This window comes from Lates calcarifer, linkage group LG17 (genome assembly GCF_001640805.2).
Source record: "Lates calcarifer isolate ASB-BC8 linkage group LG17, TLL_Latcal_v3, whole genome shotgun sequence".
NCBI classification, from domain to species: Eukaryota; Metazoa; Chordata; class Actinopteri; family Centropomidae; genus Lates; species Lates calcarifer.
The window spans coordinates 25379592-25667949 of NC_066849.1; the positions used below are offsets into that span (position 1 = coordinate 25379592).

At 41.5% G+C, this 288358-nt stretch overlaps 11 protein-coding genes and 5 long non-coding RNA genes across 22 annotated transcripts; 5 read left to right on the forward strand and 11 right to left on the reverse strand.

The window, feature by feature from the left end:
• Positions 1 to 270: 270 nt before the first annotated feature.
• Positions 271 to 50705, reverse strand: LOC108879606 (adenylate cyclase type 1). The gene is made up of 20 exons (XM_018670937.2): positions 49801 to 50705; positions 41646 to 41795; positions 37274 to 37392; positions 34157 to 34268; positions 28179 to 28306; positions 25817 to 25975; positions 23961 to 24102; positions 22808 to 22963; positions 17938 to 18132; positions 15862 to 15959; positions 15602 to 15686; positions 14147 to 14236; positions 12579 to 12853; positions 12260 to 12386; positions 10376 to 10492; positions 6274 to 6420; positions 5794 to 5892; positions 5204 to 5318; positions 3336 to 3460; positions 271 to 2980 (listed from the first exon to the last, which is right to left on the reverse strand). The coding sequence occupies exons 1-20, from the start codon at positions 50413 to 50415 to the stop codon at positions 2636 to 2638; spliced, it is 3399 nt and encodes a 1132-aa protein (XP_018526453.1). The 5' UTR covers positions 50416 to 50705; the 3' UTR covers positions 271 to 2635.
• LOC108879607 (uncharacterized) lies at positions 19677 to 56342 on the forward strand. The gene is made up of 5 exons (XR_001960371.2): positions 19677 to 19891; positions 22827 to 23029; positions 26956 to 27158; positions 54400 to 54555; positions 56255 to 56342. It is a non-coding gene; the product is annotated as an uncharacterized LOC108879607 (long non-coding RNA).
• Positions 56343 to 68414: 12072 nt separating this feature from the next.
• sirt5 (sirtuin 5) lies at positions 68415 to 74681 on the reverse strand. Its single transcript, XM_018670901.2, has 9 exons — positions 74566 to 74681; positions 73486 to 73601; positions 73257 to 73390; positions 72477 to 72702; positions 71799 to 71886; positions 70683 to 70736; positions 70459 to 70582; positions 69503 to 69618; positions 68415 to 69411 (listed from the first exon to the last, which is right to left on the reverse strand). Exons 2-9 carry the CDS (start codon positions 73586 to 73588, stop codon positions 69339 to 69341), a joined length of 918 nt encoding a protein of 305 aa, XP_018526417.1. The 5' UTR covers positions 73589 to 73601; positions 74566 to 74681; the 3' UTR covers positions 68415 to 69338.
• On the forward strand, positions 74625 to 108256 carry phactr1 (phosphatase and actin regulator 1). Of its 4 annotated transcripts, XM_018670899.1 has the most exons (14): positions 74625 to 74693; positions 76802 to 77028; positions 97136 to 97300; positions 99754 to 99834; positions 100669 to 100791; positions 100877 to 101080; positions 101160 to 101421; positions 102507 to 102706; positions 103092 to 103248; positions 104019 to 104074; positions 104174 to 104235; positions 105367 to 105507; positions 105603 to 105679; positions 105885 to 108256. In XM_018670899.1, the coding sequence occupies exons 2-14, from the start codon at positions 76917 to 76919 to the stop codon at positions 105898 to 105900; spliced, it is 1656 nt and encodes a 551-aa protein (XP_018526415.1). In that variant the 5' UTR covers positions 74625 to 74693; positions 76802 to 76916; the 3' UTR covers positions 105901 to 108256. The 4 variants fall into 4 exon arrangements, with proteins under 4 accessions (XP_018526415.1, XP_018526416.1, XP_050933035.1 ...); XM_018670900.2 differs by lacking the exon at positions 74625 to 74693 and having other exon boundaries at positions 76643 to 77028; XM_051077078.1 differs by lacking the exons at positions 74625 to 74693; positions 76802 to 77028 and adding an exon at positions 91717 to 92364 and having other exon boundaries at positions 100669 to 100755.
• On the reverse strand, positions 108248 to 113322 carry tbc1d7 (TBC1 domain family, member 7). Of its 3 annotated transcripts, none has more exons than XM_018670904.2 (8): positions 113020 to 113322; positions 112668 to 112787; positions 112372 to 112452; positions 111949 to 112139; positions 110850 to 110987; positions 109664 to 109809; positions 108843 to 108972; positions 108248 to 108725 (listed from the first exon to the last, which is right to left on the reverse strand). In XM_018670904.2, the coding sequence occupies exons 2-8, from the start codon at positions 112777 to 112779 to the stop codon at positions 108639 to 108641; spliced, it is 885 nt and encodes a 294-aa protein (XP_018526420.1). In that variant the 5' UTR covers positions 112780 to 112787; positions 113020 to 113322; the 3' UTR covers positions 108248 to 108638. The 3 variants fall into 3 exon arrangements, with proteins under 3 accessions (XP_018526420.1, XP_018526418.1, XP_018526419.1); XM_018670902.2 differs by having other exon boundaries at positions 112668 to 112801; positions 113020 to 113321; XM_018670903.2 differs by having other exon boundaries at positions 112668 to 112804; positions 113020 to 113321.
• A 4917-nt stretch (positions 113323 to 118239) lies between these two features.
• On the reverse strand, positions 118240 to 122901 carry LOC108879563 (uncharacterized). Of its 2 annotated transcripts, none has more exons than XR_007814876.1 (6): positions 122550 to 122901; positions 121250 to 121313; positions 119928 to 119991; positions 119228 to 119290; positions 119034 to 119072; positions 118240 to 118616 (listed from the first exon to the last, which is right to left on the reverse strand). It is a non-coding gene; the product is annotated as an uncharacterized LOC108879563 (long non-coding RNA). The 2 variants fall into 2 exon arrangements; XR_007814875.1 differs by lacking the exon at positions 122550 to 122901 and adding an exon at positions 122234 to 122500.
• A 2063-nt stretch (positions 122902 to 124964) lies between these two features.
• Positions 124965 to 147665, reverse strand: LOC108879560 (desmoplakin-like). The gene is given in 26 exon segments (XM_018670860.2): positions 124965 to 131434; positions 131436 to 131894; positions 132967 to 134793; positions 135229 to 135327; positions 135487 to 135594; positions 135681 to 135764; positions 135873 to 136035; positions 136682 to 136875; positions 137236 to 137374; positions 138048 to 138226; positions 138353 to 138780; positions 139141 to 139327; positions 139556 to 139612; positions 139614 to 139683; positions 139770 to 139924; positions 140037 to 140189; positions 140503 to 140628; positions 141211 to 141306; positions 141445 to 141549; positions 141866 to 142033; positions 142121 to 142180; positions 142459 to 142584; positions 144419 to 144569; positions 144660 to 144781; positions 145600 to 145693; positions 147168 to 147665. Coding segments are annotated over 26 exon segments (11520 nt in total). The 5' UTR covers positions 147512 to 147665; the 3' UTR covers positions 124965 to 125608.
• A 9876-nt stretch (positions 147666 to 157541) lies between these two features.
• LOC108879561 (solute carrier family 22 member 23) lies at positions 157542 to 178635 on the forward strand. Its single transcript, XM_018670861.2, has 10 exons — positions 157542 to 158965; positions 160600 to 160703; positions 161713 to 161867; positions 171204 to 171390; positions 171656 to 171783; positions 172924 to 173026; positions 173245 to 173471; positions 175142 to 175174; positions 175376 to 175499; positions 176574 to 178635. The coding sequence occupies exons 1-10, from the start codon at positions 158537 to 158539 to the stop codon at positions 176992 to 176994; spliced, it is 1911 nt and encodes a 636-aa protein (XP_018526377.1). The 5' UTR covers positions 157542 to 158536; the 3' UTR covers positions 176995 to 178635.
• Positions 160699 to 166286, reverse strand: LOC127143500 (uncharacterized). Its single transcript, XR_007814973.1, has 4 exons — positions 165251 to 166286; positions 165057 to 165127; positions 164865 to 164920; positions 160699 to 160887 (listed from the first exon to the last, which is right to left on the reverse strand). It is a non-coding gene; the product is annotated as an uncharacterized LOC127143500 (long non-coding RNA).
• LOC108879564 (uncharacterized) lies at positions 166528 to 175135 on the reverse strand. The gene is made up of 5 exons (XR_001960365.2): positions 174651 to 175135; positions 169847 to 169929; positions 169623 to 169679; positions 168024 to 168091; positions 166528 to 166854 (listed from the first exon to the last, which is right to left on the reverse strand). It is a non-coding gene; the product is annotated as an uncharacterized LOC108879564 (long non-coding RNA).
• psmg4 (proteasome (prosome, macropain) assembly chaperone 4) lies at positions 178517 to 180620 on the reverse strand. Its single transcript, XM_018670862.2, has 3 exons — positions 180343 to 180620; positions 179482 to 179557; positions 178517 to 178884 (listed from the first exon to the last, which is right to left on the reverse strand). Exons 1-3 carry the CDS (start codon positions 180517 to 180519, stop codon positions 178763 to 178765), a joined length of 375 nt encoding a protein of 124 aa, XP_018526378.1. The 5' UTR covers positions 180520 to 180620; the 3' UTR covers positions 178517 to 178762.
• A 1056-nt stretch (positions 180621 to 181676) lies between these two features.
• Positions 181677 to 185035, reverse strand: bphl (biphenyl hydrolase like). The gene is made up of 7 exons (XM_018670867.2): positions 184707 to 185035; positions 183844 to 183947; positions 183575 to 183741; positions 182682 to 182835; positions 182436 to 182567; positions 182021 to 182144; positions 181677 to 181931 (listed from the first exon to the last, which is right to left on the reverse strand). Exons 1-7 carry the CDS (start codon positions 184787 to 184789, stop codon positions 181841 to 181843), a joined length of 855 nt encoding a protein of 284 aa, XP_018526383.1. The 5' UTR covers positions 184790 to 185035; the 3' UTR covers positions 181677 to 181840.
• A 1698-nt stretch (positions 185036 to 186733) lies between these two features.
• Positions 186734 to 196362, forward strand: LOC108879569 (dual specificity protein phosphatase 22-B). The gene is given in 8 exon segments (XM_018670868.2): positions 186734 to 188078; positions 188194 to 188227; positions 190213 to 190295; positions 192892 to 192941; positions 193411 to 193485; positions 194111 to 194216; positions 194218 to 194283; positions 195704 to 196362. Coding segments are annotated over 8 exon segments (582 nt in total). The 5' UTR covers positions 186734 to 188057; the 3' UTR covers positions 195851 to 196362.
• LOC108879570 (uncharacterized) lies at positions 194294 to 200623 on the reverse strand. The gene is made up of 3 exons (XR_007814974.1): positions 200542 to 200623; positions 195296 to 195384; positions 194294 to 194467 (listed from the first exon to the last, which is right to left on the reverse strand). It is a non-coding gene; the product is annotated as an uncharacterized LOC108879570 (long non-coding RNA).
• On the forward strand, positions 198018 to 206500 carry irf4l (interferon regulatory factor 4 like). Its single transcript, XM_018670865.2, has 9 exons — positions 198018 to 198160; positions 198379 to 198578; positions 199163 to 199349; positions 199684 to 199757; positions 200333 to 200471; positions 200566 to 200667; positions 202363 to 202731; positions 204213 to 204325; positions 205269 to 206500. Exons 2-9 carry the CDS (start codon positions 198381 to 198383, stop codon positions 205428 to 205430), a joined length of 1344 nt encoding a protein of 447 aa, XP_018526381.1. The 5' UTR covers positions 198018 to 198160; positions 198379 to 198380; the 3' UTR covers positions 205431 to 206500.
• A 4436-nt stretch (positions 206501 to 210936) lies between these two features.
• Positions 210937 to 254039, reverse strand: exoc2 (exocyst complex component 2). Its single transcript, XM_018670864.2, has 28 exons — positions 253962 to 254039; positions 244475 to 244632; positions 242292 to 242468; positions 240880 to 241006; positions 238533 to 238646; positions 237212 to 237336; positions 231977 to 232057; positions 230752 to 230897; positions 229550 to 229631; positions 229332 to 229434; positions 227370 to 227488; positions 222610 to 222723; positions 222090 to 222214; positions 221211 to 221279; positions 220931 to 221088; positions 220681 to 220802; positions 219359 to 219420; positions 218957 to 219037; positions 218253 to 218312; positions 217517 to 217578; positions 217346 to 217415; positions 216137 to 216253; positions 214162 to 214303; positions 212580 to 212635; positions 212352 to 212474; positions 212046 to 212107; positions 211641 to 211700; positions 210937 to 211524 (listed from the first exon to the last, which is right to left on the reverse strand). Exons 2-28 carry the CDS (start codon positions 244590 to 244592, stop codon positions 211431 to 211433), a joined length of 2769 nt encoding a protein of 922 aa, XP_018526380.1. The 5' UTR covers positions 244593 to 244632; positions 253962 to 254039; the 3' UTR covers positions 210937 to 211430.
• Between the last annotated feature and the right edge of the window lie 34319 nt (positions 254040 to 288358).

The window sequence follows — 288358 nt, forward strand, 5'->3', positions numbered from 1 at the left end:
TACTCTCCACCACGTACAGAAACTCTGCCATCATGTTTTTCTGGTGGCAGACGTGTTCGTAACATCAGCATGAGGCTCCCTCTAAACAACACCGCTGGACTCCGGCTGACATTGACCCCGATGTTGCTTCAAACTTCTTACATCAGCTACTCTGTTTTTCTACTGTTACGTAACTTAATAGCAGAGTTTGATGGCCTCTCCATATGCACTGTGTGTGTGTGTGTGTGTGTGTGTGTGTGTGTTGAGAATGAGCACAGGAAGGGTTGTGCTTAACTCCAGGAGACACGTCCCCACTGGCTTTATTTTTATAATACGTCAATATCATCGCAGTGCAAACACTTAGTATAAAATATCATCTTTAACAAAATTTACATTCACATAAAACATCTCAATAAATACATCTTCAACAAAAAACTTGACAAATATCTGATCATTCATAATATATCTCTGAAAAAGACTCTACAATGTACAATAATAGCTAGTAATACCTACATATAACAATTGAAACCCGTATCATACAGTATGAAAATATCCAATTTACAGGAAAAATATCGTACATAACTCCGTTCCATCAACTTTCCATCAACTGTTTAAAGCAAGTGTATAAAAATCCTCATTTTGAACCTTTTAGAAACTCAAAGTAAGCATCCAAGCTACTATATAGACTTTAAATCTATTTGAAATATGATAAGAAGTACAACAACATCATTTCAGTCAGGTTATGGTGTCCAAATAAATCTCTCCCAAAAATCAACACTTGCCGTCGTTTTGAGTTTACAAAACTGTTAAGGAACAGTAAAAATACAGGCATTCAACAGAAGGAAATCCACAACCACTGTAGCCACACATTCAGTTGTGCTACAGCTCAACACGAAAAAAGTTTCTGATATGTTTATGAAAATAGGTTGGCACATTTGATAAACCAGCTACCTGTTGACTACAGCAGGAGCGGGGAGGAGGAAGGAACCCCCGGCCTGATGTCAAACTATCCTGAAAATATGTCCTCGAAAAAGGTTTCGCACACCGAGCTCATGAAGAAGAAGAAGAAGAAGAAGACACGGGTCAAGAAAGCACCTTACATTCAAGAGGACCGCTACCTTTTAGCGCATGCATGAGGACTACATTAAACCAGAGTCACTGCGTGTCCGCTGCTCGGGCCTGTATTAATGTTTCATCAAAGCATGCATGTTAAGAGCCACGGGCTTTGCAGGCAGGCAGTGCATGCTAGAACAGATTAGAGGAGAGTTAATGGCTGTGGTAAGCCGTACTGTGAGTAGCATGCTATACCATAAAATAAATCATCTGGATTTTGTGTGAGGAAGCCAGACACGGAGGTTTGGGTGTCTCCTCGTAAAGACAGAGATTTCTTTTCTCTAGCAAAGCAGCTTTTAGTTCATAAAAATAGTAGAACAGAATATCTCAACGATAGAAAAGATTTCTTAATAAACAAGCACGCAGAAAAAAGTTTTCTTTTTTAAATATAACTCCATGAGGAAGGAATCACACTCACACAATACTGAAAATAAGATTTCTATAAGTCATGCTTCAACTCCACAGAGATACAGACTGGTGTGGCTAGCTATGCACACTCTATTGGCTACATACACTATCAGGTCAAAATAGGATCCAGCTGGCTACAGCATGCAAGGGAGGGGTGGGGGTGGGGGGGTGAGGAGGCTGAGAGAGGAGACAAACTGCTTTATTGCTACACTTTGACGAGGAAGAATCTGGAAGTCAAGCATCACAGGGAAACAGACAGCAAACATGACTGAAATGCAGCAGTGGCGTCGTGCACTTAAAGACGCTGAGCGGCTCGGCTCAGGGAATCATGTGCCATTGGAGGGTTTCAGTGAAAAAGGGGTGGGGGGGCAGAAACGTACTGTATCGCCGACCTGGTACATGATGAATCGAAGGCAATGCTCTGTCATATTTTGGCACGTTTGTACCATTAACTGATGTTTACAATTCTACATTTGGCTTCATCCACTTTAAAAACATAATCTGATGGACAGCGATGCCCCTGGAGTTAACTCATCTCAACTGGTGTCCAATAAATCAATAAAGGATCTAAAAGGCAACAAAAAAAAAAAAAAAAAATGGCAAGAAACTCATTGTGAGGAGTGGTCGCTAAGGCAACAGCACTGATTTGGTTTTACACTGAGAGAAAAGGGCTAAAGTAAGAAGTTAGAGGAATTTCCGGATGTGTTTGAGGCTTGCGTGCTACACTATCAATTGTGCATTGCGATGTGTTTTTTTATTTTGATGATGATTTTTTTTCCTGGAGACATCCTTGGCCTTTGATTGATTACAGAGCAACGTGGCTGAAGCGTCCTGTGTCCTGTTCACGACAGCCCGCGGTGTGAAACAAACAAACAGGGTTCGGGTGTGGAGGGAGAGTCCGATCGAGGCCGCCGCGCTCGGTCCCTAAACGGCAGTCCGGGCCCGAGCTCAGGCCTCCTCCCGTTGGACGATCGGTGTCTCTGCCTCTCCGCGTTGCACAGACAGTAGAAGAAGAGCGGGGAACAACTTTTCCTCTTTAAAAATGAGCTTTCTCTCTGCTGCTGTCTCGGTGCCATTTCCCCACCTCCACTGTCATTCGTCTTGTTTTCCACGGTCGCCACGGAGACAGCATCCGTCACACCATTGCCGTGGGGACAGAGGGCAGGTACCTGGTGGTGCTGGTGGAGGCGGTCGGTTTGGCCACGCTCGGGCTCGGGGTCCTGATGGTGGCGTAGGTGGTGACGGTCGGGGCAGGGCTCAGCCTGGTGCACACGCTGCCGTGGGCGAACGCGCTCGACCGGCGCTCGGCGTTTCCGGGCTGCTGCTGCTGCTGCTGCTGCTGGGTTTGAGACAGCCTGCTGCCCTGCCTGCGCCCCTCCAGGAAGTACGTGAGCATCTGACCTTTGCCCTTGACGCTGACCTGGCCGCGGCAAACAAAGTCGTAGTAGTCTGTGATGAGACGATAGACGTCCTCTGTCACCTGGACAGGAAACACAGAGGTACGATGTTAGTCATCACGTGTCAGAGTTAAGCTAAAGTTTAAGACAAAGGAAAGAATCTTGTTCCTCATTCACACCTGGCTGCAGCCAAAGTTCAATGTTTGCTTCATCACTTTAAGTTTGTCAATCTTATATCTGTGCATTAAACAACTTATCTGGCTCTGAGGAGTCATGTGACCACAGTTCATCTGTCTGCATCTCCTCCCTATAGTTCCTAGACAGTTTCAGCTGAACGCTCCCTGAAGTCGGATTTCCAACTCGGAACTCTTTCCTTGGCCTGACTGTTTTGTAGTTAAATAAAAAGAAGAAAGGAAAAGAGTGACTGCAGTACTGTACCTGTATCTTTCCCTGTACTCCGGTACTGTCCATCCTGCTGGCTACGTTCACTGTGTTTCCCCAGATGTCATACTGAGGCCTTCTGGCTCCAATCACTCCTGCAACCACTGGGCCGACATTGATTCCTGGAATGAGGACAAGCAGAGAGTCCACAATATCTGGGTTAGTCAAGGTTTTTTTAATGATCATGTTGGCTCCAGTTCCATTTCCACATGGAGACTAAATCCTGACGCATCGAAAAATGTTTATATTTCCTGCTGCAAGACGTCACTGATCACCACCAGAGCTGAGACCTCCAGGCCGAGTATTTAAACAAGTCAAAACTTGACACTTGAACATTTTTTGCTCTCCAGTCTTTTGTCAGTTCAGGCCTTTAGGCAGTCGTCCTACGTCAAAGTCTCAAGTGCTCTCAGTCAGATCACAATAAACTGAGGTCCCAGTGTGACGAGGCCGGCTCAGAGTATGTTTCCAGTAACAGAAAGTCCCGAATGGAAACGGAGAGGATGTGAAAAATGTTGAGCAAACGTAAATTAACTGCTGATCACACTGTGCCTGTGAGTACAGAATGAAATAAAGACAATAAGTGGTTGTACAACAACGTGTTTCTGCTACAAACTGGAGTTTTAAATCCAGTTTTCCCCTGTTTTTTAATCATGAAAAATAATGTGATATTTACAGATTCTTCTGTGATGAAAGAGCTCCATGGGAAGTTTATTCCAGACTGCAGACCTGGACATTAGGTTCATGCTCAGTTCTTCTTTTCGGGCGGATGATACTTCAGATTTTGTTTCAGAGCTGATACTGACTCATTAATAATGTATCTATTCCTAATTTAGTTTATTAATGAATCACAGGCATGTTTAAATACTGGACTGTTTTTTTAATGATAACTGAAAAAGTGATAAAAAGTGTGTGTGACAAGGTGATCGCTGCACAACCAGACCGTGATCTACTCTGAGACTGATCTGTTTTTTTCTTTTTTGATCATATTGATGCTAATGCCAACACTTTAAACTTAGGGTCTCTGTTTTAACAGTCTAAACATAAAACGGGTTTTACCTCTTTTAATTCATTATGAGTGTGTTTTAACTGGTGCTCATGTTTCTATCCTGATCATGCGCACCGTAAATTAACTTCAGAGCAGGGTTTTTTTGTTGCACAATCACTTTGCGCTGCCTCAAGACAGCAATACACCAACAAGTGCATCTTTTATTTAAATAATGTGGACGCTGGACGGGACAGTGATGAAACTGAAAGACTGTAGGTATTGATCCACCAGCTCCTACCTCAGTGGCTGTTCCTGGGTTGCAGAAGAAGTTGTTTCTAATTACACCACTTTGATTGTGTGTCACTGCAAATCAAAGGTATTGCTTCCTCTTCTTCATCTTTTGCAGCCACAGTTTTGGAGGTTCAGTTCACTGTGAGCTGCAGGATGACATATGTAGGCCAAACTTTGACCACGGTTTGCTTTTTCTGCTCTTTCTGCAAATGTAGTCTTACGCAAATTACCAAAAGTTGCGTTTCCGCAAAGTGGGTTCAGCACACAAACATATGCAGTTTTTACACATGGAGCCCCACAGTCTGCAGACAGGATGGCACTGTGTACACCAGGCTATGCAGGGATTAAACAAGGGCTCCTGTCGCAGGCTCCCCACAGGATACCCAACACAATGGAACCCAGAACTTCAGGTCTCGCTGTGACGAGCTTCCTGGAGGGGAACGCTCTTTTCTGTGATGCATTTCCTACCAAACTTACCGGCACCGAGCGTCGGCAGCGTCCAGTGCAATAGGTCAGGACAGAGGCTCTGACACCAGTGTTTATATAGATCAGTGTATGTGTGTTTGCATGTGTGTGTCTTGTCACTCACCTACTCTCAGGACAAAGTCGTTGTAGGACTGGTAGTTGATGGCGTCCAGGACGTCGAACATCTCGATGGCAAAGTCTGACACTGTGCATAAATGTGAGGTGATGGACTTCTTCGCCTGAGAGTCGGAACAACGCACACATATCAAGAACACAATGCAGAAACAAGTGTGCTTATTTCTGAGGCAGGGAGTGATATCAGCCTCCGTTTCTCTCTGACATTAATTATTCCCATTATTATCTACAACCGCCACAAAAGCCACGCACCTGGGCTTTCCCCCCCAAAGGCAAAACCACCGCTGACTCACTGTTAAGTTTGCACAGAAGTTGCAGAAAGGGCCCTTTTGTTTGTCAGCTTTGCAGGATTTAAAGAAATTTTACGAATGCAGAATATGCTGACGCCACAGGGGGCCGCTAATCCCTCACGGAGGATTTGCGGAGAGAAAACGTGACGAGTGTTCTGAATATCAACATCCCTTACCTGGAAACACCGGGCCTCTCAAAAATGCAGCGTGCATTCAGAAACAGTTTCGAAACGTGCTGCAAACACATAAAAACTCATAAAGGGTCTAAATATAGCTTCTGCATGCGTACCTTGGAGGCCGTCGTAGGAACCAGCCCTACTGCAGCCATGTATGTACTGCCAATGGTCTTGATCTTCTCGATATCCCTGTAGCACTCTTTATCCATCAGCTGCAGGGGGAGAAGAGAGGAGAAAACAGGAGGAAAACATTACTACTATTACAAATTCCAGTAAGTTCATATATATTATTATAGGTTGTGTTGGCAAACAAATCCAAATGCAATTTAAAACAGACTATTTTAGCGCATTGGAGTAAATTAATGCTTTTTGTTGCTGATTATAGATCCATGCAGGCCAGAAGCCATCTGTAAGTTATTCCTTATTTTGGAGGACTTTCCCAGCCGCGACCATTGCTTATTACACTGCATCAATAAACACAGTATTTTCTAAACCCTCAGTCACCAGGGCTTCTCTCCAGGCTGAGCACAGAGAAGAGACATGAAACCTGCTGGAAAAACAACTCCGGCAGATTTATGAAGTATTTTACTCGCCTCATCAAAGTCAGCGATGATCTCATTGAGCAGCCTCAGACACTCCACTCCCATGTTGTTCCCGTCCAGCTCGATGTAGAAGTCGTTGAAGTTGGCGATGGAGGCGAACAGGACTCCGACCTGAGCGTAGGACTGGTAGTACAGGTCCTGGAGGTTTGTGAAGGACAAAACACAGGTCATTAAAGGGTCAGTTCACACAAACTGCTCGTAGAGATTTGAGAGTTGTTCATGTTTGCAAGCAGCTACTGATGATACTCCTGCCAGTAAGTCAGTAATCAGCTGAGTAATATTAATCTTATTGTGTTCACAAGTCACTCATCTCATTCCCTCAACTTATTAAAGCTCAACCACGACTTCATGATCTCGTTCCAGCGCAGCAAGAGAGTCCGATTTTTCTTCCTTCAAATGTCACCAGCATGTCACCAGTTGTCTCCTTATTGCACACAGTTAACTTCTGGTTACCTTCCACATTTTTGCATTGCCTTTGGAAGCAGCTGTTATCTCTCTTTAGGTCAATTAACGATGTTTGTTTAAACCTACCAGGGAGGCACCCACGTCCAAACTGTGATTAGAAATTCACTATATTTCATTTCAACTAATTTTTTAAATCATAAAATGTAATTTCCTCTGCAGCCGTGTCACCAATCAGGTACTAAGCCATTCAGAAATCTAAAAATGTGGATATAATAGGACTAATTAAAACACAAACTATGGCATGGCTGTAAGTTGGAGAACAAAATGGCTGAACTTCTGTTTTAAATCATGTTTATGGAAAGATGCTGGGCGACCAGGGAGGACATTTTCAAAAGAAAACACAATAAAAACAAGAAACGGAGCGAGCAGTAAGAAATCTCTGTTGTGGTGAAATAATGGAGTCAGATTATATTAAGGACCAGAGCAGCGTGCTTCCAGGTAAACACTGTACCTGCAGATGAAATGCGAGCGAGTTTTCAATCGTTATGTTGCAGCAGTGAAACCTTGAATTCCAGGAGTCCCACTGCGTTGTGTTATGAATACAGTGTATGGGTGAACTTTAGCCCAGAGGAAAGAGAGGAAGCCTTTCTATACACTGTAGCTCCGTGGGGTCACCAATGTGCCGGAAACACACTTCCTGTCCCCAGCGTTTACTAGTCTGAGCCTCGGATGATCCCTGCGTCGACTGATGCACAGCCCACTGATTGTTGGGGGATAGGAACAGCTTTATCTTTTTATTGTTGTTGAGAAAAACCCATGAAAAGAACAAAACCAACAATGAATTTAACCTAGTAACCGGCCGAGGCCTATGGCTACATACAGTATGTGGTTATTTGTCCATAGAACAACGATGTACTGCTGCATCTGGGTGAGATATCTCTTCATAAAAACACTGTAAACACTGATACCATGACCCTGAGCGTGCTCAGTAACGTCTGACCGCTGCGTCTTTATTAGTTTTTGAATAATAATGGACTTCTGTGACACAGAGGGACGAGGTAAATGTGGTTACACTGGAAGCACTTGTTGGTTTTTGATCTCTTCGGGGGATTTGTTTATAATAATGACAGCAAAAAACAATGCTGTTATTATGTTTGAAGCAGTTATTCATCTCAAACATCTGAAGGCTTCACTCACTTAAAGAGACACTCCACCAATTTTAATGATGGTGAAGATGAGCTTACTCGTCAGGGGGAGAGCTACAATACGCACTGTACAATAAAAAGAGGCTCTGTGTTACAAACTGGTTTGAAAGATGTGGGCATTCACCTGACCTGACCCGCGCTGCATTATGGGAAATGTAGGAACCTGCATTTACATGTATCATGGATCTTGGATGTCTGGATATTTCAGCCTCTACTGCTTTAACTTTGACCATTTCTCTTTTAATCTTTTTTTTTTTTTTTTGCTTCCAACTCAACTAAAAGTGCGTAGTAATTCCTAAATGTTCCTTTCATCTGCTCTGGGGTCATTTTGCATATTAGTCTGGTCAAGGTTCTGGCAGTTCTGGAGCTCATTATGCTACAATTTAGCCCAGATTTTATGCTAATGTGCTAAATAGGCTCAATTCTGGCTCGCAACATCAAAGCTGTGTCCTAATGATGCTGTAGTTCTGTTGTATTTACCCACACAATCACCATCCAAATGAATGTCACTCTGCTTTGCAGTGATAATAACAGACTTCAGCATATATATATATATGTAACAAGACATGAAAAGAAAGAAGAAAACTAAGGGGAAAGTTAAATGTTTTCTTGCTTATATGCTGATTAATGAAAACATTTGCAATTAAAACGACTCCTCTGCAAATTTAATGTATATTTTATTCACAAAACCTCTAAATATGAACATCAGGATGTGAATTTGCTTCTAATTTTTTTGGTTCAAAATGTCTCCCGACTGCAATTATGGAACATTTTCTGTTTCTGTCCATATAGAAATAAACATATATCGTTTTTGTGGCTTAGATTAGATTAAATTCAGTTATTAACTTTGCACTCAGTAAAGTTTCCAGACTTTTAGTTTGCAGCATAAAGAATCTGGACTCAGCTTTACTGTTTACAAACCCAGCTTGTCCTCATGAGGGTCTGTGCATTTCCTGATTCACAGGCCAAAGGATGTATGTTTTCATCACTTCCTGAGGAGGGGGGGACCCAAGGAAGGAACAGAGATCAGTGGAGGGGATGTTCATCAATCAGTGGACACAGACAGCTCACACGTCCATTTTAACACCACAACACATGGTCAGGGAAGCTGTGCCATTGTCCTGCACAGATGGGACATTTTCCCACATTGAGATTGAGACAGTGCCAGGACACAGAGGATTTCTTTACAATAAAGGAGCCTGTAACCTTCTCTACTTTTAATCAGCATCACCAAAATACCTGATTACCAGCTTGAAGTGGAGTTCCTGAGATGATAAGATTAGATTTCACAGCAGCTAATAAGCACTGAGTTGGTGATTTATGGGTCAGGAGACGCATCCAAGTCACAGTGAGACACATTTTTAGACGTATAGACCTCAGGTTTCACAGCAACATGGGTCGCTGAAAAGGTGTAACTAATTACAAATAATAATCTGTCCAATTAACAGCAAATCTCAGCTACTTTTGAACAAAACTTTATCATCTCATAATATCCAGACAAACAAAGGTTTACGTCCTGTTAATGATCATCTCCTCGGTTATCTTAATATCTCATTTAGTAAAGGGAGTTATTTAACCAAATGCATCTCTGTTTGCATAAAATTAATAAATCTCAATGGGATATTTGTTACTGATTATGAGAAATATATTTTATGACAGCAGCAGGAAATACAGATATTAAAAATAAAAGCAGTATAGAGCTGATAAACTAAAATTTACTTTAGTTTCAGTTATTAACATACATTATGTTTTACCGCTATAACTGTCTGGTTTATTAGATTATTCTCTTATATCAGTGTGTGTCAATCCAAATGCAAAAACACACACCATCACCGGTTTAACACTGTGAGAGGAGAAGCCATAGAGTAACTGTTTAAAGAATGTAAGTACTCTAGATGTTTCAGCATGCAGTGAACAGGAGTCAGGAGATGATAAATATTTTTTCAGCTCCTGTCATCATCTTATACCCATGAGGCAGCAAGAGGGTCTGGAATTAATGTTCTCAAAGATTGAGATTACATTAGCAGTATATTAAAACATGAAATAATAATGTACTGAATGTACTCAACTAGTAAAAAAGAAATTTTTCTGTTCTGTTTTTACACTTTTCTCCATTTTTTTGTCTTTACAATACTGTAAAGTTGAACCTCTGCAGGCCTTTAAATTATGCAAAATAAACAATGTGGAAAGGAAAAATCTCTCTTTGATAGAACTGAATTGACATGCAGCCTGGACAAGTAAACATATATTTGCATTAAGAAGTCACAAATAAAAAAAGAGTGAAGATCACTGACCTAAATATCTACAAACAGCCCAGTTTTAAGTTCAAAGTCTGGACATCTTTTGACCTATAAAATCACCAGACCAGCACCTGCTGGGTGTTTCAGGAAGCTCTTTGCGGCTCTGTTAGTTTCAGAGACATTAACTCCTTCAGACTGAAGATTCCCTGTTGGACGAGCCTGGACATGACTGTGGATTCTCACCATGTTCCTGGGGTTCGACATGAGGAAGTGCTGAGCCACATGAGCCGGCAGCAGGTTGAACAGGATCCTCTTGTTGTCCAGCTTCACCTTCTCCATGTCGTCTCTCTCCTCCTCCGCCTGGACGGGACACACACAGGTGGAGAGGGAGGAGGTGAGTATGTAGATCCAAAGTGAAACTGATGCTCTGTTGTTTAAACACAGTAAACCTTCATTGTAGCTCAGAGCTCAAAGGGAGATGTAATTGCTTGTCCTTATCACTAGAGGGAGATAATGATTTGCAAACAAGACAAAACGTTCAACTGTCATTCCTAAAATAGAAACACGCTCTCATGATCCACTGAGACTGTACAAGACTGTGCATGTAAACACACAACTACACAACTCAAACACACAGGAAAAATGCATCATATCGAACCATTTACGCCTAAAACCAAAGCCTCTTTTAAAAATACAATAATATATCAATCTGCTCCTCTGTTTGAGGATTTTAAAAAAGAAATTACAGTCTATCTTTTTTAAAATATACAAATAGATATTGAAAATAAATAAATATACACATTAAAAGAGAGGAAGAAACTGACATTATAATTCCTAACTGAAGAGCATTTGTATCCACAAAGGACTAACAGGGAAATGAATGCTGAACTGTCAATAACGTGATGTTTAAGAGCTAAATCTAAAAAGTCACATAACAATATATCTGCATTTTTTGGTCTGTATCTTGAAACAGAAAGAAATGAAACTTGACTTTAGAATATTTGTAAAACAGGCTGAAATATTCCAATTGCACTGGCACAAAATTGCATTCACGTACGTGCAGACCACATCTATACCTCGCTCAAGGACGATTCAACACATAGACAGGAGGAGTTTGGGGATTGAACCACTATTCCTGCAATTCATGGCCAACCTGCCTGGTCATCTATGTTATAGCAGACAAAGCAATTTCCAGTTTTTCCTTCAGACATCAGCGTCATGCTCAAGGACACTTTACATGTAAACATCAGGAGAGGGGGATCAAATAAGGGCCGAGGTGCTGCCACCTCCTTGACAAACGACCCAATTACAGCCAAACACGGTTATTTCTCCATAAAAAATTCATTAGATCCTGACATAACTTTTAACTTCTGCAGACAGTTGTCTGCCAAGGACACAAACATGTGGGGAATCAAACCACCATCCCTACAAAAGCAAAACTTCCGATACAAAACAGCAGCAGTTTGTGGTTTAGTGTAGGTATGAGGCACCCAAACTGCTCCACCACCTGAGCTACTGCTGCTCCTTATGTAACTCTCTAGGACTCAAATAGAGACAAAAATAACTCCATAAGAAGTTTTTTTCACAGCACAAGAGCTCTCTGGATGTAGAAGTGCCTATGACATTTATTATCCGCTGGAGCTCAACCAATATGGGATTCAAAGACAACATTTCTGTGGCTGCATCTGGAAATAAGACAGAGTACGGCTGGTTTAACCCCTGTGACAAAAACTTGGCACCCGTTGACCTCCACTATATTATTATTTCCCCAGATACCCAGAAACCATCTGGGACTCTGGGGCTTGAAATGATTAGTTTATCAATAAATGGCTGCCAGAAAATCAATTGGCTACAATTTTGGTGATTGACTAATCATTTAAGTCATATTCTAAGCAAAAAAACAAAAAATTCACAGGTACCATCTTCTCAAATGTGAGTATTTGGTGGTTTGAACCAGCATTCCTGCAATCAATGGCCAAACTGTCCCTCCAACCAAGCTGCTGCCACCTTAAAAGACATCACAATACCTTCATTTAGTCCAGCTTTTCTTTCCAGAGTGACTTCCTAACACATCAGGAGCTATCTGGGGTTTAGTTTCTTGCTTAAGAGCCACGTACGCACACATACCTGAGTAGCCCAGAGATAGTCGAGCCGCAGCTTCAGGTCCAGTTGTCTTGAATGAAGAGCCAGAGCTCCAGAAAACAGCAAGACTGCCAACACAGGGTCATAACCTCGCGTGTGGAGAAAACCGCCGCTGAAAAACACACACACAGAAACTAAATGGAGGATTTCTTTTAATAGTTTAATATAATTTCATATGATTTAAAAAAAATCATGATGAAAATAATTGTTAGTTGCAGCCGTACCACACACAGATAAGCAAACTTGACTACACACACATATCTTTTGCATATTAAACATCGCATCACATGCGGCTCAGCCTCACCCCACAGCTTGGCGATAGCCGCTGGTCTCCATGACGACGGTGTAGGTGACAGAGAGGAGGAGGAGCAGGAGGATCTTGGGGAGAGAGGACACTCGGAGATAAGGGACGACAGTGAGGGTGCCGGCCACGCAGGACAGCAGGGCGTACGCCATGTTGGGACAGGCCCTGTCAGGCGCCGTGCTGTTGGAGGGTCCGACGCCGAGCACGTCTGCAGGGACGTCCTCCACCAAGCGGCTGGAGTTGGTGCTGACCTTCCCCCAAGGAACACATCCCACCTGGAGAAAGGGGTTAAATTGATAAAATAATAATGAAATAAACAACTGTATATCCTGTTGGAAAGGTGGATTTAATCTATTTCACAAGGGTTTAGCGCTGAAACTAGTTAGATAATCAATTAATTGATCAACAAAATGAGCCAGGAGCAGGTGGTGGTGATGGTCACTTGCCAAAAGCTTCAGCCAGAAGTTAATACGTATGGATGCTACAGTGGGTCACTATCGGAAAGTGATGAGACAGGCCAGCGCTAGCTGGTTAGCATGCTAACATCAGCAGAAGAAGTGATAAAGCTAGAAACAAACGGTCACTGGAGACGGCGAATGAAGTTTGATGTTTAACTCACAGCATTTCTTCTAGACTAGTAAGTAAATGGCTGTTGTTGATGCTAATGCTAGCTATGTAGCAGTAGCAAAACTTACAAATAGCTCCTTTAATCAAGTAACAAGACAAAGACAATTACATAGACAGAACCAGACAGCTGTTTCCCCCGTTTCCAGTCTTTATGCTAAGCTAAGCTAAGCTAATCGCATCCTGCCATTAGTTGGCAGGTCATTGTCACAGGTCATGCGATTAGTTTTGCAGGTATTTAGCCAAATAATCTTGTGACCTGATAATAGCGCTGGAGGTTTTTTGTTTAGATGATTACATTTTATCCAGAGTGAATGTTTGTACAATCAATATTAGTGGGTTAAAGAGCTAAACTAAGATGATGAACAGTGTAACCTGCTAAACATCACGTTGTTGTGAGTGTGTTAGCATGCTACCGTTTGCATTTAGCTCATAGCACCGCTATGAGTACAGTAGGCTACACACATTAGATCCTGGACTGAGTTCTGGGAGCCGACGCTGACACCAACCAATTTGGCGTTTAAAATATTTTAATGGGTATTTTACACTCGAACAATAAATGCTGTATTCTTCTGAGACTCTGCAGCACCATCTGCTCGGCTGTGATGTGTTACTCTGCCAACTCGATGCACTGCAGAGACTTGTAAACACTGTAGTCTGCTGGATGAACAAAGAAATAATGACACTGTTTCTGACTCAAGTGCTTTTTTGCACTCTATTATTCTATTATCATTCTATTTATACAGGCTTTTAAGCTCTTATATGATACCTAGACCCCTTTAATTAGTAAATTAAGGCAATTAATAAATTATTTCTAACACACATTACTTTACTACTCTTTAAAGCACTTTGACTGGGTGTCAAATGATATCAGTTTCAGCTTAAATAGTTATTAGATATTTTTTAAAAACTACTGGTTGGGATCAACACACACACAGACTTACCACGCAGGCCTGGGTAACAGAGTAGGTGAGCAGAACGAGGAACACACACAGCACTGTTCGGATCTGGATGGTGAGGCAGCCTGGTTGGCACTAAAAACCAGAGGAAAGAGACGGGGAGAGGGGTGAGGAGGATTGGTGAACAGATACGAGCCGGTAAATGAAGCACCTGTTTATCTACCTCAATAGCATTTTGGACACATCATTAGCCAGGAGTGGAAATGAAATGAGTGCATTTTGTGCGGTGTGGTTCATTATGCGCAGGGCCTATTAGAGGGGACGCTGAAAGGATATGATGACAGTTCAATGTAGCGTGACGCCACAGTGTCATACAGAGGGTACGGACCTGGTGTCATCACGGTTGCTCCCGCCTGAATATCTGTGGTTGTGCATTTACAGAGAACAAATTACTTTAAAAACTCTTAATCCTGCATGCTGTCTATCACTTTTTTCATCAGATAAAATTACGCTGGTACATTATACTGTACATTTTATCAGCCCCCTGAGTTTATGGGGCTGTGGCCTGGAAACTTTGTAGTGATGGTTATGTAAAACTGTGCTCAAACAGTATATTGCTGTTGCTCAGTGTACTGGGTATAAAGGTTCAGAAAGATACACCATCGGGTAAACATTTTTCACAGTCCACTGAAGACTGTTACCTAAACAAGCACATAGTTTTCTGAATGAAACTCAGGATTTTCAAGCTGAAAATTCCAATAATTAATATCACTAGCTTAGCTTAGCATAAAGAATGGAAGCTGGAAATAACATGTAACGTGTTAATTATTGAGCTTTAGAGGTGGTGGCAGGTGGATTTTATTAGCTGACACGCTGTCTTTATGCTAAGCTAACTTCCTGCTGCCAATCTTCTCATCTAACTCTCAACAAGAAACGCATAGATATTTCACAAAATGTCAAAATATTCCTTAAAATACTGCCAGACAATGTTAAATGTAACATAGAGCCAAGAACATTAGTCAATTAATGCATCAGCCACAATTTGAGAATCATTTAAGTCATTTATCTTCAGTAGTTCTACCCCTTCCAAATACGAGGTTTGGCTGCTTTTTTCTGTTTTATCTCATAGTAAACTGAATGTGTTTGAGTTTTGGACTGATGGTCAAACAAAACGAGATCTTTGGATGTCATCTTTGGCTCTGAGATAATATTAGGGGCTGGTTTTCACCGGATTCTGTTTTATTTTACAGACTATAAAAATCAGGAAACCCAATTATGAGTCACATTCAATGTCTACAGACCACTCACAGTCCAGTAAATTGTACAAATCTTTACTTCTTATTATCGTCTTTGGTTTTTCCAGCAATACCTGTTTATAGCAGGCAGGTGTTAGCTTGTTTTGCCACTCAGCTGTATCGAAGAGGGCGATAACAATGCTAAAAAGTCATAATCAGTGTAGGCCCTGTTGACAGAGGACACACAGAGGTGTGGGAGTCCTACCTGAACACTGGTGAGATGCAGGTACATGACACAAGCCACGTGGAAACACACACACAGCACCAGCAGCAGCAGCACCAGCATCCCCCTGGGAGATGAGAGTAGAGACCAGAGTGAGAGGGGCTTTCCCACTTTTCCACTGACTGCAGTGAAAACACCTTCCCGTCTAATTGTGTCACTACAACCCTGGCAAGATCGATCCAATTATGCTACACGAATGGACAAACTGCAAATGTGGAAGAGGTGTATGTGTGTGTACTTACTGTGGGATCATTAGCAGATAGATAAGGCCAAACAGGGCAGCGAGGATCAGAGAGAGGACCACTGCACTGATGAAATGGTCGTCATACACCTGGTGATACTAAGAAAGGACAAAGAGGAGAGAAAATGTCATGAGAAGTGTTCATCTATCCAGGCCATTATTTCAGAGGAGAGTGTGTTCTGTGTTAAGGCTGGAACATGCTTCTCAAGGCCGCAGTAAATACACAGGTAGGTCTGTGGGAGACGGTTGCATGGTTGAAATATGACATTTCCATGTGTTTTCTTTTTCGTTAGCAGCAGAAGTTGGATCAAACTATCAGCTTTCCTAACGCTCAGGCCAGTATGATGTGCTTGTTAACTCTGCTGCAAAAGAGCGACCTATGGTTACCCATTCCACCCTGCTCTTTGTAGACCTGCAGAGACATGAAACTTTAGCCTAATTTAGCGCCATGGTTTATAGCCACAGTCAAACTAAATTAAACTTTGATCGCAAGTACACTGCCTTTTTGATGCACCCTTCAGTGGCATTTCAGCATGTGATATCTGGAGTGTAGATGGAGCTTCACCTCTAGACTCAACCTCAAGCATAGTCCACCTGCTGTTAACTCATTCACTGTATGAGAAGCAGCAAACGAAAAGGACAGAGGGATGGGAACTCTGTAAATACCAAGCACCTTAAATCAACTGTCATCGTCCCAGATTAAGGTCATAAGGTTGGAAGTTTAGAGGAGCTGTTTTGCAAAGAGTAACCCCTGATAATGTTGTTTTTTACTGACCTCTAGTGGTTGCTGTGTTGTACAGTTATTGAGCAAACACTAATTTAACATGTAACATGTTTTATTACTTTTAATCGCAATCTGCAGCTGAATCTCATATGAATTTCCTTAGGGATCTTGTTATGAACTCAAGCGCTGGGCAAGTTGAAATGTTGGCTCTGTAGATAAAACTGAAAATTAAAAAGTTCACATCAACTCTGAATGTTTGTATTACATTTCATTGTGATTAATTCAAACATTAATTGTCACCATATTTCACCACCAGAGAGTTGATGAACCAAGGAACCGAAACAGCTGACACCCCCGGAGCCATTCGCAGGGAAAATGAGCAACACTGCTCTGCAGTCGATTTTACATGACATTAAGTTTCTGTCTTTCTGTTGTTTAAGACGAGAACTCACAAAGTACAGTGCACACAGCTCACTATAGATGGCAGCTTGCACAGAGATCCAGAATCAAACCAGATCTCCTGCACTGGAATATTAACTTACGTAATTTATTTCTGTATGAGATAAGAGAGTTTTGCATCTAGATTTTTCAGGTTTGCTCATCCTTAAGAAGCTGGATATACTGTAAACGCTTTAACACATGCTCCAGAAAAATATCATTTTTCTCACGCTTGAATAAAGAATAACTTCTAAAGATCTGGTGCACAGTTAGATCTGAATTTGTGTCCTGAACTCTTCCAGCTCCCAATGAAAGAAATCTTTTTACTGTGTGGGAGTAAATAAACTCTTTATACTAATTTGCCTTTATTTCTTTTTCTGCTGATGGCATATTGAACAGTCAGACATAAAGTATGTTTAAAAAATTAGACACAATTAACTAGTTTTTACTTTGTATTGGGTTTTAATTCTTCTGCTATCAGTTTGAATGTCTAGATTGCACACAGACACAGATACTGACACACACAGACACACACAAACCCGTCCCTGTTCTGCGTCTCCTTTATGGCTCTACCCACGCACACATAGGAGAAAGATATCACGTGTGCCGCTCAGACGTTCCCAAATCATTATCTGCACCCCCTCCTGAGAGGGTGGGTGGATTCCTCACACACACACACAGACATCATAGACAACAGGCGTGGGAGAGAGGGAGAAAGGGGAGAAGGAGAATTAGACACTGTGTAGGGTGTGTATGTGAGAGAATAAGAGGGGGGAGATGCAGTCACGAAGCATGTTACCTTATGTGTAATGAGGAAAGTATATACTTTATCCCTTTGTAAATAGAAATCCAAGTTGCTGGCCTCTCTGCAGATGTGTGCATGTGTGTGTGTTATGTGTGTGTGTGTGTCCTCACCCTGCGCTCCCTGTCTCTGCTCCTGTAGAACAGGGTGATGTAGTTGAGGTCTGATGTCTCTGACTCGGTCTGCCGCGCTTCAATGAGCCGCCCGATGTACCGGTTCACCCGCGTTCCTGGTGAGTGCTGCACAGCTGTGGCCGAGAAGGACGTCCGATTCCTCAGCTTCTCTGACGCAGTCCGCAGGGCCCGCCGCTGACAAGACACCAGAGAGGCAACACAATCAGTCTCTGCAGAGGCCCCCCGGCCTTGTCTGATGTCTGAATGTGTAGAGTTTTGTTAACTGAACAAGATGAAAAGTCTACTACCACCCTGGCCTGGCCCAGGGAGGCTGTAACACTCATCACATACCAGAAAACTATTCTTAAGATTCTTAGGTCTTTAGCTCTAAGTATGTTTATGTAACACTTGAACTGTTCACTGTACTTTACACAAGAAGAGCAAGAATACACACAGTTTTCCACGTCCACTAAAGTGCTTGTTTTTGTTATTATTATAAGTGTCAACATTATGGATAGGATTCCTACAGAGAAAGACCTTTTTATTAAAGAGTAAGATCCTTTTTGTTTAATCAGAAACTGCTGTTTTATCATTTTACAGCTACCTCGATTGCTTAGTTTGTTTGTGCTGTTATGTGCATAATTAAAAAGAAAAAATGAACAACCACAATTGTAAGCAAGGGACTAGAAATATGTTTTAAATGACTCTGGAAAATGGAAACAGATTCAGCCAATCTGATGCTTTTAGGGCCAACTGCTGCACAGTCTGGGTGCTGCAACCAAAAAGGCACTTCAGACAAAACCCTGGGATGGTTAATAGTCTTTGGTTGAAGGCGTTAATGAGCCATAACAAATAATATGATTCAGGGAGCACGGAGGTGAGAGTATGGATGCCTTTTTTTAATGGCTGGACACCTGTAAAGCAGCAGCATTCAGCAGAAACTGTAGATGGGAAATGCAAGTCTGGGAGATTTCACTTTCTTGGATATTGGTGAAAAAGCACCTTTCTCTGACAGAGATAAGAAGTGGCTAAATTTAGAATATATTCTGCCCATCTCAGACTCAGCTCTTGACTCAGCTTTATTTACCTACGTATAGACATTTCTTGGCTCACATTTGAGACTTGTGTTAGCTAAAGCACCAGTGTAATAATGAATAACCTTAATGATGCTTCTGTTCGCAGTAAGCCAGTGAGCAACTATTGCCCCGAGACTGGTAAACTTAAATGTAATGCAGCCTTGATTAATGTTAGTAATTACACCAGTGCTTTCCGTGCTTAACTTTGCTGCCAAAATATCTGCTGCACTAAAACCAATGTGACTACAGGCGCTGCAAGTTCACTTTAGATCAGCAAAGTTGTTTGTATCTATGTGCTGAAAGCAGAGAGAGTGATTGTTAGCTGGCTAGTTCCAGCAACTGCCTCCAAACCTGCTCATACTTCTTCCAGTCCTGCTAACTTTTTCACAACAGCATGTGAGTAGCATTTATTTTACCTACCTTATTCTAACCATGTTGATTAAGCTTGGTTAATTAAGCTAGGTATTGTGTCAGCCTCAGGTGTACTGTTGGCAACCGTTAGCATGCTAATGAAAATCACTTCCGCATGTTAGCATGTCGAAATGCCGATGTTACCACGTAAAAGAAACTTAAATAATAAGTTTCATTCAGAAACTTCATTCAGAGACTTATTATTTCATTCAGAAACGTATTAATTCTCACTTTATTGTAAACTCTGTTGACAGCTTTCGATCTGATCCTCTGAAGTTAACCTGCTCCGGAGCAGGTTAGCCGTTCAGCATAAGTTACCATGGTGATTTACCACGACAGGAAGTGAACCACCGTCGTTAGACTGAAAACCGAGAGTTAAACTTGAAGTTACCTCGCTAACCGCAAATCCTGCTTCGTAGTACAGGCCTCTGGACAACGACATGGGAGTCTCGGCATATCTTTGCAAGGTAAGCTCTGTTTGTTCGACACAGACGCCCGAGGCGGTGTTAATGCTAGCATGTAAACATTGTCTTAGTTGACAAGTTAGTTGCAGGTTGTAATAGCGAGTGTTACCGTGCTAAGTTGTTAACATTAGCATACTTAGTTAGCAATGTGAATGGTAACAACAGGTAGATGCAACTACCCGTGGTAAATATTATCATAGTTAGCAAGGTAGTTGTATGTTATACTAGCTAATGTGAATGGGAAGAATCGGAAAACACACTTTATTACAACTTGGGGATGTTCACACATTATTCCAAGGAGGTTAGCTCTCTTGGTTTGGATGTAACTGCCCGTGGTGGTGCTAATGCTAGCTTGCAAACATTAGCAAGTTGGTAGTAAGTTATAGCAGCTAATGTTACCATGCTAAATTGGTAACATTGGCGTGCTAAATTAGAAATGTGAACGGGAAGAATTGGACAACACCCCTTATTCCAACGTGGGAGACGCGTTAGTACTACCAGTGCTAATGTTACATTCTTGTATTTTCTGACATTTTGTAGCCTAAACGATTAAACAGTTGATTGAAAAAACAACAGCATAATCGATAATACAAATAATCATTACTTGCAGGTCCACTTAGCATTGTGATATGCTGTATAATATTAGCATTAATCTAAAATAACAGCTGAAATTCACAAAAATGAGTTAGTAATTTTAGAGCAAACTTGTCAAACTCTTCCACAGTGAAGTGAAACACTGTCTTGGTTAGAAAAAATTAATTTAACACTAATGCCACAACATACTGAAGCTTCAGGCAATAGTTGTAGAGATGTAAGCAGATTCCAGTGTGGTGTGAATGTTACTGTGTGTTTTAATTGTGTTTTGGGTTTGATGGAGTTTGCATAGGTCCCCCGGGTGCATCCTGTGGAGATGCTTTTCATGAAGCTTGGTTGTCATGATGCCATGAACAACTTAAGTGAGGCCCAAGCTGAAAATATCCAGAATTATCTATGCAACAGACTGCACAAAGCCATATATTTACAGCACTGATATGAGGTCCATCCAAAAACCAAATAAGTTATTCTTACACATTACACAGTTTGCTATACAGCAGTGATATTGTATACTGTAATCCATGTAATTCATTGTGCTTTAACTGGCTTAGAGCTAGTATATACAGTACTGTATTTATTTATAGTCTCACTTAGGTATTATTAGAAGCCCTTAGTGTGAGTTTTCCATTTTTAAGTATTGTACAACTTCTGTGCTAAAAATACAATGTGAAGTAGTCTTCAAATTTACACCTGCTTCTACAAAAGTAAATTAAAAACAGAGTGTTTCTCTCACTCAATCATTCAGTCTCACTGGAGGTGATACAGAGATCATAATATAATTCTGCTCCTACGCTGTTGTGTTCCTACAGATTCGACATCCATCTTAACAAGTAATTGACTCTTATTTTCATCCATCAAGTCTTAAGGTGTTTATCATAAAAATGCAAATGGGGTTCACTCCTGATGCGGTTTCCCTTGTTTCAGGAAAATTGTAAAATATAGAGTGTCCTGTATTGTGGAATAAAACAGAATATTAGTACATTGCTGTCATGTCTGGGTGTGTACTAGTGACAGAAAATAGTACATAATGGCACTTTATTGGTTGTTTTTTGGCTTAATTGACAAAAATTAAAGCTTAAAGGAGCATTAAAAAAGATAAACATAAATTTAGTTTTTCATTTATGTATTTTTATCTGCTGTCCTACACTGCTAATTGCCTTGTGGCACCTTAGGAAGTTTCTTTACCCCCAGGTTGGGAGTCACTGCTCTGTTATCAAGAATTATACATTTGTTGGGCAGGAATTAAGAACTTGTAATACCTCTACTGATCATTTATGGGTTTTGGAGACACTAGCGCTTATTCAGCAGTTTTCTGACTGGACTAGGTTTTACCTCACACAGCTGTACCTTCTTACCTTCAACGAAAACAGGCTTGTTTTGCTTGAAACCAACAGCAACTGCCTGCACTCATTAGAAAGTGGTGGTACTAAGCAACAAGTAAAGCTCTTCTACGTCATCAAAAATCTGAAGATTCAATATTCGCTGGCCCAAACATTTTGCAGCGTCATAATTCTATTATAAAATTCCTCTGTGTTATAATACTAGGATTTTGGCTACTTGGATAATCATGTAACAATGTGGCTAATGCTATTAGAGGAGATGATACCAGGCTGTGGGTGATTACCAGCAGTCATAATGCAACCTCGTCAGAATCATGAAGTACTAATGCCTGGCCAAGCTCACACAGTTTGGGCGGATTACAGCTAGTAGGCTATTTCTGACAGCTCGACCCTGCGACGCCACGACACCAATCTCCAAACCAGCGGCACTGTGACGGACTCACTGCTGCGTCACAGTGGTTTAAGAGTAAATATGCTCACAAAAACAGTGAGAAACACATGAAATCAAAGCTCACGTTCACATTGAAACATCAGCTGGGGCATACATACGCACAAAAGTACACATATACACAAAGAAACACACACTGTGAGAGCTTAAGAGAAGTGAGTTTACATTAAAAATTGATCATAATATCTATTCCACTGGCTTACTTTTCTACAAGTAGTTATAATGCAGGCATGCTGTAGTGCTTATGATGCTGCGAAATCTAGAAATCCAGATTACTGTTTGTGTGTGTCCCTGTGACAGTGTATATGTGTGTGTGTGTAGCAGATTAGGAATCCAAGCAGGATTTCACTCCATCACAAATGGACATACAAACCCATTAAAATGATTTTTTTTCCTACTATGTAACCCAGAAATAATCATATCTACTATGTACAGTTGTTGTGCACACATGCATGCAAGCATATAAAACCTGACCTATTTCTATATTCATACAATATAGATATAGATATATATATGTAACACACAAATGTCACACACCTTGTCGTCATCCTCACAGGTCATGACGTTGGAGAAGGGGATCTCAGCCTTGAACATCTTCCTACAGTGCATGAGCTGCACCAGCAGGTAGCACACCGTCTTAAACTTCATCCTCTTGGCTGGTTTGATGTCCGACAGAATCAGACCTGGAAAGATCTGGAAAAGACGACAAAGATGATGAGATGAACAGGAAAGAGAGGGAGAGCTAGTGGCTACTGAGAGGTACAGAAAACATGTTAACGTTCTCCTCCAGACACGTTTTAAAGTAGTGTTTGATATGGTTTTCCCACATAAAAAGTTAAACAAAAACTCTGCTTTAGCCTCAGTCAGACCCATGTTTATTTTGCTCATGATATAATATGAAAAACACCATGTTAACATGGTTAGAAACTTGATTTTAAAGCTTGATTTTGCACCTGATAACATATATTATCTACCTACATACAGTAAATGTGATAAGTGGTCTGATTCATACAACCTGGCTGTGTTTTGTGCTCATTTCCAATCTCTGAAACAGTCTCCCACACAATTATGTATGTGCACTTCCTTCAAAAATAAAACTTAACATTAAACTTTCTAAAATTAAACTTCAAAAATCAGAATTTCTGACCTCTTTTTACCTTCAATCCTCCAGTTTATTTACCTCCAGAGGAGAAGTAAAATTAATTAGGAAAAAAGCGTGACAGGAGAGGTGACGTGACATTCCTTAAAACATGAGAGCATGAATTTTAATATGCTTTTGAGAATCATCTCATTCATGGAAATAAAGTAGGCTTGAGTGGGATTTTTACAGTAAACTGTGAGTGTGTGATGTTAGAAAACCTGGATGTATCAAGTGTTTGTATGTGTGTGTGTGTGTGTGTGTGTGTGTGTGTGTGTGTGTTTGTGTGAGTGCATTTATCTGTGGATTTAAAACGCTGTGAGTAGACACACACACACACACACACTCAGCTTTGGTGCACATGTACAGTTGGTGTGAGATAGTGATACTAGCCATGTGTATGCCAGCTTAACACATGGCCTACCTCCCTCTCTGCATCAGAGGATTAACTATTACAACACTGACAGATGTGTCGCCTCTCGAATCGTACGCTGGCGAGAGAAAGAGAGAGAAAATGTGAAAAAGAAGAAGAAAGAAACCGTCCTGACGTACTTTGCGTCTGTGTGATGGCACGATGAAAAAAGTCTCTATGTGATGTTTCTGAAGGAAGGCATGTCTCTCGTGTCCGAAGCCCGGCTCCACCTCGTAGTCTCCATTCAAACACTCCAGGGTGGTCCTAGTGATGTGCACCTTGCTGAGAGCACAAGCACAGCAGAGGACGAAAAGCAGTTAGCGATAAAAGTCAGGCACTAAGGTCTCAAATCATTATCCCCCTCATTATTTTTATCGGCCTAATAGCCCTTCAGCTTGCTCAAAATTCTTCACAGCGAAGAAATTTTCATCCGAACGACTCATTTAATCTGGTAACGAGTCCTAAAATCTTATTACTTCACTTGAAACAAGACCAAATTGAGCCAATGAGGTGACCTCATTTCACTGCTTTTTAAATGCAAATCAGCTTGTTACTGTAAATGAGTTTTCTTGAATGAAGTGGCATTAATTTAATATTAGCGGCCTGCTGTTACTGTCCTTAGTGCATCAACGTGAAATCATTTCATCTGCATTTGGGTGAAAAGCATGGGAAAGTCAGAGCAACCCCACCAACCCCTGGGATAAGAATTCAAGATGGCTGCTATAGACCATGACTGCTCCATAAGCTTAACTGCACGTTAATTATTGTAACCATGATGATGCAGGTCCTGTATGTTGAGGGATGCTATTATTTAGATATTTTTTTCTTGGTTTATTAGAAATTTTGGGTTAGAGCAGTTTGACAAGTTTGTGCCACTACAGCTGGATCAATATATCGGCTGATATGAGCTTGTTGGCAGACGTTTTCTGATTCATAACAAGAAATTTCAATACAGAAAGGATAAAAATATGTTCAAAATAACCTTCAAACAGTGTTGCACCGACCATTAATTTATTTTTCTGTACTTGTAAAATGTCCTTCTTGGCACACAGTGTATCCTGGTCATAAGCATTGGTTCACATTTTTCAAGTCTGTCTTCAAACAATATTTAGGTCCCCATATGAATACTGGAACAGTTATTGCTTGCTTTAATCATTCCTCCTGGTCACAGTGGCCATTAAGAGATCCCTTCCTAATAAGCTTCCAGTGTAAGAGATGAGGAACAAAATTCACAGTTCTGTGCAAAAGTACATTATAAGAAATCAGCCACAGGTGATATGGGGTTTTAGTCAAATCAAGATGGTCTCTAATGTCTCTAAATTTTTATTGGATTAAAAAAATGCAGCTCTGTAAACTACAGCTGCCATGTTTATCACATTTGTGATTTTTGACTGTCTAAATAAAACTGACTTGACAAGATGTGTACTTCATGATAACAAAAGCATTCATGAATACAACGCTTTTACGTCATTTTTGATAATCACGTTTAATTCTTCTCATTCTAATTACAAGATCTGTATCTAACATATACAAAGACAAGCTAATAATTAAGAGAACTACTTTGTAATTATGAGATACAGATCGAGGAAAAGATATCATAATTGCAAGATCTGTGTCTAATAATTATGAGACTCAGATCTAGATTGAGATGCTAGGTCATAATTATCAATGTAGTGTGCCTGTAGGTTTTGAAGAATATGTATGTGGCTAATGAGACCATAAATAGTGTCAGTCAGCTAAATTCAATAAATTTGTTTTGTATGTTTGTCCTGAATGCTGGACATTTAGCAATCCATAAAAATACTAGTAGTGTAGCTGCTGTACATAAGCAGAAATAGTGCATTTCTCCATCTGTTAATGCTGTTATTTGATGCATACAATAAAGCCTTATTCTCTCTTTGTTGCTGGGATACTGTGTGTGTGAGTGTGTGCGTGTTGTGTTTGTACTGCGGCCGCTCAGAGTCCAGTTTCAGTGTGTGTAACAGTCAGTACTGACCCAGGCAGCCCTCCGGCCTCCATCACATTTGCCAGTGTGACATCGTTTGACCAGACGTCATACTGCCATTTCCTGAGGCCCAGCACGCCACACAGCACCCGTCCTGTGTGCAGACCGACACGCATGTTCAGATCCACCTCTGTCGCCTCCACCACCGACCTGCAGGGGGGAGAAAGGCGTACAAGATTAATCTCTTTAACTGCTGAAACAAAACCAAGAACATTTAACGTCCATCAAAGAGGACATGATTACATCTGTTTGGTAGCATATAGATCAAAAACGTGTTGACAGATTTAAATGAAATTTGGTGAAGATGTAGATCAAGGAAAACGTGATTCGTTTTAGGGTGCAGATCTGGATCTAGGTGTACATCAAAGTATTTGTTAAAGGACTCCTTACCACTGTGAGATTGCAGTGTGTCAGCAAAGCAACACTGGGATGAATTGCCGTGAAATTTGGTTCCAACATTCTCGATCACCAGAGGATGAATCCTAATGGCTAAACCTTAACGCTTGTACAGCCATGATGCTAGAAGTTGTTCAATGAAATGTCTTGGCAGCACTTGGATGGATTGTGATGAAATTTGGTACAGACATTCATGTCCCTATAGTAAGCATTGTTGCAGTTAGCTTGTTAGCATGCCGATTTTAGCCTTTAGCTTAAAGCACAGCTGTATCCAATTGCACCCTTTCAGGGGTTGCTAGCAGGGCTGTAAAATCTTAGTATTGTTATTGTTTTCTTAAGAACTACTTGACAAATTTCCAAATAATTTTTTGCGACACCCCCAAACAAATACAATTCTTTTTGGCAAGATGGCAAATCTAGGAAGAAACATTGCAAGTTTCCAATCCAGTGTAAACAACAACAATGTAATGCATCCTCAAAATAACAAAACACTCTGGTGCATGTGCATCTACAGGTACAGACCACCTTCACATTGCTGTGTTGTGGTGCACAGGAGATAAAGCGGGACTTTTCCAAAGCCTCTCCTCTCCAGTAAATCACTACACAAAGCTCCTCGTCACCAGCGGGAGGTCAGCCACTTCAGACGACAGACAGTGTCACGGACGGAGCTGAGGAAGGAAATAAAGAGTGGTGGAGGGCTGACAAAGTGTGTGTTTGTGTGTGTGTGTTTACAGGGTGGCGGTAAAGAAAATGTGGCCTGCCTATCAGGCTGAAGGAGGGATGCTGCACAACCACACACACACACACACGTGGAAGGATGAGTGTGTATGGCAGCACCTGTCCTCTGAGATAAAGGACTCCTACAGCGGCATCCATCCAGTCAGACAGAGCAGCAAGGAAAGAACATGACAGACGAGCGCTCACACAAGGAAATGAGGTAAAGGCTCTCTGTGTATGTGTGTGTGTCAACATGCTGGTGGGGGTGAGGGCGCCAGCAAGTGTCTTTTATATTGTAAATATGTCGCTAATTCAATTTGTCTCAGTTTGCAGAATCTATCTGTTTTCAATATTAAGACTCACATGGATACTTCCAACATGACTTTGTTGTGTCTAAACAAAACAAACTCCTCCTACATCATATATCACTATTGTATATGTTTTGCATTAATGATGAATGATGATGTTTCTGTCAAATGACTAATGGATGCTCAGTTTAGTTTAAGCTGATCTGAATCTCCTTAAAGATGAAACACAGTGAAACATATTTGATGTAAAACTAGAAAGTACTCAGAGATTCAGCTTTTATTCAGTGGCAGAGTCTTTATTTCGACTTTGCTATTTCCTGTTTAATGCTTACTTATCTGTTGTCTCTATAATATATACTGTTTTCATTCATTAACTTGCTTCCAATTATACGTTTGCCATTTTCCTGTTATTGGAACACAACTTGTAGGAAAAGTCCTGAAATAGCATACTGCAGAAAAAAATTAAATGCGGAAAAGGGTCTTCTGTACCTCTTGTTCAAAATACTGAGCCATAATTATTAATGAACACACTGTGGTGTTATCAATCACCAAAAATTAATCAGCTTTCCTGTGGCATGTAATCTAACTTTCCACCAAATGTCATTTGAATCTGTTGAGCAGTTGTTGAAATATTCTGCAAATACACAGGTCTGAAAACATAACCTCCTCGTTGGAGCTAATGCTAGCCTTAACAGACCAAAATCCTTTATCCATTATTAATCATTAATAATTTAACTTATCAGGTTGTAATAAACAAAAAATCCCTTCACTTCAGACGAGACTTCAATCCACCACGTTCCTGCAGATACAGTGAAACCTCTTGTTTTGACCTGTACATACTGTGTGGGTGTACAGATGCATGTTAAAGTGAAGATGTAGGTGTTTCGTTGTATTTATATGTGTGTGTGTGTGTGTGTGTGTGTGTGACTCACGCGATCGTGTCAATCATGTCCAGGCCCATCTCCACGCAGCAGTGGGCGTGGTCTGCCTTGGGTTGGGTCAGTCCGGACACGCAGTAGTAACAGTCGCCCAAGATCTTTATTCGCCTGCAGTGATTCTCCTGCAGAAAACACACACACACACACACACACACACACAGACGGACAGATGTCTGATTATATGAACAGATGGTTAAACTTAGACAGACTAGATTAATGTGTTGCCATTGGTTACGGAGACGATGAGTGAGCTCGAGCGACAGCCATTTTGAAATTTCGGTGATGTTTTGGCTCTGGCTCTTTTTTTAATGTTGTAGAGCAAAGGGCTGGTGTTTAGGTTCATATTATGTCACAGGCATATAACCTATAATAGCATGAAAAATACTCCTTTTAGATTATTTCTGATTATAAATTTGAATCAGAAATTTAACTTTTGGTAACTATAGCAACAATACATCTGCTCTTTTTGACTCCTACCTCTGAAACAGACAAAACCATGAGTTAAAAGGTTTTAAACTTCTCTTTTTTTGGCCTTTTGTGATGTGTGGCATATACAGTGTAGGCACAGAAATGCATTCATAGGTGCTGATACAAAATGTAAATCACTCTCAAGCTACGACGAGCAGCCGCGTTAGCTTAGCTTAGCATACAGACTGGAAACAGGAGAAAACAGGTGTTCAAAGGTGACAAAATCCTCCTGTTTGTACCTTTAAACCTCACAAATCAAAACGTTATATCCTGATTGTTCAAAAACTTGTTAAATGGGTTTCTGTGCACAACCTGGCAGGTAGTTTGTTTCTAGCATCTTGGAGAAGTTGCCACAGTTGTTGCTGTGGATTTAGTTTGAACTGTAGTCGTTTAGCATTAGCCTATGTATTAAAAGACATATATTTGATGTGAAAGCTGTGACAGTACATTAGGGCCACTGTTTAAAAATAAAAGCAAATGGAAACTAAGATTACATTCTTCTTTTTCTCAAAATAATTGATTCTCTTATCATTCCTTAATTAACTGGAATTAAGAAAGTGGCATAGATCACACACTGCACCTTTTCAAACTTTAATTCCTCTCATGTTACTAGTTATGAAGCCATCAGTGCTATTTTAAACCTTCTCCTCTGCTGATAAACAGCAAAACTTGACGACAGTAAACAGTTTCTCTTGGGAAAGAAGCAAAAGTTCAGCAGAGTTTCAGTGAAAACACTGTGGGAACTAAACCATGACGTTCATCAGTTAACAGCTGGAAGTTAATCACACTTTACATGAAGGGAGAACGTGCTATAACTCCGGTTACTCGAGATCTGAATGCACCACAAAAACTGCATGGATTCTGCAGCTGCATCTCTGCTCATGTAAATCAGATGTGTGTGCTTGTGCAACCATGTGTGTGTTTGTAGTTGAGGCCAACTCTAATTGCTCCGACATGCTCTTGAAGTAGAATCCCGCCCACACATTCCCAGACAGATCAGCTATTTGTCACAGTGCACATTGTGCACAAACTCAGCAGTGATGACACACACACGTACACAAACACCAATACACACACACACACACACCTTTACAACATGCACACACTCATGTACCTGCAGTAAAAATGCAAACAGCTGCACAGTTACATGCAAACATACTGTACAGGTAGTTCACTGTAGTCGCAAACACACACTCAGGGTTTCCATTTGGCACTGTATCACACACAGTCATCAGAAAATTGTAATGGTAGACCCTACAAAGCTTAGCCTGCAGGCAGCCTCTGAGTGACAAACACACACACACACATGCAGAGGATTCATGACAACTGCAGGGTAAGAGGCGGAGATGAGAAGAGAGGAGACGGGGTGCTCTGGTTTTCTGCTCACGGGAGCAGAAAGATTCTGGCGTGGGAGGATATGAGAATTCAGAACGTGGATGATTATCCCAGCGCTAGGAACAGAAATGGAGAGTGTGTGTATATGTGTGTGTATGTGTGTGTGTGTGAGAACAGAAATGAGAGAGAAATTATCAGCTGACAGCAAGCCATGTCTCAGGAGAAAGGTATCTGTGTTTGCTTTTAGAGACAAAATTGAAGATTTTAAACCAGCTGACTGGGGACACTTTGTCTAATTGGAGGCTAAATCTTCGCCCCCAGTGTGGTTTGATTCATTTCCGTCTCCGTTACAGTTAGGTGAAGGTTAGGGGGTTAACTCAGTGCGTGTGTCTGTTATGGTTAAGTTTAGGTTGAGCCTCTGGGGAATAAATGTGTTGTGTAGCATACAGCAGTCAGACAGGCTCAGCAGCTGCGACAGAGTCGGTTTGAAAGTGAATTTCTCCCTCGCTAACACGACAGGGTATAAATCTCAATTAGGCTGCAGCTGCAGCAACACACACACATGCACACAATATATCCTCATCACAAGATTTCCATATAATGGCGTACTGAGCTCTGGAGCACTGATAGCAAGCCACATATCACCTTGTATCTTGCTCTTTCTCTCCCTGTGTGTCTCTCCCGCACGTTAAGCCATGACTGATTGCTGAGATGCAGAATGAACTCAAGAGGGATAATCCTGCTGATCATGTGACTTCTGTGTGTGTGTGTGTGTGTGTGTGTGTGCACGTGTGTGTTTATGTGTGTGCATGTAGAAAGCAAGAGTAAACTGTCTGAAGAGATCACTTGGCCTGGTGGAAGACGAGGTCAGGCAGGTGGCACAATGAGGGTGGAGTGAGAGTGTGGTGTAACTGACATTTTGGACAAGGCAGAGTTTTATATGTTATAATAGGCTGTTTGTGACCTCTTTTTGATGTTTGCAAAGTACATGTGTAATAATTAAAATCATTAAATAGTGATGAAAGACATGGAGCAACATTAGCGTTCACGTAGAGTCACGTTTGTCTAGTTCTACATGCTGCTCTTTACAGTCGGTCTAAAATTGGTGAGCTAAAAGAAGCTAAAAAGCTAAAATAATTATTTTGATTGGTGACTCAGATTGTTATTACAAGTGTCTGATAACATTGTGGATAGGATTCTTACAGAAATTTAACCAGAAGCATCACTATATATCACAACCAGACTCCATTGACAAAAACCGTGATTTTACTGAGCAGGACACAGGAGCAACCACTGCCTTGATCAGATTGTTTGTTTGTGTTTTTTTTGTGGTACTTGTACTTATATAAAGGGTCTGAATACTTGTTCCATTACTTAAAGTCACACAATAACACAAACTAACTAACAGATCAGGACAGTGGTGTTCCAGCAGCTCCTGTGTCCTGCTCAGTAGAATCACTGTTTTTGTCAATGGAGTCTGGTAGTGATATAAAACAATGTTTCTGGTTCAACAAAAAATGATTTTACTCTTTGGAAACATGGAAAATAAACGTTCAAGGTTCAAGTTATCCTCTAACTCAAGGTCCACTTACTTGTTTTTTTCTGGCATTTTCAGCCACATCTCACAGGTCTTCATCAGTGGATTGGAGGTCATTCTCATCTGAACACATACAGCTGCCTGTTTTCACACTTAACAGTTACTGAGTCAAGTCCATCTGCTACTGAAGAGCATGTGATGTGGTTGAAAGCTCCAGAGCTTGTAATGTAAGTGGACCTTGAGTTAAGATTATATTGTCAATCACTGTTTCTCACAGCTTTTAACTGAGGTAGTGAATCCATCCTCTCTTTGACCTGAGGTTAACAGAGGTACTGTTATGTGTGTGTGTTGATGTGATGTATTACACTGTGCAGCTACTGACAGCTCAGATAAAACTATGGCTTTACGTCGAGTGGATAAAGTGTGTGTGTGTGTGTGTGTGTTGTGTGTGTGTGTGTGTGTGTGTGTGTGTGTGTTGCTCATGCAGTATTTATATGATTACAGTAGTCTGGCGGCAGATAACCTATCACTCACCTAATCTTCTTTCCCAGAGAACAACGCTACACAGGCTTACTGACATACAGTGTATACTACCATACACACACTCTGCCTTTATCAAGTGCAAGAGTCCCAGTGGTGCGCGCACACACACACACACACACACACACACACATACAGCGAAACACTCCACCTCCTCAGCCCTTATCTCCCCTCCATCTAAAAATCGGTTCACTCATCTCACCCTTCCAGTTCCCTCTCCTTCTTGACCTTCATCTCCTCCTCTCCCTCCTCCTCTTCCTCCACATCAGTCAGCCTCTCCAGCTTTACTTTCACTCTCAGATCAATATATGGCTCGGCATAATAAATGAGCTCCAGGACTAAATAATACATTTCGTTTTTTTTTTTTCTTTTCTTGGAGGCATTTTGTGCTGCACAGGAACAACAACACACTGAAACAGGAGCTCACCAACTGTTTAGAGCCACTTGCAGCCAGCCTGCCTCCCTCTCTGTAGGCTGTGATGGCTCAGTGACATTATTTCATAACAGAAGTGATCATTTAAATGAACTTTTTCTCTGTTTGCTGCACCATCTTGTGCAGTTATCTCACTGGAGATAACTAGAGCTCAGTTGACACATCTGCAAGGCCATTTTAGCTTATAACACATCAGTATCAGTGATTATAAGTAACAAGAAATTGCAGTAATTACAAAGATACATTGCATTAACAACAAACAATGATGAAGCCACAGAGAAATATCACCTGACTCTACACTTCCTCTCAGCTCCACTGAGCGTTTTAGCTTCTTTTAGCTAATTGTTTTGGTTTTTTGACCCACAACTTTACTGTTTTTCTTCACTCTGATTGTATTCAACAGTGTAATTTTCAGTGAAAAAGCTTTAAAAACCTCCTGAACACTTCACAGAATGTTTTTTCTGTGCTGTTCAACATATTGCTTTGACTTTGTGGCCTGCAACTTAAGTGTTTTGGGGTCTCATCAGCCACCAGTTCTCACAAGAAATGCTGGAAAACTCACGTCTGCCACCTGCTCAAACATCAGACAGAGGTGAGCGTGGCGGGACAGAAACCTAGTGACAAACAGGCTGCAGTGTCAACGCCTCTGATTCTGTGATGTCTATCTGAAACCACACTCATTACACCGTCTTTGTTTGGTTCAGGTTCAAGAAGCAAAGGCGACGTGGTGAAGTGTCTTCTTCGCAGCAATATGGCGCCATCTCTTTATAATGTATCTAATATAAAAACAATGTGACAGTGTGAAACAGAATTATCACCCAAATCTGCTCCTTCAGCTCTGCAGAGCTTCATAGTGAGTTTCAGCTCATTGTCACTCACAACTTCACTGCTGTTGCTTCACTCTCACCTCTCTCATAGTGTTGCTTTCAGCCGCAGCAGGCAGCTGTTGTCAGAGAAAAAGCTGTAAAAAGTCACTGCAGACTGCCTTGCTCAGCAGCAAACAGCAGACATAGTGGAGCATTTAGCAGCTAAAGAGCCAGAGATTTCCCCTCAGGAGATGGTGGAGACCAAAACAGAGCTAAAACAGAGTGTTATTAACAGAAACATGACTCCAGATGAATGTTAATATCACTCGGGGAAATATGGGTCATTTTCCAAGTAATACATGTTGATATTATCCAGGTGTTAGGAGCATTCTTTGCACTTGCATACAGCACATTTGGAATATGCATCTTAGCTGTGCTAGACAATAGTTTTCTAGGCTGGGATGGAGATGAACACTCAAAAGAAAAGCTCACATTTCTGTCTGGAAGGACAAACAAACCTAATTTAAAACATTATGAAAGACTTGGATATTAATAGGTTTTTAGGGGTGTTTTGCATTAATGCACAGCTTCACATAAACGGGATTATTAGTGGAATATTAATTTCCATTAGCCCAGCTTTTTAGGAATATTGTCTTTTTTGGAATAAAAGAGAATATTTTGTGCATGTAAACGTAGCGATTGTTTGTCTTCTGAATTCACACATTCACCAAGTAAACTTTATAAGGATCTGGAAGATCAATAAAAGCTATTTAAAAGACAAAGATTACTGCATTAAACTTAAGAGTTTGGAATAAAAGTCTTTGAATATCTTTAGTGAAGGTCGAGCACTTACTGTAGCCAGTTCATCAAACTTCCCGAAGAGTTCGTTGAGCAGTTTGACCAGTTCCTGAGCTGTGCACTGAGAGGCCAAGCTGGTGAAACCCACAATGTCTGCAAACAGGATGCTGTCAGGAGAGGAAAAAAAAGAGATTTTAAGATAAACTCATCATGACAGCTGATTTGGTTTCTCCCTGTTCCAATGCGATAAAAAAATAAAACCTACAGAAACAGACGGGGTGTGTTAACTGCACCGAACAGTATTTTTCTCCTCTTTTCTGGCACAAAATACCCACAGGTAAATTGGCTAATGGAGATCAAAAGTGGAGCAAGCAGCAAGTACCATAATCCAATCCCTGATAAGTGAAAGCGTCTTTTAGGCCAACCACTAAATCAGTTATGGAGCTAAATTGCCTGCTGCTGGCTAACTGCTGTAGTGGGGTTGAGGAAGGTGTTGAAAGCTACTTAGCCCCTCGTTCATTTGCTCAGAGGCAGGCCAGATGGCAGCAAAACAAGGTGTTATGGATCTTATTGACTCTCAGTCCAAAAAAAATTACTCTTCCCCCCTGTGGAGTAAAGGCATCTGAATCGGGGTTGTGAGTAGAGCTGATTGATTCTTTGATGCTAGTGCCGATATGATACCTGAGTTTGACTAGTTTTTGAGACCTTACATTTTACTGCTAAATGGCTCAAGAGAAGTCCAAACAAAACTCATTAACCAAAGGCCCACTTACTATCTTTTTCTGACAGTATCATTCACATCTCATCTCAAGATTGAACTTTCATGCTCAGTTCATATGGAAGTTTCGGTCCACTGAAATTTTGCACATTCATGGTCCCCAGATGACCTTTTTTTTCTTTTCGTATCATTTCACACAATGTTTTTTAATAGCTAACCCTAACCCTAACCACAAAGGTGTAAAATGATACTCAAAAAGCTTAAAATGTGAAGAAACTTCCAAATCCTCCTTTATCTTTGCTCCTGACAGACAATGATCATAATTTACATGGGCCACCACTTCATGCAGTATGTTGTTGACTTAAGGTATTTGAACCACAAACAGTGCTCTTGTTTTTATCTGTGAGAACACATTGAATCTAGTCCAGACGTCAGCAGCCGTATGTGAAGTTTGACTCAATAAAACTGGCTAAATTCTGCTTTAAATAGTAAACAAGATGAATCTGACCAGACATTCAACGCCAGCTTTTGGTACTTGACAGTTTTCAACTCTCCAGGCAGGTGCTATAGGGACACATTTTGGTTCCCTAAAAGTGTTTATGTTTCCTTGCTGCATGAAGAGGCCCTTCCTCTGCATCGTGACTGAGTTGCTGTTGCTCTTTTTGGCAGCACAGTATAGTTGCTCAGGAGCCTGATGTATGCAAAGCTGGGATCACGACTGCTGCTCGACAGAAGAGCTCTGTTGTGTGATTTGTCTTTGAATGGCGCTGTGCTGCGGGTCGTGCTGGTGTGCCGTGGGTGAGGAGGAGAAGGCAAGAGGAGGGCAGAGAGGGGAGATAGGAGGCGGGGGAGAGGAGAGCGGTGGCAGAGCTAAATAGGTGTGCGATCAAATGTTCTTGGGGCCACATCAAAGGGGGGCCAGATCAGGGAGATGTCACGCCCCTGCCCTGCTCGGCAACATGAAGCTCGTGTTTTTGTTTTCACCACCATGTGTTTAGGTGTGCATGTGCGCGTCTGTAGCAGCTCCCTGGAGACGAGGAGCGGGAGCTGGGTGCAGCAGCGTGATGCTTGGCCGAGTGCCAGTGCAGCAGCAGCAGCAGCAGCAGAGGCTGGTGAACGGGCGGTGATGTTCCCGAGCTGTGGGTGAGTGTGGGAGCAGACAGACAGACACAGACAGAGGGAGAGAGGAGGAGAAAAAAAGAGACAGACAGAGTGGAGAGGATTGTCTCTTGACAGGAGTGCTGTTGACATGCTACCTAGCCCTCCACTCCCACACTCAGCAGCACTGATACAGCTCTCCGTTTCTCTTTACTGCCTCGTTGGAATGTAATCAGCTCAGAGTCAGGCCAGTTCTCACACTCTCTAATATTTCCTTCATTACAAGTGCAATAGAGGCGGCTGCTGAATAGGCCAGTAGGGCTGAAAAAAGTCCTTGTGTTTGAGGTGCTGGAAATGGGATTAGACCCTGATGAATGACTTAAACCATCAGCTTTCTTTCAAAAAAAAAAAAAGAGATTTATCAGCTAATTGTGGCACCATTTTAGCATTTTATGAACTGCATCACCCTTCACTCTACTGTGTGTTATTAACACTAATTCTAGTCATTAAAGAGGTCAACTTTCAACTAGGACTCACTTTGAGGCCGAAACTCCAAACTCTTATTAACAACATTAACAAATGAGTACTAACTCTTATTTTTGTATCATTAAATCTTTGGTTTCTCCACAGTGTAGTTACTGTTCCCTCCAGTCTGGTGTTAGTATGTAGAGTCTGCAGTCATGATAACAACCTGCAAAAGCTGCAGAAGTCTTTATTTCACTAATTGGAATCCAAGAAAAGGAGACCATGTTGTGATGATGATGTTCCTTAAATGTGTTATTTACAGAGAGTGCTGTTAAACCACAAAGCTGCCGCTCCTCAGTATTTCCTAAAATCTTGGATGTGATGAAATTATGAAGAAAATACGGCGGCTAGAGCCAAGTCATAGTCGTAGTTTTTGGACGAAGCCATAAACATCTGGTAGTTCAATGTGTCTGGTACAGGCCAATTTGTCTCAGAAAAAGAAAACACCTGAGCATTCAAATTCACTCTTAACTGGAGTGGAAAGCTCCAGGAAAAACGCTAAGTAAGGAGACCATGACTTAATATTTTGGCTGCTTTTGTGCTTCTAATAAAACAACATTCTCAGCGGTTTAATATTTGATAATTAAATAATATCACAGTCACTGCAAAAATCCAAAACACCACCGCCACAAACGGCAGAGGAGACGCCCCCCCCCCTTTTCTCTTTCTCTCTAACCTTTACATAGTTTGATTGCATCAGCCTTAATGGCTAATCTTAATTGCTCTCCTTCTATTCTTGACCTTGACGTCACAGCAGGTGACACCTGGATCAAACACTCCAGCCCCCTCCGCACACCTCTGCCGTCCACAGTTGTCATGACACCCCCATACCTGACATTGTCGTGACGTTGGATGTAGATCTTGTGAAAGATCCTCTCAGGCGGCTTCAGGAAGTCCTCCTTCATCTCCATGGCAACATTCCTGGGCAGTAGACTCATTAGCAGACGCTCCTGAGGAGGGAGGGGTTAAAACAGAGGAGGCAGCCGTGTTAGAAGTTTATACTGGGAGGATGTGGATGTACAGTAAATGTGGATACGGTGTGTTTGTACTCGTGCAGGCACAAGCAAACAAATATAAACAAACTGTTCTGTGTGTTCATGTAAACATCCAAACACCAGAGAGTGGAGCAAAGACATAAAAATATCCAACGTTTACTGATTCAAGCCTCAAAAATGTGATTATTTCTCTGTTTTATATCATTTCAAACTAAATTAGCACTGAAACATTTAGTCAGTCAAGCAATGAATCAATCAACAGAACTTTTTTATTGATGATGATGATGATTTATTTTTCAAGCTCGATGCAAAACTAATTGATGATGAATATTTTTTTATATTTTGGACTGTTGGTTGAAGCGGTTTGAGGATGTCACCTTACAGTTTTATTGACCAAACCATAAAGAAAATACTTTAATATTAAGCGATCTGGAAAGTAATGGTTAACTGCAGTTAACTCAGAACAGGTATTGATTATCTGACGTGGCTGATTAATTAAAAAAATAAGTAAAGAATCAATAATGAAAAATCATTATTTGCAGCCCTGTTTTAGCCTGCAAAAACTGAAGGCAGTGGCTTTAGTTACATGTAACTGTATCAGTATGTTTCTATTATTAGACTGATAGTTTAATCTTAAAAATCTAAACATATTTTTAATTGTGAATTTTGAATTTCAAGTTCCCAGAGTCCAGAAAAAGACTTAAATTCTTGTTTTGTCCAAAATCCCAAAGACATTAATCTTATAAAGATAAAAACAGAGAAAAACAACAAATCTTTCAACCTTATCAACACATAAGAACACTGAGTGTGTAACCTAGATAAGGTGTTTCTATGCCACAGTATCCTGGTTTCTATCGAGGTACTCCAGGGAGTATATCCAGGTTTTTACAATCCAGGATAATTTGTTTACATGTGCAAAACATAACCTGGATTCTGCAAAGCCCTGATTACATGTAGTAATATTTTCTTTCCATGTCAGTGCTTTTAAAATTCTCACTTTGTACAATATCTGTGCACAGTGATGAGATATGATTAAGGTTAGGTGAGGATTGTGACTGTGGTCTGTTAAGTGTTGTTATGGTTTGGTAAATTAGGAAACTAAAACACTTAGTGAAGGTTACTTCCTGCATTGGCATTGTTATTTGTGGGGATACTGGGCTTAAAACGAACTTATCAAATTAAAAATAACTCCTCTGCTGTTTCTTTCAGCACGAGCCTAAAGCAGTAACCACTTAGATCAGCATATTTGTTTTTATGGGTATGTGTGTGTGTGTGTGTGTGTGAACAGTCTCAGTTGCAGCAGCATAAAGTACGCTTGAAACTCTAGCAGGATGTCAAATGGTTTGTGAATGCACAATGAATCATCAGGCGGCTCTGCTGAATAGCTGTTGAGAAGCAGGGTTATAAAAGCAGCCGGGCTCTCCTGTGTCTCCCTCCGACACTGTTTCACATTATACATCCATTCACACGTAACTGCTCCTCACCTGCCAATGAAAAGCTAAGCGGCTTTTAGAGACAGCCATCACACTCACATCCTACCGATGGAGGATGTGTGTGTCTGTGTGTGTGTGTGTGTGTCAGGTGTGGAAATCACGATAAGTGAAAGTGTGAAGGTGTGGTCGTTTTTGTGAGATAATTTGTGTATCTGCTTTATTAATCTCTTCCCCGAACATGTTCTAATTGCACATTAATGATTCCCATCTCTCTCATCTGTCCCAGGCTCAATTCACTGTGGCTCCTCTCATGGTGGTTTATTAATGAATCATTTTCTCTCACATTAACACACATCCTGCCGTTTTAACAAGACGGAAAAACTCCCCACAAAAACCTTTGCCGTCTTTGACATGAACAATCTGAAACTGAGGAGGGAGGGGGAGGAGAATGGTTTCTTTTTCTTCAAACTTATTCTTTCTCGTTGAAGACAACAATAACACAGCCAATTTAAGATGTAGCACCTGTTTATGAAATCCAAACCAAAATAGAAAAAGCAAAAAAGAAGCATGAAGAGGGAATGAGAAAACAGGGCGGGGAAAAGAAAAGAACCCTGCATAGTGACATGTAACATAACTCGCTGTTGCTAGGCGTGTGATATACAGATTCAGTTCTTCTCTATATTAAAACAATATTATGTAACTATTCTACCTTAAAACAACAGCTTGCATAGTTCTTGCTCTATGTAACTCTGGTGAACAGGCTCAATCTCCCTCTAAATGAGTGAAAGTCAGCGGCTTAAACTGCTGGAATCAGGCGCAGCAAGTTCAAGAGTAAAGGCCTTTTCACATACAGTGCGACGTGAATATAGAATGTGAAAATGCGAGACACTTGCCCGCGAATATACCAGAATATACAAGCTCCACTGTGGCTGGTTGGGGACATATTTTTCAGGATGTTTGTGGGACAGTTTGAGGTCTTGTTGGGGATGCAGCTGCTGCATTTGAGGACGCACACGACCCACTACAGGGATCCTTCTGCCTTTATTTGCGGTGCGAGAGCTCCAAAACTTCTGTGCGAAAGTAGTCATGACAAAAAAAGCTCCACAAAATGTATAGACTTGTGAATGAATCCATCATCCATCAACACTGAGAAATGGTTTGCTCCAAGCATTTTGTGCTTTAGGTGAACAAACTGATTAATGTATCAGACTCTGACCATGTGGTTTATGATTGTGACTGATTCTAAGGCTTAATGTCATCAGTACAGTCAGATGAACAGATGTTCTCCAGAGGCAACATGGGAGATGATTTCTAGACTGTCCTCAGCAGAAAAATGACGGCAGAGGTTGTTTGTTTGTTTGTTAGCACATAAAATGACCTGTGTAAAATCACACATTTAATACTGTCTTCTCCAAGGCTCTCAACTGCATCTCACAGTCTTCAGTTTGTTCAGTAATCATGGAGATGTGATAACAGTGGGTCGTATATAAGAGCTAATGGACAGAAGATCAGAGCTTTATAACTCACGTTACATGATGAAAACTGAGCACAGTGTGGTTGAAAGCCCTGGAAAAACCTTGAGCTAAGGATCTTTTTGAAAAGTGGATTTTTTGATCATTTGAGAAATGATTGCTCTCCCTCAAAAGTCTTTCTCAGAAGTCTTTCTGTTTGTAATGATGATTTTTGACCCCCCCCCCAAAAAAAACTAGTAAGTGGACTTTGAGTTGGGATTATGTTGTCGCAGTTACATTGTCCCCAGAGTAGCATCACATCTGGAACAAGGGGTCGTGCTGTTGATTAGTGTGTCTGCTTCACGTGACCCGAGAGGAAACTATGCGTCGAACCCCCGGCTCTGAGATTGCTATTGAACCCAGAAGTCAATTTCCCACCCAGACATGCAGCACGTAGCCTACACATGTTCGGGAATCAATACAACCTATGGATCCAGCTCCGAGCAAAAACCAGAGCAAACGCCCGAGTGATAACCGGCGAACCTGCTTGATGGGTGAAATTTAAATCCCAGACTTTTTGTCGTCGGCGGTGGCGGCGGCGGCTGTGGCGCTTGCAGGCTGTTGTGTTGGCCGGCTGGTGATAGATCTGAATCATGGGTCCGTGTATGTGTGTGCGTTTCTCTCACCCAGATAAACTGTGACCTTTACTGGAGTAGGGAGGCCATGAAAGCAATCTGCTTGTGTAATTACCTGTCAGAAGGGAGCCTGTTACTGCTGGGGAAAACACAGCATATCGTCATCTAATCTACAAAGCACAGGTGCTAAGTGTGCGTCTACCAGCGCTGTGTATGTGAAGGCAGCACACGTATAGAGGCGTGTTATATACATGGGGTAATTAATTCTCTATTAAACAACTGGTGTGGGTGGGTTTCTTGCACTTGGTGGGTGAAAGAGGGTGTGGTGCGTAACAAAGTGTTTCTGTGTGTTAAAGTTGCCCGATTGTTCCTTAGTTAAATCGCTTCCATGTAGGTGTGTGCAGAGGGGGTGGAATGTGTGGCGCCGGTGCATGTGCCACAGTAATTGTTCTTTCCTTAAATAGCTGCTGTCATAGTTACTGTGTGCCTGTGGGCAGGTTGTTAGAATACATTGGCACCTGGAACCTTTTTTTAAAAACAAAAAACTTCTCAAGAGGCTGTGAAGATTTCACGAGCGTACGCGGCTCAAGATGCAGGGAAATGTGAGGATGCCATGTCGTCGTCTTGCTGTTTTTACCACCCGTGCGTTTCTTATTGTGTGCGTGTTTGTGTGTGAATTCACGCCTCACCTGTTTCTCATTCTCATCCTCGAGCCTCAGCCTCTCCTCGATGCAGCTGCGGGCCTGCAGGAAGACTTTCCTCTGGGTGCGCTCGGTGAGAATCCGCACAAACACCCCAGACAAGTTGACGCTGGTGAACAGCACCGCGTTGGCCACCAGCTGCACACAAACAAGAACAGACATGCCACAATGGAAGCTGGCAGCGTCTGCGTACTGTATGTGCACGAGAGCCCGAAGGAGCACACGTGTCCATATATGTGTGTGTCTCTGACTGCAATCATACATCCTGCCTAGATTAGACCTCCCAATCCTTGATTAATCCATAGGATGGATTGAATAAACAGACATCAAGGTCAGCGCATGGATTATTACAACAAGAACCATAGGTGTGACTTAAAACAACAAAAGCAGTACAGAGGAATGGCTTGCATCATTGATTAATGATCAGAGACTATTGATCCCTGCCGGACACTTAATTTGGTGGATGAACTCTGTAGCCTGAAAGGTCAGAGGTGAAAGGTCAGAGAAGCATTAATCCAGTGCAGACAGATGGATGATACGTTCTCTGTACTGTGATCAACAAACACCACCTCATGAACAAAAATAGTTGTAATTAGGGCCCGAGCAACGAGTTGCGTGGGCCCAACGGGGCCATGCAACGAGTTGCAAGGACCCTCTTGTTTTCGGTCTGTTTATTATTATTATTATTATTATTATTAGGGCCCGAGCAACGAGTTGCGTGGGCCCAACGGGGCCATGCAACGAGTTGCAAGGACCCTCTTGTTTTCGTTCGGTTTATTATTATTATTATTATTATTATTTTTTTTCTTCTTTTTCCGCCTCTTTGATCGCCTTTTTGAGGGCCTTAAAATGCGTCAAAACTCCTGAAAATTTGCAGACGCGTCAGGCACGGCGAAAAATTTAAGAATTTAGGGGTCTTGAGCATGGGTGTGGCAAAATGGCCTCGGTAGCGCCACCTACATTTTTAACGGAACAGCCCCTCAAGCCCGTTGCGCCTAAAAATCTGAAAATCTGCACACATATGTAACATCCCATGACGCACCAAAAAGTCTCTTGGAGCCATATTCTAAACCCAACAGAAAGTATTTTTATTTTGACCGGAAGGTGAAAAAATTGTGTGTTTTTGGCCATTTCCAGGGGTCGCTTGAACGCGAACTAGTCCTAGACGCATTATCCGATTGACTTCAAAATTTGATAATTTGTTCTTAAGACATAGACGAAGTTAAATTGCAAAAGTTTCGGACTTTTCATTGAAGGGCGTGGAAGTTATGGCCCCTGAAAGTTCGATCACTCGCCACAAAACAGGAAGTTGCTTTAAATTTGCTATATTTCGGCCATACTTTGTCCAAACTGCATCAAACTTTACAGGATTGTTAATGGTACCTATCTGCACACATCCATATGTCAATATTCATACAATTGTTGTAGCACCACCTATTTATAGCAGGAAATGACATATTTTATAGTGTGATGTCCAGTTTCTAGACGGGTGACCAGATTCACTTCAAATGTTGTCAGCCCCTCCTTGAGGAATTTTTTGGAAGACTGGCTCCGAAAATTGTGAGTTTTGGTCGAAGCGTGTGCCGGTTCTGGCCCGTCAAAGTTCAGAAACCCAACTTCCTGTTTGAAACCTCAGATTTTGGGGTAACTTCCTGTTGCGACTCTCTACTTTATCCTATAGATGGAGCCATTGTATTACTCTTTGATGGGTTTTTGGAAGGGGGTCTCTGTGTGTGTGCGTCTGTGTGTGTGTGTGTGTGTGTGTGTGTGTGTGTGTTTGTGTTTGTGTTTGTGTTTGTGTTTGAGGGGGGAGGGGAAGAAGAGTTGATTGAGTCTGTGAGAAGCTGCCACAGAGAGGTTACAGTCAGGAGAGCCAAGAGCTGCTTTACACGCGGTATAAAAACTTCAGTTAAGATTTGAGCTGTCACTTGAGAAAGCATCATGCCAAAAACTAAGGAAATCACTGTAGACTTGAAGAATTGTCGATGCTTAGGAAGCAGGAGAAGGATATACAAAGTTATAACAGCATTTCCAAGCGTCAAGAACTCAAATGAGAAGCGTCACCGAGAAATTCAAGGAGAGCCACACTGTGCAGAACAAGCCTGGCAGAGGTAGGAAGCCAAAGATTTCAATGACCCTGGAAAGAAAACCAGTTAGAGACCTGTCTAAAGAACCCATAAATGCTGCCAAGACACTAGTGAATGACTTAGTTAAGTCTGAAATTGTAGTCTCAAAGAAGATTACATGAATTCATGTAATCTTACCATATGTCTCCCCTTGACCAAAGCTGAGCGTGGATTGATGCTGTCTTTACAGTTTGGTTTTGATCAGTTAGGAAATTTCACACGGGGTCAGCTGATTTTTTCGTCTTACTCAGTGTACGGCGACAGGAAAAGTTCACTAGGTCCTCCAGCGTCGAGGTGAACCAGCTGAATATAAGCCACTCAAGTTGACGACAAGTGCATTGAAAAGTAAAAGCTGCTGGCCTTTACCTTTTCTTTGTCAAAGCGCCTGTTTGGCCAGTAGTTAGTAAAGTAATATTTTCAGCGTTGTCCACAGTCTCATGACATGTTTAACAGGAAGCACAGCACGCTGGTTAAGCTCATGGCAAACTGTTACTAACAGCTAAAATGAAAGCTTGTCTGTATGTAGTCTAACTGGTTAGTTTGTCACTAATCTCCAAATTTTGCAAATTGCTATAAACTTCACTCTCTTAAACCAGTAACAGTCTGAGCTGGACTGATAGGGGTCTGTATGGATAAAGATAAAATCCTAATGATACCCATCCCTACAGCTGGTTAGTGGCTTCGCCCTGACTTTAGGCAGATGAGATATTCACTGTTCAAATAACTTCATTATAAGCCTTGTTTAAGCATAAATGATTTATATATGCACCCAATAACAGAACTTAAAAAAATGCTTTTGCTCAAAGCTCAAAGCTTGTAAACTCAAGTTAAAACTGAGTTTTATCTCCTTTTGGGAGGGGGTATTTCTCTGTGTGTTTGTGTGTGTGTGTGTGGGTGTGTTTGTGTTTGTGTTTGAGGGGGAGGGGAAGAGGAGTTGATTGAGTCTGTGAGAAGCTGCCACAGAGAGGTTACAGTCAAGAGAGCCAAGAGCTGTCACAGATGATGAGCTCTGAAAAATATTATCACAGAAAATAATTAGCGTAAAAGCTTTTATTTAAAATTTTAACATCTGGGAAGTGTGAACTGTTACGCCAGCGTGTGCCCTGCGACCTGCGTTGACCCCGCGGTTGCCGGGGTCCCGCGGTCGCCGCTCCCCGACGGGCGCCGGGTGCGAGGGCCCGTTCAACGCTGCTCGCAGCTTTAATTATTATTATTATTATTTTTTTTCTTCTTTTTCCGCCTCTTAGATCGCCTTTTTGAGGGCCTTAACATGCGTGAAAACTTACCAAAATTTGCAGACGCGTCAGGCACGGCGAAAAATTTAATAATTTAGGGGTCTTGAGCATGGGCGTGGTAAAATGCCCTCGGTAGCGCCACCTACATTTTTAAACGGAACAGCCCCTCAAGCCCGTTGCGCCTAAAAATCTGAAAATCTGCACACATATGTAACATCCCATGACGCACCAAAAAGTCTCTTGGAGCCATATTCTAAACCCAACAGAAAGTATTTTTATTTTGACCGGAAGGTGAAAAAATTGTGTGTTTTTGGCCATTTCCAGGGGTCGCTTGAACGCGAACTAGTCCTAGACGCATTATCCCATTGACTTCAAAACTTAATAGTATGTTCTTAAGACATAGACGATGTTAAATTGCGGCAGATTTTGAGTTTTTGTTGAAGGGCGTGGAAGTTATGGCCCCTCAAAGTTCGATTACTCGCCACGAAACAGGAAGTTGCTTTATTTTTGCTATATTTCGGCCATACTTTGTCCAAACTGCATCAAACTTTACAGGATTGTTAATGGTACCTATCTGCACACATCCATATGTCAATATTCATACAATTGTTGTAGCACCACCTATTTATAGCAGGAAATGACATATTTTATAGTGTGATGTCCAGTTTCTAGACGGGTGACCAGATTCACTTCAAATGTTGTCAGCCCCTCCTTGACAATTTTTGGAAGAAGTCCTCCGAAAATTGTGAGTTTGGGTCGAAGCGTGTGCCGGTTCTGGCCCGTCAAAGTTCGGAAACCCAACTTCCTGTTTGAAACCTCAGATTTTGGGGTAACTTCCTGTTGCGACTCTCTACTTTATCCTACAGATGGAGCCATTGTATTACTCTTTGATGGGTTTTTGGAAGGGGGTCTCTGTGTGTGTGTGTCTGTGTGTGTGTGTTTGAGGGGGGAGGGGAAGAGGAGTTGATTGAGTCTGTGAGAAGCTGCCACAGGGAGGTTACAGTCAGGAGAGCCAAGAGCTGTCACAGATGATGAGCTCTGAAAAATATTATCACAGAAAATAATTAGCATAAAAGCTTTTATTTTAAATTTGTTGCAACAAATTCAGGTTTCTTACAGCATTTTCCTTATTGAAAACTAAATTCTACCTGAAATGTATCAATAAAAATCTTCTTTTGCAGTTAATGTCACCAGTTTATAGTTTAGTTTTAATAGCATTCCCTGTCACTGATGTGCCTTTAATTATCGGTTCTATCAGGGATCATTTATGTGTTTATCTTACGGGGGTGAGCCACCTCACAGGTTGGTTATATTACCTGTTGACCTCAGCTCAGTGAGCTAAGACAATGTTTAATGCAGTGTTTTTTCTGATATGAAAATGGATATTATTCAGCACATCTAACCTCAGCAGGCCCCTCTTCAGAAACTCATATCTGCAGATGTCAAAGCTGGCTCAAACGTTGTCCACAGTCTCATGACATGTTTAACACGAAGCACAGCACGCTGGTCAAGCTCATGGCAAACTGTTACTAACAGCTAAAATGAAAGCTTGTCTGTATGTAGTCTAACTGGTTAGTTTGTCACTAATCTCCAAATTTTGCAAATTGCTATAAACTTCACTCTCTTAAACCAGTAACAGTCTGAGCTGGACTGATAGGGGTCTGTATGGATAAAGATAAAATCCTAATGATACCCATCCCTACAGCTGGTTAGTGGCTTCGCCCTGACTTTAGGCAGATGAGATATTCACTGTTCAAATAACTTCATTATAACCCTTGTTTAAGCATAAATGATTTATATATGCACCCAATAACAGAACTTGCAAAAAAATGCTTTTGCTCAAAGCTCAAAGCTTGTAAACTCAAGTTAAAACTGAGTTTTATCTCCTTTTGGGAGGGGGTATCTGTGTGTGTGTGTGTGTTTGTGTTTGTGTTTGTGTTTGAGGGGGGAGGGGAAGAGGAGTTGATTGAGTCTGTGAGAAGCTGCCACAGAGAGGTTACAGTCAGGAGAGCCAAGAGCTGTCACAGATGATGAGCTCTGAAAAATATTATCACAGAAAATAATTAGCATAAAAGCTTTTATTTAAAATTTTTACATCTCGGAAGTGTGAACTGTTACGCCAGCGTGTGCCCTGCGACCTGCGTTGACCCCGCGGTTGCCGGGGTCCCGCGGTCGCCACTCCCCCGACGGGCGCCGGGTGCGAGGGCCCGTTCAACGCTGCTCGCAGCTTTAATTAGGGCCCGAGCAACGAGTTGCGTGGGCCCAACGGGGCCATGCAACGAGTTGCAAGGACCCTCTTGTTTTCGGTCTGTTTATTATTATTATTATTATTATTATTAGGGCCCGAGCAACGAGTTGCGTGGGCCCAACGGGGCCATGCAACGAGTTGCAAGGACCCTCTTGTTTTCGTTCGGTTTATTATTATTATTATTATTATTATTTTTTTTCTTCTTTTTCCGCCTCTTTGATCGCCTTTTTGAGGGCCTTAACATGCGTCAAAACTCCTGAAAATTTGCAGACGCGTCAGGCACGGCGAAAAATTTAATAATTTAGGGGTCTTGAGCATGGGTGTGGCAAAATGGCCTCGGTAGCGCCACCTACATTTTTAAACGGAACAGCCCCTCAAGCCCGTTGCGCCTAAAAATCTGAAAATCTGCACACATATGTAACATCCCATGACGCACCAAAAAGTCTCTTGGAGCCATATTCTAAACCCAACAGAAAGTATTTTTATTTTGACCGGAAGGTGAAAAAATTGTGTGTTTTTGGCCATTTCCAGGGGTCGCTTGAACGCGAACTAGTCCTAGACGCATTATCCGATTGACTTCAAAATTTGATAATTTGTTCTTAAGACATAGACGAAGTTAAATTGCAAAAGTTTCGGACTTTTCATTGAAGGGCGTGGAAGTTATGGCCCCTGAAAGTTCGATCACTCGCCACAAAACAGGAAGTTGCTTTAAATTTGCTATATTTCGGCCATACTTTGTCCAAACTGCATCAAACTTTACAGGATTGTTAATGGTACCTATCTGCACACATCCATATGTCAATATTCATACAATTGTTGTAGCACCACCTATTTATAGCAGGAAATGACATATTTTATGGTGTGATGTCCAGTTTCTAGACGGGTGACCAGATTCACTTCAAATGTTGTCAGGACAGACTTAAGGATTTTTGGAAGACTGGCTCCGAAAATTGTGAGTTTTGGTCGAAGCGTGTGCCTGTTCTGGCCCGTCAAAGTTCGGAAACCCAACTTCCTGTTTGAAACCTCAGATTTTGGGGTAACTTCCTGTTGCGACTCTCTACTTTATCCTACAGATGGAGCCATTGTATTACTCTTTGATGGGTTTTTGGAAGGGGGTCTCTGTGTGTGTGTGTGTCTGTGTGTGTCTGAGGGGGGAGGGGAAGAGGAGTTGATTGTGTCTGTGAGAAGCTGCCACAGAGAGGTTACAGTCAGGAGAGCCAAGAGCTGTCACAGATGATGAGCTCTGAAAAATATTATCACAGAAAATAATTAGCATAAAAGCTTTTATTTTAAATTTTTACATCTGGGAAGTGTGAACTGTTACGCCAGCGTGTGCCCTGCGACCTACGTTGACCCCGCGGTTGCCGGGGTCCCGTGGTCGCCACTCCCCCGACGGGCGCCGGGTGCGAGGGCCCGTTCAACGCTGCTCGCAGCTTTAATTCATATTGTAACTAATGAGCAAAACACGTCTAGGTTCAGTTCGTATCTAGAGGTTATGACCCTGACGAGAGATTGAACATACTTCTTCAAAGTTAGATTTATTTTTCAGACTTTCCTTTTATCTATACCTATTTTTTTTAGTAAATTACAGGGTGATTTTACCAAAAATAAAATAAAGAAAATGATCATCCTCTGGTCGAACTGGTCATATCTGCAGATGAGAGATCACAAGTAGACATTTCTTTGTTTTAAGGGGTTAAAAACAAACTATTATTAATCTTTCACTATCACAGATGTTATTGTGTCTTAAAGCAGTGCTTCCAAACTTGGCGTCGCGAGAAAATCAGAGCTAAAAAGAAGAATAAAATGTGTTTCTGCTGCACAAAATCCCTTTTTTCTGATGCATACTTTTTGCTTGTGGATAATTTTAGACTCCTCTCAAGGCCCCTAAAAATGTCAAATATAACAACCCAGGAAGTGAAATCTGCAACTTCTCAGGAGGGGTCACAACACAAACCTTCATTTTAAGTCAGAAGTTTAATGAAGATTCAGGTGTTGTAGAAAATATTTGATGGCAAAAATGCATCTTAAAGGCTAAAATCACTGCCTCTACCTGCACTTTGTGATCTCCGCTCTGCAGCTTACTGATTTAAAACACGCTGGATGATCGTGGGTGTTGACCCCCCAGGAAGGACCGGTCCAGGATCAACAGTTTGAGGCTCTGCAGGAATCCTGAGCGCCTGTTTCAGCACCGGCAGCTGGACAGCTCCTCGTCTGCTTCATTACACTGCTGCGCAACAGTGAAACTTTCTGCTCGTTTCCAATTCTACAACTACAGTATCCTGGAGCTAAAATCGATAACGGAGGGTGTTTTAACCTCCTCTTCTCTTGGGAAAGTCGGATGAGTAAGCACGCTGCCTCTCAGCATCGCTTTACATTCATACAGTTACTCCACAGCCCAGCTGGGAGCTCCCCAGTACAACTACACTGGAGAAGTTTCTCGGCGGTACCTGGAGTGACAGGGGCGACTCAGCCCTGCTACCGGTGTGATATGATGGTGGCTCGAGTGACCGGGATGCGGGTGCAGCACTTACCGGTCTCCACAGCTTCTGTTTCCTTCCCGTGAACGACGTCGCTATGACAATGAAGTGGGATGTAGCCAGCATCACCCCGAACAGCACGGCCATCAGCGTCCGCACCGGCAGCAGCACGTAAGCCACGAGGGTGACCAGCATGAGCTGCCACACGCCTTGCTCAGGGGCAGCGGCGCTCACCAGCTCCGACGTGCCGAGCGCCAGCGGGAACGGGCAGCAGAGCAGCGCAAAGGTGAAGCTGAAGAGCAGGGCCAGCTTCGCGATTTGCTGCAGCTGCGTCACCTGCAGGTATTTGACGTTGGTGACGATGAACAGCGACAGAAACACCACGCAGTGCACCGGGTAGGAGCCCTTGGACAAGGTGAGACGCGGGCTGGACAGCAGCTCCACCAGAGACAGCGACGACGCGGCCACGATGAGCACCGCCAGCGCTTTGAGGGTGGCGGTCTGCTCCAGCTTCAGGTTGTAGTTCTGGAAGAGAGCCTCCAGCTCCTGGCTGTTGAACTCGTCCTCGCAGGCGATGGCGCCCAGGGGCGCACCGGCCGGGCAGTGACCCTTCCTCCGCCGGGTCTTGACTCTTTCGAATGGCATCTCCTCCATGTTCCGGCCATTCATGAAGCGGGAATGGCGCACGACGACCCCTCAACTTTTCGGTTCCTCTCCTCCGTGCGGGAATCGAACCGGCACCCTCTCCCAGTAAACATGCGTCCTGGATGTCCGAGGGGGTCGGGCTCGGTGTTAAGCGGCGGGAGAGGGTGGCAGTGGAGGAGACAACAGAGCACCGCACGCGCTCTCTATCCACAGGTTGACGATTGTTGGTGTGTCGTCAGAAAAGTAGCCCGACCAATGTGCAGCACGCCTCTCTCTCTCTCTCTTTCTCTCTCTCTTTCTTTCTCTCTCTCTCTCTCTCTCTCTCTCTCTCGGACCACCTGCGGTGCCTCAGTTACCGGTGATCCTGCGCTCGAGCAGGACTCAGAGGAAGCATCACGCTCACGTTTGTTGATAATCAAAACACCTCACCACGAGGCTCAGCGAACAACAGCCCCTCATCACAAACAATCATTGTATTATCTTCTTCCCTGTTTGGACTTTCTGTCTTGACACACACCTCTCTCTCTCTCTCTCTCTCTCTCTCTCTCTCTCTCTCTCTCTCTCTCTCTCTCTCTCTCTCTCACACACACACACACATAGTGTAAATACGATATTCTACCGCGTGTCCTTCTCCAGCTTTAATTTGCCTCAGTGAAATGTCAGTGGTTGGGTGAAGACAGCAGCAAAACAGCGCTGGTGATTTCCCCTCACAGTGTCTGCAGTCAGAGCTGATGTAGTTCCCAGCTAAAAATAGACCAGCTGCACCGGTGGATGGTCCAATATAGAAACAATTTGGTCTTTCCCGCATCTCTTCCCCTCATATATTTTATTGCAGAATCAAGTGGTTATTTCACACCGAGAATTAAGAGGAGAGAGAGAGAGAGAGGGAGGGAGAGGAGGAGAGGAGTTGGTCCTGCAGGGAGATAAAAATAGCGCTCTCTTCCCGAATTAACAGTGAAAATGTAAGAATGATGACGCGCATCTTAAAATGTGATGCACCATTGTTGTGGTTGAGGGCATGTTGGTTGCATATTTGCATAATTTGTGCATGCATTTGCATTATGCCTTAGGTCATTTAATGTATGTTTAATGGGAGTTTTTATACCTTAAATTGAAACTTAAACACCCACAAGGAGAGAATCATTCTTTGCAGAGCAAATACTGACAGAATAAGGGTTGGTTAGGGGTAAATGTAACTCGACATCACCCGAGAAGGACATATACACATGCAACTGACAGATTTCAGCTAGAATCACTGAGTAGAACTGTGAAATAAGATGCGTGAGAATATGGGAAAGAAGGAAAACGCTGAGCTGTCTGCAAAACAGCTGCAGCAGCAGAACTGCAGTCAACAATAACTGACAGGAAGGAAAAGTTATACAAAAATATTATGAGGCAAGATTACACAAAACGTGCTGCTGTTCAAATTAAAGAGGATATATGTGCAGTATTATTCTTGCATATCAGTGTCATAGGTTATTTAAAGGGAGTTTAATGTGAGTTGTTGTTGCAGAACAAATACTGACACAGAACAGGTCCACAACATAACTGATATTATCATAGAAGGACAATATGGAAAGAGAAACGTCAGCAAAAGTAGAACATGGAGAAAATAGGATAAAAATGTCATATATAAGAAGAGGCTGTTTGAAATTAAAATGTACAGTGACATTTCAGGAGGGGGAAAATGAGATTTTAGTGTAAAAGGTACAGCAGAAGTCTTCAGGATATGGAAGACGTAATGGGAAGTGTTTACATGCATTAAATGATATTTGCATTATGTGTATTCATCTTAATCATAACATCAGATATAAAGGTTTAACATACGTGCAGAAAAGTAACAATGTGGTGCTTTGTTTTAATGTTTTATTCAGACAGTTTTAAAGTGTGGACTCCAGGAAGATTAGCAACAGCTACGTCTGAAGCTAATGGAGCTTCTAGTGAAGTAAACAAACAAGGTCTTCATTACGTCACGAAAACATCAGCAAACAGTTGCTGACTTTGACGAATTCATCACCCAGAAATAGCTCAAACAAAGCGCATATAGATCTGTGGAAAGCACTCCAAGATTGACACGATAATAAAATCCTGCGTCAGTGCCTGTTTTTACAGGAATGTGTGCGTTTATGTGACGCCTCCTTCTCACAGCTTTACATCAGTCTTAATTGTCGGATCCAAAAATAACAGGCTTTTAACATCTAAAATAGCTCCTCTTTAGTGCACGTATGCATCTTCAGAGGACTAAATGCAGGTGTTTTTCTGTCGCTCCAACCAATGACCTTGTGTTTTTTTGTAGCACGTGTGCCTCAGATCGCTAAGATCTGTGCAGAAGTCAATGGACTGGCTCATCAATGAAGAGGTCAATGTGAAGCACTTTGGGCTCTCCCTGACAAAAAGTCTCTACATGTGCACACGCAATTACTATGTGGTCAATACCCACTATCATCCAGTGTGTTTTTAAATCAATACGCTGCAGAGCTGAGATCACAACAGTAAGAAGAAAGACAATCTGACCCCCATCTGAGGGGGGGCGACGACTAATAAGATTTTGTAGAGTGGCCGTGCCAATGGAGTGAAAAGAGCTCACACACTCTCTCGTTGTAAAAGACTCTGCACTGGACTGTGGTTAATATTCTCCATGATAGACTCTCCTCTCTGCTGCTGACGGTACCAAGACGTCAAACTGAGAGAACGGGACGGTCAAAGGTGAAACAACATGTGAGAAAACATTCATTATTATTTGGAAAAAATGCAAAAATGTCACTAAGCATCCAAGAAAAACTGTTACCAATGAGAAACAGACATTAGCTAACGGTAACAGCCAGTATTTTGTATTTACATAGAAGGAATTACACGTTGACTATTAAATTAAAGGTATAGTATATCATTTTTTTTAGCATTAAAATGTCTAAAAACGATTGGAGCTATGTTATTTATTTTGTTGAGTTGTGTACTTATATTATCCAAAAGGTTTCCTGCAATTTTCACACCAAGAGAAATCAAGGTTAGCAGTCTATATCCCTGTTTTTACTGGTTTCAATCACCTGGTCCTGGTGTGTGTGTTCATTTAAAAATATCATGAACTTCAAGAAAAAATACCAATATCTGACTTTAAATGTGCATATTACTCATTTACTCAAGGTCCACTCATTAGCTTTTTCCAGAGCTTTCAACCACATTACATGTGTGTCACTGAATAAAAGCCCTATTTCCAAAGTCGACAGTGGACTTGAATCAGTTATATATGATTATATCCCCACAGTATGATGTGTATGTGTATGTGCTGTATAGTATATTCAGAATATTTTACTTGGTGAATTCTTGGGAGACAAACAAACAGATTCATGGTCTCCCTGTGGATCTGAGGACAGAAACTTCAATAGAAGCTTTTAAGCACCTTTTAAAAACAAACCATTTTCGCCTGGATTTTACCGACTTCATCACTTTAGCAAAAATGTAGATTTAACTCCACTGCTTTCTCCCCCCCTCTTTTTTTTTGACACTGTCATTTCAGTTGTCTGCTTTCTATTTTTCTCCTGATTTGAAACACTCTGAGTGGAAACCTTAGCGTTTAAGTCGCTGTATAAATAAACGAGCAGCACTTAAACTGCTTTCAGCTGTTTTGGGGGGGAAACATAAAACGGCGGCGTTATTTTCCATCTCCACAGAAAAGAAGAAAAAAAAAAACCCCACCAGCTTGTTCCAACGTGTCTCATCTCTCCTTCCATCTTACACATGAAGTGATACAGCATCCGCACTCTCACACTCTCTCTCTCACACACACACACACTGGATCCATTTCTCTCTCCCCTGAAGTAAGTGACAGCTGCAGATTTTTGGACCGTCCCTCCCTCCAGGATGCCTGACAGTCCCTCGTTGCCATGGCAACAGAGGCAGTAAGGCTAGCAGTTGTGACTGATATGCTGCTGAGGTGTTTCCCAATCTGACACCCTGGCTCCCTCTCTCCATCTTTTTGTCTCTCTCTCTCTCTCTCTGACTCTCTTTCAGGTGGTTTGAGATGATGAGTGCAGCTGATGTGTTTGTATCCGTCTGCGCCGCGGTGACACAGCGCCCTGCCCTGCCAGCTCATTGTGCTCACTGACATTTCTCCAAATTGAGGCTCTGACATGAAGGACGGCGGCGGCGCAGATGAAAGCTCCAGAGGTGACCGAACCCCCCACCCCACCCCGCAAACACACACTCCCAAACCCTTCACAGAAACCTTCCTAAACCAAAAGCACTGCAAAAACAAAAAAAACCCACAACACAGGAGGTGGGTGAGTTGAGGGAGGGAGGGAGGCAGGGTGTAGACACATGCAGTAGTGGAAGCTGTGTGTGTGCTACAAGCATGTCTGTGTGTGCACATGTGTATAGCGAGTAAATTCATAAATTTATAATAAACTTTGAAAATGTCAGAGCGAGTCTAGTGCCGCCTCAAACCAGGTGACCCTGAGATTGCAGCTTTGATTTGTTAGGCGCCCTGTTCCCGTAATCACAGCCAGGTGATTTCCTGGTCAGGGACCCGGTGTGTGTGTGTGTGTGTGTGTGTGTGTGTGTGTGATGGGAGCCAGCTGGCAGGGAGACACAGAGACAGATAAATGGGAACTGAGCAGACTGGGCTCTTTTTCATGAATAGGAGCCCTCCACCGGGGCTGAGGAAGCCGCCGCCGCCGCTGCTGCTGCAGTGTTGTTTGCATTCATGAATAAACCTGCTCGCTGCCATTCATACAAACACAATTAGCTCCATGCTTCTCCTGTGGTAGACGCAGAATAGACAAACACAAAAACCAGCTCTCATGAATAAATGCTGATATTTATACAGCCGCTGAAGGACCTCGTGAACCGTGTTGTCCACATAATCACTCTGCAAACGCTAAATGGATACAAGCTCACATCTTTCACATCTTTACACCATGTGCTCTTGCTTAAGTTGTATAAAAATGCTAAAACGTGTGGTTAAAATTCAAGCGGAGCTCTCTGTGACACCTCCATGCTGTTGTTTTAATGTCGCTTTTTAAAGCTCACAACAACCAGCAGATTTTATGTATGCATCCATATGCACAGAGGGGAAACGAAAAAGATGAGAGAGACACAAAAAAAGGGTGTTCAGCAGTAGGCTGTGTGTTAAAGTGTGTGTAAATGTGTGTGTGTGTGTGTGTGTGTGTGTGTGGCCTCTTGGGTTGCAGTGTGTGTGTGGGAGTGTTATTGAGAGATATTTTTAATTCTGTGTGTCAGCTCCTCTCATCTCCCTCAGCAAGAGACATCGGAGGGAAGCTGAAAAACATTTCCAATGCAACTATCATTTAAATACACACACACTCACATATACACACATTACACACACTGTTTGCCTGCATGCACACACACACACACACTCAGCACAACACATACAGTTTCAGAACTCTTTCATATGGCACCAGTTGCGTCTTTGAAAGTTAAAAAAAGCCTACCAGATTGTCTGTGTTTTCTTTTTTTATGACTTTCCCTCAGAGTGCTTGTGAGGGAATTTTACATGAACACGATTAAAATATGAATGCGATTCCTGAACGGATACAATTCCAGATGAAATCTAAATGAATGATAAAATAATAAATAAAAAAATCTGCCTGTCAAGCCACAAAAAAAAAAAAACAGTCTGACACTGAAGGTAATGAAAGATTAAACAGACTAACTGCTCCTCACCACTTGTAAGAAGAATCAACAACTTCTGCTGTTTTAGTTTGAAAGACGTTTAATTCTGCCGACACCTCCGAGCCGCAGCAGCTGAATAATACTTTGCCATACAGCAGATGATGACAATAATAATTCCCAGTGGAGCAGCTGTCGTCGACCTAATGACTTTCTTCCATGCCATTGCTTTTAGGAGGAGCGTGCAAAGTCACTGTGGACTGCAAAGTAGGATTAGGGTCATCCTGGTGGAATACAGCGCGGGATTTCTCTCAAGTGAAAGGTAAATGGATTTTGCTCATACTCCTATTCTCAGTGAAGCTTGTGAAAAAAAAGAAAAAAAAAGGACACAATTGTCTCAATCACACGTGGCACAGCGGGTGTGTACTCGGTTTATGTGGCCTCCCACAGCCTGAGGAGTACAGTGAATTCACTCAGGGTTTGTGATCTCAATATTTCTCATTTCTACTTGACTGTTCGGACACGACGGAGTTGCAGTCTGAACTCTACACTCTTAGACGTATGCATGTAGATTAATATGATGCTCATGATGCTGTTAAACATTTAGGATGTGTCCCAAAGGTGAAAGATGAAAATGGTTCCTTGAGAATTATTTTGATGTCACACTGATTTTTAATAAGGAGAATGGAGCCTCTGTCATTCCCACTCTGCTCCCTGAACACCTGTTGTTGCTCTGTGTAACTTTGGTTTAACAGGTTCGATCTCCCTCTAACTGAGTGACAGTCAGCTGGATAAACTGCTGGAATCAGGCCCAGCAGGTTCCAGAGTAAAGCTGAACTGTAGATCAGTTAAAAAGACTCAGAAGTCATTAAAAACCAGTGTTCATCTCTGATATCCAGGGAAACTGATGGAAATGTCAAGAATTTAAAATGGAGTTTGGTGTGTTTGTTATAGCGACAGCACTTCCTGGTTCCTGAAGTGGGGGATTATGGGTAATATACACCGTTTGGCTGTGTTTTCTGTACATGAAAACCACTTAACCGCTTTGACTCAGAGCCATTTGTTCCATTTGGTTCCTTTAATTGAGGAAAACTTGTCAAAATCTAACAAAACCGGAAGATTAGAAGACGATGGTCATTTTATAAATGTAAACGATGACAAAAGACTTATTTTGTTGTGTCAGTCGGAGGATTGGTCGATCTAAAACGTACAGACAAAGCAAACCAAGACTTGACTGACGGAAAAAAACAAGCAGGATAATGACGCTGGCTGCAGCAGGGGACAGATACTGATGGTCTGTTAATGTCGTCATTAAGCCAAACTTAAAAGCATTATGACTCAGATTATTAAATATTAAATATGATTACTTTATCTAAGTTCATGTTAACTAGTCCAACAACTTTGAGTCGCCTAAAATTGAGGGAGGTAAATATTCTCACTCTGCAACAAATAACAAAACAGCAGCCAGTGATTCAGAGTTGCACAGACTTCCTCTGACCTGGATGACCAAGAGCCTAAAGTACCGTCTGTACCCAGAAAACCAAAAGGAGGCTCAGAGAAATTAATAAAACACAGACGACTGTGATGAAGGTCTCCGCTCTCGCAGCTCCTGCCGTTAACATGAGTTAAAAGTATTTCCTCTTGTACCTCCTGTTCTGCGAGTGCGGTTCAATTGTTTCATTATTTTCAGATGAGGGAGTAGCAGGTGGCCCCGTCTGATCAATGCAGGAGTCGGGCCGAGAGACACAGAGAGAGAGTGAGAGAAAACCCTCGGTGACCGCGGTCCGGGGTCGACTTCACAATCAACCTGACACATCAAATATTCAGCGGCGGCTCGGTGACACTCTGAAACCGCTCGCGCTGGAGACAGAGAGCAGGGGGAGAACCAGGGGACGTAATCACAAATACTCATTATCACCATGGAGCCCTGTGTGTGTGTGTCTGTGTGTGTCTTTCACACTTAACACTGGCACTTATCCCCAACAGATTATAGCTCCACACATCAAATATTAAAGCTGTGGTGTGAATTATTGATCCCAATCAATGTTTGCAGATCAGAGCTCTCAGCTGGCAGAGGAGGAGCTAATGAGCGAGGGCTAAACGGACAGATGAGCAGCACTGCAGAGCCCCAGATACACTGCTGCTGCACAGAGTTACTGAAACACCTAACCTTGACGATTAACCCCGTGGTGATCACAGAGACAGCTCACATTTTAAGAGACGGTGAGCGTCAGATTTACTCAAATTAACCCAAAAAATCAGCCAGTCCTTGCGATAGTTGTAAGAGCTTGCGTTGCAGCTTTAAATGTTCGAACTATAAGATTGTACGGCAGTTTCTCCAGGCACCACACTAAATTATCTGGTTTTATGAGCCAAAATCAAAGACAAATCCTGCATCAATCTTAACAAGCAAACAGCGTTATAACTACACTGAAGAGGACTTTTCCCCAGACGTTTTCCTCTCAGGCGGCGTTTGCACCCAGGCTTGTCTGACTAATCATTTTCCAACTTTCCAAAACTGAACCAAAACACCAAAAAGAAAAACACGTTGTCAACTTCCTGCATTGTTAACTGCACAAAGCTAGCAGCATATTAATCTAGACAAACAACACATCTACCCACTAAAATGAACATGCTTGGTGCTTGGAAACACATCACATTTCTCACTTAGCTGATGCTTTTATCTGAAAACTACTTACATGTGTCGGACAACAGTAAAGCTTCAGTGCAGTATGAGACCTTGAAGTAAGTACCAGTACTAAATCTGTTAAATAATAAAACACGTATCTGTGATAAAATATTCAAACATCAAGGAAAACCCCATGGTTGTTTCCTTAGTTTGCTGGTATAAAAAATACTTTGAACATGATACAGGTCGGTTGTTTCAAGCACAGCTGTAATAGCTGGATGATCTGATCCAATTTGAGTGTGTTTATCTCACTACCTTTCACTACAGTGTGGGGAAAAAAAGATGCTCTATTTTCAGTCGGACTAAACCCAGGTTATTCTTACTGTAGTGGTGTGTGCATCCCACTAAAGGAAGTTGAAGAAGCTCCTGTTAAAGGATTTTTATATGCTGTTGTGATGTTTCAAGCTAAAAATCCTCTAACAGGAGCTGTTTGGCGTACAGATCCATCTATTTACAACTACTCCTTGATGTTTTTGATCCAGCATCCATCTTATGAGATACTTTAACTGTAATCTAACCAAAGGATAAACTTCCTCTAAGATCACTGAACATCGTTTAACACTAAACTTCATGTTTAGCTGTGATGCACAGTATTTATTTGTAGGTTAAAATGTGCAAAATATTTTGTATAGTGCTGTAAGAGTTCGTATCCATACTGACTCTAAATTTTGATAGTGCAGTCAGGTCTCCAGCTCCTACACTGTTTACCCAATCTGAACAAAACACCCTCCAAAAGCCTGAAAGTCAGCAGCTTCACCTCTTAGTCACTGTTTCATTTCAAATCCAATGTGCTGGGAGACAGAGCCAGCACAACAAAAAAATGTGTCACTGTCCAAATACTGCACTGTAGTCCTCACACACACACACAGTGACACACTCACAGGTAGAGCAGCTGTGAGCCCCACATCTGATTACTTTATTGACACTGGGCAGGAAACACAAGTGGAAGCGTGCCTCATCTGAGTGTAAAATACACAGAGGGACGATGCTGCTCCATCACATTAAATGACATAACTAGTTTACATCAACGCTGCTTTACTGCGTGCGGGGAACAAAACTGACAGATTAGCACGGCGGAGCCTCGCGATCCATAAATCGGTTTGTTTATGTGCTAGAATTGTTAATGCAGCATGCTGGTTTGCCAGCCTTAGTTGTGTCTGAGCATCTCTAAAACCCCCAGGGTCTGTGCTACAACCGATGATTAGCATTTACATAATGAGCTAAATGTTAGCTGCTGCCTTAAACTGCTACTTCTCAGCTGTAGGGGGCAAGCTGACCTCCACAGAAACAAACAGGAGGACTCTGGGAAGGGGCTGGGACGAAGAGAGAGACGTGGTAGAACAATGTTGAGGTTCAAAATGGTGGATGTGCTGAAGTAAATTCTATTTTTAGGAAGCCTCATATATTTTCATCTAATCCCATGAAACGATGAATATATTCTATCATCAAGTATTTCTGCATATCCAGAGTTTGATATATCTTATTCCTGTGTCACAGAGCTCCACTGTTGTCCAGAAATGATTAGAAACACATCAGTGTTGCATCAGGTGACGTGCTCCTTTATTGCCATAAGTTTGTGGTTTGCTGTAGTTCCTCCTGTTTGTTAAAAACTAGTGATCAAAATTAGCCTTTTATAAATATGAAACTTTATATTTGTGAGGAGTTTTTAAAGACACACATTGTTGGTTTGGTCTTTTCATGGGATCATTTCAACTTTTGGCCAAGGAAACAGATTAAAATTAGCCTTGTAGGGCTTATGCTTGTTCTAGGATGAGAGTTGTCCCCGTAAAATAAACAAAACAAAACAATCATTACATACAAGCATTCAGGTATTTATTCTATTCAGTGAATCAGGTACGTTTTCTGTTCATTTCATCTCCCCACATAAAGCTCTAAAAGCTTTATCAAAGCCACTGTCACACTGCTAGTAATATAATTCTAGTGGACAAATGCTGAATGAAGTGATTTTACATTTGTTCATTAACTTAAAAGTCAAAGTTAAAAGTTGAAAGTCCAAATGTAGCTGCTCTGTAATTTGTCATTTCCATCTGTTTGTAAACTCGTTAAAGTGCTGGTTCTGGAAAGTTCTGGAAAAGGCTAAAAAATGTACCATGACTTTTTAAAATATATTTTTGGGAAATATGCTTATTCACTTATTTTCTGAGAGTTAGAAGAGTTGATTTATCTCACCCTCATGTCTGTACGGTTAATATGAAGTTGTCAGTTAGCTTAGCTTAGCATAAAGAATAGAAAAGAAGGGGAAGCAGCTAATAAGCACGTTATTTAATATGTACAAAGACATGAAGAGTAGAAATTATACTTTTATGAGAGTTTGTGTTTAGGTTTGTTGGTCCAGGCCAAGAAATAGCCTATAGCTTTAAAATGTTATATTAATGCTTTAGGTTTTGTTCAAATGAAATAAACGAAACATAAGCTAAGCTAACTGGCTGCTGCATCTAACGTCAGCAAGATATTAAGTGTATTTCCCTAAAATGTTCCTCAAAACAAATTCCAAATTCACATCACGTGTCCTCAGAAAAAAACAGCATCATCTCTGTCTCCATTTCTCTGTTCCTCTGAACAAGACACAAATACTCTGACTCTCTCTCCTTTCAAAACACACTGCCTCTTCCTCCTCTTCCTCCTCTCTATCACAATCTGTCTTCTCAAACACAGACAGCTTGCCTGACCGCCTGGAATACACATTCGGATCTGCTTGTCACTTCACATCTCCCTCGCCTTTGTCTTTCCTTCTCTTCTCTCTACCTCTATCTGTCTAGCTCTCTTCCTCATAATCTCTCTATCTGTCCATCTCCCCCCCACCCCTCCTGCTTTGTGTGAGCATGCTAGTCAATAGAGATTTCCTTGCTTTTAACTCTTCTGCTCGGGAACCAAGGGACGACCGGGAGCAAGAGGAGGAGTGGTGGGGCTCTAAATCTAAAGAGTGGGGGCTCTAAATGTAAACAGTGGCACACAGAGCAGCTTAAGAGGGCTATAAATAGAGCGATAGAGCAAGAGAGGGAGCAAGCAAGAGAGAGATAGAGAGAGAAAGCTTTGCTTACGGAATAAAAATTGCTCCCGACAGTCAGGGATTAGTGCTTCCCTGGAGGATTTTCACTCCAAAAGCCCAATCTGGGGCGATTGGGAAGAGCACCAGCCTCAGTCATCTTAATTCAGTTAAACCCTGCCCAACACAGATAGAAAACATAGATGTTCACACGCAAATGCATACACAGAGACAGACAGTGAATATAAACACACACACAGCAGCAGAAGGGGGAAGCAGGAGGTGAGTGCAGACGTGTCAGTTTGTAAAAAAAAAAATCATTTATATGAATAGAAATTTAAAATAAGGGCAGGTAAGTGAGCTAGTACAGATGTAGAGTGTGTGTGACTGTGTGTTTGTAGTTGGTCATAATTGAAAGATACACACTCAAACGCTGCCATGCGTGTCCACACACACTCATACACACACACACACACCACTGTGAGCCTCATTACCAGCAGATTACTCAGCACCTGATCCTGCTAAGCTTGTTAAACAACACTGCTCTGCAGCTCACACACACTCTGACACACACACACACACACACACACTCAGAGTGAGGTGCTATGAATAACTGTTATCATACAAAACAAAACAAAACAACAGAAACACCTTTACTGATAAACAAGCTGCCATTCAGATATTGTAAATTGAAAATGATTAGGTCTAAATTTAGGAACCGTATCAGTAGATTTTCTTTTGGCCACTAGGGGGCAGAAAATCTTCAAAACAAAGTGACAGATACATCACCATGTCTTGGACTTTTAACATACGAACAACAACAATCACAACATCCTGTGTGTCAGAATTTCATTTCCTGCCAATTCCAACTTGGTTTGGTTTGGTTTAATTCTGTCATAAACCAACCAACCGGCCAAACTAACAAACAAACAAACAAAAAGACACAGGTTCAGTTGTAAAACATTTACAAAATGAAACAAACTTTTAAACGGCACGCATAATCAAAGCATGGCACAGCATAAACACACTTAAAATTAAACTAACTGTGTAACGTCCTGTTGATTTTGTTACAGTCTGTTTGGGTCTCCACCAGCGCTTGAGAAAAATCTGTGACTCTTTAGCTGCTAAATGTTTGTTTTCTTCACCAGCTGATGTCTAACTGTGTCTAACAGTTTGAGAACAGCTGCCATAAAGCCAAAACAACGAACTATATGAGGCTAAAAAGCTGCAACATAGAAATTCTCTGTCCTTAAAATTGCAGGAAAACCATTTGAAATCCTCTGGGATTATCTCACAAGTCTTTTTTTTTTCTTAGCAGATGAAAAGTTGACATTTTGGAGATGAATGTCCGTGTACATGAGTGTACGTGCAGAGGCCCATGCAGCCCTTTTATTGCTCAACAGTGTGTGAGAAATGATGTGGGAAGTGTGTATACAGTAGCACTGCTGCAGGCTTACTTCTGCTCAGGCGCTGCACACATCTTAGTTCCCACAGCAACACATTAGCACTCAACTCTTACCATGGTGGAGCCTGTAAACAAAATCTGTATGTGTGTGTGGGTGCTACTGAACTTACATCTCTATGAGGACCAATTTGATTATTAGGGACATTTTTGAAAATCATGTTTGGAAAGTAAAGAGTTTTTGCAAAGAACTGAATGTATATTTTGGAATGTGAAGTTATTTATGGAAAATAAGGACATTTTTTAAAATGGAAATGCATTTTTGGAAAATGAAGACAGTTGTCACAAGCTTGAGGACAAGTAAGGACATTTTTAGAATGTGGGGACATTTTGCAAAGTGAGGACATTTTTGGAAATTGAGAGCAACTGTAGAACTTCAATGACATTTTCAAAAACCAGGATCGGTTCTCAAGCATGAGGATATTTTGGAAAGTTGGGACCTTTTTCATTAGGGGAAAACATTTTGAGGACATTTTTGCAGAGTTTTTGGAAAGTGAAGACATTTTTGAGGACATTTGGAAAGTAAGATTTGTTCGGAAACTGAGGACATTTTTGGAATAGTGAGGATATTTTGAAAAGTGAACATTTATGAGCTCAACTGCTTTAAGTGAATTCATTTTTGTGACCTTAAGACAGTTTTGTAAAGTGATAATATTTTGGGAACTGAGGACTTTTGTGGACATTTGTTGAGTCCTTCAAAGGAATAACATATGAATACCTAGCATACATGCCATAGCCTGTGAATACATGCATGCACACAAATGTGAGAACATGCACTGATCACTTTCCCTGAGCCTAATTCTTACATTAAATTGTTACTCTAAAGTGTTCAAAGTGAGTAATTCCTTCAGTTCTGTTCGCACGGACACATGAGGTCCTCACAAAAAGAGAAATCTAGGAATATGTACAAACACACAGACGCTGTATACAGTATATCCCACACACTCATGCTGCAGATTCTCTGGCTAAAGTTTTTCTTTTTCTCCCCAGGATGAATAAAGTATAAGTTTTCCTGAGTGTGAATTAAAAATCGATAGCTCTGAGAGTTGCAGGTACCGTATGTTGGTGGATGGCCGGGGTGGGTGTCTGTGGAGCCGTGGCTCAAAGTTAATTCACTTTCACAGTTTGCCAAACAAATGAATAAAATATGATGCTCCAGTTTGCAAAGAGAAGAGGGAGGGAGGAGGGTTGGGGTATTCTCTAATTGGAATTTCTGTCGGCTGAACGAGAAGTTGTGGGGAGACAAATAATTCATTCACACACACATACACACACACACACACTTACTGTACATTTAATCAAGTTGGTCCATTAGGTAACCCAAGGTGTTGGCATAAGCTACATCCTTGGGGATGTGGGAATATGAACATCTACTCTGATCAAAATAGGACAAAAATGCTCTGTGCAGTCATTTGCTTTTTAAATATTTCTCTATATATACTGATTTCCACAACTTTATTCATGATCCACTGTTACTTTGCATCTTATTTTCCCTCCCTTTTAACGACCCTAACGGCTACAGAAATACAGAAAGTCAAACATGTGGCCCGAGGTGATAATTCTGAACAAATACTCATGAAATATTTTCAAATGTTTGTACAAAATAAAGCCGACAAACTTCTGGGAAATCAGCTACACTGCTCCCGTCCTCCGAGTCACGCAGACACACAGACAAACACAAGCCCCCGTCCATTAGAGGTCACATGTGGGCGCACAGCTCATAAAAGTGGTGGCGAGAGGGGCTGCAGCGGGGAGGGATATAACCGTACTGACGTGGTTTTCTGGTGACACAGTGACATTGACGGAGATATTTACCGTAACCTCGCGCCGGCCTTGGCTTGAAGAGGAGAGGATGCTGTAATTCAAACACTTGTTCTAGTCTGAGTGACCACCCGCCATCAGTTTTATAAAGGAAGTCACTCTGGTTTCCATCATTGACTGACAGAAGGGGGGAGGATGTATACAGATGCTTTACTTTAAGCCCTTATCTTTAAAATTATTCTATTATCATGCAGGAATGAGTTCTAAAATCTGGAAGTAGGTTAGCATTTTAGCTCTTCCTTCTCTCATGTCCCAAAGTTGATAGTTTTTTAAATGGGTTTTTGGTTTAAAGCCTCGTTATCTATATATATAACTATATCTATCTATCTATACAAAATATTACTAATTTTCTAAGAAGAAAGGCTTTTGTAGAAGAGGTAAGCATGCTCAATCAAATTACAACTTGGAAGCTTTACAGCCTAACATTAGCTTTTTACATAAAAGCGGTGTTCATTTATGAAGCTAATGCATCATACTGCCTTTAAATTAAATAGAATATAATCTGTATTATGAGTTTAAAAGCAGGGTTTATGGAGAACAATAGCTGCCTTTTCTTGAGGTTGATTTTGCAGTTGGAAATGTCATTAAAGTGGTATTGAAGCATAAAGCTGGAAGCTGGTTCTCCTCACTGCCCTGCCAACTTTTTGATGTGATGAAATTATGTATGGTAATTTGAATAAACCAGTCTGAACAGCCCCTCAGTATGATGTCTAACTTGACTAATTCAGGGACTGGATGAGGCCTGTATACAGCTAGATATCAGTCAGTCAGTGGAAGGGAGCGGGAGAGAGACAGATACTTATAAACATGTATATATATATGATGCATTAATGTTTCAGCATGAGTTAAATGTTGTATATATTTACGTCTGATATATGATGAAGTATGAGAGAGCAGAGAGCCCCTGGGCAAAACTTTATTTGGGTAATATCCATCAAGTGAGCTGCACCATGCAATTCCCTAACAAATTTATAATTCATCAAATTAATTAAAGTCAAGTGATTTCCAGTCAATCTGGAGTCCTCGGGGCTCTGGAGCAGTTGGCTCTGGTCGGTAATCTAGCTTAATGGAGCAGAGTATAAATTAGCATTAAAGCTGAAAAAGACACCACTCTTGTTTGAGCAGCTTAGCTTAGCAAAAATACTAAGATATAAAGTATTAACCAGTGAGCTTTTTAGTTGATATTGGGTGGATTTTGTACCTTTGGACAGAGCTAGGCTAGCTGTTTCCCCTCGTTTTCAGTCTTTGTGCTAAGCTAAGCTAACCAGCTAATAGCTGTAGCTTCACTTGAGCTTTGCCAGAAAGCAAATAAACATATTTTACCAAAATGTCTCCCATAATTGCTCAAAGTAGTATTTGTGTACAGCACAGTGTCCAGGAAATACTTAGTTACTGTCTGTATCTGTTGACTGATGAGGGCAGTGTGTCTACCGTGTAAAGAACTTGCATTTTTAGACACATTACACTCTGACCTACATTTTTCCTTTCCTTGCTTTGCTTTTCTTTTCCACCTTATTTCTGTCTCTCCCATACCGTCTCTCGCTCTGACAGGCCTAGCTGGGCAGTACAACTCAGATTGGTGTGAAATCGCCGCCTAACAGGCGGGAAATTGGCTCTGTTATTTTTGGAGCGGAGTCATGGGGGACCGTCGGACCATCATCCTCTCTCTAATGAGCAGGTGATGGAGGCGTAGCCGGGGAGGGAGAGAGGGATGCATGGCGTCTGAAACGCCACACACATGGCAGATGTACAGATGAGAGCTGAGAGCAGAGAGAGAGCGAGAGGGGAGAATAGAGGGAACGAGGCGGTGCAATTTCATGAGGCCAATATGAATATCGCTATCAGATCAGCCAAATATTAATAACCTCTGTTGACATCCTCCAGTCCTGCAAATGAGCGTTAACAGAGCTGGACTTGGCCTGCGCGCAGTGTGTGTTTATGCTGAGATGATGGAAGTCTGGGGTGTTGGAGAGGATGGGGGTTGGTTGTGGCCTGGCAGGGAGGTGTCAGGCACAATCCTGTCTTCAGCCAAAGCAGAACATCGCCTGTAGAGCAGTGATTCCACACCTTTATTGTCCCTCAACCCTTTTATCATACAAGAAATGTTAATGTTAAAGGAAAGGCCCACATTTTGTCCTTTAAAGAGTCGCTAATCATTTGATGAGATCCTTTCCCAACTTGATTCCAGTGTGTGTAAGTGACGGGGGGATAAAATCCATGAATCCACAGCCCTCACTCTGTGTAAAAATGCTTTCTCAGCAGCTCTTCAGTTCAGCTGGGGCTGATTTAGACAGCTGAGTTAGACAAGTCTCATCCAAAGTTATTGTAATTTTATTGCAAAATCCATCTTGCCAAGTTACATGAAGGGATAGCTCCACAGAGAGGAAATACTACACTAATAACTTAGCTTTGAACTTTGACTGTGGACTCTGGAAAGGATCTCTGCACAGCCAGTTATGGATTGGAGAAATGATCACATCGACCAATAATCTTTTTAGTACGTCATATGATTATTGTTCTAAGACACAGTTGGGAAAAAAAGGCCTCTTTGTTTCAGTAGGTTTGTTCAATTTCCCATTAATTCTCCTGTTAGTTAGAGTGGCAGGAACAGACTGTGTGAACCATTTATCAGCACTTTAAGCTCCCAACAGCGTGTGGTGTTCAGGTGTTACAACTGACTCAGGTTATTGGGAGATGTGTCCTGTGCAGTCATCTTATCTCTGCTGGTAGTTTACTGACTATTGTAACAATGAAAATACCTGTTTGTAATCCTATGTGTGTGTGTTTAATTTTCTCCATAATATGCAAATTTGTGGATGTTTTATTAAACAAAATCATAATTTCTATTTTTAAAATTAGCTGAGCCACTCAATAATCTTTCCAGAAATCACTGCCTTAAGTTAGTTATTAGTTTTTAATAATTTAGTTTTTTATCTATGTGACATGCCAAACATTTGGTCAAACATGCATCTTTGCTTTCTTGCTGTAATACATGCAGACTAGACTTACAGTCTTGCTGTTGTATGTGGTCACAATCTCCCCTTCTCTTCCTGAGGTATGGTGTTAAATTACAGCCAGAAAAGTATTTTTTTTTTTTGCAGAATAACACTGACCTTGACCTTTGACCTCTGTGCACCAAATTCTAATCAGTTCATCTGTGAGTCTGAGTGAACGTTTGTGTCTAATTTGAAAACATTCCCTCAACGTGTTAGAGATATCATGCTTCAGAGACTGGGACGGGCAGGACTTAACATGCGTACTCTGTGTTTTTATGCTGTGGTGATGGAAGCGTGGGGCGGGGGAAGTGTCAGACACAATCCTGTCTTCGGCCAAAGCAGAACATCGCCTGTAACAGAGAATCTATACACACTCTACTGTCATCACCACCTTGTACTGCAGTAACACACACACGACCCTTCAGTTTATAAGAGCATTCCTTTATTTTACCAGACGTCATTTCACATCAATAAACTGTTCCAATCACGTCCAAACCTTCACACACATGTAACAAATCCTTCAGAAGGAGACACATAGAAAAACCCTTTCCCTCATGACAGGAGGAGGGGGGTGCACAGTCACTGGTTTCCCTGGTTTAACCGGAGCTGACTCACGGCCTCTGGAAGGCGTCGTCACGGCCCATAAATTCTGACAACACTGAACTGACACAAACACACCACACATCCCAGGCAGAGCCCACAGATCCCTTTGGAAGGATTTTTTTCCCCTTTTCTTCCCTCCAAACTGGAAGGTAGCAGCCTCCACAGCAGCAGCTCAACACTGCCCCCTACTGCCTGACACTCGATATACATATAATGCAGAAGGAGTGATGGGAGTCTGACTGTGGTTGTGGACTGTGGTTTTTAACTGTTTCAACAGCATAGTTAGTCATTTAACAAAGTAAATTTAACAGAAATTCAGTGTTGGCAGTGCAAACTATTAGTGTTATTTGGCATTCTTGCAATATTTAAACAATATTTACTACAATGCTGAATTTTAAAGCAAATTAAAAAATCATCTGACTGCAGTTAAATCATTTTTCTCAACATATCCAAATGAAAAATTATTGAAATCTATAAGCCACACCATCATTCTGAAGCTGTCTAAAATTCTGTTTGTGTAACTGTTTATGATAAAGTCATATATATTCTTGATTGCACATTTTATCTTTGTGACAGCTTGAAAAAAAAGTTTTCCTTTTGTCTTATAATCTGTTGGCCTCTTCTTATTTTTCCTGAACCCTATGTCCCATCTCCACATCACTGATGTTGGGTACTCGTTACATTTAACCCATTATTAATAGTTTTTGTACCAATAAAGTCCTCCACTGTATCGACTCGCACTCAGTCTCGTTCAGTCTGGTGACGTGCCAGTGCCGGGGGTAACGTGGTCCCACAGGGGCCGTGGAAGTGGAACCTAAAGCGTGCAAAAATAAAAAGAAACATAGTCTTATTGCGACATAATTTAATAAAGATTTTACATGTATGTGATAGAAAATGAAACATACTTGAAGCGCATGGTGGCCGGTGTGTCCTCCATGTTGAATTCAGCCACTGGAACACCTCTGGCTGCCACCTGGGGAGCAAACATGGCCGCTGGGTACACGACTGATGAAGTGCCAACCTGCAGAGTGAGAATTTGTAGAATTACTGAATAAAGTTTTATCACTATTAAGAAGTAAGACATTTCTGTATGTTCTTGTAAAAGTTTTGTAAGAGATATGAGAGAAATTTGACTATTGGAAACTACTAAAAGAGTAAGAGCACAGTAATAAAACTGGTCAGTACATTAGTAAATCTGGCTGTGGCCTCTATTTCCTGTTTCACAGATGTGAGGTCTCGCTGATTTCTCTGTTTTATATCATCGTAAACAGACTCTCTTTGGATTTTTGAGCGATATCCAGACAAAATAAGACATTTGAAGACTCTTCTGCATCTACTGTGACCATTCTGTTTCTGATCTTTCTCTTTCAAGTCTACTAACTTTATAGAAGTGCAATACTGTATCACTGGAGAGCTCCTCTAAAGCATCTTTACTGAGCAACAGCGCCCTCTGCAGCCACCAGTGGTAATTACTACTTTTGGGCTCAGAGTCTGAGCAGCTTTTAATGACTTCTGAGTCTTTTTAACTGATCTACAGTCCAGCGTTACTCTTGAACCTGCTGGGCCTGATTCCCACAGTTTAAGCCGCTGACTATCACTCAGTTAGAGGGAGATTGAACCTGTTCCACCAAAGTTACAGAGCAACAACAGGTGTTCAGGGAGCAGAGTGGGAATGACAGAGGCTCCATTCTCCCTGTTCTGAAGCAGGTTAATTCTGCATAATGTTGCTTTAATGAGAGATAATAATCTGCAGATTAAATTGAAAAAGAAAATAATTGTTCTACGTCGTCCTAATTAACACCCTTTATTAATTTTGGGCGTGAATCCTCTTTGTCGTGCACACACACAGACACACACTCACCACGAGGCAGAGGTCACAGCTGTCCAACACTTTCTCTGCACTGGTGAGGACGTCAGAGTCCAGAGTCTCTCCAAACCAAACCACAGCTGGTCTCAGGAGACCGTGACAGCCTGTCTTCTCACACCTGAAACACAGGAAACACACACACAAACACACTTTGTCAAAACAAATAACCTCATTTGAAAAGAGCAGAGCACTAAAAGAGAGCACGGGTGTAATTCTACCTGGGCAGCTGCTGAACAGGAATCTGGGCGTCATGTGTGTTTGGGTCTGGAGCTCTGAGGAAGTGGTTTGAAAGGGAGGTTAGATTTCACACAAAAAAGGCATTTACACCAAATACACACTACATTACCAAACAATGTTAAAAGAAGAAGGAATTCCTTAATCCAAAGCATGTTTCCTACCGATTTATGTGATTTAATACTGATGTTCCTATCTGATATTTATGCTCTACCTACACCAGCTACAAGAATTTGACACAATAATAAATTTAAACAAACTATAAAAATATTGTAGAAAAAACACTACAAACATGTAAATATTGATTAAAAAGATGGAAACTGATCTTGAAAACCAGTTGGTTTTTCCAACAAATCTTCCAACGTTAATAATTATATTATACTGTAGGTCATTTGTCCCCACCTTCAGATACAACCCATAGGAGCACTCAGACCTTCACTGACTTCCTCCTTTGCGTCCATTGTAATTATTATGGCCACTAAAGGTCACCTAACAATAAAATGTAACTATGGGTCACGATTGGTTCACAGACGACCTATGGTCTTGTTTTTTATAAGAGGACAGTCTCACCTTTTCAGTAATTTTATTTATTTATTCGTGTCTGTGCTTATTTTTGATATTTCTCTCGTCTTTTCATTGTATCCTCTAACAGTTATCTGCATGAACTTGCTGTACTTCTTCTAGTGGTTTAATGAAAACAGTGAGTTTACAACACCTACTATATATTCTGATTAAATGATGACGAATCAATCAGAGCTACTGATAGCACAGTCCGTACGCTCCTGACTTCCTTAATTTATTCTGGCAGCCAAGATGGAATTTAATAGCGGTCCATTTGTCAGCTATCAAAAACATCAATTTTAAATGTCAGATAAGTAACAAAGTGGCTTTTAAACTGACATTTCATTTGAGTCACAGTTTTCTCTCACAGTGTCATCAGGTGTTATTTAGCTGCCTGACATCTGACAGACTCAATCAGCCTGTTTTCTCTGGCATTTTGTGCTCAAATGAAAACGATCGATATCTCCTGAAACACATTTTCATATTGTTGAGGAAAAAACGGTGCAATTCACCAAACACAAAACACATGAAGTGCTTACCCTTTACCCTCCAGAGCAGCACAGATGGGACTTTTGTAATTGGCTGCTTCATCGCCACAGCTCATACAGCGAGTTTTAAACAGACTACCTGGTTCAACAAAAACATCATGAGTGAGAAGATTAGTGCTGTTGGAAGACAGAGAATTAATCAACGACTGGATTTGTATCTCTTTACCATTAAAACCATATAATTTATAGTGATTCCTATTTCTAGTTCTTAATTTTATGACATTTAATGGATTAAACTATTGGTCCACAACTGAAAAACTATTAGTGGACCAATCAGAAATGAAAATAATCAGGTATAATCAGGTATAGCCTCAAAAGAGAAACTGAAAAACTCTGACACTGAAAACTGAAACTGAAATTAATGATTGTCTTCATTATGGATGACTTTTAATTCAGAACACATATAAAATTATCAAAACGTAGTGAAAAATGGCCATCCCGATTCCCTTAAGTCCAAAAATATTCAGTTTTCATTCACATAAAACTAAGAAAAGCAGCAAATCCTTAAAGTTCAGAACATGGAACTTGAGAATGTTTGGCAGTAATTTTTATAAATACTCAATTATCAAAATTGTTGAGTCTCAGTAGAGTACAAGACAAGTTCAGAATTAATTACAGCAATTATTTCATCGATGCTGACATTAGGTGTCCTCACTGTTTTCTGTTTACCATGTAATTCCAGGATGTTTTTGGATCCAGCGCGGCGATGGAGCTCGTCGATGTTCTGAGTGATGACGGTAACCTTTCGTCCCTGTTTGGAGAGTCGCTCCTCGCACTCAGCGATGGCCAGGTGAGCAGGGTTGGGATTTTTTGTGAGCATGACCTCACGGCGGTAGTGGTAAAACTCCCAGACACGTGAGGGATTCCTGGCAAAGGCCTCTGGAGTGGCAAGTTCCTTTAACACGAAAGAGCAGAATGGAATGATGAGATGTTTGCGCAATAATTCACAGATTGAAAAGGTAAATTCAGATTATGGTGGTCCACTTCCCAGGACTGAGATGCTTGATAGGTACATGTTCTCATATCAGAGAAGAGCAGAGAGGAGGAGTTGTTAAGATTCCTACAAGCCTTCTCAGCAAAAAGTTTTCCATTCTGAAAGATAATCGCTGTTTTACGACTCTCAGAATTGTAAAATGAAAATTTTAATATGCTTCCTTGCAGGATTTCCTCAGCGGATATGCCGGGGGTTAATCTCATTAAAAACCAGACAGACTAATCTCAATTCTTTAAAATACAGGAGAAAAAAGAATAAAAATACCTCTTGTGGCTGTATGATTAGCTACTTATACACAGTTGAGTAGTTAAAATTGTGATAAAATGAGACCAAAAACATGACTTATGCTTCCATATAAACAGCAACTGACCTTAAAATCACTGAGTGCTACTCTACAATATAGATATGGAGCCAAAAAAAATCACAGCTGGTAAAAAAAACAGGTGGGTGCCTACCTGTGCTTGCCATTTTCTCCAGTAGCCTCCTGCTCCTCTGAAGGTAGGGACTCCACTCTCGGCACTCACTCCTGCTCCGGTGAGGATGGCTATATTATTGGCTTTGGAGAAAATCTCCCTGAATGCTGCCAGGTCTGAAAATAAACAGAAACACAAATACATAACATAAAACATTCATATTCCTTTGACAGAAAGAAGATGTAAATGTGAAGCATAAAAATAAGTCTACCTGAACTGGGTCTGGCCATGCTTTGGCTGCCCCAGGGCTTTCTCAGGTGGGCATACAGGTGCGAGTTTCGTATGGCTCCACAGGTGAGCTGCCGCACAATCATTAGGTTTTTGCAACTGGGGGAAAAAAATATCACACTATTCACAATGGAAACACAACTGACTTCCAACTTCCAACCTCAAATAAATACACAACAAGCAGGGAGGTAGTACTGCGCAAAGCTTAAGGTGCTAAAGTTAAAGTGAGGATGGTTGGTTTTTATCCATTAACTCCACACAAACTGCAATAAACAGAAACATTTTTCAAGGCACTTGGCAGGTAAATGAATTGAGGACAGATGAGATGCTTCCCTCATGGTACAGGAATCTAAACAGCTGAAGAACCCAAAACTTTTGTACAGTGCAACAGGTCAGAAATGTCACTTCCGGCCGCCATGTTTGTTCGTATGAACAAAGAAAGCGGCAACGTCGGAGAAATGGTGGAAAATGTTTTGTTTTGCAGCAGAAGGATGTTTAATGTTTGTTGCAGCCTTAAAGAAAACACCTTCAAAACTTCGATATTTAGTCTTTTACAAAACAGGTGCTTTAAAAGTGTCAAAGATGTGGACGCCAAAGATCAGGTGAGAGGCGGAAATTGGGTTCATGCTGGCAGTGAGGTGAATTTTTATGGCTGTCAGGAAGGTCACTGTGGCTTTACAAAGCTCAGAGGTCATGTCAGTTAGCACAAAGCTAGCCTGCTACATAACTAATCATTACTTATGGTATGAACCAGGGGGGTTCAGTGTGATTCCTTGCGTAAAAGAGTCATGTCACGATAGGTTTTTTCTGCACGCTAACAAGCCATGTATGGACTTTCCTCAGGAGCAGTAAACGCAGCCTGTTGTTAGGTATGCTAGCAGCAAGCTAACAGGCTAACTAGCGCTGATACCGGAGGAAAACAGCCACTGAAGCGGCTTCAGCAGCAGCAACAGCAGCGGCATGTTACGGTGTGAAGACAGCGTGTCCTGCCCGTGGTTGTATATCTCCAGGGAAGAGTTGTGTCCTCTGTTTGTTAGATGTGTGGTTTGTTGACGTTAAGTACCTGTCAGACCGAAGCCAGCAGGACCATCAGCTGCAGGGACCAGGAAACTGAGCGTCAGTCAGCAGCTCAGCAGCTGTGGTGGATTGGTTTGCCTGCGAGGACACGAGCCTATCAACAGGAACAGCGAGGTAAATAACAACCCCCTTCAAAAATATATAAAGACCAGCAGAGGGAGCTTTTACACCACACCAGGCTTTTTGCAGTTGCATGCAAACATTCAGGAAAATTGCATCTTTTTAAAGTGAAAAGAAGTAAATCCAGCCCCTGCTGCAAACCTTTTATTTCATAGACTTAAAAAAGCAGGAAAAAAATTAAACATTAACTGTGATGTGCAAAACAGTGTAGCAGGAAGCATTGCAAAGACAGAGGGAATATTAGAAAATTCAGCAGCCGGTCAAGAAAGTGAAAGCAAAAAGCGTCTGGTTTCTGCAATAAGGACAAAAAAGCAGTCCTCTCATCTGGGCATCACTAAAAATCTGTGGTGCATGGATCTTAAACATGCTGTGTGAGCAGGACAGCCTAAAAATATCTGAGAACTTAAAGTGATCTGCAGGAAGAGCGGCTGAAATTTCATCAATCAAGAACAGACAGGCTCACAGCCGCAACAAAAAGCATTTGCAGGCTCTGATATCTTCCAAAGCACTGACTCTGAAGGGTGTCCAAACTTTTGTACACTAGATTTGTTATCTTGTTGCTGAAATAATCGGGAACCCATTTACACTTATTTTTGAATTGTCTTTCTCCAGCATTAGATTAAATCAACGCACAACCCCAATACAAGAGTATACTGTGGTGTTTTAAGCTAATAATACTGTTTGAACTGATCAAAACACACCAATAGAGATACAGTACTTTATTAATACCAATTACACAGTCGATATTGCAGTGTTATAGTAGCAAAGTCACAGAAATCGTGACTGAAATACGGTACATAAGAAGGCAGAAATAAATATAGGCTGATGAAACCACATTAGCTTGAGAATATTCACCTACAAAAGTTTGCTTTTTTAAAGAAAATCCAAGCAACTGCAGGATGTACCCAGTGGATTTTGATAATAACCATATTCTGTTGTCAAAATGCAGAAGCCTGCCTGATGAAAGACATTTATTTTAAGCCTGTGATGAGAATAGAAAACTTCTGGTGATTGGTTCTGCAGCCCGAGCACAGTCAGTCCTGTCATGTCCAACTGAGTCCTTTGTCCCACCCTGATTGCATTTCTATTGGCCAGTCTGCCAGGTGTTGTCAAACCATAAAGTTATCTTATTGGCTGGTGCTGTCAGGAAACTTATCTCATGGGGCTGTATCAGTGCTTCATGATGGGGAGCTGAGAAACTGGACATTTCTTAAAGTGGTATGGGGCAAAGATGCCTGTGAGATCTGTGATATCATCACGTCTTAAATGTATTTTGTTCTTATCTTAAAAGTGATTTATAGTCCTTGAAATGTAGGCTGGTGAATCTGTAAACTGTAGCAGAAATGATTGATTATTTGCATTATTTAGATGACTCATAAATTAATCATTTGTTCCATAAAACATTTAGAAATGTCCATGACAGTTTGAGATGTCTTGTGTTTCTGGGTTTAACCCAGAGATATAAAGTTAACCCTTATACAAGACATAAAAACACAACAATATGCACATTTCTGAAGCAGGAGCCACTGTTGTAAAATTTGGCTCATTTCATTACCAAACAAGGGTCTGATAACTTTCTGTACAGCGACTCATTGTTGCACTCCTGCCTTATTGTTTCGTGTTTATTATTTTCCAATCAATCAAGTTGTTTAGTTTATAAAATGTCTATTGATCGTCAGACTTACTATCACAGATCCCCCAGTCCTTCTTCAGTTGCTTATTTTGTTTAAGATGTTAAATTTCCAATGATATAAAAAGAGAGAATAACAAGAAATAATATAATTTTAGAGGCTGGAACCAGGAAGTATTTGGCAATTTCTAATTTTAATCAATTTCCCAAATTGTTGTTGATTAATTGATTGTCTAAATAAGTGACTGACTAATCATTTAAGCTGTGGACATGAGCTGCAGAGGAGAGATGAAATTATGTGATTGTGGTTTGTTGCTTTTCATTGGTTGTTGCCTCCTTAACGTAGAGTTGCAACTTGAGCAGGTGGAGCTGACTTACAGGAAAAGAAAGGAACAGTAGCTCATCAAACCTCCCATCTCTCCCCCCTCTCTCTCTCACACTCCCCTCCTACCCTTCATCACCATTACAATAGCCCGCCCCCCTCCGTCCCACACCGTCTGCCCGGGCGGGTGCACGAGTGGCTGCTGCGGCGCCGAATCTCTCGCAGTCCCGCCGGTCGCCAGTGGACGCTGCCCGGCTGGCCGAACATGGCGGCGGCCCCGGAGGAGGAGGTAGACCGCAGACCGATCCGGAGGGTCCGGTCCAAGAGTGACACGCCTTACATCAACGAGGCGAGGATCTCTCTGCACCTGGAGACAGGTAGGGCAGCCGGGCAGGCAGCGACACGGATGCTCTCCATGTCTGGGGTGTATTAGCAGCCTCCGCGGGGGGATAGTGTAGTGAATCGGTTCTCGCTGGGAGAGAAATTGCTTCATCGTTTAGTGACAGTTCCCACGCATCAGCATGACTTTGGGCTTTCATTGTGCAGGTCTGACGGTACCCGTGGTGCTCAGCTGCACCTCGGTGGATGGTAACCACACAGTGACTCATGCACTGGGAAGAATTCCCCACATACAGGCTTCCTTTTATTCCAGCTACCCGTGTGATATGCGGTCCGCGAGGCACGGTTAGGTATGGGAGAAACCTAATTACCCCCATAAGACGATTGATTGCTGTTGCTCCAGCCAGACTCCGCCTTGATTGTCGGCTGCAGTGAAATGTTGTGTGAACTTGGCCGCCGCGGGCCACTCATTTAAAATGCAGTTGTTATTATTGCATTAGGAGAAGGGTGAGGAACGGATGCTCCGGCATGCGAAATCCTCGCCAAATGTTGGCGGGGCTTAACCCCGGTTTGTCAGCCCGGGAGATAAGTTATTGTTTCCTTTGTTGCCATGGACACGACGGTACACCGTCACGAAGCCTGGATCATGAGCATCAGCCAAGATCTGTGCTCATTTTCATCATGTTTTAGGTTTGAATAGGAGCACCTTCCCTCCTGTGAAACCCCCCACCACCACCTCGCATCCATCCCCGGGGGAGGCTGCTTTAATATCACATCAGAGCGGAGCTGTCCACTGCCCCTCGGTGCTGAAAATGCCACCGAGCAGAGTAGGCGAACACCGCCGGGAGGGTTTGCACGGAATCGGCGTTTCTCCACTAATGACCATCCACACAAGAGCTTTATTTATTTATTTAGTTTTTAAATGAGCCACTGCATCCGAGTAGCTTGTGTTCGACCCTCCTACGGAATAGCCCGGTGTGACAAATCCCAGTCACATGGTGTGTGTATAGCCTGGCAGTCTCGGCTAGACTCCAGCCTATATTTTCCATTTCGGACAGATGCCAACTCTAGAAATTTCCCCTGCCTGGTTTTTGTTCTGCTTTGTCTTAATTGTCTCTTTTTTCCCACCACTGCTCTGCTGGACATGTAGCCTTGGTCAGCAATCATTTTAAATCAAGTGTACACAGGAACTGTCAACCAGAATGTGTAGATCTGCCTTTATTGTGAAGCTATCCTTATTCTTTGCCTCAAGCTAAGCTGACAAACGTATGTGAAAAACCAGCCTTATATAAATCTTAATGAGATCAGGAATTACTCACATGCTCGCTCTGGAATATGCCCCCCCCCCTTCTTTTAGCCTGCTTAGACCTTTATGACTCATGGTTTTTGCAGACCCACCTACTCATAATCTCTCTCAGCTGCCCTCTCTCTGGCCCTCAACAATCCTCCTCTCCATTTTGTCTTCCATTAAAACGCAGCATCTCCTCTCAGCCAGATTAGCCGAGCCTCCTCTATATTCTTTCTTGGAGCTTTTGTGGCAGGCTCCCTCTCTCGCCCCTCTCTCTGTCTCCCCTCCATCGGGCATGGCTTGAATCTGAAGGAGGGGTGGGAAGGAGGCTGCTGTGTCTTGCCATAACAGCGCTGCTCCCTGGCTATTAGCTGAAAGCGGAGCAGGGCATGCTGCAGCTGCATGAGGCTGGCGTGGCATCATAGAGAAACACCAGCGGGCACTGCCAGTTATATCAGGAGAGGGATTATTTTCCTTCACACCTTTTCCCCTCGAACCGTGAAGCATTCCTGTTTTCCTTCCTTCCTTTTCTCTCTCCCCTCCCTTCACCCCTAAATTGCTTTGGTATAATCTCATTTTTTCTGTCACCACTGAAGCCATCTGCCCACCCACTCCCTCAATTCCCATTTACTTCATGTTTGTGTGTTTAGCTGCTGTTGTTTTGCATAAATCCAGCCCACTCTTCTCTTTCATATGTGTCACCATTCATATGTGACAAATATCCACAGTGTGCATGTGTGTGTGTGTGTGTTTGTGTTGATACACATGCCTGTCTGGTACATATGTGTGTGGGAGGCTGAGTGTACGTGAGCATTGGGTTTAGTAAACACAAGTTTATCACCAAGGCTTTCGCCAGACGGCTTGGTGTTGCTCTCTGGGGACCCGGCCCTCTCCAGCCATGTTCAGTACTGAATTAGGCTCGGATGATTTCACTACAGTGTTTCATGTTTCTCTACTGGCCACTAATGCTGTTAGAGCACAATCATCACACTGCTGCTGAATGGATTGGAGGCAGTTTAAGTAGAATGATAAGCTGCTAAAAGTTGCATTTATTTATCTCTTGAACCCAAATTTTGTCTTTAATTATCTGAAAGAAAAGGCAAAAAAAAAACCACACACATATCTTTATCTGCTCATTTCAACACTTCGCTGAAGCTATTATTTAAAATATATATATAAATATGTGTCATTAGTGCCAAAAAATGGCAGGAGGTTGGGGTGAAAATATGGGTGAACAAATGGGAAATGACCAGTGGTGTGTCATGTCTGATCAGCAACAGTGATTTCACTGATCACATTAGATGATCATTAGACGTGGATCAACGTTAATTCAACAACCAAAAACCAGGCACATAGGGGAGAGTATACGATATGAGAACAGTGACTGTGAGAAGTATTCGTTTATAATTGCTGCACTCTACGTCTGTTTGAATATGATTGGATGATACTAGTCAGCTGGTGGCCAAGCAGCTGGTTGTGAAGCATGAATAAATCAGCTAATGTCAGTGCTACAGAATTATGGAGGAAAGAAGTCAGAGGTTGACGCTAGGTCATCAGAGAGTTTGACTCAGACGTTGGAGAACATGGTTCATTTCCTTCTTCTTTCAACCATGACTGTGTTTGTTCTCCAACTTTAACCAAGACGTTTTTATGCCCTAAGCCTAACCTCTCCTAACTTTAACCACAGTGTTATATCAGAAGACGTTAGCGTTGATGTGGAAGGCAGTGACAAATGACATACTTCTGTCTGGAAGAGAATTTAGAGCTTTATCAGCCCCTTTGTTTACATTATGTGGCAGATGAACTCCAGAACAATTTAACAGACAAACAGCTCTGATGTATTATGGACTTTGAGCGTTGCAGTGGATAATGAGTTGGCAAACATTTGCCTACTTACACTTGAGAAACCGAGCAACGCAACTGTTGACTGTAAATTTGTGTCCACACGATGAATTTAAATTGCTTTACTTTTGGCTCTGGTGTCTCTGCTGAAAAATATCTTTAGCTCTTTAGCTGCTAACTGTTCCCATTTCTTCCACAGCTAGTAGCTACTGTCTATCTGCTGTTTACTACTTGGCAGGTAGTGCACAGTGGGCTTTTCAGAGCTTGTTTGTGAAGACAGTTGCCTGTTGCTGCTGCTAGAAACAAGGTTGATGAGAAAGGTGAGACTGTACCAAACAGTGAATGTGCTGTAAAACCAAAACAATGAGCAAGAGGAGGCTGAAAATCTCTGATCCTGTCTATCCTTACTGTCACTAAACTGTTAATTAATGTAGCTGTAAGTTAAAGTAGTGTGTGTTGGTAGTTTGTTGCTGCCCAGGCTTTAAATTGTTGTAGTGTGGCTCCGTCTTTTTCTTCATCAGCTAACATGAAGAAAAGCAGCGCCTGTTTTCTCATGAACCACTCTTCCAAAAAACTTCACACTCGACACTGCACTTTCTTGGGCCCTCAGCAAAACACCAGTAAAGTTGAAGTCTGTCAGATGGGCGATTGTCGAGAAAATTGAAAGACAGACAGACAGATTCTTGTTAGATATCTGTGGGTTTGAGCAATGATTGGTCAGAGCAAAATTAGATTTGTACCAGTACCAGTGAGTCTGGTGTGTTTTGGGGAAGTAAAAGAGAATAACCCAAGAACTGCGACAGTAAGTGGGCAATTGTTTTATTGTTTTCTATTTATATGCCCATTTCTTAGACCAGACTCGTTTCAAAGCCTGTCTCTTGGCATTTCTGCTGTGCTTCATCGTCTCGAGTTCCCAGGCAGCACAGCTCTGCTCCAGCGATGTAAATCCAGGTCAGCCTGGTTAGAGCTTAGCCCTTCTCACAAAGACCAATATGCAGGCATTACCACGCTCTCATTCAGACAGAGAGGGCACTAACACAGACCTGAATGAAAGACTGAGACAGAGAGGGCTTAAATGAGAGGAGGTGGAGGAGCAGGAAGAGTTGAAGGAGGTGGAGGAGGACAGGATGGCAGGATGGAGGCTTTTAAATTGTAGCACCGTAACGACTGGCACAGTGAGAAAGAACCAGAGTTGGCTATCGTCCATAGGATATGGTGGGAACGTTGTACACGCAAACTACTTCCCACTATCTGAGTAATACTCCTTAGTCTGCGTCTAAGGCATGTATGTCAACATCACCGTCTGCATACATTAGCCAGGCCTTGAGCAGCCTAGAGTGCCAGATGTACCTGGGCAGAATACAAAAAGCACCGGGGGAGGAAGTGTGAGGGCTTTAAATGCAGAGGAGTTCTTCCACTGCCTCCCCTCCAAACACACAAACACCCCTCACCCTTCATCCGCTGGCACGTGGGTTCGTCTTTTCAGCTCGGACAGGCTAGCTGTTGTGCAAAGAGAGAAAACCTGAGCCAAGGAGGACGTATGACTCAGAGTTAAGTTGACAATGAAGATAGTGGGAAGGTCTCTCAGCTGGTGTGACGTTAGTACAGGAGGATATAGAGGTGTGGAAGGAAAACGCCCTCGGATATTTGTACATTGTCATGAGGGCTGGGTGCTTTATATTTTTGGTTGGGTAAAGACTTCTATACTGAAACGATTGGTTGATAATCCAATTTCCGTCATTTTTGATAATCATTTACATCATCTTTCAAGCTAAAATACCAAACATTCCCTTGTTGCTGCCTCTCAGTCTCCTTGTCTTTGTTTTTAATCACCATGAAGTGTCTTTCCTTCAGTTTCCAAATGTTAATCGAACACAAGAAGTGAACTGGACGTGTCACCAAGGGCTTTAACAGAGAATCCTGGACATTTTTCACGATTTTCTGACAATTAATAGACGTATAGGGAATAATATATTAGTTGCAGCTCTAGACTTGACTTTGTGCTGACTGGTTGGTTGATGTCATGGATTGTAGGCATTCTCAGTTTAATCATATGGTCTTTATTGAAATAAGAGTTGGTAATTAGTGGTTGGTGATAAATTTGGCTTGTAATACTTGGAGTATGTTGAAAAGAAGCTTTGTTATTTGTCCTTTGGCTTTACCCACTTTCCCTCCATCCTATTTGTCTACTCCTGGTTCTCTCCAATTGTCTACAAATCCCATTCTTCATACATTTACTAAGAGCTTTTTCAGTCACAGACACATATGTCAAGAAACTGGCCATTTATATCAAGTTAGATTTGACAGAAAGGACTTTGTTCATTGAGGGAAATCTCAAAGAATCCTCGCAGCAAAGAGGATTTTACTTAGAGAACTAATCTTTCCTAATAAATTTCATATATGATCATTAGTTAATCAACTTAGTTAAATCAACAGTACCAGAGATCCGTAGTACATACGGATGAGTTTTGAGCACCCTGCTGGATGATTGTTGGAGGTGCAGTATTTACAGAGAGTTGATGATGTTAGCTCAGGGTCGATCAGTGTTTTCTGCCATCATCAAGTATAACTGTATTGTAGTTACACTGGAAATTCTGCCACAGAGTCCCATAAGATTTTAAGAGGGTGAATTCGGTGCTTTCCATTATCTTTGTTGGTTTCTTGAAGCAGATGGCAGGAACCACAGCAGAGTGTTTACAGGCTAAAACATCTGTCAAAAAACATGTTGCCAAACATCTTTTCCAGTCACTTCTGTACAGTCTGGCAGGAAATTTATCTCTGGGATGATATTATCATCTGATAGTAGCTTATCAGAGATGCGTCATATCAGCGCGTATGTTGACAGATATGCAGAAAGATATAGCAACACCTAAATGTTTTACAGGCTGTGTTTTTACATGTATTTGAGCCACATATTTCTCTCCAAAACTTACTTTTGTCTTATATTTGCTGTTATTGTGCATCAGTAAACTCTCCTGACTCAGCATATTGTATAAACAGCTTCTGATATTTAAGAATTTGCTGTATTTAAATCATTGTAAAATTAATGCTTGGGGCTTATACACTGCTCGTAAAACCAAACAAGACCAAACCAAACCAAACTATTTTCTGGCACTATTTCTCCGTTTTTTATTATGTAAATATATCAATAACTGTAACAGCTTCATAAAATCCAATTGTTTTTGTCGATCTATTGCTGTGCAGGTGTGTTGTGGGTTTAGTAATGTCATCTCTGGTTGTTAATCCCTCACTGTTGGTTGCCTGCTGTGTCATACAGTCAGTCTGCAAGCGTCTCTTTGATATTTATCGCCCCCTGTGGTTGTTTTAAGTGTGCCCCCTCGCGTTGTTCATCCCTGGGCCCTTCAGCTGAGGGTGGGATGAGGGGGTTTGCTGCCTGAGTTCTCCTCAGGCAAATAAAAAAACACACACAACCAAATCCAAGACACATCACCAGTCACTCCTTTAGTGTTAGTGTGGTGTCTGTGTTGGTGAAGGCCACCTATCAAAACAGATGAGCTGCATACAGGAGACAGAGAGAGGGAGAGGAGAGGGGTGAGTCATATCTCTGTGATATGCCAAGTCTCACATTCACACATTTACAGGGATGCACACACACAACACACACACACACACACTCTCCTACAGGCTCTGCTGTTCTGTCACTTTGTATTAATTCAGCACATAGCGGGTCCAGTCAGAAGTGTGGTGGAGGGGGGGGGGTGTTGTTGAAGCTTTTTGAACAGTGAATGGCAGCGAGAGAGAGAAGAAGGAGGAGATAAAGAAACCGTAGGAAGAGGAGGAAACGTTGAACTCTGTGTTGCCTTTGAACTCGCAGGCTTCCTTTGTCCTTCCTCGTCACGTCGCAACATTATTTACTGTAACGCTATTCCCCAGTGTTTGCTGCCGCGTTGATGCCAACACATTTCTAGACAGGCGAAGAAAGAAAATGAGACCAAAGGAGACAAAACCAGATACAGTGGCTTGTGTTGATGTGAGAAAACCTTGTAACGCCAGTCCTGGGTTAGTTTCAGAGAAGCTAATCAAATCTTTCCACTAATATACCATTCTTTATTCACCAAATGTTTTTAGCTTTTCTGCCTTTATCAGAGTGGAATCTGCAGTTGTTTACAATCTCTAACCGATCTTATAATCCATAAATAAAAAGAGCTGAATCTCTATATTTTAGTACAAAATCACTCGTTCTAGACTCTTCAATCCAAAACATTTTGGATGAGATGCAGGATAGCTGAAAATATCTGGGGAACAGAGTACTGGGATATTGTAAAAGTGTAGTGTGACTTTGTACTGAAGCTCACACTGTGCTATGTCTGTGTGTACAGAATTAGACATTTTAGAAAAACTGGAGACTTTTGGTTAAACTTGTGATAACTATCATCAAAAGAGTTTGAAATTGTAAATGTTTTGAGGGTTTTACCTCAAGAAAAAGAACAGATTCTGCAGTATTTAAAGGATTAAAGATGTTCTATAATAATTATTATCAGAAAATACCCTGAAAAAAAGAAAACTGAATGTGTCCTGATAACAAACCTGATATATATTAAACCTCTGAGCCACAGAGCTCCATCCTCCTGCCTTAAATACTCACCACAGCACCAAATGTGGATTCATCTGCAGCTGAAAATAGTTCCCAACAAATGCACTATTTCCTCGTTTGAGTAATGTTTGTGAAAAACCACACAGTGCAATGTTTAAGGAAGTTACAAAGCCTTTTTTCAAAAATGAAACTTTATATTTGTGAGCAGTTTTTGAAGATTAACATCTTCAGTAGGGCCTGAGAGGCAGGGACGGTACTGAAGAAAAAGACAGTTAACTAATTTTGGTGTTTTAATGAAGAAGAATATAGAGTAACACCAGCCTTTGTGACAGATAAAATCTCACCTGTCATTTATTTAAACACGAAAGCTGTGACCCATGATATCTCAGTTTGACAGTGTTGTCATGAGCACCCAGACAGACAGTACGTCAGTGTGTCCGGATGTCTCTGTAGCCCCAGAGAGCTCATAATTTTGTCGACTTTTGTATGATTAATCCGCTGGATGCCAGAGGAAGTAAACTCTCTGTGCACCACCACCTGACTCCTGAGGAGACGGTGCTGTGAAGCTGAGGAGAGCAGTGAGGTGGGGAGTGCTCCTGCCGACCAGCTAATTATCAACAAATCACTGCATGTTTAGCCTCTTCCTTTGCTAACTTCTATCACCTCAGAGCTTTAGCGAGTGTCTGAGTGTGTGTCCCCCGTCAGACTTGACAAGGTGATTCCTCAGCTGCACTGCAGCTGTCAACATCTTAATCAGAGGTTCAGTGGGTGGACAGATGAACCGGTGGGGGAGTGGAGGTAACAGGAGCAGAGTGATGGGAGATTAAATGGCAGCAGGAGTCTGTGTTAGACTCCAAACAGTAGGTCTTCACCACCTTACTGTCTGCAGCAGCCGAGCGGCACATTCATTTTTACACACTAAATCTCTGTCAGGATCGTAGCCTCAGTTCCTGGGGCCCAAATTAGCAGCGGCACCATCAAAGGCCAGAGGATGATTAATATTTTTTTGCCTGATGGAGACAGAATGCCAGATGGGATATGAAGGTGATGTGCAGGGGTAATGGATAGTCTTCAGAAATAGACAGGAGGGTCAGTGGAGAAGAGGGAAGGTTATTTAGTTTTCTGGAAAGAGATGAATCATGGCTCAATTAAAGGCTCAGTTATAAAGAAACTATTTTTTACAGTGGGGTGCCAGCCACTCACAAACACTTACAGCTGTTTTCATCCTTTGACTTTAGATTTGAGTAAGGAAAAGCTGTGAAAAAAGTAGAATTAAGATTCAATTAAATATTGTTTAATTGTGCAAAAATGATTGAAAATGAAACAAATGTGAGCAGTTTCTGAGAACTTGAGGGCACTGCAGCAAGCTGTAAACACAACTTAATGAACTTCATATGGTGAACGTGTTAGAAAACAGTTGTGTATTTACATATCAAGCAAACACAGAGCAACAAAATCCATTTAAATAAACGATATGTCAAATATTTCTCCGGTTTGGTCTCTACCAACTCCTGAGAGAAATATTGATGTTTCACTTTCTTCACCAGCTTGTTACTAACTTTGTCTGCTGATGTCAGCGCTTTTTCACCGGAGAGATTGGGTTGATGTGAGCGGTGAAAATCCAAAACAGCGAGCTGAAAGACTCAGAGTCTGGCAGTAATCCTCTGCAGGTTTGTGAGCAACATCTGTCAAATCACATGTTTTCAAAGTTTCCTGGCTGTAAATCGGAGATTAACGCTGTTTTTTAATGACTTCTAAGTCTTTTTAACTGATCTACGGGTCAGCTTTACTCTTGAACTTGCTGGGCCTGATTTCAGCACTTAAGCAGCTGGCAATCACTCAGTTAGAGAGCTACATAACAGCTACATAATGTGCTTTAAGCCAATCTACTAGTGTTAAGTGAGAAAATGTGTGTTGTGATACTCTCCCCAAACACTTTCTACACACTTCCTTTAGAAGTGGAGTGACTGTGCAGCTTTATCTGTTAGTTAAAGTCATTTAGCTTAAAGGCATGGTTTAAAAGCAAGTTTGACCTGTTAACAGAGGGGCCACCGTCAGTCAGGGCATCAGCAACAGTGCCGCTATTGATCGTGGCATTTTCATTTGCCAGTTAATGCAGTGCTGTAGAGACCCAGACGCCTGACCTCTGCACCCTGATCGATAACCAGTTTAATTTATTTAGCTGATTTTCACGTTGAAAAAGAAAACAGGCTTTTATGCGGCTTTTCAAACCAGAAATTATGAAGTGGCTTACAGGAAGAAGAAAGGGGGAAAGACCATCTATAAAAACGAGCTGAATTTAGTGAACAGCCCGCATAATAAAAAGTGGAACATTAAGAGGAAAAACTGAGAAAACAAATGGTTTTTTAAGGATGTATTGACTGTGAGATGTGCACAGATTTGGCCTCTTTGTGACTCTGCAGGAGGCTGTTGGAAGTCAACAACAGCAAGAGCACAATCACCTTTAGTTTTCAGCTTAGACATAAAAAACAATGGTAAAATCAATGGTCATCTGCAGAGGCACTAACTGGCAAATCACATACAAAACTACGACCATCCTGAGCTGCAGCAGCAGATACTGTATAACACTGAAGTTCAGCAGCTCTGTGCTTTTTTTCCTCAACGTCTTTCTTATGCTCGAGGAGTTAGTTAACGAGATTCTCCCACTCTGCTCCAAGTTGAAATCTCGTTAGAGTTGTCAGGGAGTCTCTGCGACACGGAGATGTGAATCACAGCTCAGGCAGGTCAAGGTGAGATCGATTTCAGTCGAGGCACGGGTGGATCTCCATCGCAGCACAAAAGCACAGCGATAAGAAACCCTATGGGCTGTAAGCAGGCTCTGCTGATGCAGTCCTGACTGACAGACGTATTGTGGAGTCCTAGCAGTAAGTGAAAAATACATGCTTAGACTGGTGGCGGCGAAAAATAGATGCTGTTAGACAGGACTGTTTATGGTGAGACGGATGTAAAGAGCTCAGTCTCTCACAAATAGAAAATAATCTGACAGCTGTACAGACCACAGGCTGTCTCACAGAGGATTCGCTGGCATCTCTGATGTGACAAGAACACCTGTGGTCTAAGTAGGTGCTGCTGACTCTCATGTATGTATGTGTGTGTTTGTGCATTTCCGTTAGAGAGTGTGGCGCTATGTTTCAGGGCTTGTCGTATATCTGAAAGCCGCTGCCGACTTGTCAGACACATTGAGGCATGAAGTCCATTACTGTCAGCAGCACATTGAGCTGTAACCTGCCAAGCCTTTGTGCCCCACTGAGCCCCTCGTCTGTGCAGGGTAAAAAAAGGGGGGAGGCCCATCTGAAGCCTGAAAAAAAAATCACACCCACCGATGCCTCGTTTTTTGTTCTGTCTCTTCTGATTTTTCAAATCTGAATTCACATAACGAGGTATAGTGCTGTATAAAAACATCTTCATCTAATTAGACTGCACTGCAAGCATTGTTATTTTAAATAAGCTCGCAGCTCGAAATGTTTATTGATTTCGTCAGGTTGCAGGTAAACAAACAAAGTCGGATATTGCCTGGTTGAAGACCGCACTGAGTGCAGCTCCAGCATTTAAATGAATCATATTGTGTGCAGCTTATAAACAAACTCTGAGCCATTAGTAATTCAAACAGACATACAGTACATAACACGTTACTGCTTCGTGGGGGAATTACTCTAGTGTGTGTGTGAGTATGAATGGATGAAGGAGAGGCAAAACCCGTAAAGACCAGGTCCATCATTCCTCCGAACCTTAAGTCTGTGAGAGGCAGGAGCTCAGTGAACAAACTGCTCTCCATCATGGATGATCCATCCCATCCCATCCTCTCTACAACACGCTGCAGAGACAGCAGAGCTCGTTTTTCTAACAGACTCAGTCAGCTCCTCTGTCACAAAGATCTGATTCAGGAAATCATTCCTATCCTTCACCATAACTCTGTACAGCACCTCACCTCTCTGACAGGTGAACACACTGCTGCACTACCATCTGTACAGCCTGCCTGTATCAAACTTTTACTGCATTTATTATACACCGCCATTTTTATTGCCTCCCTATCTATCTATCTATCTATCTATCTATGGATGAAAGTGCCTCAGTAACTAAAGTACTTTGTTTAAAGACTGGACTGAAGTACTACTCATCTACACCACATTTCAGAACATACTGTAGTTGTTTATACACTGTATTTGTACATTTATAGTCTTTAATTACTTTGAATATTAAGGGAAAATGATGATTTTTTTTTACACATAATCTGTTTGCTAGTTTTGAAGAGTTAAACACAGCCTATGAAAACACTTATAAAGATATGTGTAATTGTCTTTTGTGTCTCTGGAGGATCTTTGTCAAGTGTGAGTAAATAAAGCCCTGGTAATATCGTAATTATATCACCGGGGTCATCTCAGTTTGAGCTTGGAGACGACACATTTACAGCAGAAAACCAGTGTTAGAAACAGAGCAGGGTGTGTGGGCGTCTACTCTGGAGACTCAGGAAGTCTCTGAGGAAAAAATGCAAAAAGACGTTGCACTGTAGATGTAGAATCAGCAGTTTCTCAGCTTGAAATAAAAGTATCCACCTTGGACTCTGCTGCTGCTAACATGCTAATGTTTAGCAGGTATGTTTCCTGATGAAAAGTACAACAGGTGCTGAGGGGTATGTCTTTAGTTTTGATAGGATATCGTCAAAAGTCAAAGCACTGGACAAAGTCAAATGTTGACCTGGTGATGGCGCTAGAGGAAAAGTAAGAGGTTCACCAAAGTTATCAGGGTTCGTCCTCAGGGAACCATGAATGGCTGCACCAAATTTCATGCCAATCCATGAAACGGTTGCTGAGATAGAAGCAAAACCAGCGTCTGAATACTCGACCAATCAGAGCTCTACTGTGTCACCTCTGTATGTAAAGTGAATCATACCTGCATCCATCTTGTCTTCCAGTCACATGAGACTTAGCGCAGGTCTTGGCTTGTGTGTGAGAGAGTGATACGAATTGATTTATTGATCAGCCTCACTCTGCCACAGCTTTGATCTCCTCCTCATTAGAGGTAGAAGTCAAACGGCGGTTCAGGTGAGTCATCAGAACATGACCGAACGAAACCCCCACCTCAGTCAGGCGTTGTTGTGAGTTAAACTGTCGTCTTTGCAGAGAAGTTGTGCGACTAAATGAAGCAAATCTCTCAGTTTATGATGATGTGTTTACCCTTAACTGAGAGGAAAAGCTGGAGGCCGGATACTTAATCGAAGGGCGAGGAGAGCTCGTTCCAGACGGGAGGCTTGTTCACTTAACTGTTCCCCTTTGATCTTATGATACACAAGCTTGTACTTTGAATCTGAAAAGCCTCCATGAGTCATCATATGCAGCGAGGAAAAAGCAGCTTTTGATCTTAGTGTTACACAAAATACATGAACACCAACAAACACACTGTGTACAGGAGTGAAATGAGACTGTACACAAGTGTAATCGGTCAAACACTCGTCTAAACCTTTGTCTGCGCTCGGTGTCGTAACACGATGGAGAAAACAGGGAGAGGTGGTTGTGATTACAGACGACTCCTCCTGACCAGTCTGCACCCTGCAGCTCAGAGTCTGTCACTGTTTTCAGAGACATGGATTCATTTCATCCACGTCTCTTGTAAGTGAGCTCCACCTGCTGATGGAGGTCTGTAACTACAGGTTGTGACCTCCACAGAACAGAACCATATGTCTCTGTGCCTTTTCCATCTTCAGAGACTTTCCAAATTTAGCTTGTTTCTGTCTTTTGAATCGTCTTTTCTTGTAGTTTCTATCTCAGCTCAGCTACAGCTTCCTCAGATGATAGTGAGTACAACAACACAGCTGTCAGACATATTACGCCTGTCTTGGCTTGGCTCCACTCACTTCCAGGATTGATGTTAAGATCCTATTGATTATTTTCCAGACTCACTGTGAACTTGCACTATTATTATTATTACTATTATTATGTTATATTACTTAGCTTTACCCTCAGTCAGATCCACAACCAGTGCTAATAGTGAATTAAATGGCATTAAATGTTTTTCTTCTGTTAATTCAACATAGTTCCTTTTAATCTGTCCTGTTTTGAATCTCATTTGTTATTAATTTAATATTATACATTTATGTTACATTATATTTATACAGCACCAATCAGACACAAGCCAATGCAAAGTGCCAATTTTTTAAAAAAAATTGGATTTCTAGATAAGACAATACAAACAGAAATGGTTGAAACAAGCAAATAAATTGTTTAAGATTAAAAAGAGGTTATGTATGTAATTTACTGGTAAACTGCGATAAAGTACTTTCTGTCTTTGTTTTGTTAAATTCTATATAACAAACTGGTTTATAAAATGAATAATGATGGGAACTTAATATTTGCATACACATAAAAAACAGAAACTTAAAAGAATAGCTTGTAATACAATAAAAATGTTCAAATAAAAGCTCTAATTACAGACTCGCTCTCTGGTTTAGTCTAATTATTAGTTTTTAATCTTAAATTGTTTAATCGTTTGTATCCCGGTCATTTAAAATCTCTCAAAGTTCTAAATCTCCCGGTGCTTGAATCTGATTGGCTGCCACCGTGAGTCCAACCCGCAACAGAGAGCCGTGATTGGCTGAATCTGTGGAGGAGTCGAGAAGTGTCGAGTAACCGTCGAAAAAAGATACTTTGGCCGGAAACCAGGATTCTCTTCAAAATAAATTAAAGCAAGCTAACGACACCGTTCAGTTATGTGTAAAATAGTTTTTGGTACATAAGTTTGTGCAAATAAAGTAAAATGGCAGTTATATTATGTTTTTATTTTCAGACCACTTATGAATTGAACTGTAACACGTTTAGAAATTTACGGCAGAGTTTAATTTATATTTCACTTGACTGACTTTTTGAAACAGCAACAGGCTGAATTATGTACATTTTTAGGTTTGGGTTTAATAACTTTAACAAAAAATAACGTGATTATAGTAACTGTTCAGTTTGTTACAGGCAGTGTGGTCTCACTTGTGCAGTTTTATGTGTTTTTATTATGTTTTATATCATGTTTAAATGTGTGTGTTCGTGGTTTCACCTGGCTGGGTGCAGGACAAGTTGCCAGTGAAGACATTTAAGTTAAAGCTGAGGAAAAAGTCAAGCTCTATTCTTTTCTACTCTCTCTATGTCTCTGTTGAAGAGGATACGGTAGCACACGTAAGAACACAGCACATTTCTGCCTAAATAGATGTTATGGCTTGTTTTTTGCAGTTCTTCGAAATATTCACGAGACTTTTATTTTGTAAGTTGTGACCGGAAGTTCGGGGTTTTATTATAGCTGCTTTGTGAGTAGTGGACTGAGCTGCAAACCGTTTGAAACCCCCTCTCCACCGGAGCAGAGGGCGAGAGGGTCTATCCCTGCAGACCAGCTCAAACATGGCGGGCCGTGGAGGCGACGTGATGCGTTCATGGACCGGGTCCGGGTCTGGATCCTTACCGGCCCCGGCACCGTCCGAGGAGCGGAAACCGAGGAAGAGGAGGAGAGCCTTCTGCCTGACCAGGATGAAGTCCCGCAACAGCTCGGGCGAAGCTCAGCAGCAGCAGCCGCCGCCGCAGCAGCATCAGCCCGCCGCAAACAACAACAACATGCCGTTCATGATCCACTGCCAGATCGGCAAGGAGATCAAACACATCTGCAGCAACTGCCGGGGATCAGAGCCGCTGGACGGTGAGAGGAGACGGTTCAGTTCACTACAGGGGCAGGGAGAGAGGAACAGCAGGAGGACGAGGTTTTACTCCTCAGTTTTTAAATGATTATCATCATCTGTTAGTGACCGCTCCCTGCCTGCCGGGGGGGGAATCTTCCTCCCTACAGCAGCTCTCAGATCAGCTCCTTAATGCTTTATAGTATTAACTATATTTACTGTATATTCCTTTGGCTTGGTGTCTGTGTGATTTTAGCTGAGATAAAGCGGAGCTGCATGATTTCACATTCAGTTTTCCGATGGTTTTGTTTAGTTTTGCTTCCCTTTTTGCAGCTTTGGTTCCTCGGTCCACTTCTGAAAAAACACTGTACTATTATCCTCAAACAATCCAGGGGCTTCCCTCGACCAAATGAACCTTATTCAGTGTATTATTAACACTCAGAGCATCTGCGGCAGCTCTGCCCCTGATCAATCACTTGATTTAATTTGAAAATCTCCCTCCAGTTTTCTTATCCAGCCTCAGATCAATACAGTTATGCAGAAGATTATTTATGATCCTTTACAGCTTTGATGTAAATGTCATCTAAGAACTTAACTGGGGTTAAAACTAGTATTTATTTATAGACCTACAGTGATTAGTCATTTAATCAATTAGTAGATTGGCAGAAAATTAATCAGCAACCATTTTTATCTTCTTTTTACGCAAAAATTAAAAATGTTTGATAATTGCAGCCCCTGAAATGTGAGAATATATGATCGTAAATTCAATATTTTTGGGTTTTTAAACTGTTCAAACAAGACATTTGAAGGCATCACCTTGAATTATAATGTTTTTTTCACCATTTTATAGTGATTAATCAACTAATTGAGAAAATAAGTGGCAGATTAATCAATACTAAATATGATTTTAACTTGCAACCCTGGTAATTTTTATCAGAGGGTTTTTTTTCAGTGAGATATTTAGTCTGAAAAATGTGAAAAATGTCAGATGATGTCTTCAGATATCATTCTTTGACCTAAATATTCAGTTTACAGTGACAAAAACAAAACAAAACAAAGCTGATCTCAACATGTGAGAAGCTAGAACCAGAGGAGAGGGAGTTAAACAAATCATTTATCAAAATTATTCCCCATTAATTCCAAAATTGATCGTTTCAGCTCTAACTCCCATTCTGATTCTCTCGGTAATCGATGCTGCTCGTATTGAAAAACAGTTTCCAGTGTTATTACTCCTCCTCCATTTTCAGTATTGATTAGTCAAAGCTTGTTCCCAATAATGAGACCAAAAACAGGACTGGACCCAAGAACCTGGATTAGTCAGATAATAGAGTGAGCGGCTTCGGCTCTGGTAGCATCATCTCCTCTTGTTGTTTGTCTGCTGTGAGTTGTTGTTGTTGTTGTTGTTGTGGAGTGAGTCAGACCCGGGGTCAGACTGAAAGAATGTCGCCCTGCAGTGTGAGTCTGAGCCCTCTGACTCACACAGTCAGTAACATCAGGGACAGGACACCTATATTTTGTTTTTTTACAGGGACACAAAGGAGCCCTCAAAACCAGGATGTAACTAATTAATGGGACAGTTCACCTCAGGAATAAAAGAGTTTCTCTTCACCTTCCTTGTGTTTACAGTCAAAAGCAGAGGTGGAATAAGTGTTTAGATCCTTATCTTGGGTAAAAAGTACTAATACCATGCTGTAAAAATACTCTTACAACTAAAAGCCCTTAATTGGAAGTGTTACTTGAGTAAAAGTATGCAAGTATAGTCAGGAACATGTATTTAAAGTATCAAAAGCAGCAACATTTTACTGCTGTAGTTGGTTAAGGAGCTACAACTAACTATTGTTTAAGATTCTAAAAATGCAGATTACCTGGAGCGTAAAGTGACTCCTTTATTGAACCAACAGTCCAAACCTTAAAATTATTTAAGATAAATTCAAATTATTTCAATGATTGGAAGGAAAAGCAGCTGGAACAGTGAAATTTTGGTTGCAAAACATGATCAAAATAAATGCCAATTAATTGTCAAATGATCGATCTGTTAATGGACTCATTGTTTCAGCTCCACTTGTATGTAGCAACGTATTTTATACATTAATATATATATTTTATATGTAAAAAAAGTAACCTGTAAAGTAGCCAATAACTGAAGCTTTCCAGTATTTGTAGTGGAGTAAAAGTACAACGTCTCCCTGTGGATGGTAGTTGGTGTAGAAGTATAAAGTGGAATGAAAAGAAGAGTCAAGTACTTCATTTTTGTACAGTACTTGTATAAATGTACTACTTTCTACTGCTGTTGAAAAAAGTCATGTTACTGTTGTTGGTGTCGATTTTGCACAGAGAGAAACTTTTCTTCGTGCAGGGAAGTTTTTTTCCGTGAGCTCTTTGACTTTCACACCTGGGTGCTACACTGAACAACCACAGACTCAAAGTGTTGTCCACTGGGGCAGCTGTGGAGGGAGAGGGGGGGTTGTTGCATGTTGTTATTGAAAGGTTTCTTGATGGTGGCTGCTGAGCTGTTACAGATTTAAACTGACAGGGCCACCTCAAGGCTGACATCTCCTCCCATCTGCAGCTGCTTACTGGTTTTCAGTCGTACAGTCTTTGTTTTTTCCACTGACATCCTTTTCAGGTTTTATTTTTGGCTCTGCTCTCTTTCAGCGATTTGTTTGGTTCTGCCGAAATGAAATGGTCTAAAATTGGCAAAATTTTGATGTAAATCTGGAACTGTCTGATCGGAGAATAAAGCAAGCAGTTTCACAAAGCTTTAAATACTTGACAGTTGTCAACACTTGGTGCTACAGGCGCATTTTGGTCCAAAAAAAGGACTGAGGCTCAGTTTGCAGTCGTGTCTTTGTCCCGTTTGTTGGGTTGTTGTCGTCTGTTAATTAGCAAGATGTCTCAAAAACTACAGATTTTACTGACACTTAATGGACGGTTTGGTCACTGGTCGAGGAAGAAGCACAGCCACGTGGCCTTTTACCTGGGAATTCTTTGGTTTAAAGGAGCTATTGTAAGTTTTTGATGTCGCTACATAGCTAACGTTAGCATAACAGCAGTTTACTCACCAGTCTAGAGGAAACATCTCAAGTTCAGCATCAAACTTTATTCCTTTACTCGCCAAGAGCTGCTCCATAAAGTGGAAAGCAAAGACAACATTAACTCTTGTTTTACTTCTAGTCCCATCACTCCTTTTCTCCTGAAATTAGCATGCTAACCAGCTAGCCAGTCTTGTTACTTTCCGATAGCGACCCACTGTAGTGTCCAATCTGCCCTGAAGAAAATTGTAGACATAAAGAAGCTCCTGGTAGGCAAATTTGGGACTTGAAGTATTTGGATAAGACTAAAAACAGCAAATTAAAAAAAAAATGTTTCATACAATTGGCAAAGTTTTGTAGAAATTAAGATCACACTTGAATATATCAACTCTCAGTCATCTTTGTGTATTTGATTGTGTGTTTACTGTCTCTGCAACAGCAAATTTAGATCCTTTTCCAGTATCTGAAATTCTCCTGACGGGGTTAAGTTATTTTCAGAAAATCCAGAATATTGATACAGTTCCCAGCAGTGTTTTCTAGTCATTATCTATCGCTGTGTTTTGTCTTTCAATATGCTACTACGGTATCTGCAGCGACTCTGATCTGTCTGTTTAGAGTTAAGTGTTTCACATGTACATTTTTCTCTCCCTCTGTTTGTAAATGTGTGTCTGCTGGAGCTTGTGTTTGTTTACATCCACTGCTGCCTGGAGAAATGTTGGCTTCCCGCGCCTCATGCCCTCGTTGTGTAGAGTTTGTCTCATGCAGCAGGATGTTGTGCGTAATGGGGAAAAGAGTAATTTCAAATGCACGCCGTATAGAACGGCCTCCAGCGCGATTACTTTCAAACAGCTCCCCGTGGGGGCCGAGGGGAATTACAGCTCAGAGTCAGAGAGTGAATGGAAACAGTGGAGGAGGGAGAGACTCTGCTTGAAACTGCAACACTTCTTATTTACATTCTGTTATATTCAGTTCCTCTCTGTCAGGAGGTTCTTCTTCTTCTTCTTCTTTTTCTTCTTCTCTTGTTGCATGAGGTTTCTGCTGATGGATCCAAATAAGCTTTACCTGACTTGATTATGCACAGACCCCTGGGAGATCTTGTCTCTTGACGTTTGAATCAGACACAAGTGATCATCTGTTTTCCCTAAGTGTGGATTTTTAACTATTGTTGTAAATATGGAGTATGATAATGGAACATTTAAGCTCTACCTGACTTAGAAATTAATGTCCAAAGCAATTAAACATAGCATATTAATAACTAACAAGCCATGTAATTTAGAAAAAAAATTACCTGTAACTGCAGAAAAATGTATAATATATAAAAAAGATTAAGTTAGTTTAAGTTGGAATCGATTCTTCTCATTAAATATGTGATAAGTGAAATTTACAGGTGACATCTAGGGCTGTGCTTCAGCTGGTTATTTTCATTATCGATAAATCTGTAGAATATTTTCTCGATTCATAAATTGGCGAAAAATAGTCCAGCATTTTTCCTCAAAAATATTACGTAAATGATTCATTGGTTATGGAATTAGTTGCTGCTGCTGATTGGTTAATTGCCTAATCAATTAATCAGCTGATTGTTACAGCTCTGTACTCACGTTAGGTGGAAAAAGCTGCAGATAAACATCTAAATATCTGTCCTATTATTGTGCTGCGGATGAAAGAAGAAAAACAGCGTCCTCCAGGTGAAAAACATATTTATCAAAGTCTTGTTTTCCTGCGTTTTATTTAATGACCTTGTTGTTCTCTTTCTGTTTTCCAGCCGAGGAGGTAGAGAGGTTGGCGGCGATGCGCTCTGATTCGCTGGTACCCGGCACTCACACGCCTCCCATCCGCCGGCGGAGCAAATTTGCCACCCTGGGACGCCTGTTTAAACCCTGGAAGTGGAGGAAGAAGAAGAGCGAGAAGTTCAAGCAGACCTCTGCAGGTGGGAACCAAAACACTGTCGACACAACACCTCCATTAGCAACCAGTTCCCCAGCTCCCTCCTCCCTCCTTCCCTGTGGTAACCTGCCTCATCTCTGACAGCAGATAAATGTCTCCCTGTTGCACATAGCAACAGTAGCATTGATGAACAGGGGGCACAGAGGTGCTGTGCTGCAGAGCAGGGGCTGATATAGGCGCTGCAGCACAGATCCATGTATGATTCTGGTTATGTAAGGCTGGAAAAGTGGATTAGATTAGTAGAAGATACAAACCTAATCAAACCTTTATCATTAGACCTAAATTATGAACCATATGTTTGATCTTTTTCTTAAACTGAAGATAACAGTTTGCTTCGTCAGAGGTGCTGTTTGGATGGTTGAAAAGCTTCAGAGACCCTGCTCCTCCACCGTCTCTCTTTATCATCAGGATCGGGAAGTTTGCCTCGGTTAAACTTCTGTAACTTTGAGCTCCCGGTCTTCAGTTGTTTTAGTGGCCAACACGGCTGGCTGTGTGGAGATTGGAAAGAAAACTGTTTCCTTTTTTGATGTGAAACAAACAAGTACAACGCCATGAACGTCAGTGTCAGAACTTCCCTAAGTTGTGAGTTAATCTTGCAATCCTCAACTTTCAAAAGCCTCTGCTATGGTTTGTTTGTCTTCAGGGTTTGATTTTGTGAGAAGCCTTTTAGCTGGATAGAAATCCTTGATCTTGGACATTCCTATTAGCCCCTGAATGCAGCATCACACCTGTGGAAGTGATGCAAAAAGTTTGACAGTTTACTAAAAATAACTTCAAAAAATGAGCAAAGAAAATGAAAAAAAGACAAATAAATGTACAAATATAGGGGACGTATTCACAGAAGATTCAAAAAAAGAAAAGAAAAAGAAGAAAGAATCAAGATCCTGTGTAAAAATACAACTGAAAGGCTAATTTACACAATTTATATTTATTACACTCAGTCGGCTAAAAGCTGTTAATTACAGTGTTCATCAGAGATGCAAACACAACAGCTGCGGAAGAGTCGATAATTAATGTTCACCGCAGCAACAAATTAGCTTTAAATGGTGACTGTCAGCGCACCGCTGTGTTGTCTCTTTAACAGCGAATTAACTCATCCTGCACAGCAACGTCGGCCTCGGTATCTGAGGAAGATGGCGGATGAATCTGTGCATATGTCTGGTTCAGAGCCACAATATGCGCCGAGTAGTAAGCTGTGAAACAGAAGACAGCGCTTGATTTTTGGATGGAGAAGTGAAGGCTGTTGTTGTTGTTGTTGTTGTTTTTGTTTCTTCTCAGCTGGCTGAATCATTCCACATCCTGTTCTCAGTGAGAGACACAAACACAGAGCAGAGGGCTGAGGAGAGGCTTCCCACAGCCAAGCTGCTCTCCCAGCTGTCACACCACTTTGAGTTTTCATTATTTTTTTTTTTCCTGCCTCCTTTCTCTGCATCCAGTTTACATTTTACTGTATATGCACCAGGTACGCTCAGGTTGTCTGCACCATGTGTTATCCCTGGACTCCTGCCATCTCAGGGTGTGTTAAATTTACAGAGACAGTAAAGTAGCTTTTTGAAAAGTAATTTGCTTTTTATTGGGACTGGGTTGTATATATGGATCCTAGCAAGAAAAATAAAAAAAATATATGAGAATAGATGAAACTTATAAACATTTTATTGATCAAAAACAGAAAACATCTCTATTTTCTTTCTGTGCGTTGTGGAAAAAAGAGTAAAAACACCACCTGTAGTATCTGTCTTTGATGACAATCTTTGTTTACTTCTTCTGTTGTAATATATGTCCTACAGGCCACCACTCAAATCTTTCTTATTGGGCCATAAAATGTAAAAACAACTGTCTGGAGCATGCTTCGGTTTTAATAGCACACATTTATGGTTATATATAGGTTGCTGTCTCTGCTCCCAGGCAGAACAGGATCTTACAAAATGTCCTGATGTTGTTTCCTCATGTTGTTCTTCTTATTAACCCTCGGTCTTTGTATAATTGGCTGCATCCAGCTGATTTGACTTTAAAACTACTCCAGCATGAATCTGGAGAGATTAGATTAAACTGTAATGATCCTCATCAGGAAACTGTGTCACAAGAATAAAGTAATTAGCAAAGTAGAAGAATAAAAGCTGGAAAACAGTCTGAATAACAGCAGGTGTAACCGACCTGCGAGGAGCAGAGCGTGTCCTGACTGCAGCCGAACTCTCTGCTCCCTCAGAGAAAACAGCAGCTGGTGGTGAAGTCTGTGCACGGCTCAAAGCCTCAGTCACAAGATTATTACCGGGTAACAACAATGATGGAGGCAGCGAGTCCAAACAAACATCTGCTGCAGCTGACACATTCCTCAACTCTAATAACGCTCTCAGTGTCCAGTACACGAGCAGCCTGACACTTCTCTGCTGCTGCTGCTGTTGTTTACTTGACGTCATGTCTTTTCTGCCCCCTCAGTGTTGGAGAGGAAAATGTCCACTCGCCAGAGCAGAGAGGAGCTCATCAAGAAAGGAGTGCTGAAGGAGGTTTATGAGAAAGGTGAGGCTCCAGGAAACAGGTGATCGATACAATGTGAAATGTTGATGGATGAGGTGACAAATCGGCTCATTGATTAGACAGGAATACATTTTTTGGGAGTGATTGTACAGTATGAATTTGGGGGGTTTTCTTCTGACCTCAATGAATCATATAGTGGATTGACGAATACCAAATGTTTGCTGGTTCCAGAAATGAAATGTGAATATTTAATCCTTTTCTAAATCAAATATCTTTAGGTTTTGGGCTGTGGGTCGAATAAAAGAGAGAAAATAATCAGTAATATCAGTAATAATCAGACAATAATCATTAGTTGTAGCCCTCGTTTCTCAGTCTTGTCTTGTTGGAAGAGCGTGTTGTTCTCAGACTTGGAGTTGTGCATTAAGCAGCTTCTAAAATACATTTGTTTTTGTTTTACTTTTTAAAAATCAAAATCTGTAGAAATTTGGTATCTTGATAAAGTAGCGGTACTTACAGTTAGAGCTGCAAAGGCTGGTTATATTTGCTATGAAATAATCTGTCAATCAGCATTTTGATTAATCGTTTAGTCTCCTTCTTGTGAACGTGATATCTCAGTGACGCCTTGAGGAAATGTCCTCAAATTCGGTGCAAATGTTCATTTGGACTGAAAGATGAACGGAGTAGATTTTGGTGGTCACAGGTCAAAGGTTTAGTTGATTAATTGAGTAACTGGTTTAGCACTACCAGCACCAAACTACAGTGATCTGCTGCCTGATCCAGTTTTATTGTATAACAGGAAACTGCAAAACAAAACTCCTCTGTCTTTTTATTTGCTGTTCTTGATTCTCTCTTCCTCCTCTTCGTCTTCCTCTGCAGAAGGCACGTCCCCAGTCGTACGGGAGGAGGTGAAGATGGAGAACGGACGTTCTCCGGTGCTCGGCTCCAGCCTGTCAGAGTCTGAAGGTACTGAGCTGATGGAAGGAGCAGCTGCAGCTGTAGGTAGGCAGCAGAGCCTCAGCATCACCGTCGTCTCATCTCTCATCTCTCGTTGCGACTGTTTTATCTCATCGCCTTTTCTCCTCAGGTTCACTGGAGTTTCAGATGCCCGGTGACGGTGCGTGTCAACAGGACCACGCCCAGAAATCCAGCCAGGCTCCGCCCCCGAAAAAGTCCACTGTGTATCCAGTTGACGGCGCTGAATCGACACTCTCCAGACCTCCAACGCTACACAAACAACCTCCTGCGCTACCACCCAAACCCTTCACCAGGCTACCGAATCACATTACAGGTGCGTTCGACACCCTGCACGTCCACAGTTGCATTTCTGACTCTCGTCTAATCCCTCGCCGTCCTCCCCCTCGTTGCAGACGGAGCCCCGGTGAAGTTGCCATGTATGTCGGTGAAGCTATCTCCTCCTCTACCTCCAAAGAAGCTCATGATCTCCGTACCTGCAGGGAGCATGGAGCCCTCTTCGCTCGCCTTCCAGAAGTGCCCCGCCCCTCCCAGCCATGCTCCAATGGGCGGGCACTCGCTGCAGTACGGGACACTGCCCGTTCCTCTCCACCCGCCCAGCCGGATCATCGAGGAGCTCAACAAGACCCTGGCCCTCACCATGCAGAGGTTTGAGAGGTGAGAACCAGACCCAAACTACAGATTGGTCACAGAGCATTTCTTATCTACAGGTTTAAATTGTTTATTTCACTCAAGAAAGAAGTTTTACAAAATATAAAGGGAAATCTGATCTTTTAGTTGAGTTTAAAAATGATAAATCTCTGACAAAGCAGGTTGTGAAAGGCTGAGAGTTATAACTGGTCCAAAACATTTTAAAACAGCTGCAGCTAACTGTTGTTTTCTATCTATTAATGAGTTATTTTTGCATTAATCCTTCAATTCAGTGGTTTGAAAGGGGTCACAAGACAAATCTGAGGAGTCACTAACTCATTAGAAACATCTTTGCCTTGTTCTCCTGTAAATTACTCCATAATTCTACCTTTAAAAATCATTAAAACAGGAGTTGAGCTACTACAACTGGAGAAAACAGGCTGCAAGCAGACATGTTGAAAAGGTTGGGAACCACAGATAACCGGTCCAGATATACTGAATAAGGGCAGTCACGAGTTCTCAGAGCTCAAGGTGCTATCTAAGTGTTTTCTCCTCACTCAGAGGTCAGACAGCTCAGTTTCTAATTTTAACTTGATTTTATTCCTCCTGGAGTTGTGCTGTGTCCTCTCCACTGTCCACCTGCCTGTTTGTCCACACTCTGCATGATGGGAAAAAAGAATCAGTGCTTTATTACACACTCAGAGTCCAGATAAAAGACGGAATGAATTACATACAAAAGCACAATAAGAAAATGTGGTGTCATTGACAAAAAGTGTCCTGGTCTGCTAATGAAAGCATATTGGTTGCATCCCCTCTTCTCCACTCGCTCCCACCTCCACATCCATCAATGTGATTGGTTTCCTGTCTGAGGATTCATTTTCCACAGGGCCAGGCTCTGCTCTACGCAGCTGGTGTTAACAGAGAGGCTCCCTGATGTGGTTGTTGGGAAATCTACCTGTTTTATTTCACTTCACAGAGTTTTTATTGTTCTCTTCCTGATGGTTCAGATTGTACGTTCTCCTGTTATTTCACGACTTAAGCCCAGTTCTCGCGACAATGAGCGCACGCCTCTGACCTTTGACCCCCTACTCCCACTGTCCTCACCCCCGCAGCTCCATGATGCACGCGGTTCCCACGGTGATGATCGAGTGCGACGACGACAAGGAGAACCTCCCCAACGAGGCCGACTACGAGGACCTGCCGGGGATGTACAAGGACGAGGACGAGGAGGAGGAGGAGGAGGAGGAGGAAGAAGACGAGGAGGAGGAGGAGGAAGACGAGGAGGAAGATGAGGATGACACACTGTTTACAAGTAGGTGTCTGTTGGGGTTTAAGCGTTTGTGCTCATCGTGTCACCAGAACTGGGTCTCCAGCGTCATCTAACAGTCGCCCTTTGCTGTTAATCGTAATACATATTTATGAAGTGTGTGCAAACGCATAAGTCATTTTTATTATGTGTATGTGTCTCTATATGCACAGTTTGCAATCAGACACGTGAATTATTTATCTCAGAAGCAGCACATATGTATATACTGTGTTTATTTATGTTGCAGGAGCAATGTACACATAATATATAAAAAGAGGAGAGATGAGCATTAAAAACTCAGATGAGGTTATGTTCACATCTTCACAGGAAAAAACAGAACAAGAAGAAATCTGCATAACTAAGATGACACATCCATTTTCCTTCACTGCAGGCACACTGGCCATGAAGGTCTTACGGAAGGACTCTCTGGCCATCAAGCTGAGTAATCGTCCGTCCAAGAGGGAGCTGGAGGAGAAAAACATCCTGCCGCTGCAGTCGGACCAGGAGCGACTCGAGTCCAGACAACAAACAGCCACCAAACTGACCAGGTGAGCTACCGGATTAAAAAAAAAAACAAGCACACATACTGGCTCTGAGTCCTGGTCTCAGGAGAAACCAAGATGGCCACCCACACATATTACTCCACACACAGGATCCAGTCACCTGCGACGGGCTTTGACCCATGTGAGCTGTGATAGATGTGACCTGGCTGCTGACGGGAGCAGATGATGGATGATGAGTCATAACGGAGGGAGGAGGCAGAGCTGAGGGAAGGAGAGAGATTAAAGCTGAAGGAACAGGACGAGTGGAAGGGAGGAACATAGAAACTGGAGTGGAGGGATAGTAAGAATGTGCAGATGCAGAACTGCAGAATGATAAAAGTTTAAACTCCTTAATTATTATTTTGACTTTAAATGTGAAATGAGCAGGTTCAGTTGTCGCCACAGGACTGTGAGTTTTACCTGGAGGAAGTTCAGTTTTAGCCATGCGACAGTCAGACATTTACCCCGAAAATCATGCACTGTGAATTTATATTAGTCATCTCTGAAGACCTCTGTACTCTCTCTGTCCTCATCTTTCTACTCAGCTATTATGAGTCATTTTTCCTCTTCACAGACACTGTAAATTCACAAAATACAACCTCATAAAAAAATGATGTTACATGCACAGTCAGCTTGTCTGCTCAGTCTGTCCACAAGAGTTAAACCTCTGCCTTGCACAGTGAGGATGATCTGAAAACACACACATACACGAAAACGAAACAAACTGATATAAAAATAGGTTTCCTTAAAATAGATGTTTTCCCTTTTTTTCTCAGGCGGTTGAGTCAAAGGCCAACGGCAGAGGAGCTGGAGCAGAGGAACATACTCAAACGTAAGTCACTTTGCATATCATGAGAGGAGGAAAAAAAACATGAATCATCGCTTTGTGTGATCACCGTCCTCCTTTTTCTTTTTCTGTCGTTTCCTAAAGCTCGAAACGATCTGGAGGAGCAGGAGGAGAAGAGGGAGATCAAGAGACATCTGTCCAGAAAGGTAAGACGGAGAAGAGATGGACCGAAGAGTCTTTGATCAGAGGACAGATCGGCGTCGTGTGCACCGCTTGGACGTTCAGTTCGTGACCTCCAGCTGGAAATATGAACGTGGTTGCCGTGGTGACGGAGCTGCCACCCTCCATATTGCAGCTCTTTTGAAAGGATGATCGTATTATCTGTTGCATCATCCTCTTATTCTGTGTGATTTACTACACTCATGGGGCCTGAAAACCTGGAGCTGAGTATATATCATCATCTCCATCTCAGTGACCTCAGGATTGTCTGTTGTCGTTCAGCAAACAGAGCAACCATCACCACCTCTTTATTAATTTATATTTATTTGTACACCTAGTCCTTTAAACATAATTTAAGCATAATCCATTTTAAAATTTAATCACTTTTTCCTCTAGTTTCATGTCTGAGAATATTTTTTAAAACAACTAAAATATGAATAGACTTTGGTGGGAAATGAGGTCATGACCTGAGGAACAAAGTGACTAATTTTTAGGCGTTTAAGGCAATTAAAGACAATCATAACGTACAGGAAATACATGACTTCAATGCAGATCCAAATCCAGAGACAGATTTTGTTACTAGACCCATATTTTTGTGCACAAGCTTGAAAATAATGTACCCAAAATAAAAAGGTTCCAGTTCAACCCTGATGATTACGGTCATAAGTCTGGGCTCTATTCAAAGATAACTAAAGTTTTACAACCAAAGAGTCAGAGTGAGTATAAAGGATTTGCAGAGGCACAAACATGGTAGGAATATACTTTTTGTTGTTTTTCCTTGCCTTTTTTATGGCGTAAGAAAGGCAATATACAGCCTGTAATAAGACCCTTTGAGTGGAAAACACTTAACCACAAATCTGACACTCATAGGGTCGGGATACTTAGAGCTTTCAAACAATATTTAGTTTGTCAGGGTTGTATGAATATTTAGTTCTCCACAGGACAAAACACACGTATGGTAGTGATACCAAGGGCAAAGTGGGACGGTGTATTTTAAAAGGTTTTAAATTTCCAGTCACAAACATGACCCTCTAACACTGGTTGTCTTGTCTCAGCATGCATGGTAGTAATTAGTAACACTTGGATGTCACTCCCTTCCCTTCTTCCACCCCCTGTAGCTCAGCCAGAGGCCGACAGTCGAGGAGCTGAGGGAGGCAAAGATCCTCATCCGCTTCAGTGACTATGTGGAGGTCGCAGAGGCTCAGGACTACGACAGGAGAGCAGACAAGCCATGGACGCGGCTAACAGCTGCTGATAAGGTTAGCTTAAAGCTAAAGACTCGATTCACTCTGGATTCAAGTCGTCTGTATGCACACGCTGTATGTAAATATGTGTTAATTTGTGTGTTGCTCAGGCCGCCATAAGAAAGGAGTTAAACGAGTTCAAAAGCACAGAGATGGAGGTGCATGAGTCGAGCCGTCATCTGACCAGGTAAGACCCTGTGACTGGTGGCAAAATGGCAGCAGAGCCACCAATGAGCTACTACAACTGATTTAATTCAATATAAAGGAGCCGTACACCAACATTTAGCATGTTAGCATAACACCCAAAATACAGCTGAGGTTTTAGTTGAGATATTTCACTTGACATTACCAAACCTAACCTTAAAACATGTTTGTATGTTTTCTCCGTGCAGATTTCATCGGCCGTAGCTTGGCTCAGTCAGACCTCGGCCATGTTTTACTCCCACGGAAGCCTCAAGTGTTCAGACTGCTACCTGCTGCCCTCATAATGCTAACTACTACCCTCGTCGACTTCGTCTGACAGACTGGACTCATGTGAGTTTGAGCCATGACAGGAAATGGGAGCAAAAAAACAAAACAAAACAAAACAAAAAAAAAACACTTTCAGATGGATTAAACTCTTGGCTGGCGTCTCCCCTCAGTGGAGATTTTACAGACTTCTTGATATTCAAAAGCTTTTAATTGTCATTTTTTTATGATAAGGAGGCGGCGACATGTTTACTTTGCAGCACTTTTGTTTCTGAACAAAGCTTCTGGAGGTCAAACAGAATCTGTGCCAATTTCAGAGGATGGGAACCGTAGGAGGTGAAGATGGGACTTTTTGTTTTACACAGGGATTGTTTTCTTGCCTTTTACCATGTTCTCACTCTACTGTCTCAACTGGATTCAATCTTTCCTTGGGGGTGTGATTGTGTTGGCAGAGTTTTACTCCACAGATGACATCTCAATGATCGTTTATCTCATTTAGCCAGAGGAATGAAAATATTTACAACAGTTTATGCTGTTGTAGGCAGCTGAATCTTAAGCCAAAATGTCCTAAAAATCTTAATCAACATCCCAAAACGCTTCTTCAAAGCCAGTGACAGTAAAATTCCGATCTCCTAACACATGAACATCAATCAACTGAGCAATAATTTCAGATTTTCTCCTTATTTGTGCATCTGTTCACGGGCTGCATTCAAGAGATCAAACACTTTTCAGACTTCAAATCCCCAATTTAAACCAAAGCAGCTTGGACTTGCTGTGGAAGTCGTGACCTTGAATGCATCCCAGAGTGACTGCTGTTAAGAGTTCAGTAACTCACTGTGTCACTGTGCCTACAGTGTTGTTTACAGGGATTTAAAAGTTGCCAAATTCACTTGTTTCATTTGATACAGAATATTATCTGTAGACACAGTAAAATGTTGCCGAACTCTCTGCTGAACAACCAGAAAGTCGACTTTTCTTTTTGTATTTCGTTGTGCGGTACAAAATATGGAAGCCCTGCCACCTTACTTTCTGTTTTTTTAAATTGTTCACAATCCATAGTGGGTCCATGAATTGGCAGTTTTGTGTGGGGGTAAAGCAGTGACGTTAACATTTTGACACTGAAAATAAAATTTGGCATTGAAAACAAAACCTGAACTGAAAAAGGAAACATTGGCACGGAAATACTTGTGTTAGAAAAAGTTGTTTTGGCACTAAAACAAGTTTCCACAGTAATATAAAACACAGGCCTCACAAAAATCTTATTCTATTTTTATTGCATTTCAAACTGCTGATTTTTTTCATCATTTGTCATTTTTCAGTTCTGTCTGTATTTTTTTAGTGTCTTTGGTTTTCAGTTTCAACTTTCTCCCACTGTTGTGGCATAAAGGAGCTCGAGGGGAGGGGCAACTTGTCATGCACCAGAAAACTGCTGCCCTTCACCTTCACTGAGCTTGCAGTCTACATATAATCTACATGTAATCTAAATACAGATGCCCCACACACACTGCCTGCACTGCACTGTGGTTGCACAACTTCTTTTCTTTCATTTCGGCACCCATGTCAACAGGTCAGAGTTACAGAGTTGAGTCACAGTCCATGTGAGACCTGACACCTTTCACTATCACTGATGGTGAAGGACAGTGGTTTTCTGGTGTGTTGAGAGCTTCCCCCCCCCTGAAGCTGCTCCCTTTCTACGCCAAAACGGTGACAGAAAGTTTAAACTAAAAACCAGATTACATGGAAAAACTCAATGAGAAAAGACAGACTTGAAAAACATCTGACACTGAATCTGATTGACACTGAAAAACGCAAAAAAAACATCAAAATAATATGAGATTATGAGATTTTAAGTTTTGATGACTGTGTTTATTTTTCAGTGCCAATACAACTTTTTCTAATAGCATTATTTCCTTTTCAGTTCAGTTTTTTGTTTTCAATACAAAATGTTATTTTTTATGTCCAAATTTTAATGTTACTGTTCGCGCCCCATAGTTTTGACCATATTATTGGGAGAACTTGTTGCTCTGTTGTGTGTGTTATGACTGAGTGTGTGTTTGTGTGTATGCCTGTGTATAAGAGTCAGTAATATTACTGTCGCTTGTACATTTAAAATGTTTTGAGAAGAAAATATTCTCAGAATTCTAAGACATGTACAGTAGCAAAGAAAGTAAGCGAGACTTTTCAAATGTTTTTTTGTAAAGCAGACAAACTGCATGTGGGTATTAATTTATTGTGAGTCTTCTATGATGTATGCAGTTTCTTAAAGAAAGAAACTTATTAAAAAATAATAAGTTTATGCTTTATTGTCTTTTTCCAAACAGGTTTTGTGCAGACATTCACACAGCATGCTTCTGTGTTCTCCTTCAACACCCTCTCTGTACCGTAGTCATTTTCAGTGTTGACGTATGCCAGCTCCAACCCTCCCCTGTACAGTCCGTCTTTGGGGGAAAGCTGGAAATTGACTGGTCAATATGGAAAGTGGTTCCCAAGTCCCGCAGCTTATCAACAGCAGCCCATGATGAGTTTTTGGTTCAGTCAGGCGGAGACAAAGCCCCACGGACAGTGAACGCCACAGCCTGTTAGTCTCTCGGCGGAGTTAAGAGCGAGTCCTGGTGGATTCTGGGAAAGCGTCTCAACTCTGGGGTCCAGATTTCGGCAGTGTCTGGGGCTCCATGTGGCTATACAGCGTGCATCGGGGTGCCACAATATTTATGCCACAAGTCGATAGCTTTAGTCACTATAGCGTCTGTGTTTTCCTGCGGTATCTGGAAGGAAAGAGTTGCTGAGAGGTTACACAAAGGCACCTACTATGAGGAGCACAAAAACAATGCATTTCTGTTGTTGGATTAAAACAACAATAGTTGTGCTCTTTTTTTACTCACATTGCACAAGAACTTGACCACGCCTTCAGGACGGTTGATGCCCATCAACATGATCTTGTAGCTCAGCAGAATCTCCAGAGCAACAAACACCAGAATCTTACAGGAGCCGCTGATCACCTTGTCCCAAACCCTAAAAAAAACAACAATAAAACAAAAGATCACAGGGATTGGTTAATATGACTAGTTCAAGGAATTTAAGAACAGGATGGTATAACAAAGTTTTCTTAAGTATAAAACAGGACTCTGATAATTCTGGTATATTTGAACCTGGGCCTTATTTTCCCATGTTTTTGGGTATAAATGACTGATAGGGACAAAAATCGATGTGCCTGCAACCATTAACAGTCTGCAATGTAAACACTGACAGACTCACATTGTTATTAGAAGTGTCTGACAACATTATGGATAAGATTCGTACTGAGATAGAGCTTTTTATTAAAGAGTACGATCCTTTTACTTTAACCAGAAACATCACTACATATCACTACCAGACTCCTAATTTTACTGAGCAGAGCACAGGAGCTGCTGGAATACCACTGCCTCCATCTGTTAGTATGTCAGTCGCCCTTTAAGGTTTGTGGAAGGCACAAAAAAAGCAGAATCCGAATGTGTGAAGAGGAGTTAAAGAAGCCTGACATCCTGCTGTTTGCCAGTAGCACAGATCCTCTGGCTGTAAGAGCTTTCTAAGTAGCCTAAAATAGGAACAATTCTGATTTGCTGCAAAAAAAAAATATTGCATGGATCCTTGTTGTTATGCTGGCTGAGTTAAAATCTGCTACAATGGCTACCAGGTTTTGTTTTCCAGTCAACTGTAAGCTGACCTCTGCAGGCTGGATTCGGGCAGGCAGCCAGCGAAGCAGCGTCTGAACCAGAGGCCGTATGGCAGCTGAGCCAGGGCTCCGGTGTTCTTCAGATGGTTCAGCAGTCGAGGTTCCTCCTGACTCAGATAGTGCTCCAGGCTCTTTGGCTGCACAGACAGAACAGGAGGAAACAACAAAGTCCTAATTCATGGTGACGCACGTTAAAAAATAATGTGATCCAAACTTCTTAGTCATGAGAACTTTGTCACAGCAGTTCTGGCATTTTCTAAACTAAATTTACACCACGATTCCGGTTATGCTTTATATCCTCCTCATCACTGAGACTATGAAGGAAATACTTCTGTGTGAATGAAGAGTAATACAACAACAACAATACAACAACACCACTGTTGTGAATTTTAAAAACCTTGAAAACATCCGGTTTTGTAGCTGTTGCCTTTTTTAAAGTGGCAACAGACAACTTCTTTGTTTTAACTTATCATGAGATAAATGTTGACTGCACAATGTAACGGCTGTAGAATAATCACACCATAAAAGTTTAGATAGGTCCCCTATAAGCCTTGCTTTCACTATGTAATTCTGGTGTGATTTTTTTTGCAGGGAAATGAAGGTTTGATTTATGGCAGAGAAGAGGACAGAGCTTTTGTTTTCCCTGGTAGCTATCGTTAGCTTTCCCCAGGTAGAAATGGCAGTTGGTGGAACAACTGGAGTAACTGTGGAAAATCTACACAGCAACAGAGAAAGGCCCCGTTGTTGGAGGAGGCAAATAAGGTGAAGAGGGAGAGTGATAGAAACTGTAGTCAACAACTCATTCAATGAAGAGAGACATGGTCCGACTAGGACAGAAATTTAGCCCCTGACTCTTCCTCTGAGACCGGACTTTCTTTCTTTCTCTTTAAATGGCCCACCGGGTTTAGTCCTGGTTTTCCCTGGAGCCGGTCCAACTATAGAGAGAGCTCCTGGACTTGAGAGGGTTCAAATCTGACAGTCAGCTGTCATTTCTACCAGTTTAGTCAGTTACAAAACCTGGTGTTTTACTCATATTACATCCACAAGATGGTGCTGAAAGTTAGAAGAAAATTCTAGTAGTTGGACCTTGTGCTAAGAATTCTTTGTCTGCTACTGTCATTTTCAAGTTCAAATTCTTTGAAACTACATTTTTACTGATTATGTCAAATGTACTTACAAGATGTGGCAGCGAGTCTCCGAACTTTGTGTGGAACTGGTTGACAAAACATTTGATCAGCCAGTAGCAGTCGATAGGATCATCTACGATCTCCTCCATGGCTCTGCTGATGGAGAGAAAGTCCTCGTTTTCTTCATCCTGGAGAAAACACAACATCAAAAATCACAGCACCAGAGAATGAAGGAAGCAAAGAGGAGCTCAACCTGTAAAGGACAGAGGCAGGTATCCATCACAATATTAACAAAGCTGAAAAAATCTAAAACATCTAATAGTTATTGAATTGATTTTGAGAATTAATCATATTTGCAAATTAGTGGTACACTGTCACTTTAAGTCACCTCAAAATTCTGGCACTCAGAAGTAAATATAAAGAGGGATATTATTTTTTAAGTATTTATACATGCACAAAAATGAGATAATTGACTCTTCATTGACTAAATTAACTCTAATTAATCAGTAACTGGTGGAAGTGAAAACACAAAGGGTTGTTTTTGTGCTAAACTGATGGTTTAACAGAAATCTTTGCACAGAGGGTTTACAGTATCTTTGTGGTAACCGATCATTTCCCTCTGAGGCTCCGTGAATCTATCATTGAATTCATAATGAGAAGCTCGGAGCTAACCTCAAATATCTGTGGGCTGTTTTAACAGTGAGTCGTCCATTAATTGCTGTAACTTCACAAAAACCACAGTCTAAGAACATTAACTATCATCCATCAGACTGCGGCCGTACTGTTAGCAGCTCTAAATACAAAATACATCTGCACTCAGACTCATACTGCTGTTATGTCGTCTGGATAAAATGCAGCAAAAAGGCGAATAGATGCATTTAAAGAAGTGGAAACTGTGAGGAAATAAAATAGATACTGATTTGAATAAATGCAGCCACATAAACAACCATTGTCACACAGTGTTTATACTCTCTGAAGGTTGATGTATTATGTGTTTAAAATGTTCACATGGGTGTTTTTAGTAGGATATACAACACTAAAACAATAACAGCACTGTCCTAACCCGACCTTGAACTGTCAAGGTCACCATACATCAACTGCTGTTGCTCTGGCTGCTGACAGTATTACTCTGCTTATTCTTCCTCTTACCGGGGCTGTAGTCTCAGAGCACCGTGGGAGCACCTGGCTCTCCAGCTGGAACATGCGCAGGTAGACGTGGGTGGAGGGTGTGGCGGCGTTGATGTATCTCATGACCTCCAGAGCCTCCAGGATGTCCTGGTACTGCTCCTTCCTGTAGCCTCCGACCAGATTGTGCGAGTCGCTGTGGGGCGGCAGGATGCCTGCAGGAAGAGGAGAGTGGGGAATCAGGGAGGGTGGACACCAGCCAAGGAGAGATTTCACTGAATAAGATGAATAAAACTGGCACATTTGACTGTATATGGAGGGGTTTATAGAACCAAAAGGACTCCTAACATTATCAAACAGATCCTTTAGATGCAGTATTGTGGAGTATATAAGACATCAGAAGGCAGCTTTTGTGACTGTGCCTCTGATATTATGTGTGTTTCTTACCCAGCAGGACCTTCCACACATGGATCCTATACATGGAGGGGAGGGGGAACCTCTGACTGAAGGTGCTCAGCTTTTCTAGATCTGTTAGAGTAAAACTCATCTGTTATTTCGTCAAAACTCCACCACAACCTGATGATCAAACTTGCTTTATTTACAATCACAGAAGGCTAAAGGAAACAAGGAAATATTCACATTTAACAGGCTGAAACCAGTGCTTTTTCTTCTTTAACCACCAATTTCAGCATGTGTTTACACGCAGGTTTCATCTGTGTTGGTGGATATGAGCTGTTACCTACCCAGAGGATTGTCCTTTAACAGTATTTCCAGTGATTTCTTCTCCTCCACCCCTCTGAAGCCCACCTTCTCATAATAAGCAGAGCGAAAATTTCTCTGAGGGTCGTCGGCCATGGCCTCAGCTGGGAAGTGACACCTGCTTAATGTTAATGAATGATATTTTATGTCTTTGCACTACAGACTTGTAGCCTGATAAAGAAAAGCATGACTGGAAATAACCTCTTCTGGCTGTGACAAAATCTTAAGGAAAATAGTGTAAAGGCAGGACTGACCGTGCAGACTTTAATGTAAATAAATTATTACACATATATGTTAGCAGAGTGGAGTCACAGATGTTTATTAAATGCCTCCTACCTTGGTGTTTTTCACGTTTCCAGCCTGTAGTCAGCCTGTACCTCCAGCTTCCAGTTAGCTGCTACATAACTCCAGCTAACAAGCTAATGTGCTAGCATTCGTTTGTTTACAGAAAAACAACGATCTCAAACGTCTCTGTGCTGTAACGTTAACCGGAACGACGTGACTACAACATGACAGTCAGCTGGACGCCATTGTGGCGACACCGATGCCGCATTTCCAAAAATAAATAGAAGATTGTGCGCCCTGCTACATGCTAGCTACTGTTGTTGTCATCAGGCACTTCCGGGCAGGACTATCAAAATAAAATCCCCGCAGTAGAGTAAAACTCAGATCATCCGATCAAAACCTTTCAGGCTTTTGACACATTTGAAATTAAATCTGAGTAATGTGTAAAAGTAAAAACATTTAGGGTATGGGGGTTACGAGGAAATAGTTGCCAGAGCAACACTTTCAGACACATCACATTTTAAAAATGTATTTCTGTTTTACTGACAACTGTAAACTTGAGGGAAAAGGGCCACCATAGTAGGCCGTAAAAAAGGAAAACAGTTTTTTACAGATTTCTATCTGGAAATTAAAACAATATTAATATATGCTTAAAAAAACAGCCGAAAGGAGAGATCAAATGAATTACACCAGCTTTGGAAGAAACAGGAGAAAACTGATATTACGTTCTTAGAATAAAAACGTCCTACAATCAGGACGAAGTGCTGTTGTCACACGGGTGGTTCCTAGTCGGTGCCATGATTGTATATAAAATAATGAATGTATTTTTATGTACAGACTAGACTATGGTCGGCGCAGCCGCAGTAGAACTGCAGAAAACCTGAGTGACAATCTCAGCTGATTCGACCAATCAGGAGCGGTTGATAGGCGGAAGAGAATCTGGGGACCAATCAGCGTTTCGTTTGCCGACGTTGGCTGGCGTGTGTCGTCGTTGGTCGTGACGTATGCAGACGTCGACGTGATCTACGCGGTGGTGAGGAGAGCGGAGCGGGGAGAAACGTAGTCGGAAAAACAATGAAAATGCGGAGTAAAACCAACATTTTAGTCGTCGCTTTGTCACCTTGGTGTGTTAGCACTGTGGGAAATTTCTTTACAGAAGACGCCTGGATGATAAAACAAGCTTTGGAGCTGTTTCTGTCGAACATGAGTCGGACTGGACGCCGAGCACACCTGTAGCCGCGGTAAGCTAACGAGCTAACTAATTAGCGGCGAGCCTTAGCCTTAGCACTAGCATTCATATTAGCATCATTGTTCAGCTAGGTAAGAGTGTTTCTGTTGTTAAAGCGTCGCTGACATGAGTTGTGGGCCCCTACCGTTGACAGATAATCACACAATGGGCATCTCTGGTTTGTTTGCAACTCTTTTGCTTGTCTTTGCAAGTTTTTGCCTCATGTTTGTGGCGGTTTAGCATCTCGTAGCGGATGTTTTTGTGTGTCTGTCAGTTTGTATCGTTTTAGGTTTCAGGGTTTTTTCTTTTTGTGGCAGTTGACGTCTTTCTGGTCGTTTTGCACTATTCTGCGTCTCCATCTGGCAGTGCATTTTTATGTTTATGTTAGCTTTTTGTTTCTTTGTGGTCGTGTGTGTGTGTGGTATTGTGTTACTGTGCAGCAGTTTTGTGTCTGTCTGGTCGTTTTGCATCTCCACCTGACTGTTTTACAAATACGAAAGGTCAGATTTTTGTCTTTTTGTGATTGTTTTGCATCGTATTGTCTCTTTGTGTATCCCTGTAGTTTTGTGTCCACTCTTGCTCATTTCAATCCCAGGTTTGATTGTGGCCCTTAATCACCTCTTTGTACTGTTGTGTGTCTCCGTTTTTGTAATTCTTTCCATTACTGATCATCCACGGTAGTGTTGCGTTTCTTTGCGGTCAGTGTGTTGTCAGTTCCCGGGTTATATTGCAGAGGACGACCCTTTAAGTCTGTGCATGGTAATAATTTGTCAATGACCATCTGTTTATCTCCTATTGTGTATGTAATTGACCAGTCGTTTGTTTATGGTGTTTTGATACTTGATTGATTAACAATTATGATTAGTTGTTGATTAGTATTCGCTTGGTTGGACACACTGCCGTCCCGTAACAGTCAGCTAAGCTCTCAGTTTCTCGGTTGTTTATATCATATTTGGATTCTTCCTGATACGAGGTATGGCTAAAACGTGTTTCTTTGAACACAGATTTGATCTCAGGAAAAAGGAAAAAAGTCACACGGTGCTAGATCAGGAGAACAGGGAGGGTGATCAAGCTCTGATTTGTTTTTGAGCCAGAAACTGCTTTTCCTTTTGATCAGGAGTCAGAAGTTTTGGCCCACACTTTTGTCATGTTCAAATTTTCATCCTGTCTCTTTATCAAGACCACTTCTGCTCTCATTCTTATACTGAGTCATCGATCATTTCGAACAATTTGTTCAGTTAGTTGAATGTTTTCAGAGGTTTTGATGTTCATCGTCTTGGACATCCTCTCTGCCTTCACTAAATCTTTTGTGCCATTCAAACACACGTGCACGTGACATGCAGTGTTCCCCATACAATGTACCAAAAGATTCAGCTGCTGTTTTGTTTAGTTTCACCAAAAATTTCAAGTTAATGCGTTGCTCAACTTCTAAGCTAATCATTTTCCGATGCCTTAGCAAAAACACGTGCACTTCAATCAGCGGCGAGCAGTGAACTAAAGACTTACTTATTGGAAACTTACAGCAGCTGTGTGTGAATACCCAACCTTTAATATATAACACTCAGTCTGACTGTGAACCATGTTTTATTATTTAATAGCCATACCTCGTAGTTTTTTGTCGTTCTCTGGTCATTTTGTGTGTCCGTGTGATCAGTTTAGTCTCAGGATGAATTTGTATTTCATACCATGGCCATCTATTGATCCCCTGTTGTGTATAGTAGTGATTAATAATTTGATTGTGGTGTCCTGATACTTGATTGGTCACAGTTTTGTCTTAAACACAGGCATGGAAACTAGATTTCAGCTCCTGGTCCAGTTTGAGCCAAAGCTCTGAAAGTGAAAATTCTAGTTATTTACCTTTTAAAATTGCTTTTTCTGTCAGATGTCAGTATAGTATTATTTTAATAAAATAATTCATAACACAAAGTGTGACTGTCAAGTTTTTGAAGTGCTGTGTTTGTGTTTTCCAGGTCTATGTGTTGAGCTGCTGCAGCCTGCAGAGAAACACCAGCTCTCACCTCACACACCAAACAGGTATGTGATGAGTTGTTAATGTCAGTGATGCTCTCAGTCTTTTGATGCACTTTAATATTAAATCTAATGACATCTGATTTATCATGTGTATAAAATGTCAGAGAACAGTGTCAGTTATAATTTCCTAGAGCTCAAAGTGACTATCATTTGACATTTTTGGTTAATTATCAAAATATTTCTCAATTTTCTGCTTCTGCAGTAATCAGCTGTAGCTCTCACCATAAAATATCAAACACATTTAAACCAGCAAATGCTACATTTCCTGTCTTTGGATTGTTAAAGTTAAAACACTGATTCTTACTGACTAAGAATTTTTGATATAAAAGTTGCTGTTAATATCTTTATAAACTGAATAACATATTTTTTTTATTTGCACAAATAAAGACTCTATCTATAAAGAAATCACACCAAAATCAGATTATCATTATCATCAGCTAAATATTTAATAAAACATATTGTACTCTTTACAAACGCAATGATCTGAGAGTTTCTAAAACTGTTAAAGTTCAGGAGAGTTGTCAGTCAGCTGATCATCAGTTAAATTATTAAACTGTTTGAATATGTGTTAATAAGAGGGAGGTAGCCTTACAGCTCCACACAGGACTGTACTGTGTATGTTTGTATTTATTTTAACAGATCAGGGAACAAAGAGTCCTGAAACTTCATATAAACAAACATCATTTCATTATAATATATTCTAAATATATAAAGACAGTTTAACTACCTCTCAAAATCTAAAGAAAAAACCATATAATAGAAGAACTGTACAAGCACCAGCAAATGTTTATTATTGACAAACAGTCCCACCTAGAGGAAACACAGGAAATATAAATAATACCACAAAAATAAAATAAATAAATGAGTGTATTGATAATATTTCTGTTATTTCCTGCAGGTGTCACCACTTCATCCACAGCTGCTGCAGCCTGGAGGGAAACACCAGCTCTCACCTCACAGAGCACAGAGGTGTGTGTCCTCAACATTTACTCACTCTGAAAACACACTGTTGTCAGCAGCAGTGTTACAGTTTAAATCTGTTAGTAGTTAGATCATTTAATGTTGAATAATACTGATTCATCATATCAGAAAACAGTAGCAGTTCTAGTCTCCCATTTTATTTTATTCTCACATAAATTATACAGATTCAATATTGAGGGAATTTTAACTGTTATATAAACATGATCTTAAAAATATCTTTGCAGTGTAAAATTACTGATGTAAAGAAATGAAATTAAACTGAATCAGTTTTTATTCATTTAAGTGAAACAGCACAAAACTGATGATGTGTGCATTCAAACATTTAATTTATCATCATATAATTGACAGTAATAGACATGATTCTGAGTCAACAGCTAACAGTGTATTGATGATTTTCCTTTGCTCCAGGTGTCACCACTTCATACTGCAGAGTCTCCTCGCACAGTAAAGCCCAGAAGATCCAGACAGGTAATTCAGAACCAGATTCACATGAACTCACATTGAATTATTTAAGTTCAGAGATTGATCTCTAATCTGAGAAGCTTATGATTTGTCAAACACAATAGACTTAACTCAGTTTATTAAGTTTATTTACATAGTTCACACAGAAACATCACATTTCATTTTGATGGTTTAAACTGTTAAGTTTCATATTAATGTTTGTGATTTTTCTCCACAGGATCTCAAACATGAACCAGGAAACACTTCGTCTCGACATGAGGATTTCCAGGTCAGTGTTAGTTGATTCTCCTCAGTCTGTCATTATCTTTGCTGCAGTTTGACTCTTTAAAACATGTTGTCTGGAACAAACATCAACAACTTTTAATTATTATTCATTTGTATTGTTTAGAGTAAAAATAATAGAAATCTGTTTAAATGTAATTGGATTGTTATAGTGATAGTCCTGTGTGGGATTTTAATTTTGCTGTATGGTTAATGCTAACTCTCAAATGCTTCTACTAACGATCATGTAGTCCAGAAACACAGTTGGTAAATTGTAATTAAACAGTTTGTAAATATAGAAACACGACTTCAGAGTTTAGTAAGAAACCTTTATTGAGTTTGTTCCAGACAACATTTAACAAACCACAGTAAAGATAATGACAGACGTTTAATCAGGAGGAGACACAGTGTAGCTCTGAGCTCACAGACCAACACAGTTAACTGTGTATGATAGAGTAATAACTATCATACACAGTTAACTGTGTTTAAAGAGACATGTTGGTCTGTGAGCTCAGAGCTACACTGTGTGTTAATGAGAGAGGAAAACAAAGTGTCTGTGTTTCAGTCTGCAGGGGCTCATTAGTCTTTAATTAATTAATTAACAGCTTCATAACAGTTGTTTTCTCTCTGATCCACCTCAGGTCCAGGTCCAGGTCCAAGTCCAGGTCCAGATCTTCACCTGCTCCTGCGGAGAGACACAACACATTAATTAGTACTCTGTTACTTATTAATTACTATTGCTCCTGCCTAAACACTTAATCACTACTATTAATATTAAATACTATTATGTAATTAATTGCTATTCAATAACTATTATTAATCACTATTACTAATACTACTTAAATACTATTAATTCAGAATCTCATTACTGACAATGACAAAGAATTGAAATAGGAATTAATAGTATTTAAGTAGTATTAGTAATAGTGATTAATAATAGTTATTGAATAGCAATTAATTACATAATAGTATTTAATATTAATAGTAGTGATTAAGTGTTTAGGCAGGAACAATTACTTAATTACTACTAATTACTTTTAATAACTAGGTAATTACTGCTTGTATCTTGTAGTTGTTATAAGAAATAAAAATCTGTTCCTACCTTCATCTTCAGTGGATCCCGTGGTTTCTGTGAGTTCACCTGGAAAACAAAAAACATTTATTTAAAACCAGGATTTTTCCAAATTGAATAAAAATAACTTCGAACACAAAGCAGAGCTGTTACACTTTGGAAACAATAACAGTATTTGTAATAATGTTCCGTGAACTGTTTGTGTCAAATGGTTTCTGAATTACCTGGATGCTGCTCTGTCATGGATCCTGGTCTGGTCTCTGGACTCATGGATGAAGCGATGACACCTGAAGGAAAGAAGAAAATGACAAAGGAAAATCATCAATCAAAGAACCTGTTCATCATTAACAATTTAACTCAAAAACATACACATATTCAACATTATTGCTAAACTGGAACACTTTCTAAAAAATGTATATTTTAATTGTCAATCAGAACAGAAACATAACTTATACAAACATTACAGCAGGTAGAGTTTTAAACTTAATACTGATATTTTGAGTAAAGTGAATTAACAGGCTTTAAGAGCTGTTGTTATTAATATGGTTTATCAACATTAATTAACATTATTAACACATGAATAATAGATGTTGACTGACGACTCCAAAGATTATACAGAGTACTTCACTTTATGGGAATATTTCATCTAATATTAACGAATAATACAAAACTAAAATCAGTTTGATAATTTGTACAGTGTTGTATAGTCTGGTAACTTATTACTATAAATAAAAACTAAACTTTGTCCTCAGTGTCAAATATTTGGGTTTTAAACTGAAGACATCACCTTGACTTAGAGGAAATTATAACTTGTCAGACATTTTATAGACTTGGTTCTTTTAGTATTTGATACTAAATTTAATTTGACTTCACGGTGTATTTTCACACTAACTCTGAATCATAAGAGTAAAAGCAGTTGCTGACCTGTTTGGTGTGTGAGGTGAGAGCTGGTGTTTCCCTCCAGGCTGCAGCAGCTCAACACACAGACCTGGAAAACACAAGGAGGACACTTTAGAAACCAAGAAACAAAGTAAAAAACAGTAAAACAACATTTTCATCAAGCTTAAAAAGAACAGGACACATGCTGCTAAAACCTTGAGAGTAACCTCTGACCTGTGACCCGATCTTCAGGCTCAAACTTGTAGAGGGGCACAGAGTTAAAATCTAGTTTTAAAACCTGGATTTAAGACTAAAATGGCCACAAGGAGACACAAAATGACCAGCAGTGTTTCCCCAGGCTGACTGTTATGGGGTGGTGAGGGTCAGCAGAAATAATGATTGATAATTAACACACATGCAGGACGAGCTTCCCTGCTCATCAGCTGCTGCGCTCCAGAGGTTTGACATCAAACAAGTGAAGGTGAGGTAGGTAATTAATGTAAATAATATATTATCATTCTTTTTCTTTAAGGTCGGGGTGGGGGGGACACTGACCTAAGATCTGCGCCAAGAATAGACAGAAAACTACAAACAACAAAAACGAACAAAGAGCCAATCTTAAAGAGACGTAAAACAACCACAAAGAGATGAGAAACTGAAAAGCAAAATGCTATGAAACAATCGCTGAGGTGCTAAACAACAGTGAAACCACGAGGAAACAACAACAATGTACAATGAAGCAAAAATGACCACAAACACAACACAACTAGATACTAAACCTCCACAACCACAGAACTGCAAAGAGACAGAGACACTACTGAGCCCAGTGTCACATCTGTCCACATCAGGGCCAACACATCTAATCTCAGACACAGAAACACAAACCCGCAGTGTTGTGCAGTCTGGTAACTTTGATACTTTATCAGTAAAATAAAACATTTGCCCTGAATTTCTGATGTTTCAATCAAACTGAAGTGAAAGAGAAAGAAAGAAAAATCACTGATACACTGTCACCTATTCCTCATCAACAGTTTAACCCCAAAACATGTAGAAATATTCAACAGTACAGCTCAACCACAACATTTTCCAAAAACAATAATAAAAACAACAGCAGAATACTGAATAAAATCATTATTGTCTATCAACTAATCACTGAAAGAATTGTGTATATTACTGATAACTGCATAAAAAAATACTTGTACTGTTTTCATACATTTTATAGACATCATTAACCAGCTACAGACTTATTTATTATTATATTAAATAGGGACTGAGACATGGGATGAATAGGACTGTGTATTTCAGCAGGAAGACTAGAAATGTTTGCTGACATTTCTTCAGAGTGAGTAAATGTTAAAGACACATACCTGTTTGGTGTGTGAGGTGAGAGCTGGTGTTTCCCTCCAGGCTGCAGCAGCTCAACACATAGACCTGGAAAACACAAGGAGGACACTTTAGAAACCAATAAACAAACTGAAAATAATAAAACTCAATACAAACATAACATGACACTGAAGACTATACTTAATTCAATTAAAAAAGTAAATATAAATTGAAACCATAATTGTCACTTTCAAAGCTCAGAGTTGTAGAGGAGCATGGGGTTAATATCTAGTTTTCAGGCCTGTGTTTTACACATTATTGTGCTCAGTCACGTTTCAAACAAACACAAACAAATGACCTAACATTCACAACAGTAGCTCAGTGGATGGACATGGACAGATTACTACAAAGCACAGAGATAAGGGGTCATCTTCTGCAATATATCCCAGAAACAGACAAAACACTGACCGCAATGGAAAGAACCACAAAAACTAGCACAAAGAGACAAAAAACTGAGACACAAAACAGGGTTATGGGTTTCATAAAAGACTTGAGACAACACTGGGCTTCACCCAACAGCAGCAGCCTAAAACAATAGTTCATTCTCCCATAAGAGGACCTCACAGTTACACAGGTACGCTACCTCACACCAGTCACTGATGTAAGTGGCCGCACTGACTGACAGGCTTCACAGCCTCTAGGCATGATGACACATTCACTGACCCCTGGAAAACTCCGTAACTGTGTAATAGTCTTTTTTTTTTTTTTTTTTACTTAACTGAACACAACACAGTGACACTTTAACATACCCAAACACGTCAACCAGTCCGTTACAATATTAACGATATCACTATCATAACTATCATTCACCAAGAGAAATACGTAAGGGAGAAGCTAAGGAGGAAGATGCTAACGTAGCTACGGTTAATGTACTGCGCTAGCATAGTTAGCTAGACAGATTCAGTTGGCTAATTTCAGGCACACCGTAGACATATGGCAACGAGTATATTTCGCCAAACTTAGCTCACCTCCAGTGCTGTTAGAGTGATATACACTAGTTAACCAGTTAATATTAACTATGAGTCTTTCACTCGCCAAATGTAACGTAAGGCTCAGAGTCACACAACCGTTGACGTGCACTTCATAACTTCAGGACGAGCTAACGGTAGCTGGCTGGTGCTCACTGTGATTGGCGGTGAGGGAGAGGTCGCGGTTTCTGATTGGTCAAATTTTCTTTCTGTCTTTTTTGATTCAGCGACGGTTGCATTTTGCATTCTCCCAATCCACCGTTAGATTTTCCAAGTTATCAATCCAGATTGTTCATATGAAAATATTCTCACAAACCTATGTAGAAACGTATCCTTGGCCACTTAAAGCAGGTATACGGATATCCGGGAGTTTTTTTTAAAGTGGTTATACAGCGTATACCTGCGTATCACGTAGACAACACTACTACTTTACAGCCACAATGAAACAGAAAATGGCGACTAAACATTAACATGACCTGGAGCGGACAAGTACAACACTCACAAGTACTAAGCGCTTTCCACGGTGACAGAAGTAGTCGCCTTGACTGCATTGTTAAACAACTGTGCAACTACAAAAACACGATTCCTTCAGTGTTCATACTAGAGGTTTTGAACTGTGAGCCGAAATATCCACACTGGTCTCTTCCTCTCGAAAACAATCGAACCAAGTAATAAAAATCAGTAAAAACACCGAATAAAATAGTTTCACAAAGTTTCCCTGATTACTTATGACCCAGACGTCCGACAACGTTAATTCTTCGTCCAGTTTAAGATTATAGATATAACGTGATGAAAAGTGACGATGAATTGACATGAAACAGAGAAAATAGTCGAATGAAAATGTTTATTTCAGTCTATACAGGCTGCACTAACACAAACTAGTAATATAAACTCTCACTACTAAAACAGTGTAGGAGAAAATGACGGTGAGCATTTAATTTTAATTTTAATATAATTTCATGGAGTTAACATCTGGTTTTCAGGCCTGAATTTAACTCAAATATGTGCTCAATCAAGTATCAAGTCACCACAAAACATATGATTACACAACACAATTAATATTTCCCGCAGGAGATAAAGTATTTCTGATTCTGATACACATCAGACTATTACCACAGGTTCAAGGGGTCTTCACCTACAATATCTACAATATATTCCCGAAAAACACAAACCTGACTACAAAGACATACAAAATAACCAGGCAAAAGTGACCTCAAAAAAACACAGCAAGCCACCAAGAGCTGCAAACAAGCTAATAGCGTGTTATCCGTTCACATTAGAGGCCCGCATTTCATGTCACAGTGGATATTCAGTTGAGAAACAGCTGTTTTAGTCACAGAAACACAAACACACTCTTAACCACACGATTAAAGACAAGTGAAAAAACGAATAAGCCCAAAAAGTACAACTAAAAGAAACGGCTAATGCTAACGCTCACCGCTAACGCTTCCCGCACTTGCTAACGCTAATGCACGTTGATAATGCTAACGCTAATGCTAATACTCGACCCTAATCAGTTAGCTCGTTAGCCTTACCTCCGCGACTCAGGTGTGCTCAGCGTCCAGTCAGCCTCGCTTGTTTTAGCGTCCAGACTTCTTCAAAATGAAGTTTCCCACAGTGCTATCAACCCAAAGCAACATAGCGACGACTCAAACATTGAGTTTTACTCCGTATTTTCACTCATTTTAACAACTTCGTTTCTCCGCCGTTCTGCTCTCCTCATGGGCAATGGCGACACACGCTAGCCAACGCCGGAAGTCACACGCTGATTGGTAGACTGATTCTGCCCCGCCTAGCAGCAAGTTTCTGATTGGTGGAAATTACTCCTACCCCGGATGTTGTTAAAAGTTCACTGAACAATTTAAGTTTTAAAGGTAAAGTATCTACAAATACTATTAAAACATATCATTTACACTAGAGTGATGATTAGCTGTTCCCAATCAATTTTCTTCCATTGGACTCTGAATTTGAGTCAGAGGTTTTCAGGTTTTATGAAATGGTTTGCAAAAAGAAAACAAAACAGCTGATATAATCTACTTCATAACAACATAATCTCCATTCATAATCATCAGATGGTTCATTAACAGAACTCAGTCATACAGTGGTTTAACTGCGGTTACAACCCAGGTGAAAACTGATTATGTAATCTCTTACATACAATTTGAGTTTAGGTCAGTGGTAATATTTTCAAACTGGCTCCATAGCTATGAACAGGTGTCTACAGAGTGATGAGTTTCAGTGAGTCATATAATTAAAGTATCCTAATTTAAATGAAGTGCTGAAACAATTTCAAGTGTTTTAGATTTTACAGAAAACCACTGATTTATTATGATCATACACCATAATATAATTATCACTACAATTATTCCTGGTTTGTGCTGTTAAATTGAGCCAATAGGTTCCACTGTAATTACCAAATAACATTTATCTCTGTGGTATTTAGGCCTGCTCTTCCTCACTCACCTTCATCATCTTCTCTCTTTCTTTTTCTCTCGGTCTTCTCATCTCATCCTGTACCTCTTCTCTTACAAAAGCTGAGCTTTGACTGATGCACTCCTTCAGGTTAGTCTCAGTATTATAAGCTAAGGGTTTTATCTTTGATTAGTACCACTTTATAATGTTAAAGACTAAAGGTTCCCTTCAAGTTGTGTGTTGTTACATCAACTACCTAAACTGAGGAACATTATATCTTCTGCATGAAATTGACCATAGATAAGAACAGACATGAATCTATATGAGCAAAAGACTCAAAGGTTAGTTTTTATTGTGAGATACTCAGAAACAGTTACAAAACTGGAAGCACTAAGAAACTAGTGGTTAACAAGTGATTCAGTAAAAAATAGTAGTAAAGCTAATATATGCAACCCAACCATGCATCCCTCCCCACACAAAATAGGCATACAGCGTAATTTTATGTCAGATAAATGTAAAGATACCACCGTTATCTTACCAATGCAAAGCTTGAAAAGAAATTACATTTTATGGAGATTCTGAAAAATATATTTGAAATATGGGTATGCAAGAGTTTGGCCGTCATCTCTAAGCCTATTTAAGGGGCACCGACAATTATATTAATATACACTTCATTTTCAATCCAAATACTTTTAGATGACTTCTGTTAATACTTGAGTCCCTTTTCACAAAAAATATCTTGATAGTGTTCATTCTTATGATCATTTGAACCAGCATTTGTAAAAGCACAGCATCACCAAACCTAAAATCTAAAATTATGCAAAAAATTTAAGAGTTTAAAATGTTAAGCTTGAAATTTTCTCCTCATACACAATGCATACTTTTCTTTCTTCAGCACTGTTCTTTTCCAAACATTAAAAATAGGAAACAGCATGCATATACAGGACCTTTTCCTTTCTTGATTTATTTGGTGGAGGAGAAGGAGGTGAAGCTAGTATGACTGTAGCGAGTAGATAGTGAGGAGGTGGGGGAGCCTAGGTCCACACTGCTCCTGCGGGAGCTCCGTCGTGAGCCACTCCTAGAGCCAGTGGTGGACCCTGGGGCAGACGAGACATTGTATGGGCTGCTGATCCCTCTAGAAGACACTGATGATGCCTGGAGCATCTTCACCCCAGTGCTTTCCTCAACCAGGCAATTATCCAGAGCATCCTTGTAAGAGATCTTAAGTTTACTCTTGGGGCAAGTCAGGGTCTTTTGGTGGTGTCTGACATCTTGGAGCTTCTGGGCTGATCTCCCATCCAGCCATTCCATTTTCAAAGCATCTTCTATGGATCTTCTACAGCCTGCTTCTGGGTCATAAAGCCCCCCTGTTACATACTGGTACTCCATGAACCTCTGTCCTGCCTCATATGGCAGCCACATCTCCTTCATGGCCTCAGCAGCAGACATTTTCCTCCTGGTTTTTACATCCTCAAAGCCAACAAAGGCCTTTTGTGCAGGCTTGAGCAAAGAGATCATGTCATTAGTTACTATGCCCTGGCGGGAGGCCTCTTGAATGCCCAGCCTTTTGCCATTTGTGGGATTGACAATTCCACCAGTGCAGGCTTGGGCCTCCAGCAGTCTCTGGGCAGTGATGGAATCCACCAGACCACGATCTAGAGCCTCGGTGATAGAAATCTTCTCTAGAGTCTCTGTGTCAAAGATGGCACCCACGGGTTCCTGTTCACCAACTGCCTCAGTGGGAGAACTCAGAGTGATAGACACGCTGGATATGTGTTTGAGGGAGTCAGGTGAGTCGCGACCAAAACTGCTGGATGCGGCGCTTCGTTCTGTGACAGTTGTGGTTCTTGTTGTGGTCATCTTGGCAAGAGTAGGTGATAAGGGTCTTGACAAGCCTGATGATGATGATGATGATGATGTTATCTTTGAAGATGTAACTGAGGCTTCTGATGTTCTTAAAGTTGATGATGATGTGACTGAAGATGTAGCTGAAGCTGCTGATGGCCTTGTAGCTGATGATGATGATACTGATGATGATCCATATCTGGTCTTGTTAGTGATGATATCTGCAAATTGAGTGAGGGTGATGGCACGCGAGCGGTACCGATTTAGATCTGACTGAGCAATCACTCCCTGTTCAAGCAGCTCAGTGATGTCATATTGTCTTCCAGTCTTCTTGTCATTGATAACAAACCGTTCTGAACCATCTGGGGCAGTGATAGTGACTTCCTCCCACTCACACTCCTGCTCGGACAGCTCCAGGAAGGTTTCGTAGTCAATATACCCTTTGTCATATGCTTCACGTACTGTCATCTCTTTGTTTGTTTCTGGGTCCACAATTACCACTCTCCTCTTTCTCAGAGTGTTCTTCAGAGTTGCCTCTCTCTTGTCCACGATGGGCAAAAGGATTAGACCACTCTTCTTATCTATGATACACCGTTTCTTAAGCTCCTGATAGGTTAGGTTTTCCTCTGTGTTTGGGTCAAAGAAACCTTTAGTATCAACACCCTGATCAGTCAGGATCTTGTTCATTTTTTCATCAAAGTAACCTCTCTTATAGGCTAGATTCACATCAATACGATGGCTGTGTTCAGGATCGATGATACCACCACTGGCAATCTGCGCCTCTAGCAGACGGATACCATGGCCTCTCTCCACTAGACCTCTTTCTATGGCCTGAAAGAGGGAGATAACCTTGTCTGTACCAGGCAATTTGTAACCAGTAACAGCCCTCTCTGCTGCTAGCAGGTTGTCTTTAAACTCTGGCCCAAACAGTCTTTTATTATAGGCATCACCAACAGTCAAATACTGGTTATTGACGGGATCAACTATAAAACCTGAGGCGGCCTGGGCCTCAAGCAGTTCCAGAGTGGTCCCAGGTCGCAACAGTCCATCTTTCATGGCCTGATATATGGGCATCACCTTTTCACTAGCCTCATCATAAACCCCTGCTATGCAGGTGGAACCTCTCAGGTAGGAGCGCAAGCGGTCTTCAATGTCCTTGCCTGTCAGTCTACCCTTGCTCAGTTGATCCATGTCAGACTGTCCCAGCAGGTTTGCATCCACCAGATCTATAACAGACACTGGGCCTCTGAGCCCCTGGACAGTTACTGCCTTTTTGGGTTCAGGAAGTAACAAAAGACCTGTGCTTAGATCAGCTTTACATTTTTTCTTCAGAGATACATAGGTAGTTGGTTGTTGGGTGTCTGGGTCCAGATAGCACTCAGGACTTTGAATCAAGGCCTGGTATAGACCGTCATCTATGAGATCCCGATCCTTAGCGACGTCTTTGGGTAGGAATACACTGAGGGCAGGGTCCAAAATGCCCCCTACAGCCTCTTGAGCCTGAAGTAAACGTAGAGCTGTTTCCCTGTCAATTAATCCCATCCTCATGGCCTGGCCCGCTGATAGGAGCTTGTTAGTATTTGGGTCTTTGTAGCCAATAGCAGCAGCCTCAGCTGCAAACAACTTTGATTCATCCTCTTTGTCCACCACTCCTCTGGCACACGCTTCTTTTACTGTCAGTTTCTGATTAGTTCTGGGGTCAACGATGTGGCCTGTAGCTGCCTGAGCATCCAGTAGCATGTCTGCACTGTTAGAAGGCATAACTTTCTTTTTCTTTGCCTCTGTAAAGGACATTTTCCTTAAAGGACCAGCTGCAACACCAGCAATTGATCCAGTCCCCTTCAGGAAGATCTTCTTATCAACAGACACGTCTGGGACAGTTTTCTCTCCCTTTACTAGTTGGCTGAATGTTGGTTTGTCCAGGACCCCACATTCAAGCAATTGCTGTGCTGTTACTGTCTTACGGACACCATCAAAGAGTAGTTTGGAGGGATCAAACTTCTCAGAAACTGGCAAAATGTGCAAACCTGTGTGAGTATCTGTATTGCATCGTCCCTTCAAAGCCCCATAGCTGATATCACGCTCATTTTCTGGGTCAAAATAGCAAGCAGGTCTTTGGTTTAGTGTATTACGGAGGTTTTCATCCAATAGGTTGCGCTTGATAGCTGTTTCTTTTGGTAGAAACACACTGAGATTGGGATCTAGAATTCCTCCCACTGACTCCTGGGCCTGCAGGAGGCGAAGTCCAGTCTTCTTGTCAATGAGTCCTTTCTTCATGGCCTCAAACACTGAGAGAGGTTTGGCTGTACTAGGATCCTTGAATCCCACAGCAGCAGCTTCTGCTGCCAATAATTTGTCTCGATCCCCAATGTCCACCACTCCTTTAGCACATGCTTCGTCTACTGTCAGTTTCTGATTAGTTTTAGGGTCAATGATGTGGCCTGTAGCAGCCTGGGCCTCCAGCAGCAAATCTGCGCTAGCATCAGGAAGAAGCTTCTGTTTCTTGGCTTCTGAGAATGACATTTTTCCTTGACGGCCAGCTACCACCCCTGAAATCGGTCCAGTACCTTTTAGGAAGACCATCTTTTCCGCTGACACCGCTGGGACAGATTTCACCCCTTTCACTAGCTGGTCAAATGTTGGCTTGTCAAGGACTCCACATTCAAACAACTGCTGTGCTGAGACGGGCTTGCGGACCCCTTCAAACATCAATTTGGAAGGGTCCTTCCTCTCAGTGATTGGCAGAAGTGTCAGGCCTGTGTGTGACTCTGTTTTGCTTCTTTTCTTTAAAGCCCCATAGCTGACATCACGGTCAGTGTCTGGGTCAAGGTAACATGAAGGACTTTGCTTTAGTGCATAAGAGAGGTCTTCATCCAAAAGGTTGCGCTTCATAGCTGTTTCTTTAGGGAGGAACACACTGAGGTTGGGATCTAGAATACCCCCTGCAGACTCCTGAGCCTGCAGCAGGCGTACACCAGTCTTCCTGTCGATTATTCCCTTCTTCATTGCCTCATACACTGAAAGAGGTTTACCTGTGCTTGGATCCCGGTAGCCCACAGCAGCAGCCTCTGCTGCCAGGAGTCTATCTCGATCCCTAATGTCCACCACTCCTCTGACACATGCTTCCTCTACTGTTAACTTCTGATTGGTGGTGGGGTCAATGATATGGCCTGTGGCAGCCTGAGCATCCAGTAGCAAATCTGCACTATCTGGGGGCATGACCATCTGTTTCTTGGCCTCTGTAAAGGACATTTTCCCTAAAGGTCCAGCTGCTACACCAGCAATTGATCCTGTCCCCTTTAGAGCAACCTTCTTATCCTCAGACACCTCTGGAACAGTTCTCTCCCCTTTCATTAGCTTCTTGAACGTTGGTTTGTCCAGGACTCCACAATCAAGCAACTCCTGTGCTGTTACTGGCTTACGCACTCCATCAAAGACGAGTTTTGAAGGGTCTAGCTTCTCAGTGATTGGCAAAAGTAGTAGACCTGTGTGTGGTTCTGTCTTGCATCTTTTCTTTAATGCCCCATAGCTGACATCCTCCTCAGTTTCTGGGTCAAGGTAAGAAGCAGGATTCTGTTTTAGAGCATTGTGGAGGTTTTCATCTAAAAGGTTGCGCTTGATAGCTGTGTCTTTAGGTAGAAACACACTGAGATTGGGATCTAGAATTCCTCCCACTGACTCCTGGGCCTGCAGGAGGCGAAGTCCAGTCTTCTTGTCAATGAGTCCTTTCTTCATGGCCTCAAACACTGAGAGAGGCTTGGCAGAGCTGGGATCCTTGTATCCCACAGCAGCAGCTTCTGCTGCCAGTAATTTGTCTCGATCTTTAAGGTCCACAACCCCTGTGGCACATGCCTCCTCTACTGTCAGCTTCTTATTGTTTCTGGGGTCAATGATATGACCTGTGGCAGCCTGAGCTTCCAGTAGCAAATCTGCACAATCCTCAGGCAGGAGCATTTGTTTCTTGGCATCTGATAAAGACATTTTGCCTTGATTCCCTGCTATAACCCCAGCAATAGGCCCTGTCCCCTTCAGATTGATGTTTTTGTCTTCAGACACATCTGGAACAGTTTTTTTCCCCTTCTCTAGATCTCTAAATGTTGGCTTGTCCAGTACACCACAATCAAGTAGCTGCTTGGCTGTGACAGGTTTCCGAACACCATCAAAGACAATTTTGGAGGGGTCTGTTTTCTCAGAGACAGGAAGAAGCAGAAGGCCTGTGTGTGGCTCTACCCTACATCTCCTCTTCATTGCCATATATGTTACACCGTCCTCACTCTCTGGGTCCAGGTAGAGCTCAGGCCTCTTACTCAAAGCACGACATATGTCATCATCAATTAGCTTACGCTCAATGGCTGTGTCTTTGGGAAGGAATACACTGAGTATGGGGTCTAGGATGCCCCCCACAGACTCCTGGGCTTGTAGCAGACGCAGTGTTGTGTTCTTGTCAATCATTCCTTTCTTCATGGCTTGAAATACTGAAAGGGGCTTGCCTGTGCCAGGACCACTATATCCTACAGCTGCAGCTTCTGCTGCTAGCAACCTCTCTTTGTCCTCTTCATCAATTACCCCTTGATCACATGCCTCTTCAACTGTCAACTTCTGATTAGTTCTCGGGTCAATGATGTGGCCTGTGGCAGCCTGAGCATCCAATAACAGGTCAACACTATCTGGTGGCAGGAGATTCTCTTTCTTGGCTTCGGTTAGAGTCATTTTGCATAGGGGTCCACCAATGGACCCTGAACCTTTTGGACCTTCAATTACCACCCCTGCAATTGGGCCTGTACCTTTTAGACTGACTTTTTTGTCAACAGACACTTCAGGGACAGTCTTATGCCCCTTGGCAAGCTGATTAAATGTTGGCTTGTCCAGTACACCACAGTCAAGCAACTTGTCTGCTGTGACTGGCTTGCGAACTCCATCAAAAACCACAGAGGAGGCATCCAAAGGTGGGGGGCTCTCTAGCTTTCTTCAGCTCAGTCTCCATGGTTTGTCTGACAATGGTCACCTCTTGCAGTTCTTTCTGAAGGGCCGCTAGCCGATTTTTATATGTCTCCTCAAGCTCCCTGAGTTCCCTCATCAGCCTCTCTATCTCACTTTTCAAAGAGTTCCTTTCCCTCTCCAGACGCTCCTTGTCTGAGTCGCACTGCCTAATCAGGCTATTCTTGCTATCATGTTGTTCCTTCCAGTAACTTAAATCCCTCTTTACCCTCTCATTCTCCTCCTGTAGACGTTGTTTACTGCGCTGCTCAGAATCTAGGGACAGTTTAATGCGACTGAGTTCCTCCTCTAGCATTTGGAGACGATCTCTATCCTTTTCTGACAATTGCAATTTCAGCAACAGAGCATCTCTCTCATTTACAATGTCATTGTACTGGGACTGAAGGGATTGCATCATGGCAGTTGTCTGCAGAAAAACAGAAGGAAAAAAGCAGAGGAAGAGCAGAGACAAAAGGTTAGTCAAGTCAGATATACATTGATAAATAAATTGATAAACTTTTTTTGCATTTTACATCACAACATACAATCATATCATAAAAGACATTGGAGGTGGATCAAGGAAGACAGCACACATATTTATATACTCTACTAATTTTTTTCTAGCAGCACAATACTGAAAGAGTTCTAAGCTTAATTACCAATTCCCTCCAGAAAAAACATGAAAACAGGACAATGTCTTACAAAACTGAGGAGTAAAGGCATTACAATAGTCAATATTTAAAGAAAATTATCCAGTTGAAAAAGAGAATAAAATTTCAAAAATCAATTGATTTTCATTGTGAAAGCAACCTTCGCAATCCTGCAGGCAACTAGCTATATTCACACTAGATTGTTCCTACCAGCTACAACTACAAAATAAGCAGACCAACTACTTATCTATGACTTTGTCTAGGTTGGAATAGTTGCCATCTACATTCTGTAAATTTGCAAAACAGCAACAATAGATAGATGGGTGCCAGTCTTGACTGACTTGATCTCAAACTGCAAGAAGAGATTAAGAAATTGTGGATATTTAAAGTGTACACTAGTGCTGTTTGTACAAATTTGCAAAATGTGTCCATTAAGACCATTCAGATACTACAAAAATACTCAAACTGCATCAGACCAGAGAGCCGGCAGTAGCGATGTCACCAACGATGTTGATCATTCTGAGCAAAGGAAGAGAAGGCAAAAAAGCATGCAGACTGCACGTCTTTGCACAGAGCACAGAGGGACACAGTGGGGTTGGGGAGGTCAGGAGGCGCAGATGATGTTTGCATGCAAGTTGACTGACATGCAAGTTTATTCAAACACATACAGATGTATGTGTTCAAATCAGAGTTACCATGTGGGAGGCATCTACATGGGATCTACAGGTGCTCTAGCATGCAAGCAAAAGTTTGGCTACAGGCAGTGACAGCTACTTGATTGTTCCACAGTAGGACTCTGATTTGGAAAGATGAGAACAGTCCAGGACCAAGTGCCAAACTTCCAAGTACCTCGGTGGCCTGCTTTTGTATTCTCTCAGTCTCCAGCTTGAGTTTCTCCCTCTCAGAGGAGAGCTCTGAGACCAGGTTGTGGTAGTCTACATTGCTGCGCTCACTGGCCTGCAGCTGCCGCTCCAGGGCAGTTATCTGGGAGGAGAGCTCATCTTCCTTTCCCTGGTTGGATCTCAGGAGTTCCTCTTTATCATGTCTTGTTGCCCTTAGCTCCTCCTCCATCCTCAGCCTCTCTTTGGTCTGGGATTCTGTCATCTCCTTCAGCCTTTGAAGCTCAACTGAGTTTGCATTCAGTGCTTTACTCTTTTCCTCTATGGTCCTGTAAAGGCTCTCATTCCTGAGGTTTGCTTCTTTGACTCGGGCCTGCTCCTGGAGTAGTTGCTGCTGCAGAGCCTTCAGCTCGGCGCTCAGGCGTGTTATTTGCTCTGAGGAGGTCTTATTTTGTCTCAAGCTTCTCTCCAGCTCTTCCTGCAACCTAAGACACTCTTCTTCAGCTCTCTTTCCTGATGAGCTGGCTTGCTCTTGGCTCTGGCGTAGTGAAGTGATGGTGCTTGTGTACTCTTTCATGGCCACAGTTGTCTTGTCCAGCTCTGTTTCTACTTGCCTTCTTCTTGCCACTTCCTCTTGGTTCGCCTTCCTCAGATTCTCCACCTGACTCTCCAGTCCATCTCTCACACTCTGAAGGTCCTTGATGCGTCCCTGCAACCTACTCATGTTTTGCTCTACTCTGCTTCGCTCTCTGCTCTCCCTCTCCAGCTCTAAACGTATCTTCTCAAGCTCGTCCTCACACTCCCTTAGCTGAGTTGCAGCCATCGATGAATTAGTTAGCTTAACCTGCAGCTGGGCCACAGACTGTTCAAGCACATCCTGCCCTTCCTCTATGGTTTTTCTCCTGCGGGTCTCCTCTTCTAGACTATGTTTGATGTAGGCTAGCTGCTCAGTCTTCTCCTGCAGGGCATTCATGGCCTCAGCCAGCTCTTCTCTATACTTGCTGCTTTCCTGGTTTCTCTGCCGTATCAGCCCCTCCACTTCACTTTCCAGCTCTCTCCTCCTGCGCCCTTCCTCTGTGATAACAGCACGCTGACTATGAGCTTCCTCCTCTGCCCTCTTTTTTTGTTCTTCAACCTGGCTGAAAGACATCCTGAGCCTCCTGAGGTCCTCCTCCAGATCCCTCCTCTCTGACTCCATTCTGTCATACTGCATCTGGAGCTCAGCTGTATCCTCCTCCCTCTGGGCCGCCAGTCTCTGGATGTCTGTGCGACTGACATGGATCTGGGATTCGTAGCTCAGCTTTAATTTACTGATCTCCTCACTGCAATGGCTCCTTACCTTTGATATCTCCTTCTGTAGCTCCTTAATCCTCGCCGCTTCCTCAGCAAGCTGACGCCGCAGCTGTTCGATCTCGTGATCCTTACTGGCCACGCTCTTCTCCAGCTCCACCTTGGACCAGCTGACTGTTTCCAGCTCCTTCTGCCTCTTCCTCAGCACTGACTCATACTCCTCCTGCTGCTGAGTGTAGCGCTCCTCCGCCAGCCTCCTCTTCCTCTTTTCTTCTTCAAGCAAGTAGTTGAGTCGTGCCACCTGATCGTTGAGGTCTGCCAGCTGGCCCTGAGTGCTATCCAGGCTTTCCCGGGTGGCACTGCACTGCATGGCTGTGTTTCGCTTAACCTCCTCCATCGACAGCAGCTGGTCCTGAGACTGGGACAGCTCCAGCTGGTAGCGGGACACAGCATCCTCCAACGATTTGTTCTTGGCGTTGCGGTCTTGGATATCCTCCTTCAGCTGACGAAGCTCTTCCTCCAACAGGTCGATCCTGGTGTTACGAATCTGGAAGCAAGACAAAGCAAAGATGAACGCAGAGGTGGTTTTGACAAACATTGACACATCACCTTATCAACACCAGATTGTTAAAGATCAATCAGACATGGAGCGATGTTATAATCAGCTGGAGTTAAGTCCAATTCTCAAAAACAATGAGCTGAAAAAGGCTGAAGCGTGCTCTCCAGCTGAGGTAAAACTGCAGCGTCTTGTTTTGTCACTATAAGCAATTAATATATTAATATTGTTCTCCACTGTTATATAATAATAATATAACAGTGGTCATTAGTGCAGCTTTAAAGTAACTAAGAAGGTTCGATTTCAAATATTAGCAGGTGCAACTTAATGTTACCTAAATATATTTCACTTAAAATGTAACTTAATCTAATTAACTTTACCATCACTAAAAATCTGAAGCAGGCACAAATATTCAAAGAGCAGTACCTTCAGCTCCTCCATGTTTTTGAGCAACTCTCCCAGGAATCTGTAGTAGTCATCAGACAGGGTCAACAACTCCATGTAACGGGTCTGTAGTTCTATAGCCTGGAACACAGACTCAAGGATTAATTCATATACCATCTCAGAGTTTCACAGAAACATACAAACTGCATTTACCTCTTCCCCTCAAACCCTTCCTTTAATCCACGAGAAAACATGCCAAAAGTGATTTCCCTGTTTTGGGTTCTGCGGGAGTGCAGTTACCTCCTGGTTAAGATCCATTGATGGGGATTTCAGCATTGTCCTCTTGATGGGGATGTTGAGCAAGGTCTCCAAACCAGATGTGTAAGAGGAAAGGTCTGTTTCATAGTCCTGTAAAGAAACATTTATAGATACGTGGTCATAAAAGCAGGAAAATAAAATAAAATAATAAATGTATTGCATGTAGACGTCCCTACCTTGATAGAGTGCACACAGGCCTCGTTGTCCTTCAGCACACCCTCTATTGTCTCCCTTCTTGCCTTGATTTCTGTGTTCAGTGCCTTGAAAAAGAACAATATAAAGATGTCAGATGACTTAACAGACAAGAATACAGACTCCCAACGCAGTAAGCAAGTTAATTAACATCAATGAAGGGCTGAGCAGAAGACCTTCTGGGCGTTAATGTGGTCTTTTAGTGCTTGGACGCTCTCTATCTTGGTGGCCTGCAGGGCATCCTGCTTTTTCCGCGTGGCTTCAATCCATTCGAGAAGGGAGGTGCTGGTTTGTTTGTAGTGTTGCAGCTGAGGCAGATACAGCTGCAGATCCTGGAGTCTGAGCGAGAGGTAAGAAGGGAAGGTTCAAAAGAGAGCGCCACGTAATTCAACACAGGATGGTGTAAGAGGGTTGTTCGTTGTCTAAGGATGTGATAAATTATCTATTATTTTTTCAAATTAATTAATCAATTAATCGTTGAACCTATAAAAAGAATCTGTGAACACTGTACATCCTAGAGCTGAAGGTGCCGTCTCTATTTATTACAGTGATATACAGAAAAACTGCACAAATGTTTTGCATATTTGCCTGAGAAACTCTTGTTGATTTATTTTCTGATGACAAATTGTTACAGCAATAGCTATGTCCAGCAATCCATAGAGTCAGTTTCACTAATCAAAACAAACTTCATACTTCTGATTCACGCATGAGAATGTAAGAGCCTCGAAAAACTCACAAATGTATCTGAAATTTTTAAGAAACTTTTTTTAATTAAATGTGATTCTGCCTCTATTTGCAATCTGCGTGTAAGTGGTGCTTAAAAACTGCTTTTGTGAAACTGGCTCCAAATCCCGACATCAATATGACACACTGCCCCTGAGCCATACCTGTACCTGTACCTTGAGGTTGGGATTACAGTCAGTTACCAGGACAAAAACGTACTTCAGCTCTTGGTATAAAAAAGGTGTGTGAGAGAGAGACATACCTGGTGTCAATCTGTCCCAGGATCCGTCTCCAGCGGTCCGACAGCAGTCCCACCTGCTCTGTGTATCTTGACAGCATCATGTCACACCTGTGGAAGGGTCCGCCCACCTGGCCGTTCCAGTGGCTCGCCTTGGCCAACTCTGCCTCCATGGAGGCCAGAACATCTTTCTTCTGCTCCAACTCTGCTGTAATATTCTACACAGCAACAACACACAGGAAACAACAGTCAAAAGTGTCCCCGGTGTAATAAGAGTAATCGCCCAATTAGGGGAATTGTTGGACTATACTAAACACAAAAAAGAAAGGAACTCCCCAGCTTTCTCACAACAGCTTTCCCTAATTCAACCTGATGGCTGACCGCTGAGCCATGCACTAATATGCACTGGTATTCTGTCCAAGCTGCAGCTGAGTGGTGAAGCAGAACACAGGAAGTTTTCACAACTGATTCTCTCTCTACAGCTGTAACAGATGTTAACATCGACTAAAACTCCAATATCTTGCTGCAGAGCGATGCCATTTTTGCCTGTGAAAATACAAATGTCTCGTAAAAAATACCTTCAGGATCGACATGTACTCCTCCACTTCGCTGGGTGACAGAGAAGTGGTCTCTTTCTCTGTGAGTCTCGCCTCATGAACTTTCACTATGTCCTCAGCTCGTGCCACACTCTCCAGCATGTCCCTTAGAGCCCGCAGCCTGACAAAGACGGAGAAAGACGAGATACATTTATTTTTTATGATGATGTGGGTGAGCTACATGTAATATATGTATGTCCTGTTAATTTGTGGGTGTCCTATAAGGATCAATACTTGGTGCCCTGCTTTACTTTAGACTAACAAAATACATAAAAATATCTCCTTGCACTTACTGAGCACTGCTGTGTGCATTTCTACGCTGATGATACCATGTTGTACGTCTTTAGCTTTACTGCAAACCAATCTGTTTCCAGGCCTCTTAAAGTAATTTAAGTTTTTCCAAAGTCCAAGTATATATTCTAATATAAATCTTGCTCATAAACTTAACTGAATTCTAATACGAGAATGCTTGTTTATTTATTTATTCTATCTGGATTACTGTGTTAAGTATGCTGCTTCCACATTCTCTAAACCACTGGACATCTTTACTCGAATTAAAAGCTAACTACAACGAAAACAGATTATAACTATGCATTAGACGTTTCTCATAATAACACACTGGGAAAGACAGATTTTTAGTAGTATGCATGTTTCAATTAATAAATATGTACGTGTGTTGATTGTTTTATGCAAAGGATCTTGTTCATGAAGGATGCTGTTTAATCTCAGCACTTTCTTAATGAAAGAGACTTTGATCTCAACACATCTAAGTCTGAGTCTGTTGTGTTCTGTACCTCTGTAGGTAAGCTGAGGAGCTGGTCTCCAGACTGCCCAGTCTTTGGTTGATGATTCCAAGCTCACTGCGGAGGAACTGGGCTTTGTCTGAATCACTCATGCCCTCCAGCTCCTTAAGGATACGCTCCTTCAGACGTAAGTACTCCTCACGCATCGAGTCTATGTCATGTTGCACCGTCTAAAAGCAAACATACACACAAATGCAGTTACTTCAACCAATATGGAGACTAAGTATTTGGTATAAGACAAGTTTTTAATGCTACATGCTTGTCTGTTTTTCTTGTATTTGTGAGTTTGTATCTACCTCTAGCTGAGTGATCCTGAGGCCACAGTCGTGCACTCCATCATCCCCGAGGCAGATATGAATGTGCTGACTCAGCGAGCCCTCTGCGCCCTCCAGCCTCAGTCTGAGCGCGTGCAGCTCTGACAAGATGCGTGAGGATGAGGAGGAGACAGAAGAAGCAGAGGACGCAGAGGCGCCCGACATCACCCTCCTCTTCCCCGACTCCGCCTTGGTCACTTTCACCACCTCCTTCTTGATCACCTGATCTTTATTCACCACCATTTTCTTCTCCGATTGTTTTTTCAGCTCTGCTCTCCTGGCCTCTTCTTCGAGCCTCTTGGCCTCCGCTTCGGCAGCAGCTTGTTGTTGCTGTTGCTGTATTATAATCAGCTGCTGTTGCCGTTGCTGCTCGGCGGCTTGCTGTACTTCTATTTGTTCCTGCTGTGCAACTGAGGGTAGACACAATATGTTTTTAGAATTGGAAGAGAAAAAACACCTAGAGGAACAAACTAGAGTGAAGGCAAAAGTGTTTAAAGCTGATTCAAATGGACACACTCAAAGGGAAGCTGAGAGAAGCAATCAATGGAGAGGGGCTGGATGCAATAATTAAACAACTGCGGATATTGTAGTTTAGGCATTCATGGTTTTGCACTTGTTTGCTCACATGGAAAGTGACACCTTTATGGTTAAAAAGTCTCTGGTCCTACATGTGGATTTCAGTATCTACAGGTTTTAATCCTCAGATTTTCTTTTCCTTTACAAGAGAACATACCGCATGTACTGTTAATACAGTATTTTATAATACTAACTGTAAGTAGGCAGCTGCACCACCAGCTGGTCATAGTGGGCCTGGGCTCCGGTGAACTGGTTCTCGATGCTCCTCTTGTCCTCGTCAGCAAACATCTGGGAGCCGTGGCTGCACAGTTTGAACTCCTCGTAGTGAGTCTCCAGGCTCTTGATAATTTGGCGATACTCTTCAGGACGCATCTTGGCCAACTGAACACACAAACACACACAAATATTATGGTTAAGTCTACGTAACTTAGAAACTAAAGAGACCCTTGTTTCACCAAACAAAAAACCGAAGTAAAACCATTTTGGTCGTGCAATTACACTGTGATATTTGTGGCTTTAGTTTAAGACTGGAGGTTCCCAGAGATAGTCACTGTACTGTTTCTTGGAAGTCAACAGAGACTGATTTCAGAGAGTTTATTCATCACTTACCATGGTGATGGTGAGGGAGTTGATGCGTTTGATGTCCAGGAGACAGTACTGCCAGGCAGATGAGACTCTTAACGTTGATGTAGAGCTGATTCCAGATGGACAGGATGGCCTCGTAGTACTGCTCATTCCTGCAGAAAACACAGAGAGCAAATTTAAGAGTTGCATCAGTTTAATTTGTCCCTCGACACCATGAACGAACAGCCACGTGTCTTACTTGTTGGCCAGGCTGATGCTGAGTGGATTGGGTGGTGGTATGATCAGACACACAGACGGCACCAACATGTCGAGTCCTCCTGGGCCAGTAACATGCCACTTACTGCGCTGACTGTTGTCCTTCAGGATGGCCTCATTGTTCTTAAGGATCACTTTCTGTAAAGCACAATTTAAAAAATGTTGATCTCACAGGTTGAAGTTTGAGGAAGGACAATCATTTCCCTGCAGACTAATCTCTAGTGGCTTCAAACGTGTTTGTGAAACTGACCTGATCTTGTTTGAAGTCACACAGAGCCTTGACGATGATGGGGCTGCTGCTCTTCTCCTCAGGGTTTCTGGGTTTCAGCCTCACGATGCTCTTTGACCTGTTGACCAGATGCTGAACCTGCCTCTTGTTCTCCATGATCTTCTCCTTCTCCCTCTGGAGATACATAAAAAATGTTAGTTTACTAGTTTGCAAATCAATAATAATCACAAACTGCAGCTGTTCTGTGGCACATTAAAACAGAAAAAGGAAGTGATGCAAAGAATAATCCAATAAAAATCAAACAAAATATGAAAGAAAAAGGCTGAACAGAACAGAAAAAAGTCTATAAAACTGGACAAAACAGCCACGACTGAGAGCTCATTCTACATAAAAACACCATGAAAAATAGGCCTGTGTAAGTTATCTGTGCTTCATTTCAGCATTATGTCACTGAAGCCCAGCTGCTCAGTGTCTGAAACTGCTGTACCTCGAGTCCCCTGAGGAGGTCCAGGAGGTTCTCCAGAGAAGTGTTCTTGTCACAGGTGAACTTCTTACGAACGGTCTCGTGTTCCTTCTGCAGGGCGCTGTACGTCTCATTGGCCTCTTTAAAGAACTATTTAAAAAACACACACACAATGTTAGAGAAGATAAATTAGAAGATAAATGAAATATAATAACTTTCAGGGGAAAGAGTAGAGGTGATGTGGAGAGATCACACAGCCTTATTCTTAATGAGTGAGGCTATTGTTTAGACAACCATATGGTAACTTAACTGATGACAAGAGATGAGAGTTGACAGAGATGAGATGTGACAGTGACTGATTAATCACACCACAGGTTCCCTTGGAATCAATTAACACCACTGTGCTGAATTTTAATGTGAGGGTTATGGTTGGATCTGCAGGAGGGAATCAGCACCTATTGCTGTCGGATAAAGTGACTTTTTGATACTTTCATGATCATTTACTTGTTTATTTTTTGCCTTTATTTGATAAATGTGGTAATGTGATATAGTGTGCACAAAGCTGAGCATCAAAGCGTCAAAAAACGACACTGATGAGAGCAGTGAGATATAAAACTAATGAGCTGAGAGTCACTAAAAAGCCTCGTGCAGCTCGGGTGTTTTCATTCCATCCACTGGTAAAATAAAGAGACTGATTAGAGCAGCTTTAAGCTGTGTGTTTTGTCATGTTACCTGGTTGTAAGCCGCATTTTCCTTCAGATGAATGTCGATGCATTTTGTAATCTGAAGCAGCCAACTCCACTGAGTCTGCAGGGTGTCTTTATAAGCCTGGAAAACCCACAAAAAACACAAGGAAGCTGAAATTATATAAAAGAACACGGCTCCTGCTTGCACCCTTATAAATGCATGTTAACACAGGTAATTGTTTTCTCCATGTAAGAACGTGATATTCGGATCGGTTCGCACCTCAATCTTGTCTGAGGCCGGGTGGTTGTTCTGCAGGAGCGAATCCACTTTGCTTTTCAGTTTATTCAGGTCCTTCTCTTTGTCCTCCAGCGCACTCATCAGTTTCTGTTATATAAGAGGAGGTTTCAGCACAGAGAAAAACATGGGGATGCATCTGGAGGAAAAACACTCTGCGGCTTTGCTCTAAGTGGATGACTGACTGCAGCTGCCAAAAATCTAATCTACCACACATGATTGCTCCCTTATGAGATGCAGATTAACTTCACAAAAAGGAATTAGTGTCATTCAGGCTCATGGGATTTCCAGGAATGTTTATCGACTTGAATGCAGCTTTTTAAAAAAACCCTGAAATTAAAACATGGATTTCTGCAGCATCACATTAACTGGATTTCTCCACCAATATCGTGTATGTTGTACTAACGGAGTAGCTCTCCTGCTTCTTGGGGATGTACTGGTCGATGTTCTTGTCTCCCCAGTCGAACACCAGCTCCTCCTCCTCCCTGTCGTTCACCCACATGATCTCTCTGGATATTTCTTGAAGGATCTCCTGAAGTTCTCGCAGCTGCTGGGTCCGACTGAACGACATTTGCTGCAGAGGAAAGCGAGTTTAAATACAAAGCCGACAGTTCACCTGAAAACACAGGACAGGTGGTGATGAGTGTTGAGCTCCACTCACCTGCAGACTGTCCCATTCCTGTTCCAGAGCGTGATGATTCGCCTTGTCTCCTTTCTTAATCTGTGGGAAGAGAATCATATTGATATCATGATATCTTATAAATACAGAAGAATATGAAGCTCTATGAAACAAAAATGTTTGTGTGTCTGGTACTTGCATCCCAACTCTTAAGTTATTTCTAGTTGTCTAATAGAGAACATCTAATTATAACAAATGCAAGCAAAGGAATGATTATGGGGACTTCTTATACCAGCAACACACTTCTCATTTTTCCATCAAACCAGTAATGATAATGTGCATGATAATGTAGCCCACACAGGTGTCTACTTTGAACCCACCAGGTCGTCCCTGGCTCGGTCCACCTCCGGGCTCCTCTGGATGGAGCTATGAAACTTCTGATGGCTGACGAGCTGCTGGTCGATGGCTACAGGGTCGTCTCCCCAGGGAGCAGTTTCAATCAGACGCTGAAACACACACAAAACAACTCACAACCGTCACATTTCAGTCCAGAAGATACGGTAGATTCTTCCAAACATTTGCCTGATATGCTCTGAATAACACCAGCAGGTGATGGCAGAGAAACAAGTTAGATCAGGAATGTTTCTGTGAATTTATGAGCAACATCTCAGCCAAACATCTCAGGAATCTACCAGGAGAAAATTAAACATGAAAAAATAAAGATCTTTTATTTCTTCTCAGCAGTGACGCCTATAAATCTATGAATATGTGTAATCATGTGTCTGTTTTTGTGTCAATTCCTCATAAAGGTATTGTTGTTAATGGCAGGCACTTCAACACAAAGCAGAGAAATGCCTTCATGTCTAAACCCTGTGTAAACTGTGTACACTGTATTCTGGTTTAATGAGATCTGTCAGTCACTTCACTGACATTGACACACCACAGAAAATCTAGCCTCTGGTCATGACTGACCCCTTTTACACTTTGAGAAAAGGCCATAAAAGTAGGTCTGTATTCACACCATTACTCTCTGTATTAGCCACTGTTTATCAGCAGTTTATATTTCAGACTTTTTGATGTGAACAGAAAATGGACTCACCAGGGAAACAGGTGGCAAAGAAACCACAACATTGTTAAGGTGTTTTTGGCTGAACTTAAGACACCAAACACTTTGTTTAAAGGAACAACGTCCGATTGAAAAGTGAACAAAATGGTCGTTCCATCACCAAAAAATCTAAACCGACATCTTTGAATACATGTTTTTGTGTTGTTTGTTTCCATGTAAGGTCCATTTTCAAGATATTTTAAAGCCTTGAATTTAAAATGCATGTTTTCAGACCATGTTTTTACTTGTCTGTCAGGTTTCATTACCAGACAACACCCTCTCCTTCCCTCTCTTCCTTACACTGACAGAATAAAGACTGATGCATTGTTTAGATGAAAGACAGATGGAAAAATACTGAATACATTATATATTCAGCTGTTAATCTTCAAGCTGTAACTGACCCACAGCGTGCACACACAGACACCAGCGCTGCCTGAACCTGCTACAAGAGGGAAGCTCCTGTGAGAGCTCTGCTCATTTGCGTACGTTCCTGTTTGTGCAGATTGTGCCCTTTGTATTTTCAGCATGGTTTTACCTGAGCCTCCTGTCATCCAGTAATGACTGTACGCCTGTCACTACCAGCTCTTTGTTTTGAATACTGCATTGTTAATTGTCTGTAATGTGTATTTCCAATAATGCAGCAGAGGTGGAGGAAGTCCTGCATTCAAATTTGAACTAATTTAAAATATAAAAAATGTACTTAACGTATCAAAAAGTAAAAGTACGTGTTAAGCAGAACGGTCCACGTTAAAATATATATGTATTATAATATAAATGCATTAATGTCTACATTACTTTACCGTTGCAGCTGGTAAATACGGGGCTAGTTTTAATGACTGTATATACTGCTGGTTAGCCTGGACGTTTTCTTGCTGTATGATAAAACATCAGTTTATTTGTTGGTTAAATTTTGTGTTATTAACTTGAATTTAGTAATTTAATTTATCAAATAAATGCAGTGGAGTAAAAAGCCTCTGAAACGTAGTGGAGCAGAAGTATAAACACTTAAGTATAAGTACTGCATAAATACACTTTAAGTACACTGCTTGAGTAAATATGCTTAGTTCATCTATTGTATTTTTAATCCTTTGTTTACCTCCTTTCAGAAAGAATAATATAACCCTCACTCAGCTGTTTGAGGTTAGAATTAAGCTCATGTGGGGCTGAGGGTTAGTTAGAGTTAGGAATGTAGCTGTGTGTGTGTGGGTGTGTTTAAGTGTGTATCCGTTAAACACCTTTTGCTGTGCAATCCAGCCCGTAGCATCATGGAAGCTCCTTCCAGGCTCCTCCCAGCCTCCAGAGCTCCCTCTGGTGCTCCTCCTCCTCTGCATGCTGCCTGTCATGGCCATGTGGACCCCCTTCAGCTGGTCCTTACAGATCTCCAGACTACGGATTCAGAAGAGAGAACGGACATTTCAGTTACAGGTTGGTCACAAAAAAGGGGAAAGAGAGGAGTCAGCGTGAAGTCCTCCCTACGTCCGGACTACGTTGTCGTTCGGTTGTCCCATCTGTCTCAGATCCATCGCACAGCCCTTCAGCTGCTCAATCGTCTCTTTGGCCATCGCCATGTAGCGCTCTGCATCACTGGGGGCGCCACCCTGCGAGACATGAACACACGTGAGGAGCTGCACAGGAGGATCGTGGTAGTATTAACCTGCACTCTGTTTTATGTGTGACTGAGCCTCAACAAAAAGATGGACGATAAAAAGCTGTACATTAATCGCTGCAGAGAGAAAATCAAAGTGTAAATCTGGTTTTCTGAGGGAATATTTCTGTCTATGTTTAAAGGTGCAGAGCTAAGAGTAAGAAACTCCGAGACAGAGAACATGAAGCTGGATAATTTCAGGACTTTGGGATGGATGAAAAATTAAAGTGATGTGCAGTATTTCACACATTTCATTCAACTACAGTCACACAGTTGTGAGGAGGGGTCAAAGCCGCCAACGGTAAATCACACTCCCACATCGTTCGAGAATACAACGATGGGTTTTGCACTTGTGGTGAACTTTGCAGGAAAACAAATCGTTCAAATGAAGTTGCTCAACTTGAAGCTGAGTTGAGCAGTCTGTTTGTTTGCAGAACTCACTCCGACAATGTGAAGCTATCAGCGGATTCATTGACAGCTGAACTTGCACTTGAAGCCAAAAAACAGATCCGACAGAGAGATAAACAAAATACTTTCTCTATCAGCCTGGTTTCTGTTACATGTTCTGACACATTAAAGGCTTACTCATCCAATGCATCGATTTACAACATTTCTGTCGTTCTTTCCGCTGGCACAGGAGAAGCTGCAACATGATCCGAGTCCTCTATCTTTCTCGTGGAGTAAAAAACCTCCTGAATGAGGCAGGCTTTTACTTGTACGACTGGAGGAAGAGAGGCAATAAATGGCGTGACAAAACGTATCATGACTCACAGACTGAAGGGCGTATTCGGCTTTCTTCAGGTACTCCTGGCACTGGCCCTGCAGGATCATGGCCCTCTGGTGGATGGCACTGAGGCTGGAGCCACTGCAGGGGGCAGCAGAGTAAACACAGAAACAGCTGCCATCAGTTTCAACAGAGTGGTTTTCCACTCCTCAGATTGTCTCGTTTGAATATTTCAGAGGAATTAAAAAGTAAACTCTCCATAAAGTCAGAAAAACATAAGAACATTTCCAAGATTTAGATCAGCACGCTCAGGTTAGGAACCACTGTTCTGGACCTTGTCCTGTGAATCAGATGCAGTGGGACACACCCTCTTGGTATCACTGTAGTCACTGGGTCACTTTGTTTACTAACAGTTTCCTAGAAAGAAGTTTATATGTGGTTTCTAAGTTGTAAATAACAGTGTACATTTCCATCAAATAAATATGCAGTTAAGCCCCAGTGACAGAGGAAACTGCCCAACAGATCGAGCATCTCCTAAACTATCAGACCTTTTAACAAAAAGTAATTCAACTAAACATGAGAACAAAGCGTTTCGTTTGTTTTTACTTTGATTTATATCATAGGGTTCACATGCATAGGCTTTATTAGTAAATTAGGGATGATTTTTAGGACAGGAAGGTCCACACACTTATTCCCTCGGCACCAAACTTAGCATCTAAGCTTCTGCTCACAAAGACCTTCCTCAAACCATCAAAACATCAGCTGATGTATCGGCCCACTCTCTTTATCTGTAGTTGTTGGGCTTTTGCTTTGAAAAACTCCCAAACAGCAAGTCTAATTCTTCTCCATTCCCTCCATCCTTATTCTATTTTTACTGGATCTAAAACTTATTTGTTAGACCTCCTCTGTCTTTACTCTCTGCCCAGCATTGTTATGATTCATCTTAAAGGAGCAACAAAGTGCTCTTTAAATACCACAGGGAGATATTTAATCTGTGCCTGATTGTGTGGAAGCTCTCTGAAATAAAGAGTGAGTGTTAAGACTGCAGCAGCAGAGGGAACTTAACAGTTCATCGTGAGCCATAAATCAAAGTGAGTGTCTCTCTCCCGGGGAGGGAAGTTGCTGTGCAGAGAAGAACCTGATTTATGACTTTTTTTGAACTCTGCTAAACACAGTAGATTTAAGTCATCGTTAAGACATTAATTACAGTGCAGCATTGTTTCATTATCACAGTGTATTATCAGTTATGTAATCTAAGGGTATGGTAGCGTGGTAACTCCTTCAACAAACAGCTTTTGACTGCACAGCAACACAACTCTTTGTAAACTCAATCAAAGTGGTTGTTGTGAAATATTTTCCTGTAATGATGTTCGTGCATCTTCTTGGTAAATTGGCTTTGGGACAGTATCTGCTCAGGGTGCTTGAAATGAATACTGGGGTAAAACAGGTTTTCATGATGAATATTTTATATCAACCAGCTGTTTAGACTGACGCGCGTCCTCCCTGCAGAGAGGGCAACGCGGAAAAACGAACGCACCTGGTTCACAGAGACAGAGGCAACAGGTGGCAGCGCGGCAAACACAAACAAAATTAACCAGGAGAAATTCATTCTTACCCCATGCCGCTTCCCACCTGGGTCATCAATCCGCTGTTTGATATCTGGGTTATCATTCCGCCTCCCATGCCGCTCGACATTCCGCTCATCATTCCGCCTCCCATGCCGCCCGACATTCCGCCTCCCATGCCGCCCGACATTCCGCTCATCATTCCGCCTCCCATGCCGCCCGTAGAGGACTTTGAAAAGGTGTAGGTTTTGTATCCGTCCATGTACGGCTCGTATCCATTACCGCCTCCGTGTACGACCTCGCTCCGCGCGTAATGGTACGTCCCCCCGCCGGTCAGGTCGCCTTTGGACCCGATCCTGCGGTTCAGGCCCTGCTGAGACCCGTACAAACTCATTCTGACTACGAAGCGGCAGCCGTGGAAGTTTACCGGAGGAGGGGGGCACCGCAGGCCAGTTGCCTCTCTCTCCCTTTCTCTCTACCTCTCTCTTTCTCCACCTGTCCGCCCCGGTCCCTCGGCCCTTCTCCGGTGCAGACTGCAACAAACCGGCGGGGGAGGATCGTTTTTGGAGGCTGATGACCACACCTCTCCAGACTCTCCTAAACCTGCTGAGCCAAAAAACCACTCCCCTCCAAACTCAGCTGGAGGCACAGAGGGTGTGTTGATGCACTCCTATCTTTGTGGGGACATTTTTTTAAAAGTTAGGATATCTTGGAAAAGTTCACAGAAATATGGAGAGAGTTTGTGAAAGAAGAAAACATTTTGGAAAGAGGGGGATATATTTAAAAAAGAGCATACTGATAAACTGAGGACATTTTACAGAATAAAACTAAATTTGTGGACATTTTAAAAATGTAAATGCAATCTTGGGAAGTGAGGATGTTTTTGAAAGTCAGGACACTTTTAGTAAATTTAGAATAAGAGGACATTTTTTTTAGAGTTAAGACTAGGCTTTACGTTTAAGACTAGAGTTTGGTTTAGGGCTGGGCGTGTAGATGTGATGGTTGAGGTTTGGGTTCAGAGCGGGAATGCATCATGTCACTGAGAGTCTTCACAAGTATGAAGGTGGAAATGTGTGTGTGCGTTAGCATGAACAATTTCTTTATTTGCTTGCATAGCTAAGATATTTATTAAAAATGAATATGCGACACAAAATACATCGTACAACTTTGAAATATGTTTTAAAATGAAATTTGTATGAATTAACACATGTATTGCTATTTGTTTTTCCTCCTGACATCTGCAGCTGTGGAGGAGCTTCAAGGCAAACTGCTGGGAGGACAGGTGATGCATCCACCTGACCAGGTGATGCACGCAGTGGAATTTCAATTAGGAGCAGCCACTGAGGTGCATCTCGCCTGTTTCCTCCTCGGGTCTTTTCAAACATTTGTCCTTTACACACCCTTCTCAACCACTGACTTTTCTGCAGAGTATACTCACACACTCTCACACACACACAGAGTCAGCTTTAACACTCGCCTGCAGCCAATGGGTGGGACTCACAGGAAAAACAAGTTTGACAGCTGTTCTTGAGAGACAGTAACTCTGGCTGAATTTTATGATCCCTCTCTGAGATGAGAGAAATCACACAGGCAGAGGATTCTTCAAACAGGATCAGTGGAAAAAGATAAACTTATGCAAACAAATATTTACGTCAAGTTTACTGTGTGCAACTTCACTTTTTCATACAAATGTTTTCTAACCTTTTACGCACGCATGGCTCTGTGTGTTTCGTTATTTTTCAGGGGTTTAAGTCCATCGTTAAACAGCTGTAGAGTTTGAACAGAGATCACATGCTGACTGACTGAAATCAGCTAGCATGGTGGAAAATGTCAGGAGCACAGAGCTGGGAAATATGTCGAGGTGTCAAATGTAAAACCACCACAGGCTCTGACCGTGAACAAATTCACGAGCTCCCGCTTTAATTATTTCTGCAGCAGATGCAACTTTTTTATTTTTACTGAGAACAACATGCACCGTAGAGGTTTACAGCCACAGCTAACAGAGCACGGCTCTAACAGGATGAATCCTGATGATTTTGCTGATGTTCTATCTTCTCCTCTAGCACCTAGTGGATGGATTGCCATAAAAATGATAGAGACATTCATGTTCCCTTCAGGATGAACGCTAACAGCATTCGTGACTTTTCATCTACTGCCATCATCAGGTTTTACAACTGTAAAACTAATGACATTCCCATGATCTTTAGTGATAATTAGCTAATGTTAGCATGCTAACATGCTACACTACGACTAGGAACAGGGTCAACATTATACCTGCTAACCATTAGCATGTTAGCTTAGCTGCCTTTACCTCAAAGCACCTCTGCTCCTAGGGAGCCTCACAGAGACATCTGCATGTCTGTATTTGATCAGGATGTTGTCATGAGATCAAAAACTCTTTTTGTGGAGAAAAGAGAAGCACAATGAAAAAATCTTCAAAGGAGGAAGAGTAAAGAAAAGGAAGAGAAACAAAACAGCCAGTCAAGACTGATCATGTCTTACACTTCTACAAGCATGGCTCTGCACAGTAGCAGCTCACCTGTTGGCTGCTTTTACCTCCTGACTTTGATCCAACACAGTCCACAATAGGAATAATATTAAAAATAATAACAATATGTTTGCAAGGAGCTTGAGCCTAGATGCTGCAGCTTAAGGACAGTCTCCCTACACCAGCCTGTCACCCACTAAACTCTGCAGCTATTGAGGAATGTAGCATGTGTGTGTTTGTTTGTACGTGTGTGGGATTGTGAGTTATCTGTATGAGCATGCACGAGAGAAACTATGAGACAGAACCGAGAACGAGCTGATTGTGGACTGTTTGTTTGCTGTTTGTGATTTATGGCACAGTTGTTTTTCATTAGCTCAAGTATAATTGCAGACTTGGTGCAGAAGAATTACACCCGCGTCGTATTTTGGGATATGATGATGAATCCAGCAGCTCTGCTCACAGATCCTGCACTTTTATTAGTATCGACTTCGCCTTGTAGCTCATGTGTGATTCACTCAGGTAATAAACTGCCCTAACATTTTCTCAGGGAGGACAAGTCCCACCTTACCATCATGTTATTCCCTGTGGCGAACGACATTCAAGAACACGCCTTTGCCTGTACATATACTCACACAGACATACACCTTCTGCCAAAACAGCATTCCTGTGCTGGTTTTCCCTTTTTTAAAAGCTGCACTTTGTGCTCTAATTTGCTGCTCTGAAAAGCTCTGGTGTCTCTCTCTGTGATGGAGTGTTGAACTTGAGCTCTGAGTCTGCATGAGCATGTTTTAGTGAGTGAGCTTGCTTCAGGCAGAGCCCTAAATTAAGGAAGGAGACAGGGATTTGTCACAGTTAGGTGCATAACCAGCTGCACAAAAGACCTGTAATATGAATCACTGAATTCACCACTTTTACTGTACGTTTGTATGAGTCTTTTTTTTGCACTGGTTGAATGAGTTAAATCATTTTAGGGTGTGTATCCCAGGCGTAGTCCCAGCGTTCCCACCCTCTCCCATCTCCTTTCATTCCTGATTACAAGAGACAGGATAAGGCTTGCACACTTTAATGGGTTTCTAAGGTTGCCTGATATGTGTTGGGGAGGGAGTGTGTCAGCGTGTGTGTGTGGGTGCAGAAACTGTCATATTTGTACGGCTCAGGGACAGGAAATGACAGTACGGTGGGACATTAACATTAAAACTCTTAAAGCAGTAAAATTCAATAAAAAAGTAAATGAGGTTGTTTAAATCTGGATGATTTCCAGGATCAGGCCGAGAAAGTCATTCGTCTGTAATATCTAAACGCATCAGCTGCTTTCTATTGTCTGGCATCAGTCAGGCGCCCTTATCCTGCCCTCAACTGAACGCTGCACTGAGACTAATTCAAAACAGAGAAACCCTGTATTGCATAATCTTGCAACCACATTTCTTTCTCAGTGGCTGCACTAAAAATAAGGAATTCTCCCTCCTTTATATTCAGTCTTTAAAGCACAACTAATCTATACTCATCAACCAATGAAATGGCTGCCTGTGACATGGAGGAAGACAAATCCACAGAGAATCAACCCAAATTCAGCAGCTCCACAGAGTTTTAAGCCTCTTTTAGCTCATGGTTTTTGGTTTTGCTCAGCGACAAACAGCAGACAGACAAAGCTAGAAACTAGCCAATGAAAAAAGTGCAGCATCTATCATCTAAGAGACAGATATTTTTCCTGGGAGTTGGTGGAGATCAAAGACTGAGCTAAAAGGAAAGGGAGAGTGGATTTGCTCTCATCGTGTGGACACAAACACTGCTCCAAATTAATGGTAATGCTGCTGGATGTGTCAGCATGTTAGCCGTATCAACATTACAAGGAAATTCTATGCAAAATATTTGTATTTATGTCTCTGCTCATCACTATTATGTCAAGCTGTGGTACTCACCAAGGGGTCCAAAGATAGAGTGAGGGTTCACTACAGGATGATTAATGTGAGATTAAAGAAAAAACTATCGCTGGTTCACAAATTATTCATTTATTTGATACGTCTTTGCTCCTTTCTTGAGAAATACTGGACACTTTTACCTCTTGGGCGTCTAAAAATCCTTTAAATTAAACAGTAAAGGTGGAAAACCCCTCTCTGACTCTCAAACTATTTCCCCCATAAACAGACATCTCTTCATTTTAAAGGGTCACAAGCCAAAAAGCTCTGGAGGCTCTGGGGTCAGTTAAGGTCAGCCTCAGAGTTTTGTGCATGCCTTAATGCAAAAAAGGTGAAGCACAGTATAAAATGCAGCCCTGTATGCCTCCTCCTTGAGCCGTTATAACAGATTAATATTAATATATGCAACGCCCTTTGATCACCTCCAACTTGGCTTCGTCTCACAGGTGAACAGAGGGAAACTCCTGCGCGAACACAGGGCTCCACGCCCGTGAACACACCCATGACTGGCTGGAATCAAGGGAGGAGTGCTGTATATTAATCCCACTATCCAGTGAAAACCCCCCCTGATCTACACAGACACAGACACAGCTATCTGTTCATCTATCATGTTAGCGGTGCTGGGCTGACTCAGGCGGCCTCGCTGCATGTACAGACAGCTCATCTCCTTTCCACCCTTGTAAGAGGAGGAGCGTTTTTAATTGTTTTGTTTTGTTTTTTCAGTGTCTGACGGGCTGACTCATCTTGTCAGGTACTTGGCCTCTTCAGTCTGCAAGTCCTCAGCAATGCATGTGTATGTGTGTGTGTGTGTGTGTGTGTGTGTGTGTGTGTGTGTGGCGAGGGAAAGTTTTCAGTCATTAAATCAAAGGATTAAGTGCTGATGGATAATGATGATAATTGCGGGTGTTCTGGGTGCGGCTGCTTGTTGGCATTGTCTCAGCTTCAAAGATATTACTGGAAATGAAGAACATGATAAAAACTGTCTTTATGATTAGATTTCATTGTTTGGTTAAGACCTGCTGCCTATTGAAATATGGTCTGTTGTTATATGAAACCTAAACATCTAAAAAACCTTCACTTTTTAGCCAATTTCAGCCAAATTTTAAACTAGAGATTAAACTGATGCTTGGTGCTTTATTCATTAAAATTAGTTTGACTCAGTGGTAGCAGTAAAGAGGACTTGCTGGTTCAGACTGCTGTGGTTCACACGCTGAAACCTAAATAAACGTCAAATATCTGTCAAGCTTATTACTATGGTTTTTGTTGTAACAGGTCACATAAGAACTAAAGCACAGAACAGGTTATGCCCTCATGCGTGGGCGCGGCCCTGAGGTGTCATCTCTGCCTTTAGCCTTCGAGGCTAAAGGCACGCCAAGGTTATAACATCCAGGTCTATACAGCTGCACATGCAGGTGGTGCAGAGAACAGATGAGTAAATACAGATCGTCCATAAATAAGGAACATGAAACAGCTGTGTCCTTCCTGTTTACAAATGTTTACAGCAGTGGGAGAGTCTTTATTGCCGAGATTTAGAGGATTGTTATCACTCTCATGTCTGTTAAATATGAAACAATGCAGCCAAAGCTACAAACAAAAACCTTTTATAACCTTGAGCAGAGCCAAGCTAGCCAACGTTATGCTAATTTAGCCTTAGCAATTGCTGGCTATCAATACTCTTACCTAACTCTTGGCAGCGAGTCATTGTATTGTCAAACAATTTATCTAAAAGGTTTTGGTATTAGTGCAGGTAAATGCTTTTTGCACCTGTCGCTCTCTCAGCTCTCACACCCACGACACACCTGAATAAATTCCTGCTGAGCACAGACACGGCTCTTTGATCTGCAGAAAATGTTCCAAAAAATACAGAGACAATAAGTCAGCCCACTGATTTGAAAGCAAAATCAAATCTGTTTATTGAATCTGAATTCTTTTAAATCTCTTATCAAGTCTATTTTGGTTTAAGCCTCAGCAAATCTAGATGGCAAAGACTGATATTCAAACAACTACGAAATCAGGTTTTGGCTGCTACTATAAATTATATATTATTTTTGTACTCTAAAACTTGTCTTTTCCTAAAGCATTGAAATTGCCTCTCTGTGTGAAATGTGTTGTATAAATAAAGCTGCCTTACCTGCTATAGTTACTATTAGTAATGACTACTTGAATGTTTATACATAAATAAATATAAATATAAATAAATATAATATATAATACGGGTGTTGCTGCAAGGAAGCTACAAATTCTCAAACGTGGAGGCTTCTCACACGTCTCCAACCCAGCAGCACGGAAGATTTATACGATCACCACAGTTTCAAGACGTCCACCCAAGATTAACGTCATCGATTCAGTATCTGACCACATATGAAATGTGGTCACAATCTCTCCTTCTGCTCCTGAGTTGTAGAGTTGAATAATGGCCAGAAAAGTGTTTTTGCAGAATATTATGATGCCACAGCCTCATAGAAACCACTGGGCCATGATTTTATGTCGCACTAATCTGGTTTGTGGCCATTGTTATTATGTCAACCCGCCTCTCTCCCCATGTTTCTCCTCTCTCTAGTTCTGATCACTGAAATAAAGTCAAAGTATGATCCTAAAGAACAGATTTGTTAGACCAAATCCCAAAGAGAAGCTGCTCTCACAGCTGAGAATTACTGACAGAAGTGACTTATGCATCACACTACAGGTAAAAATTCAGTTGTTTTTTTTCATGCACTGGTCAAATTTGAGATTTTGGGCCTCCGTAACATGTTTCCTTCCCAGATTAGTGGAAAGAAAACATCAAAAATACACATGTAGGTGTGTCAAACAAACAATACATATCTTTAAAGGCTTTCTCACACTCCACACACCAGTTTTATTCCTGTCTATATTCTAAAGGTTTTCACAGAGAGGTTTGTTCATGCACCATTCATAGCCTGATTTATGCAACATTATATTTTTAAAAACACAGCAAAAATGCATAATTTATGGCTGTTTTATAAAGTGATAAAAAGAGATATCCAAAATCTGTTAAGTTAATTTTTTCCCTGTTCACCTGTAGAGAACATACAGTATCTTCCACTGGTACAAAATGAGAGAAGCTGCTGAAGGACTCCATCAGCGCCTCCTTTACATGTGACTCATTCATTTATTGAAGAGCATGTGAATGCTGAATTTGCTCTTGTCATTTGGATTTGTTTTGTATACACGGACACTATTTGCACACACTTTAATGTTCAGATACTGCATCTGTGTGAGTTAGGTGGAGCTGGTACCAGCAAACAGAAACCAAAAGATATACTCACATTCTCACACACACACACACACACACACACACACACACAGAGAATCGTATGAAGGGAAGAGTAGGGACTTTTATTCTGGAGGCTCTGTAAATTATTAATAGAGCACACTGAATCAGGGAGTGAGGAGCAACAAAGAAAAGGCTCTTACGCTTGTCATGAATTTGCACCTGTGCAGGTGTGTGTGTGTGTGTGTGTGTGAGAGAGAGAGAGCATGTAAGAGAGGATAAGACAAAGACAAGACTCATTCATCGCCTGAGGGAGTTTTGCATCAAAGGTGAAAGAGATGACTGTGCAGGAAAACGGTGAGAACCGAGAGGCGACGTGTGCTCGGTTTCAACATGGCTGCCTGTGTCTCCTGTGTTTCTGTCCAGGTTTATGTGATATTAGAGATTAAACTACACACAGGCAGTGTATCCAGAGCTAATGGGGCCGTAAAGAATATGAATATTTGTCCTCTGTGCGTCTTCCTGTCTGTTTTATGGCAGTGAAGGACAGGAGAGCAGGCAGTTTGCAGGCTGCTGCAGCTCACTGATCCTGTGACAGTAGTGTACCTGTGCAGCAGGGAGCAGGCTGACATGGATATGCCTCCCGGGGGTTTGGAGACAGAGCCAGGGAGGAGGAGGGGAGGGGGGTGAATGGGAGGGAGGGGCTGTAAGAGAGTTGTCACATTACACCTGAACCAATCTGGGTCAATGGTCTCATGGAGACAAATGGTGCCTCTCCACCTCCTCGTATACAGAGGAATTCTTTCACTACAGGCCCGAGACTGGAGAGAGTCTGTGATGTGATGTAACTTTATTAGAAGGATTTAAAGGACTGTGACGGTGTTTTTGTATGTTTGAGGAATTATCAGAGTGACTTCCAGCTATTTTAAGTTGCCTGCTTATTTATATATCTCCTTAAAATGTAAGATTTGTACTGTTTTTGTATTATCTTGAATTGATAGGGACACTTAAAGACACCTACTGTTGCTTATTCTACATTTGTTAACCCTAAAATTATGAATTCTAAAAATATATTTAAAGGTTTTTTGTGTGTATGGATTTACTGCTGTGCTTTTAATGTAATGTTAATGTGGCATTTATACGGGTATTATGTGACCACTCCCCAAAATTTAATAACAGCGTATATTGTCATCAACAATGACCTGATTTATGGATGATGTGTGTGTCCTCGCAGATTATCTATTGATACAGGTGTTCTCTCTACCTGAGGGCCAACTATTTGTAGTGGAAATGTTGTCAGTTAAACAAAGACTTAGGAGATGAGATAGAGGTGTGCAGCTCTTATTACATGTTCATCAGTATGTTACATGTCAAAGTCAATGTCACAGTTTAGACATAAATACATTTGAAAAATCTAAAACCTTATGGTCTATCTTACTCAGCATTAATGTAAAATGTGTATTTTATCATATAGACTACAAAAGCGTGCACATATACTGACATCCCTCTCATGTCTGTGTGTGAAGTGTGGAGTTGGAGCTGGGAGATGATTAGCCTAGCTTAGCATAAAGACTGGAAGCAGAGGGAAACAGCTAGCCTGGCTTTGACTAAATGAATACAACTACCAACATCTCTAAAGCTCACTGATGAACACGTATCTTATTTGTTTGAAACAACACATGATACAACATTTAAAGGTTTAAAGGTGCTCAAAGTGTTTTTTTTTACATCCCTCCTTCTTCCAGTCTTTATGCAAAGCTAGGCTAACTGCCTCTTAGCTCTCACACAGTAAACTAATACATGAGCTTGATATCCATCTTGTTATCTAACTCTTGGAAAGAGAGCATAAAATGCTGAATGGTTCCTTTAGGACGTCTGTGTGCATTAATTAAACATCAGTAAATCATTACCATGTTAATTTTGATATACTAATTAAATTACCATAAATTAATTTATAGCCTGATCTAATTTTTTTGAATTGGTATGTGGTTGTGGGAGGGGAGGGGAGGGAGGGAGGCGGGGGGGTCACATTCGGGGCCCCAAGAATCTCTGAGCCAGCTCTGGTATGTGCCATAATATGGGTGTGGTTGGCAGACTGTAACAGATGACACACAGCCTCCTCCTCCTCCATCTTAAACCTTAATAAGTCTCCGAGGAGGGGGAGGAGGAGGAGGATGGGGTGAGGAAGGAGGTGAGAGATGAGTGAGAGCTGAGCACAAGTTGCCACCTCGCCGCTACACTGTCAACCGCGCCCTGAATACCAGCTCCATGTCATTCAGAGGCATCGGGCGGTAAGTGTTTGCCACCAGGTGTAATACACACAAGCCCACAGCGCCACTTACACACACACTTAAACACACACACACTTTCTCTCACATTATCTTGGCTGCAGGCTCCTCCAGTGCTGAGGGAAAATCTGTCACTCACTTGAGTCTCAAGGTCACTCTCACACAGTCATATGGGAGCAGCTGCAGCCACATCAACACCCACAACACTTGGATCCGTTTCAGGATATTTAAACCTCACTGTCTTTCCTTTGATGCACCTTTAACAACACAACTACAGTTTATTTTCTATCTTAATTTTATAGCCGAGAGTCAAATTAAAAAGAGATAATCTGCTGCAAGGACGCGTGCTGTGATCGTTTGACGCCCCCTGGTGGCTGAGAGGCAGCACATCATCCAAAACCCCTGACATCCTCCTATTGTCTCCCTACACCAGTAACTAATACAGCCTATTTATATGACGGTTATGAAAAAAAATCATATGACGCAAAACAGCCTCCGTGGGACGTTCAGCGAACGCATGAGCACAAACCACCCACCCAAAAAAGGAGCAATATCTCCACTTGATCTTCAAATCATAAATCATGTGGGAATCGATGGAAAACGTGAATGATTGGTGATTCTAACAAGCTTTATTTTGAGTGGAGAGGGCAGAGGCTGCACAAAGGGGATCATTGTTGCCTGCAGATGCCCGTCAGTGGTGCAGTCGCCCTTTGAAGGTTCTCCAATCGCAGCTCATAGCGCGACCGAAGGAGGGCGGGGTTTGCCCCCCTTCCTTCCCACCACCATCTCCAAGCTCCAAGCCCCGCTTTGGCACCGTGTCCCATTGACTAGACGGCGACGAACCGAGCAGCAGATACCACCGCGTCTCTGAACTCAACAGCCTTGAAGTGGACCGGTGATGAGTGGGAGCGCGGGTACTGTGGTGGACTTGCGGAGCTGAGTGATGCGCACCTCCAGGAGGTCACATTTTGGACAGGTATGAGACCTGTGGCGCTCGTGGATGAAGGACCAGTAGATGCTTAGTGGATCCCAGTCTGGATGTAGCCCCGTATTCCACTTCCATATAACCAGCAGGCCTGGCCCACTTCAGCTCCACATGGATGGATCCCGCTGTAGCAGCTGTACTCATGGAATATGAAGCCCATGCTGCTGAGCATGTCTGCCTGTCCGAGTCCTCTCCTCTCCGGGAGCCTCTCCGCAGCTCTCTCCCCCTGACACTGCCTCTCCACTCGGACATCCCCTGGTCGCTTCGAGCCCCCCTCGCCATGAGGGCGACTGCTCGGTGATTCGGTGCCTCTGCACGCCTCAACCGGACCGGACACCCCCTCTTTTATATTTGGATCGGGCTTTTTTTCTGGCTACACACAGGATTTATCTGCGCTGTGGGCTTCCTTTGTGTCAGAGGGTTTAACGCACAGTGCGCGAACGGCAACAGAGCGGGGGCTTTGCTTCACCCGCTGTTGCGCCCAGCTGCTGTCTTTGTGGCCGGGCCGTGATGGCAGCCGGCCGGCCGGAGGCGCAGGACCACCCGCCTGAGAACGGCTTCACTCCGCTGGAGCACCCGGCGCCCCGGCTGCTACCGCACATCGACGGCTCGGTTCTGCCGTCTCTGGGGGGCTTCGGGAAACACCAGAAGCAGCTCGTGGTCCTGACCTGGATACCGGCATTGTTCATCGGCTTTAGCCAGTTTTCGGATTATTTCCTCCTGGCGCAGCCCATTGGCACGTGCGTGCAACCCCTCACGAACGAGAGTAACTGGACCGTGGCATCCCCGCCGGTCACCGTCACCGGAGGAGCGCCAGCGCTGCAGCTCAAGGGCAACGGCACCGGGGAGGGATACGGCGACGGCAGCGGTTTACTGTGCTCCTGCAAGGAGTGGAGGCTCGAGCTGCAGACGGGACTTAGTCAGAATGTGGTTACCAAGGTAACGAGTGAGCACCAGATAGACCCACAGTGTTATCTCTCTGATAGAAAAAAAAAATCACTCTGTTCACCATCATCACCATCATCATCACCACTGCCAGACAGCCTCAGTTTAAAGCAAGAGACTGATCCAAGTACCAACACAGCTGACTAACAAGTTACCCACTGACCTCAATATGAGAGGAGTGTGTGTGTGTGTGTGTGAAGGCAGCAGCTGATAACCGGAGTTATACAATACTGTGGCATGTACAGTATGTGTGTGTGGGGACTGGTTGATATGCTCCAAGTCGGTACCACACTATTAATAAGACTGTTTTTTGATATTATTATAGACATTCAGGTCATTAAACCGTCCCATAATCAGAAAACCAGGGATGCACTGTCCCCCCACCATCTGAACTCAGTGTGTTCTCCTCTGCTGATTCCCATTACCAATCCTTTTCCAAACTAAATCTGCAACCATTAAACGTGGCCACAGATCAGAGTTATGCTACAATGCTAATTCAGTGGCTGATTCGTTGACTGAAAATCAGAATTTTATGCTGACGTTGATGAAGAAACTGTATGTAATCTGGATTAGTTACATCTGGTCTTTATGCAGTTGGTGCAAACACCAAGCCACCTATTGGATCACTATAGATTTGTGTCCTTTTATGTCTGTAAACTGTCAGTAAACACAGGGGTCCAGCAGCTCATTTTTGCCCCAGTCCTGGCCTAATGGGTTAATACAACAATGCAGCCTTTAGTGTAATCTGCTTGGGATCCAAATTAGACATGATTCGATCATATTATCGTGATACACTCCCACTGAAAGTCAGAAAATGATCACACATGCTGTGTGTGCTGTATCCGTTTTCTCCGATAACACTGCTGCTAATAGCCCATACATAATAAACCCATATTGACTGTGTTCCTTCACCATCACTGACCATTTCACAACTCAAATCATGACCAATAATCACCTCCTTTAGCTCTCGCTCTCTGCTCCTCTGCACAGTCGGAGGCTCAGCGGGAGAGTTCTGTAAATCACTGTTTAACACCGACACTGTTTCCACACACACACACACACACACACACACACACAGATGAATCGGTTCGCTGGGCTGCTGTAGGTACTTTTCAGGGTCATGCACACACAAGTATAGAGTACACATTGTGCTTCCACATGTGCCCTTGGCTGAGTTTCAGATGCTGAGCGCTGCAGCGGTGTGTTTGTGCGCATTGACCCATGTGTTCAGAGGAAAGAGTGGAAAACTATTGATTTCTTTTATTATAGACACGCGTCACACACATGCTGATTTTCATGTCTCTCTCGCTCTCACACACACAAACACATACATGCTTGCGTGTTTTTCCCTGTCTTTTCCTTTGAAGATGAACGTTTGAATCTTTTAAAAGCGTCCGCAGCATTTTTGCACACTCATCAGCCCTCATGAATTATCAAAACAGTGAGTCAGAGAGCAGAAAGAGTTTTGACAGATGTCTGATGAGAGAAGCCCACGTTTCTTTTTGTTTCTGTGCAGCTTTCAGATTTAAACTTCTCAGCTGCTGATGTTTAATTCCCTTTTATCTTGCTGTGGGTGGTTTTCTCTGAAAACTTGGCTAATGTTCCTTTGTGTCTCTTTTCTGTTTCAGTGGAAGCTGGTGTGTGACTCGGCCTGGAAGGTGCACATTGCCAAGTTCTCCTTGCTGGTGGGCTCCATATTTGGCTATCTAGTGATGGGTGTCATGGCTGACTGGTACGCTGCCTCCCTTCATGTCTCTTTTGTGCCTTTTTAGTTCAGCCTCAAAGGTTTATCCAAACTTAGTTTTGTAGTTTTAGCCACTGGTTATGAAAATGTTGTACTCACCAAAATCAATCAGCAGAGGAGAAGTTCAATGTGGGAAGAAACACAAGCAGGAAATCAGACAGGTTGGACACATCTGGAAAACAAAGGCAAACAGTAAAATTATTACCCAAACTATCTGTTGTAAATGTTCACCAGTTGGACCAGTAGGGATTGTTACTGATGTTGTTGCTTTTAAGAATGAATCTTTGAAGCAAATTTCATGGAAATTTACTCAGGCGTGGTCAAGACTTTTCACTCTGCCAAACCATCTAATAGATGTTGAGGTATTTCAGATGTCTCAGCTTCAGCTTCGTCCATTTTCTATTGCCATTTCTATTTCTCGTAGTAAATGAACAACCAATATTCCTGTCACCCCATAACATAATTCACAGACCTCACTGTTATTATTTACGTTAGTTTAGTTAGTCCTTTAGTACGGATTATTTCTTCAGTCTGTGGGTTATCCAAAGTAAGCTGGAGATCATTTTCCAAAAGACATGTGGCCAATAAATTCTTTTGCAAGGCTGAGTGAGAAAATGTCTTTTTGTAATTTGGTGAAATGACCCTTCAAATCTGTCCGCCGTCGTCCGTTGAATTCATTGTGATCCCGTCTGCGGCCCTGTGAACCACCTGAGCTGGCTCGTGGGAAAAAAAGTCCCTGCATTGTGTTTGGGATCAGTAGCCATGGAAACAATGTAAAGAAATGCGCCGGGCCACAAGGCCTCAGCTCTGACCTGACCCACTGGCCTACTGACCCCCCCTTAAACCAGGAAGTCCACAGAGGCTGAGGGAAACAATAGCTGGAATGATCTCTTTCACCCGGCTGCACATCAAAAGCTTCTTCTTCTTCATTTTGTGACAGTTTCTAAACACTTTGCTGCATCTTTCTCTCTCTGTCTTTTCCCCCTCTGTCCTTAAGGTTTGGTCGACACCCAGTGTTGATTCTCTCGGTGCTTTTCATGCTGGTGTTTGGTCTGAGTGTTGCCTTCTCTGTAAACGTCACCATGTTCAGCACCTTGCGCTTCTTTGAGGGTTTCTGCTTGGCGGGCCTCGCTCTCTCCCTCTACGTGCTCAGTAAGTACACGCTTCCACCTCCTCGTGCCTCATGTCAGCTTCTTCTCTTTCTGCTTTTATGCTACCCGTGTTTCCTCATCCTTGCTCTGTCCATTTCTGTTTATTTATTCTGACCATTAATGTGTGGAGCCTTGGAAGGGATGTAGAGGAAAATATCTACTTTTGCATTCTCTTGCAAAACCTTTCAGAAATATTTTTTGGAGCATCTAGGATACCTTTTATCTTCTTCGGCTTCTTAATAAAAAAATTTACTTTGTGTTTTATGATTCAGTTTTCCCGTTTTTTTAGTTATTGATTACCAATATTTGTTTGGTCAGACTGTTGGACTGAAAAACATCAGGGACTCCAGAATAGAAATTAATTTTTAAGATGTATTTGGTGCAATAACTGTATTGTGCATTGCACCTGTTAAACAAACAATGAGAAAAAATGAATAAATCAGGGGGAATGATGGAAATAAGATTGGGGTTTTAGGTTTCTGTCACTTACACAACATTAAAGAGTTGTCAGTACACTTAGACAAACCAAAAATCTATATTGTAATCCATAGAAATGCAGGAAAAAATGCATATATATTGTTAAAAGAAGTTCACTGTTCACTTACTAATTCTAACTCTTGGATGACTGTTAAAATGCTAAAATGACATATTTTGTTTTATTCATTGTTTTTTAAGTAATCCAGACTTGTAGTTCACCCTGTATGTGTGGACAGGGATGGTACATCTTTAATATTGTTGTTTAATATGTCTGTTTTTAGCAGCTTTAGCACCGTTTCCCCAAAGTCGAAGACCTTTGTCGGTTAAATGTCACCGGCTCAGTAAGAGGGGCTGGTTTAGAGTTAGCTGTAACCAAAGCAGGACAGGGAGAGCCAGCGGCACTGACATTTTTTTCAACAGCAAAAATTAAAGTGTGTTAGTAAATATCAGGAGCAGGGAAGAGACCAACAGGTACAACGACATATTAAAAATGCTGCCATGAAGTTGTGCAGAAGACACAGAAGCTAGTGAAACATCAGGGACGATGTTGGATGCAATGTTAGCACTTGAGCTGTTTAGAAATGTTTTCAATTACTGGATATGGTGCTTAAGTAATAAAATTAGTTTTTATTGTTAAGGTTTATGGGGCAAATTGGTGCCAAGACTTTGTAAGTTGTTTGCGAGAGACCACAGAAGTAGGTCAGGCCCTTGCCCCCACTCCCCATCTAAAATATTTCCCCTCATGTCCCTTCAGGGGAGCCGTAGACGAGCAACTGGCCTAGGTGATCAAAATGACACCACCTAGATGACAGTGTTTTCATTTCAAGAATTGGCCCCCCGCCTCCTTTACAGCATTCCCCACTGTCCTCTCTCCCTGCCCCCCACTCCCCCAGCGTAGGCCTCCTCTCTCTTTCAGGCCAGTCACAGATTAGTCATACATTATGTGTGGAGCGAGGGCAGACTTTGAGCTCTGAGCGATGGGGCGGGTTTTGTCCCTCTCGGCAGGGGTTCCAGATAAATCTCCACTGAACTGCTTCTAAAAACAAACAAACAAAACGTACGCCTCCGAGCCGTCTGCCGAGAGTCTCCTGAGAATTGAATTTAATCTGCGATGTATACAAAGGCAAACAACAAACAAATAATCTCGCAGTTTATGGTGCATGCCCTTTACGTCCAAGTCACAGGGAGATGCGAACGCAAAAGTGGAAAAGATGTAGTCTCAAAGTGTGTTGTAAGGTAGATGAAGACAGCACAGAGCAGAGGTGAGAGTTAAGATGAATTTCACTGATTACTACATTGGAGTCAATAGAACTACAATGAAAAAGATGTGCAGTAAATAGTGATAAAGCCAATAGAAAAATGTCCACAGTCATGCTAACATGCTGATGGTTAGCAGGTATAATGTTTACCAAGGTTCATCTTCTGTGGACCATGAATGTCTGAACATTCATGACAATCTACACAAGAGCTGAGATATTTCAGTTTGGATAAAAAGCTTTGATCCAGACAGACAGACTGACACTGCGCTCCCTGAAGCCACAGAGCCAGTACAGCTACAAAATACACATACAAAGTCATTCTACTTCACTAATGAAACACTGTTAACATCTACAAATGACAAGTGCAACTTGAATAATCTTCAGAACAGGGAACTCATGCCTGTTAGCAGTTTTTTTTTTTAAACTCTTTTAAATTGTAGGCTCGTCCTCACGTATTAACCAAGAAAAGTTTGTGATACAAACTTGGTACAAGCTGTGGATGGTGTTTAGAAAGTAACATCAGTGCTATACTTGACATAAATCAATATTAAGTATTAGGTATTAAGTCAGAAACAACAGAAGTTTGATATAAATCAGATTTCCAGTAATTACAGAACTGAATGCATCAGATCTCAGGTCAGGTGACATTAAAACTCTAGTTTGACTGATTTATCTTTTTCTAGTGGGTTTCTTTTTCACTACACACACTTGCTCATTCATGTCACACACACTCACTCACACTATAATCATTTCTCTCCTGATATTACAGCCTGTTTGTCAAATACAACTACCTGTAATGGGAGACAATTTTTCTATATTTCACTCAGCGGTGTGCTCAGCGTTGAGAATGATGGGATAAGTAACTCTGTGTGTGTTTGTGTGAGAGAACAGATTGTATGCAGGCACACAAAAGGGGCGTTTGCATGAGGTGTTTGTTGGTTGTGTGAGGTGTAGATGCAGACAGTAGGAGGAACAGTCGGCTCGCTGCCACAGAATGACTCGCTTTTAAGTGAACTCACACTCTGACAGCAGGTAATAGACACTGCCGTCCCATTAACGGTAAAAACATGTCGAATAACAGCACACGGTGAATCATGAAGACATCTGAAGCTTCCGATAAAGACATCCTCAAAGGGTGAAAACATATTGTACGAGCACACGAGCTGCAAGGTAATGAAATCCAATTTGCAATTTTTCATTGTTTCACTAAAACAAGACAGATGCAGCTTGGACACTGAATATGAAATTTCTCATTACTTTACCTTGTTTCTCCTTTTCTTGTTTGCCAAGCGACGCACAATGGTGTCTCTTTTCCATCCTGTAGGACAGACACAGTGCAGTCGATCAGTTTTTTTGGCAGTGACACATTGTTTTGTTGTGTTGGCTCTGTACTCTGGAACATTGGATTTGAAATGAAAAAAAAAAAACAATGAGTGTAAGTTTGAAGCGCTAACCTTCAGCTTTAATTTGAAGGTGTTCTCATCCAGACTCGGGGGATTTGTAGCCAAAGTTTTCAGCAGTGATCCTGTAAGAATTCAAACAAGACGTTCAAAGTTTTAATGGGCTAAAACATGTCTTTCCGTGGTTTTGGCCTCATTCCTTTCCAATAATAATGTTAATAATAATGAATGAATGAGGCTGTACTCACCAAGCTTACAGCATCATTTCTGACACTGAACAAGATCAGGGTCAGGGTCCTATAAGGTGAGAAACACAAGCAGTCAGCCATTCACACAGGTTGTAAACAGGCCAAAAGTTCGGCTGATCTTATCTGGAAGAAAGCTAACACTGTCTGTTTTAAACGGCCATCACAGACCTCCTGGCTCAACTTTGGCCTAAAGACAGAGTTTTCAGTGAAGGGATCGATCAATGTTTCAGGTGCACTCGCTTTCATTTTTACCTTCAAATAAAGTGGTTAAGGTCATCTGACCAAACCCTTAGGTTGTAGTAATGTTGCTGTGTTTTTGTGAGTTCATTATAATTAACTTAACTGATAGAACCGATGGCTGAGGTTGTTATAAACTGGTGTCAATTCTCTGCGAAGGCTTCGGCTAACAGGCATCAACACACACTTGATTTTATCCCCGGTGTATTCCACCTCTGCTCCTTAATTAGACACACATCCTTTAGTCACGTGACTAACCTAGCAAGTCAGGCATCTTCGTCTGTGGCCATAAAAACAGATTGGCTGCTTTGTCTCTGTTTAGGATCATTATCCTGTGTGTAAAAAGGGGCCAGATGTTTACACCCATTATGGACGTAAACACCCTCAAATTAAAGGTGAAAACCAGCATTTTAACAACAGAGTCACTGCTGCTTCTAAAGCTGCTGGAATACAGAGCCAAAATAACACAAAACATATCACTACCTTACAGCTGTACTGTAATGTAATGTAAAAACACTAGAGTCAGCTGTGTGCTAAAATAGGCTGCACATCAGATAAAGAAACACTGCAATACTCATGTAGCATGCAGATACTGTATTATGGATGATTATACAGTAAGAATGCATGTGTATTTGCTGCGGTTGCACTGTTACATCCGTGTTATCATCTCCATCTCCCCCTGGAAATACTCTCTCTGCCCACTCTCTCCTTTCTCCCTCTGTCACTGTGAACGCAGCGCTGAATTTCTATTTTCTAAATCCAGCAGCATCTCTGGCCCTTTCCATTTTCTCTCCCTGACTCTCCTCTCTCCTGCTCCATTCATCCCATCCTCCTCCTCCTGCTCTCTCCCTCACTACCATTTTATTACTACCAGCAGTTGCACCCTTGCTCAGTTGCTCATTTTCTCGAGGCTCATTTGAAATCTCTCATCGTTCGGTTATCTCCCTGCAACACGCAGCGCATAATAAACTCCACTCAAGCTTTAGTTTGCTCTGCTAATGTAAATGTGTTGATGTGTGTGTCGTGTGCATATTTGGTTGTTGCACCAATTCTGCATTTAGTTTATTAGTTTGTAATTTAGCACCTACCTCTGGGCCATCCTCTGGGAGCTGTTGAGACAGAGCCTCCTCCTGCTCGTGATTTTTCCTTGTGTTGCTTTTCATTTTCAGACCGACTACTGTGTCTAATCCCATCTTGTAACCATGGCTGTCCATTGTCCAAACTCCTGGAAAATATTCTCGTATTTACACCTTTTCTCTACTGAAGAGCTGTCTTTTGAAGAACAGGTACTGACACACTGTAGCTGGAAATGTGGCTTCTTTTCAGACGATGGCAGCTGTTGTCAGCCTGGGTGTACAGCAGTTACACTGTGAGAAAGAAGCAAAATCTCCATAAAACATCAAACTATTCCTCCTCCTTTGACATTGATCTGTAAGCTCATATGTTCCCAACAATCACCCTGCGGGAGATGCAGAGTTATAAGCACTGAAGTCACACTTTAAGGACAATAACCAATATTTCTTCATTATCAATCGATTTGTGAATCACAGTGATGATCCCACAGTGAATTGTTACCGTACTGTGCAGTTCCTCTCAGCTTTACAGAGCATTTTATCTTATTTAAGCTCATTGTTTCTATGTTAAGGTCAGGCAACTATACTGTTTTGGTTAAGTTTCAACACATTTCAGCTAAAACTGGGAGCTATTTTCAGCAAAAAAAAACATCCAAAAAAATATTGGGCAGTGGACAGAGACTAGAGACTAGCTGGTTACTGCAGAGTTGGTAGAGACCAAAAACAGAGCCTAAAGGAGAGTGAATACTGGACTTATATTCATCAGGAGGACACAAACAGAACTCCAAATGAATGCTAATGTGCCTCTGTATGTAATTAGGCAGCTGCTTGCAAACAAATTTGCTAAATCAACATAAAAGTTGATGAAACACGTCCGTGTTTAGAGTTTGTTTTGCTGCCACCAAAATCTGTTTTAGCAGGTTTAAGAATTTTTTCATGAAAATGAAGACATGAGGCGTGATTTTTTTTTAAAGACTTGAACTGAGACCTGATTGCAAAACAAATGTTCAGTCGTCCAGATTTTTACCTGAAAGACTTTGAGAACAGTCTTGGTTTGGAACAAACAATCACAGGGGAATGTGTTGTGCTGCAGAAGTCATTTGAGAAGTTTCTATAGATGTTGACGTATGTTTTTCACTGAAAATTGGGTCAGCATTGGAATCCATTGTACGTGCTGTGAAGCTGAGCTGCTGCAGCAAGCTATGCATATTTTCAGTGCCACTTTTCAACCCTACAGAGTGCGAATGTTTGGTGCAGTTTGTTTGGACCCACAGGAATCAGGCTGCAGTTGCTTCAAGGTTAATATCATTGCCTCTTCCTGTCCCCCCCCAGAGACTTTTAGGTAATGACAGAGGCAGGATACATGTATACTAGTGTTTGTGTGAGTGTGTGTGTGTGTGTGTGTGTGTGTTGTTATGAGCTGGGGGGGGTTGACTCCTGCTGACTCAGCTGGGGAAACTTACTGTCATGTAGTGCCCTTGTCAAGCCTTCTATCTGTTTCCCATCCCTGCCTCTCTATGAAGTCATCCTCCTCCAAATAAAAAGAAAAAGAAAATAAAGATTAGAAGATTAGACAGAAAATAATGAAAAACACTCAGTCTTCAAATTCCTTCTTTTATTTGACCATCAGTCCAAATCTCAAAGGTATTTAACATTGCTAACAAACAGAAAACAACAGAAAATCCTTGTAATTGAAAGGCTGAACCAGGGACTTTGTTCGTTTTTTTTTTTAGCCATGCTAGCGGCAAAGTGCAACAGAGATGATCCACCACTTTGGTCCAGACTGAAATATTTAACTTGATGAATTTCCATAAAACTGTGTAAAAACATCTCTAGTTTCCTGAGCACGAATCCTCCTAACTTTGGCGTCATTGTCGCTAATTACTTTTCTGTGGGTAATTAATTTTTCCACTGGTTTCTCCCTTTCCCCAAATCTACATCTAAAGTGCACATCTCTTCTCATCACCAGCTGCCACCTCCCGATACGTTTTCATCATTTACAAACCACAGACTACGGCTCTCCTTACGAACTCATGCTGTTAGAAAGCCAATTGTCTCTGCACTCTGTTCTCATGCCCCAGGCAAGGTTAGCGAGGGAGCAGCAGACAACAAAAAGTGTGTGTGTGGTGCTGCTGTCAGCCATTTGTCATCAGGGCTTAGTTCGGCCATTAGATCAGCTGCTTTTTGTTGCCTTCTCTTTTGTTTTTACACCCCCTTTCTTCCATTATAGTTTTTTGTTTTGCGAACCCTCTTGCAACTGTTCACTTTCAGATGTAAAGACAGAGGAGAAGCTGCTCGGTGAAAGGAGGAGGAGGGGGTAAGGAGGGTGAGTAGAGGTGGGGGATGGTCGATTTGCAGAGGGGTGAGAGAGCCACTTCAGTCCTGATGAGCAAGAGGGAAGAGTGGGCAGGAGGGGCGGGGGGTGAGGGAGGATCAGCCCACAGGGGGAGCAGTGAGATAATCAGCACAAGGAGAACCATTCTCCACTCAGCTGGAACAAAAGGTCCCTGCCAGTGTGTGTGTGTGAGAGAGAGTGTGTGAGTGTGAGAGAGAGAGAGAGTGTGTGTGTGTGTTGATATCCCAGTAGAGTCAGTGGGATCAGACACCTCCCCAGAGAGTCGGGGAGTGGTTTTTGTTTTGTGAGGTTGGTTTAGGGATGCACTGCCTTTGCCAAAGTACAGTTGATTTCTTTAGTTTGTGTTTGTGTGTGTGTGTGTGTGTGTGTGTGTGTGTGCGGCTCTGTCTGATCCATTCATATTGACTGCTGTGGACAGAAGTACCACAGAGACACGGCGCTGTGTTGTTTGTCCGAGCAGACAGACGGGGTGACAGCAGTGGTGGAAAGTCACTAAATCCACTACATGTAAACAAGCACTTTCACTTCCTGACACTTTAGATTTCTTCATCTCAGACACTAATCTGACAGATTTAGGTACAAATTACTTTGCTAACAAAGGTTTCACAGACAAAACATGAATCACTTCAAAACATATGAACAATCTTTACACATCAAACTACCCAACAACAGATGATGTTACTGTAATAAGAAAAGAGAGACTTACATCAGGGTCTCTGACTGCACTGAAGTATTAGCGCTGAGTCGCTCTGGACAAACACACCTGTCAAATGAGTAAATGTAGGATTAGAATAATACTTAAAGCTGCATTCATTGATTTTTCTGGGAAGTGGAATGAGTTAAAAACACTGACATGTTATCACCTCATAAAGTTGTCCCGGCTAATGTGTTAGCACACAGTTACTTGATAAACAACCAGCAGTCACTAACCTTATCCTGTCCATCTGCTGTTTGGTGCAGGACAGGGTGTATAAAAGCTTGTCTGCTGCTGCTGGAAACACACAGTTCATGTGCTGTAAAACCAAAACAAAGAGCTGAAAGACGGTAACACGCTCCACCATGACACTACAGAGGTTTACAAAGCTTTAAAGGATAATTACAGTTTATTACAACTTGCATATAAAGCTTCAAAGTAAGATAGTTAAGTGAACATCCATCACACTCAACAGAGTTCAGCTGACACATTCGTCATTGTGTACTCAGACCACATAGGAGCAAAAACTGAGTGTGAAAGTATTTTGTTCATGTAAAAGGTGTAAATAGTTCTTACACCACCGGCTAACTCTGATACATAAAGAGTGAAGAGTGAGGAGAGAGGGAGAAAGGCACGTTAAGGATTATGGGTCAGAGTAATTTCCTTAATCTGTTTTGGTTCCTCTGGGGAAGGTTTTTGGAGAAACTCTAAGTCTGGGGCAGAGGAGAGGAGAGATGAAGGGATTTATAGTAACATTTTTTCTTCTCGGCCTTCCTGCTTTACCTGAATCATTTTCCCGTCTTGCTCTTATCTGAAAATCTTCTTCATCTTCCTGTCTCTTTATTCTTCTCCTCCCTCCACCTTTCCCTCTTTATTATCATTCCTACAGTGATTGCTCTGATGAATGGACAGACTTTTTCATGCCCATCGAAGGGAAAAGTAATTTGTATTCTACCCCTGCTCTTCCTACTTTCCTCTCTCTCCCTCTGACTCCCCCGTTTCCTCCCCCTCTTTCTCTTCTGCACAATAAGAAGTGACAGTACATGAGGCCAGGTTAGCAAGTCTCCCCCCTCCTCCTCCTCCTCCCTCCTCCTCACCCACCAACAATGGTCACCTTCAAAAAGACCTTGCCATATGGACCAGGCCATCTGGACTGTACCATGTTACAGGCCAGTCAGGGGGAAGGGAGGGGAGTACAGTGTTGTGAGAGGGGGGTGGAAATTAAGGGACAGTTACAGCGAGACGCTCACCAAGCAGCTGAACCCGCCGCGATGTGGAGTCCATCCTAAGTTCATAAAGAGGTCTGGTGTTAAACTAGCACTCTCTCTCTCTCTCTCTCTCTCTCTCTCAGGGGAAGGATCAGTAATAGGAGTCCTCAATAATTCAGAGAGGAAATTCAACACTGTTAAACAAACACACACATCACACTCTTCCAGGCCATTAAGGCTGCTGCTTAGTTTATGATGGTAATCACATCCACACACCTACAGCTTCTACATAATTTACTCGTCTCCCCTGGTGCAGCAACAATCCATTTTTCTCTCGTGAAACTGAACCTTTTCCTCTCTCTCTCTCTACGTCTCCTTATTCTAGGGATCGAGCTTTGTTTGCCAGGCTGGCGGTTCTCCATGACCATGGTGGCCAGTTTTCTGATGGTGGGCGGGCAGCTACTGATGCCAGGGGTGGCCGCTCTGTGCCGCAATTGGCCGGACCGGGATGACTGGCAGGTCCTGCAGATCGTCATAATCAGCCCTTTCGTTCTGATGCTGCCCTACGTCTGGTGAGTCCCACCTTCTGAGGAAATCCACAGCAGGGGGAGGGAGGTGTGTGGGCTGGTGGTGGTGGTTCTTCTTACGCTGAGCCAGGCAAAGGCTTGTACAGTACACACAGCACTACACAGTACTGAGCACCCTCTGCTACGACTTACAAACAATACACTCTTTCTCCTCTTGTTTTTCTTCTCTCCCCGTTTCTTGCTCTTGGAACACATTCTGTTCTCATCCATCTTTGCCTGCTCTCTCCAAATCTCTCTCTCTTTTCTGCAGGATTTTTCCCGAGTCACTGCGCTGGTTGCTGGCCACCCAGCACTACAGGCGGTCCAAAGCCATGATGCTGCACATCGCTAGGAAGAACCAGGTTGACATGACAACCGAGCCCAGTGGAGTTCTTACAGGTGAGAGACGACAAACAAGATGAAGGATCCTCCCAAAATCCATTACGCTGTGAATTTTATACTTTCTGTTGCTTTATTCACGTCATTAAGCAAAAATTATTTTAAATCATCATCTATGTTATGTTGCAGCTGCTGCTTGGTGTGTGATGAAATGAACATGCAACGAACACACAAACACCGGCTCACATATAAAGGCTCAAAGATGCCCCCTTCACATGTGGGTTCAAGCCCGTTCATATGATGAAATGCAACTGCAATCAGAAACGCATCCTCCTTTAAAAAGTTCAAATGCAGTTCCTCACTGGAAGATCAATAAAGTGGGATTTGTATTTAGGGCTGTTTATTTTATCAGTGAATCTGTCAGCTACTTATACGATTCAGTGTTTCGTTAGGTATATTTACGTGGAGCCTAATATTCCCAATTATAATCTGTTTGAAAGCCCAAGCAGAATAAAAATACTCCATATAAATAACTTAGAATAATTATAATTGCGCCATGAAAATGATTTAACCAGCATGCCCTCCATCTAAACACAGAGACATCTCCACTTCCCAAAAATGGGGGCTTACAAATTTAGTTTTTTAATACAAACTCTTTAAGAACTAGAGGGATTAGGAAACTGATCAAACACCTGCCAAAGAGATGAGACAGCCACTGAGGTTTCCATCACCACACTTGTATAGAGCTCAAGGTTACGTCTTCAAATTGCTTTCGTCTGACCGACGGTCCAAAACCCAAAGACATTCAATTTACAGAGAGGCTTGGCAGCTTATTCACACATTTTAGAAGCACGACACAGCAAATATTTGGCATTTTTGTGGGATGAGTGACTTCAACTATTAATAAAATTGCTGATGAGTAACTGTCTTGCAATTGTGGAGTCCTCAAAGACTCTTACATCTCTCCTCTCTCTGCCACAAACACTTCTTCCTTGCCTTCGTGTTTGATTCATTGCTTCTGGCTCTCCCGGTGGCCAAGCAGACAGATAGATGATGAGAGTGGGCAAAGGGATGTCCCATATCTATCTAAAGGCCCCACAGCACATTAGCTTCTCAGTGCTAAAGGTCTCTTAGCGGCCGGTCTCTCATTACCTTCTGAAAGAAAAGGTCTCAAGGTGTGCGTTTCATGTTTCCTACCAGAGCTGGAGCAGGAGCTGCACAAGAAACCCCAGAGGACCTGCATTGTCAAGATGATGAGCACCAGGAACCTGTGGAAAAACATTGTGGTGCTGTGTGTCAACTCGTAAGTGTGTTTGTGGCTGGGCTTGTACAGTTCCTTTGCTAATCAAAGCCAACATCCGTTGTGTTGAGAGAGCATGAATTACACATGAGCTCGTCCTCCAGAGAGACATGAAGACATGTATGTGAGTGTAAACCTCACTCGCCCCGTGGCAGACGCATGTCTCAGGTACCACCTCACCGTCCGCACTCTTATCGCTTCGTTTGTGTGTCTTTGTGCAGCCTGACAGGTTACGGGATCCACCACTGCTTTGCCCGCAGTATGATGGACCCCGAGGCCCAGCCTACCGCTCTGTGCCACGCCGACTATTACACTATGGCTGGCATCGCCGTGGCAACCTGCCTAGCACTTTGCCCCGCGGTGGGACTGATGGGACGTCGTGGAGGGCTCCTCACCTTCATGATCATAACAGCCCTGGCATCACTGCTACAACTGGGTTTACTAAACTGTGAGTGATCACACAGAGAAATACACAAGACCAGCTTGAACTTAACTGTGCAAAACTAACCCACACTAGTTACTGTTGCTATGCCTGTCAGGATTTTAGTCCAGCAACTGTGCATACAAACAAAAACGCCAAAAATGTGAATGGCGGTTGACAAGAGAATCCACCCCCTGTTTATCTCAATGAGCCAGCTCTTAACATTCACATAACAGTCATGGATGGAAACACATTAACTGACACATTAATCATTGTTTTCTTTAGCTCATTTTCTGGAAATCTGCCTAACAGTTTTGCTAAATATGGATGGAAACCTGGCTAATTATAAGAAAAATTTGCCACATATAATTGGTTCTAACTTTTGTTATAATGTTCATGACAAAGCAGCTTCTCATTTTTAGCCTGAAGCTGCAGCTAGCTAAACGATGCTAACTGCTTTTAGCGGACTTGTTTGCAACTGAAAAGCCTGTAAAGGAGTTGTACCGTAACATTTAATACCTTCATATCATACTAACTCTGTACCATATTGATGAAAACAGACTAAGGCTATATTTTCATCAGTAAAATACTGGAGCAGCATTGTTGTTGTTTAGCGACGTTAAGCTAGTTAGCCCTGGTGTTATTCTATGGTATTACATGAAAAAAACGTTTTTAAGATCAGACTGTTGTCTCTTGCTAACGTTGTGTGATAATTTTTATGAAAGCACCTTAGCAGTGGTCTAGTATTTAAAAAATATCTATCATTATTGCAAGAGAAAAGGTTTCAGGGAAGACGAGAAACCAATGTATTTTGCAAATAGTAGTAGCAGGGGCAGTTAGCAGGAGGCGCTAAAGTTAGCCTAACTTCTGATATAACGTTAGCATGGTCCTGTAAAGGCTCCAAGTTGATTTTTCAGTACTGAATAAAAGCTATTTATAACATGTTAACCTCACAAAATGACACAGCCGCCTCATTTTATACTGTCTCTTAGCAGCTACGCTAGGTTACAGACGTAGGAGGTAGGCTAGTTAGCCTGCTAGCTAACATTAGCATCTTACCTTAGAGCTAAAACAAACTGTTCTAGTGGCGTTTTTTTTTTTTTTTTTTTTTTTTTTTTTTTTTTTTTTTTTTCCTGTTTTAGAAAGGCAAGAAAAAAACCAAAAAGATAATTGGAGAGTGGATTTTCTTAGAAGTATTATTCTTACCTGTGCACCTAGCGTGCTAGGCTAACGATGGGAAGCTACTTGAAGCTTGACAAACTTGCTCTGCACAGTTTTAGTTGCTGAGCAACCACTGGACAGTTACTGTTGGTGGAAAGGTTTAGCAAAGGTTGCAGTAAGAAAACTCTGAGAGTTCAGAAAAACATCTTTAACACACAAAACAGAAGGGTGAATCTCAGCAATAAAAAAACCCTGAGCTGTACTTACACTTTGCCTTCTGTGTCATTAAATCAATACATCCTACAGTTGAACTCTCTCTAACAGCAGCCTCTCCTGATGCCCCCCCTTTTTTTGACCTACATCTGCAGTATGTAGTCATTACTTCAAGCTTCAGTGGGTAAACTGTTCAGGGTTGTCCTATAGGCTTTCTTTATTCTGCTTCTGCACAGTCTGCGTCAGCACTTTGCTGCCCTTTGTGCTTACTAATGATATGTTATCCTCTCTTTTATTTTCCAATGCTCGCTAATGGAATCCAGTAATTGGAAAGTACAGCCTTCGCCACGACACAGGTACAACTACAGTGATTTATAGCATAAAATGATGCACACAAACAGTCACTAATAAGTAGTTTTATCTGTTATTTTCAAGGTCACTCTAACATATCCTTATTTGTGACCCAGTCCTTTACGTTTACGTTCAGTTGTGTGTTGTTTGTGTTATATTCTGGGTGTTATTAGTGTGCTTACATGTTGTTGCCCTCTCCTGGACAGTTCTGCGAGACACTCTCAACAGGAAATTCTCGGTGGCCTTCTCCATCATCGGGATGTTTTCCTCTCATGCTGTCAGCATACTCAGCATTTTCTTCTGTGCAGAAATCACTCCTACTGTCATCAGGTGAGCCTGGGTGGTCATAAACATTTAATACAGCACATAGGGGATTTACTTTTCATTACATGCACTACGCCTTCTGAAATCACTCCTTATTTACTACCCATAGTGCACTTATGTTTACTGTGTGCCATATTTTTGATGGTCCATTCACAGTACTCTGAAAAATGGCCACAATAGAGCAAAAATGTTAGGTATATTTATACTTTATATTTATTATACTGACTAAGACAGAGGAGGGTGACACTCAAAGACAAGCTATCTCTCCTGTCATCATTAGTAAGTAGTGTGTTCACGCTTTCTATGTCAGCCTCATTATAAAAAAAAGTTGTTTTTCTGCTATTAGTCACATTCATTCAGTCACAGTGGGGATCGTCCCTCCATCACTGGCCTCATTTCACCTTAGAGAAAAATGAACCCAGTGAGTTCAAAGCAAAGAAAATGCTGCTGTCTCTTTGTTAAATTTAACTCACAATGTGAGTCAGTAAATGCACTGCATATTTTCCTGCTGGTACAAAATGGTTAAGTATGTTAATTTTTTGTAAACTAACAACAAAAACATGACCTTTTAACGATCACTATGTAGTACCATGGTGTATATTATTACAGTGTATGGAAGCTGTGGACAGCTTTTGTTCTCAAGTTGCTTATTGGCGCCATCTTGTGGCCTAATATTGACCGACAGGTGAGTACATACTCGATGCCTGTAAAGGGTTCAGTATGCTTCAAATGAACTGGGTAATACTGAATGTTGCTCTAAAACACCAGCTGCAAAAGTGTTCGTACCTGTTCCACACTTGAAGGCAGGGAGAAAGCCTGGTCTCTTTTCATAAATCATTGTGTTGCACTGTTGAACACACAAAAAGTGGCATAAGTAGTTGTGTAAAAAGAGAAGTCGAGACTGTGAATGTGTGTGACTCACTGTATGAAGCAGGCACTCTTGTCTGATTGATGGTTTTGGGAAGTTGCAGCCTGGAAAGGTGTGAGAGTGTCACACACTTTGTTTGACTCTGATGCCAGACGAGCTCCTGTTGTTAGTTTTCCAACTGCGTCAGTAATGGATCTTCTCTCTCTGTGCAGGGGTGGAGGGCTGGGTCTGGTCCTGGCGAGCGCCGGCTTCGGCATGCTCACTGCTCCCATCATGGAGCTCCACAACCAGAAGGGCTACTTCTTGCATCACGTGATCTTCGCCTGCTGCACCCTGCTGTGCATCATCTGCCTGCTGCTGCTGCCGGAGCCGCGGGGCCAGCCCCTGCCAGAGAGCCTGGCCGACGGAGAGACCTTCACCCGTCAGACCCTGCTCCATCCCGGGGAGCAGCACCTCCTTCTCGCCAAGAGCGACAGGGACTACTCCCGCGTCCACGACACGCCGCTACACCTCTCGGCCACCGGGAGCGCCACAATGGCAGCAGCCACCGCTCTGGCAGCGGTGCCTGCCTCGTATGCCCTGGCGACCGGTGGGGAGGTGATTGGAAACAGTGCCATAGCCAACGGGGTATGAGCATCGAAGCAACAGTCCACTATTGTGCTATTAATTGCTCAAGCATTAACCTGACTGAAAGGTCACTTGAGAAAAAAACAGACAGACTTTTTAAGGGAAAAAAGAACTGTTCGAATGAACCAGATGAAGTCTTGTAATGGTGAGGTTTGAGATGGTGACGATAGTAATTTTGTGTAGTTTGTAGTGATTATGATTCATTCAGGAGTTGCCAAAAAATATTGTCCTTGACTAAGTTTATCTGAGGTCAGTGTGTGTTAAATAATACGAAGGTCTTGAGAGGTGTTGGTGATTTTCTTGCGCTGTCGTCCGCTCTTTTGACAATTCATCTACAGGTAAAAGAAGCGGACGCAGGCAGGTGAAGAGGCACAGTAGAGCAGACTGGCTTCCAATAACGTGTGCTCTGTGAGTTTTGTTTGTCGTTTTGACTCGTTGAAAGAGGATTTCACTGCATCTTATAATTCTTTATAAGTTACTTTTGCACTAAATGTCAGAGACACAATCAAGTGTTTGTGATTTTCAGCCAACGCATTGGAGATCCAGGGATTGGCTAAACCACTACCACTCTTTTTTGCATGAGAGGGCACAAGTAGTTTTACATGTTCTTTCTTCTTTATTTGTGGTCCCTCTGTGAGAAGTCCGATGCGGCACTTTATCCTCAGAGGTGAGGTCAGTGTAGACACTGATTTTTAAATAAGCATTACTGCTGTTGTTGTGGGTGTATGATGGTTGTCTGAAGTGATGAACAGCCGGAGACCTTGGCAGACTGTGTGTGTAGCCTATAGAGACTGTGGGCGATGCTAAAACAAATCTGAGAGTTGAACGGACATTAAGAGCGACCAGTCAGCGTGCTACTGTTATGTCTTATGACGCGTCTCAGCATTTAAATGGCTTTATCACGATGGCTCTGTTCTTTTAACAAAACAGAGAATGTAATTTAAAGAAAACCAGTATTTATTTTGTCATGCTGCCAAGGGCAATTTTGTTGCTTGAAATACCTCCTTTAATTAGCAAATATCTCCACTCCCGACTCTCACTCCTTGTTCTCTGTACTGTGGTAATGTTGTAATCCTGCTCCGAGGACGTGTAACTCTTGCCAGAAAGCACAATATTTTACAGTTTTTTGAAATAAACGTTTGTGACAATTAGAATAGAGCAGCATAGTCTGCATAGACCTGGCCTAGTTGTGATTAGTGTGTACATTTATACACTTTAATATGTAAGTATCCCGTAGGACTGCATAAAAGTATAAGGTATGTATACATGTGCCATTCATCAACCTTACTTTTATAGGATATAAGCACATTGAATAGATCAAACATCCCATGAACCATTTTTGTCCAAATATACCTGAGTCGATCCACAGATCAAACAGATCATCCTGCGTTTTTAAAAATCATATTTAGCACACAGCACGTATTTTGAACACACTGTATGGTTTGGTAGTTTGTATGTTTTCAACCATTAAAAACCCTCGGAGAAAAGAAAGAACAAAAAAAAAAAAAAAAAAGATCTCAACCACTAATGCTGTTTTCTAAGTGTTATTTTTTTAATATGATGCATTTGTACAAAAAGCCATAGGCCTACATGTTTTGATAATAAACCACTTAATTTATTATGTCAATAAAAGAACACTCGATGTGACTGTTGTGTGGTTATTGTGTGGGAGTATTTTAGTCCAAATAGGAGGAGGACCTGCCGTGTTTTCTCCCCCCATCCCAGAAGTCCTCAGTTCCAAAACAAAAGACGCTCAGTAAAGGATAAAACATGTTCAGAAGTGTTCAGGGTGAAGCTCCAGCTCCTTTTTGATCCTGTTCTCCACCAAGAGACTGAGGTTGGAGTCCGTCATTGGGAGACTGTAACTCACAAATACTTGCTTTTTGGTCTTCTTTGCTGCAAAACACACAAAAACACACACTTATTTCACCTTCAAATTTGGATACAGACTCAAATTTTAAAGCATGAGTGTTGGAATTTGTTAAAACTCAAAATAAATGATCTACTAATTGACTATGTGTCACTATTTTAGGTTAAATGTACAAACAGTGCTGTAGAAATACAGCTGCCTTTCCTTATAGGACCGTGTCATTGTTGTGCAGGCAGTTACTTTTGTTTCAAGCCGTGACTTTCAACTTGTGGAGACTTGAAACTCATGTGAGCTCATCCATCACTACCTTTTATTTTTGTCAAACTCATCCTATCGTCTCATGTTTGCACAAGGCAGACTTTTCAAACCAATCAACGCTCTGGTATCACTGAAAGACGACCAAACAAACAATCAAACATTCTACTGAAATGAACACAGGCTGTTTGCTGCCTGCACTGTTAGCAGTAAAGTTAAGAGGTTATTTTGAGGTGGAACATACACAAACACTGGTGTGGTTATTTATAAATCTACACTAGAGAACCACATGGGAGCTTAATAAAGTCTTTCAGCTTTTTAATGACACAGTGAGACAAATAAACTCATGCAAATCCATTCATCGTTACCTAATCTCTGTGACAAAGAGTTTGCAGCAGTGTTGGATGGGTCCCCCATGACTAATGTGGATAATGGCATCGAATCCTGCAGATGGAAAACAAATAGAGCAGTTAGAAGCTTTCATAAAGCAAAGAAAGACATAATTTGCTCTAATGTCTAAAGTGTTTTCACATAAAACATGTGTTTTTCCCCTGATATACTCAAATGTATTCAAACTGAGGGCAGATCCCAGATGCTCGTTGGTGGTCACAGGTCTCAGGGAGCATGTGTGTTAATAAAGACCGTCAGTGTCTCCAGAGGAAGCTGTGTGAAGTCTGACAAATGTCCTCCTCATCTCTGCCTGAGGCTACAGGCTCCAGGCCACATTAGCTGCTGCCTCCCACTGGACTGGCTGTGTCCAGGGGCATTGTGGGTAATGTAGGCGCCAGGTTTTGACAAGAGAGAAGAGTAAGAAGACAATATCTCTGGTTCTGCTCGCTGCACCTTTTTTTTCCTTTTCCCCAACGATGTTTAAGGAGTTCAAGTTCAGTTATTCTGTTTTTGGAAAATGTACATTTTAAAAAGCTCAGAGGCAGTGATATCTGCTCCACACAGCTTGATCTGGACATAAATCTCACTGAAAGCAGATGAATAAAGCAGAAACAACATGGCTGCCCTGCCTAGGACTGACTGTTCACACTGTAAATCTACTATGTGATTTATTCTATACACATCACTTCTGTTGCCCCTCCTCAGGTTTGTTAAAGTTTTTCCCTGCTTGATATAAAACATTTCACCTCATCTCAGTGCCTGTGTTTAACTTTTTAAAGCTCAGTTTGGGAACTTGACAGAGTCTCCTACAAAATAAAAGTTCAGTGTGTTATACTTACATATTTGCTGCTCATCGACACCGCCAGGTTGGACAGGACCGGACTTGAACCGACCCAGAGGAAAAACCCGCCGCTGAGCTTCATCACGTGAAAATGGACAACCTGCTCCAAAATCTTCTCCGAGAAATTGTGCACCGAGATTCCGTCAACCACCGCTCCGTTCTGTGTTTCGCTCATTTTGTTTTAAAAACTCGAGCTGCAGCAAACCGCCAAACTCGTGCCGACTGTAAACAGAAACAGCAGCGGCAACTTCCGGGTTCGTCAAGAAATGGCAGCCAGAACTAATCGATCATCGATGTTAGAGAGCGAAGCACCAGCATAATCGATTTGACCGAAAATAAAATAATAAAATATTTAATTAAAGTTAAAGATGAAAATAAAAAACAGATCAGACTTTAAAATTAATATTAAATATAAATCAACATGTAATTTACTCGCTAATAAAGTAGTAGTTTTACCATAGTTTTACATTGGTTACTGTTATACTGCTACATAGTTTAGTTAGACATGTTAGCAGCTGTTGTTACTGCATTTTAAAACATCATTTCACTGTAAAGTGAAACTGGGAATAAATATATCAATATAAATTACTAATCTCTAGTCTATTAAATAATATTTTTTATAAGACTAAGTTACAAAATGGTGATTTATATGGTTTTCAACAGGATTATAACATTAAGAAACAGAAACTAGGCAGTAAAAATAGACATTTAAATAAAACAGAATGAAATTGTGTAAAACATCCTAAATACCAGTAGCAAAAAAACTGTTACCAATTAAAGTCTTTTTAAATTTTTTTTTAAAAATCTAAGTTTTGAGATGTAATTTAAAAGATGTTGACTCTGCAAGTGTCAGATCTTCAGACAGGGAGTCCAATAACTCTTCAACACCATAAAATGTTTTAAATAAAATCTTCAAAATAGGTCTAAACCCGAGAGGCTGAAACAGAGGATATGTGATCTCGTCTTCCAAGGATTTGTTAAAAGCTGAGCAGGTACATTTTGTACCAGCTGAAGGCATCTCAACCCTGAGTGAATGAATTACAATACTCTAACCAAGACGATACAAAAGCATACACAACCTTCTCAAGATCAAGTCAAGAGAGAAAATGTCTGAAAAAGGTGAAAAATGTGAATCATAGTATCCTAGAAATGAAAGGTGATGACTTCAAACTTCAGTTTCAGTTTAGTCAGAGGCTGGAACCAGAGTATGTTTGGCATTTTTGCTTGAAAAGTGACATCAAAATAGTTGTCAGTTAAGTATTTAGTGACTAATCTCTAAAGCTCTACATGTAATGTTACTGAGCTACATAATTTGAGAAATAAGCTGCCGACTTTCTCCTTCAGAGATTTAATCATAGAAAAAAATTACACTGGAATTGACAGTAAAAATATTATGTAAATAAGCAGCATTGAACAATTAATGCATCAAAAACAGGGTAAAAATTAGACCAGTGTAAATATTAGTCGCCCTGTTTCTGTTTGTTTCACTGTATCAGTCAGTCTTTCAGAAAGTCTTCCACCAGTTTGTTGAATTCATCAGCGTACCTCAGGTGGAGGTTGTGTTTACCCTCAGGCATCAGATGTAATCTAGATTTTGGACAGAACAAAGGTTAATAACATGTCACATGTGGTGTGGTTGTTGTTTAAAATGTGTGTTTGTGTGTGAACGTTCTCACCGCGACCCTTTGATGTGTTTCAGGAGGTGCTGTGGGTGGAAGCTGGGAACCATGGGGTCTTTCTCTCCATGAATGATGAGGGTTGGACAGGTGATGAGGGGCAGAAGCTCCATGCAGATGCTCCCTAAGCACAGGACATTAAAGTCAACATTTTTATACATATATGTTTCTTGTGTATAAAAATAGATTTCTATCTTTAGCCTTTTATCATAGACTGCCACTTTATGCTTTGCACAGATCAAATCAGGACACTTGACGCTTTTAAATAATGTAGAGTTTGTCAAGATTGTGTGAAGATTTAGTCCAGTACTGACTAAACTGGAGGCTAATCTCTTGCTTTTTTTTTTTCAGTTTTCAGTCTTAGTCTGCTCAGTGAGACTTGTGGAGTTAGTTTGTAGTAGTAGGAATTCACTACCTTCTGGTCTTTTTGCAAACTGTGCGATACCGTCCACCCAGGCCTCCCAGGTTTTAGCAAACACCTCTGCTCCGTACACCTCCTCCATGGGCTGCCTCATCCTCGCGCTCCACTTGGAGACGTCGCGGACCGCTGGGGTGGTCCAACAACAACAAAAAAACACATGCACTCAAAAAGCAGTTGCAAAACACAGATAACAAAGATTATATCATGGGCAGTTCACAACAAAAGTGCCCATCGTGGTACCGTCGTAAAGCCCCAGGTCATGCTGGGAAACGAAGGCGTTGGACCCCCATACGACCATCTTGTTGATCAGGTCTGGGTTTCTTGCTGCTGCGATCAGAGCGGTGATTCCTCCGTCACTCCACCCCAGCAGAGAAAACTTTCTGAAGCCCAAAGCCTGGAAAAGAAATAACAAATACAGTACACCACAAACAAACTGGACTGTAATAACAGTAAGGCATCACCTCTCTAGATTATAGTCATAGTGGTTAGAGAGAGGACGATGAGGGATCACATCCAGCTGCAGTTTCACTCTGTGCATGACTGCTACAGTCTAAATTAGATTTCTATTGTCTCAAATGAGTCAGTAATGAACAGTAGTGACTTTACTCCTTTATAATGTTTCACATTAAGGCCAGGTACAGGCAGCCTTGGTTTAAACTGTGTATACAATCATTAATCTGTGTGCAGAACTTCCACCAAGGATCTTATGTTTTCCCCTGTGTCTGTTTCTTTGTTTGTCAGCAGGACTACAAAGAAAGTACTGAACTGATTTGCACCAAACTTGGTGGAGGGATTGGGCACTAACCAGGGAAGAACCCTTTACATTCAGGGGCAGATCCAGGTGTTTCTTATTAATTTCCATAACACTGCAAGGTAGGTAATTTTTTGACATTTTTGTCAGTTTCTCAGTTTGAATCTTAACGTAACAAATCAGACATATTTTTGATGTTGGGATCTAAAGTTTGTACAGTTTGGTGCAGATCTATACAATAATAATCCAGATCTGGTGGAAGAAAATGCCAGACAGATATGTAGGATTGTTTGTCCTTGTGCGACTGGATGTTCACACATATCTCTCTCTTCACCTCAGGTTCGTACAAGTCATGATGAGCTGATGAAATGACTAATCCCACCTTCATTAGATCCACTGCATCCCTTGCATCTCGCTCAAAGAAGTCCGAGGGAAAGTCTCTGTCGGGGGGTCGGGACTGTCCATAACCACGGGGATCCCAGCCAACGACGGTGAAGTGTTCTTTGTTGAGAGACTTGAGTTGAGGAGCAAAATCTGTCCTTGTGCTCCCTGTGGTAAAGAAAAGAGCAAAATGGTTTTCAAATGAGAGATGAAAAAGAGATCTCATGATAAAGTCTCTAACATTAAGAGGATGAATGTTGTTGTATTTACCCAGAGCACCAGGAATCAACAGCACAGCATGTTTCCCTCTGCCTGTCTGCTCGTAGTACAAATCCACTCCATTAACATGCTGCCGGCCTGAAGCCACTGAGGAGCTGCAGGGAAACAGACAGGTAGACTGTGGCCATAGTGAAAAGAAAGAGTAGAACTGTTTAACAGTTCCAGCAGACGTAGTACATCTCTGCAGGGAAGTGTACAATCAGACATAACACAACAATTCTGCATCTTTCTGTTTCACTGGCCTTCAAAAAGTAAATTTAACAGAGGCACATCACGTATGACATTTATTCTCTGAAATGATTAAGAATTTAGGGGCATTTATTGTTATATTTGGAAAATGTTTCATTGTAAATTTGAAGGTATGTTGGCATGTGATGTCTGTTTCTGTGGTTAATCATTTTCACAACTATTAAATACTTCCCTTTAATTAATAATACTAATTAAAAAAAGCTTATATATTCATTTTAAGGCAACATCTTCCACTGTAGGGTTGCTAAGCAGAAATATACAATTTAATACTATAAATAAAAGCGACTAAAATACTAATACCACGAGTAGTAATAATAGATTAATACTAATAATTTACGATCGGCAGCAGTACAGGGGAACTTGTGGATGATATATTATTATTTCGTGCATATTTTACACTGTAGTGCACTGACTGGAGATGCTGCGCCATCTAGTGGATTTAAATGAAACAAACCCGAGAGAAGGACAAACATGTTGTTGAACGCAGAGCAGACATTTCCTGATAGTTACCGCAGCTCTCTGCGGTTAAAGTCCACGTCTGAAGAACGATGAATATAAACATGTAGATTTCACAGTTAACACAGTGAAAACAGTTTAACAGTTACCAGTACGGCTGCACGGCTGTCATGGCTCTCTGGATGTGGACTCTGCATTTAGAGAAACGTCCTCCGAGCAGAAACAACGCCATTCCTCTGGTCAGAGGTGCAGAGTCCTCCTGAGCGGTTTAAAGATTGAACAAACTCTGTCTGAGTCAGGACCGTGAAATCCTGCTGCACTGCAAGTTGTTGTTTTTAAAGGAATCCAGGCAGCTGAATTCACTTTGGCACTTTCCACGTCGTCTTTATTGACAAAAAAAAATTAAAGCGAAAGTACGAAAACGAACCGAAAGGCAACATTCACCTGAAAGTTGATTTATTACTGGATATTTATGTAACGCTTCATTCTACTGGTCTCGTTATTTCCTGAAAGATTTCATCACGTATTTTGTTCAGCTTGTCTTACAGTACAGATTTATTTCAGCTCCACTGAAACTCAACAAAATATTGATCTATTATTAATTTCATATCAGAAACTTTTTTTTTCCTCGGTAATGATTTTTACGCGGAAAATATTTTTGTACATATTTTTTCTTTTCTTTCCACAAACTGTGTTTACACATTTGATGAAGGTTACAAAATATGGAAATTACCACGAAGCACTGACACTGCACCAAATACGGTAATATTTCATGTTTTTTTATATATGGCCCTATGCATGAAGAAATTTACCAAGAAGTCACCGACAGATGAAGAAATGTACAGGATGTTATTTTACATTTAAAGTAGCATTATTTATGTTTAGGGTCAGTTGGACCGCAGAGATCTCTCCCTGTTGGGCCCCTAAACCAACTCTTTGCATCTGGGTGGGGACCCTTCCTGCATGTCAGTCCCCTATTTCTCTCTCTCCCCTCATTTCCTGTCGTCTCTCTGCTGTTGTTTGTCTAGTAAATGCGTTCAGTAGCCTTGTTTTATCCTCAAACAATCTGGAATATCTGGAGTATTTGAAGGAAATTTCATGGGAATCCATCCAGTAGTTGTCAATCTATTTCACTCCAAAACAGAAATGACAACCTCATGGTGGCACCAGACGAAAGACTAAAGTCTATAAAGCACAACGTCTGGGAACCATGAAAACCTGTACAAAATTTCTTGGCAAACCATCACTGACAATTTTTGAGATTTCACAGTGGTGACCGTGCAGCAGGTGTGGTTAAAAAAAGCATCAAACAGTTTGTGGTTCCAGATTCTCAGGTGTGATAATTTGCTGCTTTTCTGTCTTTTATGTAACTGAATCAATAAAGTAAGAAAATAATTGTCTTGCTAACTGTTAGTGGCGATACTTGTTAGTTGCAGCTGTAAAATAACAATCTCTTTAGGCTTTACAGTGCTGTTTGGTTGTAGCACCACTGCTGGATGTAACAGGCACCAACCTGAAAGTAACTCCTGAGGTAATATCTCTTCTTCCTCTTTTTAAAGACAAATTTAATCAACATCCCACATCCTTTAGTATATACACTATGCAGCCCCCACCCCCTCCACCCACACACTCAGACACACACCTACACAAACACTGATCTTCTGACAAAGGTGTTTTTTTATACACCTTCTATCCACAGAGGCAGCCGTGTTCCTAATGTGTGATGTGTCTGTTTATCAATGGGTTTGACCCGTGGCTTGCGATGAGCTGTTCAGACCTAGTTCTCTGAGGCAGGCAGGCTTTTTGTAAACGCCTCCACTCTCCTCTGCTTGTCAGAGCGTCTGAGCTGTGCCACACACTGAACCACACACAGGAACACAAGACAAAAAGCGACAAAGCTGGGCTAAAAATACCTCGATCGCCTCAGAGCGATGTGTCGAAGATGCAGCTGAATTTACTGGAAATGCAGTGACTGATGCAGATTCCAGTGGATGTCCACTGAGAATTGACAAGCGCAGTTTAAAATAAATGGGGGAATTCTTAGTTTCAAAGATACAATCAAGTTTATAAGCAATGCTCATAAAATTAAAAGAAGTCATGACGAATCAAGTTGATGAAATAATGTTAAATAAGAGGATTTGCTGCTCCCCCATGACTTACATCATAGGTGACTGACTATTTTGAGGCTTCTCGTGAGCAGCATAGCTCCAGCGATGGCAGTGTCGATCTGTCCACCACTTTGGTTCAATTTGAAAACACTTGTCAACTGTTTGATGGATTTTCATGAAATTTTGTACAAGCATTCAAGGTCCTTAGATGACGAATCCTACTGAGTTTCATGATCCCCCGACTTTTCCTTTGGCACCACCATGAGGTTGACATATCTTGACAAATATCGGGATGATTGCCGTCAGTATTTGGTACGGACATTTATTGCTACTGACGTCAACTACACGAAGTAACACACAATTCTGTGCAGAAATAAAAATACATCACACCCTTCAGAGCAATTCGAGGATGTCGGACAACTTAAAGGAAATGTGATGACTGCAGGAGATTCAAGTGAATGTCCAATGAGAATCGACTCATAATTGAAGATAAGCGGGGGAATTTGTACTTCTATGAAAACTGCCTTGTCATAGATACTTGAGACTCCTCATTAAATTTAGATTTATTGTAGGTTGCAAGTACAGGTGGGTGTCAAATTAGAGGAAAAACCTGAGTGACAAGTGCAGATATCTAAGTTATGGAGGAACTTGTGGAGATGCTTCTACAAGGTTTTATGAACCCATCGCTAATGATTCAACTGTACTGAATACCTATGGGAGATTTTGGAAGAACAGCACTCACATCCCTCCAGTAGAGTTCAGAGACTTGAGTATCCATGACAAGGAAGCAATGAAGCTGTTCTGGAGGCTAAAGGTAGAACAACACCACGCTAAGACAGTTTCTGTTGGTTTTTCCATTAGTTTGTCACCCGTCTGTATTGTGAACCTTATTCAGAGGTACTCCTTGTACGGTATGACGCCTCAGCAGATAGCGATAGCTAGGCGTGACACGCTGCTGGATCTGTCTTCTGCCCTCTAGCCCGCAAACCATCTTTGTCTGGTTGGTATGTGCCTGTCCACAGTCCCATGACCCGCTCCTAGTCTAAATATAAACCTCCAAGCAGGGTGTTCCTCTGCTAAGGTCACATTATGTCATCCCAGGCAACATATTCTCGATGAGGTGGCACAGAAGGCGTGAGCAGCAGAGACGTCGAAGGCTTCATGATATCTTGGCTCACATAAAGAAGTCACCAGGGGTGATTTGAAAATGACGTGACGCAACCCGAGCTTGAGACTGATTATCTTCTTGTTGAGAGGCCTTGACAGGAGCTAAATGCTGCTGGAGCTCTGGGTGATGCAGTCTGAGTAACTCTGAACTTCGCCAAAATTTTCATTTCGTGACCATAAATTTGTCCTAAACTTGATGTTGTTTTCCTGAGACCTTTGGCAGACATGGGTAACGGAATAAACAAGGTACAGTATCATGTCGTTTGGATTACCTCGGTAAAAACATCAAAACCTTAATTATCTGTCTTTACATGAACAACTTCTGCTTTCTTTATTTAACTCAATGTTGAACTTTCTTTAGGTCCTGCCTCATCTTTATCTTGGAAATATCAAAGGTAAGTTGTCCTGCCTCGTGTGATTTGAGTAAAGAATTGATTTATTTTCAGGATAATGTAGTAGAGTGTGTTTCAGTTCCTCATATGGGGGGGCATGTGGTGAGATGCTACACTGAGCTCAGTTTCTATAGAGTGGAGAGGTCACAGTGTAGAGCTGAAAGATTAAAGTCGTGTATTTTGATGTAAAAAAAAAAAAAGTATTACAGAGTGTTTTTTAGTCAGCGTGTGTGTGTGTGTTGCGGGGGTTGGTGTGTAACTCTTTCAGCAGCTGGAGGAAACAAATTATTTCTGGAGGCTGCTCTGAGTACGAGAGGGTTGATGTGGGAGGGGATGCCCCGCGGCGCGGGGGTGTCCCCAGTGTGAACTGCATTCCACATCTTTCCACAAAGCGGCGAATGCAATCATTAGGTTGCTTTTTTGAGCTGTGTAAACAAGTAAAGGTGACAACACAGGAAATTCGTAAAAATATGGAACACTTTTTTAGTAAACATGACAGTTCAGGTAATAACTGTCAAACAGGAAATCTGACATCCTTCATGTTGTTTATCTTCTTCTATCTTAACTTGGTATATTTTACATCATCTTAAACTTTCTGCCTGTGTACAAGGTGAAGCAGTGAGGTTAAGGCTGACAAACTACATTACAGATTAACTGATATATATTGCCACATAACCTTTGTTATATAGAAAGATTAACTGCACTGCTTTAGTATAATCTTCACAGAATGCAGGAAGAACAAAATGTGTTATTTCAGCTTTCTTGTGCATTTTAGCTTTTTTGTTGAAGAAAATAAACCTCTGTAGTTCATGCTGAATGTCTACTGGGCCTTCTTCTGTAAATATTTAATGTATATTCAAATGAATTTAACATTTTACAATGTGGTAGATCTAAATATGTGATTTAACCACACTTTGCTGTACCAAATTGCATGAATATGACCACATTTAAAAATTGTGTCATGTTGGTTTACAAGGGAGTTTAGCTGAGTTTTGTTCTGCATAATGTTTGAATTTATTGAAATGAAACTGAATTACCAAGATGACGTTTGTTAAATGGACATTTACTGATAACAGATAAGGAACTAACATTTAGTAAATGTAGTTTTCATTTTAGCCGAGTGGATCTCTAGATCTAGATCTAGATTTCTGGATCTCTGTTTTTATCTTTGTTTAGTAGTTACTGCTAATTTTACTGTTTTACTTCAGCTATCACAGAAATCATACATTTACTATTGCTCGATCATGTTTAGATGTTAAAACAGGAGGGAAAAAGTTGGGTTCCACATGTTGTGACTGGATTTTGACTTTGTAAGGCAGTGACACTGCTCTCTGTTATATCAGCTCTGTTGATATCAGCTTCCCAGCAGCCCATAAAAATATTTATTTCATGGCCAACACACTTGAGGACTTGTGTCACTCTCTGACCTTGAAGTCACAGTGACTACAGCTTGTGTTTCCTCTGTGAGTGTTTACACCAGGTAGGCTACTCAGATATCTTTTCTTTTAATGTTGCAAGCTGTGATTTCTGTCTGACAGCTACAAATGCTATGTGAGATAGGATTACCTGAGTTTATTCAGCTGGGAGGAGGCTTCAGCACAGACTCATCTTGGTCTTGTATAGGTGGCATCATCAGCATCCTGCAAACTTGCAAAGCATGAGAAAAAAGGTTCGAGACACATCTGTCCAAGGTAGAAAACATTTGGCTTCCTTTTAAAGAACAAAATTTGATTAAAAGTATTACTGTTTCTTGCTTTTGGGCCAAGCTGTTGGACTGTTTTAGAAACACTGGTTTTCCGGTTTTTCTTTCAGTTCAGAAGATGAGAAAAACTTTTAAGCCATAAGGCCACATTTGCTTGGGAGACACTTGAGTAGGGGGGCTGTTGTTGGGCAGAAAAGGCTTTATTTAGGTTAGAACCTATATGAGATGATCTGTGATTGGATGGAGGGAGTATTTGCAATTTCTTGCTTTTCTTTGCGATCCACAGATGCACGAGACAGGGAGCTGTTGGCACAGCACAACATCACCCACATCCTGTCGATCCATGACACAGCTGCACCCATCCTGGAGGTGAGCTGTCTTCTCTGTGTGCCTGACCTCGGCCTGTGTGACCCTGTGACCCTGTGACTTTAATCCAGCCACAAAACACACAACCTCTTCTAAACACAGTGTCCCTGCTGCTTACTCATACTGAAAGTGTGAAATGCTGGCGATGTCTTTTCCTGACTTCCTGGCTTGACCTAGAGTTGTTATCGTGATCAGTTTATATAGCAAGTCATTTTCTAATTAATTCATTATTTAAGTTCAGAAAATTTGCGAAAAACACTCACTTTCCCAGAGTTCACAGTGATTCTTCAGTCTCCTGAAACAAAAAGAAGAATATCTTCACATTAAAGTGTGGCACCAGCAGATTTTTTGGCATTTTATGCTTAAAAAACGATGAAGTTAATCATCACCTTTGTTATCTTCTGAGGTTTATTAGGCAACATGAGGTCATTCTAGTTTAAACAGGAAGGATAAACAGGAAGAAATTTAATGTGATATACTTTAAACAAAAGACTGATATTTGACACAGACTTTTGCAATAGACCACTTCAATAGGTGTGAAAGTCAGCTCTTCTTATTTTCAATTTTACACTGAAAGCTCTTTTGACTCGTCAGTCACAAGACCTGGAATTCACCAGGTTTCACCAAATAAGCAGTTTTCTGAATTATTGTGACACTGTGAGGGATCCCAGTGAATATCTGAGCAGTTTTCACTTGATGTGTCTGGGATGCAGCTGTGACGCAGATGCAGGCCAAGTTTACCGAGGGACACTTTTAGCACAGCAGCTTGAAGTCCATAAAGTCTTGAAAGTGGAACTGCAATTAAAGGTTTCTGGCTTTTCAATGCTGCATTTAGACATGTCAATTTGTGTATGAAAGAGCGGGAAAGGTGTGAGTATGTGAGAGTGTGAGTGTCAGGAGAGAAAGAGCTGATTCTGCTCTGAGAATCTGGTGGACTGAAAGTCACCATTTGCTCTCTTTGATTTACATTTGGTAGCAGATGCAAGAAGATACTTACTCCTCTCCTCTGCAGTATTGGCTGCGATTATATACAGTTAATGTGATAAGGTTTAACTGTGCGGTTTCCCTGTGATGTTCTCCTCTCAGTTTAACGACGATAGATACATAGAAACAGCAGATATTAATTATTTATGAGATGATTCACTTGACTTTGGATTTATCGATTGGCATTTTATTTGAATAAATTAAACACGTCGCATCGTGAAATTTTTCCTCGCTCTCTCCACTTTTTTGAAAATATTTACTTCATCTGAGATCCTCAGTGTCCGCTTTCACAACTTTCATCTTTTCTTGTTGAAAGCGAGCATGAAAAAGTATTCAGAGATCTCTGTGCACTTTCTCCATCTATGCTAGCATGTTTCATTCAACTCTGAAGAGAAACAGCAACTTGTATTACAGTATCACTACCCAAACTGGTCAACCACCAAAACTTTTAACAAGGTTTTGGACTTGAAATTGTGTCTCAGCACTACAGTCACTGTCTGAACTCTGCTGACCTTCACTCAGCAGCTCATCAGTCCCTGTTACTGTACAAATCTTTATCTTGATTGCGGGACTGTTCTTGCATTTATGCAGCTTTTTTTTTTTTGACTTCTGCGGCAAAATGATGACTCAGGTCTGTTTTACCGGTGTCGCCCAAATGGCCAGATGGGATGGTCTATTTGCATACCTAACAGTCAAACTGCTGACTGATTGATTTCTTGGAAGACAGCTTGATGGTTCCTGAGAGAGGAAGGTAAAATTTGCAACCACCGAATCTCTATGGTCGGATGTTCCATTTACTGTACAGTGTGTGGCTCTGATTAACATACTGCAAAAAATAGACAACAAGGAGTCCCCAAATGTTCTTTTTTGAATACAGAAAATGTCTGCACTCACCCACAACTTACATGCACATTATTTGGGATTTCTGTGTGTCTGTGTTTATTAGTTTAGTATTAGTAAGACAGTATCACTGAGTCATGGTCATGATGAGTTTTAAGAATGACTGTGCAAAGATTTAAGATAAATTCTCAGTAGGTGTTTGCACAACCTGACTTTTCCTGTCAGTAATTACAATTTCACTGACATGCATACATGCTTCTACATGTTTTAAGCGTGTGTGTGCATGATTACTTTGTCTGGTGTTTGTGCGAGTGCAACCTGACCTGTCTGGAGCACTTCCAGAGCTCTGCGTGTCCCAGAGGGCTCAGGGGGTTTTGCAGCAGTGCAGTCATAACGGGACAAGGCAGTTTCTGTCCAGTGTATGTACCATCAGCTGCCAGGTGCACAGTACCAAAAAAAAAAAAAAAACACACAAAAAAAAAAAACACCACACACACACACACACACATATATATATATATACATGCACACACACACAGGCGAAGAATATCGTTATGTCATGACCTACCACACCAGCACTGAACTGCAGGGTCAGCGTGGCAAAGTTTCAGGGGCCGTCCCATAGGCAGAGAAACAGGAAGTGAGTTAGACCCAGTATTCAAACAAATGACCCTCTCTGAACATCATGTACAGTGAAATACTAATTTAATACGTTTGTCTGCAGCGAACATACTCTGCTGCTTCAGTCTAAACTTCTCCCTCCCTCGCCTTTCAGGACATGACCTACCTTTGTATATCTGCTGCTGACCACTCTAAGCAAAACCTGTGAGTACTACAGTGTGTACTGCATGAGCTCCTCAAGTACTTTACAGTTCTTCGATCTGTATCCATCACCAGATGACCTGTGGAGAAAGGAGAAATAATATTAATTTAATCAAAAATACAAGGAGGACAGTCCAACAAGAGTCTAATGATATGATTTTTACACTTCAATAGTAAAGAACGTCTGTATAAAATGAACATTTTATAGTTTTATTTTTATATAACAGAGCCAGAAAAGCCTCTACCCACAAATAAATCACAGAATGTATAATGTCTGAGGCAGGTTCACTATTATTTGATGGAGTAAACACGACTGAATATCTCATCAACATTAAAATATTAAGTTGGATCAAGTGGAATCAAGTGAATAAAAACATTTAGGAGTCTAATAGAGGGTGAAGAACTACAGTCATAATAAGTCAAGTAAAAACACTAACACTCAAAGATGTGTTTGATGTGATGATACCAACAGGATTCAGTACTTCAGAGACAGCATCATGTTCATCCACGAGTCCCGACTGAAAGGAGAAGGCTGCCTCGTTCACTGGTGGGTGAAAAAAAATCAGAGTGGTTGGTTCCTTATTTGTGTATTAAAACACCTCATCTTAAAATCACATGTTTAAACAATACTTCACATTAAATGTTTGAACAGGGGAGGGTTTTTCTTGAGGGGTTTTTGCATTCTTTTCTGAGGAAGATAAAATACCCCTTTGATTAAACGTGCTGCACAGTGCTCTCCTTCCATTTTTTAATTTCTTTAAAATGGACGACATAAAGTCATAAATACAGTGAATTAAAGTATACACTTCGAAACCGGTGTCATTTGCATATGAGGATACTGAGAGGAAGAAGCAAAGATATTCAAATGCAGCTGATTTTTGTTTTGTAAGGTGATTACTGGCCGGAGGTCCTCATATTTTATTAACCCTGTTTTCATTTTCAACCACATCACTGTCACCAAACAAAACCTGTCTGACAATAATTTTGGTTAATGCTTTCATGGTTAAATTTCATCATCTTTCATCTTTTCTCATATCAAACGTGCAAAATCAGGCATTTAACCACAGCTTTAGGAAAAAAGGGGTTTCACTTCTTTGTACACTAAAGAAGAGAATCTCAATACAGAATGTGACAACAACGAGCCTCCCTCTTTGAAGCTCTGTGTGTCTCAGTGTGGCAGGAGTGTCCCGCAGCGTGACTCTGGTGGTGGCCTACATCATGACGGTGACGGGTCTCGGCTGGGTGGAGTCTCTGGCGGCGGTGAGGGCAGCGAGGCCAGTGTGCGGGGCCCAACCTGGGCTTCCTGAGGCAGCTGGAGGAGTTTGAAAACACAGACCTGACAGAGGTGAGTGACACCTCACCTTTCAGTGTATGTTGCACTCTCTAGCTGCCTCTCCACAGGAAATGCTGCATGTGACAGTACTTGGTGTTACCATGCAGGGAGACATTGTTGGCAGTTTTCTGAACTCTCCTTTCTTTAAACAGTGTGATGTGATGAATCCTCTCAGTCCACTCTTTGTCTGGCGGCTCTGTAAAAACATCATGCACGTATGGTGCAAATGCCAAAAACATTTTCATGCACACTAAAGGAAGCTGAGACTTAAATTATCCTCGTACACGATAACTAGAAAAGGAGTGGCTGTGTCACAAAGCCTCCAGAAATCACTCCTTTTGGTGTGAGGATGTGATACAGTCGCCCCGGTAACATTTAGAGGAGCTGTATGATTCAATTATTTTATCCAATTGAAAGGAAGCTGATGGGAAGTCAGATGTCTGGAGAAGGAAATAAAATATTTCTCCTAAATACGAAATTTAGATTTGAGTTGTTTGTGAGGACAATATGTTTACAGCTGCTCCTTTTGTAATGACTGTGTACAGGAAAACGTCAACACTGTCCCACAGCCCAGCGCTGGTCCTGGGAGCTTGCGTTTTTCTTTCTGACAGAGTAGCAGCTCTACGGAAAGTTTGCTGCACCTGGTGTAATTTTGAGCAGAATTCGGATACTTATAGAACTAAAGGCTTGAAGGTGGAACCTGTTTTGAACAGCCATACTCTACGGAAGAGCCGAAAACATGCTGTCTTAAAGTAGGACTGAAAAAATCTTAAAATATCTCAAAGGTTTTTACACTTCTAAAAGCAAAATGCAACAAAGCGGAATGAAAATGGACTAGAGAGATAATGAGACACTTTGTCATATTTCCATGATGTTTTGTGTTATTGTTCGCCAGTGTGGGTTTCAGTGGAGCTCTGTAAATTGTGTCATCTCATTGCACCCTTTAATTCTGAAACAGCAGTGGATGGAAACATGCATTAACTTACATTTGCCTAATTTCTGCATCATTTAGATGGAAACTCACCTATAGAGAGGAGGGAGGTGTATTCATCGCTCAGATGTTGATAATGTTGCACAATCTCTCCTCGAAGGAAGTCATTATGTCGCACTCATCTGTACATTCAAACAGCACAGGGAAACATCAGGTTATTGGTTTTGTAAAGTTACAAAAACTTTTCGAATGCAGCCCCCCCCCTACATCTGACAGGTGTGTTGGAAGGGGGTTTCAGATGATGCCTGATGATCTAACAAGGACCTGGTTTGAATCATGTTGACCTCATAAAACAGTACCTGTCGGTGTCTTAAAAACAACCAGGGCTTAGAACCAGATTTAAACACCCTCCTCTCCAGCTTCACTTGACCTCAGCTGCTCTGTATCTTTGATTCTGTCTGAGATTATACTCTCTGACACCCTCTGCTCTCCCCCTCTAAGTATCGAGCCTGGTGGAAGGACCGGTACGGGAGGAACCAGCTCGATGACGACGAGGAGATCAAAGCTCTTTTAAGTCGGAAATCCAACTGCGGCAGCAACCGTGTACCACCCAGCATCACTCCTGCGTTGGCCACAAGCAACACCTGAAAATAACGTCTTCTGCCAGTCTTACTGTCAACTGAAGCAGCTGAGGACTGTGGGCTCCTGCTCGGACCACTACACCCACGAAGACCAGAGCAGCTGTCTGAGAAAACTCTGAGGATTTCATGACTGATCCTGCAGAGAGAAACAGCAGCAGGGACACTTATCTTAGTAAATTTAGTATCGATATAGCTTAAATCTTTTTTCTTTTTTTTGCAGGATGGCTAAGCAGTCATGTGAAGGGGGGATTTTTTTTTTATGTCATTATCTCGAGTCCCCTTCGTCATGTCATGTCCTCGCCTCTAACTGTCAAAACAACATGCAAGGGCAGTCAAGCATGACACCAAGGAAATATGTACATACAGTCCACAGTGTGAACACACATTTAGCCGTGTGCACTCCCCCTGCCAGTTATGTTATGCTGTGTCTTGTACTTGAAATATGAGTATTACTTTCTATACACTGTGTGAAAGGTAAAGAATACTGTATCTTCCAGTAAAACACTATCAAAAGATGAAGGTTTTGTTTTTGGTTTTGTTTGTATTGTTTAAAGTCTATAAAAAGAAACTAAATTAACGCAGTGATAATGAGGATTTACGGTTAAAGCCTGTGTAAATTTAGATGTTAATGATTCACATCTACATTCCTGCTGCGGCAAAGGTTTAATTACATATGTACACAAATATGAATATACACGAAATTTCATTCATCAACTGAATATTTCAGAATATTTATTTTAGATCTTTTCAGAGCAGTGGTTCCCCAACCTGAGGGTCAGGACCCCAAAAAATGTTTTCACAAAGAGTTACAAAATGATTAATAAGATAAGAAACCAAAGAAAGTTTGCTATAAACAAAATGAAATATATTTTTTCAGACTTTCCTTTAATATTTTTGCATCGATTACGGGATAACTTGGGGGATTCACATCTTTTGAAATGATTCAGAGAAAAGGGGGAAAAGCCTGTTGGTCTTCTGGTTGACAGTGGTGGAAGTATTCAGATCATTTACTTATTAGTCCTGATTACAGAAATATGAATGTACTCTCTGAAGTAAAACTACTCTTGCAGTATTTTATTGTTGCAGCTGGTTGAGGTGGAGCTGGTTTTACATACAGTTCATATACAGTCTGGTCCAGTGGTTCCCCTGACCTATGGCTGAAAGAAGATGAAACCATTACAATGAATTCCACTGCTGACGAGTAAAGATATGAATAAATCAGTAGTAATGTTCCATTTATATGACAGAGGTGATGCTGCATAAGAAGTTACTCTTCATACTTACAAGTACTTTTGTTGCTGGTACTTCACAGTTTCTCTCAAGTACTTGTACTTTTTAATATCATTTTAGTGCTGTAGGGAAATGTTGCACTTTGTAATCCACTACATTCATCTGATGGATTAGTTACTAATTACTTTTCAGATTAAGATTTTATGTGCTCACTCTATAAAATAGGATCCATTGTTACAGATTAAAATGAGCTCCAATCAACATTAAAAATCTGCTCAAATGTTAAAACATCTATGATGATAATCAAATAATAAGATGTGTGTATGTTACCACCTAACTGAGGCATGAATACTGCTACTTTTAATACTTAATACTCAATAAATTCAGTACATTTTGCTCACAGTACTTTTACTAAAACAAGCTTTTGAAAACTGGACTTTTACTTGTTATTGAGCATTTTTATATTTTTTACTTTTAAAATGTACCAAGATATTTCTTCCACCATGAATTGTGTTTTGTATTTAGCCTAATTAAAAGGCTCTTTCTATTATATCTGTGTAATATTCCTATAATAGGCTGTTTAAAGGTATGACACACACTTTATAATAATCTTATCTGGTAGGTTGTTACTGTCTGTTTGCGGTGATGTCGCAGGTTGTTCTATTTAATCTTCCAAAGGGAACAAATAGATGTTTTTGTGTGTGCATCATTTCTACAGCAGGACCTCTCTACACTTACTTTTCGTAAGGCTTTATCATTTCAAAGAATTGTTTTTGTCTCCGTCCCATGATTTTCCACATGTGCGGGTGTGTAAAAGTTCTGACTTAGACCGGCAGGGTTTCCCCCGGTGTCTTACTGGAGATCGGCCTCAGTGTGAGCGCTGATAAGCTTCGCAGGAGAGCGAGCGAGCGAGCGAGCGAGAGAGAGAGCGAGAGAGAGCGCGCGCAGCAGGTGCGTCCTCCTCAGCATCCACGGCTCCGCCCCTCTGCCACTTGCTAAGCTGGAGGATTTAAGCGGGCCCGCCGTAATGATGAGGGCTTTCCGAGACTGATTGATTTCAAAACTTGACGGGTTTCGAGTTTCACAGGTAAGACCACTTCGAGCCGCTAATCCAGGGCGCACATTGAGGCCAAGTTAGTCTGCGTGGGAGATCAGGGGGTTAACCTTTAGTGAGCTTTACTCAACTTGGACATGCTCATCATCACTCTCTGCTAAACTTAACGCTACTTTCAAAAACATATCAGCACATGGTACTGACCCTGACAGTGGAGTGAGTTGTGTCTGCGTATGCGTCTGTTTGGACAGAGATGAACCCCGAGGTGGATTACGGAGGTTCCGGGAGCAGCGGGAACGGAAAACTGCGCCAGTGGCTCATCGAGCAGGTGGACTGCGGGAAATATCCCGGACTGGTGTGGGAGAACGACGAGAAGACCATCTTCAGGATACCGTGGAAACACGCCGGGAAACAGGACTACAACCGGGATGAGGATGCCGCGCTTTTCAAGGTAAGAGACCTGCGTCCTCCGCTGTCAATCCAGGTAGAATAAATAACGGAATAAAAGCTTTTTAAAAAGTCTTACAAAGTGATATAAAGAGAGAACATGAGAAACCAGCAGTGAAGAGTTTTAATGTCTTTAACGTGAAGCACTTTGCATTACTGCTGTGTACGACATGTGGGCTGCAACTGACTGACTGAATACTCCACCAGTTGATGTATAAAAAGACAGAAAATAGTCATTAAATTGCGGAAACACTCTCCCAGAACCAAAGATGTCTTCTTTAAAATGCAGGCACCGAGTCTAAACCCAAAGATGATCAGTTCACTCTGATATAAGACGAGGAAAAACAGGAAATCTTCACATGTGAGAGGCTGGACCTGCAACCGTCTGACATTTTCCAATTAAAAATACTTAAATATCCAGTTGCAGATTCATTTGCAAATTCATAGATCGACTGGCTTTCAGCTTTCTGTAGAAATAAACTCTCCAAGCCTTGGACGGACGTGAACCGCTGTGAAAACGTAAAATCTGCAGGCTGTGCAAAAAACTGTAGGGAGGTTTCTAAAGTTTTACCGGGGACTCGTCTGCAGGCCTGGGCGCTGTTCAAGGGCAAGTTTCGGGAGGGGATCGACAAACCGGACCCGCCGACCTGGAAGACGCGCCTCCGCTGCGCCCTCAACAAGAGCAACGACTTTGAGGAACTGGTGGACCGGAGCCAGCTGGACATCTCAGATCCGTACAAAGTCTACCGCATCATCCCTGAGGGCGCCAAGAAAAGTCAGTACCACCTCAAACACCTCAGACATCAAACAATACAGATTAACACCGCTGCTTTTTGGCGCAGCACGAGTTAAAAATGAAGGTGGGGTAACTTCTGAAAAGTATTTTTAAATGGATTTATGATCAATAGTCATTTTCATGGTAAATAAGTTTCACCAGACAACGCTGGAAATTCTCAGTGTCGGTGTGTGACTGATAAAGGTCACTGACTTCAGTGCAGAGTCAAAGAAATAAACCACCACTGAAGGTCACGCAGCTGTACGCTGTGTCAACTGATGAATTACTGATTAAGTGAACTTTAATGAACTTTTTTTTTCCGTGTTGCATTCAGGACCCCGACAGGAGGACAGTCCTCTGAGTCCAATGAGCTATCCGGTGCACTCCTACAATGCGCTGCAGACTCAGGTGCTTTTCATACACATGGAAATGAGTGGGGTGGAGAGAGTGAGTGAGGGAGAGGGTGGATGTGCAGCAGAGGCAGAGGATGAGAGCTCATACTGTGCATGTGTGAATGACTGCATACACTAGATACAAGCTGAAGGTCACGGGCTCTTTATCTGCATCCCAAAGTTCAACTTAAAGTGCTGCTGTTTTGAAAACATCTCTGAGTTTTCAAGGTGTGAAACTATGGTGTTACAAATAACAATATGGTGTTAAGAATGATTTATTTTCACTCTAAACGTTTAGCTGTCAGGATTTCACACCCCAAACAAAAAAAAGATTATATTATTACTTTTATTAGCTGTGTTAAAGCCTTCTCTACATTAAAAGGAATCTATAATATCTCCTACACTATATAGACACTAAACTCCTTTTTTGTTATTAACTATTTATATCTTTCTGCTTTCCCACATTCTCAGACATTATACAGTTTAACTAAGAGCAGAGTTGGTCATTACTTTGTGGGCGTCGTCCGTACAGAGATGTACGGTCGGTTAATGCTACCTGTGCATGACCTGACTGTTTGTGTCTCTCTATAGATGTCACAGTACATGGCCACACCTGAATGTGGCTGGAGAGATTACTGTCAGGAGCAGGCCTCTCTGCCAGAGCTGCCCTTCTCTCAGTGTCCCTGCCCCCCTCGCAGCCTTCCCTGGCAGGGCCCGTCCATGGAGAATGGTAGAGTGACTCAGTATTTATACAGCTACAGACGTTAGCATCCTTAGCAGTTCCAGTATTGATCACTTACCTTTCTTTCCTCTGCTTGTGATAGGATATCAGCTCAGAGCCTCAATTTACTCCTACGGTCCCGCTGACAGCCAGCCCCCGCCGTTCCCACTGGACGCCAGCATCAGATCAGCAGAGGCTCTCTCAGGTACAAAACAAAAACACACTTTCATCTCACTATTTTTCTCTGCACGCTATGAAATCAAACTTATCTGAGGGTTAGATGTGATTTCAATGTGGCTTTTACACAAAGCCACAGATTAAGACCAAGCAGTGAAAACATCTTCACATCATGTGTGAACACGTTAAATATTATTCAACCTGCAGGTCCATATGTACAAGACTGTGCTTTGTTTGATGCGACTGCAAAATGTTCTGCTAAGCTTAACAACTACACAGACTGGCCTAATGGGGGCGCAGTATCGTGAATATTTTCGATCCCTACATTTATTGTGTGGTTCAGTCTCACTATCAGCATCAACCCCCCTGTGGGCTGCTGTTTCGGTACACCCACTGTTCACTATTTTCTCAGCACCAAACATCAGACAAAGTTAAGTTGAGTCAGATATTTTTCTTCTCAGTAGTTGGCAGAGATTCATCGGGTGGGCAGAAACGCAACTGCAAATATAAATATTAATATTGTTCTGTGTTAAAGTCTGCAATTTTACACGCCTGGAATCGAGGCTGGCTGTGCATCTGTCGCTGTAGGTTAGATCTGATAATTTACTGCTCCCTATTGGCCAGAAATGACTTAATGCAGCTTTAATGAAACTCTGGGGGACAGCACCGTTCGCTTGCATCAGGAAAATACAACGGTAAACCTGACGTGGGCACCAAGAGTGGAGCTATAGGAGCTATGGTTTGAAATCTGACATGAAACGTGCTTCACAGAATCTGCTAACCTCACGTTCAGCCGCTGCAGCTAGCGCTAGCTCCGTATAACCGTCAACACAGTCTAGTCTAGTTCAATTCACTGCTGCAGATTGCTTCTCATGAAGACTTTTGACCATAAGAATTTAAAGACGATCAAATCTGGACGCCTCCACCAACCTGTTGAGTTGCAGTTTGCATTCATGTCTGTCCAGACGCACCAAATTCTAATCAGTTCATCCTTGAGTCTAAGTGAACGTTTGCACCAAGCTTGAAGTGAGTCCCTGAAGGTGTTGTTGAGATATCAAGTGCAGGAGAATGGGCGGGACAACCCCAAAACATAATACCACAGGCCACAGCTGCAGATGGCGCGGAAGGATTTAAAAAAACAGAACATAAAGAAGTGTTTACCTGTACCTGTTTGCTCTTACTGCCCAGAGAACCACACATTTTATAGAGGTATGCAGCAGCAGCAGCAACAGGCTAATAAAGTCATTTGCACTTTGAATGAGCTTAGATGCATCATCATCACCCTCTTAAATAGCTGAAGAACTACTGTAAGTGAAGGTACAGGCCGATTCATCAGTTTTAAAGCTGAACTGTGCACATCAGTGTAACTAGAAGCAAAGACACACAAGAGTACAGCAGTACAACTACATGTGTCCACATTTATAGTTTGGTAAATGCTGTAACCGTCACATGAAATCACTTTGGACTCACCAGATAACTGAGTTGTTATCACAACTTTTGTCAATGTCTTTGTCGGTCTCGTAAAAACATGCGTATATAACAGAGTGACTCAAACTTGAATCATAACCTGACTGTGTTTGTGTGACGTGTAAAAAGATCAGTGTCATTGGAGATTACTTGATAAAGATGTTTCACTACAATGACAAACAATGTGATCATCAAAGTGTAGCAGAAAACATGTTGAATGAACTCTACCTGTGTCCTCTTCTTCTCCTCTGTCCAGACTTCCGTCTGCATGTGTCTGTATATTTCCGGGACAGTCTGGTGAGGGAGGTGACCACTTCCAGTCCGGAGGGGTGCCACATCACTCCGTGCTCCCCGGAGGAGAAGCACTACCTGCCGCCGGGTCCCGAGGTGGTCCCCCTGCCCGTGGACAGCCTCTCAGCCCAGAGGAGGGCAGACGAGTGTCCCCCGAGTCCTCCCTCCACCCTGGAGAGGGGTGTGTTACTGTGGATGGGCGCAGACGGACTCTACGCTCGGAGGCTGTGTCAGAGCAGAGTGTACTGGCAGGGAGGACTGTACGGAGACAAGCTCAACAAGCTGGAGAGAGAGGTCAACTGTAAACTCCTGCACACCCAGGACTACCTCACAGGTGAGACAGCAGGGACAGAGCTGCAGCTAATGACCCATTCCAGTTAAAAAAAAGCACAAGGTAACATCCTCACATAGCTGTATTTGTCTGATCCAAGAGTCCACAGCCCAAAGACACAACTCAAAAACACATTAAGCACCAAATATTCACATCTGAGAGGCTGGAACCAAACGTTTAAACAACTTACTACTAAATTTTTGTCAGTTTATCAAATCAAAATTAAAGCACATTGCCCAACTCTTCTCTACGATACAAAAGACTTACACAAAAAGGTAGACACTGATGTTTTCTGTTAATCATGTAGGGCTGAGTAATGAGTTTCAGTACCAATACCAAAATGATACTTTGCTATGTAGTGGTTAATTTAATATAAACACACATTTTACAAAACCCTTTATCCACCAAACAAAACCGGTCAAACCTCTGAAACAGTGTTTACACAAAAGCAGCTGCATTAAATAGTTTAAAATGGTCAAATCTGTGGAGACATACAAATGATTAATCAACCAAGAGTCTCAGCACTGAACAGGAACACATTAATACACTGTACCCTGTTCTACAGTAGCTATTATCATTACATCCAAGTCACAGAGCAAAGCATTGGATTTTCTGAAAAATAAATACCCAATAATCCCAATCGTTTAATAAATCTTTACAAGACTATGAAGGCCGAACACACAGATTTATAACCTGTTTCCAGAGATGCAACTATGGCTGAAAAAGACATACTGTATGTCTAAAACATAAAGGTATTGGAAAGAAGCACCAGCATCTACTGATATAATTGTACGAACTGAGCACAGAGATTCATCATTTCTGGCTTCTGCCTTTCTTAGGTCAAGAGTTTCAACTTGACAAACACGTAAACATGTTTCTTCTAGAGCAGCAGACTGAATATTTTTTCAGTCAGATGTTTGGAGGAGTCCTTGACCCTCAGGACCCTCTGGGTCTCTCAAACATCACAGTGTATTTATTTTTCAGGGGAAAATGGATGCTTAGGTCTGTCACTTCAATGTAATAGTGATATATGAAAAACACAAACTAGGGCCAAGCTAACAGTGAGTAAACAGTGAAGATATAAAGTCTACAAGAGTCAGATTTGTGTTTGAACTGTCTTTAGATGAAAGTCCTCTGAAAACAGAACTGAACAGAAAAAAGCCCCCCAGGAGTCAACATCTCCTAACAACTGTGGTAGAAAAAAAAACTTTTTAAGTAGAAATCCATGATGAGATGAAAGTCACATGACATCTATACAGCGACATCATCTCCGCCCACATACTGAAGACAGCCCCAGCTGTGTAAGTTTGACAGCTAATTGTATTTGCATACATGGTGTGACCAGGACTTTCCGTTCGAATCACCCCAAAGGTCATGCCACATCAAGTGAAATTCTTCTGAAATCATTTGAATCAGACAGTTCAGTTGTGTTTTATATATCAGAGCTAATAACAATGTGCCATCATCTGTTTCCCAACAATCAGAGATCCAGAGTTACGGGCTCCACGGGCGGCCACTGCCTCGTTTCCAGGTCCTGCTGATTTTCGGAGACGAGTGTCTGGACCCACAGAGACAAAGACGGACCCTCACTGTCCAGGTGACTGCTGTAATGCTAACATCTGTCTCCATATTAAACGCTCGTTTGATTAGCAGCTCATATCTCCTGATAGTACTTCCTATAAATTCTGATTTTGAGATATTGAGCTCAGTGAAACAGAATATGTACTGAGAGGATGTGTGGTCAAGTCTGTATCATAGTTCATAAAAATCAAAACTTAACGGCTGGAAGATAAGTCTTGAAACTTTAAGGTATAGTTTGAAAAGTGAAAAATGGGATTTGAAAGTTAAAACCCAAGATTTGAAAGTCTGTCAGAACTTCTTCATACTCATAATGCTCAACTAGCCACTTCCAAACCTCCGAATCACTGCCCACATCTGTGATTTTTTTTTTTCTTCTTCTCAGTGAATGAGAGTGAAAATGAAGGGGGAAGTCAGTCTGATTGTCAGGCTAATTTAACACACCCCTTTGAAAGAATCAGATCTGCTATTTCAGCCTCAGATGGTGGGATTTCTGGTGCTGTGTCAGCCTGGGAAACAACCAAACAAACCCAAAACTTATAGGTTTAACCCGTAATACTCCAGCCTTTTTTGGCTCCTGTGTTCTGCGGTTTCTGTCAATGGAGTCTGGTATTGATATATAGCGATGTTTCTGGTTCAACAAAAAAAGGTCTATCTCTGTACAAATCCTATCTAATTTGACATGGACAATTCAATCTATCTATCTGCTCTCCCCATGACAACTGAGCAAACAGTTGAAAAGGCTGGAAAAAGAAAGTAAATGGACCTTTAAGTTACCATTTTTTTGTCAAACCTGAATTTATAGTTACGGCACGGTGCTCTTACAGACTTTCAAACTTTTCAAACCATACCTTAAACTTTCAAACCTTACTCTTTAGGCTTTTCTAATATGAGCTCAATGGAAAATATCTACTGTGGACACTGGTGCTTTCACTGACCTGTCTGACCTTGCTGTGTTGCAGGTGGAGCCGCTGATTGCCAGGCAGCTCCTGTACTACGCCCAGCAGACGGGTGGCCACTACTACCGCGGCTACGAGCACCCGGGAGTCACGGACCACATAAACACCCCGGAGGACTACCCGAGGGCCATCACACACCACCACAGCAGCAGCCTGCAGGAGTGAACTGTGCTCAGGTTCAAGTGACTGTTGAAAACTTCCCAGATGCAGCAATGACCTTTCACACAGGCGACTAGAAAACTGAGACAAGAGGAAAAAAAACTTGGACAGTATTATGTATAAATGATGGACATTTTAGTGACAGTTACTATTTGCCTGGTGGGGTTGTGTGTGTGTTTGTCTGTGTATGTATGTGTGTGTATGTATATGTGTGGCAGAAAACTTGCAGGGTCAACATTTTTTTTTCCTTACTGTATTTTCACAAGGTGATAAATATTTTCAATACTTACTATGCAAAGAAAACTGACAGCTTGGGTGATTGTATCATAGAAAACTGTAAGTAAAATTTGTGTGCCTTGAATAAGTAGTTTGACATTTTAGGAAATTTGTTAACTCACTTACTTGCTGAGAGTTAGATGAGAAGATTGACACCAGTCCATTAATATAAAGCTACAGCCAGCAGCTAGCTAGCTTAGCTTAGCATAAAGACGGGAAACATAGGGAGACAGTTAGCATGACTGTCTAGAACTCAGTTTAGGATGTTATGTGTTGTGTGTTTAATCTATGCAAAAACTGAAGCATGAAAAAGGTAATTTGTGCTTTGCAGGGTTCACATTGAAGCATTTCTTCTGTTGCATTTACGGTTGCCCTACGGGATGCCTTATGTCTCACTATATCTCTGTTACAAAACAGCCTACAGGAGTTGTTGTCTAGATTGTTGTCTACTGACACCTGGGTGCAAATAGCATCTGCAGATTTTTAAACTCTTCAGCAGATAGCTGTTTCCGCCCTACTTCCTGTCTTTATGCTAAGCTAAGCTAACAGGCTAAAGCTTCATATTTACCAAACAAACATTACTGGTCTCTATTGTCTCATCCAACACTCAGCAAGAAAGCAAGCAAGCATGTTTCTTAAAATATACAACTGTTCCTTTAAGAAGAATAATTCTTTTTTACATTTAACTTGTAAATAATTTTGATTTTTATGTTGCTAGGAGACACTATCAACACCATGTAGTAAATTATGAATGAAGTCTTGTGTCTGGCTATGTACATTAAAGAAACTGTTGGAGAGATTATTTTAGATAAGCTTTTTCAACCCAATTTTTGTATGAAATAGTTCACCTCTTCAATACTTTTGTAAAGTGTCATATATGAGATCTAAGAGTTAAAATGAATGTGTTGAGCTTTTTTTTTTTTTTTTTGCCTTTAAGGTGTAAATTTCTGTTCTAGAAGAATAAATGGCTTAAGTGTAACAAGTGACAACCTCTGTTCAAAAGTGTGTGAGCTCCACGAGCAACGTCAGTGCTATGTGTGCGTGTCTGAACAGGAAGTGTGGTTCAGATGCAGGATGAAGCTGGTTAATCAAACACTTCGTTATCACAAACAATGTGATGACATCACGAGGGGAGGAGAGAGAGAGGAAGAGGTTGGCCACGTTTTCCGCGATGCACCGAAGAGAAAGCCTTCCTGGCTTCTGCTCATAGATTACAGTCTTGTTTCCACTTCCATGGAAAACAATCACATAATAAAAACCCACAAATACATTTGTCACTGCCAGGAAATAATTTACAACAAGAGCAAGGAAGATATCATCACTTGATAAGGCTGCTTTTGAAAAACATGAGTTACTTTGAAAAGCACTACCTACTGACTTTTCAGAGGGCTTCAAAGGTTAATATGAACCCTAACAGACTATCAGACGCTGTAAACAGAAAATGAGCTGCAACTACTGATTAATGTTCTGATAACAGATTTAAGTAAGTCGATAAAATGTGGGGAAATAGTAAAAAATGACAATCATAGCGTCTTAGGGCTCAAGGTGACATCTTCAAACTGATTGTATTTCACAAAAACCCAAAGATATGAAATTTGTTAAGATAAAAAACAGAAAAAGAGCAAATCCTCACATTTAAAACTGAAAGTTTCTTGCACGTTGTTGCTTTTTTTCTTTGCTAAATGTGTTTAACAATTGAACTGATCAATTTACAAACTGACCATTTCAGCATTGTAGCACACGCTTGAAAAGTGCACGTTTAAAATGTGGTAATCATCTATATTCTTATTGTCAACAAATACTATAAAAATACCAAACCCAACAATAAACTGATCAGTAAGTATTGTGTCTATCCAGAACCTAATAAATCATATTCCTCTGTGCCACAGAGCTCCATTGTTCGATGAGCCACTCTGTTCCTTAATCAACGTGAACACACAAAACTAGTTTATTTTCACATGATCATTTACTCTGTTCCGCTGCTAGAAATATGAATTAGCTAACCAAATGTGGATTCATCCGCTGCTGAGAATAGCCCCCAACAATTACACTATTTCTTCCTACAGTGGCCAGTTGTTTAAGTACAGAAAAATTAAAGGGGCTATTTGTACGTTTTCTCTGCTACCTGGCATTACAACGTGTTACTATCGGAAAGTGATGAGACAGGCTGGGATTAGCTGGTTAGCAAGCTAACTGCAGTAGAAGAAAAGTGATAGAAGTAAAATAAGAGTGAACACTGGCGTTGCTGGAGACAATAAGGGAATGAAGTTTGATGCTGAACTCTAGACCGGTAAGTAAACAGCCGCTGATGCTAATGTTGGCTATGTAGCGATAGCAAAACTTACAAATAGCTTCTTTAAGGATTTAACGTCTTCAGTGAGAACTTTTGGGGTTTAGTGCCACAAATGAGGTAAGAAGTCACAAAGAATTGAGACAAGGACTAACAAGTTGTTGGTTTTGGTCTTTTTGTTGACAATTAAAAAATATAAAAACATCACTGGCCTTACTCTTTAAGAGTTCAAGATGTTGAAATCGCTGCCAATAACCTGATGATAGATACAGGTTGTTTTTTTTTCTCAGCAAAGCACATCATCAAGCTTAAACCAGCTCAAAGGTTGGTTTTTCTACAGCAGGTGGAACTCACCAGAATGTCACCTGTCACCTCAAGAGAAAACATGTTTTTGAACTTTTAAAAAGGGGTAAATTGGATCTCATGAGTCATCACTCCTGTTTTAAGAACTGCAAAGAAAGTCAGAACTCTTCCTGTGGACACATAGAAGAGGATGTGGTATAAATAGACAATAAATGACAGTACAGTAAAATATAACTATAACAATATGAAATAGGTCTTCACAGGAGAAGTTTGTTTGTTATAAACTGTACATTACTAAACACTTATGTTTATGTAGTGTTTATAAATGCTAAATATGCCAGGTTAAAGTGTTACCCCAAAAAAGTGATGAGTATGTAGGGCAGCACTGTCAAATGCCACAAATTTCCAGTGTGAATCTGTATGTTTCTGACTAATCCTGCAGTCCAGCAGCTAAGCTCAGTCTGCCCTACAATCAAGGTGAGTACTACTGAATTTTCTCTGATGTGTCAGATTTCTCCATCCTTTTAATTACCCACTCATGGTGAAGAAAAATTAGATCAAAGTCATCATGTTTTTGCAGATTTTGTCATCTTGTGTCCTGAATGGAACAGAGCGCTGGTGAATAAAAATAAATAATACAAAACTCCCCCTTCTCACCTCTGTTACTGTAAACAGAGAGCTGGCGGAGAACGGATAAGGTTTGGGGCTTTGAACTTATTTTGTGAATGAATCCGTGGGAGGAAAGAGAGCTAAGTTTAGAACACAGAGAATCAAAACAACTCCTGCATGGCTTTCCCCTATATGTAGATGGGAAACCAAGACAGAAAAGGTAGACAATAACAGAAAGTTGTAGCCAAAAGATAACTGACACGAAGCTTGTACATTCAATACAATACAAGAGCACATCCTCACTGTCCTCAGATAACCCTACATGTCTTGTAAAACTTTCTCATGTGAGCTGTGGGCGTGTTGCTGTCTGTCTCCTCTGCCTGAGTGACTAGACCTACCACAACCGTATTGCTCACTCTGTAAGTCCCTACACCCACAACCATAAAGATGCTTTCTTTTGTCACCGTCTTCCTCTTGGATTCAACTACAGCCTCTTCTGTTTGCTGCCCCAACTAACGGCCCACAGTGTCCCCACCCTGCATACGCCCTGCCTGCAATCACTCCCCTCCCAGAGAGCTAGACGCTGACATGCCAGACAGCATGAGTGAACTGGTGAGCTGGAGCTCCAGAGATGAATGGGTAAACCCGCTAGTTTAAACCATGGTACAAACAAACCAACTGTATGCAAATGAGCACTAATGCAAAAATGGTTCACCTCAGTGTGACACATGGATCTGACGACAGCTTTAAAGATTAGATGGGAACATTCGTATGTGAACATTTTGCACAGGGCGGGACACATTAACGTTAACCTAACCAACAGCTACCAGCAATCCAACAGCACTGCAAAACAAAACTGTGCACAAGTGTAGTTCACACTGGCATACTCATACTTTTGTCTGTACAGCTGTTGTGTGCAGGTTTAGCTTTTTATTTGCCACACTGACTGAGATTTAGCTCAAATATAAGGATGAATGGCAAGAAATTTGAACTATGCTAATAGTCTTCAATTATATACACACATTTTTGTCTTCTGTATACTCCAAAGAATCGACGATAACTGTGTCATGAGGAGAGACTTACAAGATCACATTAGTATGATTCCCTCTACCAAGGAGAGACATGTTCTTTTCTCCAATTAGTTCAGGGGATTGCTAAGAAATGCATGATGTCAGTGAATTTTGGTGGACGGAGAGGCTGTGGGCCAAGGAATGAATGATTACTTTTTGGTGTTTTTGGAGCCTTAGCCAAAAAATCTGCCACAATCATCCATTTCTTGAGATTTGACTTAATTTGGTATCAAACCAAGCGGCTTGCTTATGTGGATTTTGCTGCAGATCTGGAAACAGATGCTTAAAAGTTGTGTGGCCTTGGTAGAGGTAATGTGAACTCACACATTATAGCAACATTACAGCTTGCAAAAGAGTAAAGATATCCTTACTGTTCTGCAGCCCTGGCTGAAGTGCTACTGTGCATGGAGTAGTCATCTGAAGCATCTGACATGTCTTTAAACTTCAACATACCAAATAAGGAGTAAACTATCAAGCTCAATTTTTAAGCTGACATGGACAAGAGACCCCAAAATCATCCAGAATAATGGAAAGTTTGAACATTTACAGTTCCATGACAAGTAAGGAAGCATCATCTGTTGATAACAGTGTAGTGTAGTCATGCCAAATGCAATCAGTGCAGAAAATCTCTGAGAGACTCATCTATTCTGAGAGCACGTCCTCTCCTAACACTAATAACATCCATAACATGCTGAACTCACACTTTCTGTTCTTTACCTGATTTTCCTGCATGTTATCTTCTTGACAAAGCTCAGGACGTAGCACTTACTCCAACGTCTCCTACTGTACGGAAGCTCGGGTATTGTCCCTCATTTGTAAGTCTGTTTGGATAAACAGCGTCTGCTGAGTGAGTAAATGTGAATGTAAACAGTCAGAAACAAGTTAGTAAATGCACCTTCAGTTGAGATTGTTTTTTCAAAAGCCAAATCTGATTTGACAAAAACAACCTCATTTAACATTTCACTTTTAACTGCAGGTTGTTTGACTTTATTTGGCAAATGAAATGACACAGTAGAAAGCATCAACAGCAACTTTAAATCTTAAGCACATTCTTCAAGTGATCAGGACAGATATTTCACTCTGGGGACAGACGCCAACTTATCTACGTGCTACATCCCACTGATGACCCAGAACTTTTTTTTCCCCTTTCAAATAAGCAAGCTAGCCTCTTGTATAGTGGCTGCTGGGTTCGTGAGGGGCCGTACATGATTAGCATAACCAACATAACTGGGACTGTCCTGCACAGTAACAATGAAATCAACTCATTTAGTGTCTTCAAGATTAGATGAACAGACATTTGTGTCCAATCTAGTGAAGCAGAAATTGAAAGTGACACTGAAAAAGTGATGAGTGATACAAACAAAGTGATAACAGAAAAGATACAGTTAAAGTTCATTTGATGTTTCCACGTAGATAAGAGACAAAGACAGTGCAGAGGGAGATAAAGTGGACTGAAGTTTATCTCTTTACAGGCTGGACAGAGGAGGGCTGGAAGCAGGTTAGCTGCAGCTGCATGCTGCTCTTAAACTTGTTTAGCAGCTCTTCCAGTAATCTGGCAGAAATAAAGATAAAAAAAAATGCATGAATCATTTGAAATTAATCGTTAAGTCAGAGCAACAAAAGGTCACAATCACCTTTATTAGTAACACGAACCAGTATGACACTTACTTCTTATCAGCTCCGCTGTGTAACTGAGGCAGGGCGTCCAAAGCCAGTTTGAAGCTGGCACTGTGTAAAAGATGCTCAGTTACATCTTTGTTTATTGACAATAAAACCCAGAGACAGTTCAGAGTAAACCTACAGTATGTGTGTATGCAGGCCTACACACTGACCTACACACACGAACACATACATGTATGCACAGACACACACACCACAGTGCATGCACACAGCAGAACCAGATTACTTTCACTTCCTTTCCATAACCCACCAAGTAACATAAATAGGGATTGTAGTGAGGGATGTGCGACTGCAAAGATTTATGTCTGTGACATTCGCTACCATAAATCACCGGGCACATATGTGAGTTCCCGTCTGTGCCACCGTGTGAACGTGTGTTTGTGTTGCACTTACTTGCTTTCAGCGTTTAGGTAGGCGGCTATGGCATCTCTCAGGGCACAAAGTTCAAGACGAGCCTGAGGATGATGCAGGGTGAGGGGGGGTGGGGTGGGATTGAGGTTTACAAAAAAAACAAGGAGCCGATTAAATCAAACGAACCCTGTCAACTGTCAGCAGTTGGTAGCTTGAAATGAAATATGGCATTATCAGAAATGACAGGTAAATCCCCAACAAGTTTCTGCTGGTGGGGGTCGACTTATGAGTCAGGGTCTTACTATGAGTGGTGAAAGTGTGTGTATGTGTGTGAATGTCAGTGTGTACCTGCAGGGCTCCGTTTTTGCTGAAGGAGGACACACACTGCATAAGACGACACATCTCATCAGCGACTGACTCAACAATTTTAGATAAAACCCGAGGCACCAGATCCTTAGAAACCGTGAAGACCTGAGACAGAGAAAGTTGGTGATGAAAGGATGAGGCGAAGGAGGAAAAAGGCAAAGACACAGTGTGAACAGCGCTTGGTGGAAGACGTGTGTGGGCTGCTCGTACCTCAGCGTGCACTGTGATGATGTTGACCAAAGCTTCCTTCAGGTAGTTCCTCACACCTGAGGGAGAGAAACCCACAATGAGATGCTCAGAGAGTTAAAAGGACAGAGACTGTACTTAAAATTCTGTTTTCGAGACATGACATAACGTAAAGTGTGTGGAGCTGCAGGCCGGTTTTGACGGGTCGAAAGTGCAACACACAGCAGCTGCATTGCAAAGTTAAAAATCTGAATGTAAAGTGAAATGAGACAGGGGCGAATCCTGAGCTGCTGGTATGTGAGCGTTTATGGAAAACAAAAGGCAACAGTTGCTGCTCTTCAGAGAGGATCCAAAGAGTTGCAACTTTTCATTCAGCATTTTGCTGCTTGTGTTCCAAGAAAAAACTATTTCATAGACATATTTATACCCACAAAAAGAAAACTATTGAAGGAAGTATAATTTTGGTATTGATTTGTTCTTGTAGCTAAAGCTCTAGATAAAATAAAAGCACAAAAGGAGCCATCTTTGATTATTCATGATTAAGGGGATTTTGGGGATTGTTGTGATCTAGGGTGAAGACAAGTAACTGTGCACACTGAAGCAAAATAACAGAAAAATTTCATACTGTAGGTGTTAATAAAATGTGCCTACACAAGAGGATGTCTAAATTATTTTGCTGATAATGACAGGTTTCAACCACAAGCAGAAAATAATGCAAATGTGTTTAAGTGGAAGTGCAGCTATGGAAGATTTTTTCATTGTAAACAATACAGCATTCTGTGCTGTGAGGATGACGACAGGCAGTAGAGGCTGCAGTTGATGGAAATTTAAACTAACAGTGAAACAAGAGGCAACAACAGACTGAAAGTACTGAAACTGGATTTCTAATGCTTTGCAGCACCCACACACTAACATGAGTCCCACACAAAGAGTGCAACAAGTGAAAGTATCATATCCTAGAACTGTGGTTTAGTGTCCAAAATGTTCCTCTTTCACAAGCAGCCCAAACACACCAACTCACAGCGGCAGGAACAAACCAGACCGAGGCCCAACTTTAGATCAATACTGCTTTTTAAAAACCTGTGTGATAAAGCTGCTGCCCATCTGAAAATTCACTCAGAGCTCTCACACACACTCTCTTGACATGTTGCTTCACATCCTGTGCTAAGGTAAACCACATATACACATTTAAGTTTCACCTAGGTTTGGAGCACATCTGGTGAGCAATAAGTCAAACTAAACTGATGAACACACCTTGCTACACACCCACAGGCAAACACAAAGGCCACGAGACTTTTAGGGGGGACCAATACAATGATCTCAGCGGTGTTTACAGTAAGTCATCAAAGAGCTGTACTTTACACATGACAAATGTGAACCACAGCAACCCATATCGCACCAAACATGTCGAGTTCTCATCCCACAGGACCGCTGTGAGCTAATTCATGATATTAACGGGGTCAGTCAGTGGTTGCCGCGGGTGATTTCCCAGCCTGACATCCCAGGTTTTCTCATTATGAAACATGAGGAGAGTGTACAGACCTTTTCACACACACGCAGACTTTGTCACTGAGTGTGCTTCCAGTGAGGCTCTGCTGTACAGTACCTGTAGGTGTTTGGCAGTCTCTCCAGTCAAAGTATCCGGCGTAGATGCCGGGCTCCAGAGAGCCTGCGATGGGGTCGGCTCGTCTCTCGATGTAGGATTCAAACAGTTTTCTGTCCAGCTCACGCACAGCGTCCACGCTCACCTGGCAGGTCGAAGGCAGAGCACAAAAAACAGACAAATACAAGTGTATTAAATCTTTTCACTGTCATTTTTAAGTCTAAGCAGGATGTACATATAAATCTACCCATCAGCGGAAATGCATAATTCACCTCCATACATATTTATGAAGCAGTCTTTGCACTGCCACACAAACCAAACCACTACCTATGTTTATATTTGTTTCATCAGTACTTTAATCTGTATATAGTTACTGTGTGTTTCTAGTCTTGTTGTTGTTCATGTACATATATAAATAAATCTATTTTCACATCTTTGCTGTAAACGGTGACTACAGGTTTGTTGTCGGTCTATATTTGTGTCAACCTGAGTCAGTTCCTTCTAAGTGTAAAATACTTTGCCAATTAAGTTGATTCCTGTTCTGAAATTCACTAACGCACCTTTGTTTGTAGATGGAAAATAGAATATTCCTCCAGTGCTGGTATATATAATGATAAGGGGATACAACTGTTCACTAGCAGCACGGCTCCAGGGATGTCAGTGCAGATCAATCCACCACTTTGGTCCAGAGTGAAATACCTCATTAGTTATTTATTCATGGTTTTATTTAAAGACATTCATAGTTCCCAGAGGAATAAGCCTTCTGACTTTGATGATCCTTTGATGACAGCATGTAAGCAAGCATGCTAACATTAGCATTTAGCTCAGTGGTGCATGTACAGTCTCACAGCGCTGCTAGCATGACTGTAGTTTCTTAACCTTGTTTTGCTCAATCTTCTAGTTCAGAAAATGGTAGAAAATAAATCAACCCTAACCCAGCCCCCTAACTCTAACTCTAACTCTAACCTTAACAAAAAAAATGCTGTTGGATGATTTGCTGATTGACAGGAGCTCAGCAGGTAGAATCAAAACATCAGTGCCAAAGTGTCCTTGGGCAAGACAGTGAAGCCAAAATTGTCGCCTAGTGTTGACGAGTCTTTTCAGCACCAATAGAAATATGACAAATTCACTTGTGTGCAAAATTATTATTTAAAAAGTTGATGATCAAAGTGATAAAGTGTGTTTCCTTTTTATACTTCTATTAGTTTTTCATCTGTTGTTCCAACTAGATTAAAATCTTAACTATGTAAAAAGCATCACAATATAATAACCATATGTGTGTGTGTGTGTGTATATATATATATATATATATTATTGCAGTTTTGTTTGTTGATATTTTATCTTTTAATTGGAAATTTGTGGTATTTTATAACCTTTTGCTGTGTTAATGTGTAATGAGACAGCTGCACTACATAGTGGTACAGTTGTATAGTGGGTACATGATGGGGGAATTCTAATAATTCATGCTCATAGATGTGTCTGATATTTGTATAGATTAAAATCTAGACAAGCTGTCACCCATATCTTGCTTTCTAAATATTAAGTACACAAGAGAAGAAGTCTAAATCAATCTTTCAAAGAAAATGATCTTCACCCATTTTTACTGGAAAACCAACCGAACACTTGTTTGCTTTGTGATTCAGCCATTAGTCATTGTGTGCAGTTGTGTGAGTGTGTCTGTGTATGTGTGAAGAAGAGAAAGGAGTTGAAATGTGGAACTGAGCTTTCATGACAATGACCTTTACTTTTTTTTTTTTTTTTTTTAAAGAGTCATATCTCTGCTCAGAAGACAGAGAGGGATATTCAGCTTCTCTCATCAGCTTTATTATTAATGACAACACAACACATTTCTCATCAGCAGTGTGGGACAGAGCTGAGTATTATTTCCTTTAGCTAAAGTTCTTACAGTTATTCACAAACAAAGCTGTGGTTATGATTTGGTAAAAAAAAAAAAAAAAAACTGCTGTGTGGTACTGACCCGTGTGATCTTCTCTGTCCCTGTGAAGCCATGTTTCTCAAAGTGATCGGCCAGGTTCAGGAAGGTGTGTCTCTCCAGGTACTGACAGTTACTGAGGATGATCAGCAGACGCTGCTCCTACACACACACACACACACACACAAACACATGGTGTTTATACTTGTGAGGAGTCTCACATACATAACATATGCCCTGGCTCCTAACCATCACACCTTAAGTGTAACTCCACCCTTATTCCCACCTAAACCTGACTCTAATCTTGATTTAAAATTAAGTCTTAACCCTACTACCAAATACATCCTCACTTTTCTCTCTTTGTTCGCAACTTTCCAAAAAACACCCTCACTATCCAAAAAATGTTATCACTTTTCTCAATTCCTCATTTGCCTAAAGTGTCTCACTTTTCAAAAATATCCTCACGCTTCTAAAATGATCTCACATCCTCACTTCCCTCGGCCATTTCCAAAATGTTCAAAAAAACTATGATCTCCTCTCCCCTGTTCTCACTTTTCCAGAATGTCCTGGTTGTCCTAAAATGTCCTCACATTCCCTTTTCTTAAACTGCCCTCTGCAAAAAATAGTCCCGAGAAATGTTCCTCTTTCCCAAAAGTGTCTCACTTTTCAAACTTGTCTTCAACAAATTATGTCCTCAGCTGCAGCGTTTTATTTTTCACACTCACTACAGATGGGGTGAAAGACCTCAGTGGGCTGATATAAATTGATATCTGTCTATTAATGGCGGCCAGGTGCTGTCGTAGTTTGTACGTGCTGGTTTGCAGCTTGTCAAGTCACGGAGTGACACCAGTCCTAACTCTGGTCAGCTGCACTCAGCCGTGTCTGGCTGCCTCACCCCTGCTTCACATATTTGGGGCTGGGGAAACCCCATCTGCACCTTGCTCCATTTCCCTTTACCAGAAGCACTCTACGCCCTGCTCTTCCTCCTCCTCGTCCTCCTCCTCCCCTCCGCTTAACCCCCTTCACTAACATCTCAAACAAGTTACAGGAAATGAGGACGTATCTGCTTCTTGTCCACAACCAGGAAACAGCCTGATAACATTTTGTGGTTTGAGTGAGTGAGACACGTTTGTCTTGTTGTGTAAAGGAGAGAGCCCACACTTCGGTGACGATGGCAGTCGCCAGAAGTGGGATTTAAGGTGTATTAACCCCCAACAGTGTAAAGGAAATAATAAAAAAAGACATCACACTTACAGATGTTGGACTGAAGCCTTCTTGAATGCCGGTAAACCTGTCCGGAGAGGACAAGTCCATTGCGATGTTGCTGTACACACAGGAGAGATTTTAACATGAATTTACTATCAAACACACTTCAATCTAAGATAAAAAGTGCACACACACACACACACACAAAAAAACACTTACTGAGATGTATCAATGTCTCTATCTGTCTTAGTGCTCAGCTGCTCCAAGCAGTTTATGAAAACCTGAGTTGAAACACGTGGACACAGTTGTCAGGCGTATTGTGAAAAACACAACACAACATGATCCACTCATATTGTTCTCAACGTGATAAACTCGCTCAGTTCATAGCAGATGTAGATCTTAGACACAGTGACACAAGGGTGAGTCTATGCTGCAGGGGACAGTGAATATATTGTAAGGTCCCACGGTGGTGCGAGTTCACTTCATGTCACAGTATGTGAGAATGTGGCAAATAAGATCTTAGTGGGAATCTGTGTGTGATTAAAAAAAACAGATATAAGCAGAGGCACGATAGAAACGTTTAAATCTAAACAGAGGAGAGGGAGGAGACTGCTGCAGCCTGGGAAAGGAGATATATGAAGTGCTGATTCTGCAAAGAGAGTTTGACGTAAATATGTTTTAGGCAGTAGCATTACGTTAGCGCGCCAGTGTACCCTGCATCATTTCAAGTTGTATTTTTATCAGGTCAAAGACCAAGACTTATCACATTTCTCTCATGAGTGATAATGTGATGGTCGACAGAAATGTGGGACAGCACAAAACAAGACAGCGTAAAGGAGCTATTAAACAGTGAATTAAAAGCTTCAGGACTTCAGGTTTGTGAATCCAACGCTTTCCTACGTGTTGTTAAGAACATCTTAGATTTGGATTTTGGCCGCAGGCTGAAAGATCTTACCTTCATGATGCTCACAATGAGCTCTGCGGCCTGATCCTGGACCTGGTCTAACTGCAGCACCTGCAGGAAAGATACAACACAACATCATGCATCAGAAAAAACATGCTTTGTCTAAATATTTTTCAAGTTAAGTTTTTGTTGCCATGATATGTTATGCCGTGTATCAGTGCTCCATTAGGAAGAATAATGTTTGTTAATTTAAATGAAACATGTTCATAATGGGTATTAAACAGATCCAAAAAAGGAACAGTTTCATGATTAGCAGCTAAAGTACACAGCTAAAAAGCATAATCAGGACTACGCTTCTCAATGATGAGACACTTATTTATGATGACACTATATCTGTGGGAACTAAGTGGGGTTTGCTGCACCTTGGATTTATGACTACAAAAAAAAACCTATGTAGGCAAAGAATTTGATTCCAGTAAGGGACTTCCATGCTCCATGCAGCATCCTGGGATACATTTGGACTTCAATCACTTCTGCAATGGGAAGACTTTAAGTATGAGATGTTCACAAGAAATATCTATAACGTAGATATGTATAAAACCTGAAAATATGGAGCAGGGAATCCAAAACACAGAGTATCAACATGGCACCCAATAAAGTTAATTGAGGAAGTCAAGAGGGTGGTTAAGATTATCATACAAATTCTTCAGTAGTTACTGTATTCACATTGTAATCACTGCAGGTGATTCTCTTACATTGATCTCTCCTGATTTAATTTCCAGAGGCTCTTTGAGCGACTGCAGCATCTGGACCATGCACTGTTCAAACTGTGAAGGCTAGAGAGAAAAAAAGGGACCAATGTCAGAAACAGGCCATGTTAGCACAGATTACAAACACAGGCTGCAGAAAACAAAAGCAATTCTATCAGAGCAAATGTTAGAAACTGACTTTTGTGTTACCACAAAGCCAGTTTCTTTCCTCTCCTTGAGAGGAAAAGGCCTACGCATCTATGCTGCCAGCTAAAAAGTGTAAAAGGATCATGCAAAGTGCAATACTGAAATAGATTTCAATGCAAATCTGTTGTGAACTTCTGCTGGAGTATGTGTCATTTTTCATTATGAAATATGAAGTACCGCTTGATGCAATGACAGCCTTACCAGGGCGGTGATTCCCTCATTATCTACAACCCAGTCCTCCTTCTCAGCGAGCCTCTTAACATCTGAGTGTCAAGAAAAAGCACAAATATGAATCGAAAGGGCGATAACTTGAAACCTCTCTACAGTCTACAGACAAAACAATAGAGCCTTTCCTTATATGAAGTGTGATCACTTTCATACAGGGTCAATACAATGAAAATATAAACAGAATAAAGAGTTTCTGAGGGAAAACCACAACATGATATAAAATCAAACACTTTCTGGCCAAACCACAATTTGATGTGATGTGAGTGTGGGGGAAAGTTGAGTGAAAACCAGTCACTCTTCTCAAAATGACCATGCCTAACCACAAATGAAACCAAGCATGTCTGGTTTTAGTCTCATAACACTTTCTCCATTACTACCCTAGAAGTTATATGAGGTTAAGGTGGCAGTTGAGGACACTGACCACTGAATATTCAATGGAAGAATCCAGTAATTAGCAGATATGTGAGTTTACTGTCTGCTTTGTGTTTGTTCAAAGAAATGACATATTTATGAACCTCCAGTGTTGATGAGAAACTGCCTCGCTCCTGTGTTCTTGGGAAAAATGTAAATCTTATTCTTTATTATCATTATTCACAGCAGAGGGATATTCTCTGTTTTTAATAAGCAAAGAAAAACACACACAAAATAATTTCACCTTTTGCTTTATCCCATTTCCATACCACATCCCAACTGTGTACAATATGCACTATGTACTAATCCTTTTACTGTTTTTGCAGTTAGTGTACAACAAATGTGCTTTACCATTTTTTAACTAACAGGAAATGATACAACTGATGCACCAACGGCTACCAATCAAACTGCGATTTCAGAATGACAGTACGTTGATACCTGTGCTTTTGTTCTGCAGGATATTCCCAGTGCTGCTTTACCTCCATCCAAAAATACATTCATTGCAGCTTGCACAGTTTTGTGCAGATGTAGCAGCACAGTTCAACATTGTGTCACCAGTGCAACAACAACAGCACATGCAGAAATCAGGCCTTTGTGTGTGTGTGCTTACGTTTTTCAGCAAACCTAATGTTGACACGCTACATATTTAAAACCTGCTTAAAGCTGGCATGTGGCATGAAAATTGGGTGTTCATTTTCATCTTGTTCATTTTGATAATTAAAAACAAGGAGCAAATATATTTTAAAAAAAAAAGTTCCCATTTTTCAAACACAATGCCTTTATGACATACAATTTCTGTTCAACTGATATTTTTAAAATCTTGTTATTTTTCAGTGAAGATAATTAAAAAGTGAAAACTATTCCATTCATTAGTCCTCTCTCACCTTCTGTAGTGTGCAGCAGAGTCACCATGAGGCAATGAACTCTCAACTCCAGCAGCAGATCATGGATCACCTGCAGCAAATCATTTGGGATCTCCATAGAGGACAGAGCATCATGGCAAGCCCTGTGTGGGAGACAACGTTCAGAGAGAGAGAGAGGGTGGGTCATGAAAGTGTACTGCAGCCCTGAAGTCTCCAAACTCCTGCGTATAACCATGTCAGAACAAACACAATGTGAGAAGAGTGTGAGAACCTGACGGTGTGTATGATCTGTGTAAGCCAGGCTCCAGTGAGCTCCGTCTTGTTCTCCCAGCCTCCGAAGAGATTCAGCTCCCCCTGTGGCAGGGTGGTGGGGAGAAGAGCCCCACGAATAAGCTTCACCAGCCGATTGGTGATCTCCTCAATCATTTTCTATAAAACAGGCAGCGTACATACAAACAACAGGGTTAGGATTTATTTTAAAAATAACTGTGGTGAGTCAGAATCTCAGAAATAACATTTTTAGTGTAAATAAGAGTCACAAAGCCACGTACTTTGAAGTCATTCTGCCTCTGTCGGGCGTTCTTCTTGGATTTTTCCACCTGCCCAGATTTCTCTCCAGTCTGCAGAGAAAAACCCAGAAACACTGATGTTTGATATCATGTGAAAACAAGAAGAATGATTCACTCTCCACAGTTGCAGGTGCTGAGTGGGTTTTATTAGATCAATTACTTTTAATTACAAACAGGTCAAGGCCTTTTTGTAAACGTGGGAATAGTGTGATGGTTCATCATTTTAATGTTCATATCTAAACCCACACACAAAGAAACGTTTATGCTTTTCTAACATGAAACATTTTGATTAAACACCACATCCAGAAACTAGAACACAGAATTTAGAAAGACAAATAAGTGATGTTCTTGTGCACAAGGGAAACACTCAAAGAAAATAATTGATACGGTTCTGTAATCTGGAGAGACAATGAAAAATGACTTTTTTCCTCTACAGGGCTGATGAGTCAATGGGATTTTTTTAACCTCAAACTTAAAGGGTCAGTCCACCCAACTTATCACGAAACGTATTTTCTGTCACCAACGGTTTCTTTGTGGGGATTGTTTCTATGGTAGAAAGCAGCTCAACAGAGATATTGTTTCTAGAAGGATGTGTTGCTGTTGATCTTTTAAAGAACTGCCACTTTTTTAAGACTCTGAGAACCACAAATGAAACCCTATTCACTTCCATTTTTTTTGGAATGGAGGAAGAAATCGCAGACAGATTTCTTAAAACCTGGGCAAGAGAACCAAAACTGTTCTATATGCCACTCGAGGAAAGCGAGAAAGTGTCGTTTTGAGAACTGGGGCGAACAGATTGTTTAAAGTGTGTTGTATGCAGGGTTTTTTTCTGACGCCACAGGCTGCCCAGGTTGTATTTACCTCGCTAAAAAGACTTCCATTAACATAAGAGATCCAAAGCTTCCAGAAGTTCGGCAGCTGACCGATCACCACATCTGACAGCTTCTCCACAAACTGCACCTGCTGTGGCGTTTCAAAGCGCCAGGCTGGAACAAAGATAAACACATAAAACACAAACCCACAGATGCTCAATACACATCTATGCTGTACTGAAAAGTGATGGGAAACTTCAAGGATGAATAATATAACCATATACCATTTAAACTTAAATATGTCAGTGTGATTGTGTAATTCAAGGAATCATTTCACTTCCTGGCACAGCAGGCTCCAGTTATTTGTTTTCTGTTTGTGGTGTTACTGTACTGTGATGTAAGGAGACTCGCTGCAATTTCTTTATACTCTTATGCTGTGATTCCCCTAAGCACAGTGCGTGTCACAAAAGTGTTCCACACACAAACAAACAAAGAGTTTAACTCCGTCAGGGAAGCCCCTCCCAAGCACGGAGTGAGTGGGTGATTTTGTGAAGTGATGTCGTACTCACTGCTGGGTCGCGGCGTTCGCAGGCTGCCCCCTCTCTTCAAAGACGCAGTGTGGCTGAGCCTGCCGAGGGCCAGCAGACGGGTATCCCCCTCCAGGTCCAGAGCTCCGACACCCACTGACAGACATAACGAAAGGAGAAAGGGGGAGGGGAGGGGGGCAGGAGATGAGAAATGAACTCGGGGGGAGGAAAAGAAACACACACCATATCAAATAATCAAATAAGCCATTTTCATAATTCCACATTCCTCAATAAGCTCAGCAGGCTTTCACACCAAACAATCCTCCCTCGGCCATCTCGGCCTTTCTTTATTTGTGTTCTGATCCATCTCTGCCCTGGCCCACAGCTGAGAGAATGTCCTGTTGTTTCCAGGGTGAGGAAACAGAGCTGTGGGCTTTGTGAGTGCTGGGGTGAAGTGGGTTTACACCGGCCACACTGGGCTCAGTTATGTCTGCTCCTCAGGCAAGCTCCAGAGCTCCCCTAGATGGCGACAGGGAGCTGTGCTGCAGCGATAAATGAGAAAAGTCCCTCTGCAACCACACACTCCTATCTCGGCTCGTTGAGATAACTTTAATGCAATCAATCTGTGAGATTGCTTAAGGATAACAAAAGAAGAGGTGAAAGTTAACAAACAAGAATGAAAGTGAAACACTGCAGTGCTGAGAGGGGATCGAACTTACTACAATGAAAATGAAACAGGTTCGTGCAACGCTGCAATACGCCTACATGTAGTGTGTCTAAACGGAGGGAGACGGATGGCCACATTTCCAAAACATGTGTCTGACACACACAGAGAAAAGTGAACCAGTGAGTCACAGACTGAATGTAGTGTGTAAGCAAGTATTGAGAAATCCCCAAGCAGAGGAGCAAATGCGGTCGAGGTGGCCGTGCACACAACCCAGCCATCCAGTCTAGAAAATGTAAGGAAATTCTCAATTGAGTCAGATTATCTGTAAACAGACGAAGTTTTCTCACATCACAGAAACACTCACATACACACAAATGGCCCATATGGAGCTGTGTGGTCTTTCTCTGTGATGTTTTCCTCTCTTTTTACAGGGATGAGAGCTGCTGTTGATCCAGGTGTCGGCTGAACCCCCGGAGTCCTCAGAATGCACAAGTCTATGTGTGTGTAACAGTTTAGGTGTGAGTGTGCATGTATGCAGAGGCCGTTCTGCAAGTTCAGACTACTCATTATGCGACCATGTTGTTTTCTTGCTAAAGTTTTTCAGGTTAAAATGTCGGAACCGTTGTGTATGTGTGTTGAAGACACTGAGACAATGTGTGCCACCTATGCTCACTTCCTCATCAGGTCTGAGGCTTCTCTGCAGGTCCGATGAGTTCCTGTTCCCTGAGGGGTCACTGACCCGGACCACACAAACCTGCTTTCTGTCACACATACACACCTTATAGATTCCTGTTTAAATGTAGTATAATTCCCACACTACAGCATAAAAAAGACTCATTGTTTTTGTTAATTGTCGTCACAAAAATACACCAATCTTTTAAAGATTTTCAACTTTATTCTATGTCCAAAGAAACAAAAGCTGTTATGCTTCCTGCTGCAAAAAATGACCACCATATAGTTTTTTTGCAGCACTGACTGTTCAAAAGATATGTCTGGTAACAGTAGGAAAGATGAAAATGGTGATGTTTTTTGTTTTTTTTTAAAACAGAGCACCAGAAAAACTACCAGTATTTGCCTGCAAACTGTGTTTCTAAAATTTGAATTTCTGCTTGGTTTTTAGATCGTTTAAATCTTCATTTTTCACATTTTAAAATCCAGAATAAACAGATAAATACAAAATAAATGTAACCTGTTAAGTTCCTGGAGGAAAGTAAAACTTGAAATAATGAGCTTTAAGAATATACCACCCAGCACTGATACATATGCAAACAGCTATCTAACGAACATGTTAACTGAAGTGTAATAATTAACTCGTTTCTCCTCGAGTATTACTGACTGGCCTGAAATCACAACCGCATGTTTCCCAGTCAAACGCATGAACACTAGACTCCCTCTAATTATTCACTGACAAACCTATTTTCCTACGAACAAAATTTCCTGCTAATTGTATTGACATTGGCAGAAGAAGCGCTGTTCAGGAAATAAGAGTACTGCAGTTTATAATTGAATTGGGCAGAGTCAGATTCCAGCACCAGGGCACGATGAGTATGTTTAGACATACGGAAGCAACTTACACTGCTATGCTTCCTCACAAGAAAACTCTGGTTTCGGGGCTTTTGTTCCAGCAAAGGCTGATGGGTCTATTTCGCATTTAAGGCAATTTATAGGGTAATTAATGGAAGCATAACTACACCAGAACGACCTCTGGCCTCATATTCCTGACTGGGAAACAAAGGAGACAGAGAAAATGACATGAGTAACTGCAGACATGGCTGATCCATCAGAGAGGAATAAACTCTGCCACGTGTGATGCTGACAATAGCATAAAAGATGGCGTATGAATACACCGAGGTGGTACATGTGATACGAGGAGGAAGAGGAGGCCGCCAGCAGAGGAGCTGGCTGTGAGGTACCAGTAAGGGGGGATCCTGGCTCTATGAGAGGAGAGGGGGAGGTGAGGGTGGGAGGGAGGAAGAGGGAGGAAGAGTGGGTTTGGGGGAATGTAGTGGATGTGGTTTTATGATCGTGGCTGTTCAAGGGCTGCCTGGGTGGAGGGATGTTTCAGGAGGCACGGGTTTCGTACTTGGGCGAGAGGTGAGCAGCAAGGACCGGGGATGGTAAATAGCTACCAGGTGTGCGTGAGGGGAAGAGGAGGGGCGTGTGACAGCAGAGGGGACAGGAGACAGCTGTCTGCAGCAAACAAAAAGACTAGAAATGACAGAAAAACAGAGGGATAGTGCGCACCTTTCTGTATGTGTAAACACAAAGACCGTCCTCAGCAGAAAAACGTTTAAGCACGTTAGTGTGCTGTGAGTTTTTGACGAGTAGTCATGCTGTTTTGACGGGTCCCTGTTTTGTTTATATTGTGTGTTTGACTCGCACCCAAACCAAACCAAACCCTCAGGAACAATTCTAGGCTGTAAAACCATTTTTGGCATAGTGGACACAATCAGAATTGCAGGTTACAGGATGACAACTGGACTAAAAAGACTTTCCAATTATGACAACAGAAACAGCTGCAGTTTTTTTTTTTTTTTTGAGCATCACAAAAACTGCAACAGGACTTTTTGTGTTATCAGAGGTTGATAACACAATCTTAAATTAATTATGTTCCATTTATGAGTATGGGGATTGAACAGGAGGTCAGGTCAGGTGGTGTCCAGGATGCATGTGAACGCACACAAGCATGCAGGTGACACGATACATATTCCTGCCAGTGGCTTTTCCTCTTACTCCACTGAACAGGTTGGAAAGTTTTTTTTTTTTAAAAATAATCAGAAAATCAAGAAAGAGCTGCATCAAACAGGCTGGTTACACCACTCAAGACTCGATAAGAAACATGAATGTAAACAGAGTCGCCTCTATTCATGAGAAAACCCAACAGGTTACCTTTAACAAGACTTTCAATGAAATTTCCTTACAAGCATTCTCGTGTGGTTACACGAATAATGACTGTCCTCTCTCGATTAGCAGACGTGGAGGTAGTGACACGTTATTCATGCCACCACAGATAAGTCTTAGCAAGCGAGTCGTCTGTGTGAATTTACAAATCGGATTATCTCAACAGTGGAGACTGCAACTCATGTCCCGCCTGCTGGAAACAGTCGAGTCTGGTTTCTCTTTAAATATGAAGGTTATATCTCTATAACTTCAAACAAGTTGTTTTAGTTTAAATTTTAACCAGATCTCAGCTCTAAAGGTGGTAGATCAGAAAACATCCATTATTCTGGATTGTAACAGTCATTTGGCTAATTTTAAAATATTATTATTTATTTAGATTTGACGGCTTGTTTTTCTCAGTAAATGTGCATTTTTGCAGACCAGCAATTTTCACGAAAGCTGGGTTGCATGTGATTTGCATGCCACTTCAGATTCACTCCCTGCCACATGTTGCTCTGCTGAGGAATGCATGTGTGGACTGAAAAGGGGCCATCCCTGACATGATAATCAAGTTGATATTTAACTGTGGAGAGGCAGGGAGCAAACCAACCCCCAGATCCATCAAGCCTGAGCCCCGGAAACCACTGTTACCCTTAGCATTAGACATGTTTATGTTCCAGCTGCACTATGTGAAGCAGCCACCCACTCACAGTGTATTTGCGTGGGTGCCTTTGTGTAAGTATGGGTGTAAGAGTGTGTATGTGCGTGTATATATGTGTGTCTAAGCGTGGTTGGCGAATCGCTGTTCTTCCTGAGCGGACGGTTTCACATCCACATTTTTCTGCTGGCTGATTTAACAGAGGAACAGCTTAATTGGGGTTAATTGTTCCAATCCATCTGTGAAGCTGTGTGTGAGTGTGTGTGAGCAGTAACATGTCAAGCCCTGAAACCCAAATCCAAAGCCAGCGCTCCCTCGCTTTCATCTTATTCATATATTCATGAAAAAATAAACACCCGGGCCTCGAGCAGAACAGGCAGGGGAGGGCGGCGACGGAGGGAGGACGGGCGGGGGGGGCGCAGGCAGAGAGCTGGTACGACCGGGGAGGCAGCTGGCTCTCTCTTTCCTCAGCTACCCTCAAGACTCACATGACATCCCCCAGCCCCATGATTGGAAATGCTAAATAGGGGCTTTTCACTTTGTGTGTAAAGCGAGTCAGCTCAGACATGTGAGTGTGCACTGGTGTGTGTTAGTCACCTCTTTGGCCACTGATGAACTCCTCTCTGCAGTTCTGCATCAGCTGCAGGATCCACTTGTGCTGAGCATAGATGCACTGCCACGCGGGGTCACCTGGGGCGTGCAGGTCAGACAGGTACCTGCATGAGCACAAACACACAGGTGTGAAAAATTTACACTCAAAGAAAAGCAAACTCCACATCTATTCTTGTGAAGCGGTGGCATTACAAGATGGAGGAGAGAGATACACACTCTTAACTTTCCATCATGATAAAAGCAACAAATCTGACTGGCTTACTGTTAATTACATAAAGGAAACAGAATCATGAAGTCTCTTCAAAAGAGAAAGCAAAATCTCCTCTGTTTCTCCACTCATTCAAGATTTTCCTGTATTTCTTCCCCCATTTGTTTATGAATAGTGAAAAGGAGAACAGGTGATTCATATCAGTGTGTTCAGAAATTCCATAGAGTTCATTCATAGCCAAATAGGCCTCAAGCATCAATACAGAGACACTCTTGATACTATAAACAATGGAATTGAACAATACATTACAAAACAGGAAGATGCTTACTATCAAACTAAGCAAGAAATCCACTGAGTTACCATTATGACTTACTGGGCAAAGATTACTCATTAATACCCTTTAAAACCACCGCGTAGAAACTGAAAATGTCCAAATTTGGCACCCTCCAGTGGAAGCAGCAAAAAGTATCTGTGGCAGAGCAGTGTATGTATGTCGCTACTGCTTCAATAAATACATTTGAGAAATCATAATCAATCATGTGTGATTACTGCTTAGGTTTAAAAATATATATTGGTCAATTTATCATTGTCATCTGATGTTTTTAACTCATATCAACACTGGCTTTAAAATACAGGATTTAATCAGAATAAGTTGAAAGATCACATAAAAAAAACTGCAAAAACTGTAAATGTGTAAATATGAAAGTTCAACACAGACAAACACTAAGCAAAAGAAAGAATAAATGTGTGAATTCATCTCTGTGAAAACAATATTTGAATTTTTTGGGCAAAGTAGCAAAAAGACAAAAATAGTTATTATTCTCCATGGGGTAAATGTAGATGCAGAGAACATGTATACATTCAGGAACAGAAGTAAAACCCAGAGGAATCAAACCCCCCCATTAACATTTCACCCTCTCATCCACCCCCACCCGCCATGATCTGTCTCCCAGGAGTTTATGTCCTGGACATCACTCAGTGACCTGTGGGATCTCAGATGAGTCACTCTGGGCTGTGGCCTGGCTCCCTCCACTGTCATCCTATGAACAAGCCACTCGTTTGTTTCTCATTAGGTGGCATCTTTCAAAAGTTTGAGCAAGACTCATGCACAACACACACACACACACTTATACAAAGCTCCCACCATCCATGGCAAGAGTAAACAGGAGCTGAGTGGGCGTTCAGAGCCGTGCCTAATGCAGCAGGATGAAAGATGTTGCCGTGTGGTTGAGAACTGGTCTCTCTGATCCTGACAGGTCGGTCTTAACAATAATAAATCGGGAAAGACCACAAGTATGAATGGATAGATGGATGAAGGGAGGAAAAAAAAGAGGGAAAGAAAGGCAAAGGGGGAGAGAAAAAATAGAAACAGAAACAAGAGAGTGGGACAACAGAAAGCTGAGAAGGTTAGTGAGTGTTCGGAGAAAAGTGAGAGGCAGACAGAAGAAAGTAGATGGAGGATGAAGTTCTGGTAAACGATGACACAGACAGACATCAAAGAAACCAAATGATGGAGTGTAAGAGATATGTCACGACTTTATATTTGATGTTTAGAAATTGTACGCGACATGTAGACTGTGTAACATGTAAAGCAAAATGTGTGTATAATTAACTCTTTCCTGCATGTACAAACAAATCAAAGAGTATGAGATGTGTAAAGACCACAACATGACGACTGGGTGGAACACAGACAGATGATTTGAAAGAGATGTCTCAGGATTATAAAAATAAAAAGAGACCTGATGTATCGCTTCTGGTCGTGCAGTGTTGACGGCGTCTGCAGCAGTTTCTCCAACAAGAGACTCCTCAGAGCTCCGATCCTCGTCTCAACCTCAGCATAAACTACAACAAAAATAATGAGATTCACAATGACAAGAATCAGTTTTTTTTAAAGGTGGGAAGATATTTTCATTCATTTGTTGAGGTCGAAAACTGAAAAAGGAAAAGAAAAGTTTACCTTTCTTGAAAACAGGGACCTCAGTGTTGCCAAAGAGAGATTTGGCCTTCTCATAGTCATTGATCACCACATCATAATCTCCCTGGAAAAACAAGTCAGTTCAGCAACTGTTTTCCTTTTTTTAACCTATCAATCATGATACACACTGTGTATTTAAGCTTCTCTAGCTCCACCCTCTGGATCACAGCCGTCCTTAAGACAAATATACTGTACATACTGGAGGAAGACTGCGAAATGGGAATGAAAAAGCACTTTGAAGGAACAATCAGTGATTACAAAGCATTTCGCTGTACCGAAATGTGAGTTTTTAAAAAAAAAAGCTGACACAAAAACTGGTCAGGAAATATTTAGAAGTTGAAGATAACTTGTATTGACAGATATGAACACATGGAAAACCTACAGCCTAAAACACTTCTGTTTTAGCAACAAAAAAAAGTACATCAAGAGGCGCCTTTTAAAGCCTGTGTAACAAGAATCACATATAAAAATGACTTCTCTCACTGTGTTATGTTTCTAGCTAGGTCCCTGGTTTATTTGTTTTTTATGGTTTTTGTAGTTCTAAGTTATGATTACATGTCTATATTTATGTATTTATGCACTGTATGTCCTCTGATGTATTTTTATTGTCATTATAAGGTCAGTTTAAGGCAAAATGACACTAAAATTAAGTTCAGTGAAGTGAGGTGAGGTTACACATGGTGGTGGACTTGTAATGGCATGGGAAGCTTCTCATGGGAGCCATTAGGTTTCATGATTGCTTGTTTTTATAATAACCAAGGAATATTAAGCCACAGGACTTGGTGCACCGCACAGTGGAAGCATTTTTCTCCATTGCCATATTTTTAGACAACAATGTCCTGTTATGACAGCTAAATGAACTCAAGATTAGATTCATTAACACCAGGATGAAAACAATGGCATCACAAATAACCAGATCTAAACACTGCATGCAGACTGTAGAATAGATTTTTACAGCCTCCACCATACAGGGCAATGAGAGTTTTCCTCTCTTGATGAATGATCTAATATCTCATTACACACAGCTCAGGACTCATATGACACCATTTCTAGTGGGACTGAAACTGCTCTGAATGAAAAGGGTAGCTGAATTTATTTCATATTACACAAGTAGTTGATATTTACATACTATATGAGCTGGTGTTTCTGGTGTTATTTTGCATGGATCTGTGTGTGAATTATACCTTCTGGATGTTGCGTTCAATGTTGAGAGGCAGGTTGAAGAGAAACTTGAAACGCTGCAGCACATTGAGTGCATTGCGTGTGGAGTCGGCTTTGTCTTTCCGCCCCAAGACCTCCTGGAAAAGAGTATCTGCGGTGTCACTCGCTCCTACGAGAAAGACAGAGAGAGAGAGTAAGAGTGAGTGAGAGTGAAAGAGCCAGGAGAAAATGAGAAACTGGGATACTATAAAAATAAATGCTGATACCACATTTCCCTCTTATTTTCAATCTCTGGCTTTCTCCCTGCTCTGTACGTCGTCCGACAAGAGAGAGGAGCAGGAGTGGAGCCTGAACGGCTGAGGAGAAAGTGACAGCTATCTCTTCATCAGACAGCTTGGTGGAACCTTTGCACAGCTAGCAGGCTTCGTGGGTGGCCTCGGATGGGCCGTCACATAGAAAAAAATCCAAGTTCTTCTAATCAAAACAAAACCCCACCCCCAAAACGAAATCCCTGAAGGAGAAACAGCACGGGACTGAACGGAGGAATATTTCACATTTTTCACTCACCAATCTGAGTTGCCATGAAGCTGGCGTCTCTTTTTTTGTGATTTGGTGATTGGTGCTGTGCGTCTGGCACACTGGGTTTTGTTTGGGGGGGCTCATTGGGCTGTGGGACATCAAGTCTGAGGTTGTGGGGATGAAAGCTACGTCCGGCTGGGAGGCTTATTTACTCTAGACTCCGGGAAAAGGATCTGCTTATTGACCCTCCATTAGAGCAGTCACATTATCACGTATGAGATGAGAGGGTGGGAACGCACCATCTACTGAGGGATCTGCCTGCTAAAGAGAGGAAGACCTACAAAGGTGACTGAACACACACACTGTGCATGTGTTTAGTCTGTGTAGGGCAGTGTAGGAGTGTGTGATAAGTGCTGCTCACTGAAGATGGACTTAACAGAACATCAGACCACCCCTCCCATCATTACTTTGACTCCTACTCTATTAGTTTGACTTTTAGAAAGAAGAAACTAAGGTTAATGAGAAAAATTTACTTCTGCCAGGAAGATATTCATGAAAATTGGCTGGTTCATGTGTGTAAATTCAAATGCAATTTCTCAAACCAGCTTGAGATACATCTCTGTCACCGGCTATCAATGTGTGAAGTGTCCCACAAAGTGAACCAGTGCACTAACATGGGGGGCGTCTTGATCTCTCTCGAGGTTGGACTCTAAATGAAAAGTCGCTTACTGTTGAGGATGTTTTCTAGTCGTTGGGTCATCGATCCCTCCACTCTCTCTGTGCCATCAGACTCCAGTCTCTGGTGGATTGCTGCAAAACAAGTCAGTATTAATTCATATTGGAAAGGATTGTGATAGACAAAATATGCTGAAATAAAATTGGAGAAACAGTAAATGTTAGCATGACCTGTTGAGAAATGTGGGAAAAAAATCTGAAAATAATTTTAGGTTCTGTGCCGTGTAGGAAGGAACATTTTCAATTTCAGGAACCGAAGGTAAAACAATAAACAGGCCCTAACCCAGTGGTAGATGGGAGATAACCTCGCCGGTTCTCCGCCCACAGATGCTGAACCCCCCCCCCTGCATGCCTGTTCCCACGCAGCAGAGGACCTGTCCTTGTCCCAGCGGTGACTGTACCGGATCAATTCACCTAACCAAAGCAATTAGTAGCACAGCTTTGTGGTCTTGGGACATTTGGAACCCTTTGACCTGGAGGTAATGTGAATCTAAAATGTTTCAACTGCCTGAAAAATAACATTTGGGAGAGCAGAGCTGGAGGTCTGGAGGCCAAAAATGACTGCTGCAGAGGGGAGGAGGAGGGAGGAGAGTCTCTGATGGCTTGTATCCGTCACTTAGCATGAAGAGCTTTACGCGGGAGAGGGAATTTGAAAAGAGGGAACGAGGGGAGAAAACAGAGAGAGAGAAAAAGACGACGAGAGAGCGAGCGGTGTGGCTACCCTAGTGAATAAATAAATGGTGTGCAGCAGTGGGCAGCTGGGTGCTGAGAGCTGCAGTGTGGGTTTATTGACAAAGTGGAAGAGAGGTGGAGAAGGTTTGGGAGACCTTCTCATACATACTTGCGGAGCGATTCAAATATGCAACAAGCAGACATCTCAAGAATGAAGTTAAGAGACAGAAATGTGGGGAAAAAAAGGGCTACAATCCTCTAATTTCACTTCTCTCCACTTCCCTGCCTTTCCTTCGTCTCTCACAGTTGCTCCACTACAAATACTGGCTGTTAGCAGAGCTTGGAGACAGCAGAGGGAGCGGGAGGCAAAGTGAAGGGGGAGAGTTCTGTAAATAAATATGTGGGTCCACTCTGACAGACAGAAGCCTCAAGGCAGAGACCGAGGTATTCCTAAAACACACTGTTCAAACATTGCCTTGCCTAATCACTACAGACGTCGCTGGCCCTCTCGCGGACCTCTCGACCAGCAGAAAATGTGGCCAGATGCAGGTTAGGACAAAAGCACGCAGACGTGGGAGTGTATATGGGAGAGTACAGGATTGATAGGGCTGAACACACAGGAAGACTGAGAGACACACACACACACAGTGCAGGTCTGCTTCACATCTCCACACTCCCCCTTGCCCTGTTGCCAGCTGTGTGTCCTCTGCGTCTGTCACACACTGAGAGGCTGATGACGTCACAGCTAACCTAAACATCAGGTCAGGGTCCGGATAACACACGCAGCCAGGACCTGAGGAAGAGCTGCAGCTCCCGCTTCACTTCCTGGAACCATTGAGGAAAAAAAAATGAATAAGAATAAAAATACAGTGTCCCTGGATTCTAAAGCTGGAGATGTTTTGACTCCTGCTGGGGCTGGGGGCTCAGGGAATAGGCCCTGGGAATCTGGCATTTTTGGAGCACGGTAGCCGTTCCGTTTCCTGCATCACTGGGAGACTTCCTTTTCACACAACAATGAAAAACCTCAAATTTCAACATTTTTAGTAGCAACAACCCTGGACTCCCTGACAGACTGTCAGTCAGTCAATCAGCCCGAGTGTCTCTGTCTCAGAAACATGGCTCAGTTTGTCGCTCAGGCTCCACAACCAAACAGTCGCCACGGCCAAAACCTTCCATTTCTTTCAGCAGTCTGTGGTGGTTCACATGGAGTGTTTACAGAAACATTTGTTTCCTTACTGCAAAGAAAATCCCCCCTCTGCAAACAAAGTAAAATATTTTAGCAAACAAAAAATCTGCCAGTGGAGTAAGCAAAAGTGATGATGAAATGTTAGCATTTAAAATCAAAACAACTAATAAAGACTTGAGAAAAGTCAACAAACTTTTCACATTAAAACTATAAATCATTTAGATCCACAATATACCTCCAATTTCCTACTGCAGTAACCAGGCCACTTGACAAAGGTAATAAGGGTTTAACATCTAGAGGATCTAACCTGTGACTGAGTCTGAGACTCTGAGTCTCAGGTTGTCAGAATATCACCTACCATCATACATACTATTATTTTCTTTTCCCCAAATTTAAAGTCTGTCATCATTTTTATATAAAGAAACACCAGACAAGGAATTACTGTGGTGCTAAAACTTAGTCAGCAGCACGCTGTTATTTAATAAATGTGTCAGAAACACAGACAACATTGACAAAAATTGTGTTATACGTATTGGTAAATCTTGTCAATAACAGATCTGCTTCATAGAGTCAGTATAAACCCCAATACTGATCCAGTGGTTACAACAGGATCCTTACAGTACCATTTAGATAAATCTTTCAGCCAAAATGAAATTACAAACATAAAAGAATGGATGCTGATCTATTTCCAGCTCATTCCATATACCGTGCTCATCTTGTGAGGCCGTGCAACTTGATCATGCACTTTCTGATCTGCTGGAAGCTCTAAGAATACAACCCTACTGAAAAGCTGGCTGGAGCTCCCAGTCATGTTACTCCATTTGCCAAAAGCCAACATTAGCTAACTAACCCAAACAGAACTGTAATTAACAAGATTTGTGATTTGCAGATGCAAAAATCTAAACTGTGTGCTTAAGCGTAGAGTTCATAGTTCATTAAAAAAGAGACATGCGATTTTGTTTTGCTATTTCTGTTCGAGATGGTTAGCTATACTGGAGAGCAATTAAGCAGCAATTAGTGGTGACAAGAAAAAGAGGAGGGAGAGAAGCCCCATGGATATTAAAGTCAGAGTCCGTCTGTTTGGTCTAAATATTTTCTATCCGCCTCATTTCTCTTTCCAGATTTGGCCTCTCTTCCTTGTTTCCACCTTGCCAGCAGCGGTACACATGCATTAGAAAATAACTCCAGACTTCTATTAAAGTCATCAATAAAAATCTCACATGCAAGCACAACTGAAAATAAACAGGAGAGGAGATTTGATGGTGACTGAGAGGCCTGCAAGCACGACAGCAACCTCTGTGAACAAGGAAAACACACCAAGCATCCTGTTCATTTCTTTTTTTTTCACAGTTAATTTCTTTCAAATTTTCACAGCTCCTTCTCAGGTGAGGTTCATTTGGACTGACTCAGAACAACAGAAACCTGCCAAACGCTGCCGGGAGACAAAGAAAGGATTCACAGTCCCTCAAACAGCTGTGCTAACTAGGCCTGGCAGTGAGCTATTGCAGAGCTGTCTCGAGCTGGCTGGCTGCTAGCAGCGTGCCGGCTGGTATGTCGGTTTGGCTGACCATACCTAGTATACAGAATATCTCCACTTGAGCTATCCATTCTGGGCCACCACTTCATTTTTTATGACCAAGAGCCAAAACTTGGCCTAGAAAGGATGTTGTGGTGCTGTAATGAGTCCCGGTGAGGAGGCAGGACTCAGACAGTTTAAAAATGAACTTTTAAGTCAAGCTTCTGGTCCAGATTTGAGTTTATATTTTTATACTGAAAGAGTAGACATTTAGGGATTCACAACTCCGAACAAAGTGAGTACCCGCTCTTATGTTCCTTTAACATAAAGTAGTGCTGCATTTGGGGCTTTATTATTAATAAGCTAGCAAGTTTGTTTAACCTTTTTAACCTTTAAGCTTTACCTTATGTTTTGTAGCCACAAAGCAGGTAAACTAAAGACAAGTGAAAACAACTGGAAAGGGTAGAAAATGTCACACCCAGACAGGACAGTCTGGAAAATACTAGCAGCTAAAAACAATCATTACAACCTCTACAAAAAAAGCTTGATTGTGAAGTAATGTCTGCGAGCCACACTTGAAAACAAATTTGGACAACCTGCACATGTGAAAATTATGTTTTAAAGAGGCATTAATCGATTTTTCTTGGGCGAGGCCGCACAAACTGTTATGAAGTCGCTAAAGCAAACGTATTAGCAAACATTTGCCTATTTACACATCAAGCAGGCGCAGAGCAACGTTAGCATTAATTTAGGAGTAATGTCTCAGGCCACCTGGCCAAACATTGCTAATTACCAGAGCTATCATTAATTTAAAACCTTTGAAAGTCCCTTCAAACTTGCTCCCTTAATGTTGACTCTCTTTGAAATGATACAACAGAATTAAAAACCATTTGACTATTGTTTGTCATGTTCGTTGTTTCCTGTAAAGCAGACGGGGTGTCTAACACTGTCTTACATTCAGGTCAATCCTGTCACACAGGTCATAAAGCATCACTATAACCTCTTGGTTCACAGGTCACTTGAGTCCATCCATGGTGTGCGGCTTCCTCCATCCCTGGAGACTGTACATTTCCCATTGGGGCAGTGGGCACACAGTAGGCACGCTCAGTCTGAACGTGAGAATGACTGTGCATTGTTCCCATTGGTCATATTGGGTCTGTTATCAGCACTATCAGTCCTAATACTCTGGCCTGCATTGTGTTGGGCTGCTCCGTTTATTTAGATTCAGCCACTAACAATGAAAACATTGCCTCTGTCCCAACCGGGGCACAAACATACGGAAAGCAATAATAATAATGATGGAGGCAGAAAAGTGTACGTATAAATAGTAAGCGGAAGTAACTGAGCGGCTATGGCGGGAGCAGAGAGTAAACAGACAAAAGTATGAATGATGAAGTGAACAATTGATTTGAGGTACCTGGCAGAGCGACAGCAGTCAGTCTCTGCTACCTTGAAATTTTATGGCATCAGGAGGTCAGGGAGTGTGTGTGTGTGTCCACCTCCAGGCTGTAGGGAGACTCGAGTGAGAGTGTGTGTGACAGGTGAGAGCTGATCTCATTTTGATGAAGGTGAATTAGCCGTGTTGTGGTTGGCTGGTGTAACAGTAGTACTAAGTGGAGGGTTTTCACACAGCGTCCAAATGAGACTCTTTAATCAACCACTGCTAAACCGCATGTGGGGAGAAAAAAAATCCTGACACACACACTCACACACACACTCTCTCTTGTACACTTTCCAAAAATCAAGAGCTCTATTCTGAGCAGAGATGGAGGGTGATGATTTGGAGGTTTGTGTATTAATTGCAGACCACTCGGTGCGATTGCACAGCAGACAAAAATGTGTTAATCTCTCTCACCTGCCAGAGCGTCCTGGGCCTCAAAGAACGTACTGAGGCCTCCTTTCACATAGGCCAGACTCCCCTCGTTCTTCTTAGTAGCCTGTTTCTTCAGGTTACTGGCTGCAATCTTCAACTGCTCAAAACTGAGGAAACAAAAAAACAATATTTCCAAGACATTAAGTCTATAAAGTCCATAAAAGGGACCAGCTGAGGTCTTCAGATAATTTATTCTGTATGACCAACAATCTAAAACCTGCACATGTCAGCACTATAACACCTTAAAATTCATTTTCAATTTTGTTTTCTAAGTATGTTAAACTACACAATAATAAGCATGTATGTCTGTGCAACAGGACACACGCATCAGTGTGTGTCTGTGTGTCAGAGTCTTGAGTGAGGTTTCCTCCGCAGGAAGAAACAGTCACCCAGCGAGGTCCAAACAGAGGCCCCTGGTCATGTTGGATCCTGGGGTCTGGGTTACTGGAAGGCTAAGCAGGGGGGAGAGGAAGCCAGGAGAGTCCAAAATAACTCTCCTCTGCCCTGACATGACAGTCAACTGGACTCAGGGCTTTTGGGTCAGCAGGCTGCCTCGTCCACGTAACATAACTGTCCTGGGAAGGACCAAGTGACCGTGTGGAGATTCAGCCAAGAAAATAAAACTTCAAAACAAAAGTCTTGAAATCAAGCATATTCTTTGTCTTTTTTTCTCCCAGTTTGTACCACAGGGCTGCAAACAACTTTTATTTCATTACTAATAATTTCATCAAGAGCTGTCAGTTAATGGCTTGGTCTGTAGAAACATCAGCAAATTATGAAGTGGTTTTCAACTGCCTTGTTTCATCTGACCAACAGAACAGAACCCAAATGTATGTAGTTTAATATCACAGAAGAAAACTGAAAAAAGAAAGAAATAACTGAAATGATTAAATTGACATTTTTGTTTGATTAATCAGCTAACTACACTTACTGGACCATAATCATCCACTGACTTGGCGCAGGTGTAGAAGGTAATGTTTTTTCTGCATCACATGGATTTACCTGACAGCGATCTCAGCTCTAAGCAAGGAGTGAGACAAGTTGCCCTGTTGAAAAGGCAACCAAAGAAACCAGCACATGCCAGATGCCGACTCATGTTTGTTGGAGAGCCCCGCCAAATCAAAGGGATTTAAATCCCAGCAGGTTTTGTCTTGTGTCTCTTGTCTAGTTACTTCAGTTGAGGACAAAAATAAGATATGATCTAACTTCTGGGGAGTACATTAAGACTCATATTGCTTGGACAGAAGTTTGTTTTTTTTTCTTTAGGGCAGTAACCTAACATTAGTTTTAACAAATGACCTACCTGGATCCTGCATGGTTTTCTATGAGGTACCAGGTTGCAGAGAAGTTCTCACTGGTGAAGTCTCCACTCATTCCTGGAAATGTCAGCTCCATGTCACTCTGTGGGATTTTGCCTCTGGGAGTGGACAATAAACAAAGATGAAAAGATGTACAATAAATAGATGCAGGGCATATAATTAGCAGAAAAACACCAGGGATCAATCGTGCAGTAAAAACTGTGGAGATAATACAATAACAAAGAAAAGATGTGATAAATATATTAATGAAATTTGGGATCGTGAAAATTGTGAGATACATTTTTGATTTGGTGTTGGCTACAGCATATCCAGCAGGGGGCAGTGTGCAGCCAAGAAGTGCCCAGGCTGGGAGAGCTTGGCGTGGGAAGTGCAGTGTGTGACGCCTGGGTGCCCCTGGAGGACCCAGTACTCATTAGGGAGTCTTGATCTCTACTAATGACCCGTGGTCTACACAAACCAAACCCCCACCACCACCACCACCACCACCACCACCCACTCTGCAGTTATACACACATATGTAGAAAAACCAACACACGGGCAGTACAGCATTTAAGTTGGTGAAAGAGGAAATCCATATACAAGAACACATGCTCACACAAACATGAGCACAGAGGGCACGTATGGTAGATATGACACACACACACTCTCACACACACACACAGAGATTCATGCATATGAACAAAAAAATCAAGGAAATAAAATATTTCTACAGGTGGAAACATTGCAAAGGTTAAGACATGAAAATGAGTCAAAGTGCAAGTTTCATTTCAAATATCTAAACTACCACTATATACTATATTTTTGGCTACACTATTTCAGTGACACTGATATTAACTTAACTTTTAAAATCCTTCTTTTTTTCCCATGTCGTGAATTTTATAATCATGAAAACATTTTAAGAGGTAAGTGTGTGTATTTGAGGTAAATACAGGTAAACACAAAACACAGCTGGTCTCATTCACTTTGTTGTGCTTGTTGTTTTCATGCTGACCCAGTAGATAACAAACAATACAACAGAACCACTACTTCATAATCCATGGTCTTATATTTAATAGAGTGGACTGTCAAGGCTTTTACATTATACATTTGCAGAAGCTGCACACAGTTTATTACTATTCAAGCTCTCCATATTCAGTGGGTGTTGGATGTTGAGACAGAGACTATATCACGTGTACCAAACTGCCGGACAGCAAGTTAGAGATGGAACTAATTCTTGGACTAGAAATCTTCCTCTAGAGTCCTGAGTCAGGTGTCTCCAGCTATTTATACATCCATCACTCAGTTTATGTGTGAAGTTCTTCACTAAGTTCCTCTAGCTAGTTTCAAACTGGTGTTTCATCAGTGGGTTGCACAGATAAAACCCTTGGGAATGTTTTAGATAGAGAAGCCCTTAGTCATGTGTTGCTAGGAAACATATGTAGTGCAGCAATCAATAATATAAACTCTGAAGACACTGCAGCTTGGTCTATAACAAGCAAAGGGGAAGTACTGAACTCTGAACTCTGTGTGAGAGCTACTTTGTCTGATTCATCCCGTTTTTAATTTAGTGACTGATCAGTCTCCACTTGTTAAACACTTCGTTTATAACTTGGCCCCAAGTATGACGTTACAAACAGCCGGCGTAAACAGCTACAGCTGAATAACCATCCAGTGACATCACCGCATAAAGATGTACACAACCCGCATAGAAACGACAGACAACAGAGTGATGCTTTTTAACAAAACATCTCCTCCTTTTGAATGCCTTCATGTAACAGATCAACTCCAACTACTGGCGCACAGATAGTGTGTCTGTCAAAGAGAAAACTATGCACGCTGGATGTTTAATGCAACCCCGGGAGGTGAGTGAATGGTACAGCCTGTTTTATAAATGTCTTGTCTCTGGTCACGAGCGGTCACTTGCCCCCGGCCCCTCTAAACAAAACAAACACTAACCCAGAAATGCCAGAACCTGACAACACAAACTATACATCACAACTTCTGCACTCCCTGCCAGGCGTGTGGGAGGCAGCAGCACGCTGCCTGCTCTGAGGCCGTATACGCAACGAACATGCGTGTGGGTCACTGCCTTAGCTCTTTCCAAATCCCTTTCTACCGTTGTCTTCTCTGTTTTATACACAATTATTCTGTTTCCACTCCCTGTGTGCAGTGGTTAGAGGCTGTTCAGCCATTGCTGCGTTGGCATAATATTTCAAACGCCTGCATATGGGGAGAGTTTGTTTCTGTTTAGGGATGTAAACCATGACTCAATGACTAGAGCGCGTGTGTTTATGGTGGTGTGATTGTGCTGAGCGATTTTTGTGTGTGTATTCTTATGTTCTCAGTCCGTACTTGTCTATGTCGATGCCCAGTGGATTGCTGGGTCGCAGGGAGAGGGGGGAGATGCCTTTGTTGCGGTCGGTCCTCATGTCGTAGTAGTTCATCTCATCCACCCACACGGCAGACTGGTCCAGGATACCTGCAGGACAGGCGAGACACACGTCACTGAGCTCTGCAACAGATCCCAGATGTGCACTCTCACACACACACACTCTAACACAGAGCCTCTCAGACAGAACACATGCAAACATACACATTCTATATACCTGATATCACGTAGGAAACACTTGTGGCTTGACACTCTTAACTCGTTACGCTTAATATTTACTTCATATTACAGTATCTGCACCTTATATTATGCTTAATTTTTAATTACTTGACATTGTAATTATATTTTCTTCTCACTGTAACTCACCTCACCACTTTATTCTTAACATACAGGACTATAACTAACATCTGTCCTGGAGGAGGGATCTGCAGCTTAACACGTGCAAATGAATAGGATGCAGGGAAATGAAGAAAACATCTTCATTATTTTGATGCTCCATTTAGTAAAAATAAATAAAACACATTCACCAATTTCACTACATATATGCAGGATGAAGACACAGAAAGTTGTATATAATAACAAAAGTTTCCAGGGGACACAAAAACTGATAAACACGCTGGTGTAATCAGTAAAAGATTAACAATATGTGTATATTCAATATCAGTATATATTGTTAAAAATAAAATAAACATGTGAATCCCACATCAAGGCATGTTCATCACTTTCTGGTCATTTTTTTCATGTCTTTTATTTATTTGCAGTTTGCAATTTGTCAAAGTGATGAACACATGTTTTTTTTATTTGTTTATGTTTTGTCTATTTAAAAGTTGCAGAGCGTGGAGCTCCCTCGCCCACCATGCAGATCTCTCCTCCTCTGGGCTTTCTGAATGTCCTTCCTTTTTTTTTTTTCTTGTGAAAAATGTTCCCTGTCTAAATCAAAGGTCTGAGCACAGAGAGTGTCGTACAGATCGTAAAGCCTTTTGAGACACACTTGTGATGTGGAGATAAATAAATAATACTATACTAACTGGTAACGCTGAAATGATTTGTTGGTTATTTCACAGAAAATTATTCAACAGCATTTTGACAATCAATTAATTGTTTTCAGTATTTTTTGTGAAGGAAAAACACCAGTGCCTCTTAAATTTGAGGAAATTCTTCTTTTCTTTGTTTTATATCTTCGTCGGTTCAATATCTTTGGGTTTTGAGCTGTTGTAACAGGCACATTTCACTATTTTCTGACATTTTATAGGCTCAATAATAAATTGATTATTCACAAAAATAACCAAGAGATTAACTGCTAATACAAATAATTATTAGCCGCAGCTGTAGCTACTTTTGTCTCTTATTCTGCCTCATTTCTTCTGGGTCTTACCAATCCTCTCTGGTCTGAGCAGTTTGAAGGAGACCGTGGAGGTGCCGAGACCTCCAGACTTGGTGGTGACGATGATCTCTCCCTTGTCGTCTTTGGCAGGACCCACGCGGCACACTATCTTGCTGGCTGACATCCACTCGGCTGTCAGCAGGCAGTTATGGCCGCAGATCGACAGACCTGAGACGGTAGAGAGAGAGAGGGAAAAGGTGAAGAGTCACACACTGTGACAGCACAAATAAACAAACCGTAGCACCGACACACACAGACAATCTATAACAAGAGGTGAGCACTCAGACAGAATTGGCATCTATCAGCAAGTTTAGTCAAACTGTCACCAAGGGTCAAAGTTGAAATTGGGGTCAGGACGGGTGTGGGTGGCCGTGACCTTCCTTCCTCTCACTCAGCTCCTTTAAGCTAACGTGTGTCACTTCAGTGCTAAGTGGCTCATTACTGGCACAATGTGCACTTGGCCCCTACATCTGTCGTCCTCTTTTAAACCCTCTTGAAAACTATTTGGACACTAGAAGACAGACACAGGCATTACTTTGACATTTCCAGCCAAAGGGATTCAGAAAGCTTCACGTGTGTATAATCAAACAAGAGCTGATCAACAAATAGCCCATAAAACCGTGAATAATATGCCCATTAGAGCGCAATTTCCTGCCTCTGTTCTCTACTGGCCACTTTGTTTGAATACATAAGCACTCACACACATTTGTGCATATCTAATTATCTAATTCCAGGCCCCAGGGACATTCATGGTCAGAAATAGACCAGTATCACTGGCCAAAGCACAGCTTTGCCAAGAATGGAGCAATGTGTGAGTCCTCTGTCCTCCACCTCCACTAAAACCAAAGAAGCAGGGTAGAGGAGGAACTGGCGAACATGAGGGAAAATATCGGCATAGAAAAAGTGTGACGTTCAAACACATAATGAGAACAAGATGGAGGCAGTCCATCTGTGCGGCTTGTGAAAATCATGACAAAAATATATTTTCACATTAATGCATGTTGATAAGTTCTTGAGTTTCTCAAACTATGCATACAGTAATTTAAATATTTACAGAGACTAAAATGTGTGTTTGTAGTGCGCTGCAGAGAAAGCTGGCAGAATAACGTACCACAGAAGAAACTAAACTGAATTACATAAAAACAAAATATCACAATATTTTATTTAGTAAGTCTGGACTGAGGGTTTTTTTTGTTTGTTTGTTAATGTGTTTTTTTCTAGAAAAGTTGCTCATACCAAAAGGCCAGTGTGTGAATTTTAAAGACCACTTCCAACATTAAATATTTCTATACGTACAAGTAATTCACAAAGGATGTATTTCAATCTGTAACAGCAAAATGAAATGGTATTTCAATAATGAATTTTCTTTTGCTTTGTGTCAACAGAATTTTTAGAAAATACACTTTATACTGCAACACATATTTTAACATTGATTAATACAATGACTTTAGAGTAATAGTTAATCATTGCTTAAACAAAACAATTAAAGACAAATTTTCTACATAAAAATGTTCTCATAGTAAGAGCTTAACTTGCTCTTCACTCGGGTTATTGAGTCTTATTACCTTAAATAAACTAAATAGTTTAAAAATGGTGAAATTCTTATTAAGAGGGGAAAAGAAAAAGGTTTCCTGTCTACTTATGTATCATATAAACAAAACCAAACTTTACACCAGGCTGTTTAAAGAAGGGGGCCGCTGTGGTTTGTTGATGGATAAGTTAATAAAGTCAGTTAATGCGGCTGAAGTTACTAAATACACCACATACCAGAACAGAAATTAAACGACAAAAATAAATCATCTCAACATCACTTTTCAACAATAGAGACTCCAACAGATAAATATAAACAATAAAAATCATCATCTAATAAATATCATTTACGTAAAACAAATAAATGTTTATTGCATGTGTTGATAATCTAAACAAAATATCTATATACTATATGTTTATCTTCACATATTAATTTATACACATGTATAAATATTTGAGGAATGAAAAATTATTATAGGGAAATAAAACACTGCTAAGATGAATATGGATAGCTTTATTCCCCATGAAAATCAACATTTCTGAGCAGAAACGTATCTGAAAAAATTAACCTAACATAGAAACTATAACATTTTACCGAGACAGAGCTGTGTGTGTTGTTAGCTTTGTGGTTATAAATGTATTACCAATGAGGTCAGCTGGGCCTGTGCCCAGGTTTTCTCCACGGATGGTGACTTTGGTCCAGGCCGCACCCTCCTTGGGCGAGATGCCCGTGACGAGCGGGGGCTGACGGGCACGAGACATGGTGGCCTGAGGCAGATGGGAACTCTGGATCGATCAGCACCTGGACGAGGAAAAGAATGGACAGAAGAAGACATGGTGAGAAGACATGGTGAGTAACACAAAACTCAACAAACATCAATTCAATTAACACAAATTGCACTATAGAATAATATATAACAACAGAAATGAAATTAAAAGATTCGCCTATTGAAAGAAACTTAAATCAGGAGTTATGATAAAGTTAAAAAAAAAATTTCGTCACAGACTGTCAGAAGAAAAGCAATTTACATACATCACTTTAGGCTATAGTAACATTATGACGTGCATCTGTCATAATTTAGATTTTATTCTATTTGATTTAAATTTAAGTCATTGTAAAATGATCATTAGTTCCATGACATAACTTACAGGGAGGCTAACTGCAGCCGTAGAAACTGACATAACATTTTCAGACGGTTACATAAAACACTCAACTGTAAACAAAGCATATGCTGTAAACAATACCCTCCATCTTTATGTCAACATGGGAGCATGGTGAACTCACAACTCTCTTCTAATAAATAATAAATACAGTCAATTGTTTTGTTTTGTTTTTATTCATCAGCCGCTTATATTGAATAACCAGGCAGCCAGACACTTAGGTTTGTGGAAAACTGACTGGGGACAGCAAAATACGAACAGAATTTGTCTGGCAGCTAGTGTTAATTTCCCACCCTGTAGGTCTCCAAACAATGTATGCATTGCAGCAGTTATCTCTCAGATAATAGGAAAAATAGAGAAGGGAGCCAAGAATGAAGGAGCAGACAGAGAGCAGGGAGGAAAGGAAGAATGTAAACCTCACAGCGAAGGATAAATAAACCTGGCCTCCCCAATCATTCCACATAAGCCCACACAATACAGTGCAGATTATGGTACCAAAGAAGGAGCACCCATGAAAATCAGTTCATGTCAGGGCTGCATAAAGGAAGAGAGGGAAAAGATTCCAAATGAAAAAAATGAAAGGATGTATTTCAGCAGCACAGATGTTTGCTAATAAATTACTGCCAGGTCTCAAAAAGGCTGACCAATGTAGACTCTCTGAAGCTGCCTGAACGAAGCTTCCGCCCTTTTGCTCCGCAGCCAAAACACGTTCTCCACAAACAATGCAGGAGTTCACACGGACTGGACCTGCAACAAGCTCACGGTGGTAACCCTTTGCACAGTAATATGGTCGCTAATTAGTTCTAGGTGTACGACTGGGGTGCAATAAAACTTCTGAGAGCCAACGGGGGTTCTAATATCAAAGGAAATCTAAACTGACAGAGCACACGAACACTGATTAGTCTACTTGTTAAAGAGAGTTTCCTGTAACAAGACAGTCAGAGATTCAACCCTTTCAGCAGCCAGTGCATCCATCAAAACCATGTTTAGAACTGCAACTTCACATTATTGTCATCAATTAATCATTTTTTGACTGATAAATAAATTGTTTATTCTATAATAACCAAAAATGCCAATCTCAGCTTCCAAAACACCACAGGCATGTTGCTAGTTTAGCTCAGCCAGCCAGTCTAAAATCCAAAGATATTCAGTTCATGCTGATATAAAACATAAGGATGAGGAAAATGATTGAGAGGCTAAAATCTTTTCTTGACACAGATTTGAATAATTAGTCCATCCTTTACCCAGTCATATAGTCTGGACAGCTTTGGGTTTCCTGAAACCAGGTGGCAATAAAATTAATTAAGTATCAAGTTCATTTTTAAAGCTACATTTAAATTAGAAAACATTACAATAGATGTTAAAAAGTAGATAATTTAATGCTTTTCTTGAAGGAGTATTTTTGACTTTTGGACTGTCAGTCAGACAAACCAAGACGAGACAATGTGACATTTTATAGACTAAACAACTCTAATCAATTAATCAAGAAAACAATCAGCAGATTAATCAACCATGAGCCTGTCATTCAGCACAGTAATATACATGGTGAAGCCCCATGTCTCATCTCATTCGACATGGTGAGCTTAAATAAACATTAACGTCAACATATTGTGCTTCAGGACTCTCGAGTTGCATAACATTCATTGTAGAGTTCTTACATAATAATCTCATTTTAAAGGAGCTCATAACAAAAATATCTCTTTATACTCATATTTAGAATCATGTCAAATAGCTGATGGAGCCAGAAAAGAACATAAAATTAGGCTCCAGAGGCAAAAAAGGTTGGGTTGGGAATTACTGTCAACTGACTGACTCACTACATGAAAACCTCCTTCACACAGTTTTTATCAGTTGCTGAATATTTGGCTCGTGGTGTTAAGTAAACATGACAAAACTAAGATCTCAGATTTTCATTCCAGTGTCCATTAACAGGTTTGAAATTGTAGATTTATGTAGGGAAGAGTAAGACACATGGCACAACAAAAACACAGCAGCACACGTATTGACCTAGAAAACTCCACGAGCAGGAGCCTCCATCGCCCTGACGTCCCAGAGTTAATGAGAAAACTCCAGCGGGATTTACCTCATGTTGTTGCTGCTGCCATGCGCTTGTCAGAGGAAATGGAGGGGCTATGGATCTAACATTGAGAAGATAAGAGGTTAACAGGCCTAAAACAAGAGCTTGGCGAATCCCTCATCAATCCCACATGTTTAGAGTGGGAGCGGCAGAGGGGGCAGAGGACTGGGCTCTTTATTTTGTATAATTCTGATTCTGCTTCCAGGAGTGTTTCTATCCTGCAACCCCCCATCCCACCTCCCCTCATCTTGGAAATACACGTGCACAAACACACAGATAGCCTGCCCACACACACACACACACACACACACACATACACACATACACGCTGGGCAGAATGACAGCTCAGCTAGGTTGCGTGCGAGGGGCCCGAGCTGGTGTTGTGTGGTCTGTGTGTATGCGAGTATGTGGAAGGATCTGCGGAGAGGTCTGGGCGGTGTGTGTAAGTGTGTGTATGTGTGTTGTGTTGTGTGTGTGTGTGTGTGTGTGGTCTGGGTGTGTGGTCTCTGGCGCGGGCCTGGGGAGAGCCTGCTGACGGCTGGGATGAGAAAAGAGCCGCTGTGTTTACTTTACTCTGGGGGCTGTGCATGGACACGGGAACACTGCCCAGACCCCTCTCTATAACACTGGCGTGCACGTCACACACATACGTGCACAAACACACACACACACACAAGCACAGTCGCGCAGAAACAGAAAGAGGGACTCTTGCACAAGTCTCATGTCACGCACAATCACAAATACCCTGCAAACTAGGTAATAGAAAGTATAACTTTACACGGCCTAACTGTGAATGGATTTTTCCTTAAAGTAGCATGAAGAGGAAAACAAAAGAAGAGGTTTCTGAAGCTCCAACTGGAAACTTATGAGGTAGGCGGCATTTTCCACAAGCGGGATAAAGGTATTATCCTCTAGGGGGCATCAGAGGATTCCCCATAAGATTATACCCCACTTTCTTCCATCATGTGTCAAGCCATGTTGTACTCTGCAGGTTAAATTAAATCAGTGACAACAGAGAACCAGATTTAGCCCCTTTTCTCTCGCTCCATTCTCCTCTAACCATGATGCTGCTAGCCCCCCAACCCCTCTCTCCCCCCCCCCTCTCCTCTCTCCCTCTCTCTCTCCTTGGTAATAGGGCTAAAAAGGCACGTTTGTTTTCCTTGGAGGCTGACTAACAAACAGCAGGGCTGGCTCTAATCTGTGTGGTAGCTGTGGAAGTCTGAGGCTTGGGGATCTTCTTGCAGCGCTGCTAGCACGGGACAACCCTCCCTTGGCCCTGTGCTGGAGAACCCGCCGGGACACAAAGCAAAAGACTTTTCATTAAAGCTCTAAACAAATCTTTTTGTCACATGAAACCATTTCATTTGAACATACCACAGTACACCCCAAATATGCTGTGCTCAACAGTCTGGGCTAGATGGCAGCAATGGATTTCTTTTTCATAAAAAAGGAAAACTGAGTTTACACTTTAGTTGATATATAGCATCATTTAGACACCCAGAATTTCATGTAAGGTCATGTTTTGATTCCCCCCTGCTGCTGGAGTTAAGGCAGGGTTTATAGAGGGTGGAAAGACTACTGTAGTGAAAAAATATTTAATTATCATTTAATAATATCATGATTTTGGCTTCAAACATTAACCATGCATGCTACAGGAATGTTTTGAGTGCATTTTGAGTGGTGCATCAACTTTGCATCAACTGTGACAGAGCATTTTCATTCAAAAGGAAACCAAAAGGCATAATTTCACTATACTTTCAGTGTAGGTTTTTCCTTGTTTTCCACTTGGATGTATGCTGTGACGTCACATAAAAGTACGGTTCAGTTTGTGTTGCTCTTAATTTAATACAACTGAAAATAAAACCAGCAAATTTCACTACGTCTTACTACAAGTTTTCTTCCTTCATGTGTGTAGTGATGACTGACATGAAACAGCTCCAATACTGTAAGTCCATTTGGACTACTGGTCTAGATCTGGGCCAAACCGCTTTAACAAGTACATTTTTCCAAATGTGTTTCACTGTTTTGCATTAACAAAACAAAAGCTCCTCACACAGGTTAAACATAAGCATAAAACTTATCTCACAATTTGCTTGGAATCATTGATTTGGACAAAAGAATTGCGCAAAGGAGAGAGATATGATGGCACTAAGGGTCGATGAAGAAAAAAATATTAAATCATCAAGAGCTACTTGATAAAATGCCAAACATTTGCTACTCCCAGTTTCTCCAGTGTGAGGGTTTTCTGCTTATCTTAGCTGTACATCATTGTATATTTAGTATTTTGGGGGTTTTAGGGTTGGTCAGATTAAATGAGACATCTGAAATAATCACTTTAGGTTCTGAGAAGCTGTGATTGACATTTTTCACAGTTTGAATCTATTATCACTCAACCCTATCTAAGACTAAAGTCATGAAACTGTAGTGTCCCTGCTTCAAATCAGGGATCTCTGTTGCATGTAATCCCTGTCATTCTCTCCCTGTTTCCTGTCTGTCTCCACTGTGTACTAACAATTAGAGGGAAGAACACAACAACTCCTCCAAACTCTGACCTTTGGCTGGCTTTTTATTTCGACAACTTCAAAACCTGACAAACTCTCTGCATCGTAACAGAGATAGGACTCTATTTACCTGACCCAGCATAGCAGCACACACGCTGCCACATGACTATCTCATGAATAAGGCGTTCATACCTTGGATAATGTGCTACCCTGAGCTCAAAGGTGACTCACATATGGCAGTGATTGGCAAGTGTGTGAGAGTGTGGATGTGTGTGTGTGTGTATAGAAGAGGTGATGGGTTTGGGGGGGGGCACAAAGGGACCCATTTAGACAGCTCATCACCCTCAACCCCCTCCGTCGCCCATCAGAGGAGCTAACTCACTACTAGCTGCTCACAGCCACCGCCCCCCCAAAGACCATTTCAGTCTGTGCTCCCCAACATTACACAAACACCAAATTCCATCAAAGATCCCCTCTGACTCCTCTGAATGCACAGAGCGGGCCAAACATGACCCAGCCTGAGATGACTGGCCTGATCACACAGGCTGGGTGGGGCTTTAAACAATCCTCCCCAGTGTTCGCTCACACCCAGGCCACCACATGCCTCTAAGATGTGGAGAGGGGCAATGCTGCTGATGGCCAAAAATTAACCGTAATGTGTGTCAACTGTATTGCGTTTCAAATACGTGGATCATATCAATGTGAAGCATGCAGGTTCTGTTTGAAAACAGATGCTGCGACCACTGGCCAGTCAACGAGTTCTTCCACAATGAGTCAGCATCTCCTCCGGAGGCAGTCGGTCCCAGGGCTCATGGAGAGTCTTTCGTGACATAGAAAACAGAGCGAGTGATCAGATGTATGCCTCTGGCTCACTATCCTACCATCACGATGTCTGCCCACAGGGTTTGTTATCTTTAGGGCTGTCTGTTTGTTTGTTTGTCAGTCTCAAGTGCTTTCCAGAGTTAGGCCTAACGAAGTGAAGTCCCCAATTTCCCATATAAAAATCCTGCAACAATAAACAGAAATATAAAGTACGGGCCCGCAAATGCAGGAAGATGTTTTCAGAGGATTAAGGGTCTGGAGACAGGCAGCTCTGCCCAATGACATGGTGAAATGGAGAGATTTGAACCTTCATGAGTGAGGCTGTAACACTGCTGCCCCAGCTGCTTTACATAAAAAACAGCACCAGCGTGAGAAACTTCCACAGTCACATACAATTCTAAATCATAAAAATTATCTTGCTTACCATATAAATCTGCACACTTCCATTTAGGGTTGCAACTACTTGATTTTTCTAACTAATTACTTATTAACTGTCTATAAAATTTCAAAAAAAAGGAAGAAATGCCCATTACAAGTTCCAAAAGTCCGTGACAATTTCAAATAAATACATTTTTTGTATGATAAATAAATCATTATCACAACTGTTGCTCAAAACGGTTTTGGAAATCAAACGAGTGAACAATCTACTAAGGCTTTGGTTACTGATCATATCTTTAAATTGTCCTGTCTAAGAGTCCAAAACCATGAGTTTACTAAGAACCAGCAAATCCTGACAATCAAGAGTCTGGAACCAAGGAAAGCCTGTAAAATGAATTGAATTGGTAATTATTTATCAAAATAGTTGGCAATTAATTGCCCCTTATCGACTTATTGTTTCAAAGAATCTGAATCTTAATGGGATCTGCAGTAAATGAGCTGACTCCATTAGTATTGACCCCTGTTTCTTTGAGCCGTCTTGTGGCCTGTTTCCCAACCAAAAGCTCCTCTGTCTGTCTGTCCAGGTCTGACTGGGTCACAGAAACCATACTGTGAAAACCAGTGGCCCAGCAAGCCTGTCAGCAGGGAGGGGACTACCAGGTGGGGGCCAACTGTGGAGAGCAGACGGGGGTGAGAGAGAAGCGCTGCTTCACAAACAAGGCTCAGCCTGACCCCCGTTGCTCGATTCACCCCCGAGGTCTACGGAGCGGCGGCAGTGAGGAAAAGCCTCGGAAAACACAACCCACCACATTCCACCAAAACAAACAAGCAAGGCCACCCAAATTTTTCAATTAGAGCCCTGGGAGGGGGGCAGGAAATGGATCAGTGTAGCCTTGCACCCCCTCCACCACCTTCCCCCGGCTGAGCAGTGCTGACTTTGGGGAAGAGAAGGAGAAGTGATACACAGAGCTCTGTGGACTTTCACTGAGAGGCTGAGGACTTGTTAGCACGGATGTCAACTCCAATGATGGAGGAGCTCAGTGACAACTTATTCCTGCGACGTGGCGCCCACCTGCTATCTACCTGTCAATCAATTCCTCTCATTCGCTCTCACACAATCAATCAGTTAAACATACATACACATGGTAATTTACTGTTTCCCTAAGACCGGCCTAAAAAAGACATTATAGAGGCTTAGACTCAGAAAACACTATAATTAATGAGGCTGAGGTGGGGCTGAGGTTTTTAGGTTTATTAAGTAAGTAATATCTCAACCTTTGGATATATGAGAAATAACAGTATCTACAACTGAAACTGGAACTGTGCCTTTAGTTTCAAAATGAAGTGAAGCTCACTTTAGAACTGCTCAGTGCAACTAAATATGGTTAATAAATGTCCAAATGGAACATGCTGCATCTGAATGACAACACAACACATTCTCTGTCAGAAATCAAACTGTTGTCAAGTAATGCAACCCCTCACTTTAGTTACACTCATCATACAATCATCAGTGGGTTTTAAAGATACAATTCTGACATTTTATAAACTAAACAATTCAAAAATATAATTGCTAGATTAATCGATAGTGAGGATAATTATTATTATATAATGATAATCCCCTCCTAAATCTCCTGTTGGCCTTACAGATGCAGGAGCTGACTGATCATCATAATCATAATTAACAACAACTTCAAACACAATAACCACAGAAATATTTTAGTATCCATTTCTACAGTTCTAAGCTTTTCTCTGAAGCCTCATTATGGTTTGCAGTTATGCCTCTTTGAACCCTTAAAAAAGGGAAGAACAGTGACAAGGTCATTACTGAAGATGAACGATATCCAGTCCAGAAAACAAGCTAACAAAGAAAAGCTTCCAGTAGTAAACAACTATCTGGGTTCAGAGCAGGTCATCTGAACATAAACTATCCTGGTGTGACCATTACAATAAGGCAAAGTTTAAAACAGTTTTACTTGCAATCAAGTTGCTTAATGGGATGTTAAGGTGATAGGACATTAAATATAAACCAATGATTTGTCATTGACAATCAGTGAAGTGGTGGTGCATTAACAACATGTGTTTTAAAGACAGACACAGTACTCTAATGTTTATTCTAATCAAAGTGTCTTCAAGTCAATACACGACCACTTCTGAGTCATATGAGGTCATTTCTATCTGTATATATTAAATGTTGTCCAAGTATAAGCAAGGTGTTGAGTCCAATACATTTTCTTTGTTTTTATGGGCAGCTTCATGGGCAATCGTTATTTCTGTGTTCTTGATCTATTTTTATTGGAATTCACATGAAATGAAGAACAGGGTGGAGGGGTAAAAGAGGGTGGTTTCTGATGGTGAAGAAATAGACTTTGTCCGTTTTCATTTATATTTTGTAGATTAGCAGGGAGTGCCATACTTTATTACAGAAAATGCCGACATGGGTTTGTGGATTACCCCGTGTATTGGGGTTTTTGGGTATACAACTTGCTGGCGAGTTAAATGTAAATTCTTAAAGTCTTAAGCATCACTATCTATGTCTACATTATTACGTTGTTATATGAGTCACGTTGGAGACAAACATAAGACAGAAAAATAGAAAAAGATGAAGAGAGAGATAGTTACTACAGTACGTTTGCAAAATAAATAAACAGTAACCGCTGGATAGGAGAGTAACTTGAACTTTTCTAGCAAATAAGTACAGCTTGTTATTGTACTAACGCGCCGAATTTAGCAGAGACCGCTGACGGTTAATAAGAAGTCTTAAATATGCTGCGTCACAAACAACGCAACGTAACCTTTAAATTGACAGATATTTAAATGAGGTTTGGTTCACGTACTAGTTTTGCCGGTAAATGCAAATTTTACAACACTCAGCGCGTCTGTCAGTTGTTTCTACTAACATGAACTATCAAAGACACGTTAAAGACGCCCGGTGCAACACACCGAACAACCCTCAGTTATCTTAGAGAGAAAGGTGTCGGCTTTGTTGACAAATTTGACAGCTAACGTTAGCTTAGGCTAACGTCTGTTCGCTAGCAAGCTAATTCGTTTTGCCGGAAGGGTTAGGAGAAGCTGTCATTTGCGTTCTTCGTAACCTTAAAAAGTGCTTAAATATTTCTCTGGCGTACCATAATTACCCTGACTATGCTTTGAGTGACTTAGGAGAAAAATATATTAGAGAAAAGAGCAACTTACAGTTTAAAGATGCTTGACTGCAGCGACCGTTTCCTGTATCCTCTGACTACTTCCGGTTTTCCGCTCTCAGCCACAGCCTTCAGAATAAAATGAAAATTATAATACCACTGACTGCGTGTGGGTGGAAAGTAACTAACTATATTTACTCAAGTTACATAATTAAATATAGTTTGGAGGTAGCCTACTTGCAGTTTATCTGAATATTTAATTTTTTTCTTTATACACTATAAAATCAGCTTGTAAAACATGATGTACTTAATAAGTAAATTAATAAAAGGACCTCAAAATTGCACTTAACTACATTGAGAGGAGTTGGGTAAATGTACGTCTTTCCTCCACTGAAATTTTAAATGCAAAACCTATAATTGAGCATTTTTAGATTGTGGTACTTATGCTTATGTAAAGGATCTAAATACTTATACTACTACTACTGCAACATAATTAACATCTTACTATTATATTACCTACCAACAAATTTCCCTGGTGTCACTTTTGTTTTTGAATTTGACAGCAAAAGTTGGTTTGCTGGGTTGTTGGTTCTGCACATCTGTCTTGACGGTCCTTTAATGAATAGTTTCTTCTGTGCAGTTCTGGTATTTTTACTTAGATCTAAGACTAAATGCAGCAAAAACATTCAGCATTCTGGTCCTGCATGCATGCCCCTCTGAAGTTTTGGATGTCCTTATGAGAATTCTGAAGCCCAGTGGGAGCTTTACTTCTTTCCTCGTCTCTCTTTTCACGGTGCATCACTGAGGTATTTCCACTTGTTCTGGGAAAGGCGCAGCATCATTAGAAATGCAACAGGGACCACCCAGGCACACACTAGAACGCTGATACCATTACATTTATCTCACCAAATTGTGCAGGGCAGAAAGAATTTCTGTGATAAGGCAAGGCCCAGTCCCCGGGGAAACCATATTGTCCAATTAGACGGCGGTAATCTGATAATTGAGGGATCAAACTGTGACTTGGGAGTTTGCACAGATGCTGATGCAACACAGGGGCTGTTTGTCTATGTAAACATCAACTTAAAGCAATGACGCTGGAAGATTTTGATCTTAGTCTCTTTGGTACAGCCTCTGCCAATGAATGAGAACATCAGTGGCATATCACACCAACTACTGATCTACAAATCAGAGCAATTTGGAGCATTCTGTGTGTCATGTTTTGAGATAGTATCATGAAATATATGGGAATAAATATGAAATTTATTAAGGCAACTTTTAAAAACAGCAGGAACCACATATCTAAAGCCTTTCTTTTTTAGTTAAAGGAATATTTCAACATTTTGGGACATACACTTAATCAATTTCTATCCAAGATTAAGATGAGAAGATCGACACCACTCTCATATTTGTCTGCTGAATGTCAAAGTGATGCCAGGAGCTGGTAAGCTTAGCTTAACTTAAAGACTAGAAACAGGGGGAAACAGTTGGTCTGGTTTTATCCAAAGGTAACGAAATTCATTTGTAACTGTCTCTAAAGATCACAAATTAATGCTTTATATCTTGTTTGCTTGATCCAAACAAAAACTGATGTATGAAAATGACAGGTTGTCGCTTTAATGGGATCATGTCTTTATGTCCAGCTAATAGATGTAGCCTCATATTTACTCTACAGACATGAGAGTGGCGTCGAACTCCTCATCTAACTCTTGTCAGGAAGACAAAAAAGCTCATTTCTGAAATTGTTGAACCTTTTCTTTAAACTATAAACCCTTTGTTGACAGTATTTTCACTTAGCAAGGAACATGTGATTGCAAGTTTTTAAATAGAACAGGCTTTCTGAGCAGGTGTCCCAGGTGTGCTCCTGAGGGACACTGCTGGTGCCTTGATCCTTGCTGTGACCCCCCAGCCCTCTGTAATCCACATCCCGTAATGGCACATGCTGCGCTGGCACCATTGCTCATCCCTGAACCCTATTGTTCATTGTTTGTCTTCTCCAGTTTTTTCCCATGGGCCCCTGGCCAGTGAGAGGAAAAGGTCACTGTAAATATTGCACTGAAATCCTCCCTCCCTCCCATAGAGCTCCTGAAGATGGAACAGGCGACCAGTGGGTGAGCACTTCCTTCCTGCACAGGGCATTTCAACTGTAACACATCAAACAAGTATGAATCCCTCAATGTCAAAGATCGCTGCAGTGAGATCATATGCTCAGTGTTGACATTACAATAACCTGGGCAGGTCTCAGCTCTTTGTAAAGCACATCAGATAACATAATATCTACATATGTGGCTGCATGTGCCATCAAATAGCTGCAATTTAATGAGGAGACTGAACTATACAGACTATATTTCCTCTTTAACAGAATTCAAAGACACGTTTTTATAACCGTTAAATAAGCAATGATATGTTTTTAATGACTCGGCAAGAATCCAGTCCCAGTCTATATTCTGCATTTCATAAAACTCACAAAATATGGATTTCAAGAGAAATTAAGTGAGGCTTAGGAACCTCTGACCTATGTGTGGTTAATCACTAGCCTGTGGCACTGCTGTTCATATAAGACAAGGAGATTTTAAATAAACCCCCAATATTTGGGTTTGTTTTGCTTCTGAGTGGCGCTCCGTCTCCCGCTGCTCCCCTTTCCCGGAGGAGTCCAGTTCCCTGGACTCACATTTTGGGCTCCGGAAATCCAGGCCTGTGCCAGGCTTAGCTTGGAAAAGCATCCAGATGAACACAATGGAAGCAGGAGAGTTAAGGGGAACAGAGAGCTTTTCAGTCTGAGTGCTGACACATTGCTTGACACAGTGGCTGGATAACACACTGTAACTAATAGATGAAAGGAGAGATGACGGGAATGATTTTATTACAAGGTGGCAAAAAATACTGCTATGATAATATCTCTTTTATGATCTGAAACAAGTGATTCATCCAAATACAAAAGTAGCTCACAGCTCTGGCAAATAAGGCAAAAAAAATTTCAACAGCAACGTGTCTTTCCGGTGCCCTTGTATCATGGAACATACGGTCAACAGATTTCACAGAGGCTGTTTCCTCTGTAATTCCAGTGAAAACTTCTCGCACTGAGGCCTGTTGATGAAGGCAGCAGCTACCACTGATAACACCAACGACATGCTGCTCTGTATTGTCACTGAGACTCTGGAGGCTTTGATGACCTGTGGAGAAGTTTATATCCTACATTTACACATGAATATTAACGCAATAATATATTAAAGCAACACGATGTAACTCAGCGCCCCCTACAGCCGTGAGTTGTTTTCATGTACAGAAAACAAAGCCTATTAATCAAGCTCTGACAGTGTAGACTCAAAAAATGGTGCACATTACCCATGATCCTCAGTTTCTGGAGCAGGAAGTGCTGTCGCTGTAACAAACACACCAAACTCTGTTTCTAATTCTTGACATTTCCATCAGTTTCCTGGCTGGATATCAGAGATGAACGCTGGTTTTTAATGACTTCTGAGTCTTTTTAGCTGATCTACAGTTCAGCTTTACTCTGGAACCTGCTGGGCCTGATTCCAGCAGTTTAAGCCAGCTGACTGTCACTCAGTTAGAGGGAGATCGAACCTGTTAAACCAAAGTTACACAGAGCAACAACAGGTGTTCAGGGAGCAGAGTGGGAATGACAGAGGCTCCATTCTCCACATCAGAAGTCAGTAGATCATCAAAATGATTCTGAAGCTGATATTTAAGATTAAATAGTTTCTTAGTGTTGCTTTAAAGAACAAAATAGTTGGAAATTAAGGGATGTATTGTATTTCTCCACAGATTAAATTATGAAATTATATTGGAAGATTTTAAACAACCATTAGACCATTGTGTGTGTGGAGACTGAATTTAGATAAATATGATTAATTAACCTAAAATAATATATTTTTTATATTAATATAAAATGTGAGGAAACTTATACATAAATTTATGACAGCTGGTCAAAAAAGTCTTAGAGGGGTGGGGTTTCTAAAATTACGCTGTGGTCTGTTTAGAGTAACAGGGACACTGTTTGGAAAGATGTGTTGCTGTTCAAATTTTAAATGTTTTGAGTGTAAAGTAAAGTAATTCCTTTCACCAGAAATCTCAGAGACGACTATCTTTAGAGCTGGACAAATGAAACAAAAAGTTTCTGTGGGGCTAAGCACCACGAGAAGTAATTTGAGTGAAACGACCCTTTAAGCACGAAGCCATATAGGAAAGATGGGAGAATTACAGCAGTTAAGAGTAAGAATCTGAAGAAAACGAGTGGGTGTGAGAGGGTATAAAGGAGCATTTTCCCAAATATGTTCAGACTTTTACCACCCAGGTTAACATAACATGTTCTTTGCCTTCTCATAACACCATTCCTTCGACCCACTCAAGGCCAGACAACAGGCTACTGTGTCTCAGGAGGCACAGTCCGGATCGGCCCTGAGCACTGTGGAGAAACACTCCCTGGGAAAATTCTGGAAAGTGAAATAATAATTTTTAAAAAACTATAAGGATGCGGAGGAGATAAAGTGGAGCCAGAGTGACTTCCTCTGACACATATTATCTTCCAAAATGTTGTTGTGTAATACCTCCTCATATTTTACTGCTGCATGTTCATCCCTCCCAGAATGAGTAACATAACTTTGACAGGAAACAGCTTTCATCCACAGGGGCCAGCTGAAGCCATCGATGCGTGCTGCAGTGTGTGTTCTGCCTTTGATGAGATGTGACAGGTCGGAGTGTGTTCATAACTGTTTGTGTTTATAAACAGGTGGACCTGGTTACAGCTGGGGGTTATTTGTGCGCTGCATGGGCCTGAGCCAATCGCAATCAGGAGGAAAGCATAATAAAATCATAAGCTCACCCGGCTGATGTTATTCACTCAGGCTCTGTTTTCTGTCGTCACTGGTCAGATGTTTTGAGTTTTTTTTATTTTTATTTTGAGCCATATTTTTATTAGTCAGATTATATCCTTCATTCCTACTGTAGCTACATCACTTAATGTCATTTAACTGTAAAGTAATAGCTTATTATACAAAAAAAAAAAGATCAGGCAGTTTTTAAAATTTTGTACTGCTCAAATGATGCCTCCTGTTTGGTTTAATGTGACTTTCTTATGCTTTTGTTATGTTTTTATTGTGTTTTTGTAATAAAACGTTTTGAAAGAGGGATAAAAATATACATAAAGTATTCAGATAAATATCCTAAAGTGACTACAGATGTAATACCATGCTGAAACAACAGGGGACCTATTAAAACACATTAATGTAATTAGGGGATTAAAGGAGACATCAGGGATTAAAAATGTCACATGATACAAACTGAATACAAAATGAAATCTTATTTTCCACTGTGTGAAAGGAAGAGAGGGTCTTAGCTTGTGTGAGCCCTCTAATGCCACACATGGGTTTTCTATCCCATGGATTCGCCTGAAAGGATTTAACACACTCAGGAGGAACTCAATTGGCCTCAGTGAACATTAACTGGACTTAGCATGCAGCATATTGGCTCTCAAAAGTATGATTTAATAATATGTCTTCATTTCCTTTTGTTAAATCAATGACAGTAAGGATCCAGGCCTTGGCTGGCAGCCTCACTGTGTCCTCAGGATTTTCTCTCTTTTTGTGGAGTCCACGTTATTTCCAGAAAAATAAAATGTGGCTACAGCCCAGCAGGGGGCGCCCAAGAATGTCATTTCTGAACTTTGCCTCATCAGTGGGGATTTGTTTGCGGAGGAGGAGAGCAGAAGATGTACAGTGAGTGAGAGGTGAATGGACAAACAGAGAAACTTCTCTAAAACTCCCAGTAAGTATGAATTAATGATTATTATCAGGACTGGAAATTATTAGAAATATTAAACATTTTACTCTTGATACAAATACTTAGAAAGCTTATACTACTTACTATGCTTATAACACTACAAAACATTTTTAATGTAACAAAGAAGCCAGAGCTCTCAGATGTTTTTAAATGTCCAATAACTTTGCTGAATAAAAAAAAACTAAAACTGGCAAAAATTTTATCCAAATTAACAAGTGAAAAAACAAGAAAGCAAAATTGCAGATGTGAACAGAAATACTTTACTTTTGTCAGCTTTCAGTACGTAGAGATATTTTGCTAGGTTCTGAAAGTATGGAGCATTAATTCGCAGCCATAATAATAATAATAATAAAAACAGCAGTTTTATTTGTAAAGCATTTTTCAGGCTAGAAACACAAACTGCTTTCCTGAGGAAGGGAAAATAAAGTCTGGTGAGGAGATGCAGGGTACTATGGGAATAAGCAGAATAGAACATGTAAAACAAATAAAAAACAACAGTAATTTGGACACAAATTACTAATTAAAAACAACTGCTGAAATCTCCGAATTAAAGTCAAAAGGTTAAACAATTCTAAATGTAAACAACAGATCTCTGAGACAGATTTAATCTTAAGCTTTTGAGAGGTTGTTGTAAGATCCTAAACACTAAAAGATTAAAATGAGTAAGATAGAAAAGATAGAGTTGATCATTTAAGACTGTCTCTAAATCTGGTTGTTAATGTTACATTAAGTCTGATTGTGCTTTGTGCTTTCAGAATCAATTAAATCAGCCAAAATAGGTTAATTTAGGAGCACAAATGTATATACTGTTAAGAGTGTGTGTGTGTATGTACACAAATACTGTATGTGTATACATTACAGTGTGTGTGTGGGTGGGGAGTTGAGGCAGAAAGGCTGTTTGTAGTGAAAACAGTGAGAAAGAAGACACAGAGAGGAAGCTAAACACAGGCTGCTCTTTGAAGTGCGGAGCAGGGTAACGCTATTGTGAACAGGTTACTTAACCAACACAAACAGCAGCTATATGTTAGCACAGCACATATCTGATAATCACATCTGATAATATGTGATGATATATGGTATAGGATTGTATAAATAGAGCAGATTAAAGGTAATATGTCGTGGTGTTAATGTACAGGCTATAAATTGTACTATTAATGGGCTGGAGGCGGTGAGAGATTTCCCGTGTTAAGTGGATGAGGCAGTGTGGTGTACAGGAAAGGAAATGGCATGTGTGTAGTTCAGTGGGAGGTGGAGGTGGTGGTGGGGGCTGTAAGGAGAACTATAGGATTGTGTATGTTGGAGAGGTGCGGAGTGCGCAGCAGTGCAAATTGAGGTCAGTTTCAGCCGAGTAGCCTTTTAGCTTTGATCCCTGAGCTGAACTGGATGAAAGGCATCCTGCTTCCCTCGCCAGAGAGAAGGAGGGGTGGGGGGTTGAGGGGTGGAGGGGGGGCGGCGTCAGTTTTCCACCTGACAAATATGGCTTGATACAGCACAAACCGTTTCCTCTATTACACCGATAATCTCTTATTTTCATCTGTCTCGCCTCCCCTCTGGGTCGCGTCCTCGCCCACGCTGCTCTCTAAATCTTCCCCCCTTGTTCCTGCTAATATAAATCCTGATGGGCTTTATCAATGCTTTGTCTCTCTATCTGCTCTTCCCTGACTCCCTCTCTCCTGTTGTTACAGTGCATTCAAAATCTGAACTTTGATCCTCCCACGACCTGTCAGACACCGGACCCGGAGCCTGGAGCGATCCACTGTTTGCCTGTGTGTGTGTGTGTGTGTGTGTGTGTGGCCTTGTATATGTTTTCACGTGTGCAACCTGGTGCTAAAGCATCCGAATTCATGTCAATCACTGTGCGTGTAATCAAAAAATAATTACTTAATGGGATTATGTTGTTTAGACTTGACTCACTGTGCCACAAATGTGTCTTCATACTGTAACACACTGATGGGAGAAATGTGAAGACTGTCAGTGTGGGTTCATGGTTCAGGGGAGCAGCTGCCAGCACTGTTGCTTTTCTTTTTAAGGGGATGTCTTATTGATTAAAGGAAACGGCTGTCACTTTTACAGTTCCAACATTCGTTTCTGTTGTGATAACACTGTACTCACCATAGTGATTTCTGAGAAGTTGCAAGATGATCAGACAGGTTAACTCCAGTTTAGCCAAACTGATTTGGAAAAGGAAACAAAGGCAAAAAGTTTATGTAGTGACTTTCTGGTTCATATTTGATCAACGTTACCAATCAAACATCAGCCAAGAGAGACACAACAAAAACATTTGCTTTATTTGATTAAAGCTTCGGTGTTGGCAGGAGCGTGAGCCATCTTCACGTTCATGTTCAGATCATTGACGGATTGACAGGATGATAGAAGACGTCCTCTGAGCAGCTCCACTTCTTCATCCTCTCGTGTTAGACTGAAGGCTGACGCCACAGTCTCTCACTGTCGCCTACTGAGGTACAAAGGGGCATCACAGGACGAGATGAGTATGGGCTAGCCGGTTAGTATGCTAACTTACCTGATACCTCTGCGAGAGGTTTCTGAATGTTTTTAACTCCAATGCTTACATTTATAGAACCTTTAACTTGGTGATTTTAGTCCTATGTAATGAATTGTCCAGGTCTCACTGTGTCTTGTTAATTCATCTTACATTCTCTCTCTGTCTTCACCTCTCTGCTCTGAGCTGAAATACTTCAAAGTGTTTCTTCACACTGGAAAAACAGACACATATAGAACGTAAATGACAGGATGGAAATATAAATTCAAATACAATAGAACTTAGGAACAAAGAGGATTAATAGAGGGCCACTTTCCTGTGTTTGACACTGGACCACTGGTCCCATAAACGTCCCCTATGTTCCACATTTATTTATTCTTGTCAGAGAGGGTTTTGTAAATATGGAAACAAGGAAAAGAGAGTTGGACAGTTGAAAACAATTCATCACAGGCAGAATAAATGTAAGAGCTACAATAACATTTTAGGAGAGTATGGGAGGTGTGCGTGCTAGCGAGGAGGTCTATTAAAGAAGTGGGAGGATGCAAATGACAGCTGTGAAATAAAATGGAGCTACAAACAAATCTTACCAGATAATCTGCCCTGATGTGACATTATGGGAATAACTGAGCTGATCTGGCACCCATTCAGTCTGAATCCTTTGACACCGTGTGTGGGAACACTGAGCATCTTCATATCAGTAAACAGTGCGTCATTAACGAGCCTCGGACAAGACGCTGTGCTCTTGTGATAACTTTGTAAATACCATAGCAGATGTTAGATTACCTGGCTATTCAACAACACAAATCTGCAAAGTAATGATGACTCACATGCAGTATGAAAACAAGCACACAAGGAATGCAGTTCAAGCCCTCATTACAATGCATGGTTAACTTTAGCATAAACAATCCAATTATATCAAACAAAAGCAGATATAATTTATAGTTCTGAGCTGTTTAGCAAGCAGCTAATTTAGAGCTCAGCATTGATTGAATGTCAGGTTGATGTCTCACACCCAAACACTAATATGCCCTGAGGAGAAACACAGCATCAACTGACGAATGACCCTTTTCCATTCAGCCATCTTGCCTCTTAGACTGGGGATGGAATCACCAGCCTTCATTGCATAATGAGACAAGTCCCAACAGCTGGGGATCTCTCTGGCTCTCTAAACTAATCTGCCCTGATGACTTCTCCACAGCCAGGAAAACACCTTATTCACTGAACTGAGAAACTGGCTCCTCTATATAATGGATTAGTGCCCAGGTAAATCTGAAATTAACAGCAAACAGGTCGTGCAAACAATCTGCCAGTATTAAATAAATGGAAAAATAACGTATGACAAGTTTAGGTCGTGCAGAAATGCCCCTGCAGAGAGATGCCTTAAAACACCAGAAATAAGAATCCTGTGTACTGTTATACTTTATCAGCTGGTCCTTTCAATGTGGACGCCAGGCATATAGTATCATAATAAAATGACAACTGGATGAATTCCTTCAAGAGCTGGAGTGTCAGGGTCTTGGTATATGACAAATCAAAATGTCTGCTGCTCCCTCTGAGTGTTAGAATCAATGTACAGAATTTACTGATAACATTTAAGGCACTGAATGGTCAGGCTACACATGTTAATTCCCTAAGAGCCACAACACAGTCATAGATACTCAGGTATGTGACGTATTATAAAGGTTGACCAGGTCTTTTCAGTCCAGACACCATAATTTTGGACATCTATAATGCGGCTGTCCTGATTTTCCATTCTGTAATTTTGCTGTTTTGGTCTGAAAACCAGACTAATCAGCCAACTCATGTTTCTTGCAGATGGATCTGGCCCCCCTCCCATTCAGACAGATTTCCACCCGTCCTGAGACAAGTCAGGCCAATCACAACCATTCATCTGTGGTAAAACCTGTGGCTCTGCTGAGAAATAAACAAAGTATTATCATAGCTGCCAAATGAGTGCAGCGGTGTGAAAAGAACAATATTTCCCTCTGAAATGTGGTGAAATAGAGTATGTAGAAAAAATGGAAGCACTTGAGTAAAAAACAAGAATTCAGATTTATATTTAAATACAGAAGTTTGAAAAAATATACTTAAGACACTTGCAGTCATCTCTTCTCTTCTTTAATGGCCTGAAATGTTTATAGTGCTCAGAGTAGTGCTCTGTGTCTGTAGGACGGGAGGGGGAAAACGTACAGTCGGAAACTCTGAAATCAATCTCCTGCTCCACGTTTAATTACCCTCAGCACCCACACAACCCACCAGCAGCAGGAAATGGAATGTGTGACAATAGCATTGGTTAATTCATTTCATAAGCGCAACGATCAGAGTATCATTATAGATTAATGATTTCCTGAACACACATCCATCATGGGTCCACTCTACACACTGACATGCATCGGCAAAACACAAGCACACACACACAAAGATTCACACGTATTATAAAATAAATTATGTTAGCATGTTGAAACTGGTGCACAGTGATTCGTGTAGGTGTAACTGCATGTGTTTGATTTACACAAACACACACACACACACACACACACACATACAGTGAGGAAGAGGCAGAGCGGTGTTGTGATCTTTCAACACCCAAAGGTTGCCCATCGCGTGTGACTGTTGTGCAGAAGGCGAGTGCACAGGGAGGTTTCTTGGATGTTTAACATGTCATCCAACCTGTTTCAGCTCATAATGAGGTGACAGTTGGATTGTTATCAGGGAGCCAAACAAAGGCAGGATTGAGACAGACTGACACCTCAGTGGGCTGCTCACTGACCTGGGTTTTTAGACTCATCATCAAAGAGAAACATCAAACCTGAAAATGATCAGAGTTCAACAGACTTTTACACTCAGATACAGCCATAAAATAAAAATAGGTTAGTCTAAGTGTTGCTGATGCACAATCTTATCTCCAAAATTATTTAGGTACACAGAATTATAGTGATATCCTGACTGAAATCAGATCTAAAATCAGTATTAAAATATTGTTTGAAGACAAAGAAAATGTGTTTGTTTTACTGCCACACTCATTTTAAACAGACTGTGAATGTTATCTAAAATACTTCATCCTGAATTATTCACATATTTTGGTCACTGTCACGACTGTAATTTGCTCTTTCTCCTGCTATGGTGATGCTGTGATAATAAATGTGTGTTGAGTGGCTCTAACATGTGCTTATTGTTGTTATTTTGGGCATAAAAGTAACAAAAAACAAAAATGATAAGGTAACACTTGTATTAGCTCTATAACTGATGATAATAGCAACAAGAAAAACTGGTGCTTTCTTTATCATACTTTAATATGAGTGTGTTGTTTGTGCACCAGTGGCTGTCATGTATGGTTAATGGCTAATCTGAAAATGAACTTGTGGTTTATTATGCTGCTCTTCTGTCATTTAATCTTTATCCTTCTGTGCCTCCTTCATATTATATTATATATTTCTTTTATCTTTTGTCTATTCGTCACTCTTGTTTCTGTCCTCGCTGCTGTAACGAGTGAATTTCCCTCAAGTGGGATAAATAAAATCTATCTAATCTTATCTTATCTTAAACTGCAGACAAATGTCTGTTAGGCCTTGAGCATAATATAGGAGAAAATGTTTTAAGCAGCTCTAATGTATTCATAGCTGTACTGTAGAATATGTCGTTTCAGGCATGAGCTACAGTCTAACAGGAGTGTTTAGTATCACATTAGGAGATGAAGCTGACTTCTTCAGACTGGCTCGAGCCTCCAGGGACAACACCAGACTGTGAGGTGATTTCTGGAGTCACATTCACACTAAGACATGGAACAAAAAGCAATGATTACACAAAACAATCTGCCATAAAATGATGAATGCATATTTCCCAGACTCTGTGAAACATCACAGTTTGGGCCACTAGGTCCAATAAACATTGAAAAGTAAAGTGTGTGTAAATTATTTTTGTGCAGATCGTGTGCAGTAAGTTAGCCAGCTCAGCCAGAGAAGGACTCTGATGCTCAGGCTCTATTGGCCAAGAGGCCTGAAAAACTTTTTTGGCCTTTGAGGTCGATGAGCCACCTCCATTGGAATGACTGAGGTGTAATCTTGGAAAATTGTATTCAGCTCTCTAAGTACGTGCATGGTTTTGGTTTATTTTTGCCCACATCAACCAAGCAAAAGCTCTGATCTTCTCTAAGATGACCACAGAACTTTATCACCTCCACAGGTACATCAGAATACACTGGGTCCTGTGTTTGCACCAGTTAGACCAGGCAAATTTGTGCTTGTGTATTTGCATAGAGTATATTGAGGCTCTACAAGTGAATACATGTTTTTTTTTTGTTGTTGTATCTCTGTCATGTCTTTTCTTCTGCTGAAGCTAACCAGCTAGCCCCAACCAGTCCCAGCTAATGGCAAGTTACCATGACTACCACTCACTCCCAGCAGAGAAAATTTACATATAACTGAGATCTATGACTGAAATGTTGCAGCAGTTGGTTATTATGGATTCCACCTTTTTCTTTACGGCACAGAGGAGGGATATTACATCATTATAAGAAATGCTGAGCTGGGGTATAGATTATATTTAAAGCCAGTACTCAGGGCCTCCTTCGGTAATGTAAATGAGTTGTAATGCCAGACTCTGTGCTTGCTCTGCCACTCTGTCGTCCACAGCAGCAGCAGCAGCAGCAGCAGCAGCAGTGTGGGACAACAGGCTGCAGTTAGTGTTTCACCAGAGAGGCTGTGTGGTCCTGCAGTCTCCTGCTATTAGTTTGTTTACAGAAGTTTAAGCTGTGAGCTGCTGAGTGCCCGGGGCCAGCATTCCAATACAGTGGCTCATACAAGCATGCACAGGCACACTCTGCAATGCTGTTGTCTCTCAGTACAATACATGTATGCAAACCCACAGTGCTGTCCAAACTCCTAATGCTCTGCGCTTCTTTTTGGTTTCTCTTCTGCAAGGATCCGTCCCTCCTCTTCACACACACAGCTCCTCTTTAAGATCTCAGAAATCCATTGTCACTGACTCTGAATATGATCCACATATATCATCTCTTCTTGTTGTCAAACATTCACACACATGGATGAAAAGTGGCAGTCTGTTGCATATTGAAATGAGCCGTGTATTTGAATGCACAGGTAAGATGTCTGATGTTGATAGTAAGCATCTGACATTAAAAGTGGGATTGTGTGTATCGTACACAAATGAGAAGTCACCTGCTCGCTGCAACCAACTGTCACATACGAGTTCCCCCGAGAGTTAATGAAACTAACAGGTGATTTATGACATGTCAGGCTAAGTGTAATTACTTACGGGTCTGACAGCTACTTAAAACTGTTTCAGTCTGAGGGGAACAGACAAATATGCAGACATCAAGACATAAAAAGTCACTGTATGGATTGGCGTTTTATGTACCTGCCTGTTAAGTGCAAAGGAAGGAATGCAAATAGCTTTTAAATGTGCAACCATAGGAACAAAGCAATAACAATACTGTACTGCAGTAATTAGTCAGGGTCAAAGGTTATTTAAAGAATGCCGGTTGTATTGAAAAGGCTGTATCAACTGCCCCAGGAAGAAAATGGCTATCATTTCACATGCTGATAAGAATGCCATTTTCATCTCTCTGTCTTTGTCTAAAGATTTTAGTGGGTAAACTTTTGAGCTGCTTATCGGTACAGGTGTTACACGTGTTGACTCGAAGCCTTGTTTTTGAATGGCTACACACCTGAGCTGGTAATGGACTCGCTTTATCTCGTTTAAACAGTTCTGATTGTTGATAGCCAGGCATGTTCACACCTAGAAACACGAAACAACATTGTGCCAAAGCTTATCTGCTATTGTTCTCTCAAACTGTGCTCGCATATAAACTATTTTTTGCATTGTGTTATGAAAGATTGGTGGAAACTTGAGTAATCTCACACCAAATCCTTACCAATATATACAGTATCTGACTCTTGGGCAATATTAGTCTTTGTAGTATTTCAAACTTTGTTCAGGTATTCATTCAACACAGTGATCTTTGGAACATCTCCTCACAAACGTTTCACCTCAGTCGCTCCATACCTGAGAGCTGTTGGCCACATTGCATCAATATTTTAATCTCCATTCAACAACCATAAAGCTGTCATCTCATTTAGGTTAATGTGAATGCTTAGTCACTCATACAAAGCAGAAAATTGGACAGTATGCAGACACACCCTGCACTAATGGTCCCGAACGCCGTTAGCCACAGGTATTGCCGAATTCCCCACTACTTGGCGAAAGCCCAGGTCCTTGAACGTAGAGGATGACCTCAGTTTACAGTCAAAGCACTCATTCCCCACTGCTCATGTAGTCACGCTATCAAGAAAAACGTCAAAGAAATCCCTTCCAGTAAGTGGCTGTCTTTCACTTTCAGTTGGCTTTCCATTCATCTCTGCTTTTGTAAACTTATAAAAAACAGCATTTCAATAGGAACTAATTACTGGAGAAGCTGTAATGATCACATGTTGACAGATGATAAAATGGTACTTAGGACCAAGAAATAACATCTGAGGAATAAATTACAGCTGGGAATTTTTTTTACGAGATTGTAATGACATTATTACTGTAATAGCTGCGTATAACACTGTAAAATTACCAATATGCCAAAAGCAAATAAACAAAACAAAAAGTGTTTTTTTCTAAAAGTGTACACAGGATCTATATTAAAATGTACTTATATTAAAGTATTAAACTTTAAGCTATCTCTAAGTACATTCAAATGACAGTTTCCATCTATTTTGGGATAATTATGGCGTATTCAAAGTTACATTTAAATACACAATTCAAAGTGTGCATCTGTGATTATATATTGTATATTTTATAACCTCTACATAAAGTGTATAGATGGATTGAAGGTAGCTAAAAACAATAAATAACTGATTATATATTATGTTTCAAATGTTGGGGGGTCTATATTTGATGATTAACTCCACGATTACAGTGATTATTTTCTGTGTGAACGTTGATGAGTCAACAAAGAACATGAATAAAACTGATGCTGATTAAGAGGCTGCTCTGGCGACAGAAAAGCTGTAGTGTGTCTTAAATGCTGTAAATATAGAATTAAAACCTACCTAGGTGCATTTAGAAGGACACTTAAACTTAGTAGAGTACAACTCAAACAAATGAAACAGACTATACTTACTGACTGCTAGAAAAACCATTACATTCAGTATTACAGTTACAGTGCAAAAACACCACTCTATTGCTTGGCAGGGGTTTATAAGCAAAATCAAAACATACATCATAGTTCCGTTTTATGGTTAGCTTAGATCTCTTGTGGCCTGTACTCATAATGACAAGAGCAAAGGAGGAAGTCAGGTGACGTAGTTTACAGAGCGAGGATGAAGTTTGGGCGGACGGATGGGTCAACAAAACACAGGACTTTCACGCTGACGGGTGCTGTTTGGTTCCTCTGTGAAACCAATAGTCTATGTTGTTTCTCTTATCCATGACTGTTTTTATTATTGTAACCATGACAACAAAGGGCCTCTTATCTTCAGGAAGTACTTTTTTAAAAAACCCAAACCACCATCTTTTCCTAAACCACTAAATCATGCACATTCACATACACCCACCACTGTTGGGGAGCAGAGGGGACGGTATGGTCGTTCAGCACTGGAGGACTCGATTTGATTTGATCTGAAAACGCTAACCTAAAGTGCAAACCTGTTGTGGGTTAAATGCTGTGTTTGAAAAGTTAACCACTGCCCACAGCACGGACAGAGCAGTCCCACTGTATCCGCATCAACAGGTGGGTAGATTTGCATACACCGGGCGCTTATCAGATGCTGACACTTAACACTGTATGGACACGATTTAGGTGGGGATGCAGCAATGCCTGTGCTTATTTCATAAGGTTTACCGCCTAACCCTAAGGCCACACACACACACTCATTATAAGATACTTCTGATGAATCCATTTCCCCATTTACCGTCAGAAAGAGCAGTTAAGGACACAGCCTGTAGATTTAATGTAAATGCAGGCTGTCAGCTGATATTATCCTGAGAGACATCTGGTTGCATTGAGGGCAGAGAGGTCATGAAGCCAAGAAAACATGAATTTTAGTTACTGGGGTTTTATACAGTTGAAGTCAGGGAGTAAAAACAACTTCCATATTTCAGGAAGTCAATACGCTACATTCACTTACGTCACAGTTTGTGTTGTTGATAGTCCTGTAAGAAGAACAACAGATCTTTATGACGGACACCTAATCCATACAGTACACTGTGTTTCTGTTGGTGATGTGAACATGATACCTGACCGGGCTGATGACGCTTTACTGATTCCCCCCGGGAGTGCATCTGAGTTGGATGATGCTCATTTATGTAAGTGAGCGTGCTAGTGATACAGCAATATGGATGACATGATCCCATCTCAGATGTGTTGTTTTTATATATATATATAATGGGGATGATTTATATAACCCGTGTGCACAATATGTGACATGTAACAAACACCTCAGAAGTCACTCAGAAGCTGGATTGTGTAACTGTCATGTTCCCAGGAGCTGTCTTTGTTGGTGATGTCTCCTGAGACTGTGTGTGTCTGTATATTGTGTAACTGCCACATGTCCTGAGGTCTCTGCCTGTGAAACATCCATTTCTATTTTTACCACTTTCTCCACAAACCCAGCAGCATCATGTAACAAGAAGAGGAAACGTTATGTTATGAGTGTAAATCAGGGAGAGAATTTGGATTAAGCACGTTTCAGTAAAAGAAAAAACAGTTCATCAATCGAGAGGAGGTAAGAAAACCTCATTCAAAATCCCTCATTCCTTGGACCTTGGAGAGGATGGTGCTTTTAGGAGATAATCTAATGTTGTTTATATTTTGTGGCCTTTAACAAACACCATTTCCCACTGGCCTTAGGCACATGTGGTCTAAACATCATAGCTTGACAGAGGAAGTGAGTCGAGGTGTTGCAGTGTTTCTTCTCTCAAGCTGTACTTTTGTTTTTCTCTGATCACAAAGATTTTTTCAAGCTTCTTTTCTCCTAAACATGACAGAAAATCTGTACCAAAAATAATACACAAAGTAAGATTTACAACTACAGAGTAGAGAATGAAATCGGGAGAGCGGCGTGAGAGCAAAACAACGAGGGGAAAATAAGTAAAGTCAGATTTTGTTAAAGGATCTCTGGGCTTCAGTCAGTGTGGAGCTGTTCTAACCAGGAGATGGTGACTGTACATGTGACAGTATTACATGGTAAAGACTGAGGCTGTGTGTGTGTGTGTGTGTGTTTTGGTGGCTGGCTGGGTAACCACAGGGCAGGTGAAGTAATGCATGTCAGTGAACCCACGCAGAATGGCGTGACTGGCAGAGCCAGCTGCTATAGAGGTGTCGAAAACCTCTCTCTGCTCGTTTTTACTCCGTCCCTGCCCTCCAGCTTTTCGGCTTCTCTGTTTACCTCCCTGGTTCATTTTTCAATCTGCATCAGAGAGAGAGAGAGAGGGAGAGAGACCTCGTCTCTACATTACAAGTCTGTTCTACTCAAACACAATCACTTTTTAGCTACATGTACATACTTGAATATTTCTGTTTTGAGCAACTCTCTGTCTTCACAGCACCACAGATCTCATTATAATATTATTAGTATTATCATTTTTAATTCCCTCATGTCATCAACTGAAAACAACACTACTCCTTTACTGTGGGTACTTTCATTGAAATACTGTACCTGAGTGCATTTTACTGATAAAATATATATCTTTAAAGTAAACAGAAAAAGAACCACAAGCAACACCACACTACAAGTAAACACTACTCCATTATAAGTAGTTATAAGGTAGATAAAATGTATTCAAAATACCACAGGTTACGCACTGTGTCAGTTTTACAGGATAACTTTAATATTGCATCAACACACAAGCAGTGTTTCATTGTTGTAGCTGGGAGATGGAGCCAGTTATGTATATATGGACTCATTTTATATACTATTAAGTGATTTAATCTATAAATATGAATCAGATTTTATAAAGTGATTACAAGTTTTGTACCAAGGTAAGTATTTAGTGAAATGTTGTGGAATTTAAGTATTTAGAAGCACAAAATGGAAATACTCAAGTCAGGTACAGTATAAGTACCTCAAAACTGTACTTAAGTACAGGAATTTAGTAAATGTACTTCCTGCTGAAGTATTGCTCCTTTACTACCACTGATTAGGCTCAGGTATTAGCAGAGATTACTATATTTCTGTGTTTTTCTTCTCACACCCAAACCTTCTGTCCTTCCCTCTCTGCTCTCTTGACCTCCTCTTCATACTCTGGGCCTGAGGGTAAAGGGTGAACCTGCTGAACCACCGAGTTAAATAAGGGCTGGGACGACATGTTCTCTCGTACTGTCTTTCTCCGTCTGTCAGTCTGAGGTTTTCACACTCCAGATGCCCTCAGACACACCTTGTATCTCTACATGGTAAAACACCCTCATATGAGAGCAGCTCTCATGGTTCACCTGCAGGACAGGGGAGCTGTGAACTTATGGTCCTGGGTCGATCAGTCGAGAGGGAGGGTGATCAGGGCACTAAATTCAACATGCACCTCCACTTAACCCGTGACTGTTTGAGTGACTGGGTAAACACAGGCTGGAGGTAACACCCACAGCTTACATGAAGTGTATCTGCAGTCATTACTCAGGCCTATCTGCTGCTGCTAACATAAGGGGCCTGACCTTAGCTGTTGTTAGTGGGAGAGCGCGCATGTGTTCATGCATTATATCACCGAATCCAGTCAGGAGAGGATTGTTTGCGCAGATAAACAGCCTTCTTATTTGATATCTCACTCTCTGCGGTCCAGAAAGCACCTGAACACATGCAGCTAACTGTACGAGATACACACAAATACCTGCTGGTTTTGGGAATGCATGACAAGCTACATGCCACTCAAAAACCTGCCTCTTATTGTTAGAGCTAATAATGTCGTGCATATGCAGAGCAGGGATGTGTAGCACCCCTATTGTGTTTGCATTCAGATGCATTCAAAGCAGTGAGTTGCTGAAGAACAGGCCTGCTGTAGATTAGACACAGTTACAGCGACCCTTGCAGCTAATCCTTGCACGCACGCCACCGGGAATGTTCCACTCCCAAGACACAGACTTGGATTAAAGCTGGGAGTTATCGACATGTGCAGCACACACACAAAGAGAGCGCCATTAACATAGAGAACGACACGAGCTGCTCTCCTTTGTGAAGGGGCAGATGAAGCCGAGCGCTTCTGCATAAACAGAAGTCAGCGGTGAAGGAGCAGCGAGAGGGGAAACAGACAACAGCCGTGACAAGGAGTGAAATTTGTTCTCAAACTCCAAACCCCTACACGCCGCCGAGCCATATTAAAATGACAAAGCCTGGAAACTTGCTCTTTGTTGTTGTTGCCGTCATGCACCCTCATAAACTCTGAAAAACATCCTTTCATTTTGACAATATGATTCTCCCAATTTCCCCACGGGGATCATTAATCTTTCATCTTTTCTTATGACTGGAGCGTATTGTTCAGCTCCAACAACAAAAACAACTGTTTGCAGTTGTCTACACTCTGAATGTACACAAAATATTAGAAGCTTCTTGTTGATACTAAGTTGCAGCATCTCTTTCATGGTCCAGAAGTCATGTTTCAAAGCTAAAAAAAAAACTTGTCTGTTTCTATTTATGTCCCTGTTGGTGGCTGGAAATCAATAAGGTTTCAAAACTTGGTTCAACCACATTACAAAACAACAATTTTCCCCACTTAGATAGGCTTTTGATCTCAGTGTATTTCAGTGATTGAGTGTGACTTTCACTGTTTTGGTGGAGGCAGGAAAGTACTGTGACGCAGCTGCACAGTGAAAAAAGGCTGAAAATAGTCTGATTTGTGAGGAGAGGCTCTGCAGATCACCTGTCAAACCAAAAGTGGAGACCAAAGAGCAGCAAATTGGGCTTTAAGGTACAGCCACACAAGCACCAGCCTCTGTATATATTAGCTCAATCTCCCACATTAATTAAAACTTATATATCTGATGAACTCAAGTATACATCAACCCCTTTGCTCCACTCTGACCTGTGAATTTGCCTGAATTATTAAACATACATCATCATCATCATTTCCTGAGTCCTGTCTGTGGTTCAACACTTTGGTTAAGGTTAGGAGAAGCTAAACCTAACCTAAGCACCACAAACTAAACTGAATTACCCTCGTTTGTACTGGGGATGAAGGGAAATATTGTAAAAACTGGTAAAACAAACCCAAGTATCTGCACAGTTAGACACCACCTGAAGAAATGTTGCAGGAATGTTTTTCTGTAACTCGGTCCCTCCAATTTTACCTTATCAGCATGCTATTTGAGAAGCAACATGGATATTGTTTATGCTCAATGTTTGGAGTGTGTTACACCCCAAACCTTTTCCTTTGACCACCGACCTAACAGTAGCCTCGGCTCGGTGAGTCCAGTCAAACTGCAGCCCGTCACAGGCAGCGCCAAGCCGACAGATGGAGTGTACATTATGAGTGTGTGCAACTGCTAACCAATTAATCAACCGCCCATGTTTGTGTCGAGCTCCCGAGGCTCAGAAAAGTTCCAGAGTTTGGTGACTCATAAAGTCTGGCTGCAGCTGGATAGTAACAATGTGTTTTCTTCTTCTGCTGAGATTTTCATATTCATTATCTAGCCAGGCATTGTGAAACCTGGGAGTATCCCAGCGTCATTAATCCACCTCCCAGACAACAGCGTAGAGAGACAAATGTTTGAAACAGTTGTGTTAGTCAACTAACTGACTAAAGTACCTGAGTGAGTCATTGTTTTGAGCTGTATCATAACAGCCTGACACGAGGTTAAAGAGAAGCTCTAGACCCCTCATGAGCCAGCACAGCACCTCAACGCTACAAAGTAAAATCAAATTAAAAAAATATTTAGAAAACTGACTAAAGGGATGATTGGTAGCAATTCATCAGATTTTCCATTGTGTGATTAAAAGCCTCTCTGATTACTTTCACTAAACAAAATCAATCAAACAAACAAGCAAGCAGCTTTTACTCTTCACTCAGAGACATCTTTTACTTTATTAAATGGCTCCCATCTCAATGGCAGGAGTTTTAACCAACAACTGCTACAAATTAAACCATAAAACACATCTGTAACTGCCCTCTAGAAACATATTCTCCAATCTGATGCACCTATCAGCAGAACAGTCTCTAACAAATCACCACTGTGCTGTTTTCTTTTCTTCAACAGTTATGGTTAGAGGTAGAGCATTAGAGGTTAGAGGTAGGCATTATGGTTTGGGTTGAAATAGCCACTTAAGGTAAAGGTCAGGAAAAGATTGTGGTCATGGTTAAAAGAAGCCCTGACCATCACTGTAGGAAGTAAACAGGGAGGAAAGTCTTCACTGAAAATTTACTTTTCAACAAATTCATTCGTAAAAACCAAATAAGTCATAGAAGATTCCACAAAGTAAACTAATAAAGGAAAAATTTTCCCACCAACAGTCAAATTTGGTTTCTTTTAAAAGCCTATGTGAGTTTTTTGCTGTCAGCAGTTTAACATCAAACCTCATTCTTTGACTCATCAAGAGCTGTCTCCACATAGCCCCATCCACTCCTATCTCATAACACCACTTTGTTGTAGTGAGTCACTGTAGCATCTAGTCTGCCCTCAGTCCAACATGACAGGACAAAGTAGTCGCGCTGCCCAGAGGGCGTATGCTAACCTCTTGTAAGTAAACAGCTGCTAATGCTAACACTAGCTACGTAGCAATGGCAAAAACTTACATATAACACCTTTAAGAAAAATTGTAAGTCCACTTATTAGCATTTTCTTAAGCTTTCATTGGAGTGTGTTCATTAGAGGGTAACGTTTGTTCAGTTTCCATAGAGACAGCTCATCATGCAGGTGAGAATCAAGTGACAATGTGTGAAAAAAAAAAACTTTCACGCTTAATTTCACTAATGAGTTTGAATTTCCTGAACTTATCCAGGACTTAAACATAGAGGTGGTACATCAGAAAACCTTTACAGCCCCTGGATTAGGGACGCTGTGGGAGCCAGGAGCAGCCCAGGAACCAAAGCTGGTCCCTGCAGTCAAAATGCAGATATGAAAAAGCTACTGAAAAATCTCCTCTAGCTGTGAGGTATTTTAACAGTAACAATAAACACTTCACACCTGAGGTACTTAAGCAGGTGCTGAGGTTACGCTGGGATCCACAGCTCAAGTTGCCTGAATCATCCTGCAAATGTTTGTCTTGCTGCTAATCTCTGAAAACCGAGGTTGTGAATGAGTTTTGTAACCTCGCTCTGTTGCTTAAGTTGTTTTGTTTACATATTTGTGACCTTGCATAATAACCCAATTTTCTTGAGATTTGTGAGGACAGCACGCACGTAAATGGCACATCCGGTTGTCAACATCCTCACAGATGCATTGTGATATAAAAACAAGTGGTGCCATTTTCTGCACAACAGAGAAAACTGTTACTACCGATAACTGTCCACATACAAAATAAAAGTTTCCATTAACGAATCTCACAATAGTGATCTACACCTCGGGTGATTCACAAAAGTACAATTTGTATTAGCCTATAACCACACCCTGATTAGCCAGGGTTGATTAAGGTGATTTAACTTAATCATTAGCTAACACTTAAATGTTGCAAAACAGGTGAATATGTCATGTCCATTCTCACTTATTATCATCATTAACCAATTTGTGGTTTTAGGATGAATGTTCATCCACCAAGCACCCAATCTGTGCTGATTCAACAAAATGGAAGGAGACTGTTGTTTACTAAATAGCTGTAAAATTAATGAATGTATTTTATTATTTCCATCCAGATGTGTTTCCCTGCATACTGACCTTTGGTAAAACAAAGAAAAGACAGTAGTTATATTATATTATTATACAGTAATTGGTCTCAGTAAATCTGCTGGCACAGACCTACTGTGCCTTTGGGAGCTGGGTGTGTCTCAGGATCACAATAAGAATGAAAAGCGAAGGTCAAATACAGCTTTAAAAAACACCAAACTTTGCCTAATCATGTAAGAGATTATGTAACATTTCATACCATTAAACCTGACCTGTTTTTTTTTTTATTATTTGTTGAACTTTTGGCTGCCCAGACTGACAACTGCTGTTGTAAAGTAATATCACATATTTTGATAAAGTTGTGAACTTTGTCATGTGTGTCCCAGAGCTAATATGTTTACAGACAGTCATTAAAGCCATTTATCATCCATAATCGATAATGTTGACACATATCATGACCAGTCTGTATGTGATCATTTTACTGTACTTGGAAAACACATTAATAGGTTATCTCTTATTAATAATAATCATGTAATTTACAGTCTTAGTGTCCTCGTCTTATTTTATTCCATATATTTAACATTCAGCTGTCGAAAATAATTTTCTGCTGTATTTTACTGCAACAGCACCAGTCAATCGATACCAGCCTCACTGTAAGCTTATCAGACCCGTGCTGTGTGTGTAAGTGTGTGTGCCATGGCTTTACACTGTCAGTCCTCTGCCACCTGGCTCCCATTATGGATTGGTTAACAAGCAGAGGGCAGCTTTCGGCCTTGTGAAAGCCCCTATCAGCGTTGACAAAGAGACAGATGACCTGCAGGCTCAGACCAACACAGTGGCAGCACACAGTGAAGGGGAAGAATTGCTCAATTGCTGATAATGCAGCTCATGCTATCACTAGCTGATTGTTTTATAGCTGTGTAATCCAGGGACAGTTTGTTTTAGAGCTTAGGTGATCAAATACAGCCGAATGTCACAGCAGCCATCAGTGTTTATTTTATAGTTTTTCACAACAGCGTGAATTCTCATTGTGTATTGATCTTGTTATCTGTGCAAATAGAAATGATGGTAGCTGTGTCTGCTCCTGAAATGACATCTGCATCAGAGAGACAATAAAGGATTCTGGTGACACTCAGCAGAAACATATAAGTTTTTGGGGGAAAAAATATCCTGGATTCACTCTATAGTCCCAGAGAGGATGTTGCATTACAAGCATTACAGCAGCTGATGTAAAAGGCCACATCCCGGTCTTAACTGTGTGAAGTGGGTCGTGTCTACGAGTGTGTCACGTACCCAGTGAATGCTGTCCCCAGAGAGCTTTTAAGACCTTTTAAGTGAGAAGTGAGAGTACAGTGAGTTCAGTAACACCCCCTCTGCTCTAACAGAGTGAAATCCATCATTAAGTTTGTGTGGGACTTTTCAAACTGGTGATTTACGAAGCCTGGTTGTACCATTAAACCTTAAGGAATGTCTTAGTAAAATATGCAAACAGTTTAAGGAGGAGTGACATCTGTTCACTACAGAAGAACTAGTTTGTGTGGTACAACCTATTTGAATTTAGAGATGTATAAATCCTCCTTTAGTAAACACTTTGGTTTTAACCAGGCTGAGTTTGAACTCACAGAGAGCTGGTGCAGATGACTATGGGAGAGAGAAAATCACTCCACACCTCTTGTTTTGCTTCTGACAGATGCAAAAGAAATACACTGATCAGTGAAGAGCTTTCTGTTTTCCAAAAACAAACCTGACATGCCAAAAAAAAAAAAAAAAAGAAAGAGCACAGTGCAGTGCTTTTGTGTGTCTCTTCTTTTCCTCTGGGACCTCCAGTAATGAGCCACACAGTGTGGGACGATGTGCCAAATGGGTGGCCTGGGGCAAGGAACACCAAGAAACCATCAAGTTTGGTGGTTTGAGCGCGAGCAGGGGGAGCGATTGGTTTGGTTTACATTGAAATTAAGGCAGAGAAATGAGAAACTGCTGTTTACATTTTAGGTGGACTGTTCTCTGTGTTTCCATCCACACCCAGGGAAAACCTAAGTCAAGGAGTTATGAAAAATGCATCTCCTAACTGAACATGTGAAATGTGAAACAGAACTTCGACTCGCTTTAGTTTACAATTCAAAATGTGGGCATTATAGATGTGCTCAGGGTTATTATGCTGTTCAGTCGCTGGCACATGTGGACTCTCTAAAAGGTTTTCTGCAAGGTAACATATATATACAGTAAATAAGCTTTAAATACAGCATTGAAACCTACTGTATTGTTACCATAATAACACCACAACAATTCTGGATGGGAAATAGTTGCAGACGTCTTTGTTCACAATGTGAAAGCATGAGGAATGTACCGTATGGATTATTGATGGGTAACGATACACATATTCAATACACAAATTCCTAAAGAAATATTGGTCCATTGATCCCAGTTAAGACTATAAAAACCCTCGGATGATACAGCGTTTACTCTTCTGAACAGTTTAAATAATACAGACCTTATGCAGAAAAGGTGTTTTTATAGATCCCACCGATCGATTTTATTGCTGGATTTTTTAATTTCCTGTAACACGCTGGAAAGTCACTTTTGCTTTACTACATTTTCACAACTAAGCTGACCGTCCGCTTCTTCGTTCAGCCTTTTTTTGGTGGCATCTCTCCAGTTCTTGGGCATGTGCCAGAGTATTTGCACCTGCCTTTATATAGTGCTTAGAGGAATTACCAATGCTAATAACAAACAATCGGCCCACGCGTATCATTCAGCACAAGAGCAGATTTTGATGTTTGAGATATTAAGAGAAAAGAAATGAGAACTTAAAGAGAGAGTTGTGTGAGGTTCCAAATTACTTTACAAACTGATTCATGTAACGGTTTTCTGAATAAGTTACTATTGCTGCCATTTGTCTTTTAAGGATCTCTCATACATTTGTGATCTAGTGAGCACTGATTTGATGATTTATTTGTTATGTTAAAACGTGACTTAATTTGTCATGTTTTTGAGTCAGCAAACATGCTCCTGAAACAAGGGTTAGATATTTACTATATGTCGAAGAAACTGTGACTATTTTATTTTATCTGCTTTTAATCCAGACGCCTTGACGTCTTTTAACCTGTTCGTAACGCGTTCAGAACCTCTGAGGAAGTGATGTGAGACTTTGCCTGAGTCAGAGTTTATTTTTGGAAACAGGCTCAGTTTTAATGATCAAGAGTCGACACTGTATACTGTATTCACTCAGACGACATGAAACAAAGACATAAATGTCCATTGTCCCGGCATATTCCTCATAGGTGTGACTCGGTGTCTGTGACAAAATGACCACAGGGCGTTGTGGGCTCTCAAAGGGGATTATTATGCAACGACACGGCAAACCAATGGCAAGGGGGGCAGAAGTCCCCTGCTGGAAACTGTAAACCCCGTCATCTAATCACCAGCAACGGAACATCTGCTGCTGTATACGTTTTCTATACATACCACTCTGGTAGTGAACCTGTCCCCCTGAGGATTTCACTGTCACTCATGGCCTCAGATACAGTAGAGAAAGCAGGTCAGGAGAAATATGAGGGCGAACAGCCAACATGTTTCTCACCGTACGAGGTGGGAGACAACAGACAACGCAACTGAAGTCAGAACAAGAGCTTCAACGATAAATCCGGCTCGGCGATGGATTGCTCTCCTTGGTCTGTGTAAATCCATTTTAATAAGGAAGCCACTGGTTGAGAAAAAAAAGCTGTCAGCAGTGCAGCATGTTAAGTAGAGCATGCATGATTTGCAGTAAACAGGCCTAAACATGCAAAACCCACTGATATAAACACTGAAACAACAACTTGCACAGTCTGCTGAGACACAAGCAGAATAACTCCAAGTCCACAGTTTTCTATAATAAAGATTCTGTCACTAACAAATAACAGTCATGTTTCAATGTCAGTATACATCAGTCAGTAGTATGGCAGTTATGGTAACTGATCCAACTAACCAAGTATTGTGTGATATATCATATTTCTCTGTACCATAGAGTTCCATTGTCGTCCAGTGACTATTAAACACAGGAGGAGGAGACAGACTGTTTCACTCTGACATGTTCCTTCATCACCATGAACACACACAATGTATTATTTACTACTGTTTGTGCAATGTTTGTTAGACCCAACACAGTGGCCTGAAGGTTTAGGAAATTAATGAGCCTTTTAAAAATATATTTGTGAGTCATTTTTAAAGACTTACATCTAGAGAACCACAGACAGCGTAGAGAGGTTAAAATGAAATCCTGTCTTATGAATTTATGGACAAAATGATGAATATAGAATGATGCCAGCCTTATCCTGAAAAGTAAAGTGGATGAGCTAAGGAAATTTAAGCGCACCTTTCCTGCTTACATCTTCAAATATTTGTCTTGCTATAACAACTTTTCAGTTCCTCTCAACACTATGCTGGTGTTAATACAAACCACAGAAGGAACTGTGTTAACACAGCAATGTTTGCTAAATATAGCATAGATTATCTGGACTTGACTTTATAGGTGGTTCTATTTAATATACATCATCAGGTGGTGGCACAATAAGCAGCTGTTTCATTTCCAGGAATGCCGATAGCAGAATTTTGTTTGAATGAGAAGTCATGGGGTTTTCCTGGGAGCCAGTGATACACAAGCATGCAGCGCTGCAGGTGTGCATACTCATGCACCTTGGATGACAGTGTCAAACTCTGTCAAGGTGTTGAGTGTACACTGAAGGATGGCACGCAAGTTTATTTATATATATCATTTGTCTACCTCTGTAATTTCTCTGTGTTGTGCGTGGTTGCGTACGAGTGTGTACGTGTGTATTTATGTGTGTGTGAAAACCCAGGTATGCTCTGCCACCTCTAATTAACTTGGTGGAGATGTGTATGACTCAGCAGCAGTTGACAGCATAATCACCCTGTGGCTCACCTGTTTATTCGTGTACACACACATACACATAAATACACACACACACGCAGGCTTACATACACACACACACACACACACACACACACACATGCAGTGGAAGGCTGGCGAACCCTTTGTGAACCCCTGGGAGAGTTCTCACTCTGCATCTGGGTGAAACTCTGAGTCTTCCGTGGCAAATAAACGCATCTATAAAACGCAGGCATGCCTTAACCCATCACTGAATGCCAGCCGAGGTGCATTCTTGCCAGTGTGAGAGTGTGTGTGTGTGTCTGAGTGTCTGATGTAACCTGGCAGCTCAGGTGCAAACAGAGGGCAACATGCTGTTTAGGGGTGGCAACCTGCAGCCACGGGGGAAGTGAGGAAATTAACATTCTGGGAAACAAATCAGCAGCTATTTCAATGAAATAAGACAAACAGACACAAACAAACACCTTGGTTTCACAAAGAAGGAAGGGCCTTTTCATTTCCGTGTATGTGGCATTTTCAATTAATCTGGCTTTTTGTGTATTAGTGCCCTTTAATGGCTTTCCACAGCGGGGCCAGGTGAGTAAGGCTGAAGGGAAAATCAGCTTTTTTCACTCCACAGCTGAGTCTTATTTCAGTAATAGTGGCCTTTGTATCTTCACAACAAACAGCTTGTTAAACAGAGGAAGACACAAGTGACCAGAAACTGGACATAAATGTATTTGAAAGTGAAACTTAATCTATTTAGAGTAGATGTCTTCAGTGGTCTGCTTAGCTCCTGGTGTTTTTTGGGTTCAGGTAGGTTTCCACAAATCCAGAGTCTGGCCCCGTGTAGACCTGTTATCCAAAGTGTCATGTTTACTTCCCTGAAAGCAGCTCTGCAACATCTAATGGATGTTTACAAAGGACAGTTTGGGAGGTTCTCTTCTGTACATTCAGTTTTGTTTTCATTTCCAAACAGGTGGTTTAATGATAATAATAAACTGGGATCTTGTTGTAAACCTGTTTGACCACTGGTATTGTTTGTCCTAATGGACTGTGTTGTTGTTGTCTGCGCTCACAGAGCACTTTATTAGGAACATCATTTGAGAGTCTGCTCCATGTTGATGATTGCATTAGTGTCTGCAGAGACAGCTGCACATTCATGCAGTGACTGAGGAGACCACTGAAGTTCACTGAGCTTATTGTCGTGTTCATGAAACCGGTCTGAGCTCAATTTTGCTTTGTGACATGGAGCATTATCCTGCTGGAAGTAGCCATTAGAAGATGGAAAACTGTGGCCATAGAGGGATGAACATGGTTAACAAAAACACCCAGACAAGCTGTGACGTTCAAACCATGACTGATTGGTAGTAAGGCCCCAGAACGTGCCAAGAAATCTTCCTCACACCACCTCCAGCCTGGACTGCTGACACGAGGCAGGTTGGGTCCATGGATCCATGACTCCACCATCTCTGTGCCTCACTGCAATTTCATTTAATTCCCCAAAATATCTGTGACAAAACTTACAGCATGTTTGTCTGACACCAACACCTGTCATCTCCTTTACACATCTCTACTAGCCGTGTACTGGTACTCATAGTCCTTTCTGACCAACAGTTCCTGGAACTGTAAGCTCCAGGAACTAAAAGTCAGGAACACTGAGATTTAAATACACCATGTTCACACCTCCACTCATTCTCTATATCACCACTTTACTTTTGTAAGCAACAACAAATTGGAGAAACTATGGCGCCTGAATTCAAAATGTCAAAATGTCAAAATGTAGGTATCAGTACATGTCAAACAGTTTTTGGGAAAGTTCAAAAGGTCTTTTAGTTTCTGTTGCACTGACAGTCTGTTGTTTGACAAGTAGTAATAACAAACAGTAACACTGACACAACAACAGACAGGTGAAGCAGACTAAAATATTCCAAATGTGGTTCATGACCTTCACTGGCATGCTGCAACAATCACAACCTCATCATACTTTACCTTGCATCCTTTAGCCTGACCTCTGAAAAATAACAAGTCATCATGTGCCAGGAAGCACCATCAGCTCTGCCAAGCTCTGGTGAAAGTTGTGAATATAAAGAGATGCAGGTGGTGGCACAAAAGATCTTAAAAGCTGAGTGTGGAGATGTAGGAGGAGCAGCAACTGAAAAGTTTGCCGCTTGTTAAAACTCTTCCACTAATCCCATCAAAAGACAAAAAAAGCTTCTGGTGTAATCTTTAAATATATGATCAGGCGTTGTTTACCAAAAAGACGATAAGTGTCTGAAGTCCTGCCAAGAAAATTAAAAAGCAGGAACGTTAACAAAGATAGAGACAACTTCTAAAGTGATAAACAGGAGGAGTTTTCAGTGACGGTTTCACTTCTTAGACCCCTGGGTTACATTTACATTTCTACATGGTAATGAAGGAACAGGTCACCCAGTACAATCATGTAGCTCAGTCATGTGTTTGTATTTTTTTTAATAGTTAAAAAACAAGGGATTAAGACATAAGATCAATTCATTATTGGCATCTGTCTTTTCGTGGGATTTGTTGACAACCTTATCCATTAAAGGTCTTATACAAACTCCAACACAAATGTAGCTTTGCTGACATTGTTATCATGCAACAAGAACGGATTACTACATTGTCACTAGTCTATATTGTGGTAGCTAGCAAGCTGATAACAATACTTTTTAAATCCTATCTCTGAATAAGATAACATCAGTCTTGTCTTGCATGGCCAGACCAATCTCTGCACCTCATTTTAGCACTGTGCCATCACTGGAGAGTCAAATATACTCTACACAGATCAGCAACATTAAAACCAGCCACCAGAAACAACTGAAGAGTCCACACTGGACGAAGATGTCATATTAGCCATGTAGCATGACCAACAACAACCACAGCACCACCTGTTTTTCCCCAGGATGAGCAAGTTACTTTTGCTGTGCTACTGAAAATCTGGGCTACAATGGTGTAACTGAATGCAAGCAAAACAGGCAAATTAATAATGTCACCGATAAAACCATCCCTGTATGTGAATGTGTTTTTTCTTTTCATTTTATGATCAGTTGTCTTGATCCTCTAAGTGAAGCCATTTGAAACCGAGACTTTCTGTGTAAAACGTTACTCAACATCATGTTGATCATGTCTGACGATGAAAAATTAGTAAAGTCCTGTGACCCAGATGAGCTCAGCACAAACTCACAGTAGTAATGTGTCACCTGCTTTGCACAGGTGTGCTGTACAAACATCACAGTGGTTTAATCCTCCCACATGCTGTGACGGTGAAATGGAAGGAGAGATTTCTGAAGATAAATGAACGGACAATCTACTGTGCAGACGCTTATCAGATACAATCAGATGGAGGCAATGTGTAATAGGCCCTAATGAATCAAACTAAATCAAATTAACCGCAGGGCTCGCACAGATCGGCCCACGCAACAATGAAACTTGTTTGTTTAAGTGTAATGTGGGAGGTGATAACTCCGGGGCTGCTACCTTGGAAACAAAATAATTTAAACTCAGCATTGTGCAATGCCTCCACTCTGCATTGGGATCTATGATGACAAACTGAGGGATCACCTATGCCAAAATCATCAAACAGTTTTTTTATGACTAAAATTGGAGCTGGGATGAGGCGAGAACCTGCTTATGCACACAGAAACTCTGCATCTTATACAAATACACCTGGAACACGCCCAGTATACATGGCAACTGGGCCCAACAACCACTTAAAACACAACCACAGAAAAGAGGTGTTTGCAAGCCGCCGGGATTCACTACACCCCGGTCAAGTCTGCTGACAATAACTGAACAGCAAAACATGAACCCACAATGTTAGCCTGTTTGATGTTCTCCAGCTCTTTTTTTTCTTCCTGTTTTAATCTTCCCCTCAATAGAGCCGAGTCTGAAAGGCAGAGTAGAGATGTTTAAGAACATGGTTTGTGGCAGTAAAACCCACAGATAACAATAAGCGTTTTACACTGAGCAGGAATTCAAAGAACTTGAGGGGAGAAACACAGAGACAATACTTGGCTGTGAAAGAGTGACGATCACTCTAACATGCTAAATCTCTGCCTTTGTGCCCCGAAGCTTTGATCCCAAACTTCCAGTGAGCCTCTTGTTGAGTCTGTTTGCTCTTATTCAGATATATTAAGACTTTCCATTATGTGCAGACTTCAGAAACAGCCTGTGGTATTTGCTCAAAGATTAGTTTACTTAAAAGCCCAAAAAAAGGTCTCCGAAATCAGAGGGGAAAACCTTCCATTGACAGAGATGAGAGGTAATCTGTGCACGGTTAAGTCATTTCAAGGCTGTGTACAGATTGTGTGTGTTCATATGGCTGTTTTTTGTGTATTTCTCAGTGTCTTTTGCTGTTAGATAAATATGTATTGAGAGTGTTGGGCTTAGAAGAACAAGCGACAGGAGCATAAACTTCTTCTTTCATACCCTGAGTTTGACACACTGTTTACTGAGACACACAGAGGTTAAAGCCAAACAACCTCTGAGGAGCTGACGCAAACCTGTCATGCTTTTGTGTTTGTGTGTGTGTGTGTGTGTCTGCACTGGGTGTGTGTACTTTTAAGGGCATGTATCTGAGGGCTTGTTTTGGTGATTTGTGTGTTTGAACGTTGCCTAATGCTAGTACCGTTCATCCAGTGAGCAGTCAAAGTTCATTTAGGTCACTGTGGTTCCCTGAGGACATGGACTGTGCTGGTGACCGGTCGGGCCAAGGAGCATCACTGACCTTTGACCTTTACCCTTGTCACATGACTGACCCTGCCAGGTGATTGAACACAGCCTGGGAGGAATCTGAGGCGCCTGTGAGCTTCAGTAATGAAAAGATGGCCTAAAAACTAGTCAGACTGAGCTTTAAGCACAGTGACACACCAGGAATCATCTTCATACTGGATCATTCAGTGGTAAACCATTCTGCAGAATGATCTGTTGTTAGTGTAAAGTGGCGATGCAGGAAGCAGAGTGCCATTTATGTAGGTACAAGTGTAGAAGTTGGGGTAATAGGTGAGATAATGTGTTTCAGATTTACCTAGCATTTTTTAAAGGCCTGATCTTAATCTTTCCCTGACCTCAACAAAGTGTTTTAGTTGCTCAACCTTTAAAGTGCCACTGATCAATACTTTTTACTTGTAGTGATGAACTCAGACAGAATCCTAGCCACCTCTGTCACTTTGTTTTTACAGCAAACAAGTTCTGACACACTCACTACATACTACCTGCACAGCACCAGACGCAGACAAACAAAGTTAGAGAAGAAGTGGTGAGGACAGCAAAACATTTAGCAGCTAAAGAGCCAGATATTTCCCTCAGGAACTATTTGGTGAAATAGAGCTAAAAGGAGAGTGAATGTTATATTCTACACTGCCTGCCCTGCAACAAACAGCAGACAGACAATGTTAGAGACAAACTGGTGAAGAAAGTGAAACATTTAGTTGAAAACTTCTAACTCAGGAGCTGGTGGAGACCAAAACAGAGTTAAAAAGAATGTGAATGATACATTTATGTAAATCAAGTGGACACAAATGAGGATGCTGCATATGTAAAAATGAAGCTGTGTGTTAATGGTTTGTTTTTTGATCATACATATGGTCAAAGGTTGTTAGTTGTTAAGATATGTACTGCAACTTGTCATGTGCTGATATTTACACTCATTCTTCTAGGTGATGGCTCTCCTCCACTTTAATGGCTACAAGCACAAATAAAGACATAAAGAATAAAAACACCACAACAAAGTTTGCATAGCTGTTGGTTAAAAACAGAGCCACCCCTTTCTGGTGTATTTAATCAGCTGCTGTTTGATCACAACAGTCAGAAAATGTCTATTCAAACTAGAGACGTTACACACAAACAGTGTTAGTTACTTTCACAGCACAAAATTCACACTGTTCCATACAAACTAACACCTCTTTGATACCACAAGCGCCTTTACTGATGCTCTGATGCTTGTAATCATTGCAGATTTTTCTAACCAACAATGCACTGAAAGTTATGGATTCAAGCTTTAATCATAACATCCTGTGGCTGCCATGCTCAAATTTCACAAATTGAAAATTTCACAATCGTTGCCATTGAACGTACTTTAAGATTTGTCCGACTCTCCTGATATCACACACACACACAAAACAAATTCTCAAATTAGATGAGGCATGAGGCATCTGTGTGGTATGAAAATCATTATGAAAGCAAAGACAGGTGATGGGAGTGTGTTGTGCAGTGAAGTGTGTGTTAAAAGTTCATTTCATCCCAGCGTGTCTCCGTGCACTTGAGCAGCTGATTGAGCAACGTAGAAGGTGTACGTGTGTGAATGCTTGTGTTTGATGGTTTGCATATGGACGAGACACATGCACACATACCACAGCCATTCTCACCTGTGCCATTAACCTCCCCTCCCATCAGAGGCTCTTTGGAAAGGAATGTGAAGCAATGAGTGATGTCTCGCAAAGTTTCTGTCTCTCAGGACCTGACAGACTGTGTAAATACAACAGGCAGGCTGGAGGGATCAGCTCTCCTGCTACGTCTAAATAA

What these genes read in the sequence shown, in the direction of transcription:
- LOC108879606 (XM_018670937.2), bottom strand. Translation starts at nt 50,415, where the DNA reads ATGAATGGCCGGAACATGGAGGAGATGCCATTCGAAAGAGTCAAGACC. An exon ending in AGTTTGATGAACTGGCTACA is followed by an intron (nt 28,307 to 34,156) that starts GTAAGTGCTCGA and finishes TGTTTTCTGCAG; the next exon opens with GAGAATCACTGCAGGCGAAT. An exon ending in GACATGATTGACACGATCGC is followed by an intron (nt 25,976 to 28,178) that starts GTGAGTCACACA and finishes TCCCCCCTGCAG; the next exon opens with GTCGGTGGTGGAGGCGACAG.
- sirt5 (XM_018670901.2), bottom strand. Translation starts at nt 73,588, where the DNA reads ATGATTGTGCGGCAGCTCACCTGTGGAGCCATACGAAACTCGCACCTG. An exon ending in GCTGCTCTGGAGGGTAAAGG is followed by an intron (nt 70,737 to 71,798) that starts GTAAGCACTTCA and finishes CCACTTCCTCAG; the next exon opens with AGCTCCAGACCCAAACACAC. An exon ending in GCTGTGACCTCTGCCTCGTG is followed by an intron (nt 69,619 to 70,458) that starts GTGAGTGTGTGT and finishes CTCACTCTGCAG; the next exon opens with GTTGGCACTTCATCAGTCGT.
- phactr1 (XM_018670898.2), top strand. Translation starts at nt 92,073, where the DNA reads ATGGCGGGCCGTGGAGGCGACGTGATGCGTTCATGGACCGGGTCCGGG. An exon ending in AGGAGCAGCTGCAGCTGTAG is followed by an intron (nt 100,792 to 100,876) that starts GTAGGCAGCAGA and finishes TTTTCTCCTCAG; the next exon opens with GTTCACTGGAGTTTCAGATG. An exon ending in ACAGCCACCAAACTGACCAG is followed by an intron (nt 103,249 to 104,018) that starts GTGAGCTACCGG and finishes TTTTTTTCTCAG; the next exon opens with GCGGTTGAGTCAAAGGCCAA.
- tbc1d7 (XM_018670904.2), bottom strand. Translation starts at nt 112,779, where the DNA reads ATGGCCGACGACCCTCAGAGAAATTTTCGCTCTGCTTATTATGAGAAG. An exon ending in GTTAAAGGACAATCCTCTGG is followed by an intron (nt 112,453 to 112,667) that starts GTAGGTAACAGC and finishes TTACTCTAACAG; the next exon opens with ATCTAGAAAAGCTGAGCACC. An exon ending in TGGTCAAGTTCTTGTGCAAT is followed by an intron (nt 108,726 to 108,842) that starts GTGAGTAAAAAA and finishes CTTTCCTTCCAG; the next exon opens with ATACCGCAGGAAAACACAGA.
- LOC108879561 (XM_018670861.2), top strand. Translation starts at nt 158,537, where the DNA reads ATGGCAGCCGGCCGGCCGGAGGCGCAGGACCACCCGCCTGAGAACGGC. An exon ending in GTCAGAATGTGGTTACCAAG is followed by an intron (nt 158,966 to 160,599) that starts GTAACGAGTGAG and finishes TTTCTGTTTCAG; the next exon opens with TGGAAGCTGGTGTGTGACTC. An exon ending in ACAACTGGGTTTACTAAACT is followed by an intron (nt 173,472 to 175,141) that starts GTGAGTGATCAC and finishes AATGGAATCCAG; the next exon opens with TAATTGGAAAGTACAGCCTT.
- psmg4 (XM_018670862.2), bottom strand. Translation starts at nt 180,519, where the DNA reads ATGAGCGAAACACAGAACGGAGCGGTGGTTGACGGAATCTCGGTGCAC. An exon ending in TGTCGATGAGCAGCAAATAT is followed by an intron (nt 179,558 to 180,342) that starts GTAAGTATAACA and finishes TTCCATCTGCAG; the next exon opens with GATTCGATGCCATTATCCAC. An exon ending in CTCTTTGTCACAGAGATTAG is followed by an intron (nt 178,885 to 179,481) that starts GTAACGATGAAT and finishes TGTGTTTTGCAG; the next exon opens with CAAAGAAGACCAAAAAGCAA.
- bphl (XM_018670867.2), bottom strand. Translation starts at nt 184,789, where the DNA reads ATGGCGTTGTTTCTGCTCGGAGGACGTTTCTCTAAATGCAGAGTCCAC. An exon ending in GTTTGCAAAAAGACCAGAAG is followed by an intron (nt 182,145 to 182,435) that starts GTAGTGAATTCC and finishes TCCTGTGCTTAG; the next exon opens with GGAGCATCTGCATGGAGCTT. An exon ending in AAACACATCAAAGGGTCGCG is followed by an intron (nt 181,932 to 182,020) that starts GTGAGAACGTTC and finishes TCCAAAATCTAG; the next exon opens with ATTACATCTGATGCCTGAGG.
- irf4l (XM_018670865.2), top strand. Translation starts at nt 198,381, where the DNA reads ATGAACCCCGAGGTGGATTACGGAGGTTCCGGGAGCAGCGGGAACGGA. An exon ending in CCCTGAGGGCGCCAAGAAAA is followed by an intron (nt 199,350 to 199,683) that starts GTCAGTACCACC and finishes TGTTGCATTCAG; the next exon opens with GACCCCGACAGGAGGACAGT. An exon ending in CACCCAGGACTACCTCACAG is followed by an intron (nt 202,732 to 204,212) that starts GTGAGACAGCAG and finishes CCCAACAATCAG; the next exon opens with AGATCCAGAGTTACGGGCTC.
- exoc2 (XM_018670864.2), bottom strand. Translation starts at nt 244,592, where the DNA reads ATGTCTCGTGCCCGTCAGCCCCCGCTCGTCACGGGCATCTCGCCCAAG. An exon ending in AGAGACATTGATACATCTCA is followed by an intron (nt 217,416 to 217,516) that starts GTAAGTGTTTTT and finishes CTGTGTGTACAG; the next exon opens with CAACATCGCAATGGACTTGT. An exon ending in TACCTAAACGCTGAAAGCAA is followed by an intron (nt 211,701 to 212,045) that starts GTAAGTGCAACA and finishes TCTTTTACACAG; the next exon opens with TGCCAGCTTCAAACTGGCTT.